The sequence below is a fragment of the Zophobas morio genome, unplaced genomic scaffold (genome assembly GCF_036711695.1).
Source record: "Zophobas morio isolate AGI-343-1 ecotype UQ-CSIRO unplaced genomic scaffold, CSIRO_AGI_Zmor_V1 ptg000005l, whole genome shotgun sequence".
NCBI lineage: Eukaryota > Metazoa > Arthropoda > Insecta > Coleoptera > Tenebrionidae > Zophobas > Zophobas morio.
The window spans coordinates 8,387,327-8,657,852 of record NW_026972110.1 but is presented as its reverse complement, the minus strand read 5'-3'; the positions used below and the strand labels follow the sequence as shown (position 1 = coordinate 8,657,852).

Sequence of the window (270,526 nt, the reverse complement as noted above, 5' to 3'; positions counted from 1 at the left end):
CTTCAAACTCACGATCGTGGCCGTGATAGGACAGAAAGAAGAAGTTGGATTTTCAAAGCTTGTAGTGCATCCTACATTAAAAGAATACGGCCACATCCATACCATGTTGACAAAGTACAGGGTTTGGAGCCCGCTGATTGTCCACGTTGTGTAACTCACTTTTTGTCCGATGGAACTCCACATACTCGTCAACAAGTCGATTTCAAGAGACGGTTTTCGATAAATGTGTATCAGTTGGATGAAACAGTTCGTTTGTGGAAATCAACAGTGTCCAGAAATTATCGAAGAGTTTCAACAAGTGAAAGTGGCAGCCGCTACTCCGGTGTTTTTTACCTATCAACAAACCTCTTGCGACGCTCTGACGCCTGTATTGCTAGTCAAGGACAACATTTTCAACATGTCTTGTAAAAAGGTAGTAGCATTCTAAGTTGCTCTTATTTCTGTTCCAATAAACAATGTAAAATCGTTGTGACAAGGACCAAACATCCGTCAGAATCAAAATTACCAAAAAATTTTCACACTGACCTTTAACGATGAATGAGTAAATGAATGAACGAATGATAAGCAGCAAAAAGTCGGTTTTATTTTTAATTGAAACTGAAAGTGTTTAGGTCGTTTTTATTCGAACGTTTTTCCAACTCTGTTTACAAGGTGGCTCAGTGCCTTCGTATCGAGGGTGGTTCATGGGGGTTTTGCCCCATTCGATTTTTAATTTGTTTTTTCTATATTTCGGCTCTACTAGGGTGGGGGATGCCGTGGTTAAAATATTTGCACTTATTTCGCAGTCACCCTGTATTTCTTGATTTCACCCATTTTTGCCTATAATAATTTTTTAATCCAATATTACGCTTAATATCAGACGAAAACCACGGTGGAAATTTAGAAGAACGAGGTGTTATTTTTTTCTTTTTTTTTTTAATAATAAAACATATCTAGATTTTTCGAAATACTATAGGCGAAATTTGATTTTGCAAATTTTATTCTTCGTTATAGGAACTTCTTTAAGTTAAAATAAAGATATATATAGATGTATGTAATGTTAAAGTAAATGTAAAGAAGTGCGCTACGTGTATGTTTCGAATGAGTTTTTTCTTTGCAATATATTGTCATGCAAGTGCACGTATACCAATTTGGATAGTGCGTGCAATACTAATTTGATAACAAGCGACCCAGTACTTTCGGAGATTATCCGTCTAATGAAAACCGGGATGGCAGACAGATAGACGGACAGACAGACGGCCAGACAGACGGACAGACAGACAGACGGACACAAGTACAGACAGACGAACAGACAAACGGAAACGGGAGACCTATTTATTCGTACTCTAGGGGTCATGAAAGGTCGCTTACGCTCGGGAAGTAAAAATATGAATGCGATGATAAATCACGCATCAGATTCTGCAAGATTTCAGAGTATTCAGTTTTGCAATTCTTGATTATTCAATAACATAAATTGACTGATTCATTAATTTTTCTGAGTCAGACTGTATAAGCAAATCTAAAAATATGAATGCAATGATAAATTACAAGTATAGACTGATCATATTTGGCACCTTTAAGACAGGATTTGTTCAAGAATATTTTGAGATAACGTAATCAATTCTTTAGGGGGGATGAGCAAACACATTTTGCTCAAAAATTCTCTAAGATTTCAATGCAGGCGGTTTTGTAGTTCCTGATTAAATCAATAAAATAAACTGAAGCATTCATAAATTTTTTTGAGTCACCCGGTATAAGCAAATCCAAAAAATATTAATGTAATGATAATAAAAGTCTAGACTCATCATATTTTGAACATTTTAGATAGGATTTATTCGGCAAAATTTTGAGCTGACGTCATCAATTTTTGGAGGATATAAATAAATATACAGTATGTTACAGAAAAAAATACATTAATTTTAACTGGTAATAGAACTACTCCAAAGCAGTTAAATTTGTAAAAAACATTTTGTCGTAAACCCTTTCGTGATTGAGTTAAAATTAGTCAAAGATTTAATACAAATTCACCTACCCGCCCATGGCTAACAAAGCGGTTTCTTGCGGAGAGGGATAAGAAATGAACACAAGACGGAACAAAAAATGTAAACATTTGAATGCAAGGCTGTAATAGGTAATGGAGACCTACCTTGAAATCGCCAAAAACTTCATAATAATAATGTTCAAAGTGGGTACCATTATTGTCTAGACAACACTGAAGACGGCGACGAAATGAGTCTTTGACTCTTTGTAACATAATTTCATTGTTTCAAATTGTTTCAGCAGCACGTATCACTCGATCCCGCAAAATTTCAAGAATATCAAAATTCTTTATGGTTGTACTGCCTTTCTCTGGGCTTCTCCATACAGTAGCACCATGTACTTGTATTCACTGTTCGAATAGCGGGGCCTAACTTCACACAACGAAAAATGAAAACACCGCAAAGGAAAGTCGAAAAGGAACTAACTGTTTTGAAGCTGATAAAACGTTATCGCTAGCCAACTCGCCAAAAAATTGGGTAAAAACAAACACTTTCCACCTGATGCATCGAAAGTGAAATTCACGGTCAACAACTGAAGAAATGCTTGGCCGGCTCGTTAAATAATGGGGGGGGGTAAAACTGTGACAAAAAAATTCGTTTTAAAAAATGCTAAATAGAAAAATGTTTTCTATTGACGAGTTCTGTTCGTGGTTAAATTTAATGTACTTTTTTCTGTAACACGTTGTATTTTGATTAAAAATTTATTATGCTTATCATAACTTTAAAACATCTGCAAGATTTCAAAGCATTAGGTTTTCCAGATTAAAATGTAAATTGCAAAATGTTCTTTAATTTGTTTTTTTTTTTTTTTCAAAAATCTGCACGTTTAGGATAAACACTTAACACGAAGTTATGAAGTACATGTGTAGGGCTATGTTACTTGTATTATAGATAAATACAAAAAACAGATATATTTTAATTAAAAATTTAACATAGTTACGATCACATTAAAACGTTTGCAACATTTCAAAGTATTCGATTTTGCAGTTCCTGGTCGATAAAATAACTAGACTTATTCATTCATTTTTTTGAGTCATCTTGTTTAAACAGTTCTGAACAATCTGAATCCAATGATAAATTACGAGTACAGACTCATCATATTTTGCACATTTTCGATAGGAATTATTCGACGAAATTTTGAGATGACGTCATTATTTTTTTAGGGGGGATAAACAGATATTTTTTACCTTACTTACGACAGTCTTAAAACGTTTGTAACATTTCAAACAATTCGGTTTTGTAGTTTCTAAGTTAAATTACAAAGTGTCGTTATATAATTTTGACTTTTTTCCAAAAATCTGGATATCTAGGATGAAAATTCAACCGATTTACACACACAAATGGAGGAGTATAATTTTGTGGAAATGACGTCATTTCATTGGTGGTAAGCATGAATATCAAAATTTTGGTTAGCGTTTTACCATCTACGTGATAGTCCTAATATTCATACAAAATTTGACAACAATTCGGCAATTTCTGAGATTATCTGCCTACTAAAAATCGACACAAAACCAGATGGACAGACAGACGGAAAAGGGAGACCACTTTTTTCGTACTTTAGGGGTCATTAAACGTGGAGAAAACATGTCCCCGATGGACATGAAGTAAAAAGTGACAAGTAGAAAATATATTAAGTATAAAATACACGTTTTATAATACATTTTAGCGCACTCTCGTCCCTTCCTTGGGAAACTCGTCTGACGAATCGTATTCTAATCTTGGGATTCGTGTTCTAAAATAATGTCTTATGAAACTTTTTAATATACCTACTACCGTTACATACACTATTCCATTTATATGTGGCAAACTAATAAATAATAATTTTTGTGTAAATTTTAACCATGGATAGTCTTTAAATCTCAAACTGTTACTTCTCCTGTAACGTCAGACAGATAATATACTAGTAAGTACTGTCCTCCTTCCACACCTGTAACAAACATACAGTGTGTCTCAGTTGAAGTGGCAACACCCCATTAATTCCATTGTTTAACAAATCAATGTTATCAAGAAAAATGGTTCAGAAGTTCAGAATGATTGAAAAACGAAGTCTTTTAATAGCCTATGAAATTTCCATGAAATGTATTTTTAAAATAATGATGTGCCTTGTTAAGTTTGACAGGTGCGCGCTCAAATAGCTGTGAAATAAAATGTCAAATGACTGTGATGCCAATATGTTGTTTTTTAATAAATTTCATGGCCGACAAAATTTATAAAATAGGACCTTAGAACAATGAATGGCTTCTGAATTTTACCCGAAGTTGCCAATAAATAAGCAGTATGGAATCAGCAAGAGTGACAAACATTGATGGACTTTCAGTTTTATAAAATATTTATCTAAAATTATTTAGACAGAATTTCCTTCTTTCCTGAACAAATAAATCTAAATACTATTTTTTTGTACTCCAGGGGTCGAGAAAACATGGAAACAGCCAGTTTTAGAATTAATAAACCGTAAGTGCAGAATCACATTATATTATTAAATTTTAAAATCCTTAAGACTATCTAGCAAAATGACATCGTCGAATTGTTGATGGGGATGAACAAGCAAATTTTAGCGTTTAATCTTCTACATGGCAGTCTTAAAATTTACCCAAAGTTCTTGCGCAATCGACACAGTAGTTTCGGAGATTACATATCTAATAAAATAACCAACAGGTAGACGAATGGGAGAGCCCTAATCTTTCATATTCTAGAAGCTTCGAGGAAAGGTGAAATTAGCAATTGGCCAAAAGGATCCCAATATTACACTTGCCGACCTTACGCTCGGGAGTAACAAATTGGTGTAAATAATTATTTAGACACAATTTTCCTGGACCCTGAAGCACATTCATGATTATACATATTAATATACTGTAATAGTGAATTCTTCAACAAAATAAATATATTTATTAATTTTTATTAAATGACGACATCAGTAACATCACGTTAAATATCTTCAACGAATTTCGGAGAAATTAAATGGAAATAGATAATAAAACAGTTTTCATTCAAACATTAAATTTTCCTGGGTCTGCCACATCACATAACCATCACCATGCAGGGCAAATTTTCAATACCGTTTCATTTAATAATTCTTTAAGATAATTGACTTTAATATGCGGGATGATATACCACTGAATATTTAACTTAATTAACTTATTTAAAAATTAAAATAACAGGAACGTAAAAATCAGTGGTAAAATAGCGGCTTAGGTACAGTATTAATGAAAAAAATTTAATTGATCTTTATTTCAAATTTTCTTGAAAGTTTCGTAAGATGAAAGATCGAACTATGTTTGTTTAGTATTATTTTTTGGAATACTATAAATATATGAAATAGCCAAAATAATAGCCTAAAATTTAACACCAAATTACAAAATCGTTTAACTTGAGAAAAACTTATTTTCTTTACTTGTTTGGAACCCAATCTTGTCAGCGTTCGAAACATACTTATAAATTTTGTTAAGAAAAAAGGAAATAGTTTTTTAGTTTGTTAAAAATTTTATTCTTACGAAGTTAAAGTTGGACAATGTTTTTGGCCCGATTTATACTAGTAAAAGCGTTATAGAACAAGAAAAAAAATTATGATTTTACTTACGGTAGTTTTAAATGAGATCTAAAATTTTAGTTACATCAGAACGCTCTTTTCGTAGATTACCATTTTAGAATATAAAAAAAACATGTTATTTTATCAAATTTCACTTGATTTTCAACCTCTTCGGGATGTTTTCAATCTAACTAATCTAATCTAACAACAATTAAAATAGGTTCACTCCTCTTTTATTTAAATTTACAAAAGAACTATTTAATAATACAAAATTCATAAAGACAAATCAAATAAATAATGACAATGTATTTATTTAACTTTAAACGAGTTAATATCATGTTTGCGGAAAACAGTTTCTTATGAAGTTTTCCTTATGCTTACACTTATAATTTATAATTATAGTTATAAATATAATTGTAACAGTTATGCTGACGGCTTAGGACCTTACATTGGCAAGCAGAACTGACTTTCTGTCACGTAAATTGATTAATTTTGCACATGAATAATTTAGAAATTTTGGCGGTTTGTGGCAATGTAGAAGATGTTCAGAACTATTTAGTGTATCAGTTAATACAAAGGAATTTCTTTTTCAGTTGCGACATAATTAGAGTTCTAATAAATGACACTGATAGACATTGTAGAAAAATTCTATTGTTGTCAATATAAGATGTAGCGATTATGAGTGTTATAATTATAAGACATAGTTATAAGGATAAGTGTAAGCATAAGAAAAAATTTATTAAAAATTTTGCGCAAACATGCTAATATCAACGTGTCAACCAAAATTAAGTAATCTTTAATTATATTATATCTATATTTCATTATATTTAATATCTTGCTATTGATATTTTTGATAAGCTTGTAGCATTATACCGTTAATTAAAATTTACAAGAAACATCTATTATGTATACTCATAATACGGGCATAACGTACATTAAGCTGTTTAATATGTTCTGTTAATCCGGGATCTCCGCCTGAAAGCCCGGAAAACTTTTAAGCACAAAGAGCTTCACGTTCTGACTCAGTCTTTCGCCGACCTTTGTCGAGAATACATACACTTTACGGAGTAACAATAAATTACCTGAAAAAAATCAGACACATCGTTCTCAATGATTTTTTTTTATATAAAAATGACATCTGAACTTGCCACTTTCAACTAAAAACGAAAAAAATCGTAAAAACTATTTTTGAAAAATGAATAGTAGAATATTTATGTGGATCATGTTTTTTCCTTTGCTTTGGGAACAAGGATGTTCTATTCGTTGGCTGTAAGTACTATTTTGTTATACATACATATAAATTTTTTTTTTATTTTAAAGCACCTACGCAAATCTTCCAGTAAAAAAATATTCTCGACATTTATAATTCCATTTTTGCGTGCACTTGTATTGTAAAAGCTAATGCCTATTATAAACATTTCACATGCAATTCTTAACGGATGTCAAATCTTTGTTAAGGAGTCGTAAAAAATATGACTAACTACTGTAAAGTAAGCAACTTTATGAACATGTAGCAAAGCTCAAAGTGAAAATTAAATTACATTGATCTTTTCAGTCTGCCTACCCTTTTACAACCTTTGAATTTTGTATAAGGTTTTTCATATAAAAAAACTATAAACTTTGGACCAATTTTTTTTAATTAGCAATAAATTGATTTTGTTCTTTGATACTAAGTTCCAAAACAATTCTTTGTTGTTTAAAGACAAGAATAACAATAATTAAAACTTAATTCTACTAGAAAACAGCTTTCGAAACACTGCATGTCGCGAATTAGGAGACAACAGTGTAAACTGATACGTGTTTTAACCGATGAGTGTAAATTTTTTGATAAATTAAGAACATTATATCAGTGTAGATACTATTTTTATATACACTCCCTTACGCATCATCAGCTACATTGATTGCTTTACCTGAAGTCAACCATCTACAAAAGCAGGGTGTAAACTTTGAATTAAATATTGTTTTTTATGTCATAGTTCCATAGAACCAAAAAGAATAGACAATGTTTTGTCCATATAAGAATGATATACATGATGATCAAAAAATAGCTAACTAACTAACTCTATGACACGTTGTTAACGACTGTTTATTGAGCCAAGAAAAAATAATTTAAAAAATTGTTGGCCCCAGTGTAGAAGCCTTCAAAGCTTAATTTTTCTTTTCGATATTTTATTAATATAACGAAATATCGAAAAGAAAAATTATAATAATATTATATGTGACAATTATCATTAACTATTTTTTATAAATTGAGGAAAACAGCTGCTGACTTAGTGTCAAAAATGTCAATTTCACAATCATAAAATTTTAAAAATGTGATAAAAAAATCGCAAATATGAACTCGGTATATATGCATTTTTGAAAATAATCTTATAACAAAAGTTTTTTATACATGCAATATTTAGAGGTAACTACTAATTATGATATCAAGGATACTTTTATTGTCATATTTTTATTATAGAAACGTATTTTATGTTACAGTTTAATTATGTTTTTACCGTTTAAGAGTATTGATAGTTTCTTATCTTTGAAAAGAACAGTAAAAACCTTAAGACAATCGAAACAATTTTGTGAAATGTCAGTTATAATTTTGTTTCCTCTTCGTATTTCTTGCTATTCACTTCTGTGGGGTTTCAATTATAAAATATACTTATAAACAATAAACACCACATCAACCAACAATTTTTTAAAACTTAGCTCATATGTGTACCGTCCACTTTACTTTAATCTTTAAAAATAAATGCTTATTTATGCACATGTTTAACTTTTTATTTCTCGAGTAGAAGCTATAATAGAGTCCGGCTACTTTCATGTTTTCTCTACGTTTCATGACCCTTGAGTATGAAATAATAGGTCCCCCATTTCCTTTTATCTGTCGTTTGCCTGTCTATCTGTTAACAGGATGACGTTACCTCAAAATTTTACATAGCAAATGCTATTTAAATTTTATATAATAATATACTCCTAGGCTTGTGGTATAAATCACGGATTCATAATTTCATTCATCGATTTTCGACCCCAGACATCAAAATGTTTAAAAAAATAGATCAAAATTATATAACAATATTTTACAATTATTTAACTTTGAAACTGCAAAACCAAATGTTCTGAAATCTTGCAATATTCATATTTTCTAGAAGTGCTTATACAGGGTGTCTCAAAAAAATTAATAAATGAGGTAGTCTATTTTATTGATCAAATCAAGAACGGCTCGCCGCATGCTCCAGAAACTTTTGTTTGTTATACAAATTGATTGATATACGAGCACGTGTCCTTGCTAAAATGTAGATGACGTCATCACAAAATTTTGTAAAAACTCAGTTCAAACTACGCATAGCATGCCTCTTTACCTTTATTTTAACACTACATTCAACATCTTTATTTTAATCTACCTCATAAAGAATGATATTCGCAACATCAAATTTTATAGTTTTTCGAAAACGCTACATGGGGTTTGCTGTACTTCGAGGGCGAGGAAACCTTAATATATTTATCTCAATCGCTCTTATTCAATTTGTAAATTTTTAAATTCAAAATGAATCCAGCAAATAAAAAAATGTACAGTGACACAGATCGAAAGTTTTACGTAGAATTTTAACGCTTACTGCTTTTTCCAAGAAAAAAGTATTTTGTTCCTAGTCCCTGCCTATGATCGGTTTTTCTAAATCGAAGGATGATTCCGGTTAACAAATCTAAAAATAACTTACCTGAGCAGCTGCCAGGAATCCCTTAGTATGGAAAAATGTAGTTGAGAAATAAAATTCCAGTCATTTTCATTTTTTTACTTTTCATGCAAAGGCTAGGAAAATAGAAATTGTAGCGATATGACTTTCAAGAGCATGCACTAAAAATTTTATTTACGGTAATTGAAGCCAGTGTTGTAAGATTCGCTAAACTAAAATTTTATACTCTGTTGTACTGTTGCGTACAATAAAAATATGTTAAAAATGAAACTTTAGGTACATAAGAAATATTTTATTTTCACCTCTTCAGTTGCTCTAAGTGGTTATAAACTATGAAAAATTATTACAGTTCCATCCCTCCTTGTCCATATACCCAGTCCTTTATGAATTTTATCTTCTTAGTCAAAAGGGCCGTCAGTCTGGCCTCAACCACACCTGTAATTAGTGGGCGCCCTCCCGACTTACCTGAACGATATTATCAAAAGTTAATTATAGATTAAACTTATGTTCACGCGATCTAGCATTGTCGCTCGACGACCAACAATCTTATGAGACTTTTGCCCTTAACTCTTCAGCTTAATTAGCGTGACATTTGTAATTTCTTAATAACACACGAAATGCATTTATGTGTCTACCATCTTGAAAAATGCTTAAGATCCATAAAACAAGTATTACCTCTCATCTTGTGTCGGCATGCTGATAATAAAAAGACGAATCTGCCGCAATTAACTCATTGCTATTGTATTTTGTCATACCTTTGCCATACATCCGAGGGTGGAGTGTCAGAAGGAATGTTTATTGTAGGCATGTGTTTGAAGTCTTGTAGTATGCCGCTTGTGAAAGTGTTAATTGTACAGATTTTTTACGATTATTACTTATCTACGACATGCCCTTATTTACTTCACGTTAGTGTAAGGTTTAATAATTAGAGGAACAAAGGATCATGTTGACACAAGTGAGGAAATTACGAAACGACCTGCATGACTCGTTGGTAGTTAATATGTTGATAAAATTGATAAAAAAGGGGTCCTTTATATGTATTCGGATCATTATCGAAAATAATTTCCTCTGTGTAAACCTTTTGTACATTTGAACTCTGATAATAATAATTGTCTAAATGTGAAGTTTTGCATATCTTGGAGCGCTCCTCAAGTCACCCCCTCCATTTAATTATACGCAATTGCAACCAGACAAATATGCACAGACTATGATTCGTTTTTTATACCTACGTAAATTTAAATAAATATTTTCTTTTCAGAACTATTCTTACCTTGTATATTTATCTACATTATTTAATTCTTAAATAATGCAAAAATTAAGTTAAAAAAATCGCCATTAACAGTTAGGTAGGTAGTAATCAGGCAAAATGATATTACACCTAGTCTGTCTAAGGATCTGTCTTTAACAATTATTGGTGTGTCGTCTGAGAAAAGTGAAAATTTTCGTTTTCAAAATAACTTAGTCTATCAGTCACATATATTAAAAACAAAACTGGTCTCAACACGGAGCTCTGTCTTATGCATTGTTATTTATATCTACGTACATATTGTTATCGATTCATTAGATACAAGTGAATAAAAAGATACAAGTAACTAATTTTTAATTGCTAGTTTACTTAAATTCATGGGATAATTTTGAATAAGTTTTTATTAGATTGAGGAATATAGGTATAACAAATATGTGTTGAAACTGTTTGCTACGTTCTGATGGATCATTTCTACTTTTGTTTCCTTACTAGTGTTCCCCACTATTTTGGTTTTATTACTTGATTTCAATATGTATTGTTCATTAGAAAATTTTCCACTTTCAAGTGATATTGCTTTTTACAATTTTCATAAATTTTGTGATCAATTCTTAGTTAATTTCGTAATCGTAAGGTCATACAACAATTAAAGTGTAATACCTAGGTTATTTCGACAGAACTTCCCTCGCCCCTAAAGTAGAATCCAATAAATGCAGATTTTTCAAAAGGTTTGTAAAATTTGATATTGGTATTTTTTATGACAGCCCTTATAAGTGTAAATGAAGATATATATGTATTCTCAAATTTCCAGGAAAATGGAGTGAGTCGTTCTTGATTAAATCAATACAATAAATTGCCTCATTCATGAATTTTCTTGAGTCACACTGTGTAAGTAATTCTAAAAGTTATGAGTGCAGTGATAAACCACAAATATACAGTCATAATATTTTACACACCTCAGAGGGAATTTATGCAGCACAATTTTGAGATGACGTCATCAAATTTTTGGGAAGGGATAAACCAATAAATTTAGATTAATAATTTACCGATAATGATGTATCCGATAACGGTTGCAAAATGTGTTTACATTTTTTTTCCAAAAGTTTCCTAAGGTGAAAACCAACACGGATTCGAACACCACAAGTCCAGGAGTATCTTATTTTAAAAAAATAAAAACAAATTTGCTGATGTAAATTTTGGAGATGCTTGGGACGTTTAGCCAAATTTTAGTTAGCGTTTTACTATCTAGATTATAGTCCTGATACATACAAAATTTTACAACAATCGGTCCAGTAGTTTCGGAAATTATCTGTCTAATAAAAATCCGGACAGACAGACCAACAGACAGACAGACAGACAATCAGACAGACAGGCAGACAGACGGAAACGGGAAACCTATTTCTTCAAACTCTAGGGGTCATGGAAAGTCGAAAAAACATAGAACAGAGAGTCTGCCGATAGACTCTATTACAATACTTCCTTAGATAACGCTCTGGACGTAGAAACTTTTATTAAATTATCTCCCAAAAAGTAGGGGCTAATAAACAAAATTTCTGCTGTTTTGGTGCTATATTTAAAGAATTGACTACAAAAATAAAAAAAATTGGTTGAAAATTATTTCGACAGAACTTCCCTAGCCCCTAAAGTACACTCGAACTAATACAACAAATTATTATCAACTTTAAATTCGAGAATTTTTTTTTTCATCTTTATAGTTAAGTCAGTTTTTCAATATAATTTTTTTATAATATTAATAGACTCCTTATAGTTTGGGCACCCTTGGAATCCTCGGAATTTTTGAAATTTAGAGAAGACTTTGATCTTTCACAGTATTTGGAAGATTTTCATAAAATCAGTAAAATGTGTAGAATTTCTAGAATTGAGTAAATTTTTTAAATTTCTAGAAGTTCCAGATTTTCTAAATGTTATTTAAAAATATGCCAGAATTCAACTTTTTCCTCAGTTTTCAAGATTTCTAGGTCTTTCACATTCTTCACAGTTTCTAGATATTTCCAGATTTTCTAAAATTAATAGACCCCAAGAGACTTTAAATCTTTGAAATTTTTGGAATATCTGGAATTTTTAGAATCTCTGAGATGTAGAAGATAATAATTAGGGTGTTCTGGACCCCTAATACTTGTAGGATTTATAAAAATTAAAGGAAGCATTCTTCAGATTTTTACAATTTTTAAAATCTTTAAAATTTTCGTCATGTTTTGTTTTGTTTGAAATATTGAAACAGAATTTTAAAAACCTTTTTAATGTTTGATTGAATCCTTAGAATATTTAGAATCTTTAGAGTTTTCAGAGTCCTTAGAGTCTTAACAATCTTAGGAAATTTAGATACTTCAGAATTACTAGAAATTTTATAAAGTTTTTAGAATTTTTATAATTTCTAGAAACATAAATACTTCCAAGATCTTTATGATTTTGAAGATTTTGTTGGATGTTTCTTCTATTTAGAACTAAAACTTTAGTTCATTTAGCATCTTTGGTGTCTACATTATTCGCAAATTCTAGCGTATGAAAACTTTTAAGGTTTTTAGAATGTGTTGAGTCTTTAGAATTTTTGAAATGTTTGAAACCTTTTAAACATTTGGAATATCAATAATCTTAGGATTGTGTAAACTTTTGAAATTTTGAAATTTAATATTTTTTTATTTTCTTTTAATTGTTGAGAATTTTCGAAATTTGCAAAAGTTTCAAAATTTCCAGAATGTTGAGATTTTCCAGATTAGTCCAATTTTTCAAATTTTCCGAAATACACAAAATGACCAGAATTTCCACATTTTACAAAATGTCTAAAATTATACCTGTTATACCAGAATTTTGAAATTCAACCTTTTCCAATATTTTCAAGATTCATTTTTTCCTCACTTCCTAAATTTGTTTTTCTAACATTTATAGATCTCAAGAGTATAAATCTTTGGAATTTTTCTAATCTCTGGAATCATTACAGTCTCCAAGATTTATAAGATAATAATTAGGGTGTTCAAGGCCTTCAGTGCTTTTAGGATTTACAAAAAATAAAGAAAGCATTTTACAAGTTTTAGAATCTTTGGCTTTTTGGAATTTCTTTAGAACTTTTAGAATCTTGTAAGTATTCGAAACAGAATTTTGGCGTTTGATCCCTTAAAGTCCTTAGACTCTTTAGACCCTTTAGAGCCTTTAAAATCTTTATTAGTCTTTACAGTATTTACTCTTTAGAGTCTTTCCACTCTACGGAAATTTTGAATACTTCGGGAATTACTAGGAGTTTTATAAAGCCTAAAATTTCTGCAATTCCTAGGATCATTAGTATCTCCAGGTTTTTTAAATTTTTAAGATTTTATTGGATCCTTTTATATTTAGAACATTAGAACTTTAGTTTATTTCTTTACAATTCGCAATTTCTAGTGTATGTAATCCGTGAAAGCTTTTATACTTTTTGAATCTTTCAAACCACTGGAAACTTTGGAATATTTAGAATCTCTAGAATCTAGAATCACTAGAATTTCTATAAGCTTTCAGATTGTCATTATTTTTAGATACTTTAGTATCTCTAGAATTTTAAATATTTTTAGATCTTTAGGATTTTTATCACCTTTCCAATTTTCAAATATATTTGGAATCTGTGGAATCTGAATCTTCGGAATTTTTGAAATCCTTTAGAATTTTTAAATTGCCGGCTTCGCTAATTTTTATTAATTTTTTAAAATTCGTGAAATCCTTGTAGTCCTTAGAGTTTTTGGCATCCTTGAAAGCCTTAAAAGCTTTGAAAGGTTTAGAATATTGGGAACTTTCACAACATTTGAAATCATTCCACAAATTCGGTCAGAATTTTAGAATTTCTGTAATTTCTAGAATTAATATTGTGCATATTTTACATTTATTCGGCAAAATTGTAAGAGAGACAAATTTTGGTTAGAGTTTTACCATCTACACGATATTCCTAATATAGTAATATATGTACACAAACGACGGAAACAAGAGACCTATATGAATTTTCGTATTCTAGGGGCCATGAAACGTCAATTTTCGGGAAAACGGAGCCATTCCCAATTTAATCAGTAAAATAAATTGACTCATTCATTAATTTTTATGAGTCACCCTGTATAAGAAATTTAAAAACTTTTAATGTAATGATAAATCACAAGTATAGACTCATCATATTTTGCACATTTTGGATAGGATTTATTCGGCAAAATTTTGAGATGACGTCATCAATTTTTTGAAAGGGACTGACGGGCCAATTTCAAGTTGGTTTGCAATTAATTGTAAGCGCCGTTGCTATGGTGATCTCGTAGAACTCTTAATACAAACCATTATATTTTTGCGAGGTTACCATAGCAACGCAGCTTGCAATTAATTGCAAACCAACTTGAAATTGGCCCGTTTAAACGAATAAATTTTGCTTAACGATTTACCATGATTACGATAACCTTAAAATATTTAGAAGATTTCGGAGCAATAGGTTTTGTAGTTTCAAAGTTATACTGCAAAATATTGTTATTCAGTTTTGAATTTTTTCCAAAGATTCTGGGTGTCTAGGGTGGAAATTCGACACACCAGAGATGCAGGCGTATTTTATTTTGTCAAATTTAAAAAGACTTTTTATTATAAATTTTGGAGATGACGTCATCCCATTGGGGGTGAGGATGAATAGCCAAATTTTAGTTAGCGTTTAATCATCTACATGATATTCCTGATATACATACAAAAATGACAACAATCGGTCTAATAATTTCGGAGATTACTTATCTAATAAAAATGGATACAGACACCAATCAGACAGACAGACAGATAGACGATAACGGGATATATATTCTCGCAGAAGAAGAAACTTCTTAATTAGTGTGTCTGTTAATGTTATGGACAGTTGTCTTTTTCTTAACTTCGTATTCTTCTTTGCTCTGGAACTTTTACTAGTAGATATAGACCATATAGTACGTAAAAAAGTTGAGTTACAATCTGAAAAAAGATTTTTCAGAACTCTGCAGGATGAGTTTAGTATCAAATCTAAATCTGATGTTCTGGGAGCTAATTTCCTAGTTTTAATTATCTGATAAGGACAGAAGTCATCATTTTGTTGAATAACGGGGGATTGTGATATTTATTCTTCGGATTTATCTATCCTTTTCCTCAGATACATATTCTTAGTTTCCTCTAAATTAACCAAAAATTCCCCAACATCTTGTTTGTTGAATCCTTCAATTCCTTTTATATTACTGGCTTCAGGTTTACGCAAAGAAATGTTGGATTTCTTTCACGAAAACCAAAGATCCAGTCTTTACCGGCCAGACGTCTTTCTTTGCTAAATACATTTTTAATCTTATTTCGTTCTGATATTCGTGTGCTATTTTTCTAAGATCATGATGAGAAACATACAAGGTATCTGCCAATTTCATAAGGCGATTGCCATTTCTCTGTTTTAATTTAGAGTAAATACAGTTTTCCTACCAATACGAGAATGGGGCATATTAACTGATTAATTGATCTTGCATGTAAAGATGAATACGGAATATTATATTTTCTTCTAGCCTTGCGTATTTTCGTATCAGATTCTATAGCTTGAAAAGCAGTACCTAAAATCTCCAGCCAAAAAGAATGAACTCATAAATAGTCTGAAATTGGTTAAGAATCGTTGCGACTATTGACGTCCTACCCTCACCTTATCGCGAAACGAGCTGATTAGTACTGGTGGATGTTCGTGACTGAAATTATATAGTTAAGATTAGCTGCGATGGTCGACGCGCTATCAAATTTTCACGCAAACTAATTCCTACACCAACCGTGTTACGATTCTCAGCTAATGATCTTGAAAGGTAAACATAGGTAAGAACCATCCCGATTAAACCAGCTTTCAAACAAAACGCATTAAAATCGGTTGACCTGTCTGGGAACCACGGACATTAAAACCTATATTTAAAGCTTGCATCTTGAATCTTTCTTTGTGCTCTCTATGTGTGTGTGTTATCTTGCTACTAATTAATTAATAGGTTTAAAAACACTTTCATTGATGCTTCTCCTAAGCCAACCCGCTGACAAATATCCAAAAAATGTAAGTACGCGAAACGTAATACGAGTGAGGTTATAGCAACTGATTCGAAGATATGAGAGTCAGAATTCCACATGTTCTTAAAGTTAACATTTTTAAAATTCGTGAACATTTATCAGTTAATTTCTATAAACGGAAATTAAAATGTGGCTAGCCTAACACATAACATCCTTATGGTCATGTCATTTTTGCATTTGTTTCATCCTGGCTAGCAGTGACTTCTTAAGTAATAAAAAAAAACTTTTAAATGATTTACTACTCAACGCAACGTTACCTTTTTAAATCCTCAACTGTGATGGAATCCTGAAATCATTAGGTTTGACAAATTAGCAGAACCGATTATAAATATTAAATTGTTTAAACTTGTAATTGCTATAAATGTTTATTTAATACCAACAGTGTTAAGTATATTTAGCAGTTGTCGTAGATAATTCGTTTAAATTACACACAAAATATTCTCTTTGAGAATTAAAAAATGCTATAGCACGCCAACTTAACTTTTTTTTATTATCAGAGTCACCTTTTTAATCGTTTTAGGTCCCTTCAGCATTCCAATTTACACTGGAATTTGAGTTCAGTCAACAATAATCCGGGCAGAGGCATCCGCTCCGGTACTCGTTCGCCATGTGGTATAGCACGCCGAAGATTCGGTTTAGCCAAGCTCCAGGCGAAATTGTGTAGAAGCACCATGGAAGCGATGCCGCACGTACAAAAAGCGGCTACCGTGGCGGCGGAAACGTGCCAGACTGTGTTTCAGGACCGTCGATGGAATTGTTCTTCTATAGTAACGGCCCCCTATTTAACCCCGGATTTAACCAGAGGTAAAGCTGCTGCAGTTTCAATCTTAATTAGCAGGAAAATAAAAGGCACAACCCTGCTTATTAAACTACAGTGTTATGGTCTGTTTTTGTGTGTTTAGTCCGGTCACGTTTGCCCTTACTTTGCAAAAGCATCCCTTCCCTGATAACGATGCTGTTCATTCTGTCAAGATCTACAGGCAATCACGGCGATTTTACCGTCTGGTGAAAGGGAATTCCTCCAGTTTATCTAGATTTCCCTTCTTCCATCAAAGTTATTCGTGAACAGAATTTGTTATAGGAAATATTTGTATACGTAATGATTTTCAAACAAAGGTAATTTTCCTTCAAATGAAAAGGCAAAATGCTGTAATAGGAATAGGCAGTAATGAAACAAAAAACATTTACTTTTCTGACTAGTGGCTAATGACAATATTGGAAATAAAGTCGATTCACTTTTATAAATATCTAGTAAATTCAAATTTTCCGTTTCTATTAATCTGCCGCTATGTTTATCATGTGATCTCCTAAACTACCGAAACGATTACTTAAAAATTTTAAGTAAGTATTTGCAAAAAGAAAATGGACCGGTTTATTTGATCAATTAATTATCCCAATTTATTTAATATACATAAAATTCTTTATTACATTATATCTTTGTTACATGATATTGATATTTATCTCATGCAAAATGCTGATTACACCAGCTCAAAGAATTATTAAATTAAGTATCGAATAAAATATAAGAGAAATTAAGTATATTAATAATTGTCAACCTTTTTTTCTGAGAATCCTTATCAATTAAAAGAAAAAAAATGCGGCTAGAAAAAATAGTAAACAAGAAAATAAAAGTCGTTTTAAAATTTGTGTATTGCACAAATTTAACCAAAAATGTGAGCAACACTATGTACAACGCGACTAACTAAGCGCATTAATTCACCTTGATATCTCGTTAATTATATTATTAAAGGTAGAAAAAAATCACGAAACTATTTTGATTCTTTGAAAAGTAGAAACTAAACTTATTTTCAACTGTACAGAGCAGAGCGTTCCGTTTATTAGAGGCGGCATTAATTATAATCAAAATTATATCAAAACAAATAATCCTCAACTTTTGATTGACATGAAACGACTTCGTAATAAATAAATACAATCAATACAGCTGTTGAAGATGATAAAACACAAGCGTACGATTCATATATTGAAACCTCCGGAGGAAATACATGCAACGCCTAGAAGCTAATTAACTACATATTTTCGTGTCAAAATACGATAATCGAATCTCCATTCCAATCTGGTCATAATTTTTTTTGTATAATTCCTAAAGAACTCGTTGACAAATTGATACCGCAACAAATTAATTACAATAAAATATCAAATCAAGACAGTCCTGATTTTTCTTTTAAAGAGATTTGTTATACTGAAGTTCGAGATATTATCATGATGTTCATGACCTGAATACAAAAATAATGAATCGATTACGAAAGAAACCCATACGCCGCCTCGGTACGACGCCTATGCGTTTTAGTGTGTACGGCGATGATGGGTGACTCATCGTCGGTTACGGTAGTCGGGCAGCGTTCGCTAAAGAAAGGCCTGGAAGCAGAACTCACGATGGGTATTCCAGAAATACCTCGATTGCGGAACATCTATAAGGAAAGTAAGGGTTTAAATAGAGGTCGCCTGCGGAAACGAGTTGAGTCCAGTGAGCGTTGAGAATCCAGTCAAGTTGCGCCGGAATTATTTTGTACATAGTCGCTGTGTAATTAGTCGTGTAAATTTGAGTTGCTAAGAAATAAATTGTTGAATTTTACCCACGCCGGTTTCAATCACCAATTATCGTAACAATATAATAAAACTATTCAATGAATCTATAAAATCCGTTTTACTTCCTGATTGTCCAAAACTGTCAGAAGTTTTCTCACTGTTTAAAAATGGTGACATAAATCAAATTAGACCTGCATCCGTTACACCTACAACTGGAAAAATTTTCGGAAAATCCCTGCGAACATAAATCTGCTCTCATTTTGAATCGCATAATTTGTATATCTAACGTTTCTCAATTCGGATTTCGAAAGAGGAAGTCAACAGCTTTAGCTATACAACCTCTACGTCGTCAGAGGTTTTGAAAATGGGATTCATTTGGGCGCCACATTTTATGACATTTCGAAAGCTTTTGATTGTTTTAATCATAATATGCTGCGAAATAAATTACGTTGCTATAAATTTGATTGCACGCTAGATACCGAATTGTGAACGTTAAAGATAAAGTTTCTTCTTCTAAAGTATATGGTATCCCACAGGAATCCGTATTAGGCCCTGTTTTGTTTACAATTTATATAAATGATACATCCATTGACCAGCTAAATTTAAAACTTAAACTTCGCAAGGAAAGTAAGTTAAGTTTAGGTTATTTAAGTTTAAAACACTCAGAAAATTAAAATTAGATTCAAATTTAGAAGCAAGGTAAAATCATGTTCACATTTTACGTGCCTTCCGCCTCATTCTAATACAATAATACGATATACCTACCGTTTATGTCGTTATTTAAGACGTACTACGCACAAGATGTAATTAATTGGCTAAAACAAAGAAACGCTTTCATAATATCAGAAGATTCTTTGACTACTGAAAACAGAAAAAGCTGCGACGGAAACTAAAATTCTTCGGTCTGTGACTTATTAGTGTCAGTGCTCAACTTAGCAGAAAGTCTAATGCTACTATCGTTACAAACTCTGCTTACAAACATGAATTGGAAATAAGCCACTCGAAACAAAAATTCTCCTTCAACTTCTGAAATGCGAATCAAATGTAAAAGGAGCACAAATCTCTAACTAAACATATGTACTTATAAGAAACAAACAAACAAACAAACAAACAAACAAACAAAAAATGATAAGATAAAAAGAAGACTATGTTTGACCTTTCCTTCCAAATTTGAATTAGTTGTACCTCACATTAAGCGATATTGATATCCCATAAAAGGCAACTAAGTTGCCCAATATGAAGTAGGAAATGACAATTTTGAAACTCAAACTATAACTAGATGACTTTAATTTTTTTAAAGAACAAACAGTTTTGTACACAAAAGTATCCTATAATAGGTGACTTTCCTCTAATGAAAACGTTTTTAGAACTTTTAATTTCTTGAACAAATTTGAATATAGGCAACTCGCATAAAAATTCAAATTCTAGAAGTCTGTTAAATTATGGAAACTCTTCCATATACGTATAGATCAAACGAGAAGAAAATTCGAAGATAGAATATCTGAACAAAGTTTGTTCTATTAACATTAAGAGAAATTTAACGTATAAGTACTAACCATTTCATACTAGAAAATTATTCATTTAAAATGACAGATTTATACTTCATATTCCAGATAAAAGTGCAATATTAAATTTTCTTTTGAATGTCTTGAAATTAATAGATACATACATATAATAAATAATATCGTATATTCTATACGATTAATAAAATGAAGCAGATGTTAGTGAATTTAAAATTGTAATATCCGACCCTAACTTTTATCACCTAAAGCAAAATTAAAAACCAAAATTATAAAATATTTACAAGTTGCAAAAGTAGGTGAAGACTCTAAAATAGTATACCTAGTTAGCTTAGATAAGTTTTCTTTTAATGCACTGTTACCAAAGTTCATTAATCTTGATCCTACCTAAACAGCACTCAACACCGAATTTATAATAACAATAAAATGCACATATACACAGCAATAAATTCACAAAAAAGATTTTGCAAATGATGTTACATTTAAAAACGTTAAAAATGTCGCAAATTTGAACTTTTTTTTTTTTTTTGAAAACTATAGCTTATTCATAGAATGATACTAAATATACAACGGGCAATAGAAAATGCTTTTATCAACAACTGCTTTATAAAGGCCTTATTACACAACTCATTCGGCACTGTTTGAGTTGAGTAATAAACCCTCTTATTCCACTAGTGGTGTAATAGAAAGATTACACCACTAGTGGTGTAATGAAGGTCTCCACTTCTTAGTTGAATTTTATTAACATGTAAATTACAACAAATTACATTGATTAATTCTTAACTTATTTGTTATACACGTCGATAATACATTCCTTACGATTACTGATATTAATACCAGATGAAATGAAATTATTTGTATCTTTGTCCATAATGCTTAGGTTTTGTTAACAAAATGTTTGTTACAGCTCCAGTATTTAAGATTTCTCTTCTAACAATGCTTGAATCTCGGTTGTAGCTACTGGCCGTACTTGTTCTGGCTCCAGGATCACCTCCAAGAATATCAGAAGCGGTCTTTTTCTTGTTTTCAATCGAAGTGTCGATATAACCTTCAGTACCTTCACATACAGCCCAAAGGCTGCTGCATTTATAGCTTTTCGACAAATCTTCAAAAAATGGCAACAGCACCTTCTATCTTGCTTCATGATTTATTTTCTTGGATGCACACCAGTCAGTGAACCGTTTTTCGTATTTAGTTTTTGATTTATCAGGGAACAATGAAGACACTAGGTTTGTAGCAGCTTCTTCTGTTTCGAAAGGCAAGCTTTCTGCTTCAGAATCACTCATTTCTCGATTGAACAACATTTTTTTTTCTAAAAACTGACGCGTTGTTTACAACAAATTTGAGCGGTTGTCATAACACTGCAAAAATTCTCTTGATTCTTGATTTTTAATTAATAAAAAAATTTAATCGGCTTTTTTTCTTTTTCATTTTTGGGCAGTTGTAGATAAAGTTTTGTATTTCATACGTGAGCTAGAGCATATTACAGCAACTCGTGTGATTACAGATGACTCGGTCTAACGACCTCGTCTTCTGCAATCTTCACACTCGTAGTGCTGTAATAATGGCTCTATCCCACTAATAAGATAAATAACTATTATTATATTTGATTATACCAACCAAGAAAACAAAATGTTTCGCTTATTAACCCATCAGACTGCACAACAAATTTCCTTTTTTAAATAAGTTAATCGGAATTGGACTTTCAATTCATTTAAAGTTGTTAAATTATAGTCAAATAAATAAATAATGACTAAAGTCGCTTTTATAGTAGTTCTAAAGAGACTTCTTTTCAAATTCTCTCACGCTAAATCGTGTTGCCTCTGATGCGCAGGTAAAGTACCTACTGCAGTTATTTCATCATTCTCACGAACTGCAGTATATATTACCTACATAAATCATAAAACTTAACCTGGACCTTAAATTAAGTTGTCTTAAAATTTTATTCCTAATTTCTTAACCCTGCTCCTGAAGATGCCACTTACGAATGTGTGCGAAACGTTGAGCCCAAAAACTCAATTAATACGGTCCCAACCCGGAAAACGATCATGTATTGACTCCGATCGTGGAAGCCTCCGAAATTAAATATTTGATAAATGAAGTCTTAAAAAATATGATTATGGAAAATAATTAATTGGTAGGTACTCTTCCAAAAATGACGATACTAGCAATGATACAAAAATAATGTTGTCATTTAAAGACAATCTTTTACATTAGCGAATATAACTTCTCAGTCATAATGCATTAACAGTAATAATAATAAGGTATATATTTAATGAAATCAGACCAAATTTGAGCTGGCAAAAACATTTGGTCAAATATGTATTTTGTTAAAGTCAACTTTCAAAAATTTCCAATAACTTATTCAGGCGCTAAAAAAGCTTCTTTTGTTTTTGTGTAACGTTTACATATTCAGACAATTTGTCTTTATTTAGGACGTGTTTGAATCAGTAGAAAATTCCTATCTAAGTACACAGGACAGTATAGAATTTTTAACTTAACGGCCGTCCGGTTTTTTTTTTTTTGTTATTGAAACATAGTTACGTAAAGTGTTGCTAAATAATAAATCATTGTGTAACTGTAAATTTATTCACATAAATACCACAAACATACCTACACACACACATATAATATATCAAAAACTTTTCAAAAGACTAAAAAATCGAAAGATCAGAAAAATTTCCAGCAGTTTTTGACTAAATACTTCGCAAATTGTAAACGTCCAAGGATCTAATTTTTAGAGCAATTTATGACCAACTCAAAGTCTTAAAAAGTTCATTTGGGAAACAAATTCCTCCCTACAGTTTTTGAACACGCGGTGCCGACACACCTGAACTTTTGAGGATTCTTTACGCACCGATAACTCCGATAAGTCTGCTATCTGAAAGAAAGAATTACCAAGAATTAATAAAATTCTCGTCCTACTATCGATTAGCACGTAATAAACAAAATCGAGATCTAATCGCAACACTTAACAATTGAATTTAAAAAATATACTCAAATGAAATGTACTTTTTAATGACGAATTATTATTATTACAACAAATATAATACCTTATAGTAAGTTTTGATATAATATTGAACTTTCCTTGGAATTAATCAAAACATGCAAATAGGTAATTAAAATGTCGGGTCGGATTGCACTTATTTTCAGTTTCTTCTCCTTATCTATCGTGTTGCATTTTCTCAGATTTCACGTATTTATTCCTTGTTCTGAATTATATAAAAGCAACATTCACAAAAAGAGACTTTTTGGGATCGTTCTCCATGCCAAATTTTTCATTTTTCGTTGAAAGCTAATATCCTATAGCCGCATGACTCCGCGCTTAATCTTTCCGTTTACTTACTTCAAGAAGAAACTGGTAGATACCCTGAAGAGCTTCTTCTGTTAGATTAGGCCTTCTTCTTTGAATTTGAGCAACTGGTTTTATTTCCAAAGCCATACTGTTCGCACATCAGTATTTTAAATAAAATAATGTCTTTAAATTCGTTTATAAAGAATTAATTTTACCAAAACAAGCACCTTCAAAGTTCAAAAAACAGGGAATTAACAAACTTGGTATAAATTTAATATCGTGGCATTCGTGGCACTCATGTCTACATCTCGGCAAGACAGATATTCAATTTTGAATAATTTCTTCAGTTACTGCATTTACCAATTGTATACTGTAAATAGGGGTATACTTTTCACTGATTTTTTAATCTCTTACCAAAATGCTCAATGGGATTTAAATTGGACTGTTAGCTGGCCAGTTCATAACAGAAATATCTAAAGCATTCAGGTAATCCGTAACTATTCTCGCTATGTGAAGACGGGCATTACCTTGCATGAACAAAAAATGGAGGCCCACAAAGAGACCAAATAACATATATACATGATCAACTATTATGTTTTCTGGCTAATAATTTGCATTCATGGTTCTCCCACGTATAGGAACTAAATTGTACGACCTTTGAAAAAGATTACTCTTGTACCTTTTTGCGCTCTGGTGAGTGGTATTTTTTGCTGGTGTTCTGTTGTCCACGCCTGATTCTTTTAAACGTCTTACTATTCGCAACGATATTCTATCATTTCCAGTAATTATTGTGAGATCATTTTGGAGGGCATATCATTTTCGCCCTTACCCTGGTCTTCGAGAATAAAAGAACCTGTTTCATATCTTCGCCTTACCATACTTAGGATTCAACAAAACTGATACCCTTAGTGCCCCTTCTAACGATAAATTTCTTGCGTGATTTATTTTTTCACTTTAAGATACTCTCTGTTTCTTAGTTCTCAGTCGGTTCTTTACGTTAATATATTTTCCTACGAGTTGAAGATACGGTTTCTGCAATCTCTTGCCAAATATTTTTAGTCCTTAGTGTCTTTGTAATTCTTGCCACTTTTATCATACAAAGACTCATGGGCCCTCACCGAGTTAATTAGCAGCTTAATGTCACTGTTTTCTATACCTTTACTACATCAATTATTAGTATACAACTAGGTATTATTTTCCTCACCATTACAAATTGTAATGTAAAACATAATATACCCAATTGTTGTCTTGTTGAAAGCCACAAACAATCTAAAAAGCGCTTTTCTTGTCAGACTGCAATTGACATGTTTTCCAATCGTCTCCGAAAAACTAAACATTAACCGCATAAAGCTACTAGATTTTCATAACTGTTATATACTTAAAAGCTGAATATTTCTCAACTTTATGTACAATGCATAAGGCGTGCATAAGTCAGTCATAAGCATAAGAATTAAGCAAGACAGTGTAATACGGTTATCATTGTCCCAACTTTATGCTTTTTACATTTATGTCATCCTTATGTTTTATGCCCATTGTAAATGAGCACTTACAATAGATAACAAAATCTCACTAAACAAATTGTAACCTAGGCTAGTTTTTTGATTTCCAAATAGCTTTTAATGCATTTTTGATAAAATCAACTTAAATTCATAAGTGTAACTTTAAAACAACAATTATTTTATCCCATTTGCTGGAAATAATCAAAGGACAGTCTTGGGCAGTATCTAGATACTTGTATCTAAATAAAGTATCTAGATACATTTTTGGGTATCTAGTATCTGTATCTAGATAAAATCGAATTTAAGCACAAAATATCTGTCCCTAGATACAAAATTAATGGCGCAGATACAGATACATTTTTTTATTTCACTTTTTTTTCAGTAGTTATTAGTTGAGTTATACTAGTAGTAATTTTTGATACTTCATGTTGGTGATTTTGGTCACATAAACAAAAATAGAGGTAAGAGGTCCACTAATAGTGTTCTGTCACGGAAATTTTCATATTTTAAATACCATCCTTTCCTACATTGTAGCTTTCAGTACTTATACATCTTTAAATATAATCCTGCGGGGTAATAAATTTATACCATGGTAAGATGGTATTTTAAAAACCATAAACCACAATTCACTATTCACTGGGTTTTACCCTTATCGGGACAATGCATTTTATAATAAAATTAATATTTTTACAACCCTCGGTAGAATAATTTATCGTGATATATTCTCAGAAATCGTGAAACGAGATTAAAAATCTGAAAATTTAAAGTTGCACTCCGGCCTGCCAGGCAGCCTTTGATCCTATAAGGACTTTAAATACCTTTCTAAGAAATTGTACTTATTTTGCCTTAAACAGAACCAGCAATTCTTCCTAAAATGTATATACCTGCCGCACCGGGATAGACGATTACCGAACATGGTCATAAAAACATCGTAAGCCGATATTGAAGAATAATAATTTATGACATAATTTTAATGCTGGAGATAATTATTAGATAAACTCAAACACAATTTGGACACTGTAGTATGGGAATAAAAACAAAAAAAAATATTCTTTTGAAGCGTACGTAATAAATATTGCACAATTTGCGACACATCAAACAGCGAAGCGATGGCCTAAGTATTTGCAGGAAAAAAGAAAAGATTTTTCAGTCTTGAATAACTATGCTACAGTAAAATGTGTATTTTTTAAATTTAATACCACAATCCCTTCTTCTGCACCTGTGAAACGGGTGTTTAGTAGCGGAAACCAAATTCTGACACCAAGAAGAAATAATTTAGGTGACAATACGTACGAAATGTTGTTAATTTTAAAAAATTCATTAAACAATACATACAAAAATACATAAACATGTTTTCAGTTATTTTATTCGCCAAAGCTTCAAAAAGTATCTGTTTTCTTGTATCTGTATCTAGATACATTTCGAAAAAATCGAAAACAATCTGTATCTAGATACTTTTATCTTCCATATATCTATCCTGTATCTAGATACTTTTAAAAGTATCTGTCCCCAACACTGCTCACTGCACTTAACTATGCAACAATGAAAAGTTACTGGAATACTGATTTATGCTATATCGAATCGATACATTAAACAAATCCACAAATTAACAATGATTGGTTTTGGTATCACGTCCCAAAATATAACTCCCCATTTATTTAATTTTGATAACATGTATAACTATTATTTTGTTGTGTAGTTTGAACCATAAGCTTTATAATGTTATGGCGCATATTTTGACTTTGAAAATACAAATTAAGATAATAAATAAATAAATAAATGTATAGATTGTTTGTGTTTCATAAAATAATATGTAGTAAGAAAGCTTTGTAACTCAGTTGATCAATATTTAGAGAACAGATTGGGTATTAAGTATTATGTAATTATGTTTTCTTTTTTTTTGTGTTTGACGAGTGTGTAAATACCTTACGTAAACACAATAAACAATAACCAACCAAAAAATATCGAATTTATAGAAACAGCAGAAAACTTTGAAATCAACCTGTTTTTCATACAAAAGTAAAATTTTTATTATCCAAAAAACTCATCTAAAAAATCTCGGTCAGTTTACTTTGTCGTAACAAACTTTTTAATTGTTTTTTTTTTTATATTCCAGCAACAAGAGAACAAGCTTACGTGTACGCCATAAGCTCGGCAGCATTAACATACACAATGGCACGTGCCTGCGCAAGCGGCACCCTCTACCATTGCACGTGTGCTAGCAAACCAAATGAACCGCCTAATGGGAATTTCCAGTGGGGTGGATGCGGCGATAACATATACTGGGGCGTTTATTTTGCAAAACGGTTTATAGACAATGTTGAAAAACTGAATTTCGATAAAACCAGGAAACGCAGAAGAGGCAACTTTGAAGAAAAGAAGAACCTCCTTCTAAGAGAAGAAATTGCTGCTGTTAACTTGCACAATAATCGTGTCGGCAGAAAAGTAAAGAAAAAAAATTGAATATTAGGTGCAAGTTCTTTGTGAAATTTTTAGGTTGTAAAAGAAAATCTGAGAACCCAATGCAAATGTCATGGAGTATCTGGATCTTGCAATATAAAAACGTGCTGGAAAGGTTTACCGCCTCTAATCGATATAGGGCAACGGTTACTAAGACAGTATACGAACGCGAAAGAAGTATCAAGAAGTTATATTGAAGGAAACTTTGGAAAAAAAACAGGGGGTGAACAGCTTCTGTTCCTGTCGAAATCGCCCGACTATTGTACCAAAGATATGAAACTGGGTAGCTTTGGAACTGCAGGACGGTCAGTAAAACGAGAGCGTTTTGAAAATTCGAGAATATTTGGTTATCTTTTAGGAAATGTAATGTAACAACGGAGGGACCTGACAGCTGCAGACAGTTATGTTGTGGTAGAGGATACAGAACACTGGTGGAAGAAAAAATTGAAAGGTGTCAATGCAAATATTACAACTGTTGTTACGTTAAATGTAACATCTGCAGAACAATGACGCAAGTTTATGAATGTAGTTGAATGCTCATTAAAATCGTAAGCTAAAACACATTCAGAATTGAAGAACGCATTACTTCATTTCAGTCAGTCAAAGAACGAACAGGTAGTAAGAGCAATTTCTCAATATGCAAATTATAGAAAATTATATTGGTGTTACTGATTTTCTCATTTTTTTAAAGTAAGTAATAAATGAAAGTCTCAAGAAATAGCAGAAAGTGATTTGAAAGCAATCGTTGTTGATTAAGATTAAGATTTCAAATTCGAAAATCAAGTAAATATTTTTAGTAGTGTTTATCTGACCCCTAAGCACGTGATGCTCTCTGGTGCCGGCAAGTAGTTGGTCACAAGTTTAAAATTTTCGGAAAATGGATACTGAACATTTTTCCGACATTAAAACTACGGTTTTATAAATGTACCTAATATAATAATGAACAATTATAAATTAATCCTGTATGATATTATGATATAGGAAGTTAACACACTGAAATATCACACCCAACAATAATCGGGTATTCAGTTGAAAACGTCATCAAGTTGATCGTGATTTTTTGTAAACATTATGATTGTGAAGAACGTCTACAATACCTAAACCTAAAATTTAATCGATAACGTGTGGCGACCTAACTTCAATTTTTCGTACAAAAATTTAACTCTTTTGAACAACTTAAAGTATGTCAAAGATCATTAGTACACAATACTATGGATTAATAAAACGTCAATTTTTCTATCTAAGTCAACTTAAAGACTTTTTCACTTGAACATTCTTCAGGTTTTAATAGACGCATTTGCTATTTAATCATCCTGGTAAAAGATTATTCTTTGTTCTTTAATTAGTAATTACCTATATCTAATTCCAGTTTCATTTAATTGCCGCATTGCCAATTTTTTTAACGAATTTTTTACAATCTTATTATTACAGCGATTACCAGTTGAAAATTACTTGTGAAGCCGCAGACAAAACTTATTAAACACAAATATCCCGCCAAAACTGAACAAAATTTTAAAATCCGTGAACTATGATCAACATCAACAAAATGGAACCCTACGTTGAGTATATACGTTTTTTAATGCGTTCAAATTCAAAGTGGTGAACCCCAAGGTTGGAAAAATGCACCTAAATCAAAATGCAAAATATGGTGGGCATTTTTTTTATTTCTCCATTCTAGGGCGGGAAAATCTGAAAACCAGATGCAAAAACCCACTCCAGGTTTCAAACCTGAAATCACATATTACAAATCAATACAAACATTTGATTATTACAAATTCAAACACACAAAGAAAAAGAGAGAAATGTTAAAAAAAGTTACTGTGCGAGCTATAAAGGACGTTGTAACGAGAACGAAATTTAAGTTCCTTCTACTCTATAGACAGGCATAACACACAGTCCACATTTCCATGCCCAAAAAACCTGCCGCATATTACTCGGTCTTCGCAAAATAGTCCAGCTATTGAAACAAGCTACGCGTTTCACGCGGGCGCGAATCTCTTAACATCTATTTGGGCAACGATAAAACTGCAAACTTTAATTAGAAACCGTGTGTTCCGCTGTCGCCACACAAACTTTTTATTCCAATTGAGTTCAAATTATAACTCTCTTGAATTTATAGCGACGACTGAAAGAGTATTAAAATTACTTACTTAAATTAATTACTCCACACAAGAATTTCAACCTAGTACCAAGGTACGATTAATTTTCGTTTAAACAATGGCTATTTTATGAAACTACAAACTAAACTTAACCTTACCTTTAATGTTCACCACACAAACAAGTGACGCATGAAATCGTGAAAACCAAAATGAGTCTACTTTCCTATGCATTATTTACCACTACCAACTCACCACCACCAACTTAAAGACTGACATTCCTGGGCGAATTACTACCCTTAAAATTACACGTAGTTGCTTATGTTTAACGATTTTGAAATTCAAATTATTGAAATGCGGTTTCGCAGGGTTGATTTTTTTTCTTTCAACGTGAAATTTGAATTCAAACGGGGACACCATACTACAAAACAAACTCGCGCACTGCTCAGTCCTAATTTGTTTTATCAAAAATTATTTTTTTAAAAATTGCGTAATATCTGTAGTAAACATTCTCCTTTTCTTGCCCTGGATTGTTCCAGTTTGATATCGTGTGATCCAAAATAAAAGGAATTATATGGTAGGTACTACTGCTGTCAGTTTTACGTAAAAAATGTGAATAACGCTCTTTTTGTCAGCGGGTGTACTGTTTTGACATGATATGTAGAAATATGTACATGCACGTATTTAATATTTTTGACACAGAGGCAACAGACTTTGCGATAGTTCCACAACCACCATCACCGAGCACACAGAAATCTGTTGAGAAACGATCATTTTCTAGTTTAGGTCCCATAAGTTATTAATTAAATACAACACTTTAAAAATGACCTGTGCACACAAAAATATAGGACTTGAGCGTAAGTATCTTTTAAATCCCTCATTTGCGCACAAATTCAATAGCTGTTTCAGAATCAGTGGATGTCTTTACGCAGTTTTTACAACACCGTTTCATTAAAAGCTCTTGGGACTTAATCACGGTTGGCAGCGTCCATATATTTTGTTCACATTTTAAAGATTTTACCATTTGCTGATTTATGTTGCAATAATGCAGTCAATATTGCTGTTAGTTCACAGTTTATTTTGTTGTTTTCGTCGACTGTAGACAATTCAAAAACAAGATTCAGTTTAATAAAGTGCTAATAATAAACAACGAATTTGTGGTTACTTCTAAAGAAAAAAATTTTCTGGGTACTCAAATACTATAAGAATTATTTTGAACCAAGTCCCTAAAAACTTTGTCATGGAAATTACCCATCAAAATTTTAATCGTGTGCTATAGATTTTGTAATGCAAAATAATACTTACCATTACTACTAAATATTTTAATTATTGTAGTATTTATTGCCGTACTACTTAGCATATCCATAACAACAATAATTTCAGAATAATGCAAAAAGTGAAAATGGACTTGGTTCAAAAGTGTGCAAAAAATATTACTAGAATTTTGTTTATTGAATCATGTCCGTTGTAATAACAAGAATGAATACATACGTATCAAAACAAATTTTTAATTTAAGATAATACAAAATATTTAATATTTATGTAAATAACTGGAAACATTATAAACTTCATTTAATGGAAAATTTGTGAAAAATCTACTAAATATGTATCTATTATAAGAAATTTAATGTAAATATTTCTCGTAGAATGTACGATCAGTTTGTGCCATATATTTAAGCATAGCTTTAATGTCATTTACCTTCTTTTTTTCCATTACTGGATTAATTTTAATTACAGCTCGATTTATATTAATATCAAACGTCCCCAACTTTCTTTTGGTTTCGGGTATTCTTTGGCGACAATCGAATCTCTTTCAGCTCACCGGAAAATGACGTTTTATAGGCAAGATAGAGATCGTTCTTTAAACATACAGTGGACGCCGCTTAATGTGATCACTTTGGGACTTGGACAAACTGATCACATTAACCGACTGATAACAATAAGCGAAAACCACCATCAGAGACAGTAAAACTTGAAACAAAGCAAAATCATGAACAAGACAGTGTTCATTATGCTGGTAGATGAAGGTACATAAACATTAGAATTTATTTTTAATTATGGTTATCATTCTGAGAAAGGAACTCTTGATTTCCTTTGGTTATTTTAGAAATTTGTTAAGAAAAGGCTGAGATTTTTTTTTCCTCTGATAAGCCGAGATCTCGTCGTTTTGACGTGCTCAGTTTTACATAAGTACTACTTAATTTTAAAACAAAAAAAAAATCGTTCATTCAAAAGACGAAAACGCACTGATTACTAAAGTCTGTCACTGATTGTGGGTCTATAAAGTGGGTACTATAAGCGAATGTACCTTTTGCGAGCAATGAATGTTCATTAAAACACAATACTAGTTTCAGTCGTCTCGCTTCTCCTAAAAAGCAATTCCCGCTTGTAGAAGAATTGCGAGATTGATCACAATAAGCGAAATATTGATCACAATAAACGGAAAAACTGTAATGCATTGGTATTGCGTGGGCCCGTTCCAAGCCATTTTGATCACACTAAACGGTTGATAACATTAACCGTGATCATATTAAGCGGCGTCTACTGTATATATTTTAGTTTTGAATAGGGTATGCTGTGGTACGTAAAACAGTTGGCAAATTTCTGAAAATCGAAGAAATCATTTTTGTCATTTCAATTATATGAAGTTTTTTGTTGTCTTCAGCTATAGTAGTTAGATGTCGGGTTAACGATACTGGACTATAAATTTCAGGATATCTCAATTTTTTTTCTAAGAGGCTCTGAACAGAATCCACTTCTTGGATAGAGCTGTGTCCTGGTTCACAGAACTTTTGTTCAATAGACTCAATTTTAGGATGCCTTTTTAAAAAATTCGAAAGTCCAAACGACATAATGTTATTTCGATTCTGTGGTACGCACGAATCCGACCAAAGAATTAACCGATTAAGTCCGGGAAAATCCTTTACAATATGTTCCAATATTTTTACGACACAACTGCAGATATGATTTCCCGCCCTGCCTGCAATCATCTCGTGCCAAAGAGCGCAGTAGGTCTTCTTATTAACATTACAGTATCCAGTCAAGTTGTAGACATTGAATTTACGCTTATAGAAAAAATTTGAAACGTTAGCTTTGGGTAATGCATATACATTTTGCAAATCAAACGAACATACTGCGATAGAATCATCTTTTATAGAACGATCTTGTGTTTTCTCTGCCCTAGTTTCTTCTTTTCCTTGTAAATGAGCTCTGTCTTGCTTTTGATTGGAACTATCAACATTATGTTTCATCTCTTCACAAAAATCACATCTGTCTTTTTTTTGGTTTGAAAAAAATAGAGCTTATATTTACTTAATGTTAGGTCTTGTTCCAGATATTCTTTATTTGTTGTAGCTCTGCAGTAATGCCTATCCATTCTACGAAATGAATTAATATGTGCTTTTATTTCCTCTATTAGATGTGGGGAAGTTACTTTCTTCGTATGTTTTCCTCGTTTTTCTGGTTTTGGGGTACCCGTATTGTCGTAATTATTCTCAAAAAAATACAAAATTCTGCGGGAACTAATATCTAAAGTATTTAAGAAAAACGTTTTGCATACACGAATTTTAACATCATCAATTTCCAAAAAATATCTTAATGAATATATTTTAAACGACTTTTCCGGTGAAGGAAATATTCTGGGCCTAGACCTTGCTTTATTGACTCGTTCCACAAATTTACAGTAAAAATGATTTTTTTCGCCATCCGATAATTTCCAGAAATTAGAATGAATTTTATTTTGATGATTGGAATTGATGCGCATTGAACATTTCTTGATGCACTTGCACTGGCCTTTTACATGTTTCTTATCGTGTAGTTTTCCCTTTACGTTCATATAATCTAAACCGTTTTGTCTACGGCGTTTCCGTACATTTTGCTTCCACCCCTCAGAATGTTTGGAACGCTTTCTGCTTAAATGTTTATTTTGACAATCTTCTGGTTCTATTAAATCATGTTCACTTTGCCCGACTTCATTACTTGCGCTAGAATTTGATCAAATTAAACGTACTTTATTAATTTAGGTAAAAGTCAGAACTTTTACCTGCTAGCGTTAAACTCCATGCTTTATTTTGAAGAAAAACCAGTATTTCTACACTTTATTTCCAAAAAACAGTGAAAACATGGGGTACAATTAAAATTGTGTTTAACTTTTATGTCATAATTTTTTTGTTTAGCAAATCAACATGCATGGCTAGCAGATAGAAATAGGACTTGGTTCAAATAAATACTTCAACTAATTGCTTTTACTGTAAATGTAGAAAGTTATGCCCTTTCAAAAGACTATATTTTCATAACAGGAGACTGTATGATACAAAATCTATTATTTAAGAAAAAATGGACTTGGTTCAAAATAATTCTCAGCCGACGACATGTCAAAGTTAGATAAACCTACATGGATGCAATGTGTAGAACAAGAAAAAAACAAACTCACTTCACTGCGTTAATTTTCATATTACTTAGAATTGCGGACAGTTTATACATCATCCGAAAATTTTCACTGCAGTACCATAATAAAAAAAAATCAGATGACAAAAATCAAAACAGCCAGTAATAATAATAATTAATTTACTGACAAAAACGAAACTTTGCAATTATACACTGTAGTGACATAGTACCATGTATGTTGTAGGACACCACATACTCAAATAATGTAAATAAGTATACTTTACAATGTATTTATTAAAAAAAAGTACTGTACATTTAACATACCTAGTGAAAGAATTAATTTACAACATAATCATAATTCGGTATGCCTATCAGCCGTTTCTGTAAATAAATTTTATTGACAATAAAAATTATCATAAAATAAGCTTTTGTCTTACCTGGTATATTAACATTTTCAGCAGGATCATCATCTAACACACCGGAATCAATCTTTATCTGTAATTTCCTGATTTCATCATCATACCCCTTCCATTCAGGAAGTATCCTCATTGCTGCTGTCAACTTCGCTTCTTTAGTCATAGGATTATTACACTACAATTTCGATATTACCAACTGCACAAAATCAACGTAAATACTACTCACTAAATCTATAGTCTTGGCTCTCGCTTTAGAATCATCATCACACCACGTCTCACACCACAACCACTCTTGCGGGAGTGACTTAATTGATACTTGATGTATCATATTATTAGGCAAGTCCTGATCCAAATTTGATAAACTATTAGGATCTTGACTTAGCGCCTGATACTGCCCTCTAAGTCGATCACCGGCAGCTATTCTTCTAAACCGTTTCAAATCCACAACATACAATGCCGAAATGTGGTATTTACGTCCTTGTAGATGATTCTTCCAATATCCATGTTTCCAGAAGCGAAAACCGTCCATTTCCCGTCGAGATTCACAAAACGGTGTGTAGCCATATGGTGCTCCCCCTAAATCCAATTCCTGAAGTTCTTTCAGATCTGCCCTTACGACCTGATCGGCGTCGACAAAAATGATTTTTTTAACATCCAGAGGGAAAAGCACATCCAAGAACAGTATTTTGTAGCCCCAGATGATTCTTTGTTTCTCGGTTTGTTGGTGCAGCCACCTGGGCCACTTGTATTGAACCAATTCGTATTCAAAACCATACTCCTTTGCCATATATGGAAGGAAATCCTACAATGCCACGTTAGTCACGACATATAAAAAGCGCAAAAAAGACAAACTTTAATTTGAGGTGACAAATAATTTTTTAGGAACCAAAATTTCACAGGAGTTTTGGTGTGTTTGAGGACTGATACCATCATAATTCGTAAAAATCGTTCGTAAAGATGTCCGGACGCCAGTGAAAATATATTTAATTTTTCGTCCGTTTCGTCATCGCTTTTGGTAAAGGAACTGTAAAGGGAAAGTGATTAAGATGCAGCCTCGCTTGATACAGTGCAGTAATTATCTAATTACCTTATAGCAAATCTGACTGCATGCAAACAAAATCTACAGTACCGTGCAAAACTTTAATGATTTTAGTGCTATTATTTGAATATGTATACCTGGTTATGGAATTCCAGATTCCGGAATTTGGTTCATCTTCAGATAGTAAGTCCATGTTATATTTATCAGGTTTCTTCTGGACTCGCAACTTCACAATATGAGATCTCAAAGAACTAATAAGTACTTTAATGTCGGAAGAGTTTACTGGAGTGTCACTACCGTCGTGACTAAAACAATAGAACTTAGTTACTTAGTGATGCAAATTTAGCTAATTGTCTAACCTGACGATATCATAAATCTCTGCACTTCTTCCCTGACGTAACCTTAATAACCAAGCTCCGGGATTGGCTTTCAATTGAAAATACCCCAAATTTGCCATTACTATTGTGTCTACTATAACAGGTTGACGTTCTGTGCCTAAAGTAATTTGCAAACCTCTTGGTGGACTTCCTGATGTAGCTTCAAAACAATGACCCTCTAATAAAAGGTACTCCAACTCGTACTCACTAAAAATCAAAATTATCCAAAAACAAAAACACTATTTAGCAATACCTGTGCACATTGCTGTCAACATCTTCTAATCTAATGTTGTCAAGATCGTAAACTGACCTAACAACTTCTACCAACCAGTTTTCAGGTACATGGTAATTCTGAGTTAGTAAAGGAGACGTTGGCATATTACTAAAACGCGCAATTGGACCCGCAGTTTGTTTACCATCTTCAGTAAACTGAATTTCAGGCTCAAGAACAAAACGATAGAAACTAAAATAAACCAATAGTTACATAAATTAACAACCTTATAACCAACCTTTTGACCGGCATATCGCTATTTTTTTCAACACTATTGAGGAACACCCTGATATTAACATTAAGTACTTCTTGTAGGACTTGCAAAATAGGACCCAATTTTTGGGCTCCCCGAGACACCGGATCTACCACAGCCACAATATCAAACGCAACTTTGTCAGCATGAGCCGCTGGTATTTTCAAAACGGAGTATTCGTCACCACTAAATGAAATTTCAAATCTAGTTCTAGTTTGTGGTCTTGAAACGAGTAATGAAACGATTTTGAAAAATGAGTTACTAGAAATATCTGTAAAAACATTGTTAACTAAGTAAATATCATTTAATATCGACAAGGACCTTCATCATCATCTGAAAGATTCTCCAGCGCTTTATTAATTTTCTCCAGATATGTTACAGAACTAAAACGTTCCAATAAAGCGAAATCTTCAGTGGTAAAAGTTTCGTCGTTTTCGATGGGACCTAAAAGTCTGCCATTCGCTACAAGAGCCCTTTCACCTGCATTTAGATTCAGAACGCGTCTACTATAAACCCTAAGCATTTTTAAGTTCAGCTCATGGGAATTTACCTTCCCAGAAAATTCGGGCTAAAACAAGTAACTTCACTTTTACGCAAAAATTATGTCAAACAAACTAACTGGAAATTTAAGACGTCCGCCGGTTTCCAGTTCAAGAGCTGCTTTATCTTCTCTCAGTAGTGATAACACATAATCTAATGCCTTTTCGGGAGGAAATTCGTTCAAAGCAGTTAACACTAATTTGTTGATCATATTTCGCATTGATCCGTCGATATTAGGTATAAAAGTTACTCGAACGTGGTTTTCAGATTTCTATTAAAAAAACGAGTGTTTAAAAAGTTTTGTTAAGTGTTCAGTTTTGCCGCTTCATCTTGATAATAATATACCTAAGCGAGCAAGATATTAATTGCTGTGGAATGACAATTCAACAATTTGATCATACTCCTTTTTTTGACAAAGCGGCAAAAATCAATCTTTATACATATATCTCTTTAACACTCACCGCATGTTCCAGAGCCGCTAGAAGAAGTTCTCTCGACTCCAAATATTTCAAATCCCCAACTACCCAATAAGTCATGGTATGCAGCTGCTTTCCCTTCTTGGGAATATAAAAGTATCTCAAATTATCAATAGCAGTAGCTGTCATATCTCTTGCAGATAATTTTGCTAAGTCGTCAACGTTCATCGTACTGCTCGCGATTCCAGTCATATCTAAATATAAAGACTGATCTTTATTAAGAACTTTTTCGTTTAAACGAGGCATAACGTTAGGTTGATTCATTAAATACTCAACGACATCATCAGAATCCGTTAGTTTGCCACGATAAACCGCTTTTTGCAGTGATGAAGTTTGTGACATGACTTCTTGTAAAACGACTTCTTCGAAATCATCAACGGTTAAACTGCTGCTTGGAAGAGGAATGCCGTTGAGAAGAGCTTGGGGAAGTACTCGTTGACCAGTACGTTGAATGAAATCTAGAGACAACTGACGACCGAAATCGTAGTCTGAATCTTCGTCTAAAACATCTAGATAATCGTCGCCAAATTGCTGCTTTAATTCTGTTTTTACATTTTCAACAGTTACTTCCTCATCGGCGGATGTGAGAACCTTGAAGAATTACAACTTGTAAAAAATTTATTCCGAAAAGTACATTTCAGTCAATTTATTTTAATATAAAAACTAATTGTATAATGTATATCTTTCATTTTGGCTGAACGATAAAATTACTCATAAATTACTAAATGGAAAGTTTTTATATGTTCGAATTTTTAATTTTCATTATTATTATTTTTAGTTTAAAAAGTAAATGGGCTTACAACACCCTGTGACTCAAATATATTTTTAAAATCTGCAAGAGTCTTTATCTTTCTTAATAGAAATTGTTAGTAATGCACTAAAAAGTGTCCGTAATGACTTGTATAAATAATTTTAGTTTTGTTTCCACTATGGATATCTAAATATAACACGTAGAACTTTTGATATACAAACCGCAGATTGCGGATTTGTTAATGTGGCAACACCGCTTTAAAACTGAATCACATTTATCTGTTTAGCAAAATTATGATTACTTCTGTATGGGTCATGTTATGATGATATTGAAATAATAAAAATAATGTTTATTTATTGCCACTTAGTACAAAAAAAAATACATCACCCAAGATAGATGTGCACTAAATATATTTCTTAAAACTGTAAGTTCATGAAATTCGTGATAAAACGTTCAAGGAATGATGAACTTTCAAAATTTTTGAAATAAATATGCACAGCATTTTTGAAGAAGCAATCAATTGTGGAAAGAAAATGTGCTAAAACAAGCAATAACAAAAGGTTGCCGTTTCACCCTAATTCAGCAATAACAAAATGAAAACAATTTTGGTTTTATAAGTTTTGAATTATTATTCAATAAAATGTAAGAAGGCAACATACAAATCAACTGGATCAGTGTTTCCAATAAAGATAACTCAGATTTTAAAACGGCTTTTTAGATTTTAAGTTAGAAAATTGAACAGTTGTCTTTTTGATATCAGTTTTGCGAACAAATAGGTTAGTTCATCTATTTCGCTCAAATGAGGTTTGACAGGCATGTGCCAAACTAACAACTGCCTACTTGACAAATAAAGGACAAATTAAAAAAGCTAGTTTATATTGTGAAAATATGTAATTCCTATTTTTATTGAACACAACTGTATTCCAGTTCACAATTATGAATTTTGACATGAGCACACCCAACAAACCTAGTGAAGAGATGATAGGTACTAACTTGGTGCCACAAATTTAACAATCAGATATGCCACCATAAAATTTTAAATATGTTGCCAACCTGACAAAAAAATCACAAACATTAACTATTATTATTATAATTCTTATTAAATAAGACGTTTGTATTTCCACATTTTCGGGAAAATGGGGTGATTCGTTCTTAATTTGATCAATAAAAAATTACTCAATTTAAAAACTTTTTAGTTTGTATTTAGATCGAGTGATCACTACTAATTGTAGTCGAGTGGAAATTCTAATATTTTTTCTAATTTATTAATGGTTACACATACAAAGTCTACTTAATGATTAATTTTTATTGTCAATTCAACTTTATATTACTGTGGTGTCCCGATTTGAAAAATTAAATGTCGAGTCTAGCAAAAAACAAACAACGCCGCGAAACAGCATTTAAAAAATAAAAAATCATTCAAAAAGGTAGGCATGTATGTTTACCACCCCTATAGATTTCAGAGTCTTGTAATACAGCAGTACTAGTGTAAATAAATATGTGTTAAAAATTGGTACGTCGAGTTTTGTTTGTAATTTCACCAAAAGACTTTTTTTTTTAATTGGTGGAAGATTAGTAAGACGGACATACAGATAGACATACGGAAAAAGGAGACCTATTTCTTCGTACTCTAGAGGTCATGAAAGGTCGATAAAACGTAAAAGTAAAGAGTCGGCCGATGGACTCGATTACAATACTTCATTCGCTTACGCTTGGAAAGTAAAAAATGAATCGCATTCAACGCCACTGTCGCCCTCAAAGAGTGTAATTAGTGTAAGACCAGTTAATTATCGATTTTCTAATCTTAAGTGTTATGAAACTTTGGCAAATTCGTCAACACGTATTATTTTTATTTTACTGATTATAAATTCACAGTTCATGTTAAGATTTTTAACTGTTCAATAATAACAATAATTTAAACGTCCATATAAAACACGTGATGTAAATTCACTTATTCTACTCGTAAATTTCTGGATGTTGTTACACTCAAATTATTACACCATCCACACTTCATAACTTCTCACTCGAAATTTATAATTAAGATAATACGTAATTCATTTATGGCATTGTTATACTAATCTTAAACATCAATCCATTTTGAGAGAAAGGACCTTGAAAATTATCACGTTAAATTAATATCATCGTGGACTTGAAAACAGAAGGGTTTAAATATTCTCTTACGGGTTTAATAATTTCCCAAAGAATGATTTGAACATTTATCTCAAATTGTTCATATGTGCTTTGTTTAACGTTAATTCGGTCTATGATGTGATTTTTGTGAACTCATTTTGATTTAATCATTAACCTGAATAATGCATAATTTGACATAATGTAGTTTTTTTGTCTGAAATTCTTGATACAGTTTGGCGTAATTCAATTTTACTTGTTCTCGTCCTTATAATAATCATAATGCCCGCTTTGCTACCGTCAAAATTCTGGAGATTTAAATTTTAACCGAAATAAAGTTGACATGACGGGACCACACACTCAAATTGAGAGCTTTTCTCTCCTTGGCGTCGTTCACGTAAATCTTTATCTGTAATACCGGATTTCCGCTGCCAGTGAATCAGATGGTTTAGCTGATTTGCCCCTTTGCGAGGATGGAATTAATCCTCAGGACTGCGAGTATTTAATCGCACATCGCTGTGGTTACGGCAAATAGATCTTCAGAAACAGACGCCATTTGCGCCGCTGTCGCTACGCGTTCTCACAGTGCGAAGTGTGTTTTTACTCAGCTTGGTCTGTTATACTCGACTGTTTGTGTTTTTTTTTTTTATATTTGTACTTATCGATTTGTAAAATTTTATTTCATTTTTGAAAGCTGGAGAGGTTTTTTTGCAGCTGGTAAATAAGTCCCTTCTAGCTTATTTCAACAGCTTTTTCCTCTCCAGAATGGAATGGAAGAGTAAACAATTTACTATCCATATCTTGCATTTTGATTTAGGGGTTTTTGGGGCTCACCACTTTACGTTTAAAATCAAAAATCACTCGAAGTATTACTACAAAATCAACGCAAATCCTTATACGTTACAAAGTGTTATTCATGCAGTTGTAAGAGGAAGGCAAATGTGCTTGGAACAAAATAAGACAACAAATTTTGTTATTCTGAATTATGTAAAAACATACAAAAAAGGGATTTCCAACTTGACACCAAGTCGGAATTAATTGATATCCAAAACAGAAGCATTTACGACCGATTTTTGTTTGTGAACATTGTAGGTAAACGTTACAGGATAAAAGGACGCATCTTGAAATTCTACCTTCATATTCGCCATTTTTGTGTTTGCATTTGTCATTTTATTTGACGTGTCAGTAGCAATCTATGAAAAATACGAAGTTTAAAAATCAAGGATAACATGTCACTTCAAGTCAAGTCAACGAGGCGTAGAGGCGGTCACGTGGTACTTTAAGGCCACATTAAAAAATTAATCGCAATCAAATATTTAATTGAACTTCTGTAAACCGGCTCGTAAAATTTAAACCTTAGTATGGTTGATTTTATAACGTGTGATTCTTTAAATTTTGAAACTAGGGTGATTTTAAATAAAAAGTCATGTCGTTGATAACACCAATTTTCAATATGTTCTCTTTTTTAGGTTAGATATTACTATTCTGCATTTAACTTGACACTGACAAATGTGTAGTGTATGCACTCCACATACACATATGTTTCGAAACTATCAACGTACCTAGATTAGGAATTTAAAAAATCGGACGTTACATAACGAAAACGTCATCAAGTTTGCATTGCTTTTGATAGAAGAGGACGTAGTGAAAAACGCATGTGTTTTATTAATCGATTCATCCATACTATTGCATATAATTGACATTTCCGCTTTGTCAACTGTCATCGATTAAATTTTACAATGTTTACAAAAAAATCACATAACTTGATAACATTTTCAATAATGGAATAATTGAAAAAATTAGGAAAATCTGATAGGACTCTGGTAAAAGTTGTAACGCTATTATTATTATTATTATTATTTTAACGGAAACAAATTTTTGAGAAAGCCATTTAACGAATATTTAAAGCATGTGGGAGTAAAGATGTATGGCCATTTACATCTTTTCCAAACGCCAGTAACAATTTCTCAAAAATGCTCTTAAAAACATAATTCATATAAAAATAGAGGGAAAACGCCTGTCCACCTCAAGTGATGATCCATTGAACTTTGTAAAGCAATAATCGCAGCTTTAATATATTCTTGTACAATTTTTTGATTTATTAGATGGCCTCACTTGTACTATTAAAACAATTAATTCCTACGATTTGTTGCATTGTATCACTTTAAAACGTATTGATTTACGCTTTATGGAAAATCGTTGGAAATGTTTGAGCAAGTTTCTCACGAATAAAAAAATTAACTCAACAAAGATATGACATCTTATCAGTATTGTTAAATATGACTACACAAACGGAAGCGAACAATTGATACATCAAAAGATACTTCACTGATTAAAATCTAAATGTTGTGGTTTAATTATTATTAATCAGAGAATTAAACTGAAAATACTGATTACACGCTTAATGCTGGCCAAAATCCACATTTGCAATGACACATATCACATATCTGAACAGAGATCAATAATAATAAAAAAATTATTAGACTTACCGTTTTAGCAAAGCTCAACGCTGCCAGTGGATTTTTCTTCTGTGAAACATAATTAAAGGCGCATTGCATAGCCACGCCAGCGTCTTTCAATCCCGTTAGCTCGGTGGAAGAATCAACAGCAAACACAATTCCAACCCGTAAAGGCGCTGTATGCACCACAAATGATTCCAGTAATTTAACCAACTCTCTTGACTTTGGTTCAGTTGGATCAATAATAATAATTAAATTGAACAGGTTCTTCTTAACTTGCCGTATCATCCCTGGGAATGTAGGTCTTAATAACTCCATCACGCTTGACGACCATCTACTGTATTTTGAATCGTTCTCAACATCATTTATCCAATTAATGGCAGAATCTCGTATGTCAATTGCAAAATCCTGGCTATTTCCACTTTCTCCAAAATCAAGAGCCAGTAAAGACGACATTTTTTTATTCCCAATGCCAATCTTATGAAGACCTTCCATTGTCCTCAGTTCTTGTCGTAAAATATCAAGAATACCATACACATCAACTAGATCTACATCATAAAACATTCCATTTATAAAAAGAGCCGTATCAGATGGTTGCAAATTTAATGTTGAGGCAAAGATGTCTGAATTTAATTTCATTTCTTTTTTTAATTCTGCATTTACTACAGTTTTCACAAGTCCTTTTGCTTGCATGGGAAAATTTTGAGCAATGTTTGTAAAAACTTTCAAGGCCTCATCTCTTGGTGCACTCATGATACGTTCTGCCGCTTGTAAACTCAGCTCTTGGAATTGCCACACTTTCAGTGGTGCCATTTCATTTGAAGATTCCTCAAGATGTTGCCGAAATTTCTCTAAGTCTTTTTTGTTATCAGGAAACAACTTTCTACATCAGAAGATTAAAATTAAAGAAAATCTGAACAATAAAACACTGTCCTCACTTGAGTTTTTTGAAATCAAATCCCTCAATTTCAGACTCTTCCTCCTCTTGAGAAGATTCCTCTGAAGAAGGGTCATCATGAAGTTCTGCATCATCCTGTACTTTATACTCAGTTGATTTCATTTGCAGTTCAACTCCATAACCCGAGAGCCTTAATTTTTTGTTACTTGCATTCTAAAAGATGACATGTTAACAAAGCTATGTGATAATGTCGAAGATACAACCTGGATATAATGTCTGACAATATAGTCAATTTTACCTTCTTCTGCTTCTTGTTTGAGAACACTATGAAACTGTGAAAATTCTTTGGTACCTAATTCAGCATAAAGAATGGCAACTTTAGTACGATTTTCTGATCCTGGATAATGTGTATCTACATTATAGACATCAACTTTATTTTCACCCTCTTTGTACTGTAATAAAACAATTAATATTTTAATAATACTAATAATATTTGTGCTTACATTGTCAATCAACGATTTAATTTTATCCGCGTCGCAGGTAAAAGTTCCTCCAATATCAGCTATTGCAGGACAATTTGGCAAATTTCGCTCACCAGCAATTTGTTGAAACATTTGTACTTTAGGTGAATAAATATGTAAAGACAACCCCAACTTCAATACTGATAGTTCTGATGGAGTTATTAATTTAGAGGCATGGTCCATCATTACTTTATATTTTTCCTTATCATTTCCTGTAATGTATGTATGTTCAGTCTTAAAACACTGGCAAATTTTCACACATACCTAGTTTAACTAACGGCGGATTTAAACTAGAAATGGAATTAACATAACTCCAGAAAAAGTCTTCATTTTCATCTCCTAGATATTCAACTACTTCTAAAACTAATGGAGTTGTTTCCCACTTTGCATCTAGAAGAGTTGTTACAGACTTGGATTTCTTGACTCGACAACTTCCATGGGAAATAAGTTGTAACTGCACCAACACCGTGAATAACAATATTACAAACCGCATCCTGCAAATTATTTAAAATCATGAATTATTAACATTTGTAATGTGAATATTCAAAATCGGTATTATTCTAACCTCACTTTCCTGACACCTTGAATAAAAAGTTAATATGAATTAATATCACACTCAAACTTGATATTGGTTCACTAATTGGCTAATATTATAAAATTATATGAGTTTAAGACACTCATTTATTATTATAATAAAAAAAATTGGTTACTTCATATCGACATGATTTGACAATACGTAAATTGACACAAGTGTACACTACACGGTTACGTCCCATACGTCAAAAATTGACCAATGAGAACTAGCCAACACTGCTTGAAGTTATGCGCAGTTGGCACTGATCTTTGCCACCTGCCTATTAATATGTGGTGGGGGCGTTATTATTTTTTTTAAGTAAGCACAGAGACGGAGTAATGCAAAATTGGCCCCACGACAACACAAACATATTTAAGTATTGATTGGAAGTGTTTTTAATAATAATGCAAATGTTAAACCTACTACTTAGCTAAAACAACTAAAAAAATTGTATTGTTCCTTACTATAAACAAAAACATTTTTTTTTATAAGAGAATAGTGTAGAAGGGTACGATTTCAAAATTCATAATGTGTGAATTAATGTTTTTTATTCCTAATAAAGTAAATTATGTAAACAAGTAGTACAATAGCAAGAGATATTTACAACTTAAATTTGTCGCGTGCCGGTAATGCCCAGATGTTAGAAAGGAGAATAATCCAAATCCGGACAGGGACCATCGTTACTCACGAACGAAAATGACCATTATTTTATGAGTACAACTACCTGCTAAATGTTCTCCGACAAATTCGGATGCACACATAAATGTTTCTTACCATTGTACTACTGTCCGTCTCGTTATTGTCAATACAATTTTATAGGGTACAATGATTTTTCCAAAACTATAATATATATATATTTGCTTATATCTTCGTCAGACACTGCACCTCGCAAAGGTAGAGGTACCAAGACTGTAGTCTCTTGTTCTTCTTCCGAAGAGTTTGCTTTCGCTGCTGCTACAAACTGCTTCTTGTACGATGACCACGATATCTGGCCATCATAGATGGGTGGTTGAATTGTTCTGGAAGCCGACGTCACATTACATGAACCAGTAGTTGCTGCATTTTTTATTGTCTTGTCAAATATTTTCATTCGATCTTCTATAGTTTTCATTCGATCTTCCAGGCATTTATGCACTGATTTCTCTAACTCATTTTTCAAATGATACTCTATTGAGATCATATTTCATCCGACAATCTTTTCCAAATTTATTTTTACGTCCTTCACTTCTTCTTGGATTTCATTCTTGTTTGTTTTTACTTCCTTTTGAAATTTTTTAGTTAGATTGGTGATTATGTCATCTTTTTGTTTGTCTATTTTTTGTCCATCGTTTCCATTCTTGCGTCCATTTTTTCGTTCATTGCTTCCATTCTTACCTTCACTTTACTTGATCCTCCATTACTGCTGCAGTTTGAGGACAGGTCTCAACAGGCATCAATCTTTAGAATTCTTTTCCAATCTGCTCGTAGATCTTCGAAAGAAAAATATTAATCTTGAATGTCACACTCGACACCAATGTTACGTTGATCGGCCATTAAAAATCGGCGTGAGTAAAACTCAACAATTTATTTCTCGGTAATACTAATTTAGACAACTAACTATACAGCTAGTATAGAATAATTCAGACTGGAATGGATTTGGCTAGACCCAAATTCTCTCAATATTGACTGAACTTGACTCGTTGACTGAATGAATTGTTCCCGAAGGTGATCTATATTTAAATCCATACTTCCTTTCTAGATATTCCTCGATCGAGGTTTTTCTGGAGTACCCATCGCGACTTCCGCTTCCAGGATTTTCTTTAGCGAACGCCGCCCGGCCGTCATCACCGATGATGAGTCACCCATCATTGTCGTACATAGTAGAAAGCTCTCGAAAAAACCCGTAGGCGTCGTACCGGGGCGGCGTACGGATTTATTTCGTAACATTATGTATATCGAATATTGAAATCTTCACTCACTACCACCTTCCTATTAAATTTCATTCGGTGAAATTACATATTATATGTGTTTCTTGACTATAAATAATAATTTAATTTTAATGGCAATTCTGTTTTGACTCAGTTGAGGGTAGGGTAACATAATAGCCTTAACCATTGTGATGCACTGATGCCTCTGTTAAAGAAGCACGTATGTACGCATTATACACAATTTTTGGAAAAATTTAATTTAGTTTATAACGTTAAAATTATTGTAGTACAATCGATATCAAATTGGATTTTTGTAACAGTGCAATAGCAGAAAATTTGGCGTTCTCAAAATTTGACGGCTTAATATATTGTTCATTTACACCTGCTAAGATCGCCCCTGGTTTTAATCCCTGATGATGAGAAAATGTATCACTATGGCCGTTCATAATGATTTATTAAACAACAATTAAGTTACTGTTACATTAATGCCTTCTACAAAACTTCATCCTCCCGTGCCATCATAAATTTTATTGTATGTAATTATTTCATTTATACATAACTGTGGTGGTAATAGACACTCATTTTTTATTTCACTGACATGTGTTAAATTTCTACCAAAGAAAATCTATTGAAAGCAAAAAAAAAATGTTCGTATATCTACTTTTACACTTAAAATGAAAGTGCTTTTTTCATAGTTTTTTTTAATTCTCCTTTTATTTTCTTCTTTCACAATGTTACATAACAGCTTATATCAAATTAGTTGAATCATAAATAAATTTTATCGCAGATTTGTTCGTCCGTCCTTTTTTATATAAACTGTTGTTATTTTGTTAAGGTCGCAGCTGTTTTGTTATAATATGATGTGTCACTACATCGTTTTGTAATATTTGAAAGTAAGTACGTATAACGTGAGAAGCAGTGTTTTATTACAATTTTTTAAAAAATTGATAAAAAAAACTTCACAATTGTGGTGAGTAATTTTTTCTTTTTATCCAGTACTTACATGACCGTTAGCCTTTACGTTTACATCACGTTTGCGTCTAATCAGTAAAAGTAATTATAATTATCATTAAATTGCGTCGCTAAGATTTATTACCAAAATCGACAGCAGTATCAGCTAGACTATGTCTAATATATATTTTTCCATGAAGATAGTTTATCAGCTATCCTAAATTGTTAGAATGGATATTTATTTACTCTTTCAGTAATACGTGGTACTTGAACTAACATGAAAACATAAAACTAGTAAACATTTACTTCATCAATATTATCAGCAAGCAGTTTATCAGATTAGGAATTATTTGTTAGTTTCAATCAGTACGATTACTTGAGAACAACCGTAAAATTTTGTAGGTTTCTTTACATTTAAGGTGGCATATAATTCGTAAAAATATGAAGAAATTTAACAACTTACCATCGCCAGAAACTCGAGGTGATTTTGCAGATCTCAACTCTACCAGAAGCAGTTTCGATATTTCTACATCTTCGTCGGAAGAAAATCACCTTTATCCGTCCCGAAATACCTACAGAAGTAAATCTATGTCGAACATTTTACCCGACAATTATTCGCCAGGAGAAATACATAGAATTAGAGAAAGGTTATTAAGGTAAGTCATTTAAATAAAAAATAAATAAACAATAGAAAGTGATAATAATATCTTCGTAAAGAACCAATTCTCGACTGGAAAGATCTACGTTCAAAAGTTTTACTCGAAAACAAAAGTTGACATTGACTTCTTTAGCTCTGGTGGATTTCATTAGTTTTTGTTCAATGTCAATTATGGCACCGTTTTTCCCAAGAGAGGCGGCAGAAAAAGGTTTGTCAGATACTCTGTCAGGATTTATTTTTAGTTTTTATGCTTTGGTCATGTTTTTGACTTCACCAATTTTTGGAAAAATTGTAAGTATAAATCATATTTACGTAACATTTTACTAACACTTTATTAAACATAGCTTCCAAAATTTGGGGCAAAAGTACTTTTTTTGTCTGGTATGTTTATGGCAGGAGTTTGTAATCTTTTATTTGCGTAAGTACTTAAGCTGCACATTATGAAAATTGATGAAAAAATTGATCGTTTGTAGAACTCTTGAATATGTCAGTAATTATACATTATTTACGACACTCTGTATTGTAATACGAGGATTTGAAGCTCTCGGTGCCAGTGCATTTTCAACGGCTAGTTATGTATTTGTTGTTAACACTTTTCCCCAAAATATCGGTTCCGTTTTAGTAAGTATGGGTACTCTAAAATTAACACAAGTAACTAATGGACAATTTTCAGGGAATTTTAGAAACCTTCGTGGGGCTAGGGATGAGCACAGGACCGGCATTAGGAGGTGTACTCTATTCGGTATGTATATTTTTAAAAATCAATAGGACCTTTATCTGTATATTTTAGTTCTAGACAGTTAGGCGGCTTTAGTATGCCATTTTTCGTTTTAGGAGTAACAATGATTGTTTTCCTACCTTTAAATATTTGGATGTTACCTACAGTGGAAGGTATTTTGTTAATTTTTTGTAGTACACTTTGTTACTTACTTGTTTATTTTAAGACTGTACTGTAACAAATCGACCACCATCAATATGCAAACTGATAAAAGTACCGACAGTTGTAATAACTGGATTAATAGTGGTAATTGTGTCAAGCTCTTGGGCGTTTCTTGATCCCACATTGGAACCGCACTTACGACAGGTTACTTTAAAATAAGTAAATGCATTTTTTATATTTTTATGTGATTTTTACAGTTTAATCTTACACCAGAAAAGATCGGGTTAATATTTTTACTATTTTCTGGTCTTTATGGAGTGTCTAGTCCAGCCTGGGGGTGGTTAGCAGACAAAATTAATAACCATTGGTCTATGATGGTTATTGGGCTTTTTATGTGTACCGTTGGACTTTTATTACTTGGACCTTGTCCCTACATTCCATTTCTTACCAGGTATTGTGGTAATTAGTCGTATATTAAGCATGTATTTTCTTACACTATACTCCATTTAGTTCATTGTGGCTAAATCTAGTGGCACTATCGATTTTGGGAATCTCAGTAGCTTTAGCATTATTGCCAACATTCCAGGGATTATTAACTAGTGCTATGTAAGTACCATCTTAATAACTAACTAAATATTTTAAGATCTATATTTACACGGTTGAATGTTTTTAGAAATAGTGGCTGTGGTGACACACTCTCTACCTACAGCATAGTAGCAGGAGTGTGGTCTTGTGTATATTCTTTAGGAGAAGTAATTGGCCCATCGTTAGGAGGATTTCTTCTCCAACACTATGGATTCCCTATTACATCAACAATTATGGCTTGTATGACTTTAACTTTGGTTCGTACTATGACTCTCTCTTCTGCTTTTTACTAACGGTTTTGTATTTCAGGCTGTGGTAACATTTTTCTTTTTTGTATTTAAAAATAATTATTGTAAAAATCAAGACTGTGCATCTGATAGCGGAATTAGCGGATCTTGGAGAGGGTCACCTAGTGAAGAAGACTCTACTGAAAGTACTCCTTTACTTTTATCGACTGTCGATGCTGGTTATAGGATGTACACAGAAGAGAAAGTACAGTATTACGAAAAAAGCAGGAAACTGGACAATGAGGTATGATGTTTCCGGTGATAACGTTTATGTCGTTAATTCTTTTTTTTTTTTTAAAGATGGGAGAAGTCGATATTAATCAAGTAACCGATATTAGAGGAACGGTGGCAATAACTGGAAAAGGTTCTTGTGAAGTATAATCATGAGCTTTAGTTAATATATTAAGTATTTTAAAACTAAATGTATTTTTGTAACTCAAAAACTATTAGTATAAATTAAATATTTCTAAAATAAATATTAAGATTTTTCATCACTTCTATTTTTTGATATTTTTATTAAATTATCAATAATTAACAAAAAACGTCCCCGTACAATACTGTAATGTAGAATAAACAAATGCAAAATTTTCTGACATTCGTTCAATTTCAAGTATCGCTTTGGTAAGCAGTTTTTTCCTAATAAGCAAATTATTTGTACACCTAAGTATGACTTAAAAATATATGAACTCAGTTAAAATTTGGGTAGACATACCCACAGTCAAGAGATATTTGCATCAAATAGTTATAATCATTCTGCAAACGAGATTAAAAAAAGATACCTATATATTACGTTGTAATCTACTATTACTAATTACGAAAATTCTCCTATTATCACCACAAAAAATACGTAAGTACTTCCAGGAGTAGTTTTTTAGCATTTTAGGGAGAGTTTGACTTTGTGGCACCCGCACCCTGAAGCGTTTGAAAACAAAATGGTTTGGAGAAGGCGGTGTCTAACACCGTATTGTTGGCAATACTGGTTTTAAAATGGCATGACGCTGACTTTAAAAAGTTGCACAGTTAACAAGGTTTTTATTGGCGCTTTAATATTAATATCATTACTGCTGTTGATATGCAGGACGGAAAAAGGCCAATTAAAGCCAATTCTAAATTAATATTATTTTGACTGTACTGTATTAGTATTATGTCCGTCACAAATCCATAAAGTATACATATACCATATGTATATTTTATGTGTGAAAGAAATTTTAAAATCCACCAAAAACTGGAAATTTGGCCTTAAACTGAGACCATCATCAAAATGGAATCCTATGCTTTTGGTTGGAAAAGTGCCCTCAAACCAAAATACAAAATATGAAGCTCAAATTGTTTATTCCTCCATTATGAAGAAAGAGAAACTGTTGAAATAACCTATAAGGAACTTTCCCAGCTTCAAAAACCCTCCCCAGCTTACAAAAATGCCACGAAATGTTACAAATAGATGCAAACATTAAAATATCACAAATTTAAAAAACACACAGAAAAAAAGAGAAATTTGAATTAAAGTAACAGGATGCAAATACTAAAGTCACTACAATAGTGTGGTGGCAAGTTTAAGTTATGGAAGTTAATAAATCAGCAAATGTGCTACAAATTGTAATGAGATTGGAATTTAAGTTCCTGGTTGTGTGTATTATAAATACGAAATATTGGTCTAAAGATTTTAGACAGTACTTCCCTCGCTGTTTTTTTTTTTCGCATTAGATTTCAAAGCTCTTTACAACCTTAAAACATCTGCAAGATATCAAAACATTCGGTTCTGTAATTCCTGAGTAAACCAATAAATTAAATTTACGCATTCATTATTTTTTTGAGTCACCCGGTATATGCAATTTCAAAAAATATGAATGGAATGATAAATTACAAGTACAGGCTCATCATATTTTGTACATTTTAGATAGGATTTATTCGGCAAACTTTTGAGCTGACGTCATCAGTTTTTTGGAGAAGATAACCAAATATATTTTGACTAAAAATTTATTATGCTCTTTACAACCTTAAAACATCTGCAAGATATCAAAACATTCGGTTCTGTAGTTCCTGATTAAATCAATAAAATACATTTTTATTATTATTATTATTATTATTATTACAATATAAATACAGATTGAGACTGTTGCAGTCTATAGATCTGTAGAGTTAACAAATATAAATGGTCTTGTTTACAAAAATTGAAATTAAATTCTATTATACAAAATTAAAATAATAAAAGAAAAAAAAAATAAAAGAAAAAAAAAAGTTGATTGTGTTAGTTATTTGCCACGTTGAGATCGTCATATGCATTTTTAAAGCTGTTTGTAGTTCGCGCTTCTACAATTTCCTGGGGGAGGTTGTTCCAAGTATCAAATATTCTATTTGGGAGAAAATTCTGGCGGATGGAAGTTTTGAATTTTTCTTTTTTGAGCTTCAGGGGGTGGCCTCGAAGACGTGCATCGTCATTAATTGTAAACAATGTTTGGAGATCAACTGGGAAGTGACCATGAAGAATTCTAAAAGTAATTATCATATCGCCTCTTTTTTTTGCTTTGTTCAAATGTGGGTAGGTTCCATAGCCTAAGTCTCTCTTCGTATGAGGGTCTATTCGTTCCAAAGGACAACCTGGTGGCTCAACGTTGCGTAAGTTCGAGTCGGTTCTTATCGCTCACACGACTGCAGTACCATACTGGACCTCCAAACTCCAACACGGGTCTTACGTAGGTGGTATAAAGTTTCTTCGCAGATCTCGAAGAAATGTGTTGGAATGTCTTGCCGAGTAGATATAACATCTTGTTGGCTTTGTGACATATTTTGTTGATGTGCGATGACCACGATAAATCGCTGGTTACTGTGATTCCAAGATCGACTTGTTCTGCCACAACTTTTATGGTGGTGTCATTTATTTGGTAGTTGACACAGGGGTTGTTTTTGCCAAGACGAAGTATGGCGCATTTGTCTTGGTTTAACGGCAGCAGCTAAGCATCGGACCAGTGTTTGATAGTGGTAAGATCTGACTGTAATTGACCAGGGTCTTTGAGTGGATTGGAATAAAGCTTAATGTCGTCAGCAAACATGGCTATGTTGGAATGGATTAACTTGGGAATGTCCGATGTAAAAACTAAGAAGAGGAAAGGACCCAGAATTGAGCCTTGGGGGACTCCACTTTGGACAGGCCTTATTTGAGAGAAATCTGATCCCACTCTTACTTTAAATGTACGGTTGGAAAGGAATGGCCGAATCCAATTTAAAAGTTTACCTCTTATCCCTGCAGATTGAAGTTTGAATTTACGCATTCATTAATTTTTTTGGATCACCCTTAGATCATATAATAAATAGATACCAATACTCAAACTGAAAACTGTGACTAGACATGAAGCTATCTGTTGTCGTTTTCTACGTCAAGAGGAGTAGTATAATCCTATCCTTGTGTGATCACCACATCTTCATCTTTGTTATATGCATTTCATCTGTATATGTCTATTTCACTTCCATCCTTGTACCGGACCAGCGCAACAAATCGCTTTTGACAGATGTTTCGTCTACTCTATTTCGAGTAGTTGTTGTACAAAAAACAATTTTAGAATTTAGAACAAAGATCCTATTTTAAGTGATGTAATCATAAAGGATCACAATTGCTGCCCAATAATTTAGTATTCCTTTCATTATCTACTGTGAATTATTTATAAAATCAAGCTGTCAACATCTTTCGCACGAAGTTAGTTCAGACATACTTCCTAAAATTTAGGCGCGCAAAATTCAAATAGTGATCAGGCAAGGATAGCTTCATTGTAATCCCTCCATGCACGAGAGAGATGTGTGACAGGAGGATGTCGTCACAAGCTCTGCTAGGGAAAGAACACAGCATGGTGGTATCTATTTATTATATGATCTAAGGGGTCACCCTGTATATGCAAATCCAAAAAATATGAATGGAATGATAAATCACAAGAAGAGACATTTTAAATAGGATTTATTCAGCAAAATTTTGTGGCGACGTCATAAATTTTTTAGGGGGGATGAGTAAATACATTGTGATCATAAACTTACCTTGCTTATGATAACTTTAAAACATCTTCAAGATTTCAAAGCATTCGGTTTTGTAGTTCCTGAGTAAATCAATAAAATAAATTTACGCATTCATTATTTTTTCTGAGCCACCCTGTATATGCAAATCCAAAAAATATGAATGGAATGATAAATCAAATCACAAGTACAGACTCATTGAATTTTGTACAGTTTAGGTAGGATTTATTCGGCAAACTTTCGAGCTGACGTCATCAAGTTTTTGGTGGGGATAAGCAAATATATTTTGACTAAACATTTATTATGCTCTTTATAACCTTAGAACATCTGCAACATTTCAAAACATTCGGTTTAGCAGATTCAAAATTAAATCGCAAAATGTTGTTTTATAATTTTGATTTGTTTTCCAAAAATCTGGACGTTCCGGGTAAAAACTCAATTCGGAGTCGTAAACTACATGTGTAGGACTATGTTATTTTGTACAATTTAAAACCCATTTACTATGTACAATTTTGAAGTGACGTCATCGCATTAGTGGTGGGGATGATTAGACAAATTTTGGTTAGCGATTTACCATCTACATGATATTCCTAATATAAGTACAAAATTTTACAACAATCGGTCCAGTACTTTCGGAGATTATCTGTCTAATAAAAATCCGGGACGGCAGACAGACGGACAGACGGACAGACGGACAGACAGACGGAAATGGGAGACCTATTTCATCGTTTTCTGGGGGCCATGAAAGATCGAGAAAACGTAAAAGTAGAGAGTGGACCGACGGACTCGATTACAATACTTCCTTTGCTTACGCTCGGGAAGTAAAAATGAAGCAAACAACATTAAAAATATGCCTCTAGCCAGAATTTCAAATAAAAAAGAATTGACGTGGTGTTTAATACATATATATTATTATTGATTAATTCAACTTAATGATTAAATAAAACATATGTGTTCACACGACTGAAAGTAAACCCCACATTACATAAAACGAAGCACATATGAAAATTCTTTCATTGTTTCATGGAGGGTTTATACATTACATAAAAATATACTTAACAGTTTGACTGCCATATAAAATTTTCAAAAATTACTTCTGGTGCGAAGTTGAAAATAATATGTGTTTTTACGCTCAAAATAATATTTTTTTGCTACTTTTTACAATAAGCAAAATTTTTGCAAAATTCATGTAGCCGTCGTACACGCCTTCTCGAGCGGGGGCGGCATTTTTATTCCGCTATTGTCAAAGCGGTCGTACTAGCGGTCGTTATAACTTGCATAAACATGTCCAGATTTTGCACGTTTGTGCAGGAAACAAAGAAGTGATGTTCATTTAAGAAATTGCGGGCAGAACTTACGAAGAATCAAGTAAAAAAAGTTGTGACATATTGTGGACATTGCGAGGGTGAACCTCATATGTGTTTGAATTGTTTTAACACTGCCCCTAAACAATGAAATTATATTTTATTTTATTTTATAAGAAATGTTTTTTCGTTTAAAATTGTATACCCAATTATAAATTGTACTTTAATTTACATTAAAATTTTGTAAAATTTTATTTGAGGCTTTGTTTAACGAAATATTAAATAAATATTTAAAAATTGGGGATCGTCTGCAAGGCCCGTGTGCCTCAGCGGTGAGCGGTCGAATGATGTATTAAAAGCAGTCGTAGCTACGACCGCTGGCATATTAGAAACGTGTATGCATTGGGAAAAATTGGCGGTCGTATACGACCGCTGGGCAGAGTTGGAAAAATTATCAGCGGTCGTATAAGACCGACATGGCAGTCAACCTGTTAAACAATACTAACATTATATTTCTTAAACAATAATAGTCTACATTTTTCCTTGTTCCACATTGATATTTGCTTTTATTATTATAGTTTTGGAAAAATCATTGTACCCTATAAAATTGTATTGACAATAACGAGACGGACAGTAGTACAATGGTAAGAAACATTTATGTGTGCATCCGAATTTGTCGGAGAACATTAAAAAATACAGAGCAAAAAAATAAAGCAAAAGAAATCAAAGTACATATAGGAACATGGAATATTAGGAGTATAACAGGCAAGGAAATGGAACTAACATCAGAATTTAAAAAATCTAACTTGAAGTTACTGGCACTAACTGAAATAAAGAAAAAAGGAACAGGAGAAATGATTGTGGAAGATTGCACAATAATGTATAGCGGTGTAGAATCATCAATATGGGCACAAGCAGGAGTGGGATGTATTGTCAAAAACGATTTTATGAGCAGAATAAAAAGGTGGGAAGGAGTTAATGAACGAATTATGGTCGTTGAAGTAAGATTTGATGAGGACGAGTTTTGGACAGTTATAATAGTATACGGACCCAATGAAAATGACAATAAAAATAGTAAAGACAAATTTTGGGATGAACTACAGGAAGTGTATGAGAAAAGTAGCAGTCCCATCTTGATAGTTGTTGATCTGAATGGTAGAGTGGGCAATGAAGCAAGAAATAGCAATGGGGTAATAGGAAGTTTTGGAGAGACAATTAAAAATAAAAATGGCGAACTATTAATTGACTTCTGTAACTCAAACGGACTAATAATTTTGAATACATGGTTTCAACACAAAGAAATACACAAATTCACCCGTGTTGCGCCAGCACGAAATGAAAAGTCAATCATTGACTATATCATAACAGAAAAAAATCTGAGAAACAAAATACACGATGTTAAAGTCGGTAGACTTCCGGAATTGGGCAGTGACCACTTCCTAGTTGTGGCAAAAATAAATCTAAAAGAAGCGAACATTTCCAAAGACACAATGAAAGCAACAAGTAAAGAGAAGAGAACTGTAAGGACACATAAGTTAGCCAATGAAGAAATAAGAAGCAATTTCACAAAACTTACAGAAGAGAAATTTAAAAGAATGGGGGTGCAGCAGCAAACACTCGAACAAAGGTGGAAGTTCTTTAAAGATACAATCTATGATGCAGCTAGAAAAGTTTGTGGATTTACTAGAACAGGAGGATCTAAGAAAAGAACTAGCTGGTGGAGTGAAGAAACAAAACTCGTTATTAAAGAGAAGAAAAAATTATGGAAAGCTTATCTAGCAAATAGTACAAGACAATCATATGAAATGTATAAAGAGGGCAGAATAAAGATATAGTGAAGAAAGCAAAAGTAAAGGAATGGGAACAATTTGGCGAAAAAATGGAAGAAAACAGCAAGCAAAATCAAAAATTGTTCTACGGCGTTCTGAAGAGAATGAGAGGAAAATCAGGAGGTTCCCTAGGACAGATAATGAACAAAAACGGGGAGTTGCTTACGGAACCTGCTGATATTGCTGATAGATGGGGAGAATACTTCTCAGAACTTTTAGAAGCATATGAATCAGAAGAAACACCAAATGATCATCGAAGCAACTACACAACAATCAGAGACGAAGACATTTCGATACAAGAAGTAACTGCAGCCATTAGAAAATTGAAAAACGGGAAAGCAGCAGGCATTGATGACATTAAAGCGGAATGGCTGAAGTATATGGGACTATCAGCGATCAAATACTTTTGTAATATAATGAATGAGGCTTGGAAACAAAAACGAATACCTGAAGACTGGTCAACTGCAGTGATCACCCCTATATTTAAGAAAGGAGACAGAAAGAGGTGTTCGAACTATAGGGGAATTTCGATACTAAGCGTACCAGGGAAAGTATATGAGATTTTACTAGAAAAGAAACTAAGAGACTCGATAGAAAATAGTCTGCACGATGCGCAGAGTGGATTCCGACCCGGACCATATCTTCACCATTATAAAAGGCCTTCGATAAAGTCCCTAGGAAATGTATTTGGGAAGCATTAAGAATATCTGAAATCGAACCCGGACTAATTGAAGCAATTAAATCCACTTACAAATCAAGCTGGAACATAGTGAGAACACTTAATTGTGAATCCCGAAGATTTGGAACAACCCAGGGAGTGAGACAAGGGGGGGTGCTGAGTCCACTATTGTTCTTGATATTCATGAATGGCATCATAAATAAATGTAGTGCACAATCCTAAAGAACAGAAGCTGGTTACCATCGATTAAGAAGCATTAAAGTGAGTGAATGTATATTTGCAGATGACATTGCACTAATAGCGAGCTCCGAGCAAGCACTTCAAACCAATCTAAACATTTGGGCCAGAGAACTATCGGTTAACGGAATGACAATCAATCTTGACAAAACAAAAGCCCTAGTCATATCCAATTCTCCTAAAGAAATTAACTTACTTCTGAATGGAAATAAAGTGGAGCAAGTAAAAGAATATGAGTATTTAGGAGTCAAGATAGATGAAGAAGGAAAACTACAAAAAGAACTAGACAGTAGAATTGAGAAAACAACAAAACTATACCATTCCTTGAAAAAAGGTTTTATTAACAAGAAAGAAGTCAGTAAGAAGACAAAAATAACTATTTACAAGACGGTATACCTCCCTACACTCCTGTACGGATGTGAGACATGGACCCCTACTGAAAGACAAAGACATAAAATACAGACAGTTGAGATGAAGTATCTACGCAGAGTACAAGGAGTAACAATAATGGACAAAATCAAGAATGAGACAATTAGGAATAATCTCAATGTAGAGAGCGCCAACAGTGTAATTGAAAGATCACAACTAAGATGGTTTGGACACTTAAACAGGATGAACCAAGATAGACAAGTCAAGAAAATTTGGGAAGCTAGAGAATACGGTAAAGTAAGAAAAGGAAGGCCACGTAAACGTTGGAATGACGTGATTTCTGAAGCACTACAACGAACAGGAATTACCTGGCCTGAAGCGAAACAAACGGCATTCAATAGAAAACAGTGGAGAGAACTCATCAGGAAGTAATGGACATCTATCCCTCAACACCTAACGGTAGAAGAGGAACCGGTTATATATATATATATATATATATATATATATATACAGGCTTAGTCACGAGAGAATTACTTCTGAAAATTATTTTTACGCAACTCAAAATACGAATGCCATGTACCATTTGATACTAACTGAATTTAAAATGAAATGCTTAATCCATGATTGCTTTGAGTTTGGCAATCTCATTTTGACAATTGTGGAAAAGGAGGTTACGCGAGTGTCCATGGTGGTACCGCAGCCAGTCGGAAATCTCCTCCGGCGCCGCTAATAAATTTGTCAGTGTGCCTCTTGATCTTTTGCAGCCGATTAATCACGAGAAAATTATTTCTAAAAATTCCTTTTACGGCATTTTATTCAAAGGTTACAATACAAACTCAAACAAGTAAGTAAATAATTTAACTACTAATCTGTTGAAAATGTTGGGCATTTTGGGGGGATGCTACGGCTTTTTTGTAAATGGATGGCCGAAGAAGTCCAGAGGTTGCAGATTTGCACTTCGAAGAGGGTCTAGGTGACGCAGAGATGGCAAATTAACACATGCACATTAGCAGCGAACAACATTAGTAGAGCACTTACGGCTTCAGTATAGCCCAGATTGATCTGACTGTATGTCGTCGATCCAATGGGGCTCTAGAGGCGAGTCAACGATGAAAAAAATGTTAAAAATTAATTAACGTCAAAGTGACACTGCCAAAGTCAAAGCAATCATGGATTAGGCATTTCATTTTAAATTCAGATAATATCAAGTAGTAGAGGGTATTAGTATTTTGGGTTGCGTAAAAATAATTTTCAGAAGTAATTCTCTCGTGACTAACCCTGTATATAGTTTGGGACGATCAGAGCTAAAGAGGGGGTAGTGTTACGAAGTAAATCCATACGTCACCCCGGTATAGGACGTCTATGAGTTTTCTCGAGGGCTTTCTAGTATATCCGGAGGTGATGGGTAACACATCATGGGTGACGACGGCCGGGCAGCATTCGCCGAAGAAAAGCCTGGAAACCGAAGTCGCGATGGGTACTCCAGAAAAACCTCAATCGCGGAATATCTAGAAAGGAAGTCTGGGTTTAAACAGAGGGGAACGATTCATTCAGTCAACAAATCAAGTCTAGTCAATGTTGAGAGAATTTGTGTCTAGTCAAATCCATTCCAGTCGGAATTATTCTGTACAATCATAATCTTCGTATAGTTAATCGTGTAGATGAGTATTACTGAGAATTAAATTGTTGAGTTTTACCCACGCCGATTTTTTAATGACTGATCAAGGTAACAGTAATATCAAATGAAGTGCGTAACATATATTTAAAATTTATTTAATAAGTATTAAATTTTAAATTCAGGTGGCCTATACTTTTTAATTATTCTGTATCTAATTATTAATTTTTCATTGTATCAGTGTCTACACAAAAAAAACAAAGATATCCTGCAGCTCAAAATATAGAAAAAGAAAAGTGGCAAAAAATGAGCAGAAGATATAACTAGTAGAAGTAATCGATGATTCAACTTCACTAGAACCAAAGGTTTTCAGTGACATGAATTTGTGGTACCATCTACCAAACAGAGTAATACGAACAACAAGAGAAATAGCCAAAAAATCATAATGCGTGGATAGGTACCATAACCCTTTGGCCATAGTAAATATTTCAAGATAACGATTCAAATTGCAAGGAAAAATATTGTTGTATAGAAATAATTTGTGGTCAAAGCCATAGAGCTTTATTCATTCCATGTCCAAACCACAATTTAAATTTGGTTGTTAGTCACGTTTCTAAACCCTCCAAGCAAAAAGAAGATTTTTTTTGTTTGTTCAACAATTGTAGGTACATATTTCCTTCTTTCACGTATCGTTAAAAAGCCGTGAAATCTCTATTTCAGTAAAGTGATAGTAGCGTTGCGTCGACAGGCCAAGGTGCTAAATGAAAACCACCGTATTACGACACTTGGGAAAAAGTTAGTAACACTCTTACTCAAAATGAAAATGCTAACTTGCACCAATAGCTGTAACAAAAAAAAACTGGTTTAAAGTTATGTATTTGCACAGAACTGCGTTTGCCCCTGAAGTATAATAGCATTATCAGCTTTATAGAAAAATGATAGAAGTAACATTTAATTTTGCGAATTTTATTTTTATGATGGCCCCCATAAGTTAAAATGAAGATATGTGTGTAGCGTTAAAGTAAAGGTAAAGAAGCATGTTATGCGGATGTTTCAAGTGGTTTTTTCTTTAAAAGGCAATGCTGACGAATTGCGCTTATAATCACTGACGAGTTTCCGCTAAGTGACGCAATTCCCACACCCCGACGAGAAGTCTGCATCAGATGACGCTACCCTACCCAGTGAATTACGCGGAGGGCCGCAATTCCCCAGACACGGACCTTCGCAAGAGGGATATCCGATGTTTGGCCTATACTTATCTGAATTAATAAATATTTCTTGTGAAAACCCTACAGTACAAAAAATAATGCATTTATGAATTAATTTATTTTGCTGATTAATTCAAAAATGGTTTATTTCGCTTTCCTAAAATTATGGAAACAGCCAAAACAGCACGGTTGTTATTACTATTATTAGTAACACATTGCCTCTATCCAAATTTCGTTGCAGATAGTTCAATTTAGTCGATCATATTTAAAAACAATCACACTGTATTTCGGTATAAAAATTATTTCTGCATTGTAATTGAATAAGATATTTAAGAAACACACTAATTCAATATTATTGAAAAAACTGAAAAGACACTTGTGAAACTACACAAATTTATGCAAAAGTTAAAAATTTATACTAAAAATAAAACTAAACGTTCTTGACATTATTTATTTTTATGGCAATTTAAAAAAAAAATTAAAAAGTAAAAACTGTCTATGTACAATTTTAACTGTTCTACATCAATTTTGCCATCCATTTTCCATTTTCCGCCCTATCTATTCTTGTTACAATAACTATTTCTGATTTCCTTTGTTTGAAAGCCTGAGCAGGAACTTGGTCTGTGAGTATGTTAGAACTAGAGTTTTTTCTTTTTCTCAGGAAAAAATAGAAAGTACCAACTACTGCCATAACTAAATTTAACAAAGAAAACACTGTGGATGTTACAGGAAATCCAAAGTTTTGAAGAACAGCGCCTCCGATTACGGGTCCTAGCACTTCACCCAACGAGTATACACATGACCAAAGTCCAGCAATCACGCTGTGAGTTCCCAGATTATCTTCAAAACCTTCTTCACTAAAACATTAAAAGAGAGTAAAGTATTTAGACAAATAACATTAGTTATACAGAGCACTGTCTAAAATTGCTTGATAAGTTGGCATTAGAGCCATAGCTACTGACACCCCTAGTAATGAGAGCGCAACAATGTTTAACCATATTGAACTACAATGCACTAATATAAAAAAAGAATTTAAATTAGTACATATTTACTCTTCTAAAAACGACAACACTGGAGACGGTCCTAGCAGTAATAGCGTAACGGAGCTAAAGAAAAGGCCTGACGTCATGAGACACCAGTAATTGTTCATCCTGTCAGTTAACCATCCCCATGCGGGACTAAAAATTCCGTACATCGCTGACAATAACAAGAAAATGAGACCAATATTTCCTGGGCTTAATTTAAACTAAAACAAAACTTTGAATCAGACACAACCAAAAAGAATAGAGTGCTACCTTTCTAAGATGAGGTTCCAAAGTAGGATCCAGGAAGCTCCACGTCATAGCGATCACGACTATAATGCAGCAGGTAACTACCAAAGATGGTATTTTCATAAGTTTTGTAAATGATCCAGTTTTCGTTTCTAAGGCACATCCTGAAAGCCAATTGCCACTATATTAGCTGTAAAAACGATAATACGGAAGGCAAACATAGTTACAGGCAATTATTTTAAACACGTATCTCCCAGTTAATTTAACTTAATTTAAGTAATTTGACGGTACTACCACGTCAAAGAAAACCATAATCTAACCTTGAAATAATTAAGGAAGAGTACTTTTGTTAATAGAACATTAATTTAATTTACCGGCGAACATTTTAGTTAAGACAGTACTAACGGATAATGTCTTTATTTAATTAGTCATTTAGGGACGTTTTCAACATTAAACAATTCAAGTATGTAAATAACTTACAAATACGATACTCACTTTCCGACGAAGGCAGCAAATATACATTAAGTGGTGCTATCAATATTATAACTAATCCTATCACATAGAATGGTAAACCAAAGCCCCCGATCTTCCTAGAGAAAAATAATAAGTAAAAACCGTTAATGTTCATTACTGAATAACTCACCGCAAAAAGTAGACCACCTAGGGCAGGGCCCACACTCATACCTAATCCGACAAAAGTTTCTAGAAGACCCTAAAACACCAGCATTATTTATTTACTACTAAACTTTGTCCTAAAATTTACCCTCACGGCTCCCGCATGATCGGGAAAAATATTTACAATTATTACGTAACTAGCTGTTGAGTAAGCACTAGATCCTAATGCTCCCAAGCCCCGTATGATAAAAGAAAAAGTTGTAAATAAAAAGTAATCTTCTATGAGATGTAACGTACTAAAACAAAATATTTAAACTTAAGATTAATTCGATATCGACGTACCCAAAAACTAAACTACATAGTCCTGATATTAATACTCCTCCGGTAAAAAGGCATTTTAGCCCTATTTTGGGCAACTGAAAAAACAGCTGTTAGTAAAGTATTTGTTACAAAAAAAAGACTTACAGTTTTCCCAAATACTGGTGATGATAAAAATACTACAAGTGCATAGAAACCAAAAACGAATCCTGCTAAGGACTCCGACATACCTTTGGTTGCAGCTTCTTGGGGGTAAAATGGAGCCATTATTGACATTGAGCAAAAGCTCATGAAGTCAACGATTGCTAACATTACTAAAGCTATTTTCTGCTTACATGTGAATTTTTTGTGTTTCCTGTTAAAAAATAATTTTCTAATTTAGATACGTTTTCCTCTTATTTACGCAACATATTGCATTATTCAATGTCACTTCATTGTTGAACAATCTTTAAAGTGCCTCCTGATTTAGTTTTGCCACTTAGGCAATTAGATCACAATGTGGAGTTAAACAGTAATAACCGGTTTAGTATATATCAATTATTATAAGTTTTTAGGTTTTAAAAATAAGTTGTCAGTCAAAATCAAAAAGATAAACTAAAAATCTATCTAGTCAACCTAGTTTGTGCATATCTTGTTACAATATATTTGATATCAAAATCGCTTAAAAAATTAAAGTAAAATATAAAGCTGTAGACATCATAAAAAAATTGCATCTAAATTATTAATCACATATTTAGTTGGCAAAGAAGTCTATTTTTTCTAAAAAAAACAATTTTCTAAATTTCTTGGATTTGACAGACATAAACATATAATATTCAGAATTTACTAAAGTATCACTTATCATCAATTATAATTTAATGCAACAAAACAAAAATTAAAAAAGTAGGTTAATAAATGTTTTAAAACGTGAATTAAATTTTGTGTTTAGCTGACATCAAATTTAAGTAGTTTTATCCATATCTTCTTATTCATTTATTTAATGTTTAGACAAAACTTACTTTCGTTTGTTATTTTTGTCCTGATTTTCTTCGGTGTGATCACTCTTATTGTCAATTGTTTCTGAAATTGTTGTTATCGGAATACTTCTTGTTTTATTCATTTTGATTGTACCCATTAGCTGTTCTATATACTTTTATCGAAATCAGTTCTTGTCACTATTGACTTTAAATATTGTTCTTCACTCACGCAAGATCCGACTCTCACAACCGTCTTTACATTTACTGTCATTTTAAACACACACTTTCTTGCCTAAATTCAGGAAATAATAAAATTTGACTTATATAAGGACACGGAGAGACCTCCGCGGTGGATCACTCCTTGTCCACTACTGACAGAATTGTCTGCTTTACATTCATATTTATCATTCAAGACATGCTATTTGTTTTTAATAAATGTTTGTCGCGATAGGTTTTTCACACTATTTCTCTTTTTCTCTGTGAGTATAAACAAGATATAAATAACAATTAACGGATTGTAACGGTTACAGAAACATTTCAAGATCTGGTATGAGAAGTGTTAGATAATTCCTCCAATGAATTCGTCCTTACAAAACTGCAAGGATATGTCTTGCAAATATGAGGAAATTGTAAACAAACGGGTATAAACAAGTGCTATTTTTTAAATTCTTCCGAAATAGAGAGTCAAGCGGAAGAAATTGAGCAATAATAATAATACCCAACACAACAGCGTTAAGGACGATGAACGAAACACTAATGCGAGTTTTAATTATTGTTTATCGTTAAATAATACTTCATACGTCTACTTCACTTTATCAAAAATTGTGTGCTTTTACACATAAGACAACCACAGTATATACGTATTTGCAGATATCTCAAAAGATAATAATCTATATATCGCATACTTTTGCAATAATTAAGCAAGAAAATAACGAGTTAAACAGGAATATTACTTTACAGTTTTTAAATATTGAAATAAATTTAAATTATATTGAAGTTTCTCCTTCCATGATCTTATATATTTTTTATCATTAACGCACACACACATTTATATCCCATTCTTAATAAAGGTGATTCCCCCCATTTTCAAACTAATAATTCATGAATAAATGTTTCCATTCTTGTTTGTTTAATTTCTGGTTCCCTGTACCGTTGATGCAAAAATAATGCAAAATAATAACTGATGATTATAAATAAACTATAAAACAAATTAGTACAACTGTTTATTAAATTTTGCCACCATCTAAGTTAAAAAAGTTAATAATAATAATAATTATTTCCCATATTCTCATTTACATACCGACAAGTACAAAACGATAACATTTTAAAAATTAAAAACCCAAGTAGGACACATGAAAAATTATTGACAATTGCCCCAAAAGCCACAAAAACTAATATTAAAATACTCCAAAAACTGCAAGAATAACCACTACCGGAGTTAAATAAGTAGTTATATTTATTATATAAAAGTACAGACCATTAAAAATTGGACACTTTAAAGAGTCAGTAAAATTTCTCTATAAAATTGCATTACTTTTAGACACTCCAAAACACACTCAAAAATTGGACAACCTCATTTAAGAAAAAAAAAGAAATCAACATTTGCAAGTAATAAATGGACAACAAAAACAACGTTCGGAAACGTGTTGCTTCTGCGAATACGAGCCGAGCCGATAGGCGAGTTTCTTCCGCTCGACACTCTATTTCGGGTGAATTTAAAAGACCAACTTGTTTACAATTTCCTCATATTTGCAAGGCATCCTTGCAGTTTTGTAAGGACAAGTTCATTGGTATAATTAACTAACACTTCTCATACCCGAGTTTGAACTGTTTTGAATTATCGTTACGATGCATTAATCATTGTGAGAGTAGTCTGAAAATAAGGATGATTTCAGTTTTCATGAGTTTGAAACATCTTTCTGAACAACAGGAGAACTATGAACCGGTGAAACAAATTTCCAGTATACATAAGAAAAAACCAAAAATAGTTATTTATTGAGTTTGAAACACCTTCAGGCCAAATACCAAAAGTATTTAGAGAAATATTTTCGCCTGACGAAACCCTAATAAAAGATTATTGTATGAATAAATGTGCAATAAGTCAAAAAATATGTCACAGGTATGACTTAAGAGTTTATATTTGAGGAAACCATATGTTATATTTAAGAGCGATGAAACGTATTTGCATCAATTAAGTGATACAAATTCTACAACAGTATAGAATAATAGAAGATAAGTGACAGACAAATTTAAATACACACTTATTGGGTACATGATAAAAATGACAACAACTTACCAAAGGCACACACAAAATCTATTAAAAACTAACAAAAAACTTAAAATCTTGTGTCAAAATTCGAAAGACCATAGACCATCAAAAAATTGAGCACAAGAAATGGATAAAAGTTCTTAAAAAAACCTTCTTATTAAAATACCGCAAATCTTAAACACCCCAAAGTAAATCCTTATCTACTTTTGGACCGAGGCAACGAACCACGGGAAAAAAATATCTACTAAAAATCATCAAACTTAACTTCAAAATTTGATGAAATTTTCCCATTTTTAATACGCTAAAATTAAAGTATCTGCATTATGTATACCAAAAGTTGGATACATGTGATTTTTTATGAAAATCATCATTGGAAAACCAAAAAAAAATTCTCGTATTTAGAAGAAAAGAAAAATAACAGAAAATGAAAATGAAATTTTTTGCAATACTAGTCAAAAAATAACTAAATTAAAGGTTCATGATCTTTTTTTAACTAATCTAGTTGTTACTGAACCGCAAGCATCTTGGGTATTTTCTTCAATAAATACTTATTTCATTTTTTTTTATGACGGCATGAACTTTCAGGAGGGCATAAACAAATAAATTTTATTAAATATTCAGAAAAATTATGTAAGTCAGTTCAAAGATAATCGAAAGTAGAAAATTGCCATCAAAGCAAGGTCCTTTTCAATTAATGGATTATATTCTTTTTAATACATTTTTATTGTCATTTTAAATAACATCATCAACTGGATGTAAGTACATAGAAAAATTAATTTTGTATAACGTTACCATTACTAAGTCTAACATACGTCATATTAACCTAAGTAAGTATATGGAGAACAAAATAATAATGAAATAGTGAAGGATTAAAGTTATAAGTTTCGTTCAGCAGCATAAATTATAATTATTTTAAACTATTCAGAGTATTCTGTTGTCGAGGCGCAACATACTTATTATTATTTTTTTTTTAATGGAACTCCTATATATATTTTTATTTCCAGTGTGACGTCAGATTATTCAAATTTTCTAGACTTCTAACAAATCTTAAAACAGAGTTAAAAACAAGAACGCAAATTTTATGAAATAATACTTCATCAAGTCTTATCTATATGAAATTTAAAATGTAATGTGAAGTTATAACTGTGGAAAATTAGATCACGTAATATACTTTGTATTAAGAGTGGTGATGACAAAGGGTCTAGATGCTGTGAAAAACGTATTTTAAAAGAAGAAACTTCAATTACTAAGCTTGTTGGACAATATCTGATCAACCTCGTAGGTATTTGTTTGTACATATTTCACAGGGTTAATAATTCTTTGAAATATCCTAGTGAGTAAAACAAGTAAATGTATGTTAATATTTTCATTGAAAAATTACATAATCCTTAATCAACACAAACAAATTATATTCTTCGTAAAACACCAAAGGTATAACCATATTTTTGATACGGTATTGAAGTTATTTTTATAATTCTAAAATTTAAAAAAACAACTGACAACAGGTTTATATTCATTATGGTAATGAAAAGTTATTGAAAAATAATCACGTGAGTACAAAAATTAACTACACGATTAGGTATAACTCTTTAAAACAGGTTGAATATTACATTTTTCACAGGTGGTTTACCAGGGAGTTTTAAATAAACAAATATCTTAATGGCTATTTCAGAAAGTATATATTCTTTCTGATTACACTACTCAGCTTTTTTTATATAAAAATGAAAAGTAATCGCTCGATATACGTAATCTGGTTAACCCGCACGATAAAATACTTACTTAAATATTAAATCTAAAAGTCTGTGTTTTTAAAATTTAAAGGAAATATGAGTAATAGATATCCTTCAACACAGTACCAACAATCACAGTACGATAACAGTTGATTGATTAGAAAAATTTAAGCAATAATTCTTTAATTAAATTAATCCATTCACGCAATCTTAATACCTGTCTTCGCAGAATGAAACAATGCGTACTAGATTTTTTCTAGTAAACGGATTATTTTTATGCAAGTAAAAAATAGCAACCACAATACAAACCAGTGATTTATTCATAATCACAATTAGATTATAAACCGCATTTTTAATTTAAATTGTTAATGCGAATTTTATAACAAACAACGTAAATTTCATTGTAATTCATATAACGAGAATATTGAAATTAAAATAATGCTAAAAGATAATTGTTCAACGACACGATTCGAATAATAGATGAACATTCATTAAAACAGCTACGCGTTAAACTGTTATAGCCGTATCAATCACTACTGTAAATGTATGTTTTCTAGTCTATTAAAAAATAACTGCGTATATGTTTAAAAATTTTCGTTTTGTTTTTAAGGATTTTGTCCTGTTTTTTTAAAGGCGAAAAGAAAAGTTAAAAGTAATATTTTTAAGTTTTTTACTACATGGTAAGGACCCTTCACCACACAACACATTTTTAATGACTTTATACTGTTTTCACAGGTACCTTTTTTGAAAAGTTAAAGTTTTAAGGAATTTGCCCTGTTTTTCCAAGTCACCCTTTTTAAAAAAGTCAAAATTTTAAGGAATCTACCCTGTTTTTATCAAACGTGCATACGATTTCATCCAAAATATATAATTCACTCTTTAAAAACACTTAATATTCGCTTTCGGCTCATGAGACTCTCGAAAAACACTTAAAATTCGCCTTTTTGCTTTGCATTTTTGTAGGGCCACTTCAGCACAAAAATGAATACGGTTTCTTCCAAACAAATTCTCACTTTAAAGATTTTGCCCTGTTTTTAAGGTGGGTCACTTCAGCACACATGAATAGGATTTCGCACAAGAAAATTCACCTTTGAAAAACTTTTTTTTTTAATTTGCCTTCAGCTCATGAGGTTGTGCTGAATTTAAAGGTTTTACCCTGTTTTAGCAACAATAAAGGATTAGCATATAAAACTAAGTATAGGTACCAAAAAATCAAAAATAGATGAAAAAAATTAAATTTATTTCAAATAACTCGAAAATTTGGTGTGTATAAATTACTGATTACTTTAAATTTTTATCTAATCCAAACGGTATTGCATCAAAGTTTTCTGGAATAACTCTCTTGTCATAAACAAAACTAAATTCTTTTGTTTCTTTTTTATTTAAAAGTTGTTAAATTTTAGTATCTCTGGTAATTTGATGATATTGTGTACTGATTTGACTTGTTTGTTTTCTAAAATATTATTTATACTATCGGAATTAATTGTGTTTTTGCAATTGACATGTTACCAAAACAAATTAGAAAAGATGAATCAGGTACAATTAATTTTCAACCATCTAATTTTTATGGCTCACACTGGGTATCTTACATAAACAAAAAACAAACTATATTTAAGAAATATTTTATATTTTGACAGTTTTGAAAGATTCCTATTTTGGAGGCAAAAAAAACACACTTCCAGTCTTCAACGTTCTCATATGACTATTTTCGGGAATTGCCTGTGGCGCTGTGTAATATTTGTGTTTTGTTTTGTAGAAAGGCAAGAAAGAAATCTTGGTACGTGTGAAAATAGTAAAAAAATAATAGTATTTTATTTTAGATAAGATGGATTTAAAGATATTGATTGACCAGTTCCGTCAGTTTCAACTTGAAAGACGCTCTAGATTTAAAGCTGAGAAGACTACATTTGAAAGTGTTCATGTCCAACTGGGGGAGCAAAATCAGTTTTTTTTAGCTAGTGTGGTCGTCCACCAAGGAATAGATATTGCTATTCTCCCCATCGATCCAAATTATATACGAGGATGTAGAAACCTACAAGGGAACAAGGGTCGTAGGGATTCCTCAATAATTAATTTAAAGAAAGGCACTTAGAAACTTCTTGAACTATAGCTGAAAAATATCCATCTACCCAAATACAATTTAAAACTTTTTTTGTAGTAATCCAGAAGAGAATCCTGGACAATTTAACCAAGAACAGCAACAAGTCCAGGAAGAAAATAGCCACTGTGGAAGAGACTCTGCATCATCAAATACAAATGAAAACGTATAAGCACCTACAATAAACAAAATATAAATATAATATACGAGTAGGTATATAATACAATTTTGTTTGTTTTTTTTTTTTCATTTTGGTTTCCTTTGTTTTTACGAAAGGTCGGAGAAGCTTCAATGGGTTTTATTTCACAATACTTTGATGATAGTAAATGGTGGTTGAAAGAGTTGATTATTAAATTTTGTAATCCAAGGTTTCAATTAAAGTTAACTTAAATAAAAGAAACAATAATAATGGTGGTAAATACATACATCTTCTCTGATATCGGACGATAGCTTATTCGAGAACGCTCTGTGAATTTTATAGTCAACATTAGAATCGGATCGTTTGTAAGCGCGACACAAGGCTCGTTTCCTATTAATAGAAAACGATATTTGATAGACAACTTGCCAGTGAACCAAAGCTTTTTGTGCGACTGTTTCACAATAACGAACTTAATGTGACACCCTATTACATTTTGAAGAATATTTTTGAAGACGTTCCAATTATCGACAACCGATGGATCTGTGAGTATAATGATGTCCAATCTGTCTCCAAGTTGTCGTTTATTGCCTCATAAGCTATAAATGTCCTTATAGCTAAGATAGTCCTCTTCCACGGTAACTGACAGATTTGCAGGTCAACAGTCAGAATCAGATGGTCAGAGTTACCTATTGGCGAGAGATATTCAAGATTTGTAAGAGAATAATCATCGGAACAGATAATTAAATCGAGAGTAGATGGATTTTGGTTAACTCTGTAGCTTGTAGGCTATGTTACCAGCTGGTTTAGGTGACTGTCAAAAGGTCAACAAGAAATTGCGAAGAGGGTTTATAACAGCGGCTGGGGTCAATGGGCCAAGGTATATCCAGCATGTTGAAGTTACCAAACACAAGCACCTTGTCGTGGGAGTCCATCAAATTAGAGATTAGTTCTGTTAGTACTTTATTGTTCTGAATGGGGGAGGACGAGGGTCTGTAGACACATCCCAGAAGAAAAGTGGTAGTTTTGGCAGATAATTCTCTCAATACCAGGAGTCACAGTGGCAATGCTATTAACGCGAAATGTGGAAAACAATTGATCAGCTATATGTATGTATACACCACCTCCCCTACTCGCAATTATATCTTTGTGATAAAGTGTGTAACCAGTCAAAGAGACCATTCCGTTCGATATTAGAGAAGTCAGCCAGGTTTCGGTTAGTAAGATTATCCAAGATCTAGAGCACCATACACATGGATGGCTTTCTTTATTCTCCTTTGTGTTTTCTTACATTTATGTTTAATACTTTTGTGATCAAGTACTTTATATACCTCACATAATTGACTAACAACCCCCTCAGCGTCCTTCGTATATTTATCTATTAAATCTAAGATGTCCTTTTCCCCGCTATCTGGCCCCATAAAATCGACCATTTGATCGAATCCTAGGGAAAACACGTAACGATTCCCAATAATTAGTCTCTTTGTAGGCAATAACAAGTCTGACATCGTCAAGCTTTCTGTGAAGTCACTAGTTGTAGGCTTTTTAGTCTGTCCGTCACCACTGGCGCTGGCTTTAGAAAGAGCAGTATGGTCAAATTCCGGCGCTAGCTTTAGAGAGAGCAGGATAGTCAAACTCAGAAAATTCTTCTTCATCTGCATTAAGAACAGTGTTATTTGGACAGTCATTTGCGTAATGCCAAGTCACCTTACGCTTAAAACAAATATCATCGAATCTGAGGAAAATTCGGTAATTAGTGTTATCATATATTAGTACAAGCGAGGAGGGTGAATTCTACCACATCATTAGGTTGGACGTCCATATACCTCCGAAAGCTCAACACGTGGGCGAACCGTAGTGAAACCGCAAGCTTTAATTTGATTTTCGAAAACATCATGAAGAATTGACGGGCAAACGTTAGCAAGAATAATGTGCCGTGTTAGGTTAATTAGAGTCGTCGTACAGTAACCACTTTATCTTGTACACGCAGTACTGAGTGTACACCTCATTCAACCAGATATATACAGATACGGTTTTTTGAGAGTCTCGACGCAAACAGAACATTTTTAGGTGAGACAATTTTACCAACAGCCGCTACAAATCAATGAATGTCAGGTCATCGGTAGCGTTACAAACTACCACTTGCTCTTTAGTGGGAAAGACTGGCGAATCACCAGCCAGCTTGTATAGGAACGCGGTATAGACAATATAAGCTAAAGTTGAGGCAAAAACGGAAAATATAGAATAAATTCATGAAGCCAAGTCACAGATTAAACTAAAATTGTGAATAATTATTATCTAACAGGGGACAAGTTCCTTTACAAATTAGGTGGACCAATATCCGTCAGTTATTATCAATATAGAGCGTATCATACAATTCAGAAATGGGAAGATCTCACCAAGCATGTAAAGAAAATACGGAGCAGCAAGAACACCGTCTACACTCACCCGATTCACTACTCGCTCTCCATTTTTTATTTTAATCTGCGACTAAAAGTACTCAATCGGATTGAAATCCTAAATAACATATATGTATCTGTGCACAATGGATGATCTTTTGTTTTTAACGCAATATTTTATCCGAATGTTTGTAAAGCTTATTATTTCTTTGCACCTTTGGTCGAGGATGGTCAGAAATTGGGAACAACCTTTAAATGGACTCGGAATTAAGGAGTGCTGACAAGTTGTGTACTAATAAGATAAGTTACTGAATAAAGAATGTCCACTCTATCCCACAAAGATAAATTCAAAATTTATTTAAAGTGATAGGTCTGTCATTTGGAGATGAGTATTTTTTTGTAGAAATAATAGTAATAATTTATGTCGACCTGTCCTAATTGTAATGAAAAATTTTGTAACTACCTAATACCTTACAGCCTAACCCTGACAGAACTACGGGAATTTAGTAAATAACATGAACATCATTATCCACATATGTATATTTGTCCAAAAGGTATGAGGTTATATGACCATCATAAAAGTAGTTGACCGCAAATAAATACCCCCTTTGTGGCCGGCTTTCAAAGCAAGTGGTTATTTCGGAACCCTCAGCGGCTGGAGGTAGTAAAGAAATAGTGGAGTGGTTGATTTTCATATTTAGTGAAAGCCGCCCCTGAACGAAACCACAACTGGCGGTCGAGCTGCAGTGGACACGTTATTTACGACCCTAAAACCTTTTCTATTGTAAACAACGTAACTTCCATACAATAGGGTGATTTTATGATGGCCATATAACCTTATAGCTCTTGGTCTTGCTCTTAATGTAATACTAAAGTAACCTCATTTGACATACATCTGTTAAAACTTTTATTACTTAAGCGGCTTAAGCCAAACCACCCTTATAAGTCAAACTGGCTATTGTATTACTTAATACAGTTCACAGCTACATTATATAGACAGTTATAATCTTGCGGTTCGGGTCCACAAGGCTTACAATAGCCAGTTTGACTTATAAGGGTGCTTTACTGCTTTGGCTTCAAATGATTATAGTCATTGACCGAGAAAATATGACTAGTACGTTTCGGAATATCAGATTAATACATCAAATGTTCAAAAAGGTCTTCATCAACTTCTAAACGTGACTGCAGCAAACTGATAACCTTTTAACACGAGACAGCTCATTTTAAAATAAGTATATTCTTTTTTAAATGGATTTATTATATCTGTGTTTGTAAAACGTACAAAATCGATTCTACTTATCCGAAATAGGTCACAAGAAGAAATCAAGAGGTTTAACCCCTGCGACTTTGCCAGGTTTTGACTATTTCAATCTGTTATCCTGAATCATAAAGATTTAAGTAGATACCTACATAGTTTGTTTTCACTAGGTAACTTCATTTTGTCACGGTATTTAAAAAATTCGTCTAAGCTCATTTAAACAGTTTCCCTCGCCCTTGAAGTACGTTCCAACAAATTCAGCTTCTTCGAAAAATTATAAAATTGGATTTTGCGAAATTTTATTTATTTTATGATAACCCCTATCCCTATATGTTAAAAAATATATAGATAATAATTGTAATTGCCAGATTTAATGCGAAGCACATTAATTTTAAATACAACATATATTTTTCAAATAAATAAGAAAATTACCTCCTTTTTCTCCTTTGTCCAAAATAGCAATCAGTTATTCTGTCGAAAAAACTCATATCCTGACCAAACTAGAACATTATTTTCACGTATAAATATACAAAAATATGCAGCAACTAATAATGTTGTCCTAATAATCACCAGTATAAAACTAAAACCATTAATTTGGATCTTCTATAAAAATTTATTGTTTCTGAAATCAATCAATTTTGAGATACAGAATATCTAAATTAACTGCCTTACTTTTATGATAGTGATGTAATACATCATTCATTATTTCTAAAATCTGATACTGTTTTACAACAATAATAAAACGAAAAAAAAAACATTAAAAAACAATATCTGTTACATCCTTATCGGTTTAAAGTTGATGTATGTGCAAGTGCGCAAATTTTTAAGATTTACAGCCAGTAAAGATTTAATTTGATTGATGTGATGGTCATATTTCTAACTTTTAAAATTTGCAAAACAAGGAAGAATTTCTTTTCTACATAAATACAATCCTATATCGTCCGGTGGAGATCCGGAAGGAATAATTAAACATAAAAAGCAATAGGTCTTCCAGTAAGGCTGATCCTAAGCTCTTATTGTCTGATATAAAGAAGAAAAGTTTTAAGTAAGAAATGTTATACAAAAAAAAAAACTAAGACTCCGAAGAAAAAAATCTTTAACATTCATCGCAATAGAAACCAATATTACGCAGTATTCAAGGACTTAATCATCCTTAATTTCGCTAAATAGAATTCAAGTATTCTAAACGCAATTTATGTGGAACACTCAGTCAATAGGAGTTTTAAATAAGTCGATTAATTTTCATTAACGTAACATTCGAATGAGCGTTACTACTTCCCGTCCTCATTATTACATACACAATTCGATTGTGAACTTTATGCCACTACCTCGACCTACATTTAACAGAGAATATTTTTTCAGTTCATCTTGTGAGTTTTCACAGGAGATTTTTGATGTCGGTGATCTAATCACTGATCAATCATATAACTACGTCATTAACACGTATTCATGTCCTTGTTTGGATTTTGATAATATTTCATCAAAAAAGTGCAAGTTATAAATGTACCTATACCTACTCATGGGCAAAAATATGAAATTTTTGAAATTGTCATAATTTTGTTCAATATGAAGATTTTACTTTAAAGCTGGGATAATCTAGTATTTTAATTTAAATCTCATCGAGGTAATAATACACAAACTCAGCAGCATAGGGACGTGCATTATCGCGCATTAACACAAATCTAAATATTCCATACTTTTGTCCATGGGTGTACCTAGAGAAAAGTGGCGGAAAATTATTTCAATTCATTTTTAATTAAAATCTTTGTTGGCTTCTTCAAAATCCTTGTCACTTATTGACGACAGCTTAATCTGATAACAGAGTTACGTAAAATAAGCACTTCTATCAAATTAAAAATCAAGAGAATCTCAAACGGCAAACAGACAGACAGACGGAAACGGGAGACCCATGTTCTTGTACTCGGGAAGTAAAAAATTAAAAATGACAACTGTTACAATTTAGAATATAAGTAAAACTAAACTAACCGAAGCGACTTCGATTTATAAATACACATCAAGCCTCGTAAATCACCCGCTTAGTATTTTTATTCGTCCCACGCGTCGATGTGAAATTAGTTTGTAAAACACAACCTGACAATAGTGGCTTGAAATCAACTTAAATTAACGAAAAGTGAGTAAAAATAGCGTATCTATCGCAATTTATTTAATCAACTACATAATATGTTTAAACTTAGTTTTATTCTTTTATAAGATAATACTTCAATAATTTGAAGTCTCATGGGTAATAATAATAGTTATATACAGATTCTACTTTAGTGGGCTAATTCAAAGCTTTATTTAATACATGGTGAATCCTATTAGTTACAGAACTATATCTCTGTTACCCCTTTCCCCAAAAGCACTAGAAAAGCTTTTCTATCAACAACCGCAGCAGTTTTTTAGTCCAATAATCTGTTGACATCCAGTCAGTTTGGTTTTAGAAATGATTACTATTAATTGTTGGCTCGATAAAAAAGATTTCGGAATTTTAACTTTCTTAGATTTATCAAAGGCGTCTGATTTTCTGTTACACACTACTGATAGAAAAGCTATACATATACAATTTTGTTCCATCAGACTGATGACGAATAACATTTTTCCTTACGAACCGCAGTCGATAAGTTTGTGTGGGACACGCTAAACCAACAAGTTTACTTATCAAACTACATGGTTCAGTATTGAGTCCTCCACAGTTTTAAATTTGTATGAATGACTTTACAAATTTTAGATAATCTCCCTCAATACTGTTTGCAAATGGCACCACGCTGCTGAATTCAGGATCAATTTTAGAAACAGATTATAAAAAGAGTGAGGAATCTAAACAATCAAAATATTAACAACATCGAAGATGCCGAATTTGTAGATACTTAGTACTAAATTCCTTACTTGGTTTACAAGTCGACGCTGCTCTTACAGGGAACATCCACGCAGATGAAGTACCTAAAAACACCCTTGGGAGTAAAAAATTATAATCCTCCAACTGATGAGCCAAAAGTTCGAAAATTATTCATTTTCTTTATTAATATGTAGCACGAGTATGTTAAAATAATTGATTTATTCTAGTTTCCTAAACTGTTTAATGCCCCTACTCTCATGGATATCTTTTTCTCTTTCCTCATTCATATTTTTCAAAACTTCACACTTTTAAGAAAATCACTGTTTATGAGCTGTTATTGTTATTACAATTTTTTTTGTCATTTTTTTTTTAAGGCAATAAACAAGCGTCGCTATAAAACCTTAGTTTTTCATGAGTAAAATAATAACGACCAAAGTAAGTAATTCCGAATTAGATTTAGAATAAATGGGTCGGTGTTGGAAAAAATAATATAAGTAACGAGGGATTAAACTGATTTCTGTTTTCTCAAGAATTTTAAAGTTCTCGGTAAGCCTTAAGCTTTAAATTATTCTCCCAAGAACAAAACAACATTTTTAGTCCCTTGTTAGTACCTACTATTATGTTCTACATTTGTACTTACATTAATTTGAAGTGTATAAAAAAACTCGTTTTATTAACACCAATAAATGGTTGTTATTATTATTTTAACATACTGCTGTTCGTAAAACGAAAAACAATTGTCTAAAACGTTTTGTAACTAAAAGCACTTCTTCTGCTTGCAATATTTAGTAAACTAGTAACTGTACTGGTATTACATATATATTAGATATTTGTTCACAAAAAGCTTAGTCTGAAAATGACAACCCACAAAATGTCTTTATTTAACAGACTTATCAGTTTTACGACTACTGCTTACCAAACAAAATTTATTTAAATTACTGTTCAAAAAGTTTTTTAGTCCTTCAGTTCTCTCACATCAATGTTTTGCTCCCTCAGGTGATTGAAGTGTGTAGAGTTATAAACGAATAACAACAAATATATACCTTAAAACTGCACAGAAACTGCATTTTTAATAAACTCTACAGTAACAATTGATACATTTGATAATTTATTTATTAATTAGGACGAAATACAAGGTGTCCCTAGACAGACTTCCTTCTAAGATGAAAGATTTGACTCTTGTGATTCTTTTACTGAATGTGTCAAGCTACACTATGCTAAGTAAGTATATCTAAAAACGAAACACGATTCAAGTATTCACACAATAAACTAAGCGAACGGAGTTGTTTTAGCGAGCACAGCGAGCTGTATTAAAGTACTATTGAAAGCGAGTTTCTGAGATGTTAGGAAGACATGAATCAATTCCTGAAATACTTTAATAAAAATGAAGCAATTTACGTTACTCCACTTATAAGGTCATAAACGTAAAGCAAATGACAGAAGACAGGAAATTTTTAGTGTGTTTTCAAAAAAGTAAATGAAGTTTAAGTATAGGTAAGTACTTTTTTTCTCAAAATTTTTCTTTTGCAACTACGTTGTTTTTTAAAAATAGTTCAATCAGTCACTCAACAGATGGTGAGAGGTATTAAAAAAAGTTGAGATTAATCATAGCTAAAAAGTAATCTAACTAAATGTAGTATTAATTCATTTGACAACAATAAATGTACAAGAAGTGTTTCATCCAAGAAGGATTTAAGCTTTTGCCCAAAAAATCTAATTAACAATATGACTTCGTTGAAGTTCGTACTACGGAAACAACGAATTATTATTATCCAGCACCCTTAATGCTATTTTTCATTGTTATAGTAAAGTAATAAATACTTTTTAAAATTATAATAACTGAAAAATGCAATATGACCATAATACATTTTTCTCATGAAAACCTCAAAACCACATGTTGAAACGCAGAATTATTTCAAAGTAAATGAATTATCTGTAGATCGTAATTTTAATCGATTATGTAATAAATATTACGTTGAAAAAATAGAGACATGATACGTACCTTAGGCAGATAGCTATAGTCCTTGAAGCTGAAAGTTACACCTATTTACACAAAATTATGTTGGAAAAATCCATGTTTTTTTTAAAAGATGAAACCAAATCTCGCACTGATTTTGAAATAGTAAACATCCCGAATTGCCAAGGTTTAAGAAAATGATGAAATTCCTATTTATACAACCTTGATGGAAATTTAAAGGCGCACTTATAAGAAATAGTAAAAAAAAAATGGAAAATTTAAATCATAAAAACTGGCCACGCCATAAAGTTAATTAGCACATACCTATAATATACATACAAAAAACAAAATCAAGTTTAAAGCTTTATTAAATAATAAAGAATTATTTAAGACATATTTTCTTCTTTAAACTGCAAGATCGTAACATCTTTTTGAACATTATCCCCAGCTTTAAAGAATATATTTTCGACAGTAGCGTCTCTTGTAGCCTTAACCACATACTCCATCTTCATCGCAATTAAAACAAACAGAGAATCTCCTTTTTTCACACTGTCACCGACGTTGACTAAAATTTTGTCCAGAACTCCGGGCATTGGAGCGAAAGCTTTATTACCTCCAGAAACAGAATCATCAACTTCTTCCGTCAAAAAAGACGCCTTTTCTAATTCTAACTCAACTTTTCCACTCTAAAATGCAAATACTTGTACAAACTATATAGATATGAAAAATGAAAGTTTTACATTGTCAAAAATGGCAATAACGTTATCGTCGCTGAAAATGTTTACACGATTCTTAATGCCATCGATAGTGCAGTGCAGCGTCACTGTTTCATCTTCCCTACTAAGTTGTCCATTAACTATCTTCCACGATTTTCCTCCATTTAATGAAACATGAAAGACATTTTGATCAACAAATTTTACTCTCACGAGTTTCTCTAAAACGCAAAAATCATCAAATAATGACCTCTCACGTATCTCCAACAAACCTTCGTTTTTAAACTCAAGTTTAATATCACGGTTAAATTGGTGATTAATTCTGAAACCAGATTCCACAATGAATGGGTTAAATTGGTCTTTTCTATTCACTGCATTTCGTATGTCGGTTACCTCATCTTGTAAAATTACACCCAGAGCTGCTTGAATTAACTGCGTTTCACTTGCAGTTTTTGTTTTAAAAAGGCTGTCGTTGTTTTCTTTGATAAAATTCGTGTGCACATTTCCGGATATAAATTCCGGATGTCTTGCAAGGTCTAATAGAAAATTAACGTTTGTTTGTAAACCTGTGACCTACGCCAGAAAACAGAATTTATTAAAATGCGGAAAGGGATATGCACAAATTATAAATAAAACTAGGTAATACTAATAACATAAATAACTACTTAAAATCGCGATAATTTAATTGATCAGACACAATTAAAAAAATTGATCTAAATTTATTTAAAAAGAACTTCTCGCCAAAAAAAGCGTTTAAGCTATTACACAACACACTTTACAGAAAGAAAAACATTATTTATGCTAATCAGTCAATTCTTCGCTGGATACGCCCCCACTGCCTTTGATTCGGACGCATATGTTACCAAAACACACTCTGTTAAAATAATAAAACCATGGGCTGTACCGTTCTTGATTTGATTAATAAAATAGAGTTAATAACAGTAACAATGTAAGAAAAAAATAACTCATGAGACAATCGAATGGGCGAGAGCTGGCGAATAAACTTGTTACTAGGTATTTGCTATACAATTTCGATATTTTGCGAGGAAAAGCTCAGGCGGATTCATAACCTACAAGCACAGGAGTATGTCACTTTATAAAATTTAAATCACGACTACAAAATAATTTTGAGTGGACGTCATCAAATTTTTGGTGGTTATGACCAGACAAATTTTATTTAATGTTTTACTATCTACACTATATTCCTAACATACATATGAAATTTTTTAAAACCTACTTTTTCATACTCTAGGGGCCATGAAACGGGAAGTAAAAATGTAAATAACAACATTTTATTTTTATGTTTCAGTATAATAATAACTTTGCAGTTGAAGCAACCTTCTTTTTTTTATCATTTTGAATATGGTTTTGGGTGCTGTTTTTTTGAAAATTCAAACTAAATACTCCAAGGCTCTGAACGAAGAATGAAATTCTTGAAGTATTCTGAATTAATACTAATAAAACGGTTGATTAAAACTTAGGACAATATATATTCAAGACATGTGTATTTTATTTATTTTATGTGTTATTTTCAGTCTAAAAATGATCCAGTTGTCAGGTCTTAATGATACTACAACGGTTGTTAACCATAATTTTTTTTCTCTAAACTTAAAAAAAATGCACTCGTTTCTTTTCAAAATTTTACATAGGTAAATACTTGCAAGTTTATTACTTGCAATTTTATTACTTACAACATAAAAAATCCGACAAAATATAAATACAGCTGATAACAAACAAAATTAAAGATACTGAAACATCAATAAAATATAATATAGCGACTCAGTGAACACTCCACTATTTATAAACAAAAAAAAAACAGTATTAGCATGAAGACAGAGTTAAATAAAACAAGATTGCATGTGTTTTTTATTAAAATTAAGTAGTTAATGGAAAATTTTAAGTGTCTGTTTCATAAGAATGTAAATAATTTTTAGTATCGTTTTCCTCTTATAATACAGTTATAATAACACCTACTAGTATTTTAAAACATCTCAGTTCTGTTTCTCTTGAACAAAATTTGGTTAGGCGAACTGCGTGACATTTGATTTGATAAGGTGACATTTAACATAAATTTTAAAGTCGTTCTACATATAAAAGCTGCAGTGAACCTCTAATCATTGCGTCTATAAGAACTTATATTCTACCTGAATTAAGTATGCTAAATCAAAACTGGAGAAGACTTTTCAGATCTTTTTTCTTTTTGAAAAATGTAAAAAACACAAATTTTTCGATCACCGAAAAAAGTAGTTTTGTGAAATTCTGATTATTAATATAACCGCAAAATAGCAAAAAGGTTTTTTTTAGTACAAATAGTACATAGTATAATAATATTAATTATTCTAAAAGTAAAAATAAATGTTAAAATAAAAATTGTGCACTGCTGGAAAACTTATAAGTACCTATCATAAATTTTATCAAATTAGTAATAATATTACCTTGAAAATGATTTACTAAAATCGTTTTCAAAAAAAGTTTTATAGGTACTCATGATTACATTAAACTTGCTAATGGGTATTTTGGTATCTATTGACGTAAAAGTATGGAAACTGTAGCCGTAGCCTTTATGAATTTGAATATTTAAAACGATTACTGACCAGCCGATGAAGTCATCCAAGTGTTACCTAAGTTCTAGATCCAGGCAGCTGCGGTAATATATTTGTCTTTTCAACTGATATTTAAAAAAAAAAGAAAAATAATAACATACATTATACTCCGTCAAAAGTGTCTGCATTTTCAAAAGCGCCTCTGCTCGATTTTCTCCCCAAACTACCAACTTAGCAATCATTGGATCGTAATGAACGGATACTTCGTCTCCCTCACGGACACCTATAATTTTTTAATGATTATTATTATATTACAGATAGCATAAACATAATTACCGGTTTCGATTCTGATATCATCTCTTACCGGGGGACTACGCAAATAAGATAATACGCCCGCTCCTGGTAAAAATCCCCCACTGGGATCTTCAGCATAAATACGAGCTTCGAAAGAATGACCTCGTAAACTTATTTGGTCTTGATTTAAAGGCAATTTTTCGCCACGAGCAGCTTTTATTTGCCACTCCACCAAGTCAGTGCCTGAAATTAAAACAAAGTATAAAAAAAATGCACAAACATACTTTAACTTAAGTATAATACTGAATTTATTTTTTTTTATGATATGTAGATAATTTTTTTTATTATTATATTACTAATTAAATAAAAACATATCAAGCACAAAACCTAAGTGCTTAATATATTTAAAATATACAAAAGTAAAATAACAAGCCAGCGTAGGTACCTCGTAAAGAACAGTACAGTTCTAGTAGAATTTGACCACGTCAAGGTCAGCAAGAAAGTTATTTGCTTATAGTTTTTTGCTTACTGGGTTTTAAAAATGAAATTTATCAAACAAATAACACTGAAAGGTCATGTCCGAAAAGACAAGAGCTAATTTGACAACTCTGTATTGATTTAAGAGAACCGATAAACATTGCAAACACATTCTTAACGTTATGTATTTAAACTTAGTTAATTGAATTTACATTATTTCTTCTTAAACAAAGAAGACCGCAAAAGTCCTTTAAAAAATTCCATCGAACATTGTATTAGAAATTTATTGTCCATAAAGTTTACACAAATATTAAAAAACAATCACGCATGTGCATTTATTATTGTTGTTGACTTTGAAAATTATACCAGGTGGAAATTCCAAGTCTGCAAAACATCGGAATCTCGTGTAATAACAACCTTTTATTAATCAGAAACCTCTTTCCGTATAACAGAATAATGCAGTTATTATAAAAATATATGAACAACATAACTACATCGAGCATCAACTTAGCACGCAACAATTAATTCTATGGAAAATTATTATTTTCAAATGACGTATACAACTAATTAATCACCTGTAATCATTTCCGTTATAGGATGTTCTACCTGCAACCTCGTGTTCATTTCCATGAAATGAAAACTGTGACTCTTCTTATCCAAAATAAACTCAACAGTTCCAGCTCCCACGTATCCAACAGCTTTAGCTGCCCTTACAGCCGCAGCACCCAGTTCAGATCTCAGTTCCTCAGATAGTCCTGGCTAAAACAATAATTTAATTTTGCACAAATACACATCCTAACTTATACCGCCGGAGCCTCTTCAATAATTTTTTGATGTCTCCTTTGCACCGAACAGTCCCGTTCAAACAAATGAACGGCATTCCCATGCAAATCTGCAAAAACTTGAACTTCAACATGCCTTGGTTCAGCCACAAACTTCTCCAAAAGAACTACTGAATCTCCAAATGCTTTTTGAGCTTCACTTTTAGCAGATTCTAGAGCTTCTTCGAATTCAGATTCGGTGTTAGCTATTCTCATTCCTTTACCACCACCACCTCTTACAGCTTTGATCATTATCGGATATCCAATTTTCTGAGCCTCTTGTTTCAATTTTGCTTTGCTTTGGTCTTCGCCGTGATAACCCTCTATTATAGGGACTCCCGCTTTTGACATAATTTCTTTTGATTTGCTTAGATGTAAAAGATTAGTTATTTTTTTCTAAGTGCTAAAATTTTCAAAATACCTTTTAATTCCCATATCTTGTATTGCTGATGCTGGAGGTCCGATAAAGATAATGTTGTTTTTCTCACAATTTTCTGCAAATTCAACATTTTCGGAAAGAAAACCATAGCCGGGATGAATGGCTTGACAACCTGCTTTATGTGCTACTTCTAGAAGTTTATCTCCACGTAAATAGCTTTGACTTGCTGGTGGAGGGCCTATGTTGTATGCTTCATCGGCCTAATTTAAATGTGTATTGTACAACTATGATACTGTAGTATTCATTTTTCAAAGTTGAAAGTGGAAGTTATAGCTTATATGAGTAAGAAATGAAGAGTCCAGATCATCCAGACTGCAACTTGGTGTTTTCAGGGAATTTTGATTGATGACACCGTGTTATGAACATTGAAGTAAAATTGAAAAATAATATTTTACAACGCTCAGTTGTAGATAAAAAAATATATTTCAAAAATCATGTCCAGAACTCATTTATACGAACATTCTTAGACCAAACGTAAAATTAAACAGTAATCAAATCAATTTTTTTGTTTTTGTTACCATTCCATATGTGCAAAGCATGTTGTTAAAATAGTTAATACAGTTTTATTGCAGAAATTATAAATACATATGTACACTCATAATTATATACAGACCCTCCGTACTAGACAGAATTGCAACACGAATTGTCTTATTATTGTTAAAACTCCAGGTCTTTCCATTATTTGAAACATTATCACCGCCCTGGGTGGCGTCATATTTGTTTAATGAAATCTCACACAACACTGCCTCCTTCAATATCATCCTTACGATTACAAACAATGAATGTACCACGAAATTTTGTGAAAACATCTTCTTGGTCTCACCCTCGACCTCTGACTGCTTCGATACCATATTCTTCTTAAGCCACTAACCAATAATCCTAATCCTTATCTTTCTGTCTTGCCGAAATTCCAGCTTTCTAACCCGCCGGTAATGTTTATCTACTTTCACCCTCATTCTGTCGCTTTTAATATGATGCATCTTCTTCTTGGGTCACTTCCTTAAACCTTAAAGCAAGTAGGCACCTCGTCCCAATAACTACTGTCAACACCATTTCTTCGTTTTCATTTGTGGACCTCTTTTCCGAGATTCCAGACTTAGATGCATTTTACACAGTCTTCAATTTCCTCTTCCGAGGAAACTCATAATCAGACTATGACACTATGACGTAGTTGTACTTTTCGACTTCTGTTTCTTGTGCTTTTTTGTGTACCACTTCACCATCAGTTTCATCAGCTTCATTTAACGAACTTAAATCTGATTTGGTAAACCTGTAACTCGTTCCCAATGAAACACTGGTGTTTTCTTCATTCTCATCGTTTGTCTTCAACGACTTAGTTGTTAGCATCTGGTTAGCTTGCCTGTGAATTACTGACATAATTGGTGTTATTCTGCAGCTTCCGAAGTGTTCAGCCTTGTGAGCTAATTACTATACCAGTACTTTAGTTGTTAATTTATTGCTTTTTGTGGTATAACTGGTATTTCATCTTTCATTTGATGAGTTGCGTTATTTCCTAATTTCAGTTCACGCATTCCCTTGATTAATCGTTCGTCTCTTTATTTATTTCATTTTATTCAAAGTCTGCCCCATTCTTCTCTTAGTTCATTTCCTTTTCTTTAACTTATCTTTAATCGAATGGTTCATTCTTGGATTCCCTGCTTTATAGCCAGTATTTTCGTTTGTCACCCTATTCCTAAGGTTTATTACTCTAATCTCAGCAGCCAGTCGTTTTAATTACCTACTTCTACAAAACTTTTCTGGTTAATCTAAGTTTAAATAATAAAGAATTCACAAAACCGCTAAAATTACAAGCGCATTTCTGATAAGCTGAGATTTAAAAAAAAAGTAGTACTGTCGCAGTACGCAAGCACTCATGCCTTCGGTCGCCCTCCCGGAAGAACTCGTAAAGCAATATTCCCACAGACGCCATAAACAGCTATCTATGGACAACGTTGAGCAGCTGTCGGCAGAATAGAGATTGCACAGCGACACCAGACCGTAAATTGACGAAATTTTATCTCACTTTCAAGAAACAAATTGCGTACTCTGATAGAGTTCCTTACGGGACATTACCAGTTTAACAAGCATCTACATGTAGTAACAGACCCAATCTGTCGTGAATGCAATCAGGCAAAGTCAACAGCTGAGCACATACTTGGTGAGTGTTCAGTGCTAGCCTCCTACAGGAAATCCATACTTGGGAACTATCCATTTTAGTATGGCAAAAATCATGGAGTTCCTACCCTCTGCATTACTCAAGTACATTCAACAAACCGGATGGCTTGACAAGTAGAGAAGCGGGAGGACACCCTAAGTCAGCCCCCATACTTATAATCCAGAATCCAAAATACACAAGATCTAGAGTTGCCTTGATAAGACCGAGAGGAGGCTGTCTTTCGGAGCAAATTCGATATATCTACTTAACTCAAGGCATGAAAGCATCTAATTAATTGGTACCAAGCTACAGAGTTCATAAAATAGTAGGATGTGGATTGCTTAGGTACCAAATCAAAATTTCTTAGGCAACTCTTTACATTCACGAGTTCTAAAATTTGGTGCCAATTAGATGCTTCTATGTCATAAGTTAAGTAATTTGTCCCCAAAAAAGGTCGCCCCGGCCATCTCATAATGATATCCAAAGGCAACCCTAATGCCTGTGTATTTTGTCACAATATTATATTGTATCATACATACCACCTTTCCTGAAAATCTCAGTTTATCAGAAATCAGCAGTGTCGTGATTTAATGGTAAACTTAAATACTTGGCCATAACTCAGGCTCTCTTATACATATATTTTTTCAAGGATTTTTTTATTTGAATCTACTCTATTCTGACAAGGGAAAATTCTATTCAAAATTTTTCGATTCTTCGTTACCTCTCCTCTATGTATACCAGTTCCTACTTTGAAGTCCAAATTTCTGTTTCCAGCATTTTCTGATAAATGGAGCTACCAAATATCATTGAAAGTGTTCAGAATAAACTTCTATTGGAATTTTCAAGAACCTTTTCCATACGTTCCCAAGTGTGTTTTCTAAAACTGCGCTGTTAATAAGGTTGGAAAATTTATATTACATGTTCTAAGAGGTCTCTTCTAGGACCTCACTTCAGTTCTTGAATACTCTAGAATTTCATCTTACTTATTGGCTGACTTTTTTTTAAACTATCCACTAGCCTAGAAGTTTGAAGGAAATTTGTCATTTATCATTATTCATCAGATTCTACCTTATAACGGAGTTGAAAGAGTTTTTTTGGTGAATTCAAATAAACTTGTTTCTAGTCTAGAACATTGTTTGTGAGCTTCTGTTAAAAAATCGTCGTTTCGTTTTGAAAATTTCAACATTATAGCTTGAGTTTCTGTTGTTACCTCAGACCTGAATATTTTCTATCAAAAGAGAAGATGTTTTAAAAAGTTAAACTTGATCATCTCAAGCATAAACGTACTTCTAAAAAAGTGATACATCTATCTACAAGAATATACATTTGGGACTGATAAGGTTATTGAATAACTTTTTGAAATGATGCCATCGTCTTTCTAGTGAAGATGAATATCTATTCTGATATATGCAATATGTAACCACTGTATTCAGTATTTTTCTACAATTAAATAAATCATTTTTATTGGAGGGATTCTGTGTAAACAAGTATCAAAAATATTAATAGTAATAAAGCCCATGGAACACAGCACTTCAAAGTTTTTTTATTTTATTTTTAATAATCGTTGAAATGACATATGTTTTCTGGAGCGAGAAAATAAATAATATTTAGTTAGATGTAATCAGCAAATTACTATTAATATCTTAGCAAAATTTAAAGATATTCATTTTGCAATCCCTTCAGTAAACTGTGAAACCTATATACATACATTTCCGTAATAAATAAGTTAAATTAAAAATAGATCTGAAGTAAACTGAATGAGAAATTTTGGTAGACGTTTTTAGCAGTAAAATAGATTTCTAATGTAATCAGTAATCACTGACAGACAAAAACGGGAAATGTACATTTTCGTATTTTACAAACAATGAATTGCAAAAATATCATTCCGAATGGAAATATAAAAACTGGTGCAAGGTTATTTAGACAGAACTTCCCTCGCCCCTGAATTACAGTCCACAAATTCCGCATTTACGAAATTAATTTTTTTTATCATAACCCATATAAATTAAGAAGTATAGATTATACTTGGCGCCTTAGATGATCGAACCCACGATTTACAAGCAGAACGTTCGAACTACCGCACTATCGCGAACGGGAGTTAATATGCGCTCCACTTTACATACAATTTGGATGTTTTGCAATAATCTAGATGTTTAGGAGAAAAACTCAAGGCGGATTGAAGTAAAAGAATGCATATATTATTTTATAAAAATTAAATAGTATTTACCATGACCAATTTTGACGTGATGTCGTCAAATTATTAGTGGAGATGATTAGATACATAAATTTTGGTTGGCGTTTTACCACCTTTACGACATTTCTAACACACATAGTTATAAAATTTAAAAACAATCGCTCCAGTAGTTTTGGAGACTATCTGTCTAATAAAAGTCGACACTGACGACAAACAGGCTGACGACAGACAAACGGGAGACCTATTTTTTCATGTTCTAGGACTAATAAAGCATGAAAGTAGTCAATCGTCGAATAGAACTTTATTACAATAATTCTTTAGCTTACACCCGGGAACTAAAAAGAGAGAATTTCTGAGCAGTAGTTTTTTGCGACACAGACATTTTATAAAGGGGATAAAAAAGGATGGGACGTATTTTTAAACTTTCTTTAAAAAGAGTTACTTAGATTTAGATACATTCACTCAGTTATCAATTAGTCTATGTTTATAGTTATAAGTGGTGCATAAAATTGTCTTCAAAGTGTTTTTGGGTTGATTTTAATTCTGTTCGAAAAGGGACAAAACAGGGTGAAATGTTTAAAAAAGTTGAACGTTCACAAGGTTTGCCTTGAAAATGTTTTACGTAGTCAAAGCCGCGGGCAAAAGGCTAATGTTCTATAATTACGAACGTTTCAAGATGATAAATAGATTTAATCACAACTGAAATGGCTCGGAAACACCAGATCACCAAATGTTTTTATTGTATTCTTTTTAATTAACAGTTTTACACGTACACGTGTTTTCCCGAGCGATAACAAATGAGGCTTCTAAAAAATTTTGCTAAGATTTGCTGAAATTTATTTGTTTATCGCTTAATTTTTTTTTTTGAGAGAATCTCTGAATTATATAATTATTATAATAATAATTATCTCAGAAAAGACCTATCTAACTACTCACTGATTCTGGAAAGACTATTTCCTACTGAGGACTGAGGATTATCAAAATGTAAAGTGCAACACTTTAAAGACAAATTACAAGATTTTCTTTATTTCTTTGTGGAAAGTCAAAAATTGTAGTGCTTTGAGCATAATGCTTAGGACATCCTTATGCTTTATGCCCATTGTCAATGAGCACTTATTCTCATTGTGAACGAATACAATCATAGAGCATTAAACATAAATTTTTATGCATTAAAGCTTAGGGCATCCTTATGCTTTATGGTCATTGTGAATGAGCACTTAGGTCCTACTAACGAGACCTATGTGAAAATCCAAATTAATTATGCAACCAGCCCTACTGTGGACTGTGATAGGATCCATAACAATATGTTATATAATTTATAATAATATTTCCGAAAGACGGAAGACGCCAACCACCAATTATGCTGCACCTATCTAGCATAAAACATACATTTGCGCACAACAGTATTTTTTTTTACAACTTGAATTTTGCTCACAACTTACTGTGATTTTACTGAATTGTTCTACTGTCGCCTAATTTTATAAAAATGCCACTAATTTAATAATTACCTTCATTTAAAAAATATTGGTAAATTTGGTCTTTTGTAAATCCCACGTCGTAATTAAATTTGATTCATACGTAACACGGACATTTTACCACAGTAATAATAACAATAACGTATGACGGTGGTAGTGCTACCATGCATAATAATTTACTTTGTGTACGATAAACATTTTTTTTTTCGTATTATTTTCATTATAAACGTATCAATGTGAAGGTTACCCAGCACCCACCTGAGACACGTGTAAAGCATGTTGATCTGCTTCGCTATAAACAGCTACGGTTTTCACGCCTAAGCGACGCGCAGTCCTCAATACACGACATGCTATCTCTCCTCTGTTTGCTATAAGCAATTTATCTATCCTTCTTATTGTGCTTTTCCATCTTTTCACCACATGTGTGATTTGGCAGTGTGTACTACTAAAACAAAAAGAAAAAATACGAACGATTTCTTAAAAATTTTATATATTTTTCACACAAAATATAATTAAGCTTATGGAACTGGAAGCTAGGTACATACAGTTTTCAAAAACAGTGACCAAAAGTTACTAAGTTAAGTGCTGATTCATCACACGTAAGAAAATGTACTTACTTTAATGCAAGTAAACTCCACATAACTATTTTTTATCTTGATTTTAATACTTAAACGAGCTAATTGCGACTCGTGTATGAAAAAAGGTTTATCGCAGTGATACTGATATCAATGAAGACACGATTTAGCCTCAGATGACCTTCGTCCGTGTCAACAACAATTAATTTGTAACTATCAAAATTTGTAACTGATAAATGGATTTACCAAAGTTACTATTTAAAAACTTTACGCATATGTTGTTTTATATACATTAGGCATACTCACGCGTATCTACATATCGGTATAATTGGTTACAAATAAATTACTGCATGTAGTAATTGTAGCTAGATATTTATTTCTGTGAAAGTATTGTAATAGAGGATTCATTATTTTATTAGCATTTCACAACTCTTATACACTATCAACGGAAATCCAAGTTTTCATTTCCTTTGTTAGGTTATTAGATAACTTGCTAACAAACCACTTTGAAACGTTAATACCCCACGACTGTCGTGCATATATGTATAAAAAAAATACATCTTTCTGTATCTATGCTTTAGGATGTTATTCGTAAAAGGAAATTATGTGTATAGTAGCTTGCATAGATATTGTAGCCGTCCATAGAGTCGAAATTTGCGAATAAAAATAAAATAAAACCGACTCAAACGGAGCCGACAATGGCTTGCAAGTTCCGTCACTACGGCACGCGTCGCATCGCACAGAGAAAGATGGAAGTTTGAAAATTTATTTCAACAAGCGTAATAATAAATAATAATGTTTGCTGCTAAGATGACTAGGTTTTTCGCTCCACCTACCTCCGCAACGATGAATATACCATACACAACTTGTGTACAGTGAACAGAGCTTCGTTTTTATTGACGAGATTGAGCTCAGAAATTAAACAGATTATATCGTAACGGAAAAGATGACATTTAATATTAAATACGTCTCTGTGCAACGTGTGCCACATTGACGTCAGAATTTGCAGGCCACCGTCGGCTCCGTTTGAACCGGTTTTATTTTATTTTTATTCGCAAATTTCGACTCTATGTACGGCTACTATATCTACTATAACAGTAAACGTTTACTGATTTATCCCAGAGCATGCATGAAGATTTTTTGGAAACTTTGGTAAAAACTAGCACTTATCCAGGGAGTCTGGAACGTCAACTAAAATTTGTGTCATAATAATATATAAAAATATGTGTATAATTTTGTACATTATTTCATAGATGGTTATTTTTTTAGTTTTCCGAAAACTTGGAGATCACAGCAGAATGTCTTAACAAGTTGTAACACCATGTTTGTTGAAAAACAAACCGCACATTTATAAGTACTTGTTGTGCTTTCGGGATACGGAAAGTTCTATGGTAGTTCAGAATTTTTCCAGTAGTACATCAAAGTCATTCAGAAATGTAATAAACGACGTAATTGTGCATTCCTTTATTGTCAAAGGACACAGACTTTTGCTTACATAAAATACTAAATTATACAATAAAATTTATTTCTATTTATTATATTACAATTGCGTACAGAAAATTAATACATCACAAGATTTAGACGTGAGTTAATCTTCATTTATTATCGATTTTATTATTTTCATGAAAAATATTTCATTTGCTAGACTGTGCTGAAATAATTCAGAAATGGGAACTTAACGAAAAATAAATACGTTACAATTATGTTGGTAAAAATCACAATAAAATAAAAGTACCACTTCAGTCAACTTTAACCACACTATAAATTTTTCTAATAAACCAGAAACAAGCAAAAAATCCAATCGTTCCTGTTAACAAATTAAACAAAAATACCATAATCAACGTGTAACCAAAATAAAGAAATGCAGATGCCGCATCCTCGATCTGCAGTTTTGTGAAGAAATAGTGACAGCAGTACAAAAACAAATAAACTGCTGTAAACCCTGATGTCAGATACGACCGCCACCACCAGTGGTAATCTTCTGCGCACAAATGAAAGTAACACAAAAGAATTGTCGTCTCTGCACAAGTTATCACTAAAATTATGAAAACTAAAAAGAGAAAACCGAACATATAATACATCTGTGAAGACCAAATCGAATTCAAAATGAAGAAAAGCTGAATAAAAATACAACCGAAGGGTAAAACGCCACCCATCACTATTCCGGGAACCGGTTGAGTGTAGATGGACTGTTCTGGAATTAGCCGTGGAATCTGATTCGTCCTCACGGGGTGCTCAAGAGCCTACAACACAAAGTTCGCATAATTATAACATACAACATCAAACGCTTACCCTTTTTCGAAAGCCAAAGAATGCCCCCACAAACGTCAGAGGCACCGAAACCAATAACCACAAGGCAAGTAGGCCTACCAAAGTGCTGAAAGGCACAGCTGCGGAGCTTCCTTTACTCCACAATACTAAATTCATCACGAAAAACAATCCAAAAACAATCCCGGGAGATAACATTGAAGTCAACAGAACGTTAGACTTCCACTTCTCGCCTCCAAAACTCTTGTATATCCTTGCCGAGACGTAACCAGCTGGCGAACCAAGCAGAACGTAAAGTACCATGGCGCACGTCATCAAAGCCCCTCGATTTGCAGGACTTAAAAAGCCAAGGCAAGCAAACGCTAAAGTTACCAAAGTCATGAAAAATACTTGGACGCCTGAACCCAGCAAAACTGAAAGTAACATTCCTTTTCTAGGCGGCCTGAAGACATCTCCATGGACAAGTTTCCAACCGAATTCTTCCTATTAATTTAAACATGTAACCAAATTAGCTAGTGTGAATACAATACTTGCCTGTGCATCCTCTCCGCTGTCGATTTGGTTGTACCTGGCGATGTCTTTGTGAAGGGTCCGCAACATAATCATGGCAACCATTCCCGACAAAAACAAAACGATAACTAGCGAGTTTAAAATGCTGAACCACTGAATGTTGGTGTGTGGCATTGATTCCAAAATGTAATCCCACCTGGATGACCACTTAACGGCATTATTTTGAACAAAAGTAACGGCGTAGGTGTATATTATTTCGTATTTTTCATCAGACTTGAGTGATGTTTTCAATTCTAATGTTTTCGTATTTTGCGGCGAGCAGTCCAGGTTTCTGAAAATATTGCTATATAATAACATATTCAATATAAAAAAATCTTGCCAACAACGCAAAAGGTGGTTTAAAATTTTCAAGAAGCAACATCTTTTTTGTCATTAGGCATTTTTAAAACAATGTAGATTGTGTTTTTTAACCAAAAGATTAATGGTCAAATTTTGTCTTTCAATTAATAATTATTTAAATTTTACAAATTCAAGTTAAATTAATGTCCTACTCCTCAAACGATCTAGTCACTTAAAAGTAACATTACGTATATGGATTTCTATTTTTCATTCTAACATAAATATGAAAATTTTAAAAATGCAGGATTAATATTATAAAATAAATTAGAACTCCTACATCACGTTTCCTTCTCAAACGACATAGTTAAGAAAAGTTACTGAACATAGCAATTTTGGGAAATGTGAAATCTTATTTTTTCTTAACGTTTCTTAAGTCAAGTATAAGAATATGCTGGCTTCTCATTTCAATTCATTCTATCCATATTAATTTAACGGATGTTCAAATGAAAAAGTCATCAAGTTAGCGTTCCTTTTTTGATGGAAGAAAACGTGGCGAAAAACGTATGTGTTTTATGATTACAAACTGTACCTAATGTTTGAGTAAAGGTAAAAAAAAAATTTGTATTGATGTCATCCACATTTTTGTAAGGACATACGTATCAGTTTGGATAGATGCATTGTAATACTAATAATAAAAGTATTGTATGACATTATTCTTGAATCGTGATTTAAATAAAATTACGAAACAATTTAATCACGTCTGCCGTATGTAAAAACAGAAGTGCGACTGAAGACTGAACTGAAAATCAGTTATGATACTCGTAATTTAAGACAAATAGCGATAACACTTATCAACCTGTAGACGTAACAATGAAACAGAAACTAAACTGAAAGATGTTTTCTACGAATTACAATAACCGGATCACAATTCCGACGGTCCAGACTTTTTATTGCTCTGACTTCCGCTTCTTGAATAAAATATTGCATTTTATTTTGATTTTCGATGTTATAATTCACATTTGGTTAATTATAAACTTGTCTAGATCTAGGGGAGGCTCAGTATCTCTTAGCCTCCCCCTAGCTACGACCTTGAGGTTATGAAATATCGAGAAAATATGAAAGTACCAAATCGCCCAATGGACTCCATTACTGTACAACTTGAAAGGGGAAAATAGGGTGACTCGTTCTTTCGAGTCATCCTGTATACGTAAATTTAAAAAATATGAATGCAATGATAAATTACAAGTATAGACTGATCATATTATTTATATTTTAAATAGAATTTGTTCAGCAAAATTTTTAGGTAACGTCATCAATTTTTTAGGAGGATGAGCAAATACATTTTGATCAAAAATTTATCATGCTTATGATAACTTTAAAACATCTCCAAGATTTAAAAGCATTCGATTTTGTAGTTCCTGATTAAATCAATAAAATAAATTTACGCATTCATTAATTTTTTTGAGTCACCCTGTAAAAACAAATCCAAGAAATATGAATGGAATGATAATAAGATTATTTATTGACGGTTCATTTACAAAACAGGAAGATATAATTTAAACAATTTTTAAATTAAACGAATTTTTTTAACTGTTGCGGCAGATATTTCTACAAAATCCATATCTTTATGTAAATAAGTTAATTTACACAGCCGACAGTGGGGTACATGATAAACCACAAGTACAGACTCATCATACACATTTTCTACATTTTAGATAAGATTTATTCGCCAAAATGTTGAGCTGACGTCATCAATTTTTTCGAGGCGATAAGTAAATATATTTTGATTAAAAATTTATCAGGACTATCATAACCTTAAAACATCTGCAAGATTTCAAAGCATTCGGTTATGCAGCAAAACGTTGTTTTATAATTTTTTTTTTTAACTACATGTGTAGGTTTGTGTTATTTTATACGATTTAAAACCCATTTACTTATAAGGTGACCAGACGTTCCGATTTGATCGGAACTGTACCGATTTCAATACTTTAATTCCGATTTCAAATTTCATCCAATAAATGTTCCGATTAAAACATTTGTTCCGTGAATGTTCCGATTTCTATAAACCTGATAAGAATAAAGATAAATCCTCGGATAAATCACTAATTTTCATGAATAGTAATCTTATTTTGTGAAAAATTAGGAACAAAACTTGTATCGATACGGTTGTCAGCGCTGTTTTAAATGTCAACAGAGGTCAGTACTGTTAGTATCTTACAAGTAAACATTTTCAAAGCAGTTATATATCAGATTACGATGGAAATGGAAACTAATGTTCCGATTTCGGACTTCTGAAATCTGGTCACCTTAATTTACAATGTACAATTTTGAAATGACGTCATCACATTATTAGTGGGGACGATTAAACAAATTTTGGTTAGCGCTTTACCATCTAGATGATATTCTTAATGTAAATACAAATTTCACAACAATGGGCCCAGTACTTTCAGAGATTATCTGTCTAATAAAAATCAGTGACGGCAGACAGACAGACGGATGGACAGAGAGACAGGCACAACAGACGGAAAATGGAAACCTATTTCTTGAGGTCGTGGAAGGTCGGGAAAACGTAAAAGTAGAGAGTCGGCCGACGGACTCGATTACAATACTTTCTTCGCTTAAGCTCGGGAAGTAAATATCAAGATGACTTGATGACTTTTTCAATGGAGACCTGATGTACAGATGGGTCCATTAATAATGATTAATGACCGTCTCCCTCGGCCATGGTCTCGGCAATGCACTACCGAAAGTACCCGAACCGTTCGAGAGAGACAAGGTTGGATTACAACTGCAAACATAGCCCGACATTTATCGAAATTCAGGCATCTCCAAAGGCTCTGGTATTTTCGGCAGTCCATAATTAGGACCATGGACGCGGGAGACGGTCATTATTTATGTACAAAATTTGCTTACAAAAATCTTTTAAAACGATTATTTTTGTCATTTCGACCATTTCTAATTTCTGTCTTGACGTATATTTTCTTAAACACTGCAATATTACAATGTTTTTGAAAAATTAATCTTATCTTATATAGTGGGCAAATCTGAACAATAAGACTTTTTTTGTAATTTTTTGTCATACTATGTGTACTCTGTAAATATCCAGCAGATTGCAATCTATAAACTGTTAACGCACTAACTAGTTGCAAGAACATTAAAATTTTCCACTTTATAACCATGACGAAAAGTCTAGTAGACCATTTATTGTGATTAGTGTCATTATCTCTGAACAATAAATATTAACATCAACATTTATTATACCTGTAGGTTTTTCATTCATTTTATAATAGCCTTCACAAATTTACAAACAATGATGGGCGTTACAAATCATAAAATTTAGCTGGTTACCTTTCGTCCTTATGATAAATGCTCCTGGGAACAACTTTAACGGAGATGATTCTGCCTCCATTACTTTTGAACTTATTGCCCCATTCCTCTTGTTCTCCTGAATGATATGTAATTGTCAAGTCCACATGATTATAAATGTAATAAGCATTCTGTCTGTCAGGACTTCTCAAGCAGGTATCTCTTCCATCTCTTGCAAAACACCCCATTTGAAATCCTGTGGTGCAATACTGTTTACTATCCTCAGTCTCATAGCAGCTAGTTACAGGCATATTATCAACAATCCAGTGATGTTTATAATTTAATGTAATGCCTTTCCTTAAAATACTTAGACGACGGTTCGCTGATGGATCATTCCCAGAGTACTCTTTTTTACAAACCTCTTTACAACTAATATTTTTCATAAATTCGAGTATATAGGGTGAAGGACGAATCCGTTCGCCAAACACTACTTGTCCCAAGTTTTCCACTGGAGATTTCCTATCAGCGTCAGGTTGACAGAAGTCAAAGTAATTGTACTCATAGGGAATTACCGACTCCTCAGTGTTCAGTCTGTTTACATATAGTAGTACTTCAGCCTAAAATGCATTTATTAAAAGTGTTCCTACTTCCTCAAATTACTTACTTTACACGTGTCTGAATAACCTTTTTGACAATAATTTACAGGCGCCAGGCCAGGTAAATAAAAGGCTTCAATGTTTGTCACATGCCACAATAATAATATGCATAATGAACTCGTTAAATACATCGTTCTTGGACAAATCTTCTGCATTTATTTTGTTACTTTCATTAAAAAATATATTACTGAGATAACAATAATAAAAATCGCCTACACAAAACGCGAAACGTCACCACGATAATTCACTGATAAAAATTACCACGACACAAATTTCTACGTTTCAAGCCCTTGTTACAATTTGTAAGAATATGAATGTGCAGCGATACAGGAAATTACCAAAGTGCAGTTAGGGTCTTTTCTTAGGCTTCGTGTTCGAATGAGATAAAATTCACAAATTTTCGCAGAGAATCATGTTGATTTTTGACAATCTCCTACAGGGGTGCCAACACAATAACGCCACCCATTGCCGGTTGTTGTGACGTTATTTTGAAAATTCAACTCAAACTGTCCCAGTTTGCAAAGAATATTTTGTTTCGACGTTAATTGTTTCTAGATAATTGCTAATTAAGTAGTATTTTAGGCATCGTTCCGAGTCGGTATTTAGGAAAAATTTGAAATGGAATTTATGTTGGCATGATGAGCATCCGCCATTTTGCGGCTTGAGTCACTGTTTTGAAGTGTTTTTCGAGTACGCAAGCGCATCCGCAATTTGTTTGTGGAGTCAATTCGTAAAGTGGCGTGCTTTATAAAGAAATAATAAATAGCGATTGAGTATCAAGAGGAGAATGGGTAGAATTTAATTATAGTTGTTATTAACCATATCAGCGAACGTTTTATTAGGGTAATTTGATTTTAACGTGGACGATTTTTTCTTCAATTGTTTCAGCAATGGCGTCGTTTGGGTCCCTAACCTATCTTTGAATTTTTTTTCAGATGCGACGTAAAAGCACTCGCAATGCCCAAAAAGCGGCGTCCGATAAATCATCCAAAGAGACAGAAACGCCGCCCAAAACGCGCCGTTCCAGGCGTCGTAAACGGTCTCCGTCGAAGTCCAGTGATTCTGAAGAGGAAGTGTTGACAGTGACGAAACGTTCGGCGCCTGTAGATACTCCTGATACAACAACAAAAAGTCACACTCCCACCGATGAGGAGAATTCGGAAGAATCTATGTGGAAGGTTACGTCGACGGAAGATAGCCCCAAAGGAGAAATTCAAAAATTAAAGATTTGCTTAACTCGACCGTCGCCAGAATCGCCGGGAAAAAGCAAGACGCGACGCAGTAAATCCAACAGTCAAACTGAAGACGAAACGACGAGTTCTGAGGATAAAACAGCGAGACGAACTCGTTCGCAAGGATCTCCGATCGTAAGAACCGACGTTTTATCTAGTCAAGAAGGTGAAGAAGAATCGGAAGAGAAGAAAGGTAAAGGTAAGTCTAAAGGTAAACATAAGTCAAAAATAGAAAAGTCACCGCACTTAAGTGAGCCTGAACTTCAAACGAACAATGAAATTTCTGAAAATGTACAGGTGACGCCTCAGTCACCCTCTATCGATAAGCCAGTTGATAATGAGAATGACCATAAGGTCGATGTCGACAATTTACAAAATGTAAATGAAACTGTCCAGGGGCATGAAAACGTCGAAGAATCCGCTAGTAATGTTGGTCGTGATTCTGACAATGAACGAGATGAGACGAACGTTTCTAAAACCAAACCTGAGTCCTGTGGTAACACAGAAAATAAGGAGTCTGACGATGACGAGCCTCTTAGTGTCATTCTGAAAAACGAGAATGATAAAAAATGTGAAAAAGAACTCGACAAGAAAAGTGAACATCAAAATGTTGAATCAGACAGCCAAACTCAACATCAGGATGTTGAATCAGATAGTCAAACTCAACATCAGGACGTTGAATCAGACAACAAAAATGAACCTCAGGATGCTGAAGCTGACAACAAAATTGAACATCAGGATGTTGAATCTGACAACAAAATTGAACATCCAGATGTTTCACAAGATCAGCAAGAAGAAAGTCTTAAAGTATTACACGAAGAAACGTTACAACCTGAACTTCAAGAAAATGTTGAGCAGTCTGAAGACAAAAAAACTGTTGAAGAGGAGTCAGTTGAGCCAGAGAAACATGATATAGTAGAAGAAACTGTGGAGTCGTCAACAAAAGAATCTGAGGTGAAAGACGTTGAAGAGCAGTCTACAGACAAAAATGTATTAGAAAAAGCAGCAGAACCTGTGGCTCAAGAAAAATACACAGAAGAGAAAATTGAACAAGAAATGTCTTCTGATAATATTGAAACAAATCAATCTGATACAGTGGAGCCAGAAACAGAGGCGCAAGACACAGTACCAGAAAAACAAGCGCGAGACGTAGAGCCAGAAAAACAGACGCGAAATGTCGAGCCAGAGAAAAAGACGCGAAACATAGAGCCAGAGAAAAAGACGCCTAACATAGAGTCAGAAAAAAAGGCGCGAGACATAGAGCCAGAAAAAAAAGTTCGAGACATAGAACCAGAAAAAAAGGTGCCAGACATAGAACCAGAAAAAAAGGTGCCAGAAATAGAGCCAGAAAAAAAGACGCGAGACAAATCTGTAGAAAAGGTTTCGCCATCACCAACAGCAGAAGAAAAACAGCAGAGAAGTAAAGGTAAGGGCTTTGATTTATAATTTTATCATTTTTAGTTTACACTTTACATTTAATGGCAGTTCTGTCCTAATAATTTCTCAACTTGCATTACAATGTCATCAAATAATAATTTTTGAAAAAAAAATTTTTTTTGGCATTTCACAATGTCTAGAATACGAAGATGTTAAATTAACAGTCTCTAAAAGTGTAAAGTTTGTCTAGAATTATAAGAATTTTATGGACTCCCAAAGTTAATTCGTTTTACAGCCCTGTTGTCAATTTTATTGTACAGCTGAAGAGCCGGGCGAACTCAGGTACAGAAAACATCGGCTTTCCCCTGACAAGCTCTTTACCTGTACAAAAAGAATTGACGCCTGAGCTGTGAAACAAATTAACGTTGGGAGTCCATAAAATTCTTATAATTCTGGACAAACTTTAGCACCAACTATTTTATAGCTGAAGCTTGTTGGTGATTTTATTAGACACATAAGTAATTTCTAAAACTACTAGACTGATCACCCTCACCAACAATTTAATGACGTCAAACTCACACAAAATTAGTATTTTTGTCTCCACCAAGAAAAATCTTTGAAAAACACGTTTTCTTATTCATGTCATTTTTTACTGTGCTTCAACGAAAAACAAAATTCAATTTTTTTTGCTTGGTGTAGTACGATTTGATAAAAAAAAAATGGGCAAATGACAGTGATATGAACGTCTTATTCCCATTACTTTTCATTGATCTATGGGAACCTGATTTGCTCCCCTTACCAATTTTTTTTTTTTACAAATCACATACAGTTGCAAGAAGAACAATGTTATTTATACAGAAATAGATTGGTCTACTGAGTAATGCTACTTCTCCTTTTTCTTTTGTAGAACGGGCTCCTCGACATAGGCTCAAGCGCAATATAGAATCTGTTCAATCAGATTCAAAAGAAAATGATAAGAGTGACGAAATTTGCCATATCAAACCCTCACGAATTAAACGTAAATGGGAGGGTCACTCAAATGTGAAATCTTCACTAGTGAAAATCGATTTAGAAAGCGTACAAACAGTGTGGCCTACAGTAGAATTTCCTGAGGAACCCGACCTCAGCGTAGAAGTCGAAAAAGAGCGAAGAAAATCCCTTACGGAAACCTCCGCGAAAAAATTGGAGCGCAAAGTATCAGTAGAGTACAAATCCGACTTTTCCGAAAGACCGTCGTTCGAAAAGCAAACTTCTGTTAATTCCGTAACAAAAGATGGCGAAGACAGTTCGAATATCATCGCGTTTAATCGAAAAATTAGCATCGTAGACGATACCGCCAGCAAATTGAAGCCACCTCCAAGCCCGGCCAAAAACCCGATTTCGAATATCTTGTATATCACGAACTTAGTGAGGCCTTTCACTGTTAAACAATTGAAGGAACTGTTGGAGCGTACTGGAAAAATACAAGAAGAAGGCTTCTGGACGGACAGAATCAAATCAAAGTGTTATGTGCAATATGAAAGTCAGGAGTAAGTGTGTATCTGTTTATGTAATCTTGTTTTAATTGACGCTTTACAGTGAAGCCGAAGCAACAAGAAACGCGTTGCATGGTGTTCAGTGGCCCATCGGTAATGGGAAAAAGTTAATTATTGACTATGCGACGGAAGAAGACATGCAAAATGCGAAAAATCCACCGCCGCCGCCAGCGCCAGCACCTGTACCAGAGACAAAAACAGCTACGAAGGAAAATTTGGTAAGTTTTGTATTAAAGTTACAACAAAAAGTTGCTATGTAAAATTGCTTTATTTAGGAACCAGTTGAAAATAAATCAAGACCGGAAGAGAAGAATTCCAAGGAGATGGAAAAGAAGAGGACGGAAGTACCTGTCAGGGAATGGGACATCGGGAAGAAAGAGTTGCGGCGTGACAGATCAAGAAGCAGAGAAAGGGGTCGAAAACACAGGCGGTCAGCAAGTCCACCAGATGGTAAGTGTCGTGCCAATAAACGTTTAGTTAACAGACAGTGAAAACAATGACTGATGATCTATTTTAAAGTCAATTGGAACTGTAAAACTTTTTGCAATATGTATTGAATCCTTGGGGTAGATATGTTGAAAGCTAGAATGAAAAACATTAATTGGACGAAAAAGACTAAATTTTTTTAACGATACCTCAAGATTAAATTTCTCTCAGACTTGTCCTTTTTTTTCATTACGTTTTTCGTTCTTAATTCGTTAATTTTTTAGTGAAGATTAAATAGATTTTGTTATTAACAATATTAGTCAAAAGGTTACTGCCTCCCAGAATTTGAGGTCCCCAGAAAATGTATTTATCTGACCCCTTTATTATTGCCATACAGTAAACCGTTGGTCCTTTGAACATCTGTTGCAATTTGTAATATAGAGTACGAAAAAATAGGTCTCCTATTTCCGTCTGTCTCTTGTCTGTCTGTCTGCAGTCTGTTCGGATTTGTATTAGACCTAAACCACTAGACCATTCGTTATCAAATTTAATGTGTGTATTTTGATTATCATGTACACTGTAAAACGCTAATCAAAATTTGGCTGATTATCCCCTCTCAATGTACATTAGTAAGTGTTATTTAAATTATAAAAAATAAGATACTCCCTCCTGCATTTGTGGTTTATGAATCCGTGTTGAGTTTTTACCTTCGATATCCAGATTTTTAGGACAAAAATTAAAATTGAACAACAGAGTTTCCAATTTAACTGTGAAACTACAAAAGCAAATGCTCTGAAATCTTCCAAACATTTTAAGGTTGTCGTAAGGATGGTAAATCAGAATTTATTTATACTGTACAAGTGTCACTTTTTTGGTTTTTAAATTTTTCGATTTTACAGTTAATCGATTTTTTGATTTTTCGACTCCTCGATATTTCGATGTTCCGATTTTTCGATTTTCAGATTTTCAATTCTTCAATTTTGTGGTTTTTCAGGTTTTTGATTTTTCAATTTTTCAAGATTTTTTGACTTCAATTTCTCGATATCTTAGTTTTTCGATGTTTCCGTTTTGACATTTTTGAGTTTTTCGTTTCTTCAGTTTTTTGTAATTTTAATTTTTTAATTTCTTAAGTTTTAGATTTTTCGATTACTCGTTTTAGATTTTTTAGTTTTATCGATTTTTTTAAAATTCAAATTTTTTAGATTTATTTTTGGATTTTGAGCCATTTAGATTTATCGATTTCTCGATCTTTGAATGCTTCGATTTCTCGATGTTTCAATTTTCCAAGATGCAGATGTTTTGATTTTTCAATTTCTTGGTTTTTCGATTTTTGATTTTCCTTTTTTTTTTTGATGTTTCGAATTTTCAATTTTTGGTTTTCAGGTTTTTGTACATTCAGTTTTCGATTTTTAAAATTTTAGATTTCTCGATTTCTCGTTTTTGTAATTTTTCAGTGCTTCAATTTTTCGATTTTACGATTTTCAATTCTTCAATTTACGATTTTTCAGGTTTTTGATTTATCAATTTTTGGAAACTTTTCTACTTCGATTACTCGATTTTTCAGTTTTTGGATATCTCAATCCTATGTTTTCGATTTTGGGCTACTTTGATTATTTATTCGTATCGATTTTTAGATTTCTTTATTTCAACTTCTCGATTTCCTAATCTTTTGATGCTTCGATTTCTGGATGTTTCAATTTTGCAATTGCAGATAGAGATGTTTTGATTTTTGAATTTCTTGGTTTTCCGATTTTTTGATTTTTCATTTGTTTTTTTTTATTATTCGAATTTTCAATTTTTTGGTTTTTAGTTTTTTGTACATTCAGTTTTGAGATTTTTCAAGTTTTCGATTTTTTAAATTTTAGTTTTCTCGTTTTTGTAATTTTTGTGTTTTAAATTTTTCGATTTTACGATTTTTTAATTTTGTAATTCATATTCAATTTTTCGATTTTTCCATTTGTCGACTTCTCGGTTTTTCAGTGCTTAAAATTTTTCGATTTCTCAATTTTTCAAGTCTTCTCAACTTTTCATCACTTCGAGTTTAGGATTTTCTCCATTTCTGGATTTTTCGAAATTATAATTTTAAATATTTTGGTTTGTCGATTTCTCGATCTTTTGATGTTTAAATTTTTCAATATTTCGCTTTTCCGATATTCGGTTTTTTTTAATTTCGGTTTTAGATTTTTCGATTTCTCGGATTTTCATTTTTTCGAATATTTGGTTCATCGAATTTTCGACTTTTTGATTTTTGAATTTTCGATTTTTCAATATTCGAATTTTCTTTTTTGAATTTTTCCATTCTTCAGTTTTTCGACTTTTTAATAATTACATATTTTACTTTTCGATTTTTGATTTATCGAGTTTTCAATTTTCGATACTCAAATTTTCAATCTTTCTACTTTTCAATTTTTGATTTTTCAAATTTTCAATTTTTACATTCTTGGCCACTTTTATGTTTTCTTGACGGTTCATGACCTCTAGAGTAGGAAAAAGGTAGTCTCCCATTTCCGTCTGTCTGTCTGGTGTCTATAATCCATTTTTATTAGACACGTAATCTTCGAAACTACCGAACCGATTGTTGTCAAATTTTGTATGTATATTAGGAATATCGTGTAGATGGTTAAACACTAACCAAAATTTGTCCAATCATCCCCACCAAAAACGTGATGCCATCTCCTTCATTTTAACAATGAATATTTTTAAAATTTTATAAAATCATATATGTACTTCTACACTTGTAGTTTACGAATCCGCGTTCAGTTTTAATCACAATTATTTTACAAAAATCTTTCTGTAATATGCGCTGCTTGTTGTGTCTCGCGCGCGTCCAAACAACTGCGTTGTAGCTGCTTGGGCTGGGGCGCCAACCAAGCATTTGAATAAATCAGCACTCGTGAGTTCGATTCTCATTCGCTTCTTTTTACTTCCCGAGCGTAAGCAAAGGAAGTATTGTAATCGAGTCCGTCGGCCGACTCTCTACTTTTACGTTTTCTCGATCTTTCATGACCCCTAGAAGACGAAGAAATAGGTCTCCCATTTCCGTCTGTCTGTCCGTCTGTCCGTCCGTCTGTCCGTCTGTCTGTCCGTCTGCCGTCCCGGATTTTTATTAGACAGATAATCTCCGAAAGTACTCGACCGATTGTTGTGAAATTTTGTACTTATATTAAGAATATCATGTAGATGGTAAAACGCTAACCAAAATTTGTCTAATCATCCCCACCACTAATGCGATGACGTCACTTCAAAATTGTACATAGTAAATGGGTTTTCAATTGTATAAAATAACATAGTCCTACACATGTAGTTTACAACTCTGAATCGACTTTTCACCCGAAACGTCCAGATTTTTGGAAAAAAAATCAAAATTATAAAACAATATTTTGAAATTTAATTTTTAATCTGCTAACCAGAATGCTTTGAAATGTTGCAGATGTTTTAAGGCTATAAAGAGCATCATAAATCTTTAGTCAAAAAATATTTGCTTACCCCCTCCAAAAACTTGATGACGTCAGCTCAAAAGTTTGTGGAATAAATCATATCTAAAATGTACAAAATATGATGAGTCTGTACTTGTGATCTATCACTCCATTCATATTTTTTGGATTTGCATATACAGGATGACTCAAAAAAATTAATGAATGCGTAAATATATTTTATTGATTTAATCAGGAACTACAAAACCGAATGCTCTGAAATCTTGCAGATGTTTTAAGGTCATAAAGAGCATAATAAATGTTTAGTCAAAATATATTTGCTTATCCCCTCCAAAAACTTGATGACGTCAGCTCGAAAGTTTGCCGAATAAATCATATCTAAAATGTACAAAATATGATGAGCCTGTACTTGTCATTTATCACTCCATTCATATTTTTTGGATTTGCATATACAGAGTGACTCAAAAAAATTAATGAATGCGTAAATATATTTTATTGATTTAATCAGGAACTACAAAACGGAATGCTCTGACATCTTGCAGATGCTTTAAGGTTATAAAGAGCATAATAAATGTTTAGTCAAAATATATTTGCTTATCCCCTCCAAAAACTTGATGACGTCAGCTCGAAAATTTGCCGAATAAATCATATCTAAAATGTACAAAATATGATCAGTCTGTACTTGTGATCTATCACTCCATTCATATTTTTTGGATTTGCATATACAGGGTGATTCAAGAAAATAAATGAAAGCGTAAATTTATTTTACTGATTTACTCAGGAACTACAAAACCGAATGCTTCGAAATCTTGAAGATATTTTAAAATTATCATAAGCATGGTAAATTTTTGATCAAAACGTATTTGGTCGTCCCCCCTAAAAAATTTATGACGTCACCACAAAATTTTGCTGAATAAATCCTATCTAAAATGTACAAAATATGGTGAGTCTCTTCTTGTGATTTATCATTCCATTCAAATTTTTTCGATTTGCATATACAGGGTGACTCAAAAAAATTAATGAATGCGTAAATTTATTTTATTGATTTAATCAGGAACTACAAAACCGAATGCTTTGAAATCTTGCAGATGTTGTAAGGTTATAAAGAGCATAATAAATTTTTAGTCAAAATATATTTGGTTATCTTCTACAAAAAACTGATGACGTCAGCTCAAAAGTTTGCCGAATAAATCGTATCTAAAATGTACAAAATATGATGAGTCTGTACTTGTGATTTATCATTCCATTCATATTTTTGGATTTGCATATGCAGGGTGACTCAAAAAAATTAATGAAGGCGTGAATTTATTTTATCGATTTAATCAGGAATTACAAAACCGAATGCTTTGAAATCTTGGGAATATTTTAAAGTTATTATAAGCATGGTAAACTTTTGTTCAAAATGTATTTGTTCATCCCTCCTAAAAAAATTGATGACGTCAGCCTTAAATTTTGCTGAATAAATCCTATCTAAAATGCAAAAAATATGATGAGTTTGTACTTGTGATTTATCATTCCATTCATATTTTTTAAATTTTCTTAAGAGGTGGTTCAAAAAAATTAATGAAGTCAATTTATTTTATTGATTAAATTAAAGGCAACACTTATTATTAGTATTACACCTCAACCAACCCAATTTGGTAGACACAAAATTTGTTAAAGGAAAAACTCGATTGAAACATAAGGGTAGCACGCTTATTTACATCGACTTTAACATTACAGACCTGCATTTGTTTTATGCGGTCACTTGGTTCCGCGAATGCGAAATAGACATGTTTATAATCAACCAATTGTGAATTTCATCGTCAAGAATTAAAATAAAACGCAATGTTTTATATAATAAGCGGAAGTCGAAGCAATAAAACCGATGGTCGTTTTGTTTACAGTTTCTCTGTTTGACTCTCACGTATGCTGTTACGCTTGTCATCTTAAATTAAGAATGTTTATACATAAACGATTTTCAGTTGCCTTTCATATTACTAGACAGCGGATTTTTGTCGGGCTACGTCACGTTTAATCGGTACTAATTCCATAAATATAATTAACGATTTATTAATCAAACGGCTAAGTAAATGAGAACGGGAATTAACAGCAGAGTGCAACGAAACAACGTTATTCTAATCTCAAATAAACGAAGTGCAGTCCGCAACGGCAATGAATTCGCATCCCGTGTGAGCCGTACCGAGTTTGGCCTTGCCTAGCCCGACAGAAATCCGCTCTCTAGATATTACACACCGGCGCCGTATACGTGAGTAAATTGTTTCGTTATTTTATTGATTATAAGAAATCAATATTCAAAACGACCCAATTCATTTTCCCGAAAATTTGGGAACACAATAATTTTATTCTTAGCATTACACTACATCTATCCCAACTGATATACGTGTCCTTGTAAAAATGTTGATGACGTCATCACAATTTTTTTTTTAAATTCCCACTACAAAAATGTAATGAGAAAAAAAAACATAATAGGCATGCAGTCGTCAAGTTTCCGACAGCGAGGGAAGTACTGTCTAAACTCTTTAGACCAATTTTTTTTTTAGCAAATCAAGAACGGTACACCCTTTACTCGAAAATTACAGTAATGTCACACCGCAAATAATTGAAATTTTTTCGAAGTGTAAACATAAATACTCAAAGTTAAAAGTTAACCATGTACTTAACTAAAACTAAATTAAAAGTAGATTTTTTCGTTAAATATATTTTCTATTGTTCGCACTTTCCAAATTTTATAATTGTTCAAAGAAGCGGGATTTATTTCAGGAGCTAGAGAAGTTCTGTCGAAATAAATTTAGACCAATTTTTTTACCTTTCAATTTCGCAAATTTTCAATTCCATTTTTTCAATTTTTTTCGAGTATTGGATTTTTCGATTTTCCGTTTATTTAAGCAACTTTAGATGTTTGATTGTCTTTCAGGGATGAGAGAAGTTCTTTTTAAATAATTTTAGACCAATTTTTACTTGCCCAGCCTAGTCGGGTCAATTTAACGAAAGGCTGATTTCATGTTTTCACGACATAATATAGCTCCTAGAATTAAAAGTAGATCTTCCGATTTAGTAGATTTGTCGTAATCCCCGAAACTAGTGGACAGATTTTTCCGTTAGGTTTGCTTTAAGAATATTACATATATTTCTTGAAATATTGTACGAATGCCTGTCTACTAGTATTTATCGACGTTGTTCTAAATAGTCCTTTGCAGTTAATTGTTGTAAATAGAGTGATTTTACAACTAACATTCAACTTGAAACCATCACCACAAAAGAAAGAAAAAAACGAATATTTTTAATTTGCAATAAGAAATATTTTATTTACTTCTAAAACGTATCTAATCCTTCCTTCACGTTCGTGATCAAGAGGTCGATATTTCTAAATACACAAAATATCTTGTAAATAAAATTCAAGATACTCTGCACACATTTAAGTGGAAACGGAACTGTGATGATTTTTTAACGCTATAATCTGTTTGCAGATTTCATCAGCAGGAAGCAGAGGAAAACCGAAGAGTCCGTCCCGCAAAAACTGATGGATGACCTGTTCCTGAAAACGAAAGCAACTCCAAGCATATATTGGCAACCGTTGTCGCCAGAAGAGGTAATGTTGAGTCCCTAAAATAATTGCACATTAAACATGGGTTACTTACAGATTTCAATGAAACAGCAACAGCGCTTAATTCGTATGGAGGAACACAAGAGACGAATGGAAGAAAATTCGCGAATGAAAGGACGAGAAATGGGGCGGGGGGCGTTTCGACGTAGATACGATTAATTTTTGCAGGAAAGAAAATACATAAACTTAATTTTGTTGTGCGATTGATGGCGAATTGAATGAGTGAGTGTGTTTACGAAAAAAAATTATTTACTTTGATTTTTCCTTACCATTTAGTGCATTTCCCTTAATTTTGTCGTGAGTGATGATGGATAAGTGACGATAATCCTATTTTTTGTAGGATTTTCAGTATAGGTTTCACACTGAGTTCCATTCAACGGGGGAGAATTAAAGAAGCTAAAATTTACACTTTAGTGAAGGTAGTAACGTTTCTTACAACTGATACTTTTCACAAAGTGTTGTATATTTGATGAATGTTTTTCCACAAAACATAAAATTCTGTAAATGCTAGATTTGATTCAATATTAAATCTTTATTATAATATCTGAATATTATTACATTTTAATTCGTAATTTATGAACATGATTAGGAATGTAAATTTACATTAATCATTGCGATGCTTCAAAAAGTGCGTAGTAAAGTATTTTCACATGTACAAAAGTTATAACTACGAATTATATACATCGTTGCAATAAAAAATAAGAACAGCAGGGTGCAGCATAGTACGCTAACCACTACACCTATAAAGAGATGGCCTATAGCTGATGGATTAGGAAAAAATATGGCAAATTTAAGTATAAAAATGCCACCGTCTGATCCTTAAGCAACCCATTCACCATAATTAAGTCATATTGAAAAACAAAACAAAGTAGTTGCTTGATCATGACTGGGCAGCTTAGCGCGGTCATAAGTAAGAACGTGATTTTTAAGTCACCTCGAAATTACAGTAGATATTTTTTATACAAACAAATCCAAATGTAGATAATGATATCTAAAATGGATATTTTTATAGAGTAAGTTTAACTGGAAAATCTGAATGTATGTTTCCATCATACAAAAGGATGTCAGAAATTTATAAAAATTTCGAGAGTAGAAGCTCAGACGGCAATTTTATTACTGTGAGAGGTGAACTGATAATGTGCAAAACACCACTCCACAAAATTTAAATTTTATGGCTACTGGGAAATCGATTTTGGAATAAATTAATAAAGAACAGATAATTGAATTGAATAATTGACGAGTAATGAATGTTTAAATATTTTTTTTGCGAAATGAAAAAAATGTATTTTATAAAATTGTTAACACAAGAAAAAACTGAAATTGTTCACCACACACTTGTCAATAAATTTGCATGTTTAAAAATTTTGGACTGTTCGTCATTTTTGAACTAGTGAAAATGTAAATATAGGTTATTTTTATTAAAGCTCCGACGTGGCAATTTTTCTCAAAAATACTGAGCCACACCACAAGAATTTAAAATGAAATGTAAATTTTTTTTATGTCAAGTGTTTATGTGAAAAATGAAAAATTTGTATTGTAGGTCTTGTTCTAGATGCACTTACATTAATTTACAGTTTAAATTGTCAATTGATTCTATAATTTTTGTCCAGGCAGTTTGAGCAGCTGCTGACCAGCATACTGTAAGTTGTAAGAAGATTTAGATGATTCATTAAATCCTTCACCGTTCGTAAAACCAATTCAGTTGCCTTAACAGTTCAAAGTAGACATGCATGTCGGACTTTAACCAGCTCTATGAATAATTTCCAAAGGTAATAGATATAGATTTACTGGAAATATAAAAAAAAATACTTTTCATAAATAGGAATAAATTTCAAACGAGCGGGAATTTACATCAAATCATAAATTTAAAATAAAGCTGGGTCATGACAAAAAATTGTCAGCTTAGCTTGAAAATACGCAGTAAGACCACAAAAAAGTTATTATAATTTTTCACTCAATGGCTGTAGGCTGAGTACAGTTCACGTTGTAAGTAAAGTGACGTTGTTGCTACGAAATGTATAAAATACGGTTTTGGATGCCGTCAAGTTAATGTAAACTGTACAGTGGAAAACATTTTGTCAGCAGCTTTGTAATATTGAATAAATGTCGAATTTTAAATTGCTGTCGTATCATTTTCCAGTTAACCTTTATTTTATCACTGGCCTTTGAAAGGTAACACTACACTAATTTCTAAATTGTAGAAAAATTACTAGAAAATATAACTAAACACATGTAATTATACAATTTAGTAACCTTCTACCTACATATGTGGAATGTTTTAGTATGGAGGCTTTTTTTTCTTAAAACGCTAAACAAAAAAGTAATCTACCTACAAATAATTGAGCTAAACGATTTCTTCTGACTATATCTCACAAGCGGGTAGTTCGATTGTAGCAGCTAAAGAAATAAAACATATCACTACTATTGTTCTACAAGTTTAGTGCTAATAAATGAAAAAAGCAGGCACGAACCTTTCCAAAAGCCGCCGTTTTAGGTCGGGTGGATAAGTTACGTATATGTATTCGTTATCTTTATCAGGCGCCAGATAATAGTCTTCAGTATAAATCTGATGACCATCTGCCGATGTCTGTTGTTCTTGTCTAAGAACATGCGCCGGAGACGGTGTCGACCTGTCCGTCATACTAGCACTAGCAACGCTGACGTCATCCGTACTAAAAAATTTATAAGAGAATCGATATTTAACAAAGTGAAACGTCTTACTCAAATAGCACCCAGATGATGTAATAACACATGCAAATCCCAAGAGATAGAACCATTATAATCATGCAAAGCAAACCCCAAGGGAAACTTCGAATATCAGCTTGCGTATCCTCCCAATATCTATCACAAGTCAAGTACCAACAAACACCCCTATTTAATTCATCTACAATAAATAAAAAATAGTCTTCTGGTGAAGACGATCAAGATCAACTTACCTTCGACTTCTTTGAAATCTTTCAGCGAGAGTTGAATCAGCAAACTTGCGATACAGTCCCGCACCAAAATCTCACACTTAGTTTTTATTTTTTGCAATTCCTCAGGTTTACAATTCGCCTTGAGTTTCTGGAGTTCAGCTATTCTCTGTTGGCGATTATCTGGAGCCGGCAGAGCAGAATCTACGAGATCGTTTTGGCAAACGTTATTCGAACTATTTTGAACTTTATCCTCTTCGCCAGCCGATTGACGCTCGTCTACAACACAATCATGTATAAAATTTAAAGAAGGCTTAAAAAAGTATCAGCACCGTTGGTGTTAGGCGCATCCGGAGCCTCATTTTTCTGGCAATGCTTTGAAGGTTTCGTTGAAGTTTTAGAAGGTTTTTGCAGATGCGGGTAAACTCCGTCTTTGAACGTGTATTTCGCGACTTCCCGTGGACCCGAAGTAGTCAAAGCCTTTGTGTAGGACGATGCTTCACGCCAAATTTCGATATCCGTGTTTACTGCATCCGGGTAAACAGTTTTAGGGTCTTGCGTTATCAGCACGTCACATCTCATAATGTCGCAGTAATCCGCAAGGCACACAGCGTCTTCGGCCTAAAAAATATTTTTTAAAATGCAAATATACTTGAATTGGTGAATACCATATTAATGTAGCCTTTATGGCGATTGTCGAAATGCATATCCAAATACTTTTCTTCAAAAAAGGACTTTCCACAAAGTCCACAAGTCCATTGTGACGGTCGATGCTGCTGTTTAGCGGCTTGCTGGGGTCCAAAAATGTCCCTCGTGGGATGAAATGGACACTCGATTGGTAAACTAACTTTATATTTTTCCAAAATAGGGATCCATTTGCTCTGAATTATTTTTCTGACTATTCTAGCATTATCTCTTGGACACGATATTTTGAAAACCGTGGGTCCCGGCCATGGAATCAAGGATAGCATGAAGAGAGTAATTATCTGCAATTGATTTTCATTACATTTTAAACATTCATAAAGAAAAGTATGATGCGCTCACAAATATTGATTTGCAAACATCCTTAGCGTTTCATATGAACTCTGTCGCATTAAAAAAAATTTAGACATAACGGAAGTGAGCTTACCTGCACGTTGAAATAATTGGACTTCATTCATATTCTTTGCTGATACTATGATTAAGAAGGATTTCACCTATATTCTGACACTGATAGAGCATCGTATGCTACGACGCCGAAGACGCTGGACGTCGCCGCAAGTTGCTAGGCGACATACGTCCGTATTACTTCAGTCTTCACCGGTGTGTTAACCACTCATTTTATTACGCATACATTAAAATTAAATTGAGCTTTGTTTAACGCAATTCACCATGTATTATTTCGCACCCCTTTAATAATTGTTTTCTTATTATTGATTTTTAAAACCCCGAGGCTTATGCAACCAAGATTACACACCGCCTTTTGACATTCTGACAATGAACAAAGTGAGGTTATAAAATTAGAGAAAAGCATATGATTATGATTAAAAATTATTAGAGGCATTTGCATATTTTTGGATTCGAGAAGAGAAACGAAATGGCTCTGGCCGTTCGAGGAAGTATTGAAGTACACAATGTTAATGTCACAATTTTTATGATAATTTTTAGTTTTACGTGAGAGGTTTTATCCAGTCGTACAGGCGAAGCGTTTCCGAGGGAAAATTAATATCCAACGACCGAAACCCCTTCATTTTGATCGAGCAGTATTTACAGAACTTACAAAACCGTGGTATTTGAATCCGAAAAGACTAAAAACGCCAATTGAATTGTGCTCGAAACCTACAGATAAAATTATTGAAGATGTTGATAACCCCTATCAAAGAATAATTGCTCGCGAGCTTAGAGAACGGTTTGATCAGTCAAGACTTATTGCTTTTTATCATCGCAATTCAATGAATTCAGATCAACAATATAAAGCATATGTTGCTTTTATAAAGGCAAAAATGCATATTAAAACTTATGGAAAAAAAACTTTAGAAATGGCGGTGAAAGACACGAAATTCGAACCAGTTTTAGATTTTTACGTTTCACAGAATGTAATGGTGTTTAGTCCAGAACCAGATATAAAGCAGTTGTTGAAAGTTACCAAAAAGTTTCCACAAATGGTTTTGCTGGGTAAGAGAAGCTATTTTTTAATTCTTTTGTAATTTTGTTTTTTAGCTGCTATATTCGAAGGCAAGTTTATAAGTAAAGATGAAGTAATGGAGCTACATTTAATTCCAAATTTACAAACAGCGCAAGCTGCACTAGTCCAGACATTAAATAGTGCAACAACTACGTTAACACAGCAGTTAAACTCACATCAAAACACATTAGTCTCAAATCTTCAGGAAAGAGTAAAACAATTAGAAGAGCACAAATAATTTAATAATATAGTTATAAAATTACTTCTTTTTCTTTTTGCCTTTTTCACCTTTACCTTTCTTGCCTTTTCCTTTCTTCTTGCCTATGAATTCATCAGGTTCAATGTTAAAGTTAGCTCTCAAGGTGAAATTAGGCAGACTCATAAATCGTATTATGGGCAAATTACGCAAATATAATTTACAAAAGTAGATCATAATGTTCTTGATTTCTTCAAGATTAAACAACTTTATGCGGGAGGGTGGAAACTGTAAACAAAATTATCATAACAAATATTATCAATGTATTTTTGTATTACAGGTGCTGAATGGCACAACTGCAAATTTTTAAAGTAGTCGTAGAGTTTTTCAGCTCCAACGTCCAGAGAACCTGTAAATAATAGGTGCGTCAAGTAGAACTGTGATAAGACGGCTCCAGTTTGTTCAATGCCGAAGTTACTTTTTTTGCAATATTTTAACACAGTGTGCATAAGTTCTCTAAGTATGATTCTGCAAAAGCCCTTTGGTTTCTTTTTCAGTTTCTTTTCTGCTTAGAAATCTAGTTATGGAAAATATTTGAAATCGAAACAGGTTTACCAATAAACTTCCTCATCTGACTGCTCTTCTCCAGTTGTAACAGCTTAGTAAGTTCAGGCCTTGGCAAGTAGTCCCAGGTGCAGATCCGTGGCTCTACGATTACCGGAAAATGTCTTTTATGAACCAAAAACTCTTTAGATGATTGCGCTTTTGCATCTGATAAATTGACTCCCTCTTCTTGACTCGCAAACCAGTAATTTTCGAATGCAATTTCATATTTACTGACATTTACAGCCAAAGTGTCAAATGCCCGTTCGTCCATTTTTTTGTGCAAATGTTTAAAAATTACCGCGTAAAATATTCACCAATTAAGACAATTTCAACTTTTACGCATGTGTGGATGACAAAATTTTGAATTCGTTCCTCGAATCGGTCTTATTCGTTGGTTGCTTCAGGTTGTGCAAGATGGCCGACTTTGGAGAGGATGTTGTTATGGAAAATGAAGATCTACTAATTCCAAAAAATCCTGCTGAGTAAGTACTAGAAACGCTGTATTGCACAATTTTGGTGTTTGAAATATTAATACTTGTAGGGTCTGTTATTCACTTTATTGTCATGCTGAATGTCATGTACTGTCAAAATAGTCAACCCGTCTTTCTGTATAATTTCTTATTGATTTGAATTATTCCGTTGGCCTACTTTGAGTTTCAAAGAGACGGAGTTTTCAATTAATGTCTGTAATCTTTTATTTGAACAGTTATTTTTAATTTAAAGGTCATATACCTTGATCACTTTAACTCCCCCGCAATGTTGTGTTTATATTTGGTCAGACAAGATATACTCGAATTTGTTTGATATCTGCTAATCAAGGATGATTTATCAATAAGATATTTAAATGATTGATCAATAACTATTTTAATATCTGTAATCAATGTCATTGTGACTTTGTGCATACATCAACACTTTTCCACTTTTGAATGTTTAAGAATATGGATTGGCAAAGTAGCTGTGATGTGTAAGTGTTCTTTGTCCACGTTGTAAATACGAAATTATCTCGGCGGAAATGCGTGAATATAGCTTTATTTTTTCATGATAATGCAAATTGCAAACCTTTGTGGTATAATTTTAGATTGTGGGAAACCTTGTTCACACTTTAAATTAGTGATATTTAACGACTGATAGTTTACATGATAACAGTTTTGGTATACAGATTCATATGATAAGAAATTGGCGCTAAAGTACTAATAGCTGCAAAATAGAATATTTATTTTAACAGTAATAGTGAACGTAATAATTTTGTGTTCGTTGTATACTAAAACAGTGTAACAGTAGGTAATTATAACATTTATACAAAATTATAACTTGGTAATAGTTTGTTTGCAGAGTAAAGCCGGTCTATACATAAAAATTATTGTGCTATATTTTTATGCCAGAGACTTAGCAGCTATAGGAAGTTCATTGAAAATAAACTGCTGAAATTTTAAATTGTTATAAAAATGTGTCACAAAAAACGACCAGTCTTAGCTACTTTTTTCTTCAACTTTTTCCATTTCGAATTACAACGTAAGTATAAATAATTTTTGAGATTTTTTTTCTTAAAGAATTTATTTTAAAACCAACAGTACTCAAGACATTTGCCCATTTGCGTTGGTGCTACATATGTTAGAAAGAAATAAACAACTAAAATCGGCATTCTTGAAAAGTTTTATAAAGTATAATTTTTGCCAAAATTAAAAAAACACCACTTGTTGATTTCAGTTGCTAACAAAAAAAACTCCAGTGGTGATTTTTATGTTATTATACCGTTGAGACTTCAACTAACGTCAAAGTTGTCATCACGAAACACGCAGGTACAAACAAATTAAAAGTCACTTATATTAACGTTCGTAGAATTTGAGTTTACCATCTCTCTTTAAAACGTTTTGAAACGTCAAAACTCTTTCAAAATCTGCAATTGAGTATAACCCATCTTTGTTTTCCCCCCATGTCAAACTTCAGATTTAATACTACGATCACGGTGGTAGAAGTAAGGTGTGGAAACCTCATTCATAACTTTCCTCAAAATCATTGGTAGAAAACACAAATCGCGTGGTTTGGATTATATGTCATTATCTGTCCACACCGCAGCGACGTCTAGAGAGATCAGTTGAAATTAAGTAATAGAAAACTGTATTAAATCTTTGACATTTATGCCAATGTCATTTATTACCCAATCACAAATGTCGAATCATCTACCAATCACACGATTCACACCAAAGACCAACCACAAACCGTAGTGCTGTGATTTATTTTCCCTCCAACGAATCTGTCACTTATTTCATTCATAAATACACGGACAAGTTGAAATGTTAATACATAGATGGACATACTGTGCTGCATACTATTTCGTAGTAAATAAGCCTACTGGGATGCGTGTTTTATTCAACAAATTGGAGCGGCTTGTTTCCACACCTTACTTCTACCACCGTGACTACGATGTTGTCAATTGCAGTGGCGGCTCCTCAGAGGAGGCAGGGGAGGCTGAGCCTCCTCTGTTTTTTGGAGCTGAGCTTCCTCTAATTTTTTCGATGAAAGAATTTGTATTTTTATAGACATTTGTTACTTTTCAGAATATTTTGTTTGATTTAATTTACTTTCATCATATATCAGGTTAAAATATCGAAAAAAATTATATTTGCGTCCTTACAATCATAATTCACACCACTCCGCGTTTGGCTCCAGCGGTAGAAGCTAGCCTCCGCCGAGAATGCATCTTACTATTGAGACCGCAACCTTGACGCATCATCATTCAGCACTGCATTGGCTAAAATGTTCATCGGGGTGCCGCTTCAGGCCGCTAGCCTCCGGCTAGTGCATCTCTTTTCAGATCAAGTCGCACGGATAATTTTATCTCTTTCTTATTAACTGGCGCGATCGGGTGTAAATTGGAAAAACATTGAGGTGGTTTCGCGTGCTCCCTATTCAGTGGTGAATGGTGTTTAGGCTTTAGTACCTACGTAAAGCCTAAGGTGTTTTTTATATAATTTATTTGCGTTTTATTTCTGATCGTTAAAAACAGCTGGTATTATCGGCATATTAATATTACTTATACTTAACGAGAATGAGCAATGAAAATAAGTCAGTCTCATGTGCAGTGTAAAGGCATGAAAAATCACAGGAACATAATATTTTCTTCTACTACTTTAGATTCCGCTCATAAGAAAGATATTGAGAACTATAACGAGAAAGTTGGTGAAAATAGGGCAATTTTGAAAAGACTAATCGATGCAATAGTTTATCTCTAGTGTTCTTTTCCTGAGCATGACAAAAAAAATTATTCAGATAATGAAGGATATAAAAAGTAGTGGTTTTCAAATTTGAGCCTCCTCTGAAGAAAACTTCACGAGCCGCCACTGGTCAATTGTATTTTCAAGGTAGAATGCAGTGTTGGGGTTTTATAATTTTGGAAAATACTATATGTAGTTATGCTGCCTTGCTTGGGTTTTTTGTAAGTACGATTGACAGCGACGAAATTTGACCTTTTATTAACAAGCGCATTAATTGATTAATTAATTAAGCTGGTTACTTTGAGTCATTGCGTTTTATAAAAAAAAAAATACAAAATTTCATTTTTGCGTTGGCGTTATGCTGAAGTTCGTTGACATTTAAACGAATTTGACTACGTTTTAACCTCGCTCAAGGTTTCCCCCATTTTTCCCGTAAATTCGAAAAAACACTACAATCAGCAATTTTTCAAAATTTGCACTAGGGGATGGACAGATAGAAATGGTCTAGTCGTTATGTATTTTATGCACTTCTCTTATCAGTGAAGATAACGTCATCAAAACTTCGGGCAGAATCTAGTGAAATTAGATTCAAAAGAAATTTTATGAATCAATTATGACTTGTACTGTTACTACCGTCACACTACATATAATACTACATATTTATAGTATAGTTGTCCCAATCTGACTCTGTTTTTATGGCACTGCAATCTCAATTATCGCAAGCATTAGGAACTCAATTGAAAATGTAAATATCCGTGCCATAAATCATCTTAGGGGTCTACGGGCGCGTGTTGTGCAGGACCGGCTGTATTTGCATTCAATGAAGGTACGGGTGGTAGACATAACAACATAGTGGGAGAAAGTACGGCCCTATGTAGTGTAGACAGTTGGTCTCTTGATAGTTTATGACCGCTGGATTGCTTGCGGCAGAGTCCTATTGTGGAAGATTTAACTCCATCATAAAAACGGACCAGCAATTGGAACACTGTAAATACAATTCCTACAGTACATCAGTACCTAGCAAAATTTTACAACCGCTACTTTGAGGGATTGTCGTACAACGCAGGGGGATAATGACACCAATAAAAGGAGCGCGCCGCCAGTGTATGGTGGGCTAGAAACATCCAGGGTTGCATTCAATTTGTGATTTATGGTTTTGTGGGTCCAACCTTCCTGGTTAACTTTCAAATACCAATAAAATTTTATTCGGTTCTGATGTAGTGTAGGAACTGTATATGTAGTGTGAAATTCTGTCAAAGTCACGGTAATTTTATCTGCCACTTTGACAGTATGGCACCAATATTAAGAAATTTTATTTAATTGGTTGTTTTAGGTTTAAGAGTAGGTGACTAGTGATACCTATACCATTCGATTTTGATATTTACGACAAGTATTTAAAGGTAATTTCATTACTACATATTAAGTATTGTTTTGTAAAAGTTCTTATTAGTGACGTATCTGTTAAAATTTATTAACCAGGTTAACCCATACCGAAATGTTTTAACACATAACCATTCCTAAAATTTCCGGATTCTGTTCATGTAGTATACCCTGTCTGTCGTAATTTTGAGCCCCCTGATTCAAATACTTAACGCTATGCCACCACTTTTGAGCACTGAAGAAAGTTGGGTTATATTACGTTTTAATAATACTTATTCATCACTAACAAATTTTGGGGTGACAGTTCCATCAATTTCAAACAAAATTTATTGAAAGCCCCTGAAACAGGAATTGATCACGCTGTAGTACTTTGACAATTTACTACAAACTTAAAATCACAGACTTAAAATAGTATACGTCCAATGTGGTGCAAATTAATGACCGTAATTTACTTCAGTGATACTGTTCAAATTTGTAACGTTTTTCATATAAAAAAAAAAAGATAATTTTTTGGTGTAATATATAAGTAAATCTAGACGTGGATATTCACTTATTAGGGCTGTTTTATCTGTCGCAAACAAAAATTAATAATGTGTTATTAAAACTAAACATGTAATGGTAATCAAATGACGTATTAGTTATTAATTAGTGTATATTAATTAAAATTTAAATCGAATTGTCACGGTTAATACCGCGTGTCTGGAAAATAGCGGATTAATTCTTCAGTACGTTATATACGGGAGTTTCTGGAGTCCCAAAAAAATAATAAAAAAAATTCTGTATGATGTAGATTACGAAAAAAACGTAATTTTATAAAAGTAAAATTGGCAACACAGCACACACACGTAAGCGTGAATACCTCCGGCTTAATTTCTGGTTTCTTAGTAACGATGGTGACTGAAATCCACCTTCGCTTTATATCAGGTAAACATTGTTAAATGGAATTTTATCAAATTATTACAAAAACAACACAGCCATATCTTTGTGTATTCTAACTGAAGTGATAATTAAACATGGTCATGGACGAGAAAAATATTAACTAAAAGTTTTATTATTAGTTATTGTGATAATGAATGAGTTGTTTAGTTGTCAAACGTAGCAAAAGAACTATAATTTTAAAATCATTATAACTCCACCAAAATGTGAGAAGATTTTTTTTTACTATTTTTCCCAGACTCGCCAGTTGATTGTTAAGAACGTAGCGGAGAGTTAATCCGACTTTTTCCAGACACCCGGTATAATTAATTCATATTTAAAGATGATTTTTTATAAATTGAGAGCTGATTATTATTAACAAGTAAATAAATTTAACCATAATTAAATAGAATGAAGTGGAATGAATTTAATTATACTTGGCTGTAAAAGTGGAAAGTTATTTAATTAGTTAGTAATTACGTATAAAAAAATGATTACGTAATGTAATTAATTCGTAATTAATTAATTGTGTTTAACAGTCAAAGCCAATTGATCAAAATAAATGTTTATTAATTACTTTAACTCATAACCAGCTTTGATAGTTTTTGTTAGTGTGTAAAGTAATTTCCAACTATTTTAATTTTTATTTTGGCGGTAAGGGGTGAAATTGTCATGTTAACACACTGTGATATGATACGATATTATAATTTTACATATATGTATACATATATATTTAAGTAATGGTGGGTGCACTAAAATTTAAAACTAATTTAATGTAACTTAACTTAAAAGCAGTACAAAACCTACTTTCATGTACCTCTTAAAAGTGTCAATTGTCAAAGACAGATTGTACCCGGAGAGTATTTAGTTACTTACTTCACTGATTCCTTCATCAGTTATCAGTTATCACTTATCGCTCATTGAGACATACATCCTTTCCTCAATGGAGAGCACATTAACTTAACCAAAGATATTATTTGACCGTTGCCGAACTTGTTATGACGGACATGCGCAGAACAATTTGTATTTAACTTAACCTTACACTAAACACTGAACACTCCCATATACTTTTAGGAATTGAACTTTTTCTTAAGTTACGTAGAATTAAATTAAATCTTAAATTTTCGTGCATGAACCTACCGTAAGTGATTAACAGTTATGTGAAGGGGTGTAACATTATTCCAGAATCACGCATTTCAAGCAGCTGTAGGATAAAAGTGTGCTCAAAGGCGGATTTGCTTCAAAATATCTTATTGTATAACTGTGTCCTTTATCTTGGTAAAATAAAAAAAAACTTTACACGTCTTGATGATGGTTACTGTTTTAGTGAAACCCGTCTTAAAGTAAAAAACAGATTATATTAAACTTTCTGAAGCGTCTTTTAACAACAATGTGGTACTATTTCACATGAAAAAAAACCTTTGACGATATTATATTTGTATAATATAAAGTTCAACAGATTATACTATACTACATCTTTTTTCTTATTTACTACGCCCTTAGTCTGTAAATAAAACGTCCCCTTTTGGCGAAAATTTTAATACATGGGACTGATTGATGGACAAAGTGATATTATGTTCTCACTACTATTCAAATTTGCTTAATCACAGAGAAATTGTGAACTGAAATAATCTTCCAGATTTTTAGGACCAAGTTTTCCTTAAAATTAAATTGAATTTATTAATTATGAAAATATCGTTACTCCTTTATGATTTGTCATAGTACATTTTGCGTTATGTGTCATGTACGTGACGCATATGAAGTGGTCCCGTGAATTTAATAAGTCGCGTAAAAAGTATGTTTGACAACATACAACTCTCATTTATTTTACACTCAAAATTTCGTGGCACACGTGCGCTACGCGCACACCAACTTTTTTTTTAATCAACCTTGACATTTTCCTTTCAAACACTCAGCTATTCGATATGTAGATTTTTGTGGACCTAGAATTTTGTTACAGGTTGGCCGAACTAAAGAAGGAAAATGGCAACCAACTCTACAAAGTCAAACAATACCGATCTGCCCTTAATCTTTACACAGAAGCCATCGAGTTATGTCCGGACACAGCCGCATATTATTCCAACCGCTCAGCCTGCTACATGATGCTAAACAACTTTCAAGATGCTCTAGAAGACGCCCGCAAATGCATCCAGATTGATCCGTCTTTCAGCAAAGGGTATGTACGTATACTAAAATGTGCAATCGCACTTGGAGATTTAACAACCTCTGATAACGCTATTAAACAAATCGGCCAACTCGATAAAAACGCAAGTATCAATAACGAAATCCAATCTGTGGAGAAGATGAGACAGTTTGAAACAGAAGCCGCCAAAGCAATTGACAAAAAAGATTTTCGCAAGGTAGTGTATTGTATGGACAGGTGCCTAGATGAAGCTCCCACTTGCACGCGTTACAAAATAACAAAAGCAGAATATCTGGCATTTCTAGGACGGTATCAAGAATCGCAGGAAATTGCAAATAACGCTTTACACCTTGATAAAACTAACGCAGATGCTATATATGTTCGTGGGATGTGTCTTTACTACGAAGATAATCTTGACAGTGCTTTCAATCACTTCCAGCAAGTTTTACGACTTGCACCAGATCACAGGAAAGCCATGGATGCATACAAAAAGGCTAAAGAATTAAAAAAGACAAAAGAGAGTGGAAACGAAGCATACAAGAATTGTCGTTTCCAAGAAGCCTTTGCTTTATACACTGAAGCTTTGGCTATCGACCCTCTTAATAAAAAGGCTAATGCAAAACTATACTTCAATCGTGCCACAGTACAGCACAGACTTGCCAAAACAAAGGAGGCTGTAGATGACTGCTCAGCAGCTTTAGATCTCGATGACACATACCTCAAAGCTCTTTTAAGGAGAGCAAGTTGTTATATGGATTTAAGCGAGTACGAAGAGGCGGTTAGAGATTACGAAAAAGTTTGTAAACTTAACAAAAGTCGGGAACATCGAAAACTTTTGCAAGACGCAAAGTTTGCACTAAAGAAATCTAAACGCAAAGACTACTATAAAATCTTGGGTGTAGAGAAAAACGCATCAGACGGTGAAATAAAAAAGGCTTACAGAAAGAAAGCATTGATGCTACATCCAGACAGACATGCTAATGCGACTGACGCAGTTAAGAAAGACCAGGAGAAGAAGTTCAAGGAACTGGGGGAGGCTTACGGTATTTTATCAGATCCCAAGAAAAAAGCAAGGTACGACAGTGGACAAGACATGGAGGACTTTGATGGTGGAATGTCAGGTAGTGTCATTTTCTTTTGTTTTTCAGCTGTATTCCAGAATTTTTATTTTTAGATATCGATCCCACTCAAGTGTTCCAAACATTCTTTAGCCAAGCGCACAATTGTAACGATTTCAATTTGGGTGGAGCATTTCCGGGAGGATTTTCTTTTCAGTTCAGTTAGACAAAGGATTTACCACCATCTAAGTCATATTTTGAAGCCTTTCCACATTCCATGTTTTCCCCAACTGTTCCCTTCACTAGTATTTATTAAAATGTGCTAGAGATTAGCATCCCTAACATGATCAAATCCTAAGTTTTAACCTTTTAATTTGCTGCCCTTATGTATCGAAGCCTACGTTCTCCTACATATTTTAAAGAAGACTTTCTTGTTTCATAATTGTTGTAAATCGTTTACATTGTAAATTTAATATATGTATTATACATTTTTGTTGTATTTATAATTTAAATTAATTTATGAGTTTACAAACAAATGCGCAGTCATTGGTGTCGTCGACTAGTGGATCCTGTTTAGATGGTGATTCTGGCTCTTTAACACCTTTCTTCTGTGTCTTCTGCGGAGTACCAGTGGTACTCTTTTGTTTGGATGTTACTCCTGCACATGCCGGCTTATAACGTTGTACTTGGATTACTGGTGCAATAGTTTTCTTGTATCTTTCGCATATTTTTGTTTTTTCTTCTACCGTTCTTCTAGTATCAATTTTGGAAATCGCATTCTGAAAACTATAACAAATCAGTTAAACTTAATTTGCGTTTTAGGTGCAGACAAAACCGTTTCAGTTGAATTTTCGGCAATTCTCTACATTTTGACCTGGTGTTTGCCATATTCCATTGAACATAGCCACGTTGTAACTTTCCATCGCTCTTAGTTTTCTCCTGCTTGGAGTAATTCTCTTTTTGATAGAGCACTCTTTCTCTGAACCAAAGCCGCATATATTCATTTGAGAGCAGGAAGCGAATATGCGGACGCTTTTCCTGATGGAAGAAATGAAACTGTTAATAATTCTAAGCTTTAAGTTTGAATCCAATATAAATGCAATGTGGACATTTCGTTTTGCAATATATGTATCCCTGAAAAGAAGTTTTAACTGAATACCAACACAGGTGTGTAACAGAAATGATTATGTCACAGCGAAAATTATTATGTAATTTTAGAATGTGGGGTGTCATTGTTCACAAATTTTTTACAACAAATACATACTGTTTCATATTCTGGTTTAAATCCATACAAAGCGTTTACTTCCCGAGCCTTTGATGAAATGATATGATCTGTCGGGTATATGGGGGTGGCTCTTTTCCACTTTAATGAACTTTTCATTGAGAAATTTTTTTTATGTTTTTGACAAACAATAAATTACAAAAAATGACAATGCGACTTGTTTATTTCTCTGAGGACTAGATGTATTTATAAATTAAGTATTTTATTTCAAACTGTTGTTAATAAAATAAAAACACATGATCTTACTGGTGGAAATGATTAGGTACGTTGATACTTTATCAGTAGTACATAATGTCTTGAGTTTGAGCTACAGTAGCTATGAAAATACACATGGCACATTAATTTTTCTTTATACCCGCATTTTTTGCAATTCGTGCTTTTACGGTGTCGAAGTTGGCTTTAGATATGCATTTGGATTCCATTTTTCTAAGTCTGTTCTTCCATATTGTTACGAAATAAACCCATACGCCGCTCCGGTACGACGCCTATGGGTTGTCTAGCATGTACGGTGATGAGCGGTAGTGACTCATCATCACCGACGGCGGCGATCGACTAAAGAAAAGCGTGGAAATGGAAATCGCGATGGGGACTCCAGAACTACTTCTATCGCGAAATATCTAGAAAGGAACGGCGGCTGTTTAAATAAGGATCACCGCCGGGAACGGATAGTTAAGTCCAGTAAATGAGAGAATTTGAGTCTAGTTAAATATATTCTAGTCCAGTCGGAATTATTCTGTACATAATCTGTGTAGGTATGTCGTATAGTTTTGTATTACTATGAAGTAAATTGTTGAGGTTTAGCCACGCCGATTTTAATTACCGATCAACGTAACAATATTATTATAAGCCGGAAATAGTGACTAGCGTTTATTACCTACTTGGTCGAACGCAAAATGACTTTAGATAGTTCTGCCTATATCTATACTATGGTTTAAATAAGAAAAACACAAATCGAAATTCAAATCTGAAGCTAACTTTAGTAACAGGTGACAAGCTTAATTACAGTCACGGCGTGGAAGTAGAAAATTCTACCTTCATGAGTTAAGGTCAGTACCTTCTCACTTGCGCCGATATTAACAAAATCTGTGTATACCAAGTACGATAGAGCCCCAACTAAAACTTGTTACTCTAAATTAAGTACAGTGCGTTTTGATGCACCTATCAGTAAGTGTTAGCCGAGTTCTGATATTTCAGACCATTGTTTTTTGTGCACAGATGTGTACTAATTATTTTAAAAATTATAGACAACACACTGAACATTTGACCTCCTTAGGTCTCATCAGTACAGCATATTTCGCTGGACAGTATTTATCCTTATAAGTTACAATTAAATATGTATTTAATCAATGTTTAAGGCAAGCAAACAAACATTAGTGAGATTAACAATTTCGTAAGAAACAGTATTGAATAATGCAAAACACGCATTCGTGCATTGTTTTTACCGTTCCTTTACAATTTATTTTTGTTATAATACAATCTATGGTATTGTAAATACATAATATTTATTATTTTTGGAAGTACAGTGTTACATGTATAATGACCGAAAAAGTACCCAGTCTTTATTTCAGTGACAGTATTCGTTGAAAGAAACCACTATTTCCGATTTAGTAGGTAGCATGTGACTCTCATAAACAATGTATTTTATACAGGGTGACTGCGAAATAAGTGCAAATATTTTAACCACGGCATCCCCCACCCTAGTAGAGCCGAAATATAGAAAAAACAAATTAAAAATCGAATGGGGCAAAACCCCCATGAACCACCCTCGATACGAAGGCACTGAGCCACCTTGTAAACAGAGTTGGAAAAACGTTCGAATAAAAACGACCTAAACACTTTCAGTTTCAATTAAAAGTAAAACCGACTTTTTGCTGCTTATCATTCGTTCATTCATTTACTCATTCATCATCGTTAAAGGTCAATGTGAAAGTTTTTTGGTAATTTTGATTCTGATGGATGTTTGGTCCTTGTCACAACGATTTTAGATTGTTTATTGGAACAGAAATAAGAGCAACTTAGAATGCTACTACCTTTTTACAAGAAATTTTGAAAATGTTGTCCTTGACTAGCAATACAGGCGTCAGAGCGTTGCAAGAGGTGTGTTGATAGGTAAAAACCACTTTCACTCGTTGAAGCTCTTCGATAATTTCTGGACACTGTTGATTTCCACAAACGAACTGTTTCATCCAACCGATACACATTTCTCGAAAACCGTCTCTTGCAATCGTATTTGTGGACGAGCATGTGGAGTTTGATCGGACAAAAAGTGAGTTACACAACGTGGACAATCAGCGGGCTCCAAACCCTTTACTTTGTCAACATGGTATGGATGTGGCCGTATTCTTTTAATGTAGGATGCACTACAAGCTGTGAAAATCCAACTTCTTCTTTCTGTCCTATCACGGCCACGATCGTGAGTTTGAAGTTGAAGGTACCATGATCTCGGAGTTTTTCTATCACTCATGCAAATGTTCGCCCACACCAATTACCATATCGACACAATCTGCATGGGAAAACTCCACCATAAACCGATTTCACCGACCGCTCGATGCTAACTGGCCCTTCTCGTGTTTTTCACGTTGGGATTAAAAAAGTGCCTGATAAAGTAACTTTTTTGGTTTTTAATCCGACTCGCTCTATTCCATTCATTGTAGTAATTATGTAGGTCACAAAACAGTCCAGCGGCGCGTACAACAATTTACATTTAATTTCAAATAATTTTTTCTAGACACTGCTACTACTTAGGACCGTGAATTTTACCCAGTGACATAATCATATTGTGAGCTATTCCCCATTTTTTTTTGCATGTATTTCGCAATCACCTTGTATAACTTTTCGTGACGGTAGTACCAAATTGTGGAAATATCCCGAATTATTCTTAAAGAAATTGATACATGAATTCTAAACAGGTTTTTTGTGGGGACTTTTTGCTTATCCGGCATACATAAGTGTAAAGTGTTAAAGTTTGATTTGTATTTACTAAAATTCGGAATAAAATAACTGTGAATACATTACCTAAATATAAGGAAATTGGATACATCAAGCTTAATTTTATCAAATACATAAAATTAAATTACAGTAATTGCTGAAAATGTTGCCCATCTTGTTGTTATAAACTCATAAATGAACTCTTGGTTTAACTCAATCGATCTCATGCCTCAATGTCTCGGAAGTATTGTTTAAGTAGTTAATTTCTTTTGTTTTGCTCAAACTTAATTTCTCCAAATTTTTGACAGATGTTGGATAATTTCTGTTCTTTAATTAAATAGGACCAGGACTAAGATCACGAGATCTCGAGGGCTAGATATTCTTCTATATTTCGATTAATCCTGGTCCTAGTCGAATGCGCTGTACATGCGTCTTGTTGAAAATAACTTATTTCCATTTTCTCGTCATGAAGTTGTGGTATACCTAAAATCTGCTAAAATTTTTGCGGATCTCTACTAGCGATTAGGTTAGCTTGAAGAGGATTACATTAATCACATAATTATTATTACCATGATTACCTTAAAATTTATATAGGCCTTCACTAATTGCAGCCCAAACATCAATTTTTTGAAGATGAAGAGAAAAGTCCCAACATACTGTGATAACCCAAACTTCCCGCCTTAAATTGAGACTTCAAAAAGTTTGCAAGGCTCGCGAACAATTCAAAAATTCAAAATTTGGTCTTGGCTGTGATCGTCTAACAAAGTGGGACCTACGTTGTTTTTTTTTTTGAAAAATGGCGATAGACGTTCTTTCATACAAGTGAGCATACACTGCGTGCGAGTAGAGACCGCAAGAAATAATAGACAACATTTTTGGGAGGGGGCTAAAAATTGCACCTCTCTCTAGGAGGAAAAGAAGCTGGGAGCGAGGGCGACTCGTGACATGCCATCAGGCTGCCCAAGGGGGGGGGGGGGGGAGATCGCATTCACTTCTCAGCCTCAAAAACCCCCTATGGTTTATTCACCCATATATAATATGTGCATCGCAAATGAAACACATAAAAATATGACAGAAAGAGACAACCGCGAGTTGACAAGACACACATATGGGAAAGCGAACAAGTGTAAAAACCCTACGTATATGTTTTTGAATCAATGCAAATATCTGAATATCACAAATTTAATAGAAATAAAGGAAAATCTGAATTAAAGTAACTGGATGCAAATACACAAGTTATTACAGGCGTGTGGCGGCAAATTTAAAATTACTACCGCAAAACATCTCTCTATCTTGGGTCTCGACTATTGGACCAAGTCGACAGCGTTACAACATCGCGACCGCCCCTGAATTTTATACAAACCTGCATCTTTTGTGCAGGTGACGCGATAAATCTCGCCAGCCCGACTAGGAACCGCGCTCTTCGCGTCTGCCACGTATTTCGGTGTTATTTATCTCAATTCCATTTTAAATGTTCAATTTCTTATAACACTGATATTAACGACAACTGAACAAGTGTTAAAGTCTCAAAGGGCAATAAACAACATTTAAATTCGCCATGCAGTCTTGTGAAATTTTAAACAAATAATTCTTAAGTGAGATTAAAATTGGACATCAGATAATTTATACGATGGAAACATTCATCAACAAAATATTTACAAAACAAAACTAGCAAAGATTTATAAAAACAAAAGATCTGGTGTGAAATAAACTTGCGCAAATAAAAATATTATGTGAGGTTAAAACTGAGGATAATCAAATTTACGTTCAATTAAAATTATACAACAAAGGAAAATTACTCAGGTGAAAATTGTGAGATAGAGAAATATTGTATGAGGCGAAAAATTGCAAAGCTAACAAAATTTACATGAGATAAATACTTGCCATACTTTATCAACCATTCAAACAGAGAATTTATATGACGTTGAATTATGTCTTGATCCAAGTGATTGGTTACTAAAAACAATTAGCTTTGAGGGTTTATAATACCGTGAACTGGTTATCCCAACAAAACATATAATAAATAAACACAAAAATATCCAGTCATCGTTGCGAGGAAAAAGCGCCTCGGTGATGTACCTTTTAGCGTTGCGAGGAAATGCCTCGATGATGTAAATTTTAACGTTGCGAGGAAATGCCTCGGTGATGTAATCAATCTTTAACGTTGCGAGAACATGCCTCCGTGATGTAATCAGTCTTTAGCGTTGCGAGGGCATGCCTCGGTGGTGTAATTAATCTTTAACGTTGCGAGGAAATGGTTCGGTGGTGTAATGATGATAATGATGATAACTGCCTAAGGGAAGAAATTATTTTAACCCCCTGCCAGTTCATACTATAATGAATTTTGTTAATTTAACTGCCGTAAATGAACTATTAGCAATCTTGTGTGAAGAATTAAGTGTTATAATGTAACCCTTACGTATTAGCATCCAGAAACTTATTCATTCATAATTAGACGAATAAAATCAAACTAATCCTGACTAAGTGAATTGCATGAAAACTCCTAGCAAATGTTTGTTAAATTGTGTTAGCACCAGTTAACGATTCAAAGCCTAACATTAACTGTGAATTTACAAACAATGAATTGAATTTACACGGTTTGGCGTCGTTCAAAAATTCGCCTTTTCCGATTAAAAACCGCAAGAATTAGCTGCGCGTGTTGGACAAAACTGTACGCCGTCCGTTACGATTAATTTTCGTTAAACAAAGGCTTTCTCCCTTTTATTAACATCAAACCAACTAATTCAACCTAGCCAACTTACAGCAATACAGCGTCTTTTCACATGCACCCACTACCCACTACACCGAACCAAAAGGTAATGAATCACGCTTTCATCATGTTCTCGCCATGCCGCTCTCTTGTCAAGGCCAACTACCGCCCTCTAACTAAACATGCAGAACTACTAACTACCCCCAAGCGCCAACGTGCACATGCTTGCCTATGTTTAACGATTTTTGATTGATTTTTTTTTTTTCTCAAATTCAAATTATTCAAATATGTGATTTCGGGTCGCTGTTAATTAATTTCAGCGCGACAGCGTGATTCAAATTCGGTCACCACATTACTTATGTGGATTTCCGATGCTTCATACTCTCATATTTTGAGAAAGAATGTAACCACTTAAATGAAATCAGGCTTCGTCTGTAAAACAGCCGCAGAACATATAATGTGTACAAAAACCCCCGGCAGTCGGCTTCATGTAATTCTTATACACACATGCTACTCGATAAGGAAACAATGCTAAATTTTTTCTCTGGAGTTTTTTCTTATATTTCAACCTTTCACTTCTCTCGTTTCTTTGTAGAGTCAAAATTTCTCGGAACTTTATCACACACAAATCGTTATAATGCGTTTCAAAAATAGGCGGAGTCGACCATGTGGTTAGGAAATTTTTCATAGAATTCGTCCCAAACCGCTTGAATGGCGTACTTCCATATGCACACCGTTTACATTTCCTTTCGAAAACACGACTCAATCATAAATGCTTTCTGCTCTAAGAAATGCCATTTTTCAGTGAATACGCAAAAACATATACAAAGTTCTGAAAGAACTGTTTTTAATGTAAAGATTACTTCTCCAGGAAGAAACAACAACCAAGAAAACAAGAAAAGTAAAATGGATCCCTTTAGCAATATTTGTTTCTGTCTTTTTCTCTGTAAATCGAAAATGGTAACTCATTATGGTCCCAAGCAGGTTTTTCGTTCTCTGGAATCAAAACAGTAGCTATTTACCTTGACAGGGCATTTACTTTGATAAACTGATGCTGAAAAGTTTAATTTGTAATGCAAAAATTATTCCGTGTTTGTATAAAATAGGTAGTTTTTTTGTTACAAGTACCTAAAATACAGTTCTTAGTTACAAACAATATTTTTTACTTACAGCTGTCAAAAACAGCAACGATTAGTCCGTAAAAACTGTTTTTATGTACTAGTCCGACAAAATCTTTTAGATCGAGTCCGAAAAAAATTCATTTTATGGACTTAAATATGTCTGTAAAATACATAACTATATATTTTTGGGAGCCTATGCATGTAGAGTATTTTTTTACTTTAAGTATCTCTTTCTTTGAACCGACGTTGTCAAATTTGTATCTATAGTTCAACAATGTAATAACTTGGGGATGCACAATTAGGTGTGCTTCGAAGTGGAGGGAAAGTTCAATATATCTGTGTACAGTACTTTAATTTTTTTTTTTCGAAATCATTTCTTCAATATTTAAATTGAAGTGAAAGAAACCTAATAAGTATGTAAATATGATCTGCCAATTTAATGTTTTTATCGCAGACTTCGAAAAGCGTGATGTGTTAACTGTCTCAAAAAATTAACCTTAAGAACAAAGGTCAAGATCGTCTAACAAAATACGTATTAGTACTATTTACAGTGGTTTATTGTCTTTTGTATACCGACTGGAAATAATTAAAGATTACAATGGATGAATAACATTTAAATTATTTACTGAGGGAATGTCGTGTTCGACAGGAGATATAATGTAAAATATGGAAACTATTCAAGGAACAAATATCAGGAATTTAATAAGAACTAATAATACAACGTGACTAAAAATATTTGGCATCAAAGGCGACTTTGAAATTTCAAGAAAATGTACCGTTTTGTATGAATTATTATGTTATGAGCTTTTTGCAATCGACATGGCAGTCAACCCCAATCATTTAACTAATTAGTTACTCACAATTATAGTAAATTAAGTAAAAAAGCGGCAAAATAATTAACATAAGAAATTCCAAAGCAGCCATTGATACCAGAATCATTTAGAGAAACTGTGTATTCTGCATTTATAAACCAGTGGAATAATAATAGGTCAATTAATTTTCGTGACTGCTGCTTTCGTTGGTATTTTATACCACTCATGACGCTATTAATTCCCGAACTTTGCAGCTATGTTTTTTTTTTAATTTGGCACTTTTGAGCTGCCTTCATCCTTCACAATTTTTCGAGTTAGTTACACTTATTACATAAAATAAATGTTTTTTGAGAAATAATAATGAATAACTCATTACATGTAGAAATATCACTGTAAAAAAGTGGCATTTCGTCCGGTGGACTCGATTACTATACTTCCTTAGCTTTCGCTCGGGAAGTAAAAATGAAAACTATAATACAACGTAAGCACTTTAAATACAAAAAGTCATTGTTCTCAAAAAAGAAAAACGTGTTATATTCCACTTTCCACTTGAAAATATGATTTCGTAACTGAAAACTAATGTTACCCAAGTGAATACTGTTAGAGAAAGTTTTATTAGAAAGTGTTATTGGTTTTTGAAATTTTTTAATCTACTTCATAAATAGCTTCTACGTAATTTGTAGGAAAATGGCATGAGGTAATATAATACATAGTAAGTTTTATTTATTTGAGTTTGATATTTTTCCCTAAGGAAGAAGGATCACTTGATATGTACTAACACAAACATGAATCCGTTATTGATCAGACGACACCGAAAATGTCAGCAAACTGTTAATATGATTCGACAGCTTTACTGTCACCCTTTTAGTTTAGTCCTAGAAAACGACAGCGTAGCTGGTGAAACACATAAAATTCCTCAGTGAAAACCCCAACAAAACCACAAAACGTACTAAACGTAACTTTAAAAATTGGAGTAAATATTTAACGAGTTAAAATTACCAATCACTCGAACAGAGCGGCAGCGGTAAACGAATTATCCAAAAACGGAATCAACCAACAAAGTTTAATAGAAATTACAGCTCCTGACATTTGAGTTCGAATTCAATAAAGCCATGCTTATAATTGAACAAAGAACATCACACTGAAATAATAAAATCGATATGGCAAACATTAAAGGTCCATGTACTTCAGTAACCAATCAAGAAATGGAAATCGATCGTGAGAAAAAAATGTGTGCAATAATTCTGTACTTTTAATTGTTGACAAAGATAAATTTAAGCGTTTTTCTTAAAATGTCCTAAAGTTCTCGTTAAAATGCAATTTTATTATTTTATATGTAATTATAATTATTGACAAATGTTGTTCAAGTAAATAGAAAAGTGATTTGTTCTGGAACAAATTGTTGTTGTTTTTAAATTCAAAATTAAAATTAGGGGCAGCGAGAAAAACGTAGAAAGAATTTTTTCAGTAAGTATGTACTGTGATTCAAAAGTTACAGCGAGAATTTGTGGACGACGTAGGTCCGTGTAGAAAAATAAACCAAAGAAAGGGCGTTCTTCAATTTGCAATGGATGGAAAATTAAAAGAGTAAAAGATTTTGCCCAAAAAAACCTTAAAACACGGTAGAGAGAACGTGACTGCATGCTGAACAGATTTCAAAGACGTGCTTACAAAGAATTTTGCACAAAAATTCATGAGCCACAGAACATTAAAATTATCAAATTACTCAGAAACGGTTACTTGGCTTCTTTAATAAGGAATTACATTTTTATATTTCAGAGTATGTTGATGAAAAGTTTTGGTTATCTACAGTCATGAACATAATCTCTAAGAACTTTTATGCATATTCACTGGATTCACAGGAAGTTACCGTATGATGTGGGACGACGTTTTCGAATAATCTGTTTTGTAAAAATGAGGAGAGAAATACCGTTATATAACTACGGTGCCGCAATCTTAAGAGCTTGTCTAATCATCAAATGGGCAAATTATAAAAATGAAATGCGGTATGAATTTAGTGGGAGTGAGCTTACTTATCATACTGTTCAGGTTTGCGTAAACAAAATTTAGAATATATTTTTTGGTTGAATGACTTCACGGATAGATAATGTTAACTGGTCTAGTCCTTTCACACCACAACTTTAGGGATTTTAAAAAATTTGAATGTATGTAACCAACATGGAAAGAGTTCTTTATGGGACATCATTTTTAAAAATAGTTTCTTGATTCAACAAATTGTTGTCATATCTAAAAGTCTACATGCCAGGTGAAATTGATGACATTATTGGTAGAAGAAAACAGTGTATCATACTGCCCACTAGTGATAAATAGATTTTCGAAGAAAACATGTGACATTTTAGAAACTTCTTTAAAGATTTTTTGACAATGAATCTCAGTAGAATATATTTTTGGAAAAATAAATACTTGGTTATTCACTTTTACAGCTTGTTGTACTCGTAATATTGCGTTTATATAGGTTTGGAACAATTCTAATTTTCTTGAAAAAATAATCATGCAACCGAAAAACTCGAAAATATTTGTTGGCGAGGAGGTCACAAATTTTTGTATGAAGCGCCTGACAATAAATACCTGCTAATAAAATAAAGGTTTGATCATATAACTCTATTTTACCTGGTAGTCTAAAACACACTGTTCTGTTTGTAGGTCACTATTAAAATGGGTATTGGTGGAGGCTGCAAAACAGACGAACTGTTGAGAGTGGAAATAGATCATATAGGTAGAGCACAGAGTCTTTGTAATTATGTGTTCGTCACACTTAAACAAAAAAATCGCGAGTATTTACCATTTGATGAGCAAAAGAAGTCGATTAGTTATTTGGGACTGTACAAGAAGTACGCCAGACTAAGACCACAAAATCTATTTATAAATTACAGAAAGAATAAATGAATAAATATAATAATAAATAATTATTATTTCGGTCATTTTATCGAAGAAGAACACAACAAATCTATTAATCGGAGAAACACTTCAAACTTCATCCATGTCAGCTCAGAATGGTTCTAATTTTGGCCCCTTTTATAATTGCACTGTAAATATTTCTTGTCGTTCCGATTCCACACATGTTAATAAAGTTACTAAGTGATTTGTATTGGTATTTTTTTTATTTATTGATCAAGAAAAGGATCAACATTTTATTAATTCGTCATGTGATATTTGAGGGATTAAAAATTCATTTGATTAAAAATTTTTTAATACATCTCTAGAGCCGGTTTATGGAAAGCGAATTAAAAGTTAATTCACGATTAACTTTTAATTGAGGTCCGTTGCTAGCAACGTGCATGTTTTAACCAATCACGGGCTTATTTTATCCATTTTAAATATGTAATTCGCTTCCCATAAACCGGCCCCTTAATCTGAAAATAACATTTGAGAGACTATTTTTCTAAAAATAGGCTTTGTATGATTTTATTTCTTTTTTTAATTGTTTGATTTTTCTGTTTTGGAGTTAAATTAATGACGACAGATTCAAAGTTCTTTATTTTTATTAATTTACGTTGTTTGCTATTCACAAAAGATAGAAAAAATACTTTCAGAGGTCTGGAAAAACCTCCCAAATTAATACTGCACAACTCCTAAGGGCTTTCTGGACTGTTTCCAGAGGTTTTACGGTTGTAGGTGAATATCAGAAAACTTAAAGTTATTATCTCGCTTATGTATGGTTTCCACAAAGTCGCTCTGTTTAGCTGGAGTCCAGAATGTACCTACCTTAGTACGCTTCTTCTGGTAAATTTTCTAATAATTCATCATTAGACATCATCAGTGGTGTCAAAAAAGTCAAAAAAGGGGTCGATTATCCCTACATTAATTTTAATAATAGAAAGAAATTTTTTATACCTCTTAGGCTCACTAGACAGTTCAAATTTTTTTGTACATGTATTTCAAAAACAACCTGTGTAAGTGTACATATAATTTCACATTTACTAGACACGAGTAAATTAGGAATAAAACCTAACAAAATGCTACTTTTACTTTATTTTCTATGAGAAAAAGTAAATTCCATGTGAGTGAATATAATCTTAATTTTCCGATTATAGAAGTATATAGGATGTAATTTAAACAAAAATTTAGTGTGTTGTTTGTAAAATGACAGTATACGTTCCCTTCCAAAAACTATTCATAAGTTTGATTGATAGTTAATAAGGCACTTATTTTTCCAGATCATTAGTTTAATTTACCCTGCTCTAACCTTTACATAACTAAACACACCCACTGACAGAGGAAACTTTTCTCTGCAAAAATGCACAATCTAATCGTTTTGTCCTTGTTGTTTTTATTTATTTGAGTATACGTTCGATCAAAAAATTTGCTCGTAAGCAGAGCACGGTGGAAAATATACCTCAAACAATCGTCCCGGCAAATGTGTCTTACTGTTCGCGCCTAATATCAATCTGTATTGAAGGAGGTTACATTGAACCCGAAATCGAGATAGCCGAAGCTACGCTGTCCAATGCCCGAATATAGTTTACTACTTTGAGGTGCGCCGGACCGTTACCGGAAAGGTGTATTTTCCTTCGCGCTTTGCTGCTCGTAGTACAAATTCTAAATTAAGAAAAAATCAACAACTTTACTTGCTGCTTCTGGAAGGCGATATCAGGCCAATTAAAAGAAGGATGGAAGTCCACCTCCACCTGTAGATGAGTAGATAGAGAATTGAGTTCATAGAAAATGGGAGTTTCAAAAAATTACTTAAGGAAATAGTAAGATAATAACGGAACTATTATCCTTTTGAGACACACGAGCGGCAGTTCGCATCATTTGCAAAATTTTGTCGCCTCTAGACTTGAAGTAACGTAGATACTGCGTAGTTTTCTGCTATTAACCACTAGTTTTACTTAATTCAGTTTAGTGTAATCAAAGATCTTCCAATTAGGAGATTTCTTCTTGTCAAGAGTTGCAATTTATTCTCTAATTTTAGAAGATCCATCCAACCGGACACTTTACTTATGTACATTAATGCTTTTATCTGTCTCGCCACGAGACGACACGATATAAATTCTGAGCTTTATATTGAATGAAAACTCGCATATTATTTTTTCTTACAGTAGTTATCACACTTAATTAATAATACTTTTATTTCCGTTAATTTTTGGATTTGTATTATGGGAACTTGTACAGTATACAAACTTAATACTTAATACAAAGAAACACAAAATATCTAGTTCTGTATAACAGATTTTTTTTTCGAGTGGTCGAGATTCGACAACATAATTAATTTTAAAATTATATTATTAATTTACGAAACATTTTTAGTTAATTGACTATATTTAACAAAGAAGCCATAAAATGCAGCTTCTAAGAGATTTTTGTTCATTGACGGACGTAGTAATATGCGACCATATTTGAATTGTCACATTTAGATGTTCGACTATAAATAATTAATGTTTACACAGAAGTCTTAAAATTGGTATTAACATCAGCCTTTAGTAAATCGACGAGGAACATTGCCGAAGCAGTGAGATTTCACACATTATTAAAAAACATAAGGTACATGTTAATAAATACAAATATTGTGTTTGTTGTTGTCTAAATTTAAACATATGGCTTTATCGTCTATTATTAAAAAAATATAATTTAATAAAACTCTGTATATATGGTACATTTTCACTTATATACACGCACAACAAGCAAGGAGAACACATAGTCTTGGTGAAACACGAATAGGAAGTTCAACACACGACGTTCACACGTTTACACCCAAGAGCTTAATAGAATTGGCCCACACAATAGTTTTATTTTTCTTCATTTTCACATGTCAGTCCGGTAAAGTTTCTAAATACTGCACAGGTTCTTTGACCTCGTTGGCCAGCAAGTATCCTTGCGCGTCCAATAAATCTTCTTGTGAGATCTTTCTCAATGGAGGTGGTCGTGGTAAACTTCTAACATTTTTCAAGTTTGTTTTTTTCATTTCGTTCTCATATTGTACACTAACAGCATCCTCGTCGAAACTTTCATACGCAAGCTCTAACTTGTCGCAAATATTAGGAAATTTTATTCTGTCTCTAGGTTCCGTCTTCCAACAATTTTTCATCAGTTCACAGATTAACGAAGGACAGTCTTCAGGTGGTATCAGCATGATGCCGTCCAAAATTAGCTTCACGGCTTCTTCGTTCGTATGACCATAATAGGGCTGCTTGCCAAAACTGTATATCTCCCACAGGACCACGCCGTAGGACCAGATGTCGGATTCGAGGGTAAATCGCCCATAAAGCACGCTTTCAGGAGACATCCATCGCACAGGCAGTAACCGGCTGCCTCCAATCTGAAAAGAAAACAACAGTGAATAAAATTATAGTTTTCAAACAGCGTTATTTAAAAAAAAACCTCTTTGTGGTAATTATACTAAAAAAGTTTTGTTGTAATAATTAACAAAACAACGAATTTTAATATTTTACAATAAAAGAAGCTAAACTGGGTCTTTTTTTATATTATTTTATGCAACCTTTATTTACTCTGGGTTGAATGTGAAATTTCAAAGACAATTGCAATTTTTAATTTTTAAAGAAAACTAAAGAAAAAACAAAGGCTGTAAAAATATGTGCGCAGTGAATTTTTCGCAGACTGCTTTTGTATACTAATAAAATTTTATAGCCCATTAGTGTTATTTGGGTCAACAATATTTGGCGCGAACAACGTCCCGACTACCTTGTCAGTCTGTGGTCAGGGATGTATTCAGTTGTACACATTCACTTGGATAAATACTGAGGTACAATAATTTCATAATGTTGAAAGTCAACAATATAACACAAACAACCATTCACAGAACGTTACAGACTGAGATCATATATCGACCGAGCGTCTGTATTTTATGGGTTCACTGATTAGAGTTTTGGTTGTTGAACTTGTAGGTTGTAAAATTGTATTAATATACAAAAATACTATGCTTATAACACAGTCGCGTATCATAGACTAACATGAAACGTTAATTGAACACTTTAATTTTATCTAATTATTGTTTTGACAAACAAGACAGCAAAATTGCATGACCAGTTTCATATGACATTACGTCCAATTCTCTATCAAAATGTGTTAAAATTGAAAGATTATAAAACATAAACGGCTAATCAGTTTTACCTATTTAACTCTGTGTTACTATGGCAATTTGACATCCTTTAAATTTAACAAGTTTTCAGAGAATTGCCCCTAATGACTTATAAACACTCTGCGTTTCATAAATAAAGTCAGTTTTACATAGGTATCGTTTGAGCAACATAATTTGTAATTGAGTCATCCTTGGAATTGAATTCGTATGTCTTCTCTGAAATGGTATGTCTAACGCTGCATCTAAAGATACGTGTTAGAAAAGTTTTTAACAAAATTTATTTTAATTGTAAACCTAATATTTAAAATAGACAACCAAAAAGGGAAAAATTAAAATCCCTATCAACTGATTTTTAACGTTGATATAATTTTACGTCAATCAACTTCGCTGTAACTTTAGCAACTGTCTCATGGAACTTTAGCAACTCTCTATTCACACGGCTTGGGAAGAATTTCTCAACGACATTGTCGACTATGCCCATTTTTGCAAAACATTACAACAATGTGTGACAAAGTTCCGAAAAACTTCGTCTCCTCAAAGAGAGGAGAGAGTGACAGGTTGAAAGGTAAGAGAACTGCAAAGTTGAAAGGTAAGAGAACTTGCAGAAAATATTGGAAATGTTAAACATTATTGCAAAAATTATATTTTCCTAATAATTTCACACATATTGTTTAAAAAAATATATATTAAAAAGTGTCCGCCATTTTTGCTTTCACATTTTTTTGACATTTATCGGTGCGGTTTAATCAGCAACATGCTAAATCCTTTCCATGGAAGATTCGATTACAAATTAAGTATATTGATCGTCGATATTTCTTTGAATTAACAAAAATATAGGTACATCTATATTTAGCTACGATGTTTGACACGTGTCACACGCAAACGCAGTTAAAAGTTGATTTAGAATTGTCATCAGTCCCGTGAAAATTTAACGTTAGTGTTATATTTCTTCTGTTACCAGAACTCGTCTTCACGTATTAGTGCCTACACCTGTGAAAACGTTTTCAAGACAACATTAAAGAGAATTGACGCTATATTTTTCTGCAGATGACTTAGTGGATTGTCACGGTATTTCTATATTATGGACCCCTTTGATACAAAAGCAAATAACTGAAACCTGTTTGTAGATCCTTCAAACTTCAAAGTAAAGTTTAAAAGGAGTGTTACTCCATTTCTGCCACCTATTCAGTATATTCAAAAGAAAATTACGAAAATATTAAATTACTTTTGAAAAAATTCATTATAATATTGCAGCTGTATGGTATCCACCGAATTTAAAGCAATGCGGTTGCTTTTTAGTATGCTTTTTAGTCAACAGCCGAACACACAAAAACGTCATGCTTTTATGAGAACGGAATAACAGAACTAAACACCGTTAAACGAGAGAAGATCTCTTACCTTAAAATAACACATTTCCATTATCACAAGTCATATCGAATAATAAAACAATTTATCCCGCACATTAAAAACATGAAAAAATTGTTTTAAATACTTTTACTCCAAATTTTCATCTCTTACATAAGTATTTAAAATTTAAGTAGGCTCCAGGTTCGAATACTTATGTTGATGAAAAAATAGAAATAACGAGAAAAGTGGCTTTAAAAATGCCGGTAATAACTTTTTAAGTAACAAGGAAGTCCTTAATTATGTAGCCGTCGTAGTTAACATGCTCATGACATTTAAAACTTTAGTCTGAAAGATGAGTGCAAAATTACATTTTTTTGCACGTTTATCTAGATTATTTTCCGGAAAACTCGAGAAAAGTGAGCAGGGGAGAAAAAGATCTTAAGGAAGCGAAATAGAGACAGACTGCGGCTAGACGTTTCAACGCGACTCCACCAGCAACGCTAAACCGCCGAGGAGATCAACAGGTTGAAATTTGTTCCAAACCAATAGTGACAAAAAATTAATTCTTTTACTATTTTAATGAATCGCATTCTACTTTTATTTTTTCTGATACAATTTTCGTAAAAATGTATTTAACTTGTCCGCAATAAAATTCGCAATAGGACGTAGTGATCACATTGAGGCATTAAGTGATTAAAAAAAAAAAAAAAAAAAAAAAAAAAAAATAAAACCACAACATCACGTATATAAATATTCGTGTCGGCTGTGCAGTTGATCCCTCAAATAATTGGATTTTAATTGAAATTTATATTCACTTGTGTGTAGTTTTTGAAGTTAAGTTGTTTATCTATCAGCTGATATAAAATTCTTATCACCGCTGTAAAAACTAAGCGGTAAGTTTGCTCTTTTTCATCCACAACTAATTGTGATTAATTTGACTCTTTTTTCCTATTGTCTCATTCATTATAAATTATAACTAACACCTTTCCGTTGCCCGTGATCTTGTTTGTATACATTTTGACAAGTCGCTGTAAAGGGCACTACCAGCGTGAAGCGTGTGTCCCTGTTTTTCCTCATTCCTGAATATTCACTAAAAATGAGCACTTCCTGTACTTGCTGCGGCAGAAATGCTGACTCTTGTAAGATTGTTAATTGCTGTGTCTGCGGAAAATCTTACAAAATTGAATGCGTTGATTTAACAAACGCAGAGGCACGCAAAATTCATCAAAAGTCGGGTCTATCATGGTCCTGTAAGAACTGTGCCAAGATTGGGAGTGATATCAACAGCTTGAAGGCAGTTATTGTTGCATTGCAAGAAGAAATTAAAGTATTAAAATTATCTGTATCTACTGTGTCTCCTTCTACTGCAGCTTCTGCATCGCTGTTTCAGACAGAAAAAGTCATCCAAGAGGTGTCAGAAAGGAATAAGCGTAAATGCAACATCATTATTTATGGGCGCTCTGAATTAATCAATAAAAATAAAACTGAACAATCTGAGGCTGATACTGTGTTTGTAAAAGATGTTCTAACAGCTTTAAAAATTGGTGACCTGGGGGATCTTAAGCCAATCAGACTTGGGAAATATGATCCAACTAAGCAAGACCGGCGTCGTCCAATCAAGATTACCCTTTCGTCAGAAGAAGATGTGGTGTCCGTACTTCGTGCATCTAAGTCCCTGAAAACGACTGATCCTTGGAAAAATATTTTCATATCTAGAGACCGTACTAAGATGCAAAATGAACTATACAAAAGCGTTAGAAATGAATTGCATGAGCGTTTGTCAAATGGGGAGCAAAATCTTATAATAAAATACAAAGATGGAATTCCAAACATAGTTCACTCGGAAAACTAAAGGCGCCCGGCAGATTACCATTTGCTCTAAACATATATTACCAAAATGTGCGTGGCTTACGGTCAAAGATTGAATCTTTTTATACAAGTGCGTCAGATCGTTTTTATGATATTGTAATTATTGCAGAAACTTGGCTGATTTCATCACTGTACAATTCAGAATTATTTCCTCCCTATTATAATGTGCTTCGTTGTGACAGAAATCTTAATACCACTGGACGTAAAACTGGTGGTGGTGTCTTAATAGCCCTGGCTGATCATATAACTTACAATGCCGTTGATGTGTCCTTAGTAAGAGAGCTTGTACCCCTTATAGATATAATTATGTGTTGCTGTAGTGTTCATTCGTTTCGATTTTTCATGATTGGTGTATACATACCACCGGATGTGTCTAGTATCGATCTAGAGGTGTTTCTTGAAGCACTGGGCGCTTTGATCTTGGACAAACCAGTTATAATTATTGGAGATTTTAACTTGTCTCAATACAGTACCAACTATGTAGTACGTAATGTGTTTTGCAGTAAATTAAACAGTTTTCTTGATTTTTCTCAAACAGTAAATCTTTCTCAGTATAACAATATCTTAAACTTCAACAATCGTTTACTTGACTTCGTTCTCTCCAATACTGATTTCAAAATCAGTGTTAATCTTGACCAACAATCATTTGTTCCACCTGATCCCCATCATCCTGCTCTGCATATTGAAACAGAATTCTTGATTTCTTCCAAACTCCCACGGTTTCCATGTGATAATAATCGACGTTATAATTTTCGGAAAGCCAATTACAATAAGTTATACAGTGACCTTCTACATACTGATTGGTCCTTCCTTACAAATTTTGAAGATGCCAATGTTGCACTTGATCACTTTTATACAGTACCAACTATGTAGTACGTAATGTGTTTTGCAGTAAATTAAACAGTTTTCTTGATTTTTCTCAAACAGTAAATCTTTCTCAGTATAACAATATCTTAAACTTCAACAATCGTTTACTTGACTTCGTTCTCTCCAATACTGATTTCAAAATCAGTGTTAATCTTGACCAACAATCATTTGTTCCACCTGATCCCCATCATCCTGCTCTGCATATTGAAACAGAATTCTTGATTTCTTCCAAACTCCCACGGTTTCCATGTGATAATAATCGACGTTATAATTTTCGGAAAGCCAATTACAATAAGTTATACAGTGACCTTCTACATACTGATTGGTCCTTCCTTACAAATTTTGAAGATGCCAATGTTGCACTTGATCACTTTTATACCAAGTTGTATAGTATACTGGAGTCGTCTGTACCTAAATTTCTACCTAGCAAATCATCCTATCCTATGTGGTACAATAGACAGATCATTTCGGTTTTAAAACTCAAAAATTTCTATTGGAAAAAATGGAAAAAAACATCTAATATGACTTTTTATAATGAATTTAAAAGGCTTAGATCCACTTCCAAACAAATAATAAAGACAGCATATCGTGAGTATTTAAACCAAATTGAAGAATCTATGAAGAATAATCCTAAAGACTTCTGGAAATATGTTCACTTACAAAAAGGTACGACGCGTATACCTGGAAGATTAGTTGATGAAGATAAACAATTTGAAGATCCACAAGAAATTGTCAACGCTTTTGCGAAAAGATTTTCTGATGTCTTTCGGCCAAAAACCATTATCGGAATATCTGATGTTATATCAAATAAGCTCTCGTTTACTATACCGTCGGTGACTGAAGAGCAACTAATTGATATTATGTCAACCTTCTCAAACAAAATGACCGCTGGTGACGACCAAATACCAAGTTTTTTAGTACGTGACGCCAGATATATTCTTGCGAAGCCTCTATCAATTGTAATTAACTTAGTAATAATGTCATCCACATTTCCTGATAGATGGAAAAGAGCGCGAATCACACCTGTATTCAAAAAAGGAGATTCTACTAATCTAAAAAACTACAGACCGATTGCAATACTATCAAACTTTGCTAAACTTTGTGAAATAGTGTTGTATAAAACTATCTTTGTTAATGTCCAAAGTCATGTATCTGCATTCCAACATGGATTCTGGCCTGGTCGATCAACAGTTACTAATTTGTGTACTTTGACACAATTTCTCTCTGAAGAATTAGATAACAACGGACAAGTGGATGTTATCTATACAGATTTTTCAAGTGCTTTTGACTCCATAAATCACACCATCTTGCTTCTTAAATTAAGTTCTTTTGGATTTGCTCCTAGCTTCTTGAAACTCTTGGAGTCCTACTTAAGTGGTAGGTTCAACTACGTGACGTATAACGGTTACCATTCTTTCAATTTTGTAAGTACATCCGGTGTTCCTCAAGGCTCCAATCTTGGCCCTCTTCTGTTCGTTCTTTTCATTGATGATTTGCTTCTTTCACTTAACTGTAAAGTTTTGGCATACGCTGACGATTTGAAGTTATACTGTCCCATTTCAAACAGTGATGATGTTAAAACCTTCCAAAGGAACCTTGATACATTAGTAGATTGGTGCAACAAGTCCGAGTTGTTATTAAATGCAGATAAGTGTTATGTAATGACATTCAGTAGGAAAGTAAATGTGGTAAAATCAGACTATACCATCAACGGTCGGATTCTTTGCAAGAAGAATGAGGTAAAGGATCTTGGTGTTCTTTTTGATTCGCGCCTTTCATTTGTGGAGCACATCAGTAACATATCCACCTCAGCATCTAAAATGCTTGGATTTATATTTCGGGTATCAAAAACTTTTCAAGATCCTCTTCTGTTAAAAAGTCTGTATTTTGCGTATGTGGTAAGCAAGATGGAATATGCCTCTGTTGTCTGGTATCCTTGCTATGTGATACATAATCTTGCTGTTGAAAAGGTACAGCGTCGCTTCTTGAAGTATCTTTCGTATAAAATTGATGGATTTTATCCTCAAAGAAACATAGACTACAATTACCTCCTTCAGAAACATGGATTTGTTAGTTTAAAGAATCGACGTGAAGAGCATAGTGCTCGTTTCATATCCAGATTGATAAGTGGCAAGATAGATTGTCCTGAATTGTTGGAAAGAGTCAATTTTCATGTACCACGTGTTGCGTCTCGCTACATGGCCACGTTTCATCAACCAATTTCTAGAACGAATTTGCTAAGAAAGGCACCGTTAGTTCATATGTGCAGTAATGCTGATAAACTGTATGATGATATTTTTTTTCTCCCAAGTAAACTGTAATGTGTTCGTTTATTTAGTTTATAATAGGGATAGCTTCTAATTGTGGGTATGATAATAATTTAGTTTGGGAACGAATATAATCTTATTTACATTTTTATTTTACGTTGTTTATTTTATTTTATTTTGCTACTAGTTAAGTTAATATTGTCCAGTAATTGGATTGTATCTGTTGGGCAATAAACATTATTATTATTATTATTATTATTATTATTATTATTATTATTGTTTGAAATATACTAAAATTAGTAAGTAACCTCAAATTACAAAGATTTTGGTCAGACAAATCTATTAGACCTGGAATAAATTAATCAGCGATGTCTTCTCGATGAAGAAAAAAAGAATACTGGGAAAGTACTAGATGTGCTTAAAATGGTTATAAATCGACCAAGTTACGAATTCAAAGCTTATTGTTATTAACTACAAAATTTCAAAAAATATATATAGTTATAGGAGTGTTAATAAGTTTTTATAATAGGTGATCAATAAGTTTTTGAGATTAAGGTAGGATATGGAAATATTTTTTATTTTCCTTATTAAACCTTACACGTCATAACTCAAACCTGTCAGGCTAAATTTCAAATAAGTTTCGTAATTCACGTAAAATAATGGAAAGCGGACATCTTCGATCTGCTGACACTAACATTTGTAAGGTTTACCGGTTTAATCAATGAAATGAAAAATATTTTCGTAGCCTACTCTAATTTAAAAAGTTTTCGATCGCTCTTTAAAAATATGTACATCTGTACATATTCCATCTGGGATAGTATATGTTCAGAACATTTTAAAATGCACCTAATCGTCTCATTTTCCCCAAATCAGTCGATTCTGGATATCGCAGATGCATCAAGACGTTCAGAATGGTCAAAAATTGGAAATATAGTTCAGATTTTCAACAGAATTTTCATTTCTAGCGAAATTTGAACGCTTTCATAATAGAGTTATATTCCTCAAGTTTTTGAACGAATTTTTTGTAGCTACAAAAGACAACACCAAGTCATCTTTTTTTCGCCAAATTAATCGATTTCACATATCGCAAGTGCGTCAAGACGTTTCGAATAAGAATTTCATTTATAGCTAAAATTTTACGTTTTCGTGACATTTTAGACTCTGTTTGGTGGAAGAAACGCTAGAAATCATAGGAGAGAGTGTCAAAAGCTACCATTTCTGAAGTTTTTGCAGGAATTACTTGAACCTACAAACCCCAGAATGAGGAAAATGTAGCCAATCGTCTCATTTTCTCAAAATTAGTCGATTCTGTATATCGGAAGTGCATTAAGACATTCAGAATCGTCAAAACAAGTCAAAATATGTCTCAGAAGTTATGAATTGCGACAAATATATGATTTGTAGTTAAAATTTGGAGTTTTTTTTGATATTTCGAATCTACAAGCGTGGAAAAGATACCAAATCGTCTCCCTTTCGACAAATTAGTCGATGCTGCATATCTAAAATGCATCAACACGTTCAGAATGGTGAAAACAGGTCGAAACATAACTCAATAGCAGGGTTAGTGATGACTGTAACAGGAAATGATAAGAGGGAATGACAATATGCAGGTGGAGTTGAGAAAACTGAACCCAAAGAAAATGCAAATTTTTTTTACCATGAAATACCACTTTTTTGAGGCGGAATTTTTGAAATTTTTTTACCTATTGTACAGTATCATGTGGGTTCTCTTTACCCAGTTATTGTCGTTTTTAACTTTAAATGGCAATACAATTTTAATGGATACAGAAACAACGTTCTCAGAATACCTACATGATTAACTTTTGTTGAAATTGCAGAACACAAATGCTGCACACGAATTTGATTAATGTCAAAACAAGTGCCAGTATTTTCAATGTGTACTTTTTAAAAGAGCGATTGACTAAGTAACCATATGTGTATTCGCAAAATTAAACTCCCATTCAATCACATGATTAGATGGTTCAGGTGGTCAAAAGGCTTCTGCAAGTGAAGAGGATCGGATTTAGTAAATTATATTAAAGAAATTCCTTCGCTGCAGCCACAGAAACTCACTCAGACAGATTTTCCTGATAGAAAAATTAGAACAAATGTATTGATTAACTATAAAATCACGATAGGTGAAGAGCTGCACTCATAAATATGCATAAACCGTTATTGTAATATTTGAAGTTGCAACAAGAGTTTTTGCGCAAAGAAACCATCAATATAACTACATTGTAGACACATTCTCAAAAAAAAAAATATATTGTCACTTTCAGAAGCACGGAGATTTCCATATAACGTATAAGTACGAGTATTCTCCAACAAATAAGTGTCCATCAATAGAGACTAGTAGAAGATGCAAATGTGGAAAAATCTCCCAACATACAACGTAATAAACTGGTGTTATCAATATTCAGCATGATACAGTACGTAATCGATGAAAATTAAGCTTTTAAGTTTAATGATATAATCCATAAGAGACCTATATTAAATTTTAAAATACATGTTTCATTAATTTTATGATATATAATATTTAATTGTGTAATCTACATTAAAGCTGCTTTATTATTAAACAGAAATTTTTCATTAAATTCAATACGCTAATTAACAGTATTCAGTGGACGCAAATGTGTCTAATTTAAGCACAAACATGTCCAGTGTTGCTTTATTACAGATGAAACATTTCTTGCGGAGTTAGTGAAATAGCAAATAGCTCTATTAACTCCTTGATATTGATAATCAACTGTATCTAAATTTCGTGTTCTTGTATTTCAGCTTTTTAAATTTTTCAAAAAAACAACACAGAAAAAAATAATTAACACGAAATAACACTAATGTTTGTGAACAGTAAACAGGAATTAGAATTATCTATACTCTATGTCTTAAGCTATTTTCATTAAAGATCACTTGCCTTTGAACTACAACACGTAGGCTAAATATTATAAAAGTTATAAAAGAAACGGCGATTTAGCCGTACTGTGTGGGTAGTAAAAGAAGAAACCTAGACAATGTTATAGACACAGAGCGCCGAGAGAATCAAAGCACAATTTTTCTTACGATTGATTAAAAAGGAGCATTAAAGGGAAATATATAACTTTATATCCTTCATCGTACATGTTCACATCCAGTTACAATTACGCGTTCTTTGTCTAGTACATCAGTTAAGTTCCTCTCTTTTTACTCGCGGGAAGCCTGATCGCCACTCCTGTTATTTCCAGCACTTACCTTAAAAGTAAAAACATATATTAAATGTTTGAAATTAACCCAATGACACAGAGATGTCTTTTTTCCCTTTATATAAGACAATTTTTAACAGCAGCAACTATTTCTCGCAGTAGTGATAATTCTTAAATGTCACTTTTAAAAGTTCCCCTATTTGATATTTTTCATTTACGTCATTGTAGAAATACCAAGCAAATCATGCAAGACTACAGTCTTCCACATGCTCCTATTTAGTACATTGACTTGATTTCGCTTTCTAGTAAGATCTATATGTAGCCGACAGACTAAAATTGCGCAGTCTTCTAAAAGTAACACGAGTGAAGTGACTTTAGACATGATATTGAAACCCAAAATACGCTATAAAATTAAGTATTTTTAAAACGACAGCTATTAGCGGTTTCCACTTTTTTCAACATCAACACAGTTTTAAATTGATGACAAAACTGAGAAATATTTAAAAATAAGTCACCCCAAATTCGCTTTCGAAAATTTCAAAATTATCTATTTTTAAAATACAATAATTTTAAAACAAGTGCTTACCACAATATTGTTTTCGAGGATTTATAGAAAAAAAATGAGCAATTTCTACAGATTTATCCAGTATGAGTAATGCAATACCATTAATGGTTACTAATAAAAAACTTTCATTATTTCGTCTTTGAACCTTGTCTCTCATCGCTGCAGCTCTTTAGAAGCAAAAGAACACAAAATTGACAATATATTTTTATTCGCTTAATCAGTCCACTTTTATTATATTGATAAGCATAGTCGCTGGAAACTTAATAATAACAAAAGCTGAGCTGTAATTATTTAAAGCTTTGAAACTGTATAGTATTAAAATATGAACTCTAATAAAATTTTCTTAAAATCCTTGCAAGTGAAGTCTGCAATAAATGGAAAACATAGTAAGGCATACTACGAGTGTCTACGTAATTTCTAAGACCAAATTAAGCAAAATAATTTATTTCTTTAAAATTATTTTCCTGGTAAACATGTTGCTTACTCGTGAAAAGCAAGGAAAACATATTAAAAATATTTCCCAGTTATTTATTACAGAAAATGAAATTCTCCCTTTTAGGTTCCCAGCTTACGATCTTATCGAGTTGTTAAAGAAATCAAGGAAAATATTTTAATAGAATTTCATAAAGGGAACATTCAGTGCCGCTAAATAAAAAGCGGCAAAATACAGATCATGAAATTAAAGAAACGAATTCGAAAATTTCAACGAACTCATTATTGAAATTCGCACAATAACGTCACACGCTCTACTCGATTTTTGTCCTTTTTTAAACACGAATGTGCAAATGCTTATATCCTCTGAAATGATGTTTACTGTGAATTTTATAAAGAGCTTCAAAGTAGGAATCATACGAACTTTGAGTGCTTTGACTTCCGCAACTTAATAACTGAATTTGTATTAACGGACAATTGTATTTCAGTTGATAAATGCTATGAGTATTTATTTATTTATATTTTTTTTCATATAAAAGTCTTAAATTTATTATTTTTGTTAATAGAAAATACAAACAGAGTATATTTATATACGACTTCTTAGTTACAAATTTTTGGTGAATTTTGCACTAAGAAAGGTAGTCGGTGGCAATAAGATGCTGTGGATTTCAGAATGCGTGCAATAACTAACCTGGTTTTACCGAATATTTTTTCGTTTAAATTAGGATGTTCTAAGTCGAACGATAACGAGGGCGTGGAAAGACCAATATTGTCTTCATACACAATTTGTGACAATATACTTATTAAATGTCAACAGTCATTGAATGTGCTCTAATTAGGTAAACAAATATAATCTAAGAAACTACATGAGACGCATTACGGTCAGTCTCAAGACCCTAATTTAGTATCTATGTCTTCTATTATGAGTAAGTGGAGTAAGTTCACTGTAGTAAAATGTTCAAATATATTTATAACAACGAGGTATGAAAATTGTGTATGCTGGATATGTTATGGACGCTGTAATGTATTTTAAATTTTCTTTTTTTGTGAAAATAGTATAAAGCTACTTCTCCAACACACTAAAGTGATTTGTCTGAAATTCGTATAAAGTTACGTTAGACGCCCGTGGGCGTACAATATGGTTGCAAGTTCTAATGGAGAAGAAAGGAAGTTCATATGAACTTCATGCATTTTTTTATTAAATTTATATCAAATAAGGAATCAACCGAACTAAAAATTATAAAAAGATGAAGATATAATTTGTAAGGTAAAAATATTATTAACAACCACTGTTGTCTTTAAACAATTCTCGCGATAAGATATCTTATGTATATTTGAATACACCCGCAAAATTTCTATTAAAATTATTAACGTTTCCCTTACCTTATAATAATCGCAAGTATAGACATCTCTGCTCATGCCAAAGTCAGCAATTTTCACGACAGGTCCTTCTGCTACTAAACAATTTCTGCAAGCCAAATCTCGATGAACAAAACGTTGAGCTGCTAGATATTTCATCCCACTCGCGATTTGAAGAGCGATTGATAAGAGGTGCTTTTGTTTTAATTGAGGAACTTCGTCTTCGTATGCGGTTTTCTTCTGAGCTCTTAGAAGTTCTGCCAGGTCTCCATGGGGCATATATTCGAATACCATCATCGGACTGACAGCACCTTCTGTAAATTTTCAATTAAATAGGAATTAAAATTTTGTGTAAAAAAAACGGAGAGAATATATTAAAAAGGGTTTTTTTCTTTTGAATTAATTTTTTTTACAATTTGTCGAAAAATATTTTTTCGATATAACATACAGGGTATTTTAGTAAGAGTTTTGATGAGGTTAATTTTGTAACCGCTTAAACAAAACTAAACCTTTGTGGTCTAAAAACGTATATTTATCTAGGTATAGTAGCCACATTTCTAGAGTCGTTTATTTTCGAGCTTACGTATCGAATTTTTTTCTTTTTCTTTTTTATTAAAGTACATACTAATTTTGTGAAGTTCACCTAAAAGTTTTCGTAATCGGGATTGTAGATTTAATGTTGCTTTTGTATTAGGTGAGCAACATAATTTATAATCGAGTCATTCTTGGATTTCAATCCAACGATAAGTCGAACGTTGCGTCTAAAGCTACGTCATAAAAAATTTTGTCACAAAATTAACTTTAATTGTCGATAATTTTATATACCTAATACTTGAAAAGACACCCGAAAGCCAAAACTTCCTTCTAAACTGATTTATTTTTAGCTTTGATTTAAATTTTATACTTGACGCACAATGAAAAAGGAACGGGAAAAATATGTTGGTAACGTAATATCAGTGATTTCACCTTTTAGATTGTCAGCCGGCTAATTGCCATCAAAGTTGACATTTGAATTTTAAAACTCCACAAAAAAGAATTTATTTCTTCGCCAACAGTTTGGGTCAATCACCGTAAGTTTGAATTGAGCTTAACGTAACATTTTTTCTTTTGCGTTCTTGACAACAATCTTAATAACGCCAACCTCAACATGATTTGATATGTAAGAGTATCAAGTGACAGAATAGTTACTAAAATAAATAACTAAAATCCACGTTCACAATTTAAAATCCATAGTTACATGGTGGACATTTACGAAGGCCAACTGTAGTTTTTTTCAATATGCGTCGACCATATGTCAATTTATTAATCAATCTCGCTGTAACTGGCACATGAAACGTCGCTCCTAACCTTAGTTTCCTTTACATCAAAAAGAGTTTCTTTCAGAACTTTATTTACATATTTACGTATTCGCTGAAAGGTGGCAGTTCCATTGGAACATAAACCGTTTATGATTGAGTCGTATTTTTGAAATGGACAGAAGGTAAACGGTGTGTCCGATGCATGCAACTTGGGATGAATGCCGGGAAGAATTTCCCAACAACAACGTAGACTATGCTGATTTTTATAACTCATTATAACGGTGTGTGACAAAGTTCCCAAAAATCTCGTTTTTATGCGAGGTCGAAAAATAAGAGAACTCCAGAAAATATTGGAAATGTGGGATCAGTGCGTAATGCGGCAACGACATTCATGGCAGCAAATGGAATTATCACATATTTAGCATAACTATTATCACTGGTTTTCGGACACAATTGATTGCCGGCTGTTATAAAGAAACTTTTTTATAGACAAAGCCTGGTTTCATTTGAGTGACTATATTAATTCTTAAAATATGCCAAAATCGTGCACCGTAAATTCAAATATTCGTGTTGAGATTCCCCTTCGTTCACAAAAAATTGGAGTTTGAGATGCAAATAGTCAACAAGGATATTGTATATTCTTTGCGTATATTCTTTAAAGGTAATCATGGCAACAATAAGCATGTGATTAATTGCTTTATCCAGTGTCAATGTTCAAGGTAACCTTAGAGCCATTAGATGTCAGCAAGAAATTTTGGCAGATTTTATCCCCCAACTTCACGTTGATGAAATGGAAATAAGTTATTTTCAACAAGAGTTCAGCTAAAACAACAGCAATGTTACTGGAATTTTTTGATAACCGGATTATTATACAGAGATCAAGGCCCCGAGATTTTGTGATCTTACTCCTACAGACTTTTTTGTGGCCCTATTTAAAGAACATTATTTATCGAACACCTGCCAACAACTTTACTTGTAAGAAAATGGATAAGATTTTCAATATGTAACAGAATTGTACTGAATTTATACCTAGTTCATTTTTTAAGGGTGTGGACAAAATTATGCAACATAATATACACAAACTAAGGGTGACGTTCATTATTATATTTTAAATTCGAATAAAAAGTGTAATCCAAGAATACTTGTTAAAACAAATGAAACAACACATTTTAGGTTAGATTTTTACTTCCTGAGCGTAAGCTAACGAAGTATTGTAATCGTTAATCGAGTCCAAAGGCTGACTCCCTACTTTTTTCACCTTTGAAAAATGTGACTTCATAATGTCAATGACGACGTTAATTTTGTTTTGTAAAACAATAATTATTCAAAATTGTTTAACATACTGGAAGAAAATTGTCGATGTTTTATGACCTCTAGAAAAAGTACGTCTTGCGCTTCTGTCAGTCTGGCGCCTGACTATCTGTTTGTCCGTCAAATTTTATATGTATGTTAAAAAGAATATCGTGTAGATGGTAAAACGTCAACCAAAATTTGTCTAAACATCTCCACCAACAATTGGATGACATCATCTCTAAAGTTTATAATAATACATAACATCCCAGTAAACACAGTTGCGTCGTAGCGATGTTAATGCCACTTAACTCTGTCTACGATCTTGTTAGCTGTTACATACCAAACTGCGTACATTTGCTTTCCCTGTGCTATGTAATGTAATCAACAGTGACCCATGCTTGTAACATACTGGTGACATCCACATTGTTTCAGAGTAGAGACGTGCTCGCTGGTACGTCATCATAACGTTGTGTTAGTATGTCGCTAGATTCTCTATATTTTGATGTATCTGTTACGTTTTATTTTAAACGCCAATATAACGTATTAAATGGACATAGACGTTACGTATATATCGCAACATCGTAAACATATAACTCTCAGTATATTTTATTAACATGATCTATGCGATATGAATAGGCCTTTCAAAAAGTCTAGTTACCATTTAGGGATATGGATATGGAGAGTAAAATTTAGAGCTTACAGTAAATTATTATTTTATTCAATGTTTGAAAAAATAAAATATGTAATAAGTAATAAAATACAAAAATTAATACAAATTCATAATATAAATAAATAAATATATATATGATTTCCTAATTCGAAAATAATACAATATAATTTACACTTAAAAAAGACATAGAAACTATAAACTGTCGTTGTTTTTTCTTTCTTCAGGCGTTGACTAGAATGACTTAGCCACTCTGAGCAGCGTTGTTCTACTTCTTTTTCTATTGCGGAATGGGTCTTCATTGTAATTTCTTCAAAAATAAAAATTGTAATAATTATATTTATTGCAAAAAAAATACCTTTCATAATATTCATTGTTTTTGTCCCAGCCATTTTGGAATTTTCCTACCGAACAAACAAGCTACAGCAAATTCGCTGATTTTTTTTTTTTTTAAATACACGCCCCACATTGTTCTTTTTCCCATTACCACCTATCTGGGACAATAGCAGTTCCTGAAATAAGAAAAGAAGAAAATATTTTTATGTGTATATATCGAGCGACTCTGAAATAAGTTCGGAAAATAAAACCACAACATCATGAAGTAGAGAAAATTTTAAGTAATTTCTTTTATCTAGTCCTAATTCAGGGGAAAAAATATCAAGATCTACACCTCATTCAGTGCCATTTGTTTTCATCTAAACAACACACAGCAAAAATAAAGAAAAAATTTAGTCACAATGGAAACTGAATAAATCATTGCCGCATCATTTACATTTAACAAGATGTTCCGTATTTGTTTCTTGAAACTGGAGCAGCAATTTAATTACTTTGAATCCGTGTGACAATTAAAGGATTTTTTTTCCGAATCTATTTGGAAGTCACCGCGTATGTATAACATACAGGGTGCTTCACTATAAGACTTTTCTGCAACCCACTATGTATGTAACGTGTTAAGCGAAATGTGTCATGTTTAGTAGGTTCCTAAAAAGTGTTATAGTATTACAGGCATCTACCTGTATATAATATCCAAAATTATGTTATATGTAAGTACATATAAATATATTTAATCCAGTCATTTTAGCATAAAAAAGGGATCAACCTCGGAATGAGAGACAATAAGCTGAATTTTTGTATACGCCTTAATTTTGGCGTTCTAAAAGTTGTCTCAAAAGTCTCATAAAATCTCGTGTCTGCGTCGTAAGTTATTCAAGGTCAAAGGTCAAGAAAAACAGTTTTTTGCAATTATCTCAGTTTCTATTGCTCCAATGATGTTAACAATTATTATCATAATTGTAGAGCACAAAATTTGGGACAAATTTTATTTGAAATATTTTTTCATGCGCTCAATCGTTTTCGAGATAGAGGACAGTGAGCGCGTAGCGCTCGTCCATACGTACTGTAATGCAATCAACTGAATATCTGTGAATACTACCTTGAATTTTGAATAATTTGTATTATTAATCAATTAATACATTGTATTTAATAACATTTTACATATTTTCAATATATTCATAGAATAATACTTACCTACTTTGTGTAATTAAAAACTCATTTAATGAAATATTTATTGTATATCTCAATTTATTTATATCTTTAAAATGTGTAAGTTTTTAAATACTTATTTTTCTATCATGATTATAACTGAAAGGTCTGGAAACAACAATTCAGGGCACCGAAGATGACGACGATGAAACAGAAATTCCCGAACGTCCAGAAGATGACGGTGAAGAAGAAGAAAATTGATACTTTTGTTTTTTAAATTATTAAAAATTTATAGATTTTCACTGCAATTCAATTTCAATCGTAAGAAATGTACAGCTGCTGAATGAAGATAAAATTAAAATATATTAACTCGTTTTACTTCCTTAAAATTTACTTTGAAAAAATTAATATAACTTTAAATATAATAATCTAACCTAAGATATCCCTACAATAAATATGTCATTTAAAGAGTTTTTAATTATACAAAGTAGGTAAGTATCATTAAATAAATGTATTGAAAATATGCAAAATGTTATTAAATGCAATGTATTAACTCATAAATAATACAAATTTTTCAAAATTCAAGGTAGTATTCACAGATATTCACGGTTGATTGCATTACAGTATGATTGGATGAACGCTGCGCGCCCACTGCCCTCTATCTCAAAAACGATTAAGTGTATCAAAAAATGTTTCAAATAAAATTTGTCCCAAATTTTATGCTCTACAATTATGATAATAGGTGTTAACACCATTAGAGCAATAGAAACCGAGATAATCGCAAAATAATGTTTTTCTTGACCTTTGACCTTGAATAACTTACGACGCAGTCACGAGATTTTATGAGACTTATGAGACAACTTTTAGAACGCTAAAATGAAGGTATATACGAAAATTCAGCTTATTATCTCTCATTGCGAGGTTGATCGCTAATTTGACTGAACTAATTGTATTTTTTTAACTTACAAAGAAACCTGGTTGTTGTAGTAGGCAGAGATAATCTTCTAATTCCTCAAAATTTGTTTATCTGTGGTCTTGGCGGCATATCTTCTATTACTGTTTTCTCTTTGATTTGTCACATTTGATGACGTTTTCATATTGGAGATTTGTTCACTCGTTTCCTTTAAAATTTCTTTTGTTTCGCACATATTTTTTGTATTTGTTTCAAGTCTAGAGTAAAATTATGTTCATTAGCACCTAGTTCATAAAAAATTGCAGTAACATACCTTTGCAACATGTTATGGCAAAGCGCCTCACTTTCAAAAACAATCACCGTAAGTTCTTCAAAATCAGCGGGAGTATCTTCAGTGATTAATGGTGGTATTTCCAGCTTGTCTGAAAAAACTGTTGTTGTTATTTACGTACAGTTATCAAAAACAACAGAAGCATGTAAAAATTAAAATGATTACTTCATTAGAATTATATTAACTTACCTAGTGTAAATTCAACCCACACAATTTTCACAAAACTGCATTAAAAATGAAGTGAGTTACGGATTTACGAGAAAGGTTCGGTGGTTGTGACCCAAATGGCCAAATGGAATTCGACAGCTTCACTGTGAGTGTGAAGTGCAATAACCATAAATATGGAAAAAAGGGATCGTCCGACTCATAGACAAACCAAACTAACAAAGGTCCGACTGCACCCCCCAAACATCTGGTGGATAGTAAATGCAGAAGTTGAGCGTTATTTTTTCATTAGATAAAATAAATTTAATAAAATCAAAATTAACCACTCTCTAGTTTTTTTGCTACCCATCATCGCTTTATAAACGTCTTTATAAAATCAAAATTCGACGAATGAACTCTTCAAAACCTTGTCCCGTTTCAGGGACAATGGGCAAAGAATTTTTATGGCTTTGTTTGTGTCGTTGGGTCTTCCCTATATTACCGCAGATGTTTAAGGTGACCAGACGTTCCGATTTGATCGGAAGTGTACCGATTTCAATACTCTAATAATTCCGATTTCAAATTTCGTCCAATAAATGTTCCGATTAAAACATTCGTTCCGTGAATGTTCCGATTTCTATAAATCTGATAAGAATAAAGATAAATCCTCGGATAAATCACTAATTTTCATGAATAGTAATTTTATTTTGTGAAAAATTGGGAACAAAACTTGTATCGATACGGTTGTCAGCACTGTTTTAAATGTCAGCAAATGTCAGTACTGTTAGTATATTACAACTAAAAATTTTCAAAGCAGTTATATATCAGATTACGATGGAAATGGAAACTAATGTTCTGATTTCGGACTTTTGAAATCTGGTCACCTTACAGATATTCTATTTATCATTTGCCAAGCAGGTACTTACAAAATAACATTTCAAGTAAACAAGTTTACAGAAATAATTCTTAGAAATTATTACAATGAAAAGAACTTGTCTTTGGTATATTTCTAATAAAGCCGTTGTATTTTTCGCTCTGAATATAATTATTAATTAAGCATTACGAACTCACTGACGAAGGTCACTTTTTAAAGAATACGACGACCCACATCTAATTGACCATATAATCTTTAACAATAAATTTCAAATAATACCATAGTGGTTTTTTTAAATTTTGATAAGGTGTTGTAAAACTATTTCTGTTTCTGTTTTCATTTCAGGTACCTACTGTATTTACGTGGGCAAAGGATGCCGTTCGTGGGATTTTAGGGGCGGAAACGTATACCTGCTTAAATACTGTAAATACAGTGGTGTCGAACGAAGACAACAACAGAAACATACCCGATGAATTGGTTATTATTAGAGAGCGGATTTTATGAAATTTGCATATCCGTTATTTTTTGCATATAAGTCTTGATATTTAATATGTGAACGAATCATGCTAATTAAAAATGAATACAGCTATAAAAAAATTGCATATTTGCATATATTTGCCTTCTGCTGCATATTTCACGTAACGGGTCCATATTTTGCATTTTTATCAATTTTTGTGCTACTTTGAAAAAAAAAGCCATTCGATCGGCATTTTTCTAGAAAAACGAAATTTCATGAATCATATTGCAAATAACTGGGAAAGGTTTGGGTTTTATGGTAGTTTGGAGGAATCACTGGGTGTTAAGCCATCCTTCCAGGTAAATTCGGGTCCTAATTACTTTTGGAAATACCGTTCATTTCAATATTTTTATTCAATTTTGACATGTAAACAAACGTTTATTTTGCCGTCAGTAGGCCACTAAAGCTTTGGTTTATCCGATAGCGCCATAAAATTTTTAAACCGCTAGCGAAATAAAATTTTTATTTTGCTGTTTTAAAACCATGGTTACCATTTCTGTAATTTCTCCAGTGCCTTGCTGCTCTTTTCATTTAAGGAACTTTTGATACACTTTCTGATTTCCTCTTTTCTGGGAGCAAGTTTTGTCGTTGGAATCTTGCATGATTTTGCAATTTTTCGATAATTTTAGTTTGTTTAAAATAAACAAACACCGTCGCCAGAGTCACATACTACACACACACACCTGATATTGTAACCTAAATTCTAAGCATATAAAATTTTTATTTGGTCGCTGTCAGTTCTGACGTTTCTCGAATGTGAACTTTGAATCAACAATTTTTTCACAATTTGGGACTTGGGGTTGTCAAAATTAAATAAAAGTTTGTATTACACTCGCGGTTAAAATGAATGTGTAACTCGCGGTCTTAAGGCGCTCGCGGCATATGCCGCTCTCGCCTTAAACTGACCGCTCATTAAACATTCACTTTAACCGCTTGTATAATAAATAACTATTGTTCGTTACTTAAGTGTATTAATGGTATGTTTTATGGTGGTCGAAGGGACGTTATCCTATTATTTTTCATCGTGAGTTTGCATTTAAGTGTTTAAAGCGATAGAGATGTGTGTCAATATGTAGATAACTCAAATTAATTTATGCATTAAACCTTTTCCTGAACTTATTCTTCAAGAAGGAACTGTGTTTTGTTGTGCTTGCTCTAATCCGATAAGTATTTTTACATCTGTGGACGCAGTACGCAGTTTTTCTATTTACAAATACATACTTTAGAATCACCGGAACAATTTTTGTTAGAATATTTCGAAAAATATTTAAAAATAAATTGTTACCAAAATAGTAATTAAATAGTCGATTACTACTATTTTTTAATTCGTTCTGTTTACCTATATTTATTTTTGAGTATAAGAATATTATCTTAAAAAATGTCATTTATTTGTCAGTGAGATCTAATTAAACACTTTGCAATGTGATTTATGTATTTTTTGTAATAAAAGGTAAGGTGTTTTTGCAATTTGTAAATAAATTTTGTTCGGTTATTACGCTTTTTTTAATTTTTGGAGCATATGCAACTGCATATCTCTGCATATATTAAGAAAGTTATTGCATATTTACATTACATTAAAAAAAGTCTACACTATTTCGTCATATCTGCTGCTTTATTATCAGTTTTCAGTTAGTTACATATTGGATATGAAATTAAGTGAATTTTTTGAATAAATAATAATTTAAAGATCAACCACGAAAATACTCAATTATAATTATACATTATACATTACCAGTTTATTTTAGAGCCCAAGATTACATTGGAAAAATCTAAACTTTTGAAAATTTAATGTTAAACAGATATACCTATAACTGAGTGCGAAAGTCAATACACAAAACTCGATGATCAATTATTGTTTCGTATTGAAATTATTATTTGTTTTCCTTACGATCAAAGTGAAGAAATTATTTAATTCATTTTTATTTAAGAACGATATCGCTAACCTTGAAATAGATTAGTTTTTTAATTTCGATTTTTTTCTTTTTGTTTCTTTTGTTGCCGATCAACATATTTTGCATTAGAATTAATAAAATAAGGAAATATATCATTTTATTTTTCGAGCTCATTTCAAAATTCTGTATATGTATAATTGTTCCTTTTTGGCAGTGACGTATAGGCAGAGGTTAAAAAATAATGTCTCATTACTAGTCTTAATTCGTATTACCTGTTAGATGGGACATTTTTTAATTCTGATCATAAACTATGTGCATTAAGTCTCTTGTTCTGTTTTATAAAGCGCAGGTTGTTATGGACATATAAAAATAAAATTATAAATAAATATAATTACAGGAAATATAATATGAAAAAAAAAATTAAGAGCAACTCACTATTGGCGTCATCTCGCTTGTGCAAGATTTAAGACAGGGAAGAAATTTCTTTTTTTAAGACTCAGCATCTTTTGTTTATGAATATGCTATTTACTTGCAACACAAACATAAATAATAAATATAAAATAGAGCTATATAATACTCGATATGTATGTTTTTAAATATTTTTTGCTGTTGCCCTGTCAGAAATGTTAATTTTCGATTTAACATGCCATTTTGTAAAATCAACTGAAAACACTTTGCATAATTAACTAATAAAAATAAAACATTCCGAAGAATGTATATGTATATATTAATCAGATATCTAGTAACGACAGTTAACATTACTTATTGGTTACATACTCCATTGTGATGTTACAAGGCTTACCTGCCAACTATATCGCTGCTACACAATAATGAGATATCTAGTAAATGCAGTTAACATTAGGTGTTAGTTACATAACAAGAGTACCACAGTGTGATGTTTAAATGTTTATATGCAAGCTATATCGCTGCGACATAATAATGAGATATCTAGTAAATGTAGCAGTGGCGGCTCGTGAAGTTTTCTTCAGAGGAGGCTCAAATTTGAAAAGCACTACTTTTTATATCTTTTATTATCTGAATAATTTTTTTCGTCATGCCCACGAAAAGAACACTCTTGCGTTGACAGATAAATTATATTGCATCGATTGGTCTTTTCAAAATTGCCCAATTTTCACCAACTTTCTCGTAACAGTTCTCCCTTTTATGAGCCGAATCTAAATTATTGGCAATGTTTTGCTTACCAAGCATTTCTAATTTAATCGAAGAAAATATGTGTTCCTGTGATTTTTCATGCCTTTCTATAGCTCGCGACAAATTTTGTAAATTATTATAGCCTGTTTTACCCCAAGCGGAAGATTTATCAGTTTATCACTTATAAATAATACACAATTCCAGCAGTATAATTTGTTTCTTAAAACCGAAGCCGTTAACTATTTAGTTTTATTATAATTATTTTCATGAAATGCTCTGTTTTGTTTCTAATTGTAACTGTCAATACCATTAATGGGAGTGATGGTGTTGGTCTTCCCTTTTATACCCTTACCTACGTAAAGCCTAAACACCACCACCACTGAACAGGGAGCTCGCGAAACCACCTCAATGTTTTTCCTACTTACACCCGATTGCTCCAACTAATAAGAAAGAGATAAAGTTATCTGTACGACTTGATCTGAAAAGAAATGAACTAGCCGGAGGCTAGCGGCTTGGAGCGGCAGTCCGATGAACGTTTTAGCCAATGCAATACCCACGGACGGTGCGTCAAGGTTACGGTCTCATTATTCAGATGCATCGTCGTTCGGAGGCTAGCGGCTTGCAAGCCTCTGCCGCTGAAACCAAACGCGAAGTGGTGTGAAGGTGAATTATGATTGTGAGGGCGCAAATATAAATTTTTCCGACATTTTAACCTGATATATGATGAAAGTAAATGAAATCCAAGAAAATATTCTGAAAAATAACAAATGTCTACAAAAATATAAATTCTTTCATCGAAAAAAATTAGAGGAAGCTCAGCTCCAAAAAATAGAGGAGGCTCAGCCTCCCCTGCCTCCTCTGAGGAGCCGCCACTGAAATGTAGTCAACATTACGTGTTTGTTACATAGCATGAGTACTCCATTGTGATGTTATATAGCTTACGTTCCAGGTATATCGTTAAGACATAATCATGCGATGTACTTATTGTTCTTTTGTGAGTACGTACCTGTCACGTCAACATCACAACTGTGTTTACTGGGATGTTATTTAAATTTTATAGAATAAGATACTCCTGGACTTGTGGATTATCAATCCGTGTTGAGTTTATCCTCTTCCCAAAAATTGATGACGTCATCTCAAAATTTTGTCGAATAAGTATATAAAATATTATGAATTTGTTGTTTATGAATGCATTCATATTTTTTAGAACTACTGATGAGGAAAAATTAATGAATGAGGCAATTTTTATTTTATTGATCAAATCAAGAACGACTTACCCCGTTTTCTTGAAAATTTGAGTATACAGTTCTGTTATTATTGACTGCACCTATTCGCCGCTGGAAAAAAAGTTAGCTGGCAAATTTACCACTGGGTTGATTGTTGGCAAATGAACATGTTCGGGACTGGTCAGTTTGAAAGGGTTTAGTAATCAGAATTAATTTGTAATGTCAGTAATAGAAACTAGAAGGTACTAAAGTAGTTATATAAGCAACGAAAAGTCAGAAAACTCAGAAATATTGTCGGTCAGACAAACAATAAAAATACTGTCTGCTTGAAAAAAAATCCCACGTCCATAGCTCTCTTAGTTTTTCGAGTATATCATTGTGTGTACGTCAAATTAAAAATCGCTTTAAATATACTATGAACTAATTTGAACAATTAATTTTAAGCTCATTTGTTTTTGCCTACGGTGTTAAACTTTTTTTTTGACATCCTATATATTTTTTAGAGATTCTTGCACATATTTTTTTTCTGAATTCATTCCGGTATCATAATGTCACATTTTATTAAAAAGTGCTTAAAATTAATTTTTTTCGACACGAAATTTCAAAATTTTATTGGAAATATTAAATTATTAGTTTCTGAAAATGTTAAAGTATGATACGTCAAAGAATTCAGACAAAATCTCTTTAAGAATCTCTAACAATATATATATATAGGGTGTCATTAAAAAAAGTTGAATATCGTAGGCAACAATAAATAAACATTAAAAATTAGTTTTTTAAGTCAGATCGTAACAGTATATCTAAAATGATTTAATTTGATATACATACACACAATGCTGCAATCGAAAAAATAAGACAAGGGGGTTTTTCGGGCCTCGATATATTGCCTAGTCTCAAAGCATTTTTTTTATAAATGTTCGTTTAATAATTCTTTGAAATGACGTCATTATATTTTTGAAGGGGATAAATAAATAATTTTGTCGTCTGCAGATGTAAATTTCGTTCTTAGTCGATTTGAAAAAATACATTTAGAATTAATTGGTAATATTGGTAATAGAAACTAGAAGATACTTATTAAGTAACACATAAGTCACTGGACGATAGTGGAAAATGGTAGGAAAAAGTGGGACCGAAAATTACTTTTGGAAATGTACAAAAAAATCATTCATCATCATATAAGGTGATCGCAAAAGGGTCGAAATTTTCATAGGGTATTGAAAAATTGAGTTCCTGAAAAACTTGTCTAAAAATTCACAAATAATCTATAAAAATAAAAGCTACGCTTTCAAAAATTACATGAAAAATTATTTTTACTAAATATTTTATTCAACAATGCTCAAATATGATGCAAGACCAGGCTAGAATATAGACATTTCCTATGAATGCTATGATAAAACATAATACTTATTTCTAATATGTTAGAAATAGGGATTAGGTTTTTTTCCAGAATTTTTTATCTATTAATATTAAATTTTGTATATCACATTCATACCCACACATATGTGACCAATTTACACAAAAAGTTCTCCAGTTAAATTCGCATGAGCTACGTTTTAATGTAATAATTAATTTAATGGTGCAATACAGAGTTGTACCTAATTTTCACACTCCAAGAAGTCTAGAATAATAACAATTAGCAAATAATCATAGACTTGAAACTAAAAATTATTACTGTTTAGCTGTTCACATATTAGACAATTAGCGAAGTTACGTTCCGTACAACATATTTTACGTTAACGTACATAATCCCCACTGCATTTTCTATGTTTCTATAGATATAACAGTTTTTTCTAGGTTTTGCGTGTTGTAAGTACACAACGGAACGTGGTTGTTTATTTTAAGTTTTAATACGTTCCCCAATGTAGTGTATTGGAAGTATTTATAAACCCAAATCTAAAAGTATTCCGCTTATTGACAAAACGCATTATTATTTAGTTATAAAAATATCGGTATGTTGAAAAATTCATTTATGTAGATGCTTTAAAGGTTCAAGATACTTAAATAAATGATACACATTTTTAATTAGAATTTTAGTAATGTGGAAAATTAGTTATGTCCATTAACTTCAATAATTTTAAGTTTGCAGTTGATTACGCATTATTGAAAATACATCGTGCCTTACAGTTGATGTCAAGTTTACTTCACATTAGTAAAGCTTTTAAAGTCTTGAATGGCACTTTAATCGACAGCAACCGTAAAACGCTACTTACGTTCGACGACGAACTGCCAACTGCAAACGTGAAGTTTATTAAACACTCGTTAACATGCAGTTAATCAGTTGAATGTAATCTAATAAAAATAACTCACAAAAATTATGCAATCAAAATTTAACTTGAAAACTAAGTAATACTTACTTTTTAAGTTTATTTTACTTTAAGTATACCTATATAACATAGCGTTATGGCGTAGAAGTCTATAAATTTAAGATAATATGTAACACTTTCTACAGAAAACAATAAAAACACTAATACACTAAAACTTTACTTCCAAATACTCTGAAAAATTTGTCACTATTAAGGTAATAAGACAAATGTTTTGTTTGTTTTTTTTAGTATTTTTGTATTGTTATTATTTTTAAATACAATATCAAGAAATTTACGTATATCAGAATTACATAACAACATTTTCTGGAGGAATGTGTTTTCAACAATGCTCGTAACTTAATTTTTATACCTGTTAAACTTATAGTACTTGAGCGAATAAATAAAAGAAACCGTTCAACTAAATATGTTTCTATTTTAGACTTGTCGCAGACACTGTTGATTTTTTTTATTTATTCAATAACTGTCTTATATAACCTATTGTAAATTTCACGTTATCATATTAAAATAACAATGATGTTTTAAATCAATTTACAAAATGTTGATCCTTTCTATAAAACATAATTTATCCTTACTTTTTGTGAAGTCGTAAGCATTGCTACTAATTTTCTCGCGTCGTGAAATTATTTTGTACTTCTTATACTTCCATGTAATTAGTACTCTCGAAGTACTGTAATCGGTAGTGAGAAGTGAAATGCTGTATGGAATTAATTTTCCTGCCCTAATTCGCTTGTTTTATCTTGAAATTTAAAAAATCTGTATGCATGAACCTTCGGTGTTTTTGATCTCTTTTTTTATTGCGTAAGCTTGAAAACCAACAACAATTTATGGAATTTTACGCGTTTATAATTAAACCGAAATAAGGAAGTGATGTAAATAATTCGAGCATTAGACTTTCAAGAATGAAGAATATTAAATTTGATCCAAAGGAAAGGAACTTACCCCGAACCACCATTCCCAGTAGAGAGAGAATATTATTGTGCCTAAAGGCGCTCATAATTTCAACTTCACGTATAAAGTCTTCTTCAGCTTCTCGAGTCGCATTTTCCTTCAATACCTTTATAGCCACTATTTCCACGTGGTCACTGCCTTCGGTCAGGAGTTCACCTGTAAGCAAATCATTTATTGTAAAACGCCGTTATATTTGCAAAAACTGCCAAGACTTGTTAATTAAAAAAAAGCTCCCCGCATCGTCTCGCCAATAAATTGGCTCGTTTTTTTGAGTGCCTCACTTGTTGCAAGAATATTTACGCTTTTCAAGAGCAGTTGTTCACATCGTTCATCAACGTTTTTACAATTATTGCAAAACAAAGGCTTGCATCTAAGCCCCCGACGAGACTTTAAATGAAAAACGTGACATTTTACTTTGTACATTAACCATTTATATCCTTCAACCTTCAGCGTTTGCATAGAATTACTAATTCTAGCAAAATGTTTACTCTGCTGTTATGCATGGAAGCAGGTTTTTGCTACACAGTAACATTACAATATGAATTCTGGTGAGTCGTTATTGTAAAGACGCCGACGCTAGCATAAAAAAACTAAAAAGATGACATCTGCATAGTCATATGGTATTAGCAGCCCTTTAACAATACGTACTAATAAACGAAATTGATCCACTTACAATTTAACCTTTTTTTAATCCATCAAGCGTAATGAACAGCGTAATTTTGTCTTTATTTGTGGTCAGTAAACTCAAATCTCGTTTAAATGTTGATAAGGACAAAAAAATAATTTCATTTATATTGGATGTGCTTTACTATTTTTACTATTCTATGTTATGTCGTAATAACTTATACATAATTACTTGATAATGATATGTAGAGAAAAGTTTAAACGTTATCCATGAATTAACAGTAAATGTCAGCCAGTTCAAACTAAAATATAGCTAAAATCAAATTAAAAAAAATAGTAATAATAATAACCTGGATCTTTAAAAGTATGTATATGCCTTTTGGACCTAAACTATGTCTGCACTTCGCTCTTTGACCGCATGTTTCCCTTATCTGTACTATATTCGACATTCGATTTTATCCAAACCGGTGCAAGAAACTTTAATCTCCTTTGGAGTCTTGGCTGAACGCGTCAACATCCGTAAGTTTACATTATATTTGAAGCGCCTTACTATATCCGATTATTATCTGTTTGTTTGTTCCGAAATCCGAATTCTGTCATATTGAAACCAAACATTGTTTTCAAAAATAATTCTCATGTCTGATTTTCTTCCGATATAAGCAACGAGCTTGGACAAACTTCCAGACTAATTCCCCCAAAAATTAGTCTAAAGTTAGTACTAGAACTTCCCACATATCAGAAGCATATTCAGGAAGAACATGTATATATGTATACAATCATTATTTTATATATTGAAGCACCGTCATCAAAATTTTAGTGGGAATGGCTAGACAAATTTTAATTAGCAATCTATTAGGGTTAGCAAGTATGTGCTAAGTTTCTGAGTGATTGGTGTTTATTGTTTGTTGCATAATTTTGATTTTTTCCAAAAATCTGCTTAGGCAAAGTTACAAATATTAGTATATGTTTTGCTTAACCATATACGAGTATGTAGGTAGACACACAATATTTTGCATATTTTAGACAACATTTAGGTACTTATGGAAATTTTCGGATGATAAAATTTCAAATCAATCGGTTTGGTATTTTCTAAGAAACATTTTCGAATTTTCTTGTACAATATTAATTTATGTTCAAAACTGTCAATAGTAATAATGTTTTATTAAAGCAAAGTATTGAAATAGCTGTGTTGTAAGTACTCGTTTACGTTCATTGCGGAATTTACCAACGAGGTGACAAAATATTCAAATCCTTACAAAAATTATTATAACACAAAAATAAGCTATGTATTTAGAGGGGAAAAATAAGAATCTTGATTTCTACATGTAGTGTAGTCCTTTTAAATTGTGCAGTCGACTCAAAGAACAATATTTTAACATTTTTTCCAAGAAAATTATTATTCATTATTGTTTCATAAGACACTTCAACGAAAATACAACATGTAACATTATTAATATTATTATGCAATCGACAGATCTTCTTTTACTTAAAGCGCATGTCCCCACCACATTTATTGACAATTAAAAATACATCGTCAATAAATGTTTGAGAAAATAAAAAAAAACTTCGGCAAGCACTCACTTAGTTAATTACTAAATGAAAGATCAGGTATTTGATCGCAAGTTATCGATCTGTTTCGGAGTTTTCATTGCTTTTTTTAAATTAATTTTTAATTTAACAAGATCAAAGTGGAATTAAATTCATTAAACTCAGTCTTTGGGATGTTTTGAAGTTCGTAAGTAGGAGTTACCATTTAATTGAAATACGTAAGTATACGAAGTGCATTTGTTGCAGCTTTGTCCATTTTATTTGTGTTGATATTTATATGTTGTTATAGGTGCAACTTCTATGCGTGAGTCATAAGAATTTACAAATGACACATTCAAAAACTTAGGGCGTTGCGTGGGTAATATTATTGCCCCATTTTTTAGCCAGTCAGGTTTCAATTCAATAAAGATATTAGCAAAAGTGTTGGAGTGGTGTATAACTGTCTGTGCTCTGCACCACGAAATATTAACTGTAATGTAATCTCATTACTGTCTTGTGAAAAAATGATAATACAGAATTAAAATTTCAGACTTGCACTGTGATGCGATCAACAAAAAGATAATGAGATAATTGTTCACGGAATTGTCATTTACGTACAACTTCATGGTAGCATTGTTTCAGTGCAAATATTTGCTGTCTAGTTATTTTATTAGACATAAGTATATGAACAAATAGACTTAACACTTTAGTTTATATATGTTAACACACAAGTTAATCACATGTGTTTTATTTTTAAATAACATTAATAACAAAATAGAATGTGTAAAAAAGAAAGTAGACAGGTTGATAAGAGTCAGTGAGTGATATCTTTCCTAAGCTTAGAGAAATATTCCGTTAATATAGCGATGTCAGATTCCAATATAGTTTTCAAAACGTTCACTACGTTAGTTAGATATTTTTCAGATGTGCTTCATAATAAAGTCTTATGAATTTTAAAATTATGATAGTGAAAAAGTACCAGATGCTACAGCCTAATACATCAAAAGCAATTTGAATATTATGTAATAACAGAAAAGTAAAATTACGAAAAATAAAATAAAGTCTCTTATACAATATAAGGTGAGATAATGACGTCATTTTTAGTGGAAATAAATCACTAAACTAATTTCCTAAGATTGTAAATGTCTACAAAAGTTATAGTCAATCGTGAACGTAAATTTATAGATTCGATACGACTCTTGACATAGTTTCTTTATACAAATTTTTTTTCTTTTTAATTTTGCAAACTACATTCTGCAAAGATACCTATTAAAGACACTCTTTGTCATACAAACGTCGGTGACTATAACGACTATGATTTAAAAATGCAACGTGAAAATACAAATTGTATGTTCAGTAACGTAAGTCATAAAATAAAAGGAATTTTAAATTTCCTTCAAAGACAAGCAATATCGCAAATCTATGAATGTTTTTCAATATTTTTTAATAACACTTGAGATGACGTCATCAACTTTCTGAAGGAAATCAACAATGAAGTTTGGCTGATGTTCAGTAATCTGCAAATCAGTCAAAGTATCTTATAAAAAATGTAATCCCTAAAATAAATGGTAAAATTTGAAGATCTAAGCTTTTTCAGGAGAGTATCATTCGCAACGCTAGAAATAAGTGAACAGTTAAACTACAGCTAGAGGTCAATGTTATTTTTATATCTTCACGATAATCGTAAATTACATTTACAATTTTAATGTAATCAGTTCTTAGATTTAAAGATCATCTACCTAGTGCAATTAACAATAAGCAAAATTCCTTTGTTAACACACTTTTGGAAACAAAAATGAGTACTATTGATATTTATTAAAAATGTATTCGCAAAGTTATCTTTGAAGAGCAGTTTTGACAACACCAGTAAAACTTTTTAAGTTGTAAATTACGAAGAAAAATGAAAAAATCTCATGTTTGTTAATTATTATTATTATTAAAATGTCATTTATACTAAAGTACACTGATTTGAAAAAAACTCAAAAGTGTAAGTAAATTGGAAAGTTATAAAGCTGTCTACGGAATAAAAAATCCAAGATGTTACAAAAAGTATACGCAAAGTTATTTAGAAAGTTAGAATTTCCCTTGCCTTTGAAGCACAACTAACGTTGCATCTTAGAGAACACTTGTCAATGAAAATTGTGGAGGTAAGTGTACTAATCTTGACCTCAGAATTTCTTTTAAATTAGATGACCCGCTTTTGACAGTGAACAACACACATTCTTATTTTTAAGATGTTCTTTGTAAGCAATCCAAAAAAAAATGTTGCAGCACATGTAATAGTTTCGTATTTTTCGAGCTGATGCCAGCAACCTTTGATGGAAAATGGAAACATACATATTAATTTTGATTCATACAATGTAACACTAATCATAATGTTACTGTGTTCCTAAAAGTTCAGAAAATGAAAAATGGTATTTTTGGGAATGGATAAAAGAACTTGATCTAATAAGCATCTTTACTTTCCGAGCTAAGGAAGTATTGTAATCGAGTCCATCGGGCGACTGGCCATTTTTATGTTTTCGCGACGGTTCATCAGTCCTAGAGTACTAAAAAAATTGGTCTCTCGTTTCTGTCTGTCTATCCTCTGTCCAGATTTTTATTAGACAGATAATCTACTAAAACAATTGTTGCCAAATTTTTTATACTCTTAAAGAATATCGTGCAGATGGTAAAACGCTGACTAACATTTGGCTAAGCATCCCCACGAACAACGGTATAACGTCATCTCCAAAATTTACAGTGGTCATTTTATTTAAATTTGATAAAATAAAATACTCCTGCCCTTATGGCTTATGAATCCGTGTTGAGATTTTACCCTGGACATCAAACTTTTTGGAAAAAAAAATTGTAGAACATTTTGCAATTTAATTTCGAAACTGCAAAAACGAATTCTCTGAAATCTTGCAAATGTTTTAAAGCTATGGTAAGCGTTGATCCCTCAAAAAAATTAAGGACGGCATTTCAAAATTCCTAATACAGGGTGCCTGAAAAAATTTAATTAATGAGGCAATCTATTTTACTGTCCAAATCAAGAACGGCTCACCCCCTTTTCCGAAAATTTAAGTATACAGTACTGTTATTCTTAGTATTACACTGCACTTATTCAAACTGATATACGTGTTTTTCCTAAAATGTCATCACAAAATTTTGTTATGGGACAGCTAGTTGAAATATACGCATAGCAGTCCACATCTAACTTTTCTTTAATTTATAGGGGTTATCATAAAAAATAAAATTTGTAAAATTGTTTGTTTGTTTATTTGTTTAGTTTGAAATTTACAAAGTAACAATAATTATTTTAACACGTTATTGTTTGAAAAATTTCTTTATGTTGTAGAAAAAATATTGTGGGTATTTTGAGCCCAAAATATTTTTATCGCTGTTTCAAGATCGAACACAGTTGTATATTTTTTTTTTTAGATAAAATTTTAACTCCTACATTTACAAGGAAAATTCTGTTAAAAATGTAATAACAATGATAATAACAATAACAGTATATTAAAAACAATAAAATTTTGGGTAAGTATATCCTCTGTAATTTTAAACCGACTTGTTTGCTCTAATTACTTATTTGCTTTTATTTGACTACCTGAAATTTTAACGATTTAACTAAGTATATTTTGCATAGTCATTTAGTATAAAAATAGGATTGCCATAAAAAATCGATGACGCGAAACAACGGTAAACCAAAGTTTTCAAATTTAGTAGCGGAAAAAGGTCGTACAAAAAATAATGACACACCTAATTAGATTTTTTTTAAACGTTTGGACTCACAATATTCACGAAATAAAACTTTTTTTATTACTCCTATTTACGACCAGCACCACACGTCATGTAATATCTGAAATCTGTTATGTATGAACAGGTCATATTTATAACGAAAAACGTGAATACTGTAATAATTTCCTGTTGTGTGTAACCTGCTAATTCTGCATAAATTTAAATATTCAGTTTTAATTAAAAACACGTCGTCGTTAAACCTAAAAGCAACACAATTTCGCTTTCTTGATAACAAAACAGACCAAAAAATAAGCCGTTTCATAAATCTTTCACTAACTGAATTATAAAAAAGTTTAAATTACTAAAAAAATCCCATTGTCATCGAGATAAACTTATCGCGTTTAAACACACACTGATACCGTTGCAGCGTCGCTTACTTTCGTAAACGTCCCCCGATTAATTAAAAATTAACGAGGATTAGTGCCCCCATAATTAAACCAAATTAAGCCCCGTGCCGGAAAGAACACGCCTAACACTACGCACTATACCTAGAGCCGATGATAGTGAAAAATGCCGTTATTTGCTTATATCTACGACCGGTCGCAGGTCACAACAGTGTTGTCGTAGAGCCGTAACGATGCTCTTCCGTCGTGTTCTCTCTACCCAACTGAAACGCCTCAAGAGCTCCGCCGTGAGCGCCAACACCGTGCTCGACTATCAGGACATACCATCGCCGAAGGGCCTACCCCTCGTGGGCACTACGCTGGACCTCATCGCCGAGGGATCCACCCAGCAACTACATAGATACATCGACAAGAGACACAAACAATTAGGACCCATCTTCAGGGAAAAACTGGGAGTTTTGGAGTCCGTGTTCGTCGCAGACCCGGAAGTGATGAGGGATGTGTTCGACCAAGAGGGTAAATACCCCAGTCACTTGGTCCCAGACGCGTGGCTAAAATACAACGAAATGTATGGGTGTCCGAGGGGGATTTTTTTCATGGATGGGCCTGACTGGTGGCACTACAGGAGGATACTCAATACCTTACTTCTAAAAGGAGATACGCGGTGGATATACGACGCCTGCGAAATCGTGAATGAAAACTTCGTCCGCGAAATAGAAAAAACGGGTAGTGAGTGTTACGAAGACTTGAAGGGGCGGCTCTACAAATGGTCCGCGGATATTATAGTCTCGGTTTTACTGGGGGCTGAAACGTATAAGAAACATCACCGAGACCTAGACACAGAGGTAACAAATCTAGCTAAAATCGTACACTTAATTTTTCAAACAACTGCAGATTTGTCGGTGATTCCGGTGTCCCTGGCTTCAAAATTAAAAATCCCGCGATGGAACCGTTTTGTCGACGCTGTTCACAACGCGTTGCGTGACGCGAACTCTTTGGTTACCACCCTTAAGACTTTGAATGCGCAAGATGGATTGCTCCCTAAATTGATGAACGAGAAAATAGAATTTGAGATGATTAAGAGGATCATCGTGGATCTAATTTTAGCTGCTGGGGACACCACCGCTGTGTCTTTCGAGTGGATGTTGTACCTAACGGCTAAACATCCACATGTTCAAGAAAAATTGCGTGTGAATCCAACAATGGCCAAGTTTGTTATGAGGGAGGGTGCAAGAATGTACCCCACTGCGACATTTCTAACGAGAATTTTACCTGCGGATGGCGTCGTGGCCGGTTATGGGGTGCCTAAAGGCACCCCTGTTCTTCTGTCTTTGTACACCACCGGTCGTGACGAGCGCTATTTTCCAGATGCTGACAGTTTTAAACCGGAGAGGTGGGATCGTAGAGAGTCCATGTATGATATTAAAATGCAGAGAGCGAGTTTACCTTTTGCAATGGGACTGAGATCTTGTGTCGGAAAGAGAATTGCTGAAATTCAGCTACAAACGACACTTTTGAAGTTTGTTAAAAATTTTGATATCGAACTCTGTAATAAGAATAATATTGATATAGTTATGAAGATGGTGGTGCATCCGTCAGAACCTCTCCTCTTAAAATTTAAGAAACTTTGACTGAATTATTTTACAAGACTTTGCTATGTTACCTTACTGTGTAGTTTGTAAGTCAATACATTTTTTCTAATTCTCTATTTTTGTTTCATTTTCTTGATACAGAAAGGTTATCACCGTTCGTTGTCTTAAAAATGTCTAATCAAAACAATAATTCATTCTTAGTGCCGTGTTTACTATACTTATCGTTATCTAAGGTTAAAATATTTCATAATACATTCAGACATGTCGTTTTAATTTTTTCACTTTTTACGACTAAACTGGTAAATAGAAATTTGACATCTGCCAACACTTATCGATTAGCATTGATTAATGTAGCAGGTTGATGTGCTGGTAAATAAAGTACCATCTGCACATCTTACCATAATTAACCATAATTTTGTATGTACATACAACCTGGTGGCGTAGTTCGACTGCAAGAAAACCACAAGACCAAGTAAGTCAAGAAATTGATGAAATCTCATTACTCTAATGTAGCACAATTACATTGTAGAGTAAGACGAGTTGGGCGTGTGAGAATTTAAAAATTTAATTTCATGCCAATAGGATCATTATCAGCGCTCAACCAGCCGTGAAATTTTAAGTGACCTAACAGGAGTTAAAGTTCTTCGTCGGCTTCAGTTGCACTAAAAAACATTAACGTGCTCTGCTTGCTCCACACTGGAAGATGTAATTATTATTATGTAACACTGAAATTTATATTTGGCAGGTAAAAAAATCTAAATTCCCTCACCTAATTATGATCAGTGGAAGTGGCCTTGATGACTTCAAATCTACAAGGACAAACCAGAGTTCATAGTCCCGCATACAAAATGAAGATAAGTTTCCGAGTTGTTGAAATTTAATTTACACAAAATAAACCGAATCACAGTTATTCATAAAAATAATGCAATTGTGCATTGATGTCCAGGAAGTGTCAACCACTATTCATGATTTCATGTGGTGATTGGTCAATACCGCGTTACTCCTGTACGTGGAGATTATTTTAATATTGACACAAAATTTATCATTTAAATAAGTAGAAAATTGAATTTTGTCTACAATCACCCATAATATCTTTTTTGTACGTAGGTACGTATTTACGACGATTCAACAGGTGCTCACCGCGGTTCTCGCAAAAACCGCATTTTGTTATCGCTGGATAGCTTTTTCAGCATAAAAACAACTTGATTTTAAATGGAAGTGAAAAAAGATATTTTTTTTAGAAATGCGTCAAGAAATCGCCTACATTCAGCAATAACGTGTTGGAAATATTGGCTCGATGTCTTAATGTTACCTGTATGTGACGATGACATCACTCCAGGTGAATATGGAACTGGATAATCAAAATATTTTCATTTAGTAACGTCGGTGTACTTGTCTTAATATTTAAATGAGGTTTTTATATTTTCTACAATTCTATCGTTTAAACAAGTCTGCTTATTTTATTTTAACGAATATAATGCGGTTTCTAAAATTAACCGTGATATAATCGTAAAATACAAAAGATTTTTTGTTTGATGTCCCTCTTAAGACAACGGCAGCCAGCGACAGGAGACGCTATTCTAGTTTAATTAAGAGTTATGTATGCTCGTATAAATGTAAAACGAACGAATCGTTGCCGTTGCCTCATCTCTTGTGTAATGTTTTTCAAAAACATTGCCTTAGGACAAATATTAATGATAAAACTTCACGCTTAGGAGTTCGTATCATTGAAAATATTTTTCTTCGTATACGTACCAAACAATTTGAGCAATGCACAGATTGTTTTGAAATAATGAACTCGCTGTATGTTTAAATTCCAATTTTATTACCAGACGTTCAAATTTTTTTGGCTGGAAAATAATTTATTGTTAAATAATTTTGCTCCTAATATTCATTGATAATTCTTTTTATAAATGAAGTCAATTTCAGCACTTCGTGTACGAAAAATAAGAAAATTCTCCATTTTATAGCGTTTTGTTAATAAATTTTTAATTTCTATTAATTCAAAAGTCAGCAAAAAATAGTCATAGTTTTTCTGATTCGGAAAAATGAAAAAATGGCATTAGTGGGGTAAAAAGAACCCAGTCGGTCATAAAACGCTACATTGCATACTATAAACAAACAGAAATAATAATAATAATGTTATTTTATTGACTGACCGAACAGCTTGTTTTTGTGCGATTATTTAATGACTCAGAACGCACTGTTTACGTAGTTTGCAAATTATTTTATTAACAACATTTTAAATAATAATAATAACACCTCCCCATCTAAAAATAATTATTTGTCGGAATTATTACTTATTTTATTTATTGTTTCTTTGTCTATTAACAATCATGGAAAAACCAGATCTGCTAGAACTGCTGCAATTTCACCAAGTAGTACCTAACTCGCTGAAGTACATAGCTATAAAGTTAATGACCCGAAAATTTTAAGTGACGTTTAAATTAAAAACCTTAAACAAATTTAAACGATTCCTTTTTTAATAAACGTCACAAAAAAGTTGTAGGCACTAAAGTAAGTAGTATGTGAATAAAATAAACATTTCTTATTTATTTATTTTTTTTTTTTAATGAGGAGTTTTCATCTGGTGATGAAAATACAATATATCAGCTTTATTGTTTTTTTTTTAAGTTATGTATTCTAAAATAAATGAAATATTTAAAGGTTTAAACTTTGAAATTAAGTCAATCCAAATGATAAAGATTTACGCTGTTCAGTTGAAAACTCAAATTTCCCTAACTTTTTTAATTTCTTGTAATTGTCTACACAGCTGATGAAAGGAAAAACAAGGGACATAAACATTAGTAGTATGGACTCAAATAACTTTCATACCCAGAACTATATGAAACTCTGACTTCAGTCAGAAATAAGGGACAACAATAAAATCAAGTATTTACCTAATAGCAGAATTGGAAAAAACACACAAGTAATTTGTCAGCATATTATCAAAAGAGATGTTAAAACAAAGGTCGGAAATTTATTAAAAAATCATGGACAAAACAGCAGCAAAAGTGGATGTAGAATTCTTAGCAATGAGAAATCAAGAAGAAAAACAATATATTCCTTGTCCTCAAAATATTAGTATGTAAGAATGACAAAACTATATATTTATTTAACTCGTTAGATAACACGGAGTAAACTATCAGATTCTACCGCAACAGTGAAGTCAATTTTTTTACCATGAAGCAGTTAATGGAAAAACGTTGACACTTTAACACAGGTCTTCATCAACTTGGTGTTGATTTTCTGGAAACAGGTATTTCAGTAGTAACTGCTTAGAAGTTTAATAAAATAATAAATGTACCCAAAATATGTGCTGCGGATTCAAACGTAAATTTAGAACACAACAAATCTACGATGAGACTAAGGAGCTACTTATGCCTCAGAAAAGTTGAAGCCTTGGCTATTTTCAAAGTATATACATGATTCTGATGCTTTAGCAAAAAACGACAGATAAGAAGCAAGAAAAATTTCAATGTTCACTTATGTTCCAAAATTCCACACTTTGACAATTTGACCATCCCTACAAGATTGTATTTGTAGGAGTGACCATTATAAATGTTATGATACCGGAAAACACAGATATAGTTCGATATAATAGACTGGTGATACATGCATCCGTTTGGTGTTTCGGATGAGTTAATGGAATTAGATGTAACTGCTTACCTCTCTCTTCGAAGTGTATAAAGAGATCAGTTGGATCGAGCGGAACACGATCATTATGCAGTTATAAATTCATAAAAGTTTTTTATTTCCCCCTGATTTAAAATTACATACCTCAGATAATTTAAAATTTCATACTTAAGTAGATAATTTAAAATTTCGTACTTAACTAGATAATTTTTAGATTGTACATACATGTTCCGTTGGTTTAAGAATTACGTAGCGTCAATCAGCAAGTTGATATATTTTTAATAATTATAATGTGTAATTCCAGATGTTTCGATTTTATAATAGTTTTTTTTTTAATAGGATTTCAAACTTTTTTATGCTTCCGCAAATTAGTATAACTGTAGAATCTGTGAAGAATTAAATAATAATTAACGCTTCGGTTAATGAACATCACCATGTTAGAATAAACAAGGTATAAGTTACTTTCAAATTGTAAGGAACATACATGGTGATCTATCTCCGAAACCTCAAAATTATCAAATAATTTTTATGTTTCGGAAATCGATTCGTTATTACTGTTAATTAGCATAAGGAAACAAGCTGAGATCCCTGACCACTTTTATAATTAATTACATGCAATTACTCCTAATTATGTGATAACCTAACCTGTGATGTAGATTAAATATGTCAGTTAATTTATTTTAATTAATTATTTTAATTCAATAATTCCATACATTGACTACTTCATTAATGGATTAGTATGATTTTTGAAAAAACACATTAATACATATTTTATTTTAAATGTAAGGGGAATCAACTTGTATAAATAGAAAAGGTAAACCGTATCACTACGGGGTAACAGTCTTATAATGAACACTTTTCTTACACTATTGTACAAAAACTAAATATTGTGCGACATCGGAGATACTCAAAATCAGTTAAATATTTTAAAACTAGCTATCTTTATAAAAAAACTAATTATAAATATTTCTAGTTTTGGTGTGTGTATCGAGACTAGAATATAAAGCTAGACTAGAAAGTACTAAAATAAAAGCACTTAAATCAAAATTTGGTTCAAATTTATTTGGAAAATATGCCCATAGAACAGAATTTAAAAACTTTTCAAAACAAAAAACATCATCTGGCACATCAACATTTAGTATAAATTAAAAGTCCGTTTTAGTAATATTGGTATAAATACAATTGTTTGCACCAAATTAATTTAGATATCGACCCAGTTCAGAACATATTCGTATTATGTAGTAAATATTTTAATTTTTCCATGTACAGATGTTCTAGATAAAATTGTGCGACCTTAGGTTTTGAAAACGGATAGAGATATTGGAATTCTGTAAACGCTTTTGTTTTTAGCTTGAAGGGGGAAACTTAATTTAGTACATTGCAAATGGGATGTATACAGCGTCATTTTTTTAACGCTTACATGCTAATAACTTTGAGTCGCGTTAATAGTTTTCTAGCAGGGATTTACAAGTGAAATTAGGCACAATATTATACATTCCTAATTCAAAATTTCAATTTTCTGATTCATGGAAGGGTCGCAAATAAGCCATCTTTTAAGTATTATCATTAAAATAATTCTAAGGACGTTAAATTGGTTGGCCTCTGTTGCCAACCCAATGTTCATAATAAACCTTTTAAGGCATTAAAAAATTCAACCATTTTCGACCGAGAGCAAAGAAATATGTATTGTAATACCCCAAGATTTCTAATGCTACACGGTTGGCTTCGAAAAAAAAAACGGAAAATATCAGAAAAAATTCTGTCAGATTTTATTAATTTTTCATACTTTGAAGCAGCTATTTAGAAATTTAGGTTAAAAAACTCCACTTATGTATCTTTTTAACAGATATTATTGTCAAATAGACAAGAATTGACATAATTTTTAATTCATATTAGGTCAAATTTCATTTCCCGTTTTTTTTTTTTTAAAGCCAACCGTAACATTTAACACAAGATAGTGTAATTGTGGTTGCACATCTGTTTCCATTATGGTAACTAGATGTGCAGTTGCGGTCAAAATTTTGTTTTTCTGTGATTTTGAAAATGTTGATGCATAACAGTCTATTATGCCTTCTTTTCACTCTGATGTTTGAAGTTTAAAAAATTTATCACGTTGCGCGGTGCATCCAATGCCAGCATGCCGGCAATCTAAAAGTATACGGTTACAATACTTTTATTAAAAGTGTTTTATGTTTCGTTTAGATAATTTCTGTAATTTACAGTTAAAACTAATACAATAACACTTATTTATAAGTATTTTATATCATTATAATCGTAATTTAATGATTTATCAAAATCCGTTAAAAAATACAGGGTGTCTCAGCAAAAAAATCCGCAGCCTGATATCTTGAGAACGGATAGAGATATTGAAATTCTGTGAAAGCTATTGTTTTTTACTTGATTATTAATCAACTTTTATTTTACTATAAAATTCAGAAAAAAATACTCATACTCCAGTAAATATTATTTTTACCGGTTTATGTCTATTAAATGGCTGTTTACACTTATAAAAGTTGGCTGGTAGGAAAGCCATAACTGTATGTAAAATTGGTAGAGTAATATATTACCTTACCCAAATGTCAATTGTCAACATTTATCAAGGTATTGAAAAGCAATGAATGTGAAAAGCAATAAATGTAAATAACTTTACCGGTTTTAAATAAAACAGTTTAAATAAACTGTTTTATGCTTGACTGGGTGCATTTTTAACATTTTCGGACAATACGTCGCCTAACTCCAACATTTTTCTAATTCTGTTCACATTTTTTTTTTGTATAAGCAACAAAATGTAACTATGACACCGAAATATATCATGCAAATGTAATCAACCAAATTTATTTATTTTTTAATTAATTTTTGGATTATGGGATTAAAATAGGCAGAAACCGATAAAATCTTGAACACAGCACGAATGTAAAGAGTGCCATAACCGCCTTAGCCGTCACGGACGTTAATAAAATATATAGCTATTGATATTGTTTACTTGCTTTTGTAAAATAATATTTTCTTAAATCATTTGCTGTGCTTTGTTCGATAAACACGTTTTTATGTAAGTAATGAATGAATTTATTTTTTGAGATTGATGAAATTATTTCATTTATTATGTTTTTGTGAACAATCCAGTAAAACATTTTACCAAATCTTACATGAGGAAGAGTACTTTTGGCTAATAAATAAAAAAAAAGTGACTGGAGGTGTCCCCTTTTAGCTGACTCAGCCTGTACATTGCAATTTAAAAAAATATAACTTATATATCACATTTGCAATGCACTAAATTAAGCTTCCTTCTTCAAGCGAAAAACAATGGCGTTTACTGAATTTCAATATTTTTATCCGTTGTCAGACCGCGGCGATTTATCTGGAATACCGTTATAGGAATACTGGGGAAATATAATCATTTTATAAGGGGTTTGATATGATTTGATTTTCACAAGATGAGAATTTTATTTAAAAGTAAAACTTTTGATGGTTATGCATTTTTTTGGTGTCGAGTCCTGTTATTGCAATTTGCATATACAACATCTGGTTTAACAAAATAGTGTCAAATTTTGTTGATTTATTAGAATTTTACATTTTTCTGATTAGGATATTTTAAATAAAATTGGCCAAATTTTAATAACCTTATTAAATCTAATGAATTAGTTGAGAACTAAAGGCTATTTTTTTTTTTTCAATATTCCATTGTTATATGTATACATAAATACCTAGATATGTTTTATGTATTTAGTCAGTCTGTAAGTATAGGCAACCAACATTTTATTTCATCGGGCTATCCCACAAAGTAGTAGAATCGTACAATGGTTGTTGCATGTGGGTATAAAATTTCTCAACAATTAAAATTATTCATTATATTATAATATTAAAGATGTATTAAACGGTCCTTACCATATATGTATTTGGCAATCACGAGCAATCACGAAAACTGTGCAACTTTTTTTGGTGTTGACAGCAAAAGTACGGATCCAAAGTACAGATTTCCGATCATGGTGATAAAACTGATAAAATATCAACCCCAAATATGTTGTACGAAGCGAAAAATCTTGACACTGAGTGCAAATGTACAAAAAGATATTATTTTAATGGTGAGCAAAAAAGAGAAAACCAAATTTGCGTGTTTTGAATGACCAAAGTTGTTATCATCTAGCTTATGCAGAGATAACGAAAAAATGCTGCTGGTGGTTTTGCGGATGGATTAATTAGTTATGTTATTATAAAATTCAAGTAAAATCACTTACTTAAATTTTATTTTTAATAGTTTTGGTTAACTACAGTGAATGATTTCAAAAAAAAATTTATATGTATATATTATACCTGACCTGACCTGACGTAGCGTGACGTGACGTGACGTGAGGTGGAGTGGGTATATATAAATAATCTTCAATCCAATTAAAATCGTCCCATTTTCTCATTTTAGCTAACTAAAAAATCAGGTTCTTAACTTGACACAAAATATCCAAGAAGCGGACTGCCTTTGAGTGCTCTTGAAAACTGAGTAACTGCCATGAAAAACTATTTATTAAACCACGACTATTTTAGTATTCTGAAAAGATACTGAACAAAAAATAGGAATACTTTTGTGATTTTTTATATTATTAATGAAGATTAAATAATTGAGACCTGTTTAAAAAATCAGCACGATTACCCCCTGGCTAGAACTGGTATTAACATATCTTCTACTCATTTCAATTTCACTAATACACACCGCACAAACCTGACAGAATCGTCTTCTACTATGGGCTTATGAATCGTGAATGTCATAATGCCGCGAGGCTCCCCCTCGTAATTGTTTTACAAAATGAAATATAATTCGACAATGACGCGCTCCACCTCACCGATAATAATAATATACGCATTTTTCAAAATGAAAACAAACTTTTTTTCCTTGAATTTGCCCTGAGTATAAAAACAGAAACAATTATGTAATTCCTACAATGTTTTTTAAAATTAACATAATCTGTCGTAAACTATACTTGTTATAGTCTTCTGAAATTTGTCGCTTATTTGGCACTGCTATGGACACTTTTCTTTTAAATTTTAAGTCGTAAGCGTTTTTATGCTGGAACACTTTCTTATGTCACATAAGCACAGCGTAATTGGACACTAATCTGTACAATAGAAGATATCACCACTAGTTTAAGTTTAGATTTCTTAAAACAAAGATACGTGTGAACACTGTTAAACTACAGGTAGTGAAGCATGACATGCGTAACGTGCTGTATTCTCAAAATGGGGGGAGCCGTTCTTGATTTGTTCAATAAAACAAATTCTTTCATCATTAAATTTTGTAGTCACCTTATATAAGCTTTTTTAAAAGAAATATGAAGGATATTATGCACAGATGCACAGGTACAGATTCATAATATTTTGCACATGTTTGATAGGATTTATCAAGAAAAATTTTGAGATGACATCATCAGTTTTTGAGGGAGAGCAGACAAACAGATAGTTTGATTAACGATTTACCATGCTTACGACAGCCTTAAAACGTTTCCAAGAGTTCATTCCGTTTTGCGGTTTCTAATTAAGTTAAACTGTAAAATTGTGTTATATAATTTTGTCTACGACAATCAGATGTCGGTAAATTTCTCATTAAACACGTGATCAACTTAATCTCAATTCAAATATTCGGTAAACTGGACCTTAGATATTTATTTATTTTCAAATGATAAAAAATATTTAAAAAACTGAAAACTAAATGAAATTATACTTTATTTTACAAACAATTAGTAAGATCTGTTTCGGAAAAAAATATATTCACGATGCAGTTATTTGACAGTTAATTTGAGAGTTTATTTGATCATAATTGTCAAAGTGAACAAGGCACGCGTTGGTGTTGCCAACATCGTTATTATAAAAATAAATTGCATGGCCAACTAAATGACTTTTTTTCATATGGTAGAGCACATGGAAGTGTTTTATGAAGTTGTAACCGCAATTTAACGACCTAATAAAATCCGTTAAAACATATATCTTGGAATTTAAAAAAATATAGGTAAGCGTCACGACGCCGACACCATATATGCGTTATATTCACAATGTGCCGAATGAAGCTTCACCCTTTAAACTAAAAACAACGGAATGTACAGATTTCAATATTTGTATTTTCAAGATATAAAGGACGCAGTATTTTATCTGGGATACCTGTATACTGTATATACATTTTTTAAATACGTCAAAGTTAATTTTTATTATATTATAAATATCTTTAATTTGTTATTACAACTATATCTGGAGTATACGCCAGTTGTTGTCTATGAGACGCCCGGACCCGGGTAATTTGTTCACCCATCCATACGGCCATATTGCTCTGCGCTGACACATTCACAAAGAGCCCGTCTGGTAACAGGTAAACAGAAAACTAAAGAGATTGTCAACAATCATTTCAGTTGTTAGATCTCCCTCACAGCTCTATTAATGGATAGTAGTGACCTGGCTTGTAACAGGCAAACATAAACTGTGGAAGGTAAATTATTATGTATGAAATTGTTGAAATTATATATTTAATGCATAAAATAATGTAGCAATTATTTGATATATGATGGCGTGTGTGACCACAGAGGCATAAAATAAAGCAGCGGTATTTTATATTATGATTACAATTTTTATTTTTATTTTTTGGTTTATTTCAGAATAAATAGGGATGTACGAGTAGGTATATATAGTAATGCTGTAAACATTACATCTTACATTCTTTTTGTACTTTTTGTTATAATTTAAGATTTGTTGTAATTTGCAATTAATTTATTTAACCTTTTCGTAACCATGAAAAATATAATGTAATTAATTTTAAAGTAGAAGAGACAAGTAGAACAAAAAACCAAATTAAAACTAAATAAGTTTATTTATTTTTTATTTTGTAATTATACCTACTGTCTACTGTTATACCGTAGTAAGATTTGTAAAATCAAAAATATATAAGAACACCAAAATTAGTGTAATTAAACAAATCTGTCTTACTTTACATTACAAATCCTTTTCCCCATTTTTTTTTAACTGAAATATAAAATATCGTTTATAATCTGAAAATCAATGTTTAGTGATTCACAAATACTTGAAATATTGGAATTCTACTGGTAATAACAACCAAAAATGTACAAAATAGTTAACAAACGTGTACTAATCCATTCATTATTCAAATAACCTGACGTTGAAAAATAGTGTCAAATTTACCTTTGTAAACTTTTCCAAAGCAACCTTCCCCTATTTCGCTGATAAATTTGAGAGTTTCCTTACGAAGAAGCGGAACTCCGGTGCCCGAACACGCTGAATATTGGGGGTTGGGGGCGTATCTTTCGGCCATCAGCAAACTGTGTTTCAAATTAATAGGCGATACCTGAAAAAAGAAAATACATCGTTGAAAACTTATAAATCAACGCACAGTGTTACCTTGTTAGATATGTGACCCACATTATTTTGAGTATAGAAGTGTGCCTATGCATAGACTCTTTAACAAACTCTGTGACGCAAACTGCATCTGGAGGAACTTATTGTCTACGCACATATTATTTTCTTTTGTTATTGTTTTTCGTAAATATACGAGTCACAAGAAATATCAGACAGCTGATTACAAAATTCATTAACATATCATTATTCATAAATTATGACAATAAGGCCCCAAGGTGACAATTATGGCCACTCTATTAAATTGAGCGATCATTTATTATCGGTAATTTGATCAGGAAAATTGACCGAATAAGCCGGTCAATTAACTCAAGGAATAATAAAAGTAAAGGATGTGTTTTTTCACTCGCGGTTTGATATTTTATAATAATGTTTTACTATAGCTATCATCAGGTTTTGGTGAAAACGGTTTACCTGTGTCCTCTGCCCTAAAAAAGGCTATCTAGAAAATATTTGGTAAGTGCTAATTACAAATTTGTGAGAATATACAGAATAAACATTGCAAGAATTTGTAAAAAGCAAGAAAAACCTACAGACCAGGTACTTATATCTAATAGAAAACGTCATTATTTTTAATGTTGAAAGTGTTTTCATATCAGTTTACTACTTATAATTAAGTCTCGATATTCAAAAAAGGTTCCATTTAAGATCTTTATAAACCATTGGATCATGTAGTTAAGTGACATATCAGCTTTTATTTTCTATTATGTAGTTTATTACTCTTTTTAATAATTATAATAAAAATATTTAACTCGAGAAATAAAAATAAATAATTTAATAAACAAGTTAAAATTTGTTTCCAAAATAATAATAAATATATTTATTTTTCAAAATTGCTTACTTTCGTGAAGTACAAAAAATTACATTCCTGATTCCATTCCATTCCATTACTGATGTTAGTGCATCATAATACCTAATTCTAAATAAATATTAGATTTTGAAAATGTCGTATCTATCAAATGATTTTTTTTGTAAATTTAAATGGTAAAAGTTTGCCTAGAATTTAACTTCTTTTACTGATTTAATTTAAATACTTTGCAAGACACACCCAAACATCTATTTTATATTTTCTTTTCTTATTTCTAGTACAATTTTATTAACATAATAATAAATCAACACTGCGAATGGCATTTAAAAATTTTTCAAACAATATTTTCAGAAATATTTTAATGTCAACTGTAAAACATTGTGTTAAGTAATGAACACAAACCAGATGGGTACGAGTAAAGAGGCAAACCACCAGTGCACTTGAACCTCCCGTCGGAATCATTAGCCTTAGGTAGTTAACACAACAGTACAAAAAAGGGTTAGCTTTTCTTTCAAGTTTTGAAATTCTATACATTAGTACGATCTCTGTTTGTTTGATACCTAGAGGTGTTCCAATAATATATTACTATTGTAAAGTATGATCGCGAAAAGCGTAACAGACAACAAAAAAGACAAGTTACTTGTCTAACGCTAGTTTGAGGACGTTTCCTGTTAGCCACATGCCATTATAAAATAATAATTGTTTAAGAATCGCTTATTTTGCTTTAATGCATTCTTCTTTAGGTTATGGAAGTATAATAACCTATCATTCTATTACACCCAGGTACAAATTATTCAAATAGCAAAGCCGATTAATTAGGTAGATGTGGAAAATTTAAAACAAAGAGGCAAAATCAAGTGAAATTGCCAGGGATACTTCAAACTTATAGATGTTCAGAATATATTACAATCCATCTCACATCTTATTTTAAATTAGTTGGTGATGATACTACACTCGTACTACAAATATCTGCTATCACTACAGAACATTTGTAACAAAATTGCAAATTACTTATGGACTTTACTGAGCAAAAGTTTGTTAACTAAAATTCCTCGCTTTTTGCTTAAAAATGGCATTCTATTCATTCGAAGGTTATCTAAATGATACCTCTCAAGACCTTGTATAATTTTCTTCATTTCTGTTCCTATATTACTTTATCTATAATATGGTCCACTTTTTTTCTCTTAATGTGTTTTCATTAATTTTTAAGAAAACATTAATATATATTATTATTGTTCTAGGAAAACTGTTATAATTTGGTTTAGATTATTATGTTTATTATGCTAAGTACAAATGCATTACTGTTATTAATAAAAAGTGTCCGTTTTTTTGTCTAGCAGTGTAAACGGTTTGGCACTAACAACGGTAAACACTGGAATTATGTAGAGTCTCATCAGTAAGTCACACTCATCTGAAAGAAGGTATAGTATCCTCTGTTGTTTAATGCAAATTTGCAAGTAACATATTTTTCTCTTATAGGAAACATTATGCAAAAATCTTGGCATAAAATTAAATTGAAAGCTCATAATATCCATCTACATCTAGGAATCAGAATTGTAGAAATTAACATCCAATTAAGATGTATGCATTGTTGTAAAATTTTATTGTTTTTTTATTAGCAAGTTTATGTTTTTAAACGATACTCCATTTCGGCCTACAGAATGGTGAAAATTTTATTTGAGTAGAAAACTTTATCGACAAATGTGTCGAATATTTAAGACAACTCGAATTCTTTTCGTCTAAAAATACTTGCTATCTCTAACAAAGAATCTATTGATTATTTGAATAACAAAGCTGGACAGGAGTAAATTGAAGTCTCTTTATTTTAAGAATGCCAAATATGTGTAATTTTAAATAAATGTTCAAAAATAATTTGATCAAGTGTTGTATGTTGGTTTTTTGTGTAACACTAAATCTCCAGGATAAAATATCGACAGAAAGAACAGTGATTGGCTTTTACAAGAAGCTTAGAAGAACAATTTTCATCGTATTAGGATTTTACTAAGTGTTGCGATCACTTCCGTAGGGTGGTCTCAAATAATGATTTCTTTAAAGACAATGAAAAATGTTCTCTATAGCATGATTTTCTTTGTAAAATGTGAAATAACAATACCTAAATAATTGTCCTTTTGTACTAACAATTCAGAGCTTGATTATAACATCTACTACACAATTCACAAAGTCGAAATGAATATATATTTCATATATTTTTTTATAAATGAGTACACTATAGATGATTCGTCAGGTATGTATCTACTTGAGTACTACGAATTAGGGACACTAGAAGTATCTTAGAACGTTAAATACTGAGTTATATTCTTTTTAAAGAGAGCTTACAAGAATAATGTTCACGAAATATCAATTTCATCGAAGTGACGCTTGTTCGTAAGCCATTTAGTGGAAAATGTAGTTTCTAAATTTTCCTATAAATCTCTGGGAGCCTTTAGATATTACGTATCGCCGTACTATAAGAATTTAATGAATTACACTTGTTGAAAATAATATTCTTATTTAGTCATAATAAATATTATCCCATACTGTAACTGTAGTAATAATTTTACTCACCCCTTCGTTGCTTAGATGTCTTGACCTAAATTTTCTTCTGAATAATATTCCTGATAACATTATTAAAAACACACATGCTGACACTACGATCGAAACTATTACGTAGTCCGGTCCTGGTAAATGTTCATTAGCGGCGGTCTACACTTGAAAAATAACATTAATAAAGATATATTAATAAGATTATAATAACTTACGACTGGTATCGTTGTTGAACTAAGTGACGATGGTGTTGGCTTGTTTAGTGGGGGTTGAACATTTGGAATTCTTCCAGCATTGTCGTCCATTGAGACTGGAATTAAAAGAAAAATTGTAGTCAGATTGAATGTAGAATATGTATTTTTAAATGTAAAATAATATATTCAATTTAATTAAATCAACCTGTCCACACATATGTATGCTTTACTTTACGAATATGTAATATAAAAACCCAAACAACACTGTCGGGCATATCCATTTAAAAGCTTTAGCCAGTATACATCTTTTTGTGAAAATGACATATTTTTTTATGACTCCTTTTTTCTATGAAGCACTCAAGTCTGAAATTCGTCGACTGTGTCATTTATGTACGTGCCATTTGAAAATATAAAACATTTTTGGGTGAAATCACATCTGCGGAATAATCTCTTCAGCACATCTGTTTGTAAAAAAATTGTTCTTTTTTTAATAAAATCCCTTTTTACTGAACATGTCAGGTCGATGTTGGTATTCCGCAATTAAGAATTTAATTTAAATTAAATTCCGGATTACTTGTTTTTAAAACTGTGAAAAAGAAATTTTCTCTGTAAAATTATATCATTACTCAGGATCAAAATCCTTATTTTTCATGTAGAACGCAAATAATGGAAGAAAAATTAAACATCCAGAGGTAAAGGAAATCATTTCGACGTTTTAGAATCAGCGTTAATGTTATAAAAATGTTCACATCAAAAGAGTTGCTGAAAATGTCAAATGCAACAAGTTGGAGATGTATCGAATTTCACGGTTTGAAGCTTGTAAACATCTGTTTTCTACGGTTTCTTTTATAATTATACGAGGCTGATTTGATTTTATTGAATGGGAGACAAAATTATTAATTCCACCATCTGTCAAGCCACACTCAGTTTCCAAGTCGATAAAAAACGTAATATCAATTTACGCAACTAAGCCTTCAAACGTGCTTATGGCCAATTTTTTATTTTATTTGGAATAGTATTAGACAGACAACACTTTTATTGGTCGAAGAGAAAATATTTATTGCTTTTACTTGTCTTTCTACACTCAAGATGTATAGGCGACGCAAATTTTTTCGTAAGAATTTGGAAATATACTTAAATAGCTTTTTCAGTGAACTTATTTTGTAGCATTAGGAAGTTATTTATATACACAAGAGCAAATATTGCCACATTCAGGGCATAAAACTTAATAGGTATTCAAAGAATCGAAGTAAAGAAACTATTTTTTATTACTGAACACATTCCCTTCAGCAATTTGTGGAAATATCTGTTTTCTTTTACAACATAGGAAATACGTGTCAAAATAACGAAAATTATCTTAGGTTCGGAAAACAAAATGAAAAACAAAAATGCTCTAAAGCACAATAATTAATTAAACAAGTTCAGTTTGTAAAAAAATGAAAAACGTAATTTGCAAATTTTATTTCTTAATATTAGCGTATTTACTGTCTTCAGGTTAATTTTAAGAGAAGAAGCAACCGGTTTTTATTTCAAGCTAAACGAAATATGATAATAGAATAAGGTCCATTCGACGACTGTCTACTTTAATGTTTTCTCGACATTTCATATTTCTACAGTATGAAATATTGGTCACCCATCTGCATCTGCCTGTCGTCTCTGTCCATTTTTATTAGACAAATAATCTCCGAACCGTCACTTCAAAATTTTGCATGGTAAATGTCATGTAAATTTTATAAAATAACATACCCTTACACTTGTGGTTTATGAATTCGTCTTTATTTTTTACCCTAGATATCCAGATTTTTGAAAAAAAAAAAAACAATTTATAGAAACATTTTACAATTTTACGTTTAAACTATATAAGCATGGTAAATCGTTAATCAAAATATATCCATTTATTCCCCACAAAATTAATAACGTCATTTGCCAAATAAATCCTATCTAAAATGTGCAAAATATTATGACTCTGTAGTTGTGGTTTATCAGTGCGTCCATATTTTTTAGAATTGCTCATGCTGGGTGATTCAAAAATATTAATCCATGAACCAATTTATTTTATTGATCGAATCACCATCCAAGTTAATTTACGTGTTCTTCCTAAAAAATTTTGTAATGGAAAAGTTCACATGAAACACCCGCTTAGCATGCTTTTTTGCCTGGACTTTAATGCTATACACATATCTTTAGTTTAATTAGTAGGGGTCATCATAAAAAAGGATAAAATCCCCAAAATCAAATTTTATAAATATTTTGAAAAGGTGCACTGTACTTCAGAAACGAGGGAAGTTCCATCTAAATAACCTTAGATGAATTTTTTTCTAAAAATGTTGCCACCAGAACAGAACAGATAGGCATACCGCGGGAAATCTGGATTTTGTGCGAGCTTTCAAATAGCAAAAAACATAGAAATGGATAATGGTTAAAATGAACGCATGCTTCACGCAAATGAGGAAGTAAAAATCTTCAGGAAATAAACCGGAAAACTCATTTTTCTTCAATTCGAAATTTTATATTAAAGCAATTGGTTCAGTAGTTTCGGAGATTAATTAACTAAGGGCAAGAGGCTGCGAAGGACACAGTGACTATTACTGTACTATGAGTGTAAAGATTTTACGGTACTTCTTCCAATTACAAAAATAGTACATACAATGGAAAATATGCTCATTTTTTATGGTCTCATAAAAGAATCAATAATCTGTTTCCTATGATTTTCTGGCAATAAATTTTCTACTACAGCCGCCGCAGCCTCGGCTACATCATAAAGAACACAATTCATGATTACAAAAATTCAAAACTAAATCGTTATTGTTTATTTCTGTTTATGTGCAAAACGGCTACACAAATCAGATATTTTCCACACAATTGATTATATTATTACGAAAGAAACCCATACGCCGCCTCGGTACCACGCCTATGAGTTCCCATACGGGCAATGATGCGTGACTCATCGTCGGTGACGGCGGCCGGGCGGTGTTCGCTAAAGAAAAGACTGGAAGCGGAAGTCGCGATGGGTATTCGAGAAAGACCTCGATCACGGCACATCAAGAGTGTCAAGAGAAGCCAGACAAGTTGCGCCGGAATTATTTTGAACATAATCGTTGTGTAATTCAGTCGTGTAAATTTGAGTTATTAAGACATAAATTGTTGAGTTTAACCCAGCCGATTTTAAATACCCGTTCAACGTAATAATATTGTCACAAACAACAATTTCAAAACGGAAATTTGAAACAATTTAAACAATTCGCGTGGTTCTAGGAAAAATTTTATACACAACACATGCTGAAAATTATTCTACTGGACTCAGGAGTTTAAAAATACTATGCCTTCCGGCCTCATTCTTCGTCCAGTAAAAGATAACTTTCATGAAAATAACTATTTCTTATATGTTCACCAGCAATTTTATTTTGTAGTACATGTACACAAATATATATGTATGTATTTTGTTCTGTTACTAAGAAGCTGTTAAACATATAAAATATAAATAGCTATAAGCTACAAAATTTTGTCGCAGAACTGTTAAACATTACATTAATGACAGTAATGTTTTTCATTTTTCTTCTTTTATAGAGTTTATTTAAATTTTTAATTTTCGACAAAAGATCTAGGTACCTACACTGCCCTAATTTCATCCACGCTTCTTTCATGTAAGTAACAAAACTTACAGACGTTTTATTTCAAATATACAGGGTCACTAAAAAATAAGGAAGCAGTTAATTATCGCGAGAACGGTTTGTTGAATTTTTTTGAAATTTGGGCTGCCCGTAGAAACACTCAAGTTCTATTTTCTGCAATTCTTTCAAGTTGTATACTTCATTTGTTTTTGAGATGCAGGGCTAACTTGATTTTTTTTAATAGCACTAGTAGTCAACTGTTCCGTTTTTAAATAGTGCATTTTTTTCTGAATTCAGAAATGTAACCCATGCATTATTTTATTTTTTCCCAACATGGTAAAATAAATTGTCAAAATAAAAATATTGAAAATCAGAAAGTCTTAGCTAGGCGTGACAATACTATCACCTGTCATAATCTTGGCGTAGGACACTTTATTCAAAAACTACACTAGTGCCCAAACATTGTAAAAATGATATAACTGAGGGCATATAAACTGAAATAAACGTGCCAACGTAACAGAATGATTTAACTGCTGTTTTCAAATAATTTACAAAATATTCTAGAAATAACAATACACTGTTATGACAGCTTTTTGAAAAATTTAAATCAAAAATTACATTGTTGAAAAAAGATCAAATTAACAGTTAAATAACAATATTTTTTCTAGAAATGGTCGAAAGGTTCTCCATTTACTTCCTGGAAATAGTAAATAGGTTGCACAAAGTTTTCACATGAATTTATTATTAGAATATTAGGAGGAATATCGGCAATCACTTTTAATATTGTTTCTTGGAGTTCTGCGATACTTTGTGGTCTATGAAGTGAGTTGGTGCTCCATCTTGTTGGAATCAGATGGACTCTGCAGCTAAATTTGTTTTTTCATAGTTGGGAAATATTGGTCTAAGTCAAGGAATACTACTTTGTTGCAAAAGTTGAAGGTATTTGTCAGACGTTAAATTTCCGTTAACGAAGAAGGGGCCTACAATGTGGCAACCAATAATGCCGTACCAAACATTAATTTTTTGGGCGTACTGTATATGAACCTCCTCCATCCAGTGTGGATTTGTGTTGACCAGTATCTACAGTCATGGCGATTAACAAGTCCATTCAAACAAAAAGTAGACTCATCAGAAAATAATGCTCCTAATTGAAATATATTTAAACTTGAATGTAGACGTTTGCTTTTCAATACATACTGACATAACGATGACGTTATTTTCGAAGCTAACTACAGTTTTTTTTTTAATTTATTATTTTATTTGCCGTTTTAGATAAAAAACTGTATGCATGTGTTACAGTTCTGAATTCAGAAAAAATTCTTCTATTCAAAAATTAACAATGTGACTTGTGGTGCTATTAAAAAAAAGTCAAGTTAGCCTTGCATCTTAAAAACAAAGTTTAAAGTTTAAAAAAATTACAGAAAATAGAGCTTGAGTCGTTTTAAGTATAGCCCAAATTTCAAGAAGATCCAACTGCATATCTTTGAGCAACCCGGTATATTTACCACTGAATGTCGTAGTTTAAAAAATTGCTCTATTTTTTTTTTAATATATTAGTGACAGTGAAATAAATTTGCAGCGAATTAGGTATTGATTTATGTTATAAAAGAGAGGTCACTTCGTAATGAAGACGGTTACATTACTTTTGCTTTTATTTCAATGTCTCTGGTGCCCCGCAAGCGTAGTTCGGTATTTCGTACATCATCGATATTTTATGTTGTGTACTCGGAAAGGGTATGTTTGGTTCGGTTCTGCTCTATATAAATAATACACAGAACAGTGTCTGTATCTGTAATCATAAGCACCCTTACTGTGTTTTAAATGCAATCAGTGTTAACAATAAATCGGGAGAACGTCTCGAACCAGTTATACACATCGTAGCTCTCCCTGGGTTCGGATTCAAAAACTAGAATTTATAATCAACTAATATCAGTATCGACTTAACCCTAAGCACTATATATTAGCATATTCTTTTTTATTTCAACAGCAATGTTGGTACCCTTAACAAATCATAACACAAAAACAGACCGCTCTGCCATCGCGAAGTCAGACCGATATATTATCCATCGGACAGAGACCACACATCGTGACGTCAAATAATATAACAAAAATAATTTCGTCCTCTAGTGGTAGGTGTAAAAATACAATGAATTTGAACATCTCACCTGTCCTCCTGGGGCAAGTACCTTCTGCCGTGGGCGGAAGTGAATCATGTGTACAAATACACGTGTGCGTATTATTTTGAAAATCTTTGCAAGCCTCCTCTTCGCCGCACATTCCTTTCTCACATGGGCCTTCCCTGATGACCACTTCTCTTTGTTCTGTAATAATAAAAAAACCTCAGAACAGATAATTTGTAAACAAACAAGTGTAATAAAGTCAGACTGAAGTGTGCTTCTGGCTTCTGCCATGCGTCCAGATGTTTATGACACTGGCTACAGTTTTTCTACGCTTGCAAAAGGACAAATCGTTATTTTTTAATCAGAGATAAATTAAGTAGTATGGAAAAACGTCGTGCAAAAAAGAAAAGTTGTTGCCGACTTTATTGAGCTTCAAATTAATTCCCGACGACTGACTGAAGAGTCGTTGAAAGGGTACTATTGTTTTTCGGTTTTAGCATGTCATCACTATGTCGGTATCGTGTAATTATTATTTTATATCTGAAGGCCTTGTAACGGACAACACTGTAATTGCACATCAACTTATAAAGGCGACTCTTTGACGATGAACCTTTTTACCGGCCGGTTTTGCGAACTTTTCTGGGTTTTATTTGAATAGGGCATTGGTAATTATTATTCATTGGTGCACATTAGACGAGTAAATTGTGTACAACAGGCATCTAATTCTTGTGTAAGTATAACATGTTAAGTAGTGTCACACAGTACGTAAGGTATATTTAATAAAGGTTATTTATTTTGTATCATAACTGGAAATGTAGGAAAGCAGAATACAGTAATCCAGTACAAAGAAAGAACTTTATTTTTATTTGACAAAGGTTCTAAATCTCAGAACTGTAAAAAAATAGAGGCGCTAGATATGGTACCCAAAAATATTAAACACTCTTTCAAAATAAATTTAACGTTCTGCGAATTTTAATAATTTATAATACATAATTTAAATGTTTTATTATTTTCTGGTAAAATTTAACCTCTAGTTATATTCCTTTTAAACGGGGTTTAAAATTATGAAGTATCGAATGTTCAATTGAAAAAGTCATCAAGGTGACCTTGACTTTTTTTTAACATTGTGAAGTATGTCTACAATAAACCTAAGATTTAAGTGATGACAGTTGACAGTGCGGAAATGTCAATTATTTACAACGCTATGGATAATTAAAAAAACTTGCGTTCTCTACTACGTTTACTTATGTCAAAAAAGGCGATATTAACTTGATGACTCTTTCAATTGAATACCCGTTATCTGTAAAAAAGAACGCCTCTAAATAGGCTGACGTACATGTTCGTTTGTCATGGACAGTTGAGTTTTACTATAACATTATACAGCCTGTTATGGAATTGAATGCAAAAAATTAACTGGTAACTCATCAATATATGAGACATTGCTATATAAATATATATTTTTTTTTGGTATTTCCGAGCGTAAGCTTAGGAAGCATTGTAATAAAGTCCATCCGACGAATAGCTGCTTTCAGTTTTTCTCAACGTTTCATGACCCCCAGAGTATGTAAAACAGGGAATTTTTATTAGACGAAACTACCAAACCGATTCTTGTCAAATTTTATACGTATGTTACGAATATCGTGTAGATAGTAACTGAATTTTTTTGTAGATTAAGTTTCAAGACTTGAAAGCTAAAATTTCATCAATAGATTAATTAGTAGGTAACAAGTGCAATCTTTTTTAAATTCTTTTAAACAAAAGTAATATTGGTAAGAATGTCAAAACTGATGATTTTTTTACAGTTATATAAAATCATGTTGATGGCAATATTTGGAACGTAGTACTCCACATGTTGCCGTACGCTAATTTGTTATACACATATGGTAAAATAAAGTTAAGTCTTCTTGTTTTTTGTTAAAATGTTTCTTCTTTCTTATTAATTTTATATTTTTATTTCAAATACTTCCAGTCTTTATTCTTTTCATTATTTTTATTATTACCATGATTGTTCCAAATATTACCACTAGCAATAAAAATTCGTCTAAAGAGTTTAGACAGTACTTCCCTCGCTGTCGGAAACGTGACGACTGCATGCCTATTATGTTTTTTTTTTCGCAGTGGATTTCAAAGAATTCGGTTTTGTAGTTCCTGAGTAAATCAATAAAATAAATTTACGCATTCATTAATTTTTTTGAGTCACCCTGTATATGCAAATCCAAAAAAAAAAAATCAATGGAGTGATAAATCACAAGTACAGACTCATCATATTTTGTACAGTTTAGATAGGATTTATTCGGCAAACTTTCGAGCTGACGTCATCAATTTTTTGGAGGGGATAAGCAAATGTATTTTGACTAAACATTTATTATGCTCTTTATAACCTTAAAACATCTGCAAGATTTCAAAGCATTCGGTTTTGCAGTTCATGATTAAGTCAAAAAAATTAATTTACGCATTCATTAATTTTTTTGAGTCACCCTGTATATGCAAATCCAAAAAATATGAATGGAGTGATAAATTACAAGTACAGACTGATCATATTTTGTACATTTTAGATATGATTTATTCGGCAAACTTTCGAGCTGACGTCATCAAGTTTTTGGAGGGGATAAGCAAATATATTTTGACTAAACATTTATTATGCTCTTTATGACCTTAAAACATCTGCAAGATTTCAGAGCAGTCGGATTAAATCAATAATAGTATATTAAAGAACGAGTTTCATAAGGCAAATATTGAGGCACGAATCCAAGTTTATAGAACGAGCGGCGAAGCCGCGAGTAATATAAAGGATGAGTGCCTCAATGGCCTTATGAACGAGTTATTTATACTATTTTTTCTACCGCACACGTTTTTTCCCAAAATTTAATTGAAATTTGCATTTTTTACTTCCCGAGCGTAAGCAAAGGAAGTATTGTAATCGAGTCCGTCGGCCGACTCTCTACTTTTACGTTTTCTCGATCTTTCATGACTCCTAGAATACGAAGAAATAGGTCTCCCATTTCCGTCTGTCTGTCCGTCTGTCCGTCTGTCTGTCCGTCCGTCTGTCCGTCTGTCTGTCCGTCCGTCTGTCCGTCTGTCCGTCTGCCGTCCCGGATTTTTATTAGACAGATAATCTCCGAAAGTACTGGACCGATTGTTGTGAAATTTTGTACTTATATTAGGAATATCATGTAGATGGTAAAACGCTAACCAAAATTTGTTTAATCATCCCCACCACTAATGCGATGACGTCACTTCAAAATTGTACATAGTAAATGGGTCTTAAATTGTATAAAATAACATAGTCCTACACATGTAGTTTACGACTCCGAATTCAGTTTTTACCCGAAACGTCCAGATTTTTGGAAAAAAAATCAAAATCATAAAAAAACATTTTGCAATTTAATTTTGAATCTGCTAACCCGAATGTTTTAAAATGTTGCAGATGTTTTAAGGCTCTAAAGAGCATCATAAATCTTTAGTCAAAATATATCGACTCCATTCATATTTTTTGGATTTGCATATACAGGTGACTCAAAAAAATTAATGAATGCGCAAAATTTATTTTACTGATTTACTCAGGAACTACAAAACCGAATGCTTTGAAATCTTGAAGATGTTTTAAAATTATCATAAGCATGGTAGATTTTTGATCAAAATGTATTTGGTCGTCCCCTCCTAAAAAATTTATGACGTCACCACAAAATTTTGCTGAATAAATCCTATCTAAAATGTACAAAATATGGTGAGTCTCTTGTTGTGATTTATCATTCCATTCAAATTTTTTCGATTTGCGACCGAAAAAAATTAATGAATGCATCAATTTATTTTATTGATTTAATCAGGAATTACAGAACCGAATGCTTTGAAATCTTGGAGATGTTTTAAAGTTATCATAAGCATGGTAAATTTTTTATCAAAATGTATTTGCTCATCCCCCCTAAAAAATTGATGACGTCACCCCAAAATTTTGCTGAATAAATCCTGTCTAAAATGTACAAAATATGATGAGTCTGTACTTGTGATTTATCATTCCATTCAAATTTTTTCGATTTGCATATACAGAGTGACTCAAAAAATTAATGAATGCGTGAATCCAGAATCCAGCCCTAGCTTGTTAGGTAAGTTTAAAAACACGAATATATCGTGATAAGATATGAAAAAGGCTCTACCTTATGGTAAATCAACACAGTTGCAATACCTTTTCATTGTACTTTAAGTGCAAGGGAAGTTCTGTCGAAACAACTTGGAACAATTTTTCATCACAGTTACACAATTTACACCAAAACGTGCAAAATATTGTAAATACTCTATACTTATACAGGGTGACTGAAAAAAAAGGAATGAGTCAGTTTATTTTATTGATTAATTCAAGAACGGCTCAGACAATTTTCCTGAAAAAGTGCAAATACAGTACTTGTTTTTATTACATTACAACTATCCAAAATGATATACGTGTCTTTATATTGATGACATCATCACAAAGTTTTATAAAGAAAACAGTTACTTGAAACATAAAAATAGCATGATTCTTTACCTTTATTAACATTACATACCTACATATCAGTCTTTATTTTAAGTTATAGGGGTTATCTTAAATTAAATAAAATTTCGCACGATCAAATTTTATCATTTTTCGCAGAAGCAGGATTTGTTGTATTGTATTGTGCTGTATAAATAAACCTTAGACCATTTTTACATAAGTAAATCCAGTTTTTAAAATGATGAAATTTCTATTACACGTACACGTTCTTTCACGCATCACTGAACTTTAAAGCATAAATATTTAATATGACTTTCGTACACGTAAAAACCAATAAGTATTCATAAAAATGAACTCAAGACCAGAGGGAGCTTTTTCTCAATGTCCTTGCCTACAGAAAGAACATTATCAAAATCGCATAGCAAAAATGATGATTTCCATGTGTCTGATGCTCGAGACGGAATGTAAACTGTGCTGATAAATTGGAATAGCTTGCAGAATCACCAACGACTGTAAAGTACTTCCAGTTTAAAGTGGTTTTTATGGCCAGATAATAAATATTATCACCTCATTATTACTCCAGGACGGACAATGTGAGTTGAATAACAAAGTATGGTCCTGCAAGAAATCGACCACTTTCTTATTTGTGGCTAGGGATTTACTCTATTGTCCCCATCATCAACTTCGACACAATGGATCTATCATAAAAACCAATTTAAACTGGGAAGACAATACAACAAAGTACGCTCATAATCAGTGTCCGTAATAAAAATCCTTGCCACTTCCGTATGTTCAAAGTGATGTCGGAATGTAAACTGTACTGATAAATTTCGAGTAGTCAGTAATGAAAATCCTTGCCACTTTCATATGTACAAAATGATGTATGGCTTATACACAGATGTTTTGATAAAATTGGTACAAAGCTTATAATGAAAATCTAAGGAAACTGATGCTGCGCTTTTACAGCTAATTACTTCCTCCAACAGGGTATAATGAAATACCGGTTTATGATGAAGGGCCTGTTTTACTTATTTAAGCAGAAAGAGTATAGAACATTCATTTTTTGAATTATACACAACAAAATCATCTGTTTAACGCGGCTTATTACCGCATCGACTGCCATTTATTGTGTTGCAGGTACATTATTTCACCATGTGTTTAAAACGGTAATTGCAAATATTTTTAGAATAGGAATAAACGTTTACTTTTTGAAAATGTATTGTGGATGGATTTCACGTAAAGTAAACTAACTATTTATCTAATGTAATGCGTTAAAATAGGCCTTTTGTTTTAAATACTGAAACGCATTTTGATAGAATTTTTACCCCTATAATCAGCGAGTGAATATATTTCAACCCAAATAACTACTACGCACTCTTGACGGAAAATCAAACCACAAATGAGGTTTTTAAAAAGTTTGGTTTTAGATACATTTTAATTTTAAGAACAAAAATATCTTTTTCAAAATTTTATACTTATCCACTGAATTAATCTTATTCATTTTATAAAACGCACATAAAGCAACATTTGCTGGATCATTTTTTGCTACTTGTTAAAAGTCTTCAACTGTAAATATAGGGCTAAACTAAAAATTTTTTGCCTGAACAAATTTTCGTTCAAACTTTAAACATCATGTTTAGCGAAATTTATACAAGCTATGCATATTTGAGATAAACGATTTGAAGCAGCTAAAATAATTGCAGGTGTTTCGTAAAGATGAACACTGAAAGCACCGCTATTTATGGAATATCTAGACAACACATGAGTAGAACATTTTACTTTGTGTTGTACGGGAATAACATAATTTTTGTAACGTCTATAAAAAATGCTTCTTTAAACTGTCTGTCTGTCTAAGTTCTAGAATAAACTAGTCTACCGAGGTTTAGTTACAATTTATAACATAAAATATCATTTAAAAAGTCGTTTCTACAAAAATTGTAATATTTTCTTTTTACACACTTAGGAGTACTGACACCATCTTATTCTAATGATAAAATATCCTGCACTTCATCATTTGAGAAACGTGTACTTCTAAATATTTTTTTTTAAATCTTTATGAACGTCTAATTTCATGTTTTGTCGATAGATGTTTCAAATATTGTAGAATACTAAAAAATCAGTCTTCCCTTTTCCTCTGTCTGTTGACTCTCTGTCGTCTGTCGTCCCTCGTGTGCTGGGGGTTTCGTTAGCGTGAATATCTCCGTAACTGTTGGACTAATTGTTGTGATTGTCGGTATACTTAAAAAACTTGTAGCTAAGTAAAACTCTAACCAAAATTTATTGGTCTATCACCACACAAATTTGATGACGTCACCTGTGATTCAGCACTGAAAGAAGTTTTAGTAGTTTATTTTTTATTGTTGTAATTAAGTATAATTAGAATCGAGTAAAATTTATTTATGCATTCCATGTAGAAAACTTATGACATCGTCTTACAAATGAATCGATATATTTTTTAAAAATATGCCTCGTTGGTATCCTTGAATTGAAAAATTCGTATTTATAAAATTTGACACAAAAATGGGAAAAGTTCTACTATAAGTTTAAGTGAGCAGTACGAATTGTTATTACTTTCAAATAAACTGTATAGTCTGCGACGTCTTGAATTATGCCAGTTCCAGGCGTTAGTTACACTTTAATATATCACATTATAGTGCTGCATTTTGTGTCGATTTGATTAGTTACGTTTGTCAAGTGTCAAATTGATGGAGCCATGAATCTAGTAAAATGTAACCCTGATTTGAAACAGGTGGTAAACTGATATTATATATTTTATTTTTATTCCTACGTGAGGTTGACAACGAATACTTGTACTATCACGATTTTAGGACTCTGACCTGAAGCTGAAAATACAGTTTTGCCTTTGGTAACCACAGAAATTATTTAGAAATTTGATTATTAATTACTGACACCTCAAAATGTGGTAAATTATCATTTTGTATGAAAAAAAAAAACGTTTAATGAAATCTCGGAAAGCCTTAATAGCACGTTTTAATTAACATTTTAAAGTGAAACAACAAGAAACCTACTAACAACTACTCTCGTATTTATAGCCCTAACGATCTAATTGGGTACCTAACCTTCTTTACTGTTAGGTTTATTAAACAATATAAATCAACGTACTGATAGGGCCCACGGCTTTATTAAATTGTTTCTCCCAACATAATTCATTATGCTGCATGGATATAGGTTGTGTTGTAAACATGGTTCCTGAGGCATTTAATTTAGGTTTTGATTTGTTTTTTGAATACATTTGTTACCCTTCACTGAGTAGTTGACTGTAATTAATTTACTCATTAGAATAGCTAATGTTTTCACCAAAAAATTAATTCAAATTTAGTACTAATCTGTTGACGTTATCACAAGTAATCGAAAGACATCTGCTTCTTAGTTTTTAATAATCGTATGTTCTTACGAGATGTGAACTCATTATTACTGAAATTAAAAAGAGATGTTTTAATTAAATTTTGCTAAATATATTAATTAAAATAATCCGTACCTATAACTGCGTCTCATAAATAAGCATAAGCAAATGGAAATAACTTAATATTCGTTAGTATAATAAATCAAATAGTCAACTTTCCGATAAATTCTATTATGTTTATAATTTTACAGTACAAAGAACTCGATGATAAGTTAGATTTTATTGAAATTCCAATATAAAATAAGCATTGTTTACAATGAAAGAGGTCAATCGACAATAAAAATAGTATGACTGATATTTCTACCGCCATTTTCGTTACGTAATAAGAACAACATTTGCAAATGAAGATACCAAAATTAATTATCGCACATTGCGATACATTGTACAATACGCGCACAACGTGTAAATGAATTGGGTAAATATTACTTGCAAATTAACCGCAAATTGTTTAGAGGAAGGAACACCGCAAGTTTTAATTGCTTTAACAAAGTTGAATTGAGAAAATTTACAATAATCACACGTTAATTGAAATTAAATCTCCCACTTTAAAACTGTTCATCTTAACTTGGCACGTTTCAATCAGATTCCAGAATTATATCTACATGTTTTAAACCACACAAAAATGCGACAGCTGGAAAATTTTAGTTTTACTCCCAACACCAACAATACCCTTTTACAAACAAATTTCGTCAGTCTACTCCTGGATATACTTTAAACAAGTGTAAAGCCATTGTGTTCTAAATTCGTATAAGATGAGTGTTTATTTCGTTATGTTACACTATTCCCGTTGCTGATCTCTCAAGTATGAGAAAGTACAAATGGTATATTAAAATAGATTTTTTAGGATCTTGTATGTTTGGTGTTCCACTTTTAAGGCATCTCCGGAATAACAATTTTTTTTTTTTATGTTATTTATAATTTTACTAATTATTTCACACCATCTAAAGACGGAGCTTCTATTTAATAGAAGAGTTTGTTTTTTGAACATTATTTATTGGTTACGATAAAAATTCGAAATCAGTTGTAAGAAACCAGGAAGATGTTATAATTTAAGGTCTATTAGTATCACACACTTCAGTCAATAAGCAAACATGTGTTTCGTAGCTTATCTGTCAAAATTATTCCTAAAGTATTATCTGTATAGAAAATATATTTAACAACAGAGAATTTGCCAAAACCTACTTCCTGTAAGCGGAGACATACAAATGGAATTTCTATCCAGGTAGGTTAATTAGTGGAAAATGAACCTTTAGAAATTTGCATTAGTATTCCGTATAAAGATGTTGGCAATTTCCGTTGTATGTAAGTTATCGCTTTTCATATTTCTTACTTTTACACACACACTTACTTCGAAGTTTGAACCAACTTAAATCAAGAAATTTGAATACCTACTTAAATCTCGTTTGGTATGATGCAATCTTCACATAAAGATCGTGTTCATTGTTTATTCCCTGTATTACCTCGCTACAATGCGAATACGTTTGGCTTTTTATTGCTTCGTACTATCGTGATAGCGGCAATACTTGTTGGACCGTACACGAAGAAACTAATGGAGAAAGACGTTAAAGCTCACGAAGAGGATATACATTGTTTACATTACAACATTTTATAGGGATTTGAGTGTAAAAAGTGCATTATATGGTTTTCGAAACAAAATAAACAAACAAGGAAATGTTGGAATTGAAAGAGAAAAACCTGCATACAATGTTGTAGACTACAATTTCACTTTTATACTTTATTACGCTAGTAGACCACTTTTTCTGCAGTTTTACGTTATAAACGGACAGAGAGAACTCAAATGTATTTTTTTCTGAAGAAACAGTGTCGGCATAAAATGGATTTTCTGTTAATGGGACACATAAACTTATTTTTAAACAAACTAAATTTTGTAACTTCTTGATTGGTGAAATGTTTCATACGAAATGAAATTTAACTTGGCTCTCTCATTACATTAATGGATTTGAGATTAATAAAAAGCGACATGGGCAATTTCTCGTAGCGTCGGGTTACAATTAATTGTCTTCTTTTTTTTTGAAAAAAAGTGCTGCTACTTAATTAAATGCTTTAGAAGTAAACTTCTAGTAAACTGTTAACATATTTTCATATTTAATAATACTGAATATCATATGCCTCAAGTTATTCTTATAAATGATGGGGTATTATTTCAATATTTCGATTTAAAATCATACATTAATACGATAACGAATTGTTATAAACTAATAACGTATACGTATGATAATACTTTGTGTTAAATTTTGTTATAATAAAATAATTTCGCCAAAATATTTATGCTTACATTGGTCATTTTGTTGCAGGGATCATTGATTTGTATATCCATATAGTTATTTAATGTCAGCGTGCGTAGGTTTAAGAAATATTTTGACCATGCATGTAACATATTGACAAATTTACATTAAATTTGCACACATCTGAGAAAACAACCAGTAAAATTATACGAAAGTTGTTATGGATTATTGTAACATTATTTGCATTTGAAAGCAGTAACACTGCAGATTTCTGATCACAATACATGTAGTTAAGTAAATATTTTACGTTTTTTTTTTTCTATTATGGTACTGGTATTTTATTACTTAGAGTAAAATGTTTGCAATTTGAAATATTGAATATTAACACAAAAGTCTTATTATTCTAATTATTTTAAATTCACCTTTAAAAATTAAAATTTAGGACATTTTGAAGGGTCTTTCCATAAGCTGGCTCATGTTAATCGACGGCCTACCATTTAGCTGCTGCATATAACATATTTAAGTAAATGTTTTTTGGCTATAATAATTGGCAAAACAGAATAATCCTTTAACTTTAATTTTAACTAATCATAACTAACTTAAAAATATTGATGAACATAACTCTGAACTAGCCCTTCAGATAGTAGTCCATTTTTGTAGTGCAGTTAGTTCTCGTTCTCTAGATCTCTGTTACCGTCTTTCTGTCATCAGTAGTATTTCTGTTGACGATTTCATTAGACAGATAGTTTACGAAATTACTGAACATGTTTTAAGTATATTATGCAAATGTTAAAATCCTATTTAAAGTGTGTAAAATAAAATGTTTCTAGGGTTGTAATTCATTGGTCTATCTCCATTTTTCACCTTATGTTTGCAGATTAAAAAAAAATCATAAAACCGATTGCTCTGAATTTTGCACACAATTTACTAAAATTTGTGTGTTTCTACCTTCTAAAAACATGGAGATGATGTCAAAATTTTCTTAAATACATCTCATTTGAAAAGAATTGAACTAAAAAATATTTTCTATACACATCTTTTGTCCATACAGTCCTATATTGAGAATTGTTTATACAAGAATTCATGAATAAAAACAATTAAATTAAATAAAAAATGTTTGCCCATTGTTGTTATGATTAACAGTAACCTAACACAAAATTTTGTTAAGAAATTATTACAATTGAATGAATAAATGAATAAATAAAAGTCGCAGGATCAAATATTTTATAATTGATCTAAAAAACTGGAGCTACTTAACTGACTATATACTTGAGTGGCGAGGACAAATCGGCCTAAATAAATTTAAAACAGTTTTTAATAATTATTGTAATTAAAAGTTTAAATTAAGATAATATATTGGCTTAATTTTTTTTTTTTCATAAAACGATTCACTATGACTATGTTCCCCCCATAAATGCATTAAAAATGATTTGATTAACATATCCCTTTATGGATACAAAAAAAAATAAATTATATCTATTGGAGTTTATATTAAAATATATAACACTTTTATTGCCAATGTCAAATTAATATCTTTGATTTATAAGGTTTTGTTGTGAATCAATCCAACGAAACTAAATTTTAATGTTAATTTTAAAGAAAAGAATTGTAGATAACTGCACTAATATTTATAAGATAATTTGTAACAGTAAATAAGATATACCTATTTTCATGAAAACGCTATCGTATTCTCTTCAATTATTATCCGTCAATGGAGTATTTTTAAATTATTAAAAGACTTTTTATTCAATGAGTCAGTTTCTTATCTCTATAAACATTTTTACTTCCCGAGCGTAAGCTAACAAACTATTGTAATCGAGCTATCGGACGACTGGCTACTTCCATGTTTTCTCGACGTTTCATGATCCATAGAGTTCGAAAAAATAATTGTTCCGTCTCCGTCGGTCAGTCTGCCGTCTGTCCGGAATTTTTTAGAGAGGTAATCTACGACACTACTGGACCAATTGTTGTCAAATTTTATATGGATCTTAAGAAGATCGTGCACATATCAGAGATCATTCCCACCAACAATACGATGACGTTAACTTCAAAATTTACGTTAATAAATATTATTTAAATTTTATACAATAAGATACTGTGTTTGTATAAATTGTGTAACGTTTTCCAACTTAATTTGGAACTATAAATTAAATGATATGAAATCTTGCATACGTTATAAGTTTATTGTAAGCATGATAAATTTCCTTTAAGTTTTATGGAATTACTTACTTTTGTGTAATTAATGAATCCGTGCTGAGTTTTCACCCTAGACATCCAAATTTTTTGGAAATCAAAATTGGATAACAATATTTTACAATTAAAAAACCGAATGCTGTGTAATTTTGCAAATATCTTAAGGGTGGAAGCATGGTAAATCAGTAATCAAAATTTATCACTTTATGCCCCCTCGCAAAAAATAATGATCATAATCTTGCAATTTTGTGGAATTTGTTTTTCAAATTTAAATGTGTATATGTTATCTAGTTTCGTGGGAAAAAAGTTGTGGATTTTATTATTTAATCCCTTCCTCTGCGTCGAGGAGACAAAATCGATCAAATTTGAAATTTTATTGTTATTTAATTGCTGATGTTTCTGCCAATATTCGAATTCTTTCGAAGTATAAACATAAACAGTCAAAGTTACATGTATTGAAAAATCGAGAATATCTACATTTTTCCCGTTGGTTATCCGCTTTAGACATATTTCCTGTTGTACACACTTGTCCACTTGGCATTTGTGCTGGTTTTTTCTTTAATAAAGCTTACCATAAAACAAAAATCGTGAAACCACATTTTATTATTTTTCAAAGAAGCGGGAGTTGACGGAACATAGGAGTGAGAGATGTTCTGCCCAATTTTTTAGATTACCAACAATGAACCAACAAACATTTTTAAATATTTTACTTTGCGTCAAAGCTACTCGAAAATGTCCTTCAGAAGAGCTGTTCAGAATAAAATATATTGACAGTTGTTTGGATTTTGTCATTGATATAATTTTCGTCTTTCAAAAATCCATGGTTATCTGCCACAGTTGACTTAGTCTAGGGAGTTTGAAATATCCACTTAGCACGTGTTTGTATGTACACCATACTTTTCCTACAGGCACAGCACTTTTTCTTTCATGGTTGACTACTTTTCCATTATCTCTACCATTCTTAGGTGCTGAAGGGGATTACGACCTCTACATTTTTGCTCAGTGCAGAAATCAACCAGGTCTGATTTACACTTCATCGTTTTAATGCACTAATCCGTCTATTGCATGAACTCTCCTGTAAAGACTAAGGAGACATGAACAACATCGTACTCACGTGTGTGGAAAGTAAGAACAGTTCAAATTTTTTTTACATGTTTTTTTTTTACATTTAACTGAAATGCCAGTTATGTATAACTTAATTTCCACCTAAGGGGGTCCCTAACGGAAAAATATTAAAATTGATCTGAAGTTATTTAGACATAAAATCTCTCACCCTTGAAGTACAGTCCAACAAATGCAGCTTCCATTAAAATCATAAAATTTTATTTATATTATGATAGCCCCTATAAGTTAATATATAGTACAAGTCACACTGTAAAAAAAAATTGTCGAAAGTTATTCAGAAAAATTATAAAATTTAATTATGCGAATTTTATTTTTTTTATGAGGATCCTCACAATATAACTTATAAGTTACAATAAAGATATGTATCTAATGTTAAAGTAAATGTAAAGAAGCGTAATGACGCCCTTAACATTTTTGCAAAGACACGTATATCACTTTGGAGAGGTGCAGTGTAATACTAATGACAACAGTATTGTATTCCCAAATTTCCAGTAAAATGGTGTCCCCGATTTATTTAAAAAAAAAATAAATTAACTCATTCATTAATTTTTATAAGTCACCCTGTATAAGAAATTCAAAAACTTTTAATGCAATGATAAATCACTAGTATAGCCTCATCATATTTTGCGCATTTTACGTAGGATTTATTCGGCAAATTTTGAGATGACGTCAGCAATTTTTTGGGAGGGATAAAGAGATACATTTTCGTTAAAAATTTACCATGCTTACAATAAATTTAAAACGTCTGCAAGATATTTCAAACCATACGGTTGTGCAAATTCCTGATTCAATGAATAAAATACATTTTTTTGAGTCATCCTGTATGAGTAATTCTAAAAACTATGAGTGCGTTGATAATCCACAAATATAGAGTCATAATATTTTGCATACCGATTTCAGAGGATTTATGCGGCAAAATTTAATTAGCAAAATATTGTTATACACCACAAATGCAGGGGTATCTTATTTTGCAAAATTAAAAAAAAGCATACTATTATAAATTTTGGCGATGACGTCATCCCATTGGTGGGGGGAATGATTAGTCAAATTTTAGTTACCCTTTAACCAGAGACTTTAACCATCTACTTCTACATGATATTCATAATATATGTATATACAAAAGTTGATAACAATGGGTTCGGCAGTTTCGGAGATTACGTGTCTAATACGAAAACCTTATAACAATTTGAAACTACCGAACTGAATACTCTGAAATCTTGTTTTTTATCCCCACCCCCGTTAATGACGCCACCTTAGTATTTTGACAAATAGATCTTGTATAAAATGTGCAATATTTTATCAATTCATACTTGTGGTTTGTGGTACTTCAAAGTATACATATTTTACAATCCGTAGACAGAGTAATAAAAAAAAAAATTACCACAAAGCTTTTTCGACCTCGTTGTAAACATAAAAACTGCATTTTCAATTAAAATAATCTCGAACATTAAAAAATGCTAGTAATTAATGTAAGCTCACAAGTCTACAAAATATCAGCTTTCAAACAGTTGTGTCGCTGAAAGGTGACCTTGCGGATATTTGAATAAATTTGGCTGTATGGTCCTTGTTTATTCCGTTATGCACTATTTAAATTTCTGCAATGACTTAAGCCTGCTTCACATGAACAGCATTTGTCGAGCTCTTTGCAAGGATTCGTTGTTAGTGAGAAGCTTCTAACGTCATTGTTAAATTCGAGCTATTACGAGTAAGTATGTTCTGTTACAGGTAAATGGAATAAAGGTATGTTAAAACAATCTACACTCACTGACCTACCACAAGAAGTAAAAATTATTTACTCAGTAGTAATTCAGTTTTTCTTGGTAAGTTGCGTGATGCGTGTTTTTAATTTTATACTTATTATTTGTCATTTCCAAGTGACTGTCAAGCAAGATGCTTAAATTTCTAAATAATTATTGAGTGACAGGTATCCTTCCAGCCTTCTCCTGTTAAAAATAGTCCCCACCTTTTCCTATGTAAATCTACCGGGTCTTTAAAGTGTGTCCCCTTTTCAAGAACCACAAACATAAACCACCTTTACACATTTTAGGATCGTTTATTAAAAGCATATCAGGTTAAGTGGTGAGTATGTTATTTCAGGAGTATTATTGTGAGTCGAAACACCTTGTTGCCCAAACATCTCTGACGATGTATGGGAAGAGGAGAAATGTTTATTTAAGACTTCCAGCGAAACGAAATACAAATGGTGTTGCCGAAGACTCTTTTGTACTTTAAGATTTATTCGATCGTTCTATAAATATGATTGTTTGTGCAATAACAATCAAAACTGTAGGAGTAGATGCGCGCAATTGGAATAACAATGCTTTCGATGTACACGTGGGACTGCTTCTGGATTTATAAAAATAAAAGTAGGGTGGGCAATCCACGAAAAAAAAAGACAGTGACTTACAAAATATGTGTCTTCTGGTTTATTTATTTATTTATTTTGCAGTTGAGAAAATAAGAGTCACTTGATTCATTTTTACAAAAACTTGCAATAGTTAACACCTGTAAATGTGACGGTGTAGTTAAAATAAAATCAACAACTTAAAACGCCGATAGTTTTGTACAATTAGTTTTTATTCTTTCCTTTTCCCCATTTACAAATGAGCCTTTCACAAAAAAGACCACGAATAAGAAAAATACTTTTCATTCATTCAATTTCTCAAGAGTTTGATTAAGTTTTGCGGCATAAGTGTGTTAAAAGCAAAGCATATCACAATTCAAGGAAACTGGTTAATATGTTAAAAGATTCTGCAAGCAAACCGCTAAAGTGTTCTGCATGAATTCATTATAACTGAGTAGCCATTCATTTCATATGGAAATACACTGTGCTTCTTAGTGGAGTGTATTTTCTACGAGAGAAATGCATGCACCCGAACATTTTAATATGTTAAAATGTTTTGATATTAAATGTTAGTGGTGTTAGTTCAGTTATATCTAAATACGTACGCATGAGTGCAAAATAAGAAGCGTCTGAAACAAAAGAAAAAAATTATTAAAAGAAAAAAACAAAAGAACAAAAAAGAAAATGTGAGAAAGCACTGCAGAAGAATTATAGCAATTGCCATGTACTTGTGATTGCAACGGTTGTTTTGAAAGTAATAATTTGTTTGGTGGCAACTGTAATCTGAATAACGCATTACGGAATCACAAAAGCTGATTTACAATCGGGTTGTTGGACTTTGCGGACAATTCGATTGCAACCTCAGAAGCAAAATAGTAGAGGATCTCCAAATACAAATAATATAAATGTATGAGTTCGATTACATATTTTGATCGATACCGGTAATTTTTTTATTGTCATCGTACGTATCCACTGTGCAGTGACTTGTTCTTTTTACGAGCACCATCATCATCATTAAATATCTCTTTGCTTTATTCGGCACGGTAAAGGTCGCAAAGAGCAGAGGGTCATAAAAGAGAAAGTTGCAAAAAATTGCTTAAAAATATGTGACATCCAATAATAAAGAATTTTCACGATTTCACAATGTACCGACAAAAACAAACGTGTCCGTTCTTATAAGTTTAAGTGGAATGACAGTAGACTTTCGTTGTAATTAGTACGTCAATAAAACTGAAATGGAAACCAATAGTTATTGTTTCACATAATTTTCAGTTTTAAATTGGTTCCGAAAGGGTAAATTTTAGATAGAGCGAATTTTTTATTTATGATTTAAGAAATCAAGGTAAGCGTCAAGCTCACATAACGTATACGTGTTCGTTTTCACGCTTGTCTTCAATTTATTTTAAGCATGTAAATGTGAAAAGACCATTTACGCATGCACATGTGTCTTTCTGAAACATTACTAAAGGTTTCACTAATATGGCAAAGATAAAAGTAATTATTAATCACATCAAGAAATTTATGTCTGTAATGTCATGATGATATTTATGTTGTGACTAACACTAGTTATACTAATTTATTGCATACGATGGTGATAAAGTGGTCTATCAAAAACATAATGTCTTTATACGTAAAGAGTAAAGACTGACAAAAGCGATAAAAGAGAAATAGAAGCTTCAGTTTACATTATTTATAAGATCTATATACAATGGTATAGTGACGAAAGTTTCGTTTTACTTTCCCCAACGTTACGTAGTCCCTAGAGTACGAAAAAATAGGTCTCCCACTTCCGTCTGTCGTCCGTCTGTGTCCATTTCTATTAGACAGATAAATAATCGCCAAAACTTGTCAAACTTCATAGGTGATTTAAGAATTATTTACATTTTATAAAGTGACAGACTCCTCTATTGTCGTTCATTAATCCGTCTTGATTTTATCACCATTACTTTACAGAAATTTTTGTGCAATGTAATTTCATCCCCTGTATCACATAGCTGACATTTGGTTTATACTCGACATTTTTTTTCTAACACATTGAATTTGTTTGAATATTTGAATTTGACGTTTTAAAATAAAAAATCGTAGAATACATAGAATTTTGGATATTTCATCAATTTTTTATATAAATAAATTTTTACAAGGATGAATAAATGAAGTTTAATTATTGTTTTGTAATCGTTTTGTTATCTGGTCAATATATCGGAAATTACAAGACAAACTGTAACATTTCCTTTTACTCATTTTATTTTTTATCATAAGGCATAGGATTAAAAATAAGGAGATATAATTCAGTTATTTGTACCTGAATAAAGCAGCATGTCACACTATAAATTTTAAACATTTAAATCAATCAGTTTTTTGGTTTCTATGTTAAAGTGAAAAATTTTGTTGTAGCATTTTCCTTGAAACCTACAGACACAAAGTTAAAATTATGAATGAATAATAAATTTTAAGTACAAAAGCACAATATTTTGCATGTTTTACTTCCCAAAATTTTACGATGACCTTATCAAAATTTTGGTGAGGACAATCGGACAAATTTTAATTTACAACCTACACGATATCCTTGAAATACATCTAAAATATCACGAGAATCATCCTAGTAGTTTTGGAATTATTTGTCCAATGAAATTACCAACAAGCACCACGTAAACAACGGACGAACGGAAACAGTAGATCTATTTTTTCATGTTCTGTGAAATACCGAGAAAACATGAAATTAGCGATTTGTCAAACAGACCCTACTGCAGAATTATTTACATTTGAATTTAATTGTACGTTATTAAATTAAAGATTTGTTTTGATTTACGGCTGTATTTCGAAAATTTAATTAAAAAGATTAGTTGCAAGTTGTAACAGAGACAGTTCTTTCGAAAAACTCTAGTAAGTTCGGTGTGAAGTTACATAATGTACAATTTTCATAAAACTTTATTGTATAGGGTGTTTACTAAAGATTCTTCAAAAATTCAGGGGGTTATTCCTTGGAGTATTTTAAAAATTTTTTGTGGTTGAATGAATTTAGAAACACGTTTTATTTCGAAGATTCGGAGCGATAAAAGTGAAGATTTTAATCTCTTGGATTTTTGTTTATGGGACCATTGGAAAACATTGGTGTATATTACTATAGTGGAAAATAAAGAAGATTTAAGAAATTGGATAATTGAGGTGTCAAATGCAATAAGATATATATTTAAAATATTATTATTACATATTACTTTTTCTTAAAGTATATTGTACAATTGGATTATGTAATTTTTGATAAATTAAGAAAATTTAATCGCAATGTTGAAACTCAGATTGATATGCCATATAAAACAATATTATTGACAACCTGGGTGTTCAGCTGAATAGCCGAGTTTTTTTTTGTGTAAGCTTCAAAATATATATAACACATATATACAATGTACATATATAAGCTGAGTCAAATACACACAAATTAAATTGTTACCTTTATTTTATTGAGCAAAAATCATGTAAATACGAAAAGTTTTATGATATATTTGATAGAAAAAAATTATTCTATTTACATATCCTTTGAACATATCATTAAACCTAGCTTTATCGAATATCAATATTCTTATATACATAATGGCCACAGGTGTACGAATTAATCTAATTATTATTTTACTATTGTCATAAAAGGAGTTTATGAGCTTTTTTGCAGTATTTTTGATTTGTTTGATTATTATTTGTAATTATGCAATAAAAACATCATCCGATTGTGGCAACATTTTACAATTTTTTAATGCATCTAAAAATGGTTTTAACCGGTATTGAGATTCTACCTACACAATAGTGAAAAAGGTAATAAAATCCTTTATCCATGACCTAGTCGGCAAGACCTACAATGCAAATACTTGGTAATAAATTCTTAAAACCTTTGAATCCAGCATTATTACTAATGGATAAATCTTGATTATCTGTCTAATGGGGTTTTACATATTCTAAAAGCGTCTGATAAGTCTTGATCACGTTAAATTTTTCCAAATATAACAAGGTACTTAAAAGAATAAATCTATTTTTAGCTTCAACACATTAAACGCACTGAACAGAAATCATTTGCTGTTTCGAAGCGCTTTTCACTCCCACATTTCCATGCTTTATTATTAATCCAAAATAGCTTTATAAAGAGATCCGTGAGGAGAAACTGATTACCGTCATGATTTTATACCTTTTTTAGTATTATTTATTACGTTTTCTGTTGGGGCGTTTTATTGATAAGTAATAAAAAATGTCAAACAGCTTTGTAATTATATCCCAATTTCTTATTAAAATAAAGTGATGCTAGCGTAAAATCTTAAAAATCAAAATTTTTTTAATAGGAAACGACTTATAGTAGCCATTAAATTTTATAAATCTCGTTATGCGTAAAAGTTATAAAAACTTGGACGTGATCTTACGAGGTACTCATTAACATGAAAAATTTTACTGTCCGGTGAGGACATTATTTTTATTTATTTGACCTTTCATTCGCCAGAAACTACTCATAATAAATACACCATTATGACAGCAAACATTATTTATGAAGGTACAAAAATGAAATGAAGTGGAAAAACGTATTACATAAAAATTAATAACAACAAAATGGAGTGTTGATTTGGACTAAAAAGTAACCGTCGTACTGTAATTATTTTAACTGTAAAAAGACTTTTATTTGTGACAATTTGTTGCAGGCTCCTTAAATTTTAAACCGTTTTTAAATTAAAGTTTCAGAGGATTCAAAAGGAGTTTTAACAATGGGATCTTTTTGACGTTTAAATGTAACTACCTTCTAGAAAATCAAAACTGATTGGCAGCAAAATGAAGTACAATATCACCAAAGTAATATAAACAATGTAATATCTAATAAGAAAAAGAAAACCTGCAAGATGTGATAATATAGGTATATAAAAAAAAAAACAAAAAATGCTAAATTATTATACTCCTACACACAGAAAATGTTTATTCATTATTCGAGTTTCGTTTATATAATAAGATTTTAATTACATATAATTTTAATTTTTAATTTATGGCTGTCTAAGAGTGTACAATTATTCTGGAGCAGAAATGTTAGTTTATAATTGTTCTGCGTCATATCAATTATTATGTATTTGTACAAAAATTTCTGTTTAATTAAATCCCACCAAACAGATCAAGTACCAAAGTAACACCCTAAATTTTCACATATTAAGTTTATTAAGATAAAATAGGACTACCGACTGATTTATTTTTCTGTCTTGTCTTCATTTCTTTTATTAATTACGGGTTTTAAATAGATGTAAAACGTAAATCAGTATAAATTATTTCTCATTATTCATTTATCATTAGTGCTCGGTGCAAATTTTTTAGCAAATGTTTATATGGTGTCGGCGTTTTTCTTCAACTTACTTTGATACACTCTAAAATTTTGTCTACCAAGTTTCTGAACCTAGTTAGAATGTTTGAATACTTTTTCGTTACTTATTAGAGTCTGCAATTCTTGCGATATTCAATATTTCAAGATTCTTTACAATCAGAAACACAAACTTTAGAGCACATAAAACTTTCCTACAATCTTTTTGACACATAAAAGCTCAGTTTCTGTGCCAATAAATGTCAAGTAAAAAATAAATATCGTTTTATAAATAATTTACATAATTGTTTATGTTGAGTTTCTTTACAGTGACCACACAATCATGGACAAGGTGTTATGGGTAAACGAACATAATTTATTGCCCGACTGTTAAATAAATTGTGCTGATGTTAGAAAAGCTTGCCGCGTCATTATAATTTTAAATTATCCGATAAATTAATGTTTAATTAATCTATTGAAAGTGCAAATACCGATGAGATGTACTTGGTTTAAGAGTTTGGTGCGTGAACTAAATGCGCTTTTGCATTTTTTTGCACAGCATATTTTTTTTTGGAGTGTATAAATATGGGTGAAATATGATATGATAAAATTTATCATCCAGGATTTATGAACGGATTAATTAGGGTTTAATATAATTCAAGATAAAAATGAGTCCATATGTATTCTATTGTTATTGGAATCTTCATAATTTATTGTGCCTGAAAAAAGGTCATGCGTTGGAAAGAGTGCGGTATAATTATTTTTTTATATTAAAGTATGATAATTTATGAAATAATATTCTAAAGCCATTAATAACACCCAGTATCATTAATAATAATGTCTGGAAACTTTTTATCTGTAGGTAGAGACGCTGATAAAATTACCTGTAACGGGAACGTGTGGCTGTCATGTAGGTACACATTTTTTAAACAACGTCTTATAAATAAAACACTGGACGTATAAACAGGGGAAATAAAAACAAAAATATATTTTCCAAGGCTTGACAAAAAATTAAAGCTACAGATATTTCATCTATAGCAACTCATAAAAGCTAATTGAAGTTTGCTTCTACCCTAATACAATACACAATTAAATTGCATCCAACAAGTCAGATTAAATCGAAATAACACTCAAAAACTTTTACAAGAAAAGTTTCCTGCTGGCTTAAACGTGGGGTGCTTTTAAGTTAAACACATTTCATTATAATTTGGTAATAACCAAGTATTCGGCTATGAATGCCTAAGTACTTCATTGACTCGAAAAGGGGATCATAAATATTAAATTCAAGTTGAACGTCATTGTATTAAATTTTGTATTTAATATTATAGATACTGTAGTCCGTCAAATATATTATATTGCTTTATATATAAATCTATCTCCATGTGTCAATTTAAATGGAGCTCTCACGATGAATAATTGAAGTCGAAATGAATTATTTATTATTTGTTCCCATAATAAAGCCTTAAAGAGTTGCAGCCTACATTTGTTTTCTTGTAAACCAATTAGTTATTTAAAGTAGATAGGTACTTTAAATGTACATAGGAAAATATTAGGGTATTTGACTATGATAAGCTATAAATAAAACATTTTTGAGAACTGACAAAAATTATTACTAATTCTTAAATCTTCACGAATGATCTACGAGATAACCGATCACCACATTTTGTTGTAACCAATGTAAGCTGAAACCTGAGGAATTCAGTATATTTAACAAATGGCCAATTAAAGCGACATTTTACTGAAGATGCGTGCGGTTAAAAGCACGTTTTCATATTACCAACAACTGAAAGTATGAGAAGTGTTCACACATTTTTCGGAAATAAATATATTACGATAATTAAATTTTGTTGCTCTGTATTTTATTGGACAACGCAATGCTATTGCTCAGCAGGATGCATCATTATAGCACTTTAAATCGAAATCATGTGAATAATAATTTATTTGAACGAATAAAGTTCCAAAGGTTGCTTGTTGATGCAAGAAAATGCACTTTACTTTGTAATAAAACTTATTGTTTGGTTTTTTTATTAATTAAAATTTAATCATCCAAACCAGAGTATTTTATACCTGCCCGATGTTATATGTTGCTATATAATTTTATGGCATTTAAAAATTACTTTTACGACGAGTTTTAGAATAAAAAATATTTACATTTTTAACTGTTTTTTGTGCAACGTTTGGTCATTAAAACGTCTATTTTATCATTAATTAAAATTATTATTATATCATTAATTATGATTTTATTACTTTTTACTCCAAAATATTTTATCTTAATAATTTCTGTCGAGCAAAAAATTGTTTTATTATTTTTATATTATTTTAAGTAGGTGTCAGTTTTTTATAAAATTATAATTGCTAGGAATCTGCGAATAGGTGCTATGAAATTTTAAATACTTTTTACTTACATTGTACCTACGACGAGCGGGCAAGTCGCACCATAATATTATGCCACATTCCCATTCTACTATTGTCTGCAGGATATTTCATATTATTTAATCATGAGACTTCAAACCATGTTTCGTTTTCTTTGAATGTTTACCATACAGAGTTTATCAAACGGAAAGCAACTTTGAACGTTTTTGTAGCAAGCCGAATATTTAGTTTAGGTATACATGAAATACATATATTAACTATTGGTTTACTTGTACAACGAATTGGCCTATACATATTTTGTATCATTTTAAAACAAATAATACAAAATGAAATAGTACCTACAATTACTTCCACTTACGGTAGACTGTGGTTAAAATTAAAAAATATATACACTTTTTACCACACAATGTTTTCTTGAAACGCGTGAACTCTTCTGGTGCATTATCAATCTTAGATCCTCGTCACAATAATGTCAAAATTGTAGAAAAATTTTGACGATTTTCAACTTTTATGTTTTAAACAAAACGAAATGACATTAAGAAAACCTATAACAAAAGTGGAAATTTTCTAAAGAAATCGTTATCAAGAAATAAATATGTAGTGCAGTTAAAGGAATGAGAAAGGAAAAGCAGACAGCATAGTCAAGCAAACAAATAAAAAATCAAATTAATAAAACTGCAAAGAAATATAAACAATATAATAAACAGAGTGTTATAGTAAAAGAAAACGTCAGAGAATCAGAAAAGAGAAACTGGTAAAAAATTTGGACCGATTTTAGAACAAAACAGGAGAGAAAATACGAAACTGTTTTACACAACACTCAAAAGACTAAATAACAAGATAAATCGAAAGGTGCAAGGATTAATACTTCAAAGAACTTGTTGACAAAGACGACATATTACACCTAAAAAGCGAAAATTAAGAAATAAATATAAATATAAGAGAAGAACAAAGAAGAAAAAATAAACCAGGTAAAGCGTCACATCCTGACATATGGCACCGGAAATATTAAAATATATAGGAGAAGAAACAAAGAAAAAATTGCAAAGTGTTGCTCTTTTTGTAAAATCGCCAATTTTCCATTAGAATTACCAACTGTTAGTCTTCCTGTTAAATAACTTAAACAATTAGTTGAGACGATTTTTCGGAGTGAGCTGCTGCAGCCCTTAACAGATAAAATTGAGTCCATGCAATCTGAAATTCGTAGTTTTACCAATATAAACACTCAATTTCGCACTGAGATTACAAAGTTAACTAAAACTCCTCAGAGTAGTGAACAGACTTTAACAGCTACTGATTTACATGACAAACTGTCTTCTGCAGAAACAGTTGCAAAGAATGTCCAAAAATCAGTTATAGTCAAACCTAAAGACAAAAACCTAACCAGGAGCAAAACTAAGTCAGATATTCTGTCTAGTTTCGACTCCGTTGAATAATGTGTGAATATTTGTAAGGTAAAAAATCTCAAAAATTTAAACAACTAATAAAAAATAAACTTTCCTCAGCTTACGATATACCTACGCGAAACTAATACTCTGCAACTTCGTATTAGAATTACTGGCGTATCAAATGAGATCGCTGTTTTAATTATTGTAATGTGTTTAATCATTCCTCTACAGTTTGTAAGAGCAAGTAAGTTAACATGTCCCTGCTATTCAGAAAGTCATGATCCAAAAGAGTGTAAGGATGAAACTCTCAACTGCATACACTGTTTTAACCTAAAATCCACCAGTAAATTTGAGGATATTAGGGTTGATCATGCTATCTGGGATCATAATAACTGCGATACTCATATCTTAGCTATTAACAAACTTAAAAATGACCTTTTTGGTATTTTAATATAGTAACCAACTTTGTTTGTGATTATTGAGTCTTCTGACTCTCATGAATCTCATTTAAATTCTGGTGGTGATGTAATTAATTCTTCTTATGCTGCTTCCTGTCTTCCGACAACTAATTCTTTTTTCACCTCTATCCCGCATTCTTCATCTGTTTATTATTAAAATACTCGTGGTATCAATTCAAAATTAAATGATCTCTACAATTCTTTACTAGCTTGTAGTTTTTATATCATGTCTTTCGGTAACGTGGCTTAATGACTCGGTTAGCAATTCTGAGTTCTGCCCATTGAATTTCAATATTCTTAGATCTGACAGGAGATTTTATATACTAAATCTTACTATAGGCATTCCGACAACATTTTTGAATAACTCAAATAAATCTTAACAAGGTTTTGACCAACTGAACTCGGCTGACATTATCGGTGCTAAATGTCTCTATGACCATTCTTCCTTCTCTATTTTTGTAATATATGTTCAACCAAAAACCGACATTGAAGAATTTTCATTATTGTTCAATTTATTAAGTGATCTAATACAACTTCATGTTCTACACATTTTAATTATTGGGGATTTTAATATACCAGAATATCACACAAACTTAGTAGACGTCGTTATTGGTAATAACAAACCGTCTTAACTTCATTTCTAAATTTTCGTGATCTTAAACAATATAACAGCGTAGCCAACATCAATGGTAGATATAGTAGTCCAGAAGCTATAAGGTTATATGGCCATCATAAAATTATCCCATTGTGTCGAAGTTAAGTTGTCTACAATAGAAAAGTTTTTTGGGGTAGTAAATAACGTGTCCACTGCAGCTCGACCGGCTGTTGTCGTTTCGTTCAGGGGCGGCTCTCACTAATTATCTAAATCCATCACTCCGTTAATCGGCTACTACCTGCAGCCGCTGAGGGTTCCGAAATAAACAGTCACTTTGAAAGCCGACCCTGTTAAATGTGAGCAAGAAATGTTTAGAAGCTTAGTGCAAACCACACAAAGGAGGTATTTATTTGCGGTCAACTACTTTTATGACGATCATATAACCTTATAGCTTTTGGGCTACTTTACTTAGACTTAGTATTCTCAAACGTACAGTGTTATATCGATAAAGCGGAAGATTGTCTACTACTTGTAGATACACACCACCCCTCACTGCTTATTTCTTTGGAATATCATCAACCAAAAGTAAAGGTTATAAGTAACTGTAAATCTTCATAGAAACGCTGGAATTTTCGTAGAGGTGAATTTCCAAATTTATATTGTCATTCAGGTGAGATAAGTTGGTCTTTCTTGGATAACGCTAAAGATATTAATACTGCTTGCTGCCTCTTTTATAACGAACTTAATAGCATATTTGATCTTTAGGTACCCAAATCTCATCATCATTGTAATAATTGCTATCCCCACCATGGTTCACTTGTAATAAGTATTATTAGAAAAACCAAGCGGAAATGGAAGCTATGGCATAAACATAAATCCCACAAAAACCAACTAAATCTTCATCATTCTAAAACTATTCGTAATGAGCTTAAACATGACATCAAAATCGCGTATGAGTCGTATATTCAAAATTTGGAAGCCGCTGTTTAGACCGATTCATCTGAAAATGCGATCTGGTATCCCTTCTGAAATGATTTATTTGGATAATATTTTACGTAATCCCAAAGACATTGTAAATGCTTTATGGAACACTTCCGCTCCAGCTATTCGGATTATAGTCCAAGTTCTATTGATGAGTCCATTAATTATTCCATCAACTGTATTTCTGTTACGGAATCCAACGTCTTTGAAACCTTGATGACTATCAAACCTAATCTGACTAGTGGCCATGATAATGTACCAGGTTTTTTATTACATGTCTGTGCCTCCGTGTTTTCTTATCCTTTATCAGTTATGCTTAATATTATTTTGAAAACTGCGTCTTTTCCAGACGTCTGAAAATTATCTGTGATCTCTCCAATTTTTAAGAAAGGGGAAATAAACTTAATAGAGAAGTACCGATCTATCTCTTTTTCACAGATTTTTGAGATGATTTTTCATAAATTTCTCTTACTTACTGTGCGCAGTTGTTTAACGGAATCCCAGCATGGATTTATAAGTGGTCGTTCTACTTTAACAAATTTGAGTTGTTTCACCCAATTCGTAGCCAATAGTTTTGATGCTAAACAGCAGGTATACTGATTTTTGACAAACTCAGCTACAGAATTCTACTGATAAAATTACGCAACTTAAACTTCTCGGATTGTTGATTGAAATTAATGGAATCTTATTTAACTGGTAGATATCAATGCGTGAAGTACCTTCAAGATCAATCCGAAAAAATTTTGTCCCGTCCGGCGTACCACAGGGCTCTGTTCTAGGTCTCTTACTTTTCATCTATATCAACGATGTTATTAAAAACATTATTTCTCAGGTTTTAATTTACGCAGATGACTTAAAAATTTTTCGTCATATTATTAATGTTGAAGACTGTCAAATTCTTCAAGAAAATATTCACACTTTTGAAAACTGAAGTAAATCTAACATGTTACCTATAAATTTTGACAAATGCTACATTATGTCTCTAAAATAAAAGTTGTAAGCTTAGTTTCAATTACACTAAGTATTAATCTTGTCAAGAATGGATTCCTTCAGAGATCTTGGAATAATGTTTGATTCTAAACTCACGTTCCCTCTACATATTAATAATATAACTGCTATAGCATATATATCTCTTGGGTTTATCATCAGATCGTCCAGTTCTTTCAATAACATCACTTCTTTTAATACGTTATGTTGTACTTTTATAAGATCAAGATCAAAACTTGAATACGCTGGTATTGTATGAGCTCCTTCAGCTCAACTTTACATTCAATCTACGGAAAAAATCCAGAAGCGTATTCTCAAGTTTTTAGTATTCAAAATAAACCCTTTTATGCTCCTAGAGGTCTATCCCAATCTGACCGTTTAATCAGATTTGGGTATAACGACTTAAAGATCAGAGCTTCTCTATATTTCCTCAAAAAACTATTAATTATGGCATCGATTGCCCACAGCTTTTGGAACAGCTTTACTTTTGGGTACCCATGCCATCATCGCACCTTCAATAACTTTTCTATCTGCCGACGCCAAGGATTGACATTCAGAAATACTCTCCTCTACATGAAATGTGCTCTAACTATAACTGGCATCAAAACTTGTTAAATTTATTTGCATAAAAATTCCTGGCTGTTCTTTAATTATCTGTTGATTTTTAATCTCACCCTGTATAGGAACAACAGTAGCTTATCTGTTTGTTTGAGAATGATCAATTTGATGATCCGCTAGCCGTTGGTCTATAATTGAGTATTACCTGTTGACCAACTCACACATATTAATAATAATAATATAATAAGTAGATAAAACATCAAAATATGACAATTCTACCGATATATGACGATTCAACAGATAAAATGAACACCCTGTTTATCAAATATTTATGTTACTAATAACTCACCAAAACCTTGAAGAAATGTGATGCGTAATGTCCAAAATAATTTCCAAATTCGATTTCGTTTATTAAAATTTTAAGGCCACTTGTATTGGAAAAGTAAAATACAATATTAAACCACAAACAAGGGAATATGGTATGCTCTGCATTTAAAGAAAGATTCAGATAAAATATTTTTTAACTAATGTTTAAGAAGTAGGCAGGTTTTCTTTAATTAGCATTTTGTCATCTTCGTAATAATCTAAAGGTACACTTAAAATTTAGAAAAATCATTTCGGTACTTGTGGACATTCTCTGTGTAATAAATTTCCAACATGACAAATGGTAGACCACAAATACACGGAAACAGAAAACCTGAATTTAAAATGTAAAAATATGTGGTTTCTACAAATAAACAAATACTATAGTGGTGAAAGGTTTATAGCATCTGCTTGAGAATGATATTTTTACCTTTTTAAATTGGTCGAATATTAACGAAATTACGAATTTTCACGGCGAATCAGATCTGAAGTTGGTTAGATCGTTGGCACTTTTAATTTCCTATAAACCACCTCAAACCTCATATATTACCTTTTTTTAGTTGTCTGTCTCAAAATTATTATCACATTTGTTTAGATTTCCTAAGTTTTTGTATAAACTTCATTCTAATAGAAATTGTGATATTATTAATGTCAATAATAATAGAACGAATGTTTGTTAACTGTCCTTTGATTTTTTTTTTTTTTGTAATTTTACACCACTGATGTGTCCTCTAAAACTACGTAAAACAACAGAAATTTTGAAAAATGTATCAGTTAGAGTACTTATAGCATATACTCATGTGCACATGAGTATGGTTTAACTTAACTTTCAAGTTTAAAATCATTTTTTTATTTAGGTACTAAATAAATTCAGTTTATTATAAAAAAATAATTACGTAGTTTATTTAAATCTATAAAGACATACGATCAGTGCTTAATATTAAGAACCGTCATACTTGTTGAATATAATCAACTACGTCAACAGTAATAATAATAATTAACGACAAGGCTGTCACAAAAAATTAACTAAAATAATGTAACCTATATTTTTGTGTTACTATATCTTCGTTTATTCGGATTTATTACGCCTAATTTTCTTTCCAGTATGTTGAATAGATTATTATTATCACTCATAATTGATTCTTCGAAACATGTGTACTTTATGACTGTTTTTATGATCTGTCCAGTTCATTTTAATTTCGGTGATACTACATTATAAGAAACAAAGTTGAAATTTCCTTAATTACCTTGACATTTAGAAAGTACTTCACCGTAAATAACTTTATATACTAGGACTATTCAAAATCCCCTTATCTCATTTTATTCAAATTCAAAGATACAGGATGTTATTTAGTTATTTGTAACTTAAATATTTTACAAATTGTGTTGTAACATAAAATGCAACTGTGAGTAATATCACATACTGACATAAATAAACAGATTATTTATCACTTTTTTTATAACTTCTAGAAAATTCGCAAACGGAAAATTCACTCGTTCGAAAAATTATCCATTTTTTCCATAAAATACACATTATGACGGATTAGAATGAATGACAATAAGATTTTTAACAATGGATGCTCTTTTACAAAAATAGAAAAACAATGGCTGGATTTGTGAGAAATGAATGTACTGCAGAATTATTGAGTATTGCACGAATTACGTCCATTGAATATAAGGGTTCAACAGAAAAAATGATGAATGGTTGGAATTAAAAATAACCAATAACAATGAATTCAGAATCATCAATATTACAAAATACGCTGAGCATAAATAACACAGTAAAAAGTCTTAATAATGTTAGGCCCTTACGATTCCCAGTTTAAAGGCGTCTTGCAAACTGGTTGGGATTTTTTTATTAATAAACTTTACACAAATATCGATTTCTATTTCTGATTACCATCTGTGGTCTGTTTGTAGGAAATATTTGAAGAGGTAAGGTAACACAAAATATTTCTTAAGATTATCTCGAAGATTAATAAAACCCTAACCAAAATTTGTCAGTTCATTTCCTTCAAAAAATTTTGTTAAGGAAATTTCACTTGAAATGTACAGCGTAACATATTTTTATATATATATATATATAGATATATATAATTGAGTAATTTGGAAAATACAATATGAAGTACACACGCTATCGTTTATCAGAAGTCAGGGAACTGAAAAGTGGTTTTAATGTGACATGTGCTCTGGGTTCCTTTTATTAATGAAGAATCAGTTTTTGAAATTTAATTTCTTGTCCTACTCATATGGCAAATATGCGACATGGAAAAATAATTCAGATAATTTTATCGACTACACGAGAACTGTTTTTTCAACCAAAAAACTTTAGTTTTATTAAACAGAAAATCTAAAGACTTTTCTAGTGGCACTTAAAAAAATTTATTACACTGTAGAATTTTACGTCCAACGTGTATTGCCACCTACAGTTTTTACTTTTTATTTAATAAAGGAGGAATCCTGTACCTTATTAACAGAATTTCCCTGAACGTTTAAATTAAAACTATAATATTCATGTACATTCACTTTACGAACACGAAACGGTAAATAACATTTTGCCCTCTTTGCTCTTTGCTGCAACACGTGCTAGTGGTTCAATAAAACACATTTCAGCGCTCCTCTTTCTGTATAAGGAAAATGCATTTCTTGTCGCCTTTTCCAGTTCGTGAGGTTTTCTAATAAAGAAATTTTTTAAATTGATACACGCGATCTCAACGCAAATGTTTCCTTATATTCGCACCTAGAAATGATTTACGGCAACAATAACATATTCTTGTGTCTATTACACAACTGAATTGGCATGTGTCTTTACAATTCCGCAACTAATTACATTTTAACATTTGGCGAATGAAACGTTTCCAATTAGCGAAACAGCAGGATGCAACCCAGTAATCACTCGCACTATACGTGTGGAAATTAATAACCACGGTTCAATGAAGCGACAAATTCATCGAAAAATATAAAGTTTGATCAATTGGAGATTCAAGTATTATTACAATATTTTTTATTATTTTTTGGATGTGTTGTTTATTCACTCGATCAGAACGGTACGGTATGTATTTATTTTCAACTAACAAATGTAATCAGTGTAATCACTATTCAGGAATGGTTGGCTTTGTTAAACTTGGCAATAATGAGCTTTTTAAAAAATGTTTACAGTCGTTAAATGTCTTTCTTGTTAGATTTTTCTTAATCGACTTTTACAACATCAGTGATCATATCTTGGACAACCTCCAATCTTACTTTTGTTAGCTTTTTTTGGCAAACTGCGATTTAATTGCTAAGTTGTTTTAGCCTCCCCTCCTGCGATGGCAGTATAAACATGACATAAGCCAAGATTTTCAGTTGAGAAAGCTTTGGGGGTGTTTGGAATCTTTGAATCTTCGGATACGAGTTTCACGTCTTGTCTCTCCGTGGTCATGGCGCAACAGGAACTTGACAAATAGGACCAAAATCAGAATGGTGTTCATGGTGGGCACTGACAAAGGAACCTGACAAAAATATACTTTTATAAAATCGTTAGAATTTTAAAAAAAGTTGAAGACAAAAATTGCTTCTAAGGCGTATCGTACTTTTTTTTAAAGGATCTTAATCTGATTGTCTTGGACTTTATAACTACAGATTATTTTTGAAATTCAGATCCGATTTTGTCACGTTGTTTCAATTTTCTGAATTTTTTTAACAGCTTAACAAAATCGGAATAGGGTTACTATTAAAATGTGTGTTAAAAAAATGCCAGTGCGTTGTTTGTTGTGGTATAAATAAAGTTTAGTTGCAATATACAGAGTGATCAAAAAGTTACGAGTAAGCTTGATGGTATGTTGCTAAGAGGGCTCTGTAGAACTCGAAAAAAATGGTTAAAAAAATCCCCGAGTCAAATTTTTTAAAATATTGATCTTTAAATTTGAAGAATTAACTTCGTAATTCTGTTATTTTAATGTGAATGTAATTGACAGTCTAAAATTTCAATAAAAATTCTTAAAAATGACATCTGTCAAAGGTAAAACATGACGTTGTCAATCGCATTCTAGCAAATTATTATTAAATATTATTAACGAATTACGAAGATAATAATTAATTCTTTAACTTAGAAGTTTAATATTTCAAAAAGTTTGTTGCAGGAATTGTTTCACCATTTTTTTCGAGTTCTTCAAAGCTTTCTTAACAATGTCTGTCTGTCTATTGGATCGATTGTCACATTTTATATGTATCGTGTGTATCACCTCAAAACTATGTATGGTAACTTCTACAGAAATTTTATAAAATAATATACTCCTGTACTTGTGGTTTATGAATCTGCCTTGTAGTTGGTCGCAAGGTGATGACCGGGAGCTTGATTACTTCTGTAGTTTTTTTAAGGGTTTTTTTAATATTTGAATCTATACTTGATAGTATCAGAAATACCATTCTTAGCACAGTACGGACGGTCTCATTTCTGTTTTTTGCGTCTATCCAAACAGGCCACAGACACATTTACGGAGAAATTGTCTTGTTCTCTTCTCGTTACTAAATACGAAATTTATTTTAGGATAACAAAATTACTTAAAATTTTCGAAATTGGTCCTCCCCAGATCTTTCAGAAATATTCTGAAACCACTGAAACTGTTTCAATAAATTTGATGACTTTGCAATTTTTTTTATTTAAACTAAAATATCGATCTCTTTTTCGCCTATATACCTAATAGTTCAAAATGGTTGTCCACGCAGTAGGCCATGATTTTGTACACCCACCTTTAGATTAATTAGTTACAATAAGGTAACTACATGCCAATTATACAGGGTTAGTCACGAGAGAATTACTTCTGAAAATTATTTTTACGCAACCCAAAATACGAATACCATGTACCATTTGATACTAACTGAATTTAAAATGAAATGCTTAATCCATGATTGCTTTGAGTTTGGCAATCTCATTTTGACAATTGTGGAAAAGAAGGTTACGCGAGTGTCCATGGTGGTACCGCAGCCAGTCGGAAATCTCCTCCGGCGCCGCTAATAAATTTGTAAGTGTGCCTCTTGATCTTTTGCAACCGATTAATCACGAGAAAATTATTTCTAAAAATTCCTTTTACAGCATTTTATTCAAAGGTTACAACACAAACTCAAACAAGTAAGTAAATAATTTAACTACTAATCTGTTGAAAATGTTGGGCATTTTGGGGGGATGCTACGGCTTTTTTGTAAATGGATGGCCGAAGAAGTCCAGAGGTTGCAGATTTGCACTTCCAAGAGGCTCTAGGTGACGCAGAGATCGCGAATTAACACATGCACATTAGCGGCGAACAACATTGGTAGAACACTTACGGCTTCAGTATAGCCCAGATTGATCTGACTGTATGTCGTCGATCCAATGGGGCTCTAGAGGCGAGTCAACGATGAAAAAAAATGTTAAAAATTAATTAACGTCAAAGTGACACTGCCTAGAGTCAAAGCAATCATGGATTAGGCATTTCATTTTAAATTTAGATAATATCAAGTGGTACGGGGTATTAGTATTTTGGGTTGCGTAAAAATAATTTTCAGAAGTAATTCTCTCGTGACTAACCCTGTATATTTAACTTTGTGGTTATGATTTAAAAGAAAGCACAAGCAAGAATTTCGTGATACCAACGGCAAATTACCTCACATTCTCTTTCATTTAAAACTTTCATCACAAAAATTTGTAAAAATAATCAAACTTAATTGGTACTAGAAAATAACATTTTATGAAACTTCTTACTTCCTGAGCGTTTGTGATCGAGTCCATCGGACGACTGACTACTTTCACATTTTCTCTGTGTCATCACGCCTAGAGTACGAAAACATAGGTCTCCTGTTTCCGTCTGTCTGTCTGTATGTAAGTATGTCTGTCTGTCTGTCGTTTGTGCAATTTTTGTTAGACAAATAATCTCCGAAACTACAGGACCGCTAACCACTAACACTAATTTAATGACTGCAGCATATTAACAAAATGTTATTCACTCATTTGTTTGAAAAAATAGGTGACGTCACGTTACGCTGTTGAGTAATTCTCACTTCAAATGTATAGAATGACATAGCTGTTTTACATCACTTTACGCATATGAGTTTCGGAAAAAAATCAAAATTTTACATAAAAATTTTGTAGCTTATGTTAAAAAATACACAACGAATTCTTTTCCGATTTTATGAAAATTTTAATATAATTCTAGTGAAAAGCAATTATGGGAGATAATAAAAAATTGGTCATAACATTTTTTTAAGCTTCAGGGAAGTTTCTAGATAGGGATAATCACTTAGTCCACAAGCTCCAATTGAGTGACGTTTCAACACAAAAACATAAAAAAATACTTGTTTAATTTTGTTCTGACAAGCACAACATGGTCATAAACTGATTGAAAGTGAGAGTTTGCGTGTTGGTATGTACGTACAGACGAATGAACAAACTAATAATAAATTTTGTATTTTGTGACAAAGTTCTCCTTGAGATAAATTACTTGCAACAAATCCTCAGAAAAAAAGAAATATGATTATCAACTCTGCGCTTACCCACTTTTTAAGTTCAGCAGTCAAGGTTTGGCTTTAGAGCAATAATAAATGCAAACTAATAAACACTCGGTAGTTAGAATTAACTCCACCAACATTAATGATTGTGGACACTTCTGGATTTACCACAATAACTAACAGTTTAAGAGATGTTTGTTAATGTGACATGAAAAGCACCTGTTCTTATTGTCGTTAAACCTGTTGCTTCCGATTGGAGCTACCTATAATAAAATTTCTTGCTTATTATACAGTTTATAGCCACTCAAACAATATCGGCGGATCCATTTTTCACTCTGAAGGATGCTAAGTTGTCATATCTAAATTCTGGAAAGAGTATCGATTTTTTAATTAAATTATTTAATTGTATTTGTTTCATTGTTTGTCAATCCATAAGCACCCGTTTCATAACCGTTTGCGGTTATCTCATTCTTATACAAATTGTTGTTTGAACTTTTAACCCTAAAGCGCGACATGGGTCGTTTCAACGGCGCATTACACAGGGACCGACCGCTGTTCGGGATTAGAGAAAATCCCACATGCGTTCGATATGAACACAGTATGTCATCCGATATTCCCAATAAGTTTTCAAGCTTCATTTACAATTAAAAGAGAAATTTTATCCACTAATTATGAAAATGAAAAATAATGGTAGATAATGTAGCTCTTAAGTAATTTTATTTACTGAAGTTAGGGAGTAGATTCTTTGAAAACAAGATTTTCTGCAGATGCCAAATAAATCTGGTAGTATGTTGTAACAACTTTTACGAATCGCACAAGAATATAAAGCACTAACTAAAAGTTAAATATATCCCCTCCGAAAAATGTATGACATCATTTGAATGAATATTAAAGAAAATTTTATTGCAAAATTCGGCCACTTCTTAACGTGGATTGTATTATTGATTGTCTTAGAAATGGCTCATTTAATTTCTCTGTTGTTTACACACGGTAACGTTACGACGAACTCCCTAAAATTAATTTCTACCCGAACGAAAAGCTGAAAATGTCATCTTAAAAAATATAGAATAAATCTTTATTGAAAAATTCGTTCCAACATGTCAGATTGTTTTTACTTCGAATGCTATTACATTGTTTTTTAGAACCGATTACGTAGGATTATAAAAATGTTAATGTATAAAGCAATATTGAAATTTAAGCCGTACTTATATTGCCTTTTAATAAAGATTTTTACAATCTGTAATGTCTGTTAAAAAATAAAATACCAAATCCAAAGTTCGTAGTTTTTTTTTTTTTTTTTGATGGATATTTATTACTGAAATAAATTCTTCACTGTTTTATAAAATTATTGATTTTAGAAAAAGTTTAAAAGCTATAAAATAATTTATTCTGTTTACTCAAAAATAACGACTGATTAACTGAAATTTTCAAACGGAATACATTTATACTTTATTATATTTTGTCGTGTAATTTTTCTTTGTCTATTTTAGCAAGTTCTTTAACGGGACTCTCTACGAAGCATATTTTATTATTTACTAAACAAACAACTTTCAAAATGCATGAAATTCATTAAATTTAACAACAAGATATTGTAATCATTTATTTAATCTGAACACTGGCATTACTTTAAACCCCCAGCTATAACACCATCGGTTACCTTTTCATAAATGTTTCCATAACACCAATAATATAATCAGTTTATTCAAACACTACTTAGTTCCACACCACAGAAATCTAATGGCCATATTTCTTCATTCAAACAATAAATGGGACTGCTAGAGATTATGTTGTGATGGAGGTATTTCAATAATACTAATGCTCTTAAAATACGCTTCGCTAAATTTTGGACGGATCTTTAATACATATTATATTATGAAAACAAAATGTACAAGAAATATGTGCTTTCTACTTTCAATACATTGGATTAACAAGCATCTTGCAGTTTTTGCATGGACCATATTTTCCAGTTTATTTTATTTTTGAAAAGATGGTGAGTTTGTTTCAAGCAGTCATTAAAATAAAATGTCACTTCTAGCTGTAGACTTACGTATAATTGTTCAATATTTTAATTCTTGAAGATAAATTGAATAAATACATATATACATATAGTTAGAGTATATCAAATAAGCAGCTCTACGTAGTTATAAACTTTAAGAAAAACTGTTGGCTTTATATAGAGGCCACCTTCGGGAACGGTTTATTATTCAGTCGAGTCGAGTCCAGCGAATGTTGACAGAAGCTAGTCAAGTTGCGCCGGAATTGTTTTGTACATAATCGTTGTGCAATTAGTCGTGTAAATTTGAGTTTCTGAGAAATAAATTGTTGAGTTTTACTCAGGCCGATTTTAAACACCAATCATCGTAGCAACACCAACAAGATTACCAATATGTACAAAATTTATGTGCAAGTAGATATTGGGCGAAATAACTTTGTAATTACCTTAAATTAACTTTGCTAAATAATATTTTATTTTATTTTCAAACATATTAATTGGGGTTTAGCTGCCAATTGTACCTCTTATTGTAGAAAACAAGATATTACTTCCCGAGGGCAAGTTCTAGAGTCCACCCAACGAATTATTATTTTATGTTTTCTCGAAATTTCATGACAATAGAGTGAAAAAAAAACCTTTTCGATCTTCGAAACTGCTAGACCGATTGTTATTAAATTTCTATGTTAATAATATTGTGTATATGGTAAAACGCTAACCAAAATTTGTCTGATCATTGTTACCAACAATTTGACGACCTCCCGTCGAAACTTCTTTTAGTAATCGCCATTTAAATTTTATAAAATAATGTGCTTTTGTACTTGTGGGATATGAATCCGTCTTGATTTTTTACCATAAACATTAAAATTTTCCAGAAAAAAAAAAACAAATTGTATCATCAATTTTTATCCCAGTATAAGAGCAACGTGAACTCCTAGGTCATGCCGTAAAAATGTTGACTGATTAAGCCAAAGGTCGGTGGTTCAATTGACTCATGGGTTACAATTTCTTTTACAATGTGACTATTATTATCTATAATTTTATTATTAGTATTGCACGTGTACTGCACGTGGAAATTGACATACGTGCCCTTGCTGAATTTATTTTTTTTAATGATGATCCCTATAAACTAAAATTAATATATGTGGGAATTGTTAAAGTACAGGTGAAGCAGCATATGTTTCTTGTAAGTTTCTCCATATAAAATTGTTTGATGGCGTCATCAACACTTTAGCAAAGATACGCATATTAATTTGAATAGGTCCAGTGTAATACTATTAATAACTGTACCGTATCTTGAAATTTTTGGAAAAATAGGATGGACAATAAAACTTGTCTGATTCATTTATTTTTTTGAGTCACCTGATATAAGCACTTTTTAAAAATATGAATGCCCAGGTAAACTAGAAACTACACAGAAACTATTTTGCATATTTTAGATTGATTCGGTAAAATTTTGGGCTAACGTCATCATTTTTCTTTTTTTGTGTCCTTAATTTTGATTTTTTTTACAAAAATCTGCATCTCTAGGGTAACAACTCAAGGTGGATTAATGAATCATACATGTAGGAGTATATTATTTTATAAAATTTAAATAGCATTTAATTGGCAAAATTATAGATGATATGATTATGATGATTAGTTTTTAAGGGGGCCATAAAGAATCAATTTTGATTAACGATTTACCTTGCTTTCCATAACTTTAAAAGATTCACAAGATTTCAGAGCATTGGGTTTTGTGATTTCAAAGTTAAAATGTAAAATGTCGTTATACATTTTTAATTTTTTTTTTTTCAAAAATCCGGATGCCTAGAGTAAAAACTCAACACGGATTCATAAACTACAAGTAGTAGAGAATGTTATGTTATAAAATTTAAGTAGCATTTGTTATTTTAAAAGTTGGAGATGACTTATATCATTGATATAATTAAATTTTGGTGAGCGTTTTACCATATACACGATATGGTACAAAATGTACGTACAAAATTTGATACAATGGGTTCGGTAATTTGTTTAATGTTTTTCGTACTCTAGGGATCACGAAACATGTTTTCCTAGGTTACGCTCGAGACGTAAAAAATCTTAAGGAGAATTCTCAAGTTTAAATATTACAACAAACAAAATTGTTCAAAGCGTAGCAAAATATTCGGCAAAAAAATTTTTAAGTCAAGGGAGTTTGCAAAATCTATCGAATTTTTAGAAGTTTGTATTTACTTACTAAAAAAAATAATACTAAAAACAAGAAATAAGTTATTGACACTCTCTTCTATATTTAATAATATTAGTATTGCCTGAATGCCGGTCATTTCTGGGTCAGTGGTGGGTCTAAAATAATATTTTCCTTCAATAAATTATATAATTCCCAATTTCAGTTTATGAATAAAAAGTTAGCAGGGGGCAAATCTTCATGAAATACCTGTATAGAGACGCGTTAGATTCCTATCTGGATGTACATTAGGGTGATTCAAAAAAAAAAAATAATTTTTTTTTTCGTGTCAAAGAGGTTCAAAAGTTTCTTTTCAACGTAAAAAAATACCAGTTAAAAGTTGAGCTCTTAATATTAATATTAAGACCGTCCGCATCGCGTTTTTCTATTTCCCATAAGAATAACATGGGAAAATTTTTGTTTGCACCTTCTGATTTTTATTGCTAGCCCGTGGTGTGTCGTGAAAAAAATTCAATCACATATTTTTATAGAGAATTGAACGCTCTACAAAAAGTGTCTCCTATGATTTTGCGAGAAACCTGACTATGATTTTTTAACCCACTGATGCTGAAAATGTTCGGAAAGAGTTTTACTGGCCTTATTATAGCATAAAATTATAAACAATTACTGTTTAAAAAACTAAATTTAAAATGTGTATAAATTTTTGTGGTGATTTATTCCAATAAGACCATCAAATTTATTGTAATGCATCAAAAACGTAAAAATTTGGATAAATTTAACTTTAGCCTAAAATAACTCTTCAACTATCAGGTTTCTCGCACAATCATAGGAGACACTTTTTGTAGAGCGTTCAATTCTCTATAAAAATATGTGATTGAATTTTTTTCACGACACACGACGGGCTAGCAATAAAAATCAGAAGGTGCAAACAAAAATTTTCCCATGTTATTCTTATGGGAAATAGAAAAACGCGATGCGGACGGTCTTAATATTAATATTAAGAGCTCAAATTTTAACTGGTATTTTTTTACGTTGAAAAGAAACTTTTGAACCTCTTTGCACGAAAAAAAAAATTATTTTTTTTTTTTTGAATCACCCTAATGTACATAATATATTTATAAGTTTAAACTCATCAATCTCCAGCCGTCGGTCGGACCTCTCAAAATCATATATACATTTTAAAAAAGTATTATCAATAGTTGTAGCATTACGTCCTTAAAACACACATTTCTTAACACAAAAGCAAGTAAAGTTACTCGATCTACTTTATATGCTAAAAAAGGAAACAGAATTCTTTACAGCATTTATTTACCTCGTGCCTTATCCGTACAAGTATTTAATGAACTGTCTGACATTAAAACCGAATTTTTAACCCCTACACATGCCACAAAGACAATATCGAACTTTATTCCAACAAAATACGTGTAGGAAGCAAAGATCTACAAAGTTCTCCATCCTCGACTTACATTGTCTTTGTACTGAGAACAGCGATATTTACAGAAAAGTTCCGAGCGTTGTTCCACATTGTCCCACATTTTTGTGGTCAAGCCCCGACAACTTTTTAAAGTCAACAAGATCTAACATCGTGTTGCATGTAATTAACTAACTATGAATGTGTATCCGTGAGTAGATTTTTCAAGTAGTTCGTTACGAAATAATTGTGATAAATTGCCTACACCACGAGAACTAACATTATAATTCCGGTTGCAGAAATATTATTTAAATGAAGTTCTATTAAATGTCAGAAATGGTTTGTGACGGCGCCTGAAATATTGTGTGGGACTAGTTAAAGAATTTTTGGAATAATTATTATGAAACTCATTAGATATGTGCGAAGAGGAGTAGTTGCCTCCAACGAAAATGTTGACAGAAAAATAAACAAAAATAAAAACATTGTTCCCCACTTCGGTATAAGAAACGAAATTTATTAGGTTGTATCGGATGATGAAAAGTATGGCTAAGTTAGTTATGTGACGAATTTTTATTCATCAATAAATTAAAATATAATTATGTAATAAATTATTTACGAATTATAATAAAGTTTCGGGCTATTCCATTATAATAGCAAATGAGTTTGTTGAGGAAGTCTTTGAAGACGAAATCTGAGACAGTCCAATTAACAGCTAGATAGGGTGATTTTAACCCCACACCGCAGAGTAAATATAGAGAGAACATTTTCTTAAAATGGGTAAACTTGCCAATTTGTTCACACAATGTCTCCAATAAAACCTAGACGTAATAAAAAACAATCAAAATTTAATTTATTGGATCCCAATTCATACAAAGAAATTACTCTGAAATTGTGTTTAATAAAACGACTCTCAGGGGGTCTTTCTGTAATCTCATCAGTCATCGAAATGTTTCATTCTTTTGTACACCTACATGGGCGTAAAATTATATCCAGAACGCAGGATGCCACATGTTTCATAACAAATCCTCAGAATTGGGTAACTTGTTAAATATGAATTGCTTTTTTAAGTGAATGTATAACTTTGACTAGGCAAACCAAAAGCAACCAAAAAGTAGCCTCATGTAAAAGCGATTTAGCTACCGTGCGTTGATTTAGTCATATTTCTAGTCCGATAAAATCTACAATCTAAAATCTACAAATCACTCTTGCGCAAAAACTTGAAAGCTAACAAAATGGAAATGAACCGTTGGATTTTTTCAATTAGTGGATGCTGATTTTGTTGTCAACTAAAGATTTATCAGTCGATTAGAAAACTTGAATAAATTTCGCTTGATTGGACATTTTTAACAGGCGTGTAAGTATGAAGATAAATAAACGGATTTTTTTAACAGAGTAAATATACGTTTAACATATTGAAGAACAGATCTAAATATGGGCGTGGCGTTTTATATATGATAATTAATTATTTCAAATTAATTCTAGTCTGTCACTTGCTCTGGTTATGTTCAATACGAAAACTAATGCGATAAATCAAAATAGTGCAGAAATGCTCTTAGATATTTTGCATTATTGAAACATTGCTAGTCAAAAAAGTTGTATGTATTTGTTAAATATATTAAGGTTTCATGGTACCATTAAAGATTTCTCACTATTAGCAGATCAATTCTTTCTTTTCATATGTATACAGTAATGTAAGTATTATTTTTTATTTTTCACTGCATATACTTTATGTATGATAAAGTTTATATGTAATTATTTACAAAATTTGTTTTAACTTTTTTATCTTCAGTAATTTTGTTAAAAAAAATTTAATTTGTAAGACCTTCTCTATTTAATAGTTAGTACAGAATATGCAATATATAAGAATGCCTAGCACTGACACAATAAAAAATTGTTCGTACGACACGAAAACTTTTTCATTATACGCTACCTACTTTCACTTTTTTCAAGTTTCAGTAAGATAAATAAATCTTTCTGGATAGGTATTGATTCCATAGTTCTAAGTTATTTGATACTATAATGTTACAGAGTATTAATTAAGTTGTTCTGCAAAAAAATTATAGTTGCGTTAACTGACGTTTGCTTGAAAACTTTTTCTTTCAGGATTCTAACGGATCTTTTTACTAATTACTAGGTCGTAGAGAAAAGTTAGTGCTTCATTTATATAAATATTGTTTTGGGAAAAATCTTATTAAATTTGAAAAAACAAAAATGATCTTTGAGATCAAGTAAAGAATCATGTTTAAGCAAAAGTTTTACATTGACAGCATCGCCAATTTAGATTCTAAAGTCAAAGGTTAGTTTCCATAACAATTTTGATCGATTACATTTTTGAAATTTTGTATCAGTATTGGTCTACGCATTTGCTACATATAAACAATATGACAAACATTTTGATTATTTAAATTAGTTTCGATCCTCTCGTTTTGTGCTATTCTTTGAAAAAATAAACTAAATTTTGAACAAAATAGCACCCATTTTGACTTTTAAGACGATTGGTTTATAAAGGCTATGAGGAACAATTTTATTAATTTTTTTTATCGTCTGCTTAGCAGATCTGTCCACCTACTCTAAAATAACGTGTGAGGACTATTTAATTTACTTTTTATTCTCTACGTAAAAACCTTTGCCTTCTATCCTAAAACCACAGACTTTTTACCATTATACGTCAGGAAGTGTACAATAAAAAGCGTTTCTCTGCATTTGACAGATTCACTAACTTTGATATTTCCAGGAGAAGGCCGCAGACATTAGAACGAAAAATATTAAATGATTAAAAATGGAAAAGTTTGGTCAGTAGGTGTGGAGGCGACATCCAACAAATGTAATATTTAACTTTAACGAAGCAGATATAAAATTACTTTAATTTAAAACGGCAAATATTTAAAATATTTTGTGATTGAAAAGTTCATTTCTCACACGTTTCCCTACATTTCTGTGCTGGCAAGGATTAAGTGTTAAAAGTAAAAGCCTGTAGCTCGTGATTTGACCATAAAAAGTTAGCCTTCAACATAAGTCCGCGTTTAAACCAATACTACCAACAGTCAGTTTTTGCAAATTTTAATTGGTATAAAAATGTTTAGGCCATGTTACGGAATTTTAACAGTCAAAATAATTCATTCTTTTCTTAATTTGACAGCATCAGGAATGCATAATTAACTGTTTAGTTTTGATGATGAAAATCTTGTTCCATTTTTACTGGATATAAGTTTATTTCGTTGAACAATGAACACGAAAATAAACTATGTAGCTGTTTACAAACCGCTCAAAAGAATCAGAAATGAAATCTGTTTTTTCACGATTTCATCGTATTTATTTGAAAAGCTCAGATCTAATGATAGGTACTTAAGTTTTATAACATATTGTGTCTAATTATAGATTTTATTCGGGCTATTCCCCTGGGCTGTAACATTGTTCACAATTGTAAACTGGTACACGTCGTCTTTGCTCAACGCCACCATTAAAAATCCCGATCGAATTCCGATACCTTCGTCTTCAAGTGTCGAACTTTCGTAAATATTGGATTACTGCTAATTATATTTTTTTATAGACACTTCACAACAAGCGGATTCATTCGTACATTTCCTCTGTTAGATGACCTGTAAACTGTAAAGTAATAAAATACTGAAAGAAGCAATAGAGTTAATCGTATTTGTGTTGGTGCCATGTTTATAGCTGAAAATAAACTGTCTCCAGTAGTGGATCTCTGCCGCATCTAAAGTCTCGGCGATAAAAGATTAAAACCATTTAATAACCACGAACCGAAAGAGGATTTATAATCGCTAAACGCTTCCAATAACGTAATTACATGTTGTAGCCGATTTGTTAGTCGTAAATCCACAAGCAACAACATTAATTAATGAAATTCTTTTGGTATTATATGCCTTGAGGTATATTTTCAATTATCACAAAACTGCGCTTCTTATAAGTATCAGATCGTGAGATAAACTATCATTAAGCTCGTCTAAATGAATTCTGTACACTGCTGTTTTTCTTCGCTGTCCAAGGAATATTAGAGAATTCGAATTTAATTGTCAATAAATTAGTACAGATAGCAGTCTTTTAAGGACAATTTCGGTGCATATTTGTAGCAGCTCAGTCCTAAATTAGAAAGATTAATCTAGCAAAACGCGTAGGTATGCTGAAGTTGGTAATAATCTCAAATTAAGAAACTCCATTAAATTTAAATCACTGTTAACGAACATTAATATCTTGTTCAAAGTGCTGATTATGTTAGTCACATACTTAGCACAAGAAAAGTTTTTACACAATTCGCCTCTTCAAACTCTCTTTACCTTTAATAATTTAGGAAGGAAACCAACTTCTAAGGATTTAACTTCGTATAAAAAACATAAGTACCAAATTACTCTAGCGAATACCCCTGATACTGCTAATTATATTTGTTGAGAATACTTTCTATTTGTTAAAATAAAATAGAGATGGACCTTTAAGAACAACCGGGGCAACTCTTGTAGTTGTGTTTAAAGTGATATTATATTTTGGATCTTCAGGATTTTTTAAATAATTTCGTGAAATGATGTTAAAAAATTTCTCGAAGGGAAAAATAGATCATTTTTAGTCATTATTCTGTAATTACCATGTGCTAAATGTTAAATAGATCCTTCAGATAGATTTTGCACACTTAATCCTTACGCACAAGATTAAAAATATGAATCATTAAACCACAGATAAATAATATAAGTACCTATTATAGTATACCTGAAACTCAAGATCAAAATAAACAAAAAAATAACAGAAAAATCGTGGAAAACATACTAAAGCGCTGTCTAAACAACCTTCCACCCATTTTTTACAAAAAGTTTCAATTTTCAGGCATGAGAAGTTTTCATTCAGACAGTTATGGCTTACACACGTAATATGATATTTCATTTTAAAATTTTATAGTCAATATTATTGCGGCTTCTAAAAGCTGTTGCAAAATCGGTATTTTACATAAGGTTCTAGAAATTCGATTCCGCTGTTTCGTCTGTCTTACGCAGTTTTATTAGTTCTTGTAGAGAAACACGAAGGATGAACATCGAAATCGCTAGCTGGAAGTTTTATAGAAAATTCGTAAAATAAAGCGAACAAAATATACGGAGAATGTATGGTTCTCGACTTATTCGAAAATAAGACAGAAATAGGGCGTTCAGTTTTCATGAAACAAGCAAGCAGTATCACAGCGAAGACCTGACGTCTTTAAACATTTTTGCCATTTAAAAAAAAAATCAAGTTGCCCTTGCATCTCGAAAACAAATGGAGCAAAAAAAAATTTTTTGACGAGTAATTAGAGTACAAATTCTTGTATATCTATACCTAATTTCATGTGATTTGTGCAAGTGTTCTCAAGATATTTAACCGTTTCCATACATTCTAGCAACCCTGTATATTTAGAAAAGACCTGCAACGACTAATTTGGTACTACAACGAAAAAAATTACAAACATTTGGAATTTAAAGGAGGGCTCGCAACCTTCCTTTTTTTTTCTTAATATGTGTAGTCATCTTTTCACAACAAGAAACTTAAAACATGTTTAAAATAGTAAATTTGTATAGGGAAATATCGATTTTGCAACTACGCTCCGCCCCTCGATCTGACAACGAATGAAAAGTTCATCACGGTTGAGATCGAGACGGATGGGTGGGGCTTCTCTTTTGTTTTTTTTTGTTTTTTTTTTTTTTTTTTAATTAACACATTTAGTTTTCTTTGTATAACACGAATACTTAAGAACATATTTCACGTGGTAATTTCTCGTAGAAAAATAAGGATTTTACAATTAAGCTCCGCCCCTCGGCTTACGATGAAAAAAAAATCATCAGAATTGAGATAGGGCGGGTGGGCGGGGGCTATATTTTGCCTTTCTTTTTTTTTTCATAATACAGCCATCTTTTCATAACAAGAAACTTAAAAATGGTTAAAATGGTTTTTTCATGGAAACATGGATTTTGCAATTGTGGGGCGAGGCTATTGCAAAATCGATATTTCCTCATACAAATTTTCTATTTTAAACATGTTTTAAGTTTTATGTTGTGAAAGTCTACAGATATTAAAACAAAAAGCCAAATGTAAGCCCGCCCACCCGCCCTATCTCAATTGTGATGATTTTTTTTTATTCGCCGTAAATCAGCAGCCTTAACTGCAAAATACTTATTTCTTTAAAAGAAATTAAAAATGAGTATCGTGTTGTTGAAAGAATATTATGCATATTAAGAAAAAAAGTCAAACTACAAACCCCGCCCATCCTCCCCATCTCAATTTCGATGTTTTTTTTTAATTCTTAAAAATTTAAAACACGTTTAAAATGGTAAATTTTTGTAAGGAAATATGCGTTTTGCAATTGGGCTCCGCTATTAAGTCTGCCAACGAATGAAAACTTCATTACTATTTAGATCAGGGTATGTATGGGTGGGGCTTAATCTTTAATTTTTTCTTAATATACATAGTATTCTTTCAACAACACAATACTCAAAAACATTTTTAATTTCTCATAATATAGAAATAAGGATTATGCAGTTAAGCTCCGTCTCCTTGGCTCACGAGGAATAAAAAAAAATCATCACAATTGAGATAGGGTCGGTGGGCGGGGCTACTTTTTGCCTTTTTTTCTTAGTATGTGTTGACTTATTTCGACAACAAGAAACTTAAAACATGTCTATACTAATCATTTTTGTAGTAATCAACTTAAATCCTCCACTTTTCTTTTACAACACCTTTAAATATCAATGGCGAAATGGCGTTTGCAAATGACAATTTTCAGCTCTAAAAGCAACAGTAAGTTTATAAATCCCACAGCTAACGTCATCAAAAAAAGATGTTCATGGAATAGTTCCACATCTGACAAGAATCTACGATGAATTTTCTGCAGAGGACACAATTTTGGAAATTTTACGACTGAGGCGCCACTTGGAAGTCGCCAGCATTTCTTCCCAAGAAGCGATTCAGTAGATTACATTGCAGTTTTCAGATTCATCGTAAAATGGGGCTATTCTGAGTCTGTTTCAAGTCTAGCGCTCTGTCTAAGATTTTTTTAACCATTTGTTTCGTTGGCGTCATGTGAAAGAAGTGTTTCAACATTAAACTTGATAAAATCGTGCTTAAGGTCCACAATGAGCTAAGCGCGACTAAACAATCTTTCCATTTTACCAATTGAAAAAGAGAGGAAAGTAAATTTTGATAACGTCATAGAATATTTTGCCAAAATAAAGACCCGTAAGCACGTTTAGTATTTGTTGTTTTACTAACTGCTAACGACCTTGTACAAAATTCTCAAGTATTAGGTAAGCGGTCCCAAAATTTTATGTGCAAAAATGTCATAATATTGAATTTGAACAAAAATTTCGAAAAAACAATTGTGGGAATTAATTAAACCTTTTAGGACAAGTACACAAATGGTTACTTGGTAGAGAAGACATCGAAAGAGAGTGGTCATGAAATTCTTAGATTACCCCGTACCATTGTCAATACAACCTGTTTAAAATGGCATGGGGGTTTTGAAAGAAATACTACAACAAGCACATACATTCTCAACCTTCATCCAAGGATGGGGTGGAGAATTTATGACTTGAAGCTCTCTCTAAATGTACTCCAAACATGTGGCAAAATTTTTGTGAAACAATGCGAAAAGTTTATTTTGGCAGACTGGAAAAAACATAAAAATGTGTCGTATAAAAATATTCATCCTTTCATTATTAGACTAGGTAAATCTGATTAAGACTCAGAGGACGATAACTCAAATTTTTCTAGTGAAATAATCCAAATGGAATAAAGTACCAAAGAATAACTTGCCAGAGAATGTTTTTTTTTTTTTAATTTCAAAAATTATTTGACTGAAAGGAACGGGTTATACCATTCCTTAAACGACCATTTTACTTTGTGTGGTATCATTTTCTATTCATTATTCGGTAGTTCTGGATCTCACTGCAAATATACTTCACAAATTTTTGAGTAAAGCATTCCATATTTTATTTAGAAAAATATTTCCAACATATGTAAGTATACAAAATTCGTGATATAATTATGTCGAATTTATTACAGTTTATTTTTGACCTGAGGACGGTTACCTTTTGGATGCCAAAACATACAGTTTGCCTTTTGTCTCTTGATTGATGTATTCCACCATCAACTAGAACTACGATGAACACTCCTAAAGCACAAGAAGCGTGCTGAACCAAGGTAGACATTATTCAGTTATTCATTCCTTTTCATTATTTTATGTTAACTGCTAAGAATAATTATATAGTATAATAAAAATGTTGATACGGATTATTAAAGATAAAACTTAATTATTACTTATTCAAATATGAATTTTAAATTTGATTAAAGTGACTGCTTATTAAATACTGAAATAATAATTGTTTACTTCAATGGAATGGAAAAAGTGTAAAATTACTGACAACAGTGTTACAGTTTTTGTCAGATTGTCTAACCTTACATTAAAAACAACTTAACCTAATATAATAAATTTCATTTTTCATTAGGGATATTTGCATATACGAAATTGGTTGCCAACCAAAATATTAGATTTACATGGCCTACCTACCTTTATCTAAAAACATTCTGACCGGTGTATATATAAACAAATCCGTCCAAGGCAGCGTGGAAACTTATTAGTTTCATAACTGGTAAAAATAGTGACAGTTTAATTTTTATAGTTTTAAAATTAATCGACGCTGTTTTCTTTTCTTATAATTAGGTTCACATGATAAAATGTTGTTGTCCGGGAGTTATTTATTTACTTGTTTTAATGACCATATTTCATAATAACTCTTACTGAGAACTGTAAATTACCAAACGATACAAAAAAATTTAATTATGTCTCGTCTTATTCCAGAACATAGCACGTAAGATGCAGGTGTTGCTTTTTATCTTAAATATTTACTTTTTCATTAACTGATCAAACACCAGTGCACCGTTTTGTTAATCTGTATTGTCCTTGTGTTACTTATATTGTCATGGTAACTAATAATAGGTAAATATCGTTTACAAATGTGTAATAAATTAATTATCTCTCACACAGGTACCTAATTATTCAGTTTACAGTAGAAAGTGGAAGCAGTTGAAAAGATGTGTCTTGGATTTTAATTTATCTAAATTAATAATGCCACAATATTGCATGTTTATGCCTATGTACTCATGAAATAATTAATACTCATTTAAACATAAAGCAACGTGTTTTAACATCATTTGTGCTAAAATATTGCATAAATGGGCGAAACACTTAAAAAGCAACTTAAAATATCGAATGCCATATAAATGTGGCAACTTTTAGACATTGATGCATATAAATAAATATAAACAATCCAACATAAAAGCAATCAAGTTTGGATAGAGAAAAGTATCAAGTTTTTACGACTCTGCACAAACTAGGTTTAACTATTACGTTAATCTCAAATAGATAGCTGAGGAATGTGTTTTTTTATTTTACGTCTAAATTAATCTTAGTCTTGCGAAGACATTGCAATCACGTCCAACGGTTTAATTTTATTTTCACAATATTAGGTTTCTTACAAACGATTTTCATTTGTATGCTGATGTATATATCAGCGCTGATTAACGTCCGAAGAAATGTAATTTGTCTTGTAGTTTTGATGTATGTCGTCAATCTCATTTACATCGCGGGGCAGCATTTTTATCGGCTCCTCTATGTTAACAGGGCCTTAGACAGTACACTTGTTAGCTGATTTAAAAATGTTGCCTCTTTTTATTACATTCTATGGACTTTTATCTCATTTGATTCCCGACTTATCTTTTAAACAAATGTTAATAGTTTGCATATTTCCTACTTACATTTTTTTTTCCAGAAAAATACACTAAACGGGTTGTAAGTTCTAGAACAACTGATAACGCAAATAAATGAAAACTGTTTTAACATGCTACAACTGTAAAAGATTCATTGCCCTAAATGGAAAAACAAGTTATTTTTTCTACAGTAGTGTAGTAATAAAAATTCTTATCTGAAATTCAGTTTTTAATATTCTGACAACAGAATCGTTGGAACACTAATTGGCTGCTACAACAAAATCATGAAGCAATTAAGATCGATATTCCCCGTTTTGGAGGATGGTTCAACAAATGTGGTGGGAATTAAAGCGCACGGGCCGTAATTGTTTAATTTTTCTAAGCTAATATTTTGGCAAAACAATGATAAATCTTTGCAGACTGTGGTCATTGGCAAAGAAGACCGATTCGTTTTATAATTATTTTGACCGTGCACACGAAGTTAAAATTAATTAATGTATGCATAATCTTGTGCCTTGTGTAAACGCTGTATGATCTGAAACATCTAATTTGAAGCAGAAAGGTTTTCTACAACAAAGAATTCGTTTTAGTAAATAAAAAAAAGTTTTTTTGTTGGAAAATTAATACCGAAAACATGGTATTCATCAGCTTTATTGACTCTACATTCATATCATTCATTTCAATGGTTATTTAAATAATTAAATTAAACTGAGTTCGTTTATATTAAAACTAGTTAAACACGTTGGTTTCATCAGTTGTAATTGATTTTTTGTTCATACTAGAGCATAACACTAATACAGAAAGTGATGACTAATTTAAATAAAAATGTTTAAAATAATTTTTAAGTTGAAGCCTTTGAAATTTGCTAATATTCAAGTGACTCAAAAGTTCGAGATTATAGGAATTGTGACCTATACCGAATGCTCTGGATGTTTTATTGGTATATGTACATTATTGTACATAATACTTCAGATATCCGTGTAGGTCTCGAGACATGATGAAAGTTAAATTTAATAGCAAGCTGAGTAGTACATAACAGTGGCATCAAAGGCATTAAAGTGTTAATTGTCCTAAATACCTGATTTTTATATTCTATTAAGTTTTCAAAATAACAAATATTTATATGGTTATATCAGTAAAAATAACTGAAATTTTGAGACCCTGTGTGACAAATACCTTTACTTTTCGCTACACGGTGGCCTACTACCACCGGTCACAAAACATGGCATAATACAATATTTAATATTAAAAAAAAATTGCGTTTTGATGTTGAATTATTATGATTACGTAACGTTCATGAGATATAAAAAATACAGCAGATAATGTAACTGATACCATCCAAAAATCGATTTTTTATATGAATAGTAATCATAAAAAAAATATAAATTCTAGGTATAGTTTAATTATTTTTCACTAGATGAACTACACTGAGTTATCGTAAATTACCTTATTTGTTCACAATACAAAATAAAATGAGGTGCATCTAAATATCTAAGTAGCTTACTTTGTTATCTACATATTGTAGTGATTATTGTTTCTAAGAAGTAAATTGTATGCAATATACAACTGCTCAATTGTTAAATTCGAACTTCCAATTATAGGTGACTGTCAGTATTCATTTATCTGTAAATTCAATCTAAGCTTATAATGAGAAATTCTAAATGGTTCTTATTCTAAATGTAGACGATTACTAACAGTATTTGGTTTACCTAATTTAACCGGAGAGTAGGTAGAATGTAACTGGTATCAACACAATAATTTCTGAAATTAGAACGTCTAATTATGGATCATGTTCCTATAAAAGTTGATAAAAATCTTATTCCTTTTCAAAAAGCCACGTAAGAAATACCCTAGTCTTAAGTAGTGCCGTGGCATACTACTGTAACTTAAACGGATCTGAAGATAGACAACAGCAATATCAACAATTTTCTAGCTTAACATTAACCTAAAAACAATCGGGAAACATTTATCTTCCTGTTTATGGAAGTTGTGAAGTATTTGCTAACCCGGTTAAAATAAATTGAACGTAAGAGGGAATATCATACCAGAACAGATGCTTTCAGTCAAAAATCAATCATTTTATTATATATTTCAGATAATGGGCTCTCTCTATCTTTCAGATAACTCTTGAGACTTAATAGGTTTTTGTATAAATTACGCCTGATTGTTTACACTCCTGATCTGATATTTTGTGTACAGGTTTAATTAAGCATGTAGGGAAACTGAATTAATGCTTTCGATCACCATTCGGATCACATTTGAAAAGTTAATCAAGTAAGGAAGGTTTGTAGGTGGAGTTACGAGTTTACAAGTGACGCGAAAGCTTCCGTTTGATTAATCTCGATTTCTTCCATATTGGTGCGATTTTATATTCGACATTAAATAAAATCGTTACACGGTCACGACGTTTTTGAAACTTTATCTCGAGTTCATAGCACGCAGAGTTCAAGATACAAATTATCCAGTTATGTAGTAACAAAAATGCGTTAAGAATAGGTGATTCAATGCTAATCAGCTGGGTATTGATGGCCGCATTATTCTATATTCATCGCTTCGGTAAAATGGCTCTTCCCTCTCTGCAAAATAAACAGTTTTGCCAATTATTTGTTATCAATAATGTAAGCGCAAATAAGATAGTCGAAGAGTTTACACACTTTGTTTGCACATGAATAACAAATTTCATTGTCTAAAATTGTTTTGGTAAATTCGCATAAATACGATTTTGATGGTGGAGGGTATATGAACGGCCTGTCCATTTATCATCTCGGTACTAATTGTGGGATTAGTGATGCTTTGTGTTGGTATTATAGCGGTATCAGTGACGTAATCCTGTCACCATTTCATGCAGTTGCAAAATCACAGCCGCAAATTATGTTCGGCTGTCAAATTGACTACACCGATAAAATCGTTATCTTCTAATTTTCTTGCATTGAAAATCTACTTCGGAATTACTTTGGACCGGTTATTAATGAATTTCTGAAGGTTATTTATGACCTTTCATCTTGACGTTCAGGACTAATTTGAGAGGAAATTAGTTTTAAATCGATGTAGGCAGATACATAAGCACAAGCGGAAAGTTTTGCTTTCAACAGATGCAATTGCCTTAATTACCTAATTGATATTCTATAACGCTCTTAATCCATTCTAAATGTATTTTTTGGGTTACTCCTTTTTCTTTGTTTTGCCGGTGTTCCCACAATCACGAGGTCTCGGCAAACTCAAAATTAAAAAGCTGAACGTGAGCAAAATCGCTAATGCAATGCATAATAAATACACTAAAAGCAAAACCACGCATTGTATTCTTTTACTTAAAATTATTATTCTTACATTATTTTAGAAATTCAGAAAAAATTACTTCTTTCTTTGTGTGGTAACTTTTCCTCCACAGTCAAGTTATTTAACAGTGCCATTTCAACGACTATCTGGTTTCATGTTTCATAAAGTTTCACGTGTCTTAGAACACGGAAATTAAGCTCTCCCTTTTCGTCTGTCCATTCCTCAAAGTCATCGGGTTAAAATTGATTTGGCAGATACTTTTCAAAACCATCGAATAGATGACGATTACTTTGCAATTTTAAATATAAGGTTACAATTAAGAAGAAAAACACTATCTCAAAAAATGTATCTATATACATGCCTGACTTTCACTCCTTCCTGAAAAATTTTGACGTTGTTTTAAAATACGGAAATAAATCTCACTAGATTCGTAAACAACGATTAAATCTTACTCTTATTTCATAGATTACATAGCATCTTTCTTCAAAATTTTAGTAAAACATTAACATTGTTTTAAAAATTACTTAAGATTAATGACAATTGAAACTGAAGTTATCTCATGACGTCTCACATTTTTTTATTAAACGCCACTTAAATTTTCTAAAATAACATACTCTTCTACTTGTGCTTTATGAATCTGCCTTGAGTTTTTTTTTTTCGCAAACAAAATTCAAATTGCGTCTCTATGTTTGTACCGTAAAAATGTTGAATTATTGAAGCGAAATTCGCTGGTTCGTTTGACCAATGGGTCACAGGTTTTTTGTACACTGTGATTGGTCTTATCTACACTTTTTGTTATTATATTAGTATTGCAGGTGTATTGCACGTGTCGGCACTGACATACGTGTCCTTGCTGAATTGTTGATCGGGACATTTTCCAATGCTAAAATTCACTAGAAACAGACACGGCCCCACACTGTATCAATGCATTCATACTTTTGGAGCAATTCTTTGACCGATCACCCTATTTCTCCGCGCCATACCAAATATAAAGTGTTTTCATAGCATAATTGTTTTAATCAAAGGCAGTGACGAAGTATGGGTGATTAAATTATGATACACTAATGAATTGAGAAAAAGAAGCTCTAAAAAAATATAAACACAAATATTTTTACTTGCCATTTTTATAATTTTTCAAGTAAGCAGGATTTGTTGAACTGTACTTCAGAGGCGAGGGAAGTGCCGTCGAAATAACCTTCGACCAATTTTTTGAAATTGTTTGGGTCTAATGTATCAAAAATTAATGTATGACCCGATATGGTTTGTTGGTTATATGAAAAGCAGTTCATTTCATTTTCCGGAAATTTAGGGAACGTTTTCATTATTTATTTTAACCACCAAAAAATTTGTCATAAAAATATAAACAATACTATGTACATATTCACAAAATAATTGTTATTACTGAGTTTTCATAAAAAACGACATCTCTTTTAACTTGCAACTTTACGAATTAAATAATAAGAAATGACTCGAAAGGACAACTTTTTAATTATCATCGAAAAATGTATGTACCATCAAGATAATATTGAATCAAAATAATAGTGTACAACTCTTCTGACGTTAACTATTTATAATTCAAAATATTTGTACATAAACTTTTCATTTTTCAACAAAAAATATTGTAGAGTTAACAAAACATAAAAAACTTACAATACATAGCGATATATAAAACCGTCTATCCGACACAATCTGTGCGTTAAAACTACAATACAATCGGAGCCAGAGAAGCTATTTCTTATTCCTGTCTCATACAATTTTGTCCACTGACAATAAAAAATGCAGTGATTCTTCAACAGCCAATATTTTTCTTTTTTTCCCATATACCAGCAGGACCATTGAAACTACGCTTCGCCTGGGTTTTTAATAACCCGAAAGTCGACACAATCGTAAAGAGCGCCGCCAGTTTAATTTTGATAACTTTTTACAAGCCAAAACTTTCAGTTTAATTTGCCTCTTTTTAACTGCTCGAGTTGAACAGAAACAAAAACAATTCTCAACTAATTAAATAAATTTCTTCAGCATAGTTTGCTAATTTACTAACAGTTTTCATCGGAGCCTGTGGTTTTAATTCAAAATTTGTTTGTTGTTCCGGTTCTGAAGGTGGAAAGTATTCTGTTTTCTCTCCATGGCAACTTTAATATACTGGCGAAGGTCGCTTAATGAACAGTTTTAGCTGCTTTTGATTATTATTATTCAAATTATTAGAAAAGTGTACTTGGATTTTTTATTTCAATCATTTTTAGTTATCATTCTTTTTTATAGGTATGTATCTATCGGTTTTCTATTTTTGTATGCCACGTACTAGAATATTTTGAAACATTTGAATACGAAACTTACAATACAGGACAAGTCAGAACCGTTTAATAGCAGCAAAAAATTTGACAACTGTGTACTTTTGTAGAGATCTGAAAAGTATATTCTGTTTTAAAATAAATGCAGTACTGCATTCTGTTTATTAAAGAAACTTTATCCAATATTGAAATAACTAAGAAAATGTTAAATCATTCTTGATTTTACGGCTACACATAAAGTATATAATTTTTTGAAAAATTTTGAAGGTATGGTTTTCAAAATAGTGTTGAAATTTGAATTAAACCAAATTGTACGATGTTGGCACAAACCTTTGATTTATTGTCGGGTGTCGTATCGAAGGCAAGCTACTTAATACTGCCATTTAAAAATTTATAATTGATGTTCCTTGTGAGATTCTACTCTACCCTATATAAATTTTATCTGCTGTCAAAAGTTTGATTGGGGAAGGATTACTTTTGAAAACATTGGCGCTTTAAACCTAAACAATGCAATTTATAATTCAATGTTTACAAAGATTTTTTAATAATTAATAAGATAGGAACTCATGCGATTAATCATAAATCATTTTGTATAATGTGTGAATATTATCACTATTTCGTAGTTGCGTATTGCACATTTTGAACTCTTCCGGCTTAGTTTATTTGTTACAATCATGTTTGGTAAATTTCGGGCCATTAAGAATGGACCTATAAATAAAAATTGATTGACCGTTATTTAATGCATCGTCGGTTTGAATTTGATAAAAATGCATTGTTTTTAAGTATTTACAGTGTTATACTCGTATACGAAACGATGCACTGCGATAAACAAATTGACATAAACACTGATAACAGTTAGGTAAAAAAAATTACCATGATGTAAACTGTACTTGTCTCGTATAAACTTGTAACGAAATTTATAAAAATGTTTTAAGTTTGTTTGTCAATCGTATTCCCATTAGTCTAAAATGATTTGTTCGATTAGATTAATAGTGTCATTTATATCGTCCCACGTCTAATGAATATTGTGATAGTCTCTTAGATTCTCCGAATCTAATAAACATTCTTATTGATTAGTTAACGTAACAGACATAATTAAGAGGTTTTACTAGGCGGAGATGGGCGTAACTCAATTATTAAATATATGTAGAATAATAATGTAAGATAATCGATGCAAAATACATATTACCTAGGAATTTTCACTGGCTCGCTTCCTCGATCAACAAGAATGTATTAATTTACAGTTTCTTGTATCGGCTCGTATTATTTACCAAAGGAGAACTGAACAAAATGTCATATTAATCCCTCCAAGGAACACGATCGGTCTGACGCATATAATGGTAAAAATGTATCACACATGTAGGAGTTTGCACAATAAAAATCTAAAATTTCCATCAACTTCATTGAATTACTTATCCGATTTTCCACTTATCCGAGTTTATCTTGGTTGTTAATTATGATAATAAATGTCATTCAAATATCAACAATATCCTATTAGCAGAATTTATTATTCGAAAAAACGAAATTAATATTCAAAGCATTCATTACCTTGTAATATCAACTCATATTTTCAGGGATTAAATACTCGTGATTGGTTTTCACGTTGATATTAAAAAGCAAGAATGAAATCTGTTTTTAATGTCGGTCGATATTATCTTTTTTTAATTAAAGCTTTTGAATCCGATATAGGTTATTTGCTAACCTTGAAACATCAAATCCGAGTCGATTTAAACAATATCCCTGCGACAAATTGCATCAACTCTAGTGATTGTTATTTCACTTAAGATTGAAAACAAGTTTTTTGTTATTACATTCTCTCGAGTGCGACAACAGGAACAAATAAAACCCACTTAAAATTTTCTGAACATTATTACAGATAAGCGTAATCTATACTTATTAATTGAGTGGATATAATTTGAATTAGTTATTTGGACCGGAAATAACAAACATTTTCATTAAAATGATGGACTTGAGACAAAAATATGAATTTAGTGAAACGTTAAAATTCCAAATAATTGAGGATGAATTGTAATATTCGCTAATCGCTTATTCATCCATATAAAAGAACATGACCACTGACTGCGACACTATAATTGCATAAAGCAATATATATGTGTATCTGTTTACTTATTTTGCGTTATCATTCTATAAAATTGTTTATATTGTCCATTTAAGGTTGTTTCATAATAATTACCAACAGCACACCTCACATTACTTTTTCAACACATTTTTAAAACATATGTTACTGTTGCTCAATACTATCTCATTTATTGCTTCGGTTTTTGCCTCAACGATCAGAAGCGCACTTTTTTCATTTAAATATTTTCGAGATTCTTAACCACAATGTGAGGAAAATTTACATGTTTCGTGTATGGTGACTTTTATTGCTACGGTTCATATCGTTAAACTATTGCCGACTGATACAGAGCACGCAATATTATTACTATTAGGTATATAATAATAAAAAAATATATTTTTTTGGGAATTATACACTGATGCCAATTATAAGAACAGTTAAATATACATTAGAAAAACTTATTATAATTTTAAAAATTTTCAAAAATAGTGGAAAATATTGTGCAAAAGAAACAGGAAGTTGTATTTTTTATTGTATAGTGAACAAAAAGTTTTTTTTTTTCGAAATAACAAAATAAATGATGACAAACACAATATTACAAAATTCAGAAATAAACTTCTTTCTAAAGAAAACATGTTCGGTGCAGAGGTTTCTTATTAGTCAGTGAAACTCTATCAAATATTGTAAAACTGTTCATTCTAAAACCAAAGACTTTAGAACTCCTAACAGGAGCATTTTTTTTTTCAGAAAAAAATTTAATTTGAGTACTATTTCAATTGATATGTAGATCTATTTACTCGTCATTTCACAGTTTGTACAATATGAAAATGTCGATTTGCCATTCTAGTCTGTCTGCTATTTGTCGTCTTACCTATTGACTTTTTATAATGGATAATTTGTAAAACTACTAGAATGACTGGATTACTGTGAAATTTTAGATGCACTTGAAGATTATCGTGTAGATGATAAAATTTCAATCACAATGTCTATTCACACACTTGACTTGACACTGATAATTGCAACATACTCCTTTACCTGTGATTTAATAATTTATCAATATTTTTAATCTTGTGTGTAGAAAAAAAATATATGAATTTTAAAGTCGGTTTTAAAACATACATAACACAACATAAAACTTACTTATTTGTTAAGTTAGTGCCCGCTGTCAAAAAAAATGCCGATGCGTTTGTTATGCCTAAAGCACAGTTTTAAACGCACGTTTGCGAGACTGTGTAAACTGCTGCCGAAATGTTTAAACACCAAACCACAACCAAACTATTAAGCATTTACTAACTTTGTTCACATAACAAAGCTTGTTAGTTTTTTGTCAAATTATATATATTTTGATTATTCTAACCTCAGAACTTCAGAATTCTGTTGATCTTTTGTAAATTTATTACTTAAACGAATACACAATTTTCTGATATTTCAGTAAAACTATGCAGTTTGTCTCATCATTTTTCTTCGTCTAAAATGACCCAAAACATAAAATAACATTTTTGCTCATAATTTGTCATAAAATGAAATTACTGTTATTAAAATATTCAAATATTGTTGTGGCGTATGATAATGACTTACACTATATATGATTTTATTGTGATCACTGATTAGTGATCAGTTAATACATACTTAAATGTTAAAGAAAACCTAAAACTTTAATATACTTTATTTATCTGCTTCCTATCAGTTTTTGAAGCCATACTTACATGACTATAAAGCATTCGCCGACACTAGTCACGTGCTGTATAAGTGTTAGAGGAAAATTATTATCTAATGTTACAAATCAAACTGCGAAATTGCGTTATATACCTGTTTTGATTTCTTGGTGTACAAATTGAATTTTTCCCAAAAGATTTCTAAACTGAAAATTAAACCGATTTTTCATTTGAGTATCCATTTTAACAAAATGATTTCACATTTAAATCTAATTTATATTTATTACATTTCACCTATGCCACATTTAATTTGTACTGACGTAATTTGAAGGAAAAATTTCTTCACAAAGATTGTCTAAAACTATTTGTTTTACATCATAAATAGCAAAAATAAAAAAAGTCTTTTAAAACCTGGTTAGTTTAAACAGTTTAAGAATACTTAACTAATGAATAGATTACTTAGAGTAATTAACAATACAATATAATTAACAACGAACAATTTCTAAGCAACTTCTATTTTTTCGATGTCAGGTTCTAACCATTCCGGTACTACTTCACATAGTAAACGCAAAGTGATTTTCCGGAAAAAGCTATTACACCGTTAATCGCTGATTGTTTGCTGCAACAAGAAGTTGCTAAGTGTTCGATTATTGTTTAAAAATCTTTCTACGTTCTCAAATGAGTACAACTTTGTGCAATAATAGCACATAATACAATAGAAAATAATAATCCAACGGAAGTTGTAAAGATAGTAAGAATTTATGGCAAACAGTTTATTTAAGCATGTAATTGAAAATCGTTTGATTTGCAGTGAAGTTTAAAGAGATAAAAAAAAAACGACAGAATTACAATATATCATCCAAAATGTAACTGATAAATTAGTAAATGTCACATATAGATGCATGTAAAGGTTATCTGATGATTTATTATTTCTTTTGATAGTTCAACTAATGTAAATACGTGAAACGCTTTTACAAGTATGTTAAATTCCAGAAAATGCGGATTGCAGTGTGCATACCTTTACCGTTCTCTTATGAATTAATTAACTATTTCTGAAAAAACTTATTGATTATTGTGATATTTTTATATGTAAATTGTTGTTTTTAGGCTGTTGATACAATGTTATTAAAATTGAACGTATCTCCTGTCAATGCAATATTAAATTTTAGGAAAGCGGATATCAACAAAAATAACGAACTGTGATATATTTATTTACATTTAAATATTTTAAAATTCTGATTATTATTTACATATAAATAAAAAAAATAAATGTAAGCAATCAAGGACACTAATAAAAAAAATCAAAGGCTATATGTGATGTGAATACATAATAGAAAAATGTTTTCTTGTTTTGGTAGTATACATACTTATATGCCGCGATTTTTCAATGGTATCAATTCCATGGCGTTTTCAAAGTTTGCCACATTTTTCTTGAAAAAAATTTGACTAAACGTTACAAAAATTTTATATTTCGTACGAAAAAGGTATTAGTAATTTGTAATTTATTAACACCACGCAATGTAAACTTGACAAGTAACTGTTTAACCAAAGCAGAAAATTTGTTATACACATAACTCAAATAATGCTTTATAAATAATACAACTATCAGTTTTGTTAACTATTACAAAACATTTTTTAGTATGTTATTTTATAAATTATAAAATTCCTAGTATTGGCACAACGCGGAAAAATATATTATGTGCGTAAAAACTTCGCGAACCTCATATTTTTAACCCAATTTTAATTTCCTCCGCAAACGCGCGATTTTTTTTTCAGATGATTGAACATTTTCCCTTGATGGAAATGTCAAAGAACGTGCGAAGAAAATCACTTCACCCCTACTCAATATTTGCGTCTTTTCATGTTGTTTACTTTAGTGCTTGTGTCTAGTTTGAGATTACTAAGAATTGTTTTACGTTCACTGTTAGAAACAGTGCGTAGGACAAAAGATCAAAAGTTTTTTTTTTTGATAAAGCAAGTCAACAAAAATAACAGCATTCATTATTCGTGGCCAATTGCAAATACGAATAACACGTTAATCCGAATACAACTAAACGATGATATAACCTTTTATAATTAAACTAAAAAAAAATATTAACTCACCGTCCATTTTATCAACGGCTCTCCGTTTCGAACCTCTCCTCTTCGTCATTTTCACAGAATGTTCACACCTTGAGCACGAGTCATCCTGAAAACTGAAAAGCAATTCGCGCGCGAGCTTTCGTACGATCTGAGCACTGCACACACGCGTTTCAGGAGCGAGCTTTTCAGGACGTGAGCTGAAAGCTACTGAATGCGAAGAGTGCGCGACAAACCACCCTGAATGGTGTTGATGATGAAATTGCCCCACTACTGCTCGCCAGAGATGACTGCAGGACTAGTGATCGGACCAGATTTCACTATACCACAATATTGACCGACAATGGAGTGTCTGTTTTCGATTTGTTGCCGTCTTATCGCATACTGTTTTAATTTGATTAGATTAGATTTCAGGGTTCACAAGAATGTCTGCGTTTTACTAAATGGTAAGTTGGGGAAAGATGTAACTTAAGCGTGCCACCGGAGGGATGGCGAGCGCGTGCACGAACGCCCACTTTTAAAAACTTTCTTGAGTTGTTAAATAAAATGTTCTGTGTGCAAGTATTGAAATTCAATAAGTAAATAAAAAAATATATATAAATCGCAAGAAATATCAAAGATATTATTTGTGGTTCAGTTCACATGATATGTGCAATTTAAAAATAACGTAAGATAGGAAATTTACACGATATTACCAAAAATAATGTCTGACTAACGTGTCAAAGATTTGAAATCAAAATATTTCTATACGAGTAAAAAATCAATGTGGAAAAAATGCAAAAAAAAACAATATGGAAAAAACCTAATTTGATTTTCAGCTACTGTGATTCGATAAAATAGTACTGCATCAAATTGTCATTGATCAGGAAAATACTGTTACTCGCTACTGTTAATAAGTGCCCGTACGATTTTCATTGAAACATTTGATGTGTGTTATCAAGCCACAGTGTCAAAATATGTAGTGCTTTCCACTCAAAGTAAAATGCCCTTAATTAATAATATCGGGTGCTCTGCTGTAGTTGGCCATGACGTTGACGTTTACGTCAGCCATTTGGATTGAACTACTGACGTACGCGTCATGGCAAACTAGAGCAGAAATTTAAAAAATCGCATCGTATTTTAATATGGCATCATCAGTTTCTAAAAACATTAATAGGCCAAGTTTTACTCTACAAAACATAATTTTAGATATTCATGAGAATGACCCTTTTACAGTGCTGAATAAGCATACATTATATTAAATTACAAAAATATTCTTGTTTGTTACGTTAGGCATAAACAACAATATAAATAAATTACAATAAAAAAACAAATCGAGAAAATAAAAGTTGGCAACCTCTATAATAAACGTCGAAATCTAGAATCATTTCCTGTGTGAAAACTAATCTCTTTATAACTTATATACTTATTACATGTTTTAACGGGTTTATAAATTTTACAAATTTATACAATTTTGTACAAAGTCTTGCGTGAGGCTTCTAACTACTCCACAATTTTTACAGATAAAGATATACGTGTTCCCATTAGTTGTTTAGTTTGTTCAGAACTTCCCTCGCCCCTGAAGTACAATATAACAAATCCAGCTTTTTCGAAAGTTATAAAATTTGATTATGCGAATTTTATTTTTTTATGAAAAATAAGTTAAAATAAAAGTATGTAGTGACGTTAAAGTAAATGTAAAGAAGCGTGGTGCGCGTACGTATCAAATGAGTTTTTGTGATGACATCATCAACATTTTTGCAATATCATATATCACTTTGGATAGGTGAAGTTTAATACTAATAATAAGAGTGTTGTCTTCTCAAATTTTCGGGAAAATGGAATGAGCCGTTCCCGATTCAATCAATTAAATAGATCATTAATGTTTATGAGTCAGCCTGTATAATAAATTTAACAACTTTTAATGCAATGATAAATTACAATTATGGACTCATCATATTTTACACAAATTTATTAGGCAAAATTTTGAGATAACGTCATTAATCTTTGAGAGGAATAAACAGACATATTTGGAAGATTCCAAAGCATTCGGTTGAACAGTTCCTGATTTAATCAATAAAATAAATTAGCTCTTTCATTAATTTTTTGAGTCACCCACTATAAATAATTCTAAAAACTATGAGTGCGTTGATAAACCACAAGTGTGCAATCATAGTACATATTTTGCATATTTCAGAGAGGATTTATTCGGCAAAATTTTGAGATGACATCACTAATTTTTTGGGAGGGGATAAACGAATAAATTTTGCTTAACGATTTACCATGATTATGATAACCTTAAAATATTTACAAGATTTCATAGCATTCAGTTTTACAATTTCAAAACTAAATTGTAAAATATTATTATACAGTTCCGATTTTTTTTCCAAAAATTTGGATGTCTAGGGTGAAAATTCGACACGGATTCATACACCATAAATGCAAAAGTATCTTATTTCATTCAGTTTAAAAAAACTTACGATTATAAATTTTGGACATGACGTCATCCCATTGGTGGTGGAGCTGATTGGTCAAATTTTAGTTGGCGCTTAACCATCTACATGATATTCCTAACATACATGTAAAATTTTACAACAGTCGATTCGGTAATTTCGAAGATTATCTGTCTAATTAAAATCGACACGCACGACAGACAGACAGATCGACACACAGATGGACAGACGGAAACTAAAGATCACTTTTGTCGTACTCTAGAGGTCAAGACACGTCGAAAATATATGAAAATGGTAAGTCTTCCTATGGATTCGATTAGTATACTTCCTTAGCTTACGATCGGGAAATAAAATTAACAATTACAGTCCACCATTATTAAAAAACACGATAGTCTCATTTATAAATTGTTCTGTTTATAGTTCACATGAAACATTAGTACCTATATCTATTTTAGTGATTTTTTTTGACATTGCTAAATCAAAATAAATCATATTTTCTGCGTTGTCATACATCACAAACTGGTAGAACCTCTTATATAGTTACTATACAGGGTGATGAAAAATGGCGTATAAGCTCCACCTTGCGTTGTTAATAAGACTCTGAAGAACTCAAAATAATGGTTACACCATTTTGCACAAAACTTTTGAAAAGTTGAAGAATTAACTCCGTACTTAATTCTAATTGTTTTAATGCACTGTATGTCTAATAGATAGTTAAATAATTACTTAGTTATTAATACATAATTTACTAATAACTTGCCCGAATATGCTCCCCAGCGTCATTTTTTACTGTTGGCAGATGTCATTTTTGACAGTTTTTATCGGAATTTTAATTCTTTATTTTTGAACCTTAATATATTTAAAAAAAATTGGTTCAAGTATTTTTTTAACTATGTGTTGAGTTCTTTAGAGCCTTCTTAACAACGTACCATCGAACTTAGATCACCCTGTATAGTTGTACGGTTGTTTCCCTGAAAAATATTAAGGAGTTGAAAAAAAAAAAAAATTTGAAAATAATACACATGTCCTCTTTTAATTGTAGTTATGTATGATGTATATATGAATATATGGACTTAATGCTAAACAAGAATCTTAAGTTATTAGTATTTTATCCAATGAATAAACAAGTTTAATTTTATAATTCAATTTTCAAATTATCTTAACAATGGCAATAAAGACATGTTAAAAGTTATAAATATTTTATAGTCTTTAACAATTAGATGAATAAGAATACAATTTTGAAGATACTGCAAAACAAATCACCAAAATACATCGATCTACCTCCATAAATTTAGATTTTTACTTCCCGAGCTTAAGCTAAGGAAGTATTGTAATAGGATTCATACGGCGAACGGCTACAAGTTTTCTCAACATTTCATGACCCACAGAGTACGAAAAAATACGTTCTCCATTTCCGTCTGTCTGTCATCTGTGTCGATTTTTATTAGATCTGTAAATTGGAAACAGCTGGACTAATTGCTATCCAATTTTATATGTATGTTAGAAATATCGTTTAGATGGTAAAACGCTAACCAACATTTGTCTAATCGACCCCACCAACAATTTAGTGACGCAATCTTAAATTTTTGCTTGGTAAGTGTTACTTAAATTTTATAGAGTAGCATGGCCTGTAATTGTGGTTTATTAAACCGCCTTGAGATTTTACCATAGGTTTTATAGTGGTAGCTTAATTCACTGAACCCTTGATAATAACACGACGGTCATGTGTTTGATCCCTCCATAGGCCACTTTTTTTCTTAGATTGTAACTGGTATCACCTATATTTTTTAACATATATGGGTTATCACAATAAATAAAATTTTGCAAAATCAAATTTTATAATTTTTTGAAAACGCTGGATTTGTCTAAATAACCTTTTTTTGGGCGCTTTCTAATTTTTTCACCGTCGTACAGTTAAAATAGCAGGTGGCGTCCCTTGGACAACTTCGTTATAACACTTATATGAACAGTACGACAGAAGCTAGTGTTTACTGTCTTTTTTTGTTGTTACAAAGTGTAGACAGACACGTAAAATTTTAAGTACACATAGCTTTTATCCAAGACTCTCAACATAACAGCCAAATTTATCTAAACAAGTACTAAGTACTAAGACCGGTCACCACTTAATTCTTAACTTAATTCCGACAAAGAACCGTCGACTTCCTTAAATTAGAAAAAAACTTATATTCCAAAAAATATTTCTCTATGAGGTTAATTATGCTGAAGAAATATCCTAACAAATTTACAATCATTATCATCTTACTCGTTAAAACCGCACATCTATAAATTTTGCAATTACAAAACAACAATCTTATGAAGTCTGTCTCTAACAATAAGTAATAAAATATTAATTATTCCAAGTTTTTCGTCGAGAGTTTGAGCCGCAGGGCAGCATGAAACCAGAACGGTATGCACTTGAAGGAATCGTTGTTGGAGAATAATGAAACATTAGCTATCGACAGGTGGGGTATAAAATGTTCGTTTGTAATTTTGGCACAAAAAACTATACAACTCCTACAAAGTACGGTTTTATGGTAACGGCTGAGTTTGACGTCAGTTTAACTACAACTGAATGAACAACAGCGTTGTTTACATGCAAAGGCGGCTTCTAAACCAGGCGCTATTTGGATTCTCTATAATTAAAATGTTTCCATATTGATAGCACTTTTTATGATGTGTAATTTATCGGATTAGGAAGCCAAGTTCTTGTTCATTATTACCTAATTTACGCACTGGATGGTAGCTTAAAGCTAGCGCAACACACTGAATTTTTGTTTACACTATTATATAAATTAATTTCACAATTTTGAATAACAAACTAAGTGAGCATTTATGGTATCGACATACACATTAAGCTAATTTTGTATAGCAGTTAAAGTAATTTGTAGTAAAAGAACGATAAATACAGGACGTTATGCTTTAAAAGAATATTCACGACGAAGTGGAGTTTATTCGTAAAATTAACATACATATACACTATAGGAACCACTTAGAAAATAAGTTACACACAACGAATATTTTCTAAAAATGCTTCTCCTTATTTTCTCGATAATTATAGAATATAGTAATGTTGCGCCCGCTCATATTTAATAATAATAAAATAGGGATTATAATAACAGCTACATTGTCAAAAATGATATTCAGAACGATTTGATCTATCGTAGCTTAATTAATAACTTTTATAGCGTCTTTTATGGCCTGCGCTGTTCGGAGGAGACAGCTTGGTACGTTTAATAATCGCGCCATGTCAATGTGTAAACATAAACAATTGAAGTTAAGCATGTACTGATAATATATTTTTCCCATTAGTTATCTGGTTTAAATATACTTGTCTTTGTCGGTACCTGTGCGACTTTAACAATCCGTACATATCTTTATTTTAACTTTTAGTAATATATTGTCACAAAATATAAATAGAAGTCGCATTTTTTTTAATGTAATTCACGGGCGAGGAAAATTTTGCCTAAATAATTTTAGACCAAATAACGTTTATGTATTACAATATTTGGTGTAATATTTTTTGATTTACTTAGAATTATGTGCAAATATCAGTAAGTTGTAAAAACACATATTATGAAACATCCTTATATTTGTGTAGGACAGTGGTTCGCAAACTTTTATTATTGATGGCACCCTAAAATATTAAACAAAATTAGGCGGCACCCCTCCAGGAACAGTTTTAATTGTAACTAATTTATTATCAAAAACACCTTATCACATGATTGTATAATAAGTAATTGATGTTAAGATTGTTTTATAAATATTTTTTCCATAATTTAAGCTTTTCTTTTAAAGCCAAAATTTTTTCACTGGAGGTTAAAATATTCCATTTCTACCTTGCATACTTGAATTTATATATTTTATTTAAGTGTTCAAAAATATTAGTTAAATATGCTAGTTTTGCACACCAAACGTGGTCTTGAAGGAGGTCAAAAAATTGTTCAATATTTTCTGATTCAAAAAACGTTTATATCTGTTTTCTTAATTCCCAAAATCGAGAAAGCACACGGCCTTTAGATAGCCATCTTACTTCAGTATGAAGAAAATTAACATGTTCAGAACACATTTTCCATTACTGAACAGTTGTACTATATTAATAAAATCAGATCATCAATTATTATTTTTTAAAGTTGGTTTTGTGCTTATATTTATTAAAATCATTATAAAATTTTCACGGCACCCTCTTGGGGGTTCCGCGGCACCCCAGTGTGCCGCGGCACCCAGTTTGCGAACCACTGGTGTAGGATTATAAGTATATTAATCTTTGTAGCACGAAAATGATAATTTTTAACGACGTTTCCTGCTTTTTCTATGACCACATTGAATGAGAATGCAGTGAAAAAAACGGTAAGTGAAGGTTGGCTTCCTGAAGAATTAAAAATTTATGAAAAATTTTGTTAATTACGCATACGAAACACTTCCAGGCTCTAAAAATCAGGCCCGAGATTTCATATTGTTACAGCTATATCATTCAAGTTTTGGATTCTTAAGTTTTCTTAAATAAAACTTAAGATCAATATTCCCCAGGTTATTGGGGTTCTTAAATTTAGTATAATTTTCTGCTTTAACACGGGAAGATAGTGAAAACGCTGGTATCTCAGAAACTTCGTATTCCATTAATTAAATCCTATTCGAAATCAATATCATACAGCTCATATTTCAACGTTAAATAACTTATAACGTGCTCATCGTAAGTTCCGGTTATTATTTTATAAACTCAAAAAACACACATACAAATAATGAAATAAGTGAAATAACATTGAAAGTAGGAGTATTCATTATTTACTTACAATTAACTGGAAGTCACATTCAATTGGAATGTTTTTTTTCACTAGTCACATTTTATCCATATTTATTTTTCAGTGCCATATATACAGTTGTCTGTTAAAAAGTTTCCGTTTTTTTTTTTTTTTTAAATGTAGGTAGTTAAATGCACTAAATGTTAACACATTCATATTACACATCCAAATGTGAGTTTTTCTATCGGTCAGTGACACTAACGTGTTTACGAATTTTGTGGTTGAATTTTAACCATAAAAATTATGTCTCACTTTTTTGTGATAATGAATAACTATATCTACAAAATTCTATGCAGTAGGTAATGAGTATATTACCCAACTCTTGAAGCCAAAGATTCAGAAACTCAAATTAAGAAATTTTGTGAAAAAGATTGCTACGTAATTAGAGTTCTTTTGTTCATTTTTTGTAGAATATTTGTTACTTTTTTTTCTTAAAACAAGATCTAAGAATTTATTTTTATTATTGTGAAAATTGAAAAAAAAAATCGAAATAATTCAGTTTCCTATACCTTGATAGGTGTAACCACGAAACTAACAGGTTTCTATAGAGATACCGCGATCTTCAGGAGCATACCAATACAGTGACACTTCTTTGTTGAAGTATCCAAAATTTTTTGTGTATGTAAACTATGTCGCTTAAATATATGCATACCTAATCGATACAAATTCGAGCGTATACTTCATGGTTTAATGGCATAAGTCATGTTTCTCTTAAATTTAATTTTAAATTTCATATCATCTCAAATGAGTCAAAAATTTAGAATAAAAATTATTATACAGGGTGAGTATAAAGTCCAGGAACAGTCAAATAACTGTTATTTGAAAAGTTTTTTTTTTCTGAAATTTGATTTGGATATGTAGTTAAACATGGCGACTTGATTACAACTTTTTTCCTTTTTTTATCGCTCTCGGTTTGTCAGACAGGGCCGCTTACTTTTTTTTTAATGGAACATCCAGATTTTTTTTGACAGTTTCTGAAGCAGAATAAAAAACTGCTTTCAGAAATTATCAACATGTTTATTTCTACTGATACAAAAAAAAAAAATCACAAAAAATCACCTAATATTGTAAAATCATACATAATTCATGGAGACATTTTGTTGATCGATATTAGATGTTTTTTGTGATTTTTTTTCTATTTTTTGTATGAATAGAACTAAACATGTTGATATTTCTGAAACTAGTTTTTTATTCTGCATCAGAAAATGTCAAAAAAATTTGTATGTTCCATAAAAAAAAAGTAGGCGCCTTACGTGTCAAACCGAAAACGATAAAAAAAGGAAAAATATTGCAATCAAGTCGCCATGTTTAACTATATATTCACACATTTCCAAAAAAAGCTTTTTAAATAACAAAGTTATTCAATCGTTCGGGGACTTTATACCAACCCTGTATAAATATAACTACTAAAAAAGTAATAATTTACGTTATGTAGGTACAAATTAATTCTTGAATTCCAAGTTCATCTTGTCAAATTTTTATCAAGACTTGATGCGATCTATTTTATTAACAACTAATTAAGTAACTACGAACACTATATTTCAGCATTGTAACTTAAATAATTATACAAATAAAACTGCAGCCACTAAGTAATTTTAAATTCATAATAATTTTACGTTGATTAAAATATTTTGAGTAAATTTTGCTTAGAGATAGAATTTCAGTGTTCAGATTGAGCACATTCTGCATAATAATTAAAATACTCTTAGATTTCAAGAATCTACATAAATAACGCTAGATTTTATTTTTACATTTTCTTCAACTAAAGTCTTACTGCAATATTAAAATACCTACCGAAAACACGAAACTTGACACAAATTATTATCTACGCGATTTGCCAACTATACATCCATCGCCATCGGCAGGAAGTTTAACGATTTGTGCGATGTTTAAACGTCCTGATGATATTAACTTTATTAACGAAAAGCGGAAGCATTTTGTGTCAATTTGGTGTTTTGATCGCGTATTGCTTACTGTCGGAAACGTACTGTGCAAATATTTTAAAATGTAAATCTGAACGACAACAATAACAAAATCTTAAAGATATAATTTCTATTCAATGAAAATTTTCTCGCAAAACTTCATTATATTTTTGTGTAATAAATGACTGAAACAGGCATAAATACAGTTTAAAAAACTGTAAAATGGAAACCCTAATTATAACAACATATAGTAAAAATTATTACGTCCCTACGTAACAACGAAAGAATTTTAAACGGGAATTCACTTTTGCCGAGAAACTAATTACAGCATAAATGTTAACCAAAACATTTTTTTTAAGAAACTTCCTCTTTAACATCCTTTACAGTTACAATAATTTGCATTTAGTTTTATGTGAGTCCTTTTTATTCACGCAAAAAATAGTTTAACATAAACTATAAATTCTTCTAACGAAAAAGCGGTTTCACTGTTTTATATTTGTAAATTTATGTAGTGTAAGTATGTCTAGAAATAGTTGAATCGTTTTGTAAATTTCGGTTCCAACATTTTGTTTCAAATTAAGAAAAAATTTATTATATTTTTAATTGAATATACTACCTGGTAACTAACTACTTTGACTGTCTAATTTACAGAAAAGTTTAAATATTTACATAAAACACATAAATTGTACAATTTATGATGGTTTAAATACATATACAGTTTTGGATAAAAGGAGTATTATTTTACTCAATGCAAAGTTTGTTATAAATATTTTAGAAACAACACGTATGTATTCTCATGAGATTAATTTTTAATGCATTTATCATTAATAAATTGTTATGAAAAGCACAGTGGAAATGACAGATTATTGCACTGAATCTAAGAGCAAAAGTAAATCTGTATGATACGATATTTAAAAGTTTCTAGATGTATTTTCGTCATTCCAGAGGTGTAAATTTACAAAGAAATAACACTTTTTAGAAAACTAATCGGTACTTAGAACATGTAGTATGCATAACAAGAGTAGATAACAGATATTTAACTTAATTAATCATTTAACAAAATATAAAATCGATTCGTATCCCCGGAAATGTTTATCCACAGTTTTGTATACACGTACAGACGCTATTTAGAAGTTCCGAGACACATATTACTGTCGTTTAATTGAAAGCTTATAGCTTTGATACACTGTGATATTGAAACTGGATGAAATTGCATTCTTTGCGACACAACGTGGACTTATATTGCACTGTGGCATTGAAACAACTTTGAAAGTTCTGGACATTATAAAACAGGAAAATAAAATAACGTAGGACTTGCGTGACACATGTTAAGTTGCAGGATAAAAATAAACTCAATTGTTGCTTAAATTCTGTTGTTGCCGAAGTGTTTTTATTTACTGGTACAACACTTTTCGCACTTACGGATTATATAAAGCAAATATGCTTAATAGTTTTTTACTGAATTCCAGCATACTTAACTTGTCCAGAAATGAACTTACTCTTTGGTGCGATTACGAATCTTCATTCAGTGTAATACATCAAAAATAATACTCATTAAAGCAAGCACCTACTTGAATATGAAGCTATCATTCATGGCGAGAAATAAATACGTATGAATATCAGATAAGACAGCTACTGATATCAGACGGAAATCTTTAATTCAAATTATTATATTCCCATCTTTTAACACACGTAATTTATTCTATGCATAACATCATAATCTCGTAGTAATTTTTCTCCTTCTAATAGCGGAAATTTAAAACTTCATTTGACGTATTAATAATAATAAATTATGGAAAATGAGTTGCAACGAAATGTCTTCCTTAAATTGCTGTAAATATTGTCTGCGCCTATGGTGCAAATTCAACTTAATAAGTGGTAATGAACTAATTCGTTTAAGCTGAATTAACATTGGGCTAAAATTTAATTTACCGCTAACCTAAATACTTCCAAATATCGTACTTAATAATATGCGAGTGTTTGAAAAGTAAAAAAAACTACTTAAACTGGAAATATGTCTAAACTTTGAAGACTACATATATAATAATGTGTAATACGCCTAATAATTTTGATGCAATGGCAAACTCGTTTTTTTTAATTTCACCAAATTTTACTGTGTAGTGGGAACATATACATTTTGTGCATAAAATTTCGTCGTGTTATATACTCGTAGGTTTTTTCTCTATTGCTACCATTATTACTATTAATATACTTTAACAAAATGATTGTGTTTTTCTCAAAATCGATATAAGGTTTTACTTTTTTATTTCATCGAAGCGACACTTTCTCCCTCCTTGTTACAACTGCAAAATTTTATGCGGATTCACTTCATGTCTATTCTTTCTGTAGTTATCGAAAACAGGAACTAACCCTATATTTGAAGAGATATTCATTTTTATCCAATTTTTGAAACAAAATATGCACAAAATTTAAGAACACCTGTATTTTGTATAATTTAAAATTCCATCTTGCTATTAAATTTTACTGACAAGGCAATAACGAATTTTTAGAACATACCTTCAAGGTTTAAAATATGTATTTCATAATCTTATCTTCCAAAACGTACAATTTTAAGTACCGGAAAATTTCGTTTGAGATGAATAGCATTTTTTAGTATTTTGCAATATTTCTTTAAGCTAGAACAATTTTAAAACGCAGTATTTTAAGTAGTGGAACTTTTTTATCAATCAAAAGCAATCAACAATAATTTCAGACACGCGTGCTTTTGAAGAGCATCAAGAATTTTTTACTTTGTTGACTATTGGAGGGTTTTATGTTAAACAAAACTGAACGATTCATCAAAAATTGGTTTTTAAAGTGAAAAATATGGTCATACATGCCATATTGTCGTGTTTAATACTATTATTGAATTTGTATAGATTCACTCTCACACATCGAAAGCGTGGAAGTAGATACCAATTAGCATTCGCGTCACATGCGATCATTTCGTTGATACAGGTATTTGCAAACAATCAAACATAGAATAATAATTATCATCTAAATCTCATGTGGTCTGTGAAGTGCACAGTATGTTGTTTATTTATTTAATTTTTTGTAGGTTTAGATGGTTCCAGATACCGAATTCCTTTCAGCAAATTTTAAAAAGTAGAACATTTATTTTCAATTATTTTTTTCTATATAGCATAGTGGCCAAAACGGCCATAAAATTCAGCTTTAAATCCATTTGAAACATTTTTATTAGTAAAGCATACCCTATGAAAATAATTTTTCGTCCACAATTCAGAAAGAAATACTTCCAAATTTCTTTTTTATGAACACCCACCTAATCGATCAGAAATTCGTGACATATTACTAAAAGTTTACAATCGATTTGTTACAGTAACTCATGTATCCAAAGTTAAAAAAATAAAATACTGAATACAAATTACAATTTGCTCATTTTTGTATATTTATATCATAGTACAATAAGAAAAGAATGTAATAAATCTTATAATCTCACCTTTAATAGCAAACAAGAAAACATAAATTCAGTTATGACATGACATATATTTGCCACCGGGGTAACTTTGTTGTTAACAAAAGACGCACAAAGTCGTTTGTGCTAATTTAAAACCAGTTTGCTACTTTTCGTATAAATAATGCCTTATAATTGGCATCAATAACTTAACGTTACTTAATAAAGTCACCACATTAAAGTAAAAACGTAATATATAAAAAGTACGATAATACCGGTTATTATCGGCATATTTAATATAACGACAATGAAACTGAGTTGTAAATTATGAAGATTAGATTATGCATATTTTCCGTCATGTTATTTATATGGAAATGTAGCTAATATAAAGAGCCTTTTTAAAGAGCTCCTTTGAAATGCATATTTTGTGAAACTGAGACTGTATGCTAAATTACTGTGAGATCTTCAAAAACTGAGTTTAGAGGGATATAATTCGAAGACAAGATTGAGGTTGCCACACACCTATATCTAGATTTCAATGTAATTGTTGAAATTTAGTAACTAAAATTGTGAAGTTAGTATTTAGATGATTAACATGGAAAAAATACCTCTT

At 31.9% G+C, this 270,526-nt stretch overlaps 14 protein-coding genes and 2 long non-coding RNA genes across 25 annotated transcripts; 7 read left to right on the top strand and 9 right to left on the bottom strand.

Annotated features, from left to right (window-relative positions):
- Nucleotides 1-6,739: 6,739 nt before the first annotated feature.
- LOC135145393 (protein Wnt-11b-1-like) lies at nt 6,740-28,378 on the top strand. Its single transcript, XM_064077497.1, has 5 exons — nt 6,740-6,813; nt 17,045-17,328; nt 27,502-27,830; nt 27,882-28,150; nt 28,204-28,378. Exons 1-5 carry the CDS (start codon nt 6,740-6,742, stop codon nt 28,376-28,378), a joined length of 1,131 nt encoding a protein of 376 aa, XP_063933567.1.
- Nucleotides 28,379-34,603: 6,225 nt separating this feature from the next.
- Nucleotides 34,604-45,236, bottom strand: LOC135122606 (UDP-glucose:glycoprotein glucosyltransferase). Of its 2 annotated transcripts, XM_064046887.1 has the most exons (18): nt 45,021-45,236; nt 44,720-44,949; nt 44,438-44,667; nt 44,198-44,386; nt 43,975-44,147; nt 43,067-43,919; nt 37,685-38,290; nt 37,303-37,494; nt 37,005-37,251; nt 36,669-36,954; nt 36,413-36,622; nt 36,142-36,366; nt 35,920-36,087; nt 35,831-35,863; nt 35,596-35,767; nt 34,970-35,545; nt 34,765-34,918; nt 34,604-34,708 (listed from the first exon to the last, which is right to left on the bottom strand). In XM_064046887.1, exons 2-18 carry the CDS (start codon nt 44,946-44,948, stop codon nt 34,680-34,682), a joined length of 4,572 nt encoding a protein of 1,523 aa, XP_063902957.1. In that variant the 5' UTR covers nt 44,949; nt 45,021-45,236; the 3' UTR covers nt 34,604-34,679. The 2 variants fall into 2 exon arrangements, with proteins under 2 accessions (XP_063902957.1, XP_063902958.1); XM_064046888.1 differs by lacking the exon at nt 35,831-35,863 and having other exon boundaries at nt 45,021-45,235.
- A 2,317-nt stretch (nt 45,237-47,553) lies between these two features.
- Nucleotides 47,554-50,773, top strand: LOC135146546 (MFS-type transporter SLC18B1-like). 3 transcript variants are annotated; one of them, XM_064078675.1, is made up of 13 exons: nt 47,554-47,583; nt 48,307-48,543; nt 48,605-48,836; nt 48,890-48,963; nt 49,019-49,166; nt 49,219-49,287; nt 49,346-49,436; nt 49,490-49,629; nt 49,683-49,876; nt 49,936-50,031; nt 50,099-50,267; nt 50,320-50,541; nt 50,598-50,773. In XM_064078675.1, coding segments are annotated over exons 1-13 (1,755 nt in total). In that variant the 5' UTR covers nt 47,554-47,581; the 3' UTR covers nt 50,679-50,773. The 3 variants fall into 3 exon arrangements, with proteins under 3 accessions (XP_063934745.1, XP_063934761.1, XP_063934753.1); XM_064078691.1 differs by lacking the exon at nt 47,554-47,583 and adding an exon at nt 47,823-47,906; XM_064078683.1 differs by lacking the exon at nt 47,554-47,583 and adding an exon at nt 47,843-47,906 and having other exon boundaries at nt 48,290-48,543.
- Nucleotides 50,774-56,373: 5,600 nt separating this feature from the next.
- LOC135145381 (craniofacial development protein 2-like) lies at nt 56,374-57,435 on the top strand. The gene has a single exon (XM_064077489.1). It carries the CDS (start codon nt 56,374-56,376, stop codon nt 57,433-57,435), a length of 1,062 nt encoding a protein of 353 aa, XP_063933559.1.
- Nucleotides 57,436-61,980: 4,545 nt separating this feature from the next.
- On the bottom strand, nt 61,981-75,124 carry LOC135146532 (MFS-type transporter SLC18B1-like). 2 transcript variants are annotated; one of them, XM_064078670.1, is made up of 10 exons: nt 75,020-75,124; nt 63,889-64,096; nt 63,766-63,839; nt 63,572-63,719; nt 63,452-63,520; nt 63,304-63,394; nt 62,833-62,972; nt 62,590-62,783; nt 62,446-62,541; nt 61,981-62,394 (listed from the first exon to the last, which is right to left on the bottom strand). In XM_064078670.1, exons 1-10 carry the CDS (start codon nt 75,073-75,075, stop codon nt 62,055-62,057), a joined length of 1,416 nt encoding a protein of 471 aa, XP_063934740.1. In that variant the 5' UTR covers nt 75,076-75,124; the 3' UTR covers nt 61,981-62,054. The 2 variants fall into 2 exon arrangements, with proteins under 2 accessions (XP_063934740.1, XP_063934733.1); XM_064078663.1 differs by lacking the exon at nt 75,020-75,124 and adding an exon at nt 64,740-65,082.
- A 4,606-nt stretch (nt 75,125-79,730) lies between these two features.
- On the bottom strand, nt 79,731-91,270 carry LOC135122605 (methylcrotonoyl-CoA carboxylase subunit alpha, mitochondrial). Of its 2 annotated transcripts, none has more exons than XM_064046884.1 (10): nt 91,109-91,270; nt 90,750-90,936; nt 84,650-84,867; nt 84,214-84,595; nt 83,983-84,166; nt 82,973-83,173; nt 82,798-82,919; nt 80,366-80,666; nt 80,121-80,314; nt 79,731-80,066 (listed from the first exon to the last, which is right to left on the bottom strand). In XM_064046884.1, exons 1-10 carry the CDS (start codon nt 91,129-91,131, stop codon nt 79,767-79,769), a joined length of 2,112 nt encoding a protein of 703 aa, XP_063902954.1. In that variant the 5' UTR covers nt 91,132-91,270; the 3' UTR covers nt 79,731-79,766. The 2 variants fall into 2 exon arrangements, with proteins under 2 accessions (XP_063902954.1, XP_063902955.1); XM_064046885.1 differs by having other exon boundaries at nt 90,750-90,933.
- A 1,304-nt stretch (nt 91,271-92,574) lies between these two features.
- LOC135122599 (transmembrane 9 superfamily member 2) lies at nt 92,575-98,601 on the bottom strand. The gene is made up of 5 exons (XM_064046877.1): nt 98,154-98,601; nt 97,532-98,106; nt 93,865-94,175; nt 93,359-93,813; nt 92,575-93,309 (listed from the first exon to the last, which is right to left on the bottom strand). Exons 1-5 carry the CDS (start codon nt 98,298-98,300, stop codon nt 92,806-92,808), a joined length of 1,992 nt encoding a protein of 663 aa, XP_063902947.1. The 5' UTR covers nt 98,301-98,601; the 3' UTR covers nt 92,575-92,805.
- A 215-nt stretch (nt 98,602-98,816) lies between these two features.
- Acn (Acinus) lies at nt 98,817-110,297 on the top strand. 2 transcript variants are annotated; one of them, XR_010279422.1, is made up of 8 exons: nt 98,817-98,988; nt 99,081-100,803; nt 101,662-102,283; nt 102,333-102,507; nt 102,565-102,739; nt 109,620-109,741; nt 109,793-109,978; nt 110,033-110,297. XR_010279422.1 is itself a non-coding variant. In XM_064046876.1 (7 exons), exons 2-7 carry the CDS (start codon nt 99,081-99,083, stop codon nt 109,913-109,915), a joined length of 2,940 nt encoding a protein of 979 aa, XP_063902946.1. In that variant the 5' UTR covers nt 98,817-98,988; the 3' UTR covers nt 109,916-110,297. The 2 variants fall into 2 exon arrangements, 1 of the variants encoding a protein (XP_063902946.1); XM_064046876.1 differs by having other exon boundaries at nt 109,793-110,297.
- Nucleotides 110,298-111,110: 813 nt separating this feature from the next.
- On the bottom strand, nt 111,111-114,073 carry LOC135122601 (uncharacterized). The gene is made up of 7 exons (XM_064046881.1): nt 113,798-114,073; nt 113,337-113,654; nt 113,001-113,289; nt 112,693-112,947; nt 112,478-112,640; nt 112,228-112,428; nt 111,111-112,153 (listed from the first exon to the last, which is right to left on the bottom strand). Exons 1-7 carry the CDS (start codon nt 113,822-113,824, stop codon nt 112,126-112,128), a joined length of 1,281 nt encoding a protein of 426 aa, XP_063902951.1. The 5' UTR covers nt 113,825-114,073; the 3' UTR covers nt 111,111-112,125.
- Nucleotides 114,074-114,121: 48 nt separating this feature from the next.
- On the top strand, nt 114,122-115,094 carry LOC135122602 (large ribosomal subunit protein uL10m). Its single transcript, XM_064046882.1, has 3 exons — nt 114,122-114,266; nt 114,316-114,822; nt 114,868-115,094. The coding sequence occupies exons 1-3, from the start codon at nt 114,245-114,247 to the stop codon at nt 115,068-115,070; spliced, it is 732 nt and encodes a 243-aa protein (XP_063902952.1). The 5' UTR covers nt 114,122-114,244; the 3' UTR covers nt 115,071-115,094.
- Nucleotides 115,043-115,959, bottom strand: LOC135122603 (uncharacterized). The gene is made up of 3 exons (XM_064046883.1): nt 115,644-115,959; nt 115,367-115,593; nt 115,043-115,316 (listed from the first exon to the last, which is right to left on the bottom strand). Exons 1-3 carry the CDS (start codon nt 115,903-115,905, stop codon nt 115,092-115,094), a joined length of 714 nt encoding a protein of 237 aa, XP_063902953.1. The 5' UTR covers nt 115,906-115,959; the 3' UTR covers nt 115,043-115,091.
- A 73-nt stretch (nt 115,960-116,032) lies between these two features.
- On the top strand, nt 116,033-124,835 carry LOC135122600 (dnaJ homolog subfamily C member 7). Of its 2 annotated transcripts, none has more exons than XM_064046880.1 (3): nt 116,033-116,116; nt 123,105-124,408; nt 124,462-124,835. In XM_064046880.1, exons 1-3 carry the CDS (start codon nt 116,049-116,051, stop codon nt 124,569-124,571), a joined length of 1,482 nt encoding a protein of 493 aa, XP_063902950.1. In that variant the 5' UTR covers nt 116,033-116,048; the 3' UTR covers nt 124,572-124,835. The 2 variants fall into 2 exon arrangements, with proteins under 2 accessions (XP_063902950.1, XP_063902948.1); XM_064046878.1 differs by having other exon boundaries at nt 123,105-124,411.
- On the bottom strand, nt 124,798-125,754 carry LOC135122604 (uncharacterized). Its single transcript, XR_010279423.1, has 3 exons — nt 125,610-125,754; nt 125,181-125,383; nt 124,798-125,131 (listed from the first exon to the last, which is right to left on the bottom strand). It is a non-coding gene; the product is annotated as an uncharacterized LOC135122604 (long non-coding RNA).
- Nucleotides 125,755-137,277: 11,523 nt separating this feature from the next.
- On the bottom strand, nt 137,278-257,687 carry LOC135122596 (tyrosine-protein kinase transmembrane receptor Ror-like). Of its 2 annotated transcripts, XM_064046874.1 has the most exons (9): nt 257,370-257,687; nt 211,791-211,814; nt 195,434-195,589; nt 189,679-189,773; nt 189,485-189,622; nt 185,881-186,043; nt 167,196-167,360; nt 152,168-152,457; nt 137,278-139,478 (listed from the first exon to the last, which is right to left on the bottom strand). In XM_064046874.1, exons 1-9 carry the CDS (start codon nt 257,416-257,418, stop codon nt 138,972-138,974), a joined length of 1,587 nt encoding a protein of 528 aa, XP_063902944.1. In that variant the 5' UTR covers nt 257,419-257,687; the 3' UTR covers nt 137,278-138,971. The 2 variants fall into 2 exon arrangements, with proteins under 2 accessions (XP_063902944.1, XP_063902945.1); XM_064046875.1 differs by lacking the exon at nt 211,791-211,814 and having other exon boundaries at nt 257,370-257,686.
- Nucleotides 155,612-158,310, bottom strand: LOC135122595 (uncharacterized). Of its 2 annotated transcripts, XR_010279421.1 has the most exons (4): nt 158,110-158,310; nt 157,850-158,053; nt 155,760-155,913; nt 155,612-155,711 (listed from the first exon to the last, which is right to left on the bottom strand). It is a non-coding gene; the product is annotated as an uncharacterized LOC135122595 (long non-coding RNA). The 2 variants fall into 2 exon arrangements; XR_010279420.1 differs by having other exon boundaries at nt 155,612-155,913.
- LOC135122594 (cytochrome P450 315a1, mitochondrial) lies at nt 173,467-175,188 on the top strand. The gene has a single exon (XM_064046873.1). The coding sequence runs from the start codon at nt 173,716-173,718 to the stop codon at nt 175,111-175,113; it is 1,398 nt and encodes a 465-aa protein (XP_063902943.1). The 5' UTR covers nt 173,467-173,715; the 3' UTR covers nt 175,114-175,188.
- Nucleotides 257,688-270,526: the final 12,839 nt, after the last annotated feature.

Coding starts and splice junctions, on each gene's coding strand:
- LOC135122594 (XM_064046873.1), top strand. CDS start 173,716: ATGCTCTTCCGTCGTGTTCTCTCTACCCAACTGAAACGCCTCAAGAGC.
- Acn (XM_064046876.1), top strand. CDS start 99,081: ATGCGACGTAAAAGCACTCGCAATGCCCAAAAAGCGGCGTCCGATAAA. Junction 100,804..101,661: donor AAAACAGCAGAGAAGTAAAG/GTAAGGGCTTTG, acceptor TTTCTTTTGTAG/AACGGGCTCCTCGACATAGG. Junction 109,742..109,792: donor AACCGTTGTCGCCAGAAGAG/GTAATGTTGAGT, acceptor GGTTACTTACAG/ATTTCAATGAAACAGCAACA.
- LOC135122600 (XM_064046878.1), top strand. CDS start 116,049: ATGGCCGACTTTGGAGAGGATGTTGTTATGGAAAATGAAGATCTACTA. Junction 116,117..123,104: donor ATTCCAAAAAATCCTGCTGA/GTAAGTACTAGA, acceptor ATTTTGTTACAG/GTTGGCCGAACTAAAGAAGG. Junction 124,412..124,461: donor TGATGGTGGAATGTCAGGTA/GTGTCATTTTCT, acceptor TTTTATTTTTAG/ATATCGATCCCACTCAAGTG.
- LOC135146532 (XM_064078663.1), bottom strand. CDS start 64,855: ATGGGTACAATCAAAATGAATAAAACAAGAAGTATTCCGATAACAACA. Junction 64,097..64,739: donor GACAAAAATAACAAACGAAA/GTAAGTTTTGTC, acceptor ATTTTTTAACAG/GAAACACAAAAAATTCACAT. Junction 62,973..63,303: donor TTTGCTGCCTTCGTCGGAAA/GTGAGTATCGTA, acceptor ATTGGCTTTCAG/GATGTGCCTTAGAAACGAAA.
- LOC135122602 (XM_064046882.1), top strand. CDS start 114,245: ATGGCTCTGGCCGTTCGAGGAA. Junction 114,267..114,315: donor GGCTCTGGCCGTTCGAGGAA/GTATTGAAGTAC, acceptor GATAATTTTTAG/TTTTACGTGAGAGGTTTTAT. Junction 114,823..114,867: donor TCCACAAATGGTTTTGCTGG/GTAAGAGAAGCT, acceptor TTTGTTTTTTAG/CTGCTATATTCGAAGGCAAG.
- LOC135122605 (XM_064046884.1), bottom strand. CDS start 91,131: ATGTGGAGTTTACTTGCATTAAA. Junction 90,937..91,108: donor TGGAGTTTACTTGCATTAAA/GTAAGTACATTT, acceptor TTTTTGTTTTAG/TAGTACACACTGCCAAATCA. Junction 83,174..83,982: donor TATAACGGAAATGATTACAG/GTGATTAATTAG, acceptor TTTTAATTTCAG/GCACTGACTTGGTGGAGTGG.
- LOC135122603 (XM_064046883.1), bottom strand. CDS start 115,905: ATGGACGAACGGGCATTTGACACTTTGGCTGTAAATGTCAGTAAATAT. Junction 115,594..115,643: donor TCAGATGAGGAAGTTTATTG/GTAAACCTGTTT, acceptor ATTTCTAAGCAG/AAAAGAAACTGAAAAAGAAA. Junction 115,317..115,366: donor AGTTGTGCCATTCAGCACCT/GTAATACAAAAA, acceptor TTTTGTTTACAG/TTTCCACCCTCCCGCATAAA.
- LOC135122601 (XM_064046881.1), bottom strand. CDS start 113,824: ATGAAGTCCAATTATTTCAACGTGCAG. Junction 112,948..113,000: donor GGATGCGCCTAACACCAACG/GTGCTGATACTT, acceptor ATTGTGTTGTAG/ACGAGCGTCAATCGGCTGGC. Junction 112,429..112,477: donor ATCATCTGGGTGCTATTTGA/GTAAGACGTTTC, acceptor TAAATTTTTTAG/TACGGATGACGTCAGCGTTG.
- LOC135122596 (XM_064046874.1), bottom strand. CDS start 257,418: ATGACGAAGAGGAGAGGTTCGAAACGGAGAGCCGTTGATAAAATGGAC. Junction 189,774..195,433: donor TACTTGCCCCAGGAGGACAG/GTGAGATGTTCA, acceptor TTTTAATTCCAG/TCTCAATGGACGACAATGCT. Junction 189,623..189,678: donor GTTCAACAACGATACCAGTC/GTAAGTTATTAT, acceptor TTTCAAGTGTAG/ACCGCCGCTAATGAACATTT.
- LOC135122606 (XM_064046887.1), bottom strand. CDS start 44,948: ATGCGGTTTGTAATATTGTTATTCACGGTGTTGGTGCAGTTACAACTT. Junction 38,291..43,066: donor CGTTGAGCTTTGCTAAAACG/GTAAGTCTAATA, acceptor TAATTCTTCAAG/GTTCTCACATCCGCCGATGA. Junction 36,088..36,141: donor GAGATTTATGATATCGTCAG/GTTAGACAATTA, acceptor CTATTGTTTTAG/TCACGACGGTAGTGACACTC.
- LOC135145381 (XM_064077489.1), top strand. CDS start 56,374: ATGGAACTAACATCAGAATTTAAAAAATCTAACTTGAAGTTACTGGCA.
- LOC135145393 (XM_064077497.1), top strand. CDS start 6,740: ATGAATAGTAGAATATTTATGTGGATCATGTTTTTTCCTTTGCTTTGG. Junction 6,814..17,044: donor GGATGTTCTATTCGTTGGCT/GTAAGTACTATT, acceptor TAATCGTTTTAG/GTCCCTTCAGCATTCCAATT. Junction 17,329..27,501: donor AACCCCGGATTTAACCAGAG/GTAAAGCTGCTG, acceptor TTTATATTCCAG/CAACAAGAGAACAAGCTTAC.
- LOC135146546 (XM_064078675.1), top strand. Junction 48,964..49,018: donor GTTTGTAATCTTTTATTTGC/GTAAGTACTTAA, acceptor GATCGTTTGTAG/AACTCTTGAATATGTCAGTA. Junction 49,167..49,218: donor AAAATATCGGTTCCGTTTTA/GTAAGTATGGGT, acceptor GACAATTTTCAG/GGAATTTTAGAAACCTTCGT.
- LOC135122599 (XM_064046877.1), bottom strand. CDS start 98,300: ATGCAGAAGATTTGTCCAAGAACGATGTATTTAACGAGTTCATTATGC. Junction 94,176..97,531: donor ATTTATCATAAGGACGAAAG/GTAACCAGCTAA, acceptor CAATATTTTCAG/AAACCTGGACTGCTCGCCGC. Junction 93,814..93,864: donor CGGAGAGGATGCACAGGCAA/GTATTGTATTCA, acceptor ATTAATAGGAAG/AATTCGGTTGGAAACTTGTC.